Below are 288,358 nucleotides of genomic sequence, written 5' to 3' on the forward strand. Positions count from 1 at the left end.
ATGAACCGATAAAGAGTGCCACAAATTGCCCTATTTTAATAACAGTTCATTTTTTTCTCCCCTGTGCATTTGTCTCACCTTTTTTTTTAGAGAACATTCAGGCAAAGTAAAAGGAAACTAAGAGTTTTTAGAAGGATATTTTGTCAGAGAAAAGGCTTTTCAATCACCAGGCTTTTCAATTACACTGTAATAGTTGGTGCATTAGATTTAGAGAGAAAATTCAAATGTTCTTGATAAAGCACCATTCTGTAGCTTGGCAACTATGCACCTCTTTAAATAACACCATGATTTACAGAAATACTGCATGTCATTACTAAAGCAGACAGCTTCTCTTCCAGCACTGTGGTAATGATACATGTTAGCGAGCTAGTGATCGTCTGTTAAATGTAGTTTTGAGTTTTTTAAAATACATTTTATCTGCTAATTTCTAGTTGTTTTTTTTGTCAGATGATCCATTAAATTAGCAGATATTGTGTTTGATATGTTTTAACACAGTTAAGATTCAGGCTCTGATCAAATTTACTTTTTACAGCCCACATAGATAGATGGTTAGTATTTTGTAATACTGTAATGCCATACACTTGCCATACATTTCCTGGGGTGGTACCTTCAATGGTATACCTTTTGCACTTTTAGCACAGCTTGTACTTTTCACTTAGAAAGGTTCATGCGTTGTAGAGCGAGCTGTATTGTATTGAACATATAAGCGAAAAATCCCACACTTTTTTTTTTACTCTTCCTCCATGATCACAGTCCCTGAAGCTGACAAGTTAAAAAAAGGTCCCTGAGGCTTAAACACCACCAATTTTTCAAGTCTGTATTTGTATTCATTTAGAATGCATTATCTGTTCAATCCAAATGATGTATTCGCCCCTATTTTCTGTGATAATATAACTGTATGTCTTGTCTCCTCTAGCTCCATTGCTCATCCATCCTTCCTTATCCCTGAATAACACACCTTCAGTGGCTGCAAATAAAATAAACATCAAACTGGCTGAAGACAAGAAGAAAGTCAGGCATATGAACCTAGAGAATGAACAGGAACTGGACTGTGTGATGAGAATGGAGAAGAGGAAGTGTACCACAGAGAGTAGTAAATTGGATAGAAATAAAAATCGAGTTTTGAAGATACTGATTATAAACACCATCCTGCTTTATTTGGAAAACAGTAATGGAGCAAGTCGAACTTGGAGGAGGTGATGATGACGATGGTGGTGGTAGTGATGATGATGAATGTAAATTCTGTCTGTATTCAAAAACATTTTCCCAGGATTTATATATTTTGTGACCATGCACCATTCTGTGTAAACACTAGAAACTGTCAGGCATGAAAATCCCAGGTGAAGCTGCGATTCTGGTACCAACATTCACGCCATTATCAAAGTCACTGAGATCAGACATTTTATAAACATATAAAATCAGACATATAAAACTAAACTTCTCTTTTAATGGGTTTACTGAGAATTTTAATTAATGCATGACTTCCCATGTAGTCATCCCCTGATGCTTCTAATGGATATAAATATTTTAATTGGTGTTAAGCTGCATGCGCTCCAATGCTTCTTAAACAAGAAGAATTCGATGAAAAGTGGTAATAAAGTGATTACATAATATAGGAATAAGCAATATAATGGAGCAACACAACCAACATCCCCCTTTTTACATAAACATCATATTTGTCAATCTTAATGGATATGGTTGCAATATTTTCAAATTTGCATGTCATTTCTTTGCAAGTAAATATTTCCCTGTAGCAAAACAGCAGACACGATGCTATTTAGTAGTCGAAAAGACCCACAACTTCAAGAAACTGGTCTTGGTCTTACCCCTTTCCTGAAATAGTACACATGCCCATGGCTATGGGATAGATACATTTGTCATCTGCACATTATTATATAATGCATCTGTGTCTGTTAATGATGCATATAAAACTTCACAACTCCTCTCGTACCAAAACCCAGCAACACGATATGGAACGCTTAAATGGAAAAAGAAACGGTACATTGATTTTCTGCCTTAACTTTACTTTTGTGCATTTCACCTAGGAATCAAATATAATTCAGTTTTATGAGATAAAAACCTCTGCATTTTGCCAGACTGGTGTCTGAGAGTCTGAGTCTCAGTGCACAACAAGGAAAGGGCAAAACAAGTCATGATCACTCTCCGTTTTCAAATACACTGTGTTTCACTTGATAATTTTCTTTTCATTCCATGCCACTAGAGCGATCATGAAAAAAACAATCTTGAATAATAAGCTTACACAGTTAGCACCTTTGACAAGACACACCATCCACTTCAGTACGTGTGCATGATGGGAAGCCTAGGCATGTCTTTCTCTAAACAACAATTTATTTTTCTCCTTCAGCTGACAAACAACATGAAGTCTTAAGCAAGTCTGAATCTGCATCGATGAATAATGCTATGAGAGAAGCTGAAAAAATATTCATCAGTAATCTCAGTATGATTAAAACAACAACAACAACACACTGCTTGGACAAAACATGAATACTACTATAAGCAATGTAGATGATAGAATGCAGTATAAATTCCACATTGCTCATCTCAATCACAAACTGATCATTTAATCTGATTAATGATACCAGAAAGATGACAACCTCTGAGATTTGTAAGCAAATTATGTCCATGCACGATTGAGTCATTTGGCATGCATCCCAGGAAGGTAATTTGTGCAATTTCTGCACAAGGACAAAACAAGAGACAATTAAATGAGGCCCATAATTGGATCTGAACACTAGAAGAAATGAACAATATTGACAATCTTTTTTCATCATATAAATAGCTATGTGTTTCTTATGCAGCAAAGTGCTGCTATCAGTTACATCAGATCTTCTCCACAGAGCTCTACAGACTGCACAGGGCAATTCGAAAACATTTCTCTGGCTTCAGTTTGGGTTCCCTTTTTTACTACTCTCTCCAAGCTCTCTAGGAAGTTTATCTCTATGATATTCAGCAGCTAAGCTAAATTGGTTGTGTCTCTTTGAAAAGGCAGGGAGGGATACATATTGATTCTATACTAGTTCCCTTTTCACTTTAATGACTGATATCGTTTCCAAGATCTCTGCTCATGCAGCGCTTGTGGTGTGAAATTGATCCAAACAAGTAATTCCACTGATTTTATTGACCTCCTCTTTCAGTGGCTGCCAGAAGTCAAATAGACAGGGCCTGAAGGTCACACATGAATACACAGGAGCATAATGCACTAAAGTTATTTGCTCTTAACTTTACACAGTGGTGTTCATTTTAACCCTTAGTCATGAAACAAGGATTGTGCACCAGCACTGGAGGCTCATTAATCATAGTTTGTGCTTAATTAAGGCGAGCGATCATGACATGTCTAAGGTAGCTTTAATGATCCATAACAATTTAGTTAATACCAGAATTTTCAACATGTCTATTTTATCTCACTTAAATTAATGGAAATCACTAACAACTTTTCACAAATAACTGGCACAAATAGAATATCAGACTCTATTTTGTTACCAGCTCGTGACTGGCGTGGTGAAAAAGGACTATATACTTATAATAAGCATAGGATTTGCATGTCACTTCTTCATAGCGGTCCAAACTCAGCCACTTTGATCAGCTCTGTCGAGGAAGCAGAACGAAGTGTACGCTTTTGTTTTTCATGTCTTGCATCAGCAAGAAAAGAAAATCACCACGGCAATAATTATATCATAGGATTCCATGCAAGCATACATCAGTTACTCAAGTCTAACTCTACACTAACTCTACAGGACAGTGGTTCCACAAGACTGATTTTGAAAAACTTGTGGTAAGACTTACAGGATTTATATGTTGATATACAACACGGGAAACTAAAGTTAGGTAGTTTTGTATATAAGCAAAACAATCACTTTCAAAGCAACATAGATGAGGATCAGATAACACTGTGGCACATGCTTTAAGTTTTATTCTCTTTCACCTTTGTATCAACTTCCCCATCATGGATAATAGATTTCAGTCTGAAACACACAAAGCAGAATCCCCCACTGATCTGAGAAGAGATTGGATTTATTCTCTTCTCTTTTTCCCCCCACAAAATGATCATTTCTGTATTTGCCTCAGCCCCTTTCTATCTGCTCAGTTCATCTATGACTTTTCATAAAAGACTTTCTCTAGGGAGGAAATCACCTTTCTAAGCATTTCATCTGCTAACAACCTGATCCCAAAGTCCTGCAGCACACAGCTGCCTCAGTTTATTTTAGTTCTAGAGGGAAGATCTTATATTTATTAATCTGCTCTGTGGTTTTGCATTAATTGACACCTAGCAGAGATTGCACAGAGCCACCGTTACTCCTGATAATACAAAGGCTCAGGAAATCCCTCAGCTTATTTAAATAAATGTTACTCCTATTTGATTTTAAACATAGTTAGAAATGGAGATGGTTGGTTTAGTAGAATGATGTAGACCAGTACACCAAATCATTTTTTTTGCATATACAAAATACAAAACCAAACCATATCCCATGGATGTATGAAGTAATACCCAGATTTGGGGGTAATATGTGTGAAGAGTTATGGGGTTAGTCCAACATAGAAAACATTCTGAAAGACCAGTGAACATAAAGGCTATGAAATGTTTAGATACTGAAACATAAATAAAACATTCAGGTCTGGACTCATTCAAAAACATCAATCTTTTGGTTAAGCCATTCCTTTATTGATTTGGATGTATGCTTTGGGTCATTGTTGTGCTGAAAGGTGAAATTCCTTTTCATCTTCAGCTTGCTAGATGGCCTGAAGGTTTTGCACTAAAATCGAATGTTGTTTGTAGCTATTCATGATTTCCTCCACCTTAATAAATGCCCCAGTTCTAGCTGAATAAAAGCAGCCTTGAAGTACGATGCTGTTGTGCTTTTTTTTTGCATTTTAGAATTATGGAATAATTATAGGTTTTAGAATTGGTCTCCTCAGACTATAAAACATTTTGCCACATGGTTTTAGTGTGAATGTTTTTTGGACGTGAGAAAGGGTTTCTGATTATCCACCCTACCCCACAGCCCAGACCGTTGAGGAATATGAGAGATTGTTGTCACATGCAGAGAGTAATCAGTACTTGTCAGATATTCCTGTAGCCTATTTAATGTGGCCACAGGTCTCTTGACAGCCTCCCAAATAGGTTTTTGTCTTGTCCTTTTATAAATGCTAGAGAGACATCCTGTTTTTGGTGATTTTGCTCCATTTTCTCTATTTGTTGATGATCTTTAGGGGGTTCCATGATACATCATGTTTTGTATGATGTAATAATTACATTTGACCATTCGGTGTTTGGAATAATTTATAATCACACTCTCCGGTGTCACCCAAATGAGAATGGGTTTCCCTTTTGAGTCTGGTTCCTCTCAAGGTTTCTTCCTCATACCATCTAAGGGAGTTTTTCCTTGCCACAGTCACCACAGGCTTGCTCACTAGGGATGATTTTGTCTAAAATCTAGGACTTTTTACACTATGTTTTTTGTTTCCTATGTCCTGTAAAGCTGCTTTGAGACAATGTTCATTGTTAACAGCGCTATACAAATAAAATTGAATTGAATTGAATGACAAGGATCATTCATTCTGAACACAACCACAACCCCAGGGTTATAAAGGATGTATATTCTTATGTAACCAGGCTACAAACTTTTTCCCCCTATTTTTCCATAAAATATTTCTCATTATTTTTTACTTAATTTTTATATGTTGTAATTTTACACTGAGGCTGGAAAAAGTTCTGACATGATTTATCTTGGTTTAATTTATTTATTCTTTTACAAAATTGTTTTATTTTTGCTATTTCTACAGAGGTGTGAAGACTGGTATATACTGTATACAGTATGTAAACAACTCAGGGCCTTTGCTATATTGTGTGGGTTGGACATTTGCTTTATGTAATTGATGGCTCAAGGTTATGTGTATCATTTGGCACTATATTTATAAATTAGTTGTCATTCACACTTGACAACTTGAGCATATAGATAAGATGAGATCGAGCATGTGTCTGACTGTCATGTCTAGCTGACATGATTTTTTTTTATTTTTTTGGTTTCTGATCTGGTGCAAACTTGCAGCACCTTTATCACAGTTTGGATTATATTTTGCCTGTAGGTTGCTGTGAATAAAAGCAGCTGTCATGTGAATTCATGAATAAACACTGATGATGTGTAGATGGTGAGCTGTAGTAACTCAAATCATATTCTTTTTAATTTTGTGGCATGATTTACAAATGACTTCTTATTATATATAAAGTCAATGAAATATTAGAATTGTATGAAGGGAATGAAGGGATGGGAGGCACAACGAATCACGTTAATACACATGCAAACTGGATTATTCTCTGGTCATTGTCCAGATATGTTCTAAATTCTGGACTGCCAGTTAATTAGTAGCCTTGTTTCTTCGTATAATTCTAACTAAATCCACAGGGGTAAAATGGAAATACATCAGGATTTTACAGTTATTATAATATCAGGCCAATAATTCACAACTAATTACACATGTTCATGTATTCACCATTTTTCAAATCCTAGGATTGTGCTTTAAAGGTCACCAGGTGATAGATTATTATAGAGTATACTGAACTGGCTGCAGAGATGAATGCAGAAAAGCCACCAAGCTTATAAGGAACAGTTAAGCTAGTGCAGTTTTACTTCTCACAGTCTACAGACTGGCAAAGATTTGCTTAGGGAATTATGAGGTTTAGTGAGAGCCCTGATTTTTATATATGCATTTTAGCAATCAGTGCGTAGAACGGAAATCAATACAGATCAGTTATATAGTGCGGGGAAACATGGTGAAGATCCAACACCACCATATCTAAACTAGTCTAAATGGCATTATGAAAGTCATACAGTTCCCTAGTGCTCCACACTATACATTACGATTCTCGAGCCGTTTTTCACAGCATATGAATTATGAATCAGATGAATGGGTCTGTTTGTAGTGTGCCATTTTTTTCACAGTGGTGCAGTGATGAACTATATGTGTTGAGGTTCAAGAACAGGTCACTGTGCTTTACAAGGCTGTAAAAAGGATGTGAAATCCTGAGGCATTTGACCTGTTTGGCATTTAATTTCATTTTAGCATGGCTTGCTGACATACTATATATGTCGTGAAAAAAATAGCAGTGCTCTTTCACACCACTGTGAATCAGTAGTACAGTCATGGCAGAATCTTGTGTTGGAGGAAATAGCGCACACCTTACCAAACAGGACACTGGGAATTTTATGAGAGATATTATAACTATGATGAGGATAGATACTGTATACTATACTAAAAACTATTAGAACAAGGACAATCAAGCAATTATGATAAAGTATGAAATTTAGCTAAGCTGTCAACAATGCAAATAAATCACTAGTTTGATGTTTTAATATAATTAAAATATAGTATGAAATCTTCTTCTTCTTCTTTCGGCTTTTCCCTTCAGAGGTCACCACAGCGAATCATCTCTCTCCACCTATCCCTATCTTCTGCATCCTCAACACTTGCACCCACTAGCTTCATATCCTCATTTATTACATCCATATACCTCCTCTTTGGCCTTCCTCTTTGCCTCCTGCCTGGCAGCTCCATGTCCAACATTCTCCTACCAATATACTCACTCTCCCTCCTCTGGACATGTCCAAACCATCTTAATCTGTCCTCTCCCTAACTTTGTCGCCCAGACGTCCAACATGAGTTGTCCCTCTGATGTACTCGTTCCTAATCCTGTCCAGCCATATCACTCCCAAAGAGAACCTCAACATCTTCAGCTCTGCTACCTCCAGCTCTGACTCCTGTCTCTGCCTCAGTGACACTGTCTCTAAACCATACAGCATGGCCGGTCTCACCACTGTCTTGTACACCTTCCCCTTGATTCTCGCTGATAAACGATGAAACGATTCGCATGATTAAATTTAATGTTTTATGCTGGATGCCTTTCCTGTGACCCCCATGGCTAGATTAAAATATAGTATGAAATCTGTTAGGACAAAAAGGAAATAAATTCTGTTATCCATTCTGTAGCATTTGTTTAAAAGTGGTATTGAATTTTTTTTTTTGAGAAACAGCTGATATATTAATTTAATATACTTTTTAGGTGTTCATATTTGTAAAGTTTTTATACAAATATGTTAGTCGGTGTTGTGTGTCTTTTGTTGAGTACAAACTCCATAGACATAGAGGCTGCATATGGACAAATCTGATTTTGGAAAAAAAAATAAAAAAAAAGGATTTTTTGAAGCTTTCACTTATTGTTTGGTTTTCCTTATTTACTAATTTCATTCTTGCCCAATCCATATGATCCTACTCACACCCGGGTCAAATCTGTTAGCGAATTTAAGTGTTAAACATGTTAAAAAAAACTCAAAAATCTGCAGTTAATCAAAATCAGCATCCTCAACATCGATATGAAACATCAAAAATATGGTATGTAGACTGGTAAATTATGAATGAATAACACTAAATAATATTTATAATTACAGTTGTACTTCATAATAACATGTTGTTTAATGCCAACGTGTAATTTCTTGGGCTGTTCAAAGACAGCTGTTTAGGATAAAACAAGCTAAAACCCTGAACTAGTCCAGATGCAATGTTATTAATGCTGGTAGTCCGTTTGTGGTGTTGTTTAGTATTTTGTTTATATGAAATAAGTATTTAGATTATATGTTTATGGTGGGAATTTGGCTCTTCTGTATTTAGAAGCTTTCACTATGTCTGGCCAATTCATTCTGACCTATTTGGACATTTTATTAACAGAATTAATAAAAACAGAATTCATATTTGTCTGAGACAGCTGTTCAGCTGTTCACACTGACCAAAGGCTCCTCTAAATCAGTTTTTTTCTGAAATGCATTGCTTCCCTGTCTGTTTATTTCTCTTCTCTGATCTCAGACAGCTGTTTGCTGCCCAGTGCTTTCCTTTTATTGGTTCACTGTTGCAACACCTGCATAAATTATTGCATGTTGCATGTGAATTAGATGTATATGAGGGAAAATTGGGTCAAGTACACCGATCAGCCATATCATTTATACCACCTGCCTAATATTGTGTAGGTCTCCTTGGGCCTCCAAAACAGCTCTGACCCTTTGAGACTACATGGACACTTTGAAGGTTTGCTGGAGGTGGAGACTCCATGGATCAGGCTTATTTGTCCAGCACATCCCACAGATGCTGAATCAGATTGAGATCTGGGAATTTTGGAGGCCAATCAACACACTGAACTCTTTTTCATGCTCCTCAAACTATTCCTGAACAATTTTTGCAGTGTGGCAGGAAGCATTATCCTGAGAGAGGCCACTGATATTGTAGTGGTGTACATGGTCTGCAAAAATGTATATGGAGGTACTACATATCAAAGTAAAATCCACATGAATGCTAGAACCCAAGGAAGGGAGCAGGTCACATTTGCTAATTAGGGCAGATTTAAAGCGGTGATTATCTTGAGTAATATCAGGATTGCCACTGATAGTTTCAAATGCCTCTAATAACCATACTGAAAATACTACCAGGCTTTTCCCTTTTCTGGTTATCTTAGCTAGTTGACTGACATCATTCCTAAAACTTCAAGTAATGCCTGCTTCTTCACCATTTATTTGCAGTTCTGTGTTTCTCAGTAAGGGCTCCAGACAGAGTATCAGGCAGACACATGCATCACCATCTGTAAACTTGTACATGTCTGAATATTGCTCCAGGATTTTCAAAAAATCTAATGGATTTTGTTTGGGGATCAAATGTTCCAGCATTCTTAATCACAGCTCCTAGTTTATTCAGAAAAAAAACCTCCTGACCATATGGCCCCTCATGCTTCTTGATAAGTATGTATTATAGTAGTGGTGTGAACTGGTGTCATGGGAAATCTAAGTCCAAGTATTGACTACTGTTAAGTGAAGACTTTTTTATTGGTGTTGATCTCCACCGTACCATTTTTTTTAGCAGGAACTGACAAGCAGCTTTTTTGGGTATCCAGATCATGGGACAGTGTTTCAGCAGATGATCTAAGCATTCTATTATTAGTTTTAAGAAGTCTGATCTCATTCTGTATTCTGACCTTTTCCTCTTTCCATATCCTTTCAATTGCCGGGTAATTTTTTGTAGAAATTACCCAGTCACTGAGTCAGGAACGAAGCTGTGCATATTTGCAACTCTTCCTCTTTTATTTCATTTCGGGATCATTTTCAAATCAGGAGATAACCCACTCAGTAACAGCTTATACAGCTTATCAGTAACATTCTCTGTGAGCCACGCTTGGTAATGTATTTAACCGTAAGCTCTTCCATTCTCAAAATCTTATTGAATTATGTATAGTTATTCAATAGTTATTCACATCCTGTTGTTTCAGTGACTGCACATTATTATATATTACTTTGCAGTTTGATATCTTTTAGTCTAACTTCTTCGGACAGCCAGTCGGAAAAACAACACTACTTCGGTTTTTTATTGTTATATACAGTACTTAAAACAAACAAAAAAAAAAATTATACCAGTTTAAAACATGGCCACACTACATTGGTTAAAACCACACTACTCTGGGATAATGTTTTAAATTTCACAGATACTTTCATTACAATTCTGCCACCATGCTGTGTCAGGTAAATTCAATCACTTTAGAATATTAACAGTTCAACAGCAAGTTTTAGTTATCACAGAAACTTATAAACATAAAAACTCAATAATTGTACAGGCTGCTCCTGCTAATGCTCCTGCTCCTCAACATCTCCTGCTAATGCTGAATATACTAAATTACACTATATTGCCAAAAGTATTCGCTCACCCATCCAAATAATCAGAATCAGGTGTTCCAATCACTTCCATGGCCACAGGTGTATAAAATCAAGCACCTAGGCATGCAGACTGTTTTTACAAACATTTGTGAAAGAATGGGTCGCTCTCAGGAGCTCAGTGAATTCCAGCGTGGAACTGTGATAGGATGCCACCTGTGCAACAAATCCAGTCGTGAAATTTCCTCGCTCCTAAATATTCCACAGTCAACTGTCAGCTGTATTATAAGAACGTGGAAGTGTTTGGGAACGACAGCAACTCAGCCACGAAGTGGTAGGCCACGTAAACTGACGGAGCGGGGTCAGCGGATGCTGAGGCGCATAGTGCGAAGAGGTCGCCAACTTTCTGCAGAGGCAATCGCTACAGACCTCCAAACTTCATGTGGCCTTCAGATTAGCTCAAGAACAGTGCGCAGAGACCTTCATGGAATGGGTTTCCATGGCCGAGCAGCTGCATCCAAGCCATACATCACCAAGTGCAATGCAAAGCGTCGGATGCAGTGGTGTAAAGCACGCCGCCACTGGACTCTAGAGCAGTGGAGACGCGTTCTCTGGAGTGACGAATCGCGCTTCTCCAGCTGGCAATCTGATGGACGAGTCTGGGTTTGGTGGTTGCCAGGAGAACGGTACTTGTCTGACTGCATTGTGCCAAGTGTAAAGTTTGGTGGAGGGGGGATTATGGTGTGGGGTTGTTTTTCAGGAGCTGGGCTTGGCCCCTTAGTTCCAGTGAAAGGAACTCTGAATGCTTCAGCATACCAAGACATTTTGGACAATTCCATGCTCCCAACTTTGTGGGAACAGTTTGGAGCTGGCCCCTTCCTCTTCCAACATGACTGTGCACCAGTGCACAAAGCAAGGTCCATAAAGACATGGATGACAGAGACTGGTGTGGATGAACTTGACTGGCCTGCACAGAGTCCTGACCTCAACCCGATAGAACACCTTTGGGATGAAGTAGAGCGGAGACTGAGAGCCAGGCCTTCTCGTCCAACATCAGTGTGTGACCTCACAAATGCGCTTCTGGAAGAATGGTCAGAAATTCCCATAAACACACTCCTAAACCTTGTGGACAGCCTTCCCAGAAGAGTTGAAGCTGTTATAGCTGTAAAGGGTGGACCGACGTCATATTGAACCCTGTGGATTAGGAATGGGATGTCACTTAAGTTCATATGCGAGTCAAGGCAGGTGAGCGAATACTTTTGGCAATATAGTGTATCTCCTGTTCTTAAAGTAGACTTTTCTTGATTTTTTACTAAGGTGTTCCCTGACAAACACAGCAGAAATGCAGAAGAATCCATCTTTCTTAGCTTTCCCTGATTTATTTTTCTTCAGGAATCTCTCCTGGCTGGCTCGCCAATGTAAGAAAAAAAGAAGATCTCAGTGAAGAATGATTAAATAATATAATTGTAGTGCAGCAGTGAAAAAATACATAAAGCACTTCAGATTTACTAAGGTCAGTGTGAACCTTGAACAATATCAGCTCAAATATCCAATTTTGAATTTTTTCCCTGCCCATAAGGTAAATGAAGTTTCTTTCTAAATGTAAATTAATGATACAAATCACATAGTGTCCATTTTTACATTAGTGATACTGTTACAATTGTTGACTGTTACAAAGACTGAAACAATCGTTTATACAGGTGTCTTGTTAAATGCTTAAGGTCATGTTCCTCATTGCTCTGGAATAGTTCTTGATGTCCCACTGCAGCTCCCAAGCTAAAACTGATTGAATGTCACTTCAGTTGGTATTATCCACATATTGCTGAGACAGAGATGATAATAATTATGACTTATGATAATTAAGTGTTTTTGCAGGTGTGGAATCTGCTTAGAGGCAGACTAATATTTCTTTCACAAATTAGTTATATTTTTAATAGCTCACCTCTTATTTTTACACCCAATGTAATGTACAAAAAAAACAGACTTGAATATAATGCAGTAAAAGTACCTATTTACATATTTACTGGACTATGATTAAAAACGAAAAAGTTAACAACCCCTAAAACACCTCTTACGAAATAGAACATTTAAAAAGTAATTATTGCTCTAGACAATTCTACACTAAACCTGGGACTGACATTTTTGGCGCTGAGAAATTAAAGTGGTAATGAAGGCCATTAGTCATTTACATTCTCACTCATTCTCAATATTTTTCCCAAAGCACATCCTAAAAAATCATTTCTCTAATAGTTAATGAAATCCTATTTGGCTGTTCACATTTTGCAGCTCTTGCATGATTGTCTATACATAATTATGAGTTTCAATAAGTCTTGATGGTCTTATATATATATTTTTCCTTTCCTGTTTTTTTTACTATATTCTACATAATGTTCGAAACTGTAAAATGTTTTGGAGAATGGGTTGTAGCCAGAGAACTTCCCAGATTTATATATATATATATATATATATATATATATATATATATATATATATATACATATATCACTTCCCCATTGCTATAATAATCTTATATATCTATCTAATCCACTAGCTCCTCCCCCAGCTGAATTGTGCGAAACAACTTTATATTTCTATTCCATTTATCTCAGTCTAGTCCACTGGTAATTGTTAGGAATGGTAAGGTAGGAAAAGGTTACAGAGAGTTTAGTAAATGGCTTTTTCCAAAATATCAGACATAAATTATGATAAGTGAGAAATGGAGAGGCACTGCAGATGCGTGGAGAGCATTTAAATTGTGGGTGATAAATGATGGATTGAACTGACTGTGCTGTTCCAGGTTCAAAGATGAAGCAGAAAATTAAAAAGGATCTGATTGTTCTGAATAAATAGGTGAATTTTTTTAGGATCAACAGATAGTGACGGTACAACAGTCACTACAACACTCGCTGTCTGTTTTCTAACATTGTCTGTATATTGTCTTTGTTGATTTTATGATTATATAATAAGGACATGGTTGATTACTATGTCAGATGAGTATTACAGATTATTTGGCGATTATAGTCAGTAGCTCTGTACAAGTGTACCATTTTAATGTTTCCTCTGCATTCAGAAGAAGAAAAGTATAACATTTAACCCTAGCTATTTCCTTGCTCTCTACTTTTCTAGAGCTAAAGACCCATCTCAGCACCTTCAGATTGATGAATCCTGGATGAATCCCTGTTACCTTAAGTACTCTCTGCCCTGCTCTCATCCATCCTCTAATGATGTGATGAATTAGGTAATCAGATTTCTGATCATTCTCCTTCATCTCCGTTATCTCTTCTCTTTCTTTCTGTCTCACCACAACTTGGGAGGCTTCAAATTTCTTCTCTGAAAGCTTCCCAGACTAATGGCTGTTATTGAGCCTGGTGCTCCTCAACTAACTTTTTTTTTTACCCCATGATCAATATCCTTGCATAATTTAAAGGAGCTTCTTCGATGCTAGTCTAAGTCACCTTGGTGCATCCAAACTAAATAGGGGTTGCTGAACTATCCTTGGAAAAGTACAACGGTCATTTCTCTAATGGGAAAGAAGAAGATGCGGTACATTTTCTTTCTTTACTAAGAAAAATAAAAGCAGAAAAATGTCAAAAGAATAAAAGGCCTTCAGTGACTCACCAAACTGAAAAAGAAAAGAGAACACAGAGGTCCAGATATCCACCAAACACAAACATAAAAAATACATTGTTTTGTTTCCATTCCTGTAATTCTTGGCATCAATGATGCTTGTTATTTTTTAATGATTGTCATGATAATGGATTTATTAGTATTGTTTAAAGAAGTGCAATTAACATTTAGTTAAATTTCACTTCCAAAGATTCAGTGATTAAGATAGCAGTAATATGATATCTTGCTATGATTGATTTATTTTTCTAACATCATTTTTTATTTCTTTCTTTATTTCTGTTTTTCTCTCTATGCCAACACTGACATGGAGCTGAAACAAAAACAGTCGATGTGGCTGGGAGGTTTTCAGAAGGAATGCCAACTAAATTGATTTCTGAGTTGTAAAATGTTTATTTAAAGTTTTTAAAGTTTATTATGAAGGCCATCACCATAACTAATCTCCATGAAATACACATAAAGTTTGATCTCATGCTTAGACTATGGAAAGTTTAAAGTCTTTTGAAGCCTCCCTTGCATTTTGCTGCACTTAATCCACAATCAGATGGTTTTGATAAGATATTTAAACCAAATGCGATACCTCAGCACAGTCATCTTTAGCCTCGTATTTAGATTAAGAACCACATCTTTAATTACCAGTGTTGAAAAACCAGTGATGCATCTTGTGGTACAAGCATTTGTAAAGAAAATGAAGTCTTTGGACGTTTTCAGGGAATCGGACTCAGCTAAATCCCAACGGTGCTAAAATACTGTGCAACTCTTACACTTCTTGTGTCTGCTGTCAGTGTCTAATAAACCTCCAATGTGGATGATGTATGAGCCTGTCAGAGCAGAAAATCACAGAGCTCTGACCTTTCAGGGTGCAGATGTTGTACTGTAACTCTGCTTGTTTGCCTGTCACTGGTAAAATTGGTCATTGGAACAAAAAAAGGTTTTGCCTCAAAAGAATCAAAATCAGGTGTCATGTATGAAGCCAAAACAAACAATAAACTTATTTGTATTGCAGTATTTATGTTCTTATAAGTGTTAACAGTCCCTAAAGTTTTTTCGTGATTATTGTGGCCAAAAAATGCTTAATTTTGCTGCAGCTTTTCAGTTTTTGTGCTTTTTTAAAATGGAAATCTATTTGAATTGGTGGAATTGCAAGCACGTGATTATTATTTTAAACTCCTACCATTGAAGACACATATGTAATTATTTTCTATATCACATTAACCAAATAAATTCCAAAACATGCTGTTGCACAGATATCTGAAGGAGAAAAGGAGTGGTTGAGAGTTTGAGAGTGTTGTCAGTGGTATGAAGGACCATGTAGGTATTTCACAGTATAGAGGGTGAATAGCCTTATCAGTGGGGATTCTGCACGAAGTGGATGTGGATCCTCTCCCTACTATCCAATATGTCCATCCATTTAGGTAAGAAGCATATTACTGCCTGGTTGATTCACTAATTACATGTGCATGGATAGTGAGAATATAAGACTTGCAGCAATACTCTGTTTATCCAGAATGAGACTATCAACGATACCAGCTGCATAGTATGTTGGATATGTTGCAGTTTTGTCCATAACAATGAGATCAGCTGAAAAGCATGCAGATTTAGCTAATAATAGTGCAAAACCATATTTTCCCCAAACTCTTGTCTTTTTCTTATCCAATCACATTAGACAGACAGTTGTCTGTTGCTTTACAAAATAATGAACCAGAAGTCAGAGACAAGGCTTGGTGTGGCCTGGTAGGTAAGCAATTCTCAGAGACAGAATAGATGCCTCTGCCTTGTTTTCCCACCTCAGCCTTGCGGGTTGATGAAAGAAGCATCAAAGTATTTTCTGTCCACTTGTGACCCCTTTAAAGGTTCATGAAAAGCAATGCTGGGAGGTTTCACAGGAAAACTTCAGTTGATAGTGCAGTTGTGACTGCACTATCAGAATCAATATGGCTAATTTCCTTGTGTCTTGCACCTCTGTGTGGTGAAGCCATGTTCAGCATTGGCCAGTGGCAAAGCTCAACTATATCCTTTGGACAGTGTGTTCAGTAGCCACTGATCTGATGGTATCCAACCTGCCATAGGAATCATGTTTGGGTGATTCAGTCAGTCTTCATCCTGACATGAACCAACATCTGCATCCCAGTCTGCTGGCCCAGTACCAATGTAACACCTGGTGCAATATCCTACTGTTGCATATGCATAGATTGTGTCTCCCTGGCAGGTTTTGTGCGATAAAAACCTGCCAGACACCAGTCTCATGTGGCACATATTGTTTTTTACCAGTTTCTGGCAATGGTGTTTGAACAATCCAAACTTGTCTTATCATTTGTGTCTATATACTCATAGCTTGGAGCACCGCCCGTTAAATTTCCCATTGAGAGTATTATCTTCTTGAGGGCCAAGAGCAAATGCACCAAAGACTTAGCTAACACACACGGCAGAACAGATTTCTCTGCAATGCTTCATCCACTAATTGCAGCATTGGATTTCACTTGTACCTCTACTGCAGGCAATGGATTTCAATCCCCTTTTCTGCATCTACCAGGTGTGCACTCTAAAATACATATAAGTGCTCCTCGATGAAATCTGTGGTAAAGCCTAGCTACTCTTTTAAGCTGATGTAGCACAAACTGGGCCCTGCATTCAATCCATCATCATTAGGTGGTTACACTTTGGGCTAGAAAAAGTAAACTCCACTAGGAAAAACAGAACATACAGAATCAGAGATTTTTACACATAGTATCTGCCATCTCAAAGGAGACCCTGCATTTGTGGGGCTTCACACTGAGAATGAATATGAGTATCAGCTTCAATTATAGGATCAGTTTTTACACGCCAAATCGATGTTCAGATTCTGCAATCACCAACAAAAATGCAGAGCTATTGACAACTCTTACAAAATGCTTCTCAGAGTACACTTTGCCAGATAACATTTAAATCGAAGAGTTCATTTCATTTGCTTCAGCTAGGGAGAGACAATGATGCACAGTCAGGGAGGCGTGTATATCTTAAATGGAGGGGAAAATATTTACTACAGCACAAATCAGAGCTTGTGATCTAACAGCATGCATATGAGAAATTATTGTAATATTAATCATGGACAATGAGTCATTGATAGAGAAACTTCTAGTTATGTGTACACCAAACTCATGCTCACATAAGCAGATTTTTAAGCTATTGCATTAAAATACATTGCAAGTACCCAAACAGCAAGGTTTCTATGAGAGCGGCATATATTTCTAAATCAACAGTAGAAACTTTATTTGAGATTTAACTTAGCAAACTGACTGTATTTTGTTTTTTCTAGCTGTGTGCTTTAATAGCTTTTATGCACACACCACACTCAAGCCACAAATCCCTCAGCCCAGGCTTTACACACCACATGAAATGGGTCTACTAGTGCTGATAATGTATAGCCTCATTACACTCACACACTACCTAATCAGCACTAAAGCAGAATGCGACCAAGCTTGTGATAAATGACTACAGGGTCTTCATGGTGACTCAACAGCAATGCAGAGATCACTGTCAGCCTGTCACTTCACCAATTCCCCAGCATACGCAGTCTTCCAGCCCTGAGCAAGCAAGGATGGATATTGACAAATCACCTTACATTAGTGCATCCTCGGCCGGCAAGTGCACCACTTACATCAGGAATAGCAGCACTTCACTTTCACTAGCAGTAATGGGACCCACTCCACTGCCTTTTCACTGCACAGCCATTAGCGATTACATAAGAGATTTACTACAGAGTGCTTCTGATCTTCACACAACACACGGACTGACCTGATATCTGTTTTTACATTAATGAATGAAGAACCACAAATATCATGAATTGGTGAAGGACATACAATTTCTATTCAAGTCTTGTTATGTGGGGGCAAAAAAATCTGCATTCAGAATGTATTAACCACATGCTTCATAGCTTTCTAGGCCAAATCTAGGTAAATCCTAAAGTACAGAAATCAACCTGAGTGCCAAATTAAATGCCTCAAAATGAGAAATTGTATGAGAAATTATCCATCTGGTATTTTACCAAATTAATTTGTCACCTACAAAAAACAGTTTCACTTTAAGTAGTATTTGGCAAGTTTTAATTCCACCTCTGTTTAATCCAGTGACCTATCATACACATGCACTGGCCACTTTATTAGGAATATTCATGCAGTTATCCAATTAACCAGTCAATTGTGTGGCAGCAGAACAATGCACAAAATCAGATACAGGGCAAGAGCTTCAGCTAATGTGACTTTGAACACATTGTGGTTGTTGGTGCCAGATGGTCTTGTTAGAGTATTTCAGAAACTACTGGGATTTACAAAAAAAAACATTCTCTAGAGATTACACAGAATGTACTGTAGAGTAAAAACAGAAATCCCTTTACAACCATGGAAAGCAGAAAAGCATCTCAGAGCACGCAACATGTCAAAACTTGGGGTCAGATGGGCTACAACAGCAGAAGACTGCATTGTGTATCCCCTTCTTTCAGCCAACAAGAATCTGAGGCTACAGTGGAAAGAGGCTCACAGAAACTGGACAGTTGAAGATTGGATAAATGTATCCTGGCCTGATGAATGACCCTCAATTTCTGCCATGACATGCAGATGGTGAAGACAGAGTTTGGGGTCAACCTCGTGAATTCCAATTGTTAACAGTTCAGGCTAGAGGTTGTGATAGTGTGTGGAAAATGTTTTTTGGCAGATACTACGCCAAGAAATACCAATCAAGCACAGAATGTTACAGCCAATCTGAGCTTCACTGACCACATGCATCCTTAAATGACCACAATTCATAGAAATGACAACAGAGATACATTTCATGCTGTAAATATTTTAAACATCTAATAAACAGTCTTCACAAAGTTGATTAAATCCCACCAAGCCCACCTGAGGCCCTTAATGACATGAAATTGATAGTCAAAACTTTCTAAAAATGTAATAAGGACTACTATAGCAGGCTCAGGTGCAGTCTGTGCCAATTCTGCTAGCACACCTGTGACCAATACGATCAACCTTATAAGCTCACATTGATCCTTTTTAATTGGTTCATCGAGTGCAAACAGCAAACGTAGGCAAAGAGAGTACAGATCCACCTCAAATGTATTGATCATGTATATCCTCTGGATCTCATCTGAAATTCTCATGCTGGCTTTTAATCAAGAGTTGATTTTTTTCTCCTGAGAGAAAAAGCATGGCATGTCTACTCCCAGCCCACTACAACCGAAAGATAAATAGACTGGTTTATGTATATTGTAAACATAATTTAAAAGGAAAAATGGCCAAAGAAGTGCACATAACCCCTCTCGACCTGGAGAAGGAACTCTGTTCGCCAACAAATAGAATCACATTCACTGGGTGACTGAATGCAAATCACAAACAATTTCTTGAAAATAACTAAAACTAGTTACTATATCTTCTGATCCATCCTGCCAAAATAGAGTTTCTACTAACTCTGAAATATTTAATTCAACTCAGAGCAATTTTATTTGTATAGCACTTTTAACAATAGACATTATCACAAAGCTGCTTTACGGAAATATATAAATTCAGGATATAATTATAATTACACCCATAATGAGTAAGTCAGAGGTGATGGTGGTGAGAGAAAAACTTCCTGAGACAATATGAGTAAGAAACCTTGAGAAGAACCAAACTCAAAAGGGAAGCCATCCTCATCTGGGTGACAGCGGAGAGTGTGAATATAAATCACTGTGCACTATTTGATCAAACGTGTAGTTTTATTAATTATAACCAGGAAATTCATTCTAGTTTCTCCAGCCTGTCCATGTGGTTCATCCTCAGTAGCATGAGCAGCCTCTAAGTGATGAGGCTCCAACCAGAAATAGGATATTAGAATGGATCAGGCGGGTCTGGATAGCAGATGGGATCAGAAAAACTTTCTGTTGCAGAAGTTGCATGTGTAGATTTGGGAGGAAAGAGCTAATGTACAGTGTTACTTTGCTGGTCAAAACCATACTTTATGTGCAACAAGTACACTATGTTGTCTAATGTGGTCATGCGTATTACTGTTGCTGTGATAAATGTATTCAGTGAGTAAAGAATAACATTTCAGTTATTAAAAGCATTTATGCAAATCATGCACTGACATTAAACAATGGCTAAATTCCAGATGAAGCTAAAATCTAGTCATCCAAGAGAATATTGGTGCCAGTTACAGCTGTTGTAATATTCTAATATACATTATTTTGCATCTGCATTTACATGCACATGAATATAATATGGAGTCAGTCCAGCCTTTCCAGCTATAACAGCTTCAACTCTTCTGGGAAGTCTTTCCACAAGGTTTAGAAGTGTGTTTATGGGAAGAAGGTCTGGCTCACAGTCTCCGCTCTAATTCATCTCAAAGGTGTTCTATCAGGTTGAGGTCAGGACACAGGAGGTACAGGCCAGTCAAGTTCCTTCACACCAAACACCCTGAACAGGTAGGGGTTGTCTTTCAGTCAGTCAAAAAAAAGACAGATTTTTGGCAGTCATTCACATGTTCAATTCATGGCATGTGAAAAACGTGCGTGGGACAGAATCACTTGTCCACGTGTTCCCTGCATCTCCTACATGCTTGGTCGCGCTACAGATTGAGGTGCATGCAGGCGTTAAGAACATAGTGACGCTCTGAACCACAAGCAGAGAGAGTTAATTGGGTTCACCCTCTCACACAAGGTGAAGAGATTAATCAGAATTGCAAATGAAGAAATACTAACCGAGTCAATTGAGGCTGATGGCTTGCCCTCCCACAGCCATCATGAGCTGTCATTAATGCTGTTCTTAAAAAATCACTTATCTGAGACGCTTTTCAGAGACACTATCATGTCACACATGAACAAATTGTTAGAGGGATTCATTGAAGTGACTATATTTTAAGCAGCATGCAGGTTTCAGGCATTACGCTTTATTCTTTATTGTGAGGATGCATGGCTGATAACATTATATTTTCAGAAGCACATCTGTCTAAAAGAGTTTTGGTACACATCTTATAGTTACTGATAACCATCTATTAAATATCTGAAGAATTTATATGATTTAGGTTTTCTTGAAACACCATGTGTAACTAAGATAAATTAAGATTAATAGTATTTGATATTATTTCAGCATATAAAGACTACGAAAATGTCTAAAATATTTTGAGGTGATGTGCAGCCGGGATGCAGTTTTGCACTACGCTTCAAAAATCCTAAATACCGAAGAAACCAGACTAATTTTTTGTGTTCATGGGGACACCGAGGACCCAATTTTCTTCAGTTTAACCTGTTTTTGTGATTTCCTGCATCGTTAACACAGCCTGTTCCTCATCAAATCTGATGAAGACACTTATTTTCTAGAACATCCAGCCACCCTAGTGATTATGTACTATACAGTAACATGGGAAATGTGTCACTCATCGGAGGGAAAGGGTAAACCATTAAAAACCATACAAGAGTTAATTCTTCATTTTATACTTCACTAATCGGTGGCATTTTGCAGAAAAGTATATTATCATGACATGATGGGGCAGTGCTAGTTCAAGTGGTTAAAGCTCTGGGTTGTTGAATTGGAGGATTGGGGTTCAGGTCCCAGCACCACCAAGCTCCACTGTCCACTGGCAATTGAGCAAGGCCCTTAATCACCCCCTTTTCCAGTGGCGCTGTATCATAGCTGCCCCTGCCCTCTGACCCCAACTTCCTCAGCTGGGATATGTGAAGAAAAGCGTTCCACTGTGCTGTAATGTATGTGTGGCGATAATAAAGGCTTCTGGCTATCAGATATTCATTTTCATGACAAATAAGCTGCAGTTTTGGAATTTTGCTTCCCATGTAAATGTCATGGTGGAATGGAGATTAAAAAAAGACTAAACCAGAGCTTATGATAAAAGTATGCACTATATTCAGCAGTTCATGCCTAAACAAGCATGATCACGGGTTCAAATCCAGCTTATGAAGTGATTTTATATGCTAAGATTGCCCTCTAGTGCAGGCACTGGAAAGGTTTTGTGATTGTTTAATCAGTGTAATCATTGAAAAAAAAATATACTTCATCAGCACCAAAGTCTTAACTTATTAACTTCATTCTAACACGAAGCTACATTTTCAGAATTTTACATTCATTTCATTTTCCTATTATGAATATGTATAATTCAAGTCTGAATCATAGTCCCCAAAGTCCCATGTCAGAGCTGAACCCTGACGGTGATTTTGCTTAAAAACATTCCTTAAATTAAAACCATCTCTTTAGATCATAATCTATTTCCTAGTGATCTTTCTCTTTCTGATACTTGGCCCCCTTCTTCATCAGGAGAATGTGCTCGATGAACTCCCGAAGAGCTCCGCGTCCTGCTGCTCTCTGGCACGGGTATTTAGCCGCATTCAGAACCACCATGGGGACGTCCAAGGGCACTGCGCTAAGACCAGCCAGGTTCAAGCAGTCCACATCTGGCACATCGTTACCTGCAGAGAGGGAACAGCTGAGGAACAGCTGGATTTTGGAGGGATCTTTGTGTTGGATGTTTTATGTTTAGTATAATCACTTAGCGATATACAGTATATGAGTGCTGGTGAACCACAGCCTCATTAAGCATTCTTTTGTGCTTCATGAGCATGTTTTTAATCAACATTACTGAGAATATGTACATAGTTTCGGTGATCCTGAGTTACTAATATTTATCCATCTTAAACAATAAGAACTGAATTTTTATCTGTAACTGCAGCTTTTTTTGGATGCTTTAATATTTTTGTTTCCAGATATTGTAATGTTGTATTGGAAGAATAACTGTTAAACAAAAAAATATTAGCATTGACATTTTAAATTGAGGTAGCAGCATTTTTAGGATTATTTTACAAATGCCAATAATGACTAATGTGTATCCTGTGGAAAATGTTTAATGAATCATTTTTGTCAGCTGAATCCACAGACTTCTTTTTCTAGAAATACTTGTCTGTTCCACTTGATATGTTGCATGCTCACCTATGTAGGCCACCTCTTTCCACACAAGCTCTTTCTCTTTCAGCAGTTTCTCCAGTTCTACTTGCTTTTCCTCTTTCAGATGCCTCACTTCACAACCTGTTTTCTGTGTCAGCTGCTTTGCAAACACATCAGGAACTGGGTTGTCACTGGATGATATGAGGATCACCTGTAGAGACAGGATTTTTTTTAGTGAACACTGGCATATGAGACAGCCCCACACTGAAAATTTCCAGGCGGATTTGCATCTGGAAATACAAGCAGGCTTATATGGACCTGTCCGATGTTTTAATAGTGTACTTGATGTCCTAACTTGGAAGTGTGCATCATCTCCATCATTCGCCTGGTCTTCTTGGGAGCCTTTTTTTTTCCATTACTCATTCATCCTTGCTTACAATAAAAAGGCACACATTTTTTCCCCCACTTTGATGTGTGCAATTATGTCGCTTCACTAAATGCTCATGTAATAAGTAGCTGTTAACATAGAAACCGTGTTTTCCCTGAGTATTTTCTGCAAGTAATAAAATTCCAAGTATAAATCAGCTTTACAAATAAATAAATAAACAATTTAATTAAAAAAAGGCAGTGATGGCTGAAATGCTTAAAGCTCTGTGATGCTGATTAGACGTTTGGGGTTCAAACCCTTAAGAAAGGCCATTAATCTTATTTGCTCCAGGGGCACTGACCCTATATATATATGATATATGTGATATATGGGATATGTAAAGAAAATCATTTCAGTGTGCTGTATATATGCGACATATGTGTACATATGTGGTACATAAAAGCCTTTTCTTCTTCGTCCAAGCTTAATATTCAGCTATATATGTAAAAGCAGATTATTCAGTAACTACTCAGTAATTAATAATTTATTCAATAATTCAATAATTCAGTCACACTAATCTCACTGTGAAACTATGTAGGAGCTACAAGACTGGGGACATGCTCTTGGGACTTCAAATGGGTTGGTTTAGAAGTTTAGTCATTTCCCTAGCGCTTAAAAAAAGCCGTCTGATGCCAAATCCTGACTACACACACACACACACACCAGTGTTTATGTATTTATACATAGACTGGGCTATGGCCATTCCGCAGTTTAGGAGTCATGTCACTAAAGGAGTTGCTACCCATTAAGGAAAGCCTGTTGTGGTTCTGTGGAAATGTAAGCAATCTACTCCCAGAGGATGTGAGGGTGAGAAATGGGATGGATGGAGAACTCAGAACAATAAGCAGAACCCTAACAGTGAAAGGCTTTGAAAGGAGTCGATGAGGCATGAGTAAGAGTTTGGGGATGCACCCTGGGGTTTGGAGGCTGTTGTTTCTCTGGCTTATTCTTCTTGTGCTCAGTGGTACAGACTGGATTGCCATCTAGTGGTAACAAGCTGTATGGCATTAATGCTGAATATGAAAGAGCAGAGATTTTTTTGGATATATTTACCTATTTAATTATGGTTTATATTATTTTTATTGTATAGTTGTTAAGTTTGTGTAATTGGTGTAATTGAATAAAGCAAACCGTGTACCTCTTGCCAAATGAGAAACACAAACTGAATGAGCTCTGCTAGTTTTTCCGGCGCGACTTGAAAAACATTATGTTTTACTATGACAGATCTGTAACGTCCCCATGTACATTTTACGACTGTATCGTGTTAAACTCCATAAAAACAAAAACCTCCAGAAAGTCTACATTCTCAATTTTTTACGGTTACAAACGGGTGTGATGTTGCTAGTCTGGATCTTGAGTCAGTTGTAATTGAAAGTAATCATAACTACTATACTATATAAACCCCTATATGTACTTTGTTGCATCCAAAACAATTATATCCTCAATTCTCCTACCTTAAACAAATAACGGATGTTTAATCAGGTGAGGTTTAGAGTACACTGAGCTCAATTAAAGATTAACAGCAATGTTAAAACACATCAACCTCCACTCCTTCTTGCTGTAGCATGTGGATACTCTATATTTATTTATTTATTGATTTATTAATCATCCTAGCAAAATTAGACATATATAGCTATATTCAAGATATTTTCGCTTGCTAAAATGTGATTTGTTTGCAGTGAGTAACAGGGAGAGTCCATTCCACAGTTTAGGAGTCATGTCACTGAAGGAGCTGCTACCCATTATGGAAAGCCTGCTGTGTGGAAATGTAAGCAATCTGCTGCTAGAGGATGTGAGGGTGTGAAATGGGATAGATGGGAAATCTCCGAATGATAAGCAGAAACATAACAGTGAAAGGCGGAAGGTATATATTAAGTGTAGGAAGAGACTCGTAACCATTGTAATGACCGAGCATGTGTGTGATTTGGTGTGTGTTAGTACACACTGAGGTTCATTCAAGGTTTAACTGTTAGACCAACAAACGACCAATGCATGACAATAACCAATATAATAAAATGTTTTACAGCACCACTGATGTTTAGAAGTAGGTAAAGGTGGGTAATAAAAGTGTACATTTTAAGCACATACTGTATGTATGTATTGTGTGAAACTCTCTTTATAAACAAAAAAAACCCATCCAGAAAATCTACATTCTCAACCGCCCTTCCCACAAAGGGTCACAAAGGGGTGTGGTGTTGCTAAACTGGATTTTGAAGGTACTGAGGAATCTACTAAATGCCCTTTGTTCCATGTTCTTTATACCTTATACAAATAACTGATGTTTAATCAGGTGAGGTTTTGAGTGCACTGATCAAGTCAATTTTAACAGCAACGTTTAAACACACCGACCTCCATTCCTTCTTCCCGTAGCATGCGGATGCCAGTCAGGTCTCTGGTATTGATGGAATGCATCTCCTCTCCAGCTGCTGATAGATAGAATTGGCCATCGGTCAGGCAGCCTGACACGTTGCACAGGAGCAAGCGCACCATCTCCGGATCATCCTTGCCAAAGTAACCAAACCTACATTAACGAATACATACACATATCCCAGCATTTTCAGGGTGATGCCAGCCAAGCCTAGTAGTCACAGAGCAAACACTTCACAGCGTTATACTGAAAATTTGGGTACTATACCTGAGCACCCTCTGTTCTGCTACGGGCCAGTCGATGTCAACGTCGATATCAACGCTATACTCTGGCTGCATCTCGAAGTAGGCAACTTTCCCTCCCTATAAAATGAACCAAAGGAAAAAAATTGGTACAGACCACAGTGAATGGTCTATTCAGAATCATGATTAAATAAAATATCTAACACTATGAAAAGTCCTGGGCTCAACAGATGTGTATCAAGACAGTGTATTAGTACATAAGCTCTCATCAGCATCAATGAATATCAATCAGTAAAGGTCAATAAGATTGTGACTGGCATTAAGCTGATGTTTGAATAGTTATTTTTTGTTTTTTTGTCCCGTTATGCGTCATGGTTAGCAATAGCAGTTAGCACAATTACCGTACGGTACAATTGCCAAAAAGAAGTTATGACTCAAATGATAACTTAAAACCTTTAAAAAAAAAAACACAGAGATTACTGAATGGAAAGCAATAGGTCCGTATAGCCTAAAGCTGGTTTGCAGAATTCATTTAGTGCAAAATAATAATGATAAGAAGATTCTTAATGAACCTCCTAAGACCTGAGCTTGCATTTTAGACGACTTCTAACTATTTGGGGGTAGGAGGAACCAATAAATATAATAACCAGATATTATCTTTGAACATGAAGCCACTTCTTTTGTGTACAACAGGTTCCAGTTACAAAGATTTAAGTATTATGGTGCACACAACCAAAAATGTGATGTCTACGTATGTGAATGCCAGGTTGTAGGAGGTTAGGATGAATATTCATATTTTCTTATTGATTTCTAACTGAGATACCGATAAGTCTTCAGTGTGTAGGTGTATTGTTTCACTGTTGCTCATTAACCTGTGTGTTGGTGATGTCCTGCAGAAGTTAAGATGAAGAACAAGGAAAAGGAGGAGAAGGGGCACATGGAACAGGTGGAATAGAAGAAGAACTATATAAATGAATATTGTTTATTGTCATATATTTACATGAACAAACTGGTTATATCAGGAGTAATATCATTATGTGCAGCACGTTGTTATTCTTAATTCTTCTTGCACACTGTAACTGGCTGGATAACATCTTTGTTTCTTATATTGGAATTTCTCTACACTGTCATCCTGAATCATTCCTAAACTCCAGGATTAGTTGGAATGGTGATGTTGCAATATTGCTGGAAGAAGGTATGCCTTCACTGTTTCCTATATTTAACTAGCAAATGTTAAGAAAACACTTATAGCCATATCCCACCTGCAGGAGTCCTTGGTTTACAAGATCTTTGGTACAAAAGTAGAAGGATCCATTTTCACAGAGTTCTCCATCCCAGTCTTGACGACGGGGTCTGCTGCATGGGTTCAGGTTCAGAGCTCTAGTGCATGTGGCCTCTTAGGATTTATACATAGGGGATAACACATAGGTCAAATAAGTAAATACAAGATGTGCATTAGTTTAGACCTGGGAGAATGTCTGTGTTATAATACTTATTACTGATTGTCTGAAAAGCTGAAGCTGAACCTGCTTGAACATATAGCAATAAAAGCTCACATCATCTATGTATACATATGAATATCTATCTGGTTCTACAAACCTCCTTTTTTTATCTCTTGCCAGCGGAAGTGGTGTCGGCGGACGACTGAGAAGACTGATTCATAGCCTTGCTTGGTCATCATCTCCACAGCCTGTTTCAGGTGGTAAGGGTGAAGGCATGGTGATGTGGCCTGGATGTTACAGATGATATCCACTTCTGCAGGACATCACCAAACACAGGTTAATGAGCAACAGTGAAACAATACACCCACACACTGAACACTTATCAGTATCTCAAAAAGAAATCAATAAGAAAATATGAATCAAAACTGCAGACTTAAGTGAATATGCAGTGACTTTGTCCATTAAGCCTAGGGGCGATAGATAATGTGCCACATTATACAGTATAATGTCAAGAGGAGTGGCCCAAAAATTAAGTTTTAGTCAATCAATAAAAAAAAAAAATAATTTGTTCATATAACAGCATTTATCTGAAAGATACATGCAACATACACTCATAAAGTGTGTTGCATAAGTATAATGGACCCATTTGTGATTATACACTCTATGGCCAAAAGTTTGTGGACACTTAACCATCACCTCCATGTGTGTGTGTTGAACAACGCATTCATGATTCACTCTCCCCTTTGCTGCTATAACGAGCTCCACTCTTCTCTTCTGTGAAGGTTTTCCACTAGATGTTGGAGCGTGTCTGTGGGGATTAGTGATTATTCAGCTACAAGAGCATTAGAGAGATCAGACACTGATGCTGTAAGAGTGAGGAGGTCTGGGGTTCAGTCGGTGTTCCAGTTCATCCCAAAGGTGTTCAGTGGGGTTGAGTCAGAGTCAGGGCTCTGTGCAGGACACTCCAGTTCTTCCACTCCTTAACACCTTAACACACCATGTCTTCAGAGAGCTCAGGGGCTTTGTGCATACTGTCATGCTGGAACAGGGTCTGAGTCTCTTAGTTCCAGTGAAGGGAAACTGTTGCAGCACACAAAGCCATTCTAGACAACTGTGTGTGTGACAACTTTGTGGAAATATTTTGGAGAAGGACTATATAGAGCATGCGTGTGATGGTCAAGTGTCCACAAACTTTTAGCCATAGAGAATAGTAGTAGCTGTGTTTATTGTTCCGTTTTGCTGCCTGGATTAAGAGAGCAATCTATCGATTTAATAATGATCCACATGATATATTTTGCTGAGCAGAATTAGAGTACTGTAACTACAGAAGAGCACAGAGTGAGATGATCTTGCCTGGGTTGAGTCTGGAAAACTCTTGTAGTGTTTCCAGTGATGTCGAGGTGTCCTTGGACACTTCTGTACTCCGTCTGTGTACCTGAGCCCCCCAGTTTCTAGCCACTCTCTCGATCTCATCATGGTCGGTGGACACCCATATACTGTCAAAATGGACCAGAAGAGCTTTAACACAGCACAGGACAAGACAGGACAGCACAACAAGACAGGACAACAAGACAGGACAACAAGACAGGACAGGACAGGACAGCACAGGACAACAAGAAAGGACAGGACAACAAGACAGGACAGGAAGGACAACAGGACAGCACAGCCTAGGACAACAAGACAGGACAGGACAACAGGACAGCACAGCCTAGGACAACAAGAAAGGACAGGACAACAAGACAGGACAGGCCAACAGGACAACACAGCCTAGGACAACAAGAAAGGACAGGACAAGACAGGACAACAAGACAGGACAGCACAGGACAGGACAACAAGACAGGACAGGACAACAAGACAGGACAGGCCAACAGGACAACACAGCCTAGGAAAACAAGAAAGGACAAGACAGGACAACAAGACAGGACAGCACAGGACAGGACAACAAGACAGGACAGGACAACAAGACAGGACAGGACAACAGGACAGCACAGCCTAGGAAAACAAGAAAGGACAAGACAGGACAACAAGACAGGACAGCACAGGACAGGACAACAAGACAGGACAGGACAACAAGACAGGACAGGACAACAGGACAGCACAGCCTAGGACAACAAGAAAGGACAGGACAACAAGACAGGACAGGCCAACAGGACAACACAGCCTAGGACAACAAGAAAGGACAGGACAGGACAACAGGACAGCACAGCCTAGGACAACAAGACAGGACAGGACAACAGGACAGCACAGCCTAGGACAACAAGACAGGACAACAGGACAGCACAGCCTAGGACAACAAGACAGGACAGGACAACAGGACAGGACGCATTCAGTTACCTGTCAAATGTCTCGGAGTCTATAGCAGCTCGTATCACCCAGCCGATCAGCGGAACTCCAGCCAAGAGCTTGATGTTCTTCAGGGGGATCCCTTTACTTCCTCCTCGGGCCAGGATCACAGCAGCGATGTGTTTCTTGTCCTCTAACCTCTGGCATTTGTTGCCTGAGTTACAGTTGCTGTCTGCTGCGCGTTTCCTCGTGGTAGCCATTCCCTTTCTCTCACACACTCATACACACACACACACACACACACACACTGCAGTGCGCTAGAGTGAAAGAGATTTAAGCGAAACAAAATAAATAAATAAGATCAGATTTGATAAGGATTCCGCGCAAGTCAGGATGGGTAACGTAGTGCAACGTCACCCAGTACAACTACCGTAATGGATCTCGGAGGCGCGCGCACTACTCCCGCCCTCAAGGTTTATTTAGGGACGTAAACGATCCCTTTTTTTTCCTTCCTTGTATTATTACATTTAAATACAAAACGAATCTCCAACACTCTATACGTATGCGTGGTCTTATAGAACATTATTTGGGTAAACGTGTAAGTGTTTCTAAACAATCTATTCATAAAATATATCGGCAGACGCATGTACTATAGTGACTACTGATTTTGGCTTGAAAGGGGGCGGGCTCTTATAATTTCTTGATTTTTCTGAAGTGGGTGTGAATGTGAGCGTACTTCCAGGCTGTATTCCTACATTATGCCCAGTGTTCCCGGGATATCCGTTTAAAAAAAAGGTGCATAGGGTAAACTTAGTTGATTTTTTTTTTATCTCTCTCTCAAAGATTAGGTAGGTTTAACATTTTGAATCTGTTTAATCCTTACAGCCGCCCAACCATTTTCACGAATCCCCGCCCCCTCCGGATCTAAAGTGGCCAATAGCGTGTCTGTAAAATGACTGACAGGAGGCGCACCCAATCACAAACAAGCACCCCTGACCTCGTGGCAGTTTTCTAAATGCGTGTCTCCTGCAAAAGAATATATACTTCTACTGAGGTTTAAGCCTTTTTTATTGGGGTGTTATAAATAAAAGACGTATTAATGGTTATTAGAAGACGAAGAAAAAAATATGTTTCTTAGCCATAAAACAATGTAATCGTTCCACACTACACCCATAAAATATTTAAATGCACAGATTAATACGGCTTATGATTACATAAATATTAATATAAATACACTTCTCAACGTAATATCTCGATTAAGACCATTTCATTAAAAAACCAAGGAGTTTTAAATAAGTTGTTATACTTTCTAACACACCGTTCATACAAAACTTTAATCTATTCTTAACCACGTGATCAGTCTCCGTAGAGACCGTCAAAAATTGCCATAGCCGACTATATTTCAAGTCGTCAAGGCGGGGTATTGGGTAAAGTTTTCAACTAGCAATAATCGCGCCTCGGATAAACCTCATAGGCTACGATACTGCCACTGCGCAAAGCTGACGAGACATCCCGAGCAGACGTCAGGCCACTGTACAGCACACACATCACACACACGGTGACTTTTCCACGACACCGACTTTCTACACAATTAACTCTTTAATGTAATGTTAATACACCAGTTACCACTTCTACCTACATTTTAATTCATTTTAAACCTCTGTATATACCGAACTCTTTAAAATGTAACGAAGAATCATGCCGCAAGGCACGATGGGAGTACTACGTCATCGACGTATAACAATAGATTTTCCAAAAAAAAAAAACAAATTAAGTTAAAAATAAGTAACAACGCTGTTATGAAGCACGACCTAAACTGCTTTTGCCATAATGTTTGTTTCATTTGTTTCTTTTTCTGTCTTTCTTTTTCTTTTTTTGTTATATACAACAGCGCTTTGAAACAGATCTTACATCCCATGGCCACTAGGTGGCAGTGTTCACTCGGTTTCAACCCCATATACACACACACAGCTCATATATTCACAGTGTATGAAAAGACGTAACTTAAAAAATATCAAGGAAATAAAGAGAAAATAAAATTCGCCCCGGTCCTGAGCTTCTCCTTGCAGGGAAGAGTGCTTTATAGTCTCTGAGGAATTAGGAAGAGATCCTGGGAAAGAAAATTAAAAGATGAAAAAAAAAAACAGACTTTCCACGCAACTTCTTTGTGTGAATCTGGGTTGTTTGTTTGTTTGTTGTTTGTTTGTTTGTTGCTTGTTTGTTTGTAATTACATGTTAGCGGTACAATATGTAGACCCATAAATACTGGGTCCTTTATTGTTTTGTTTTCTGATAAGTGGCAAAAAGACACTAAATATGAAGGGATGCATAAAGGGTGAACCAGACATTTGTAGGCTCTTTATATTTTAGGAAATTATTTTCCATGAATATTTCTAACTTTGTACATAGAAACAACAACATCAACAACAACAAAACAAAAGAAAAACGAAATAACTAGAATTTACCTTTACCTCCTCTAACACCTCTAAATTGTGTATGTTTTTATGGTCCGAATTTTTTAAATAAATAAATAAATAAATAGAAATGTCTTGAGAATTAGAAATGACTTATTTAAGGACTGAATGTTAAAAATGTTGTAAATTAGATTATTTTTGTATTGTTCCAGACATTCTATTTGAACCATTTTTTTTTTTAGAAAAAATGTTAGATTTATATTTACGCAAAATAAAATAAAGAAGTGATTAAAATGAAGAAGAAGAAGAAGAAGAAATCGAAAGGATCTGGATATGCGTATAATAATTTTATGCGTGACAGGGTAATAAGAAGAATAAGAAATAACAGTAACTCCTCCCTCACAGGAAGTGATATAGGGAGGTAGAAAAGGAAACAAAAAGATTTTTGCTAATTTTTGCTAGCAGTAAAATATTAATATTGTTTTGTGCATTACATGTTAATAACGATGCTCATAAAATGTTAATGTTACATTATAAAAGCGTAGCTGGTTTTATTTACTCAGATTTTATTGTTTACGTTGTAAGCAGGATCAACCAATCAGCATGATGGATTCTCCATGGATCTGTTTCACAACTATTCGCTACAGTTACACCGAGTGTATAAACCCCCTTTAGTGACTTGACACTTTTACTCTGTTAAATATGATCCAATGTTTCTACTCAAACCTCTCTGCATATATACAGTCAACTGAAATTAAATCCTGACGCATATCCTGACTGCTACTCAAATAAATTTCATAAAATTTTAATTCTATAGCGCTTTTAACAATGAGTATTTTCACGAAACAGCTGTACAGAAATATATAAATTTGAAACATAAAATGATCAATTTAGAGGCGATAAAGTCCCTGAGACGACAATGCTCCATTTAAACAAAGCAGCCTAATGGTAGAAAGCCTCGAATCACAGGCCAGAAAGAAGCAACAAACTATTCATTGATTCCCATTAGAGATACAAGTTATAAAAGGCAGTTATAAGCAACAGTGCACATAAAGGAGTGGGCTTTTGGGGATTTGTGGCAAAAGACCACTGGAGATTCTTGTCAAGCTGACATGATTCAGTAGATCCCCAGTACTGTTTATTTAAATAAACTATTTCAATGCTCAGAGGTGAAGAGCAATACTCATTTACTTACTCTGAGGAACCACTTTGTCAATGTAAAACCTCTTTACCATGCCAATAAAGATACATGAATCTGAATAAGAGAGAGAGAGAGAGAGAGAGAGAGAGAGAAAGGTCTATGCTCTGACTCTATACACTTTATTCTGAGGTGTTAGATTGAAGTGTAAATTGGCCCCACCTCCACTCAAAATCACCCCCTCCACATTAGAGAAGGACATGTTGGTTGGGGTTTGATTGTTCAACCAATCCTATCTGTGTCTTTTACAGACTTTTACACAAATTTGCAATAAATGTCCCTAAACTGGTGTATCGTCTACAAGTGAAGTGACTCATTTTTATGAACAGGGCCATGAACTTACTTCCTGCTTATGTATGTAGATGGTTGCAGATCGTAAGAGTGGAGGAAGTTTGGGCCAAATCCAGAAAGCCACAGTCCTCTTTGGTTTCTGTTTAGGTCTTTCAGCTGATAATAGCTCACTACAAGAGCTACAGGAGAACCACCAAGATCACATCCTGTACAGATACAAAACACAGCTTTTTCTGTTTAAGGAAATCTGACCTGTCCAAGGTGCATGTAAGTATGAGAAACTTCATGGATATGTAAGAAGTCTGATGAGCCAGACAATGAAGAGGTAGACCTTGATGTTTTTTGTGTAATCACGCCATCTTTTCTCCATTAAGCTCAGGAAGGAGTGTCTGACTAATGGATAAAAAGTAAATGATCTGAATCCAAACTGTGAGCTTCATCTTCAAGTATTTTATCGCTCATTCTTTTCTAAACCTGCTAAATATAACATTTTTCTTTTTTTTTGTTATTATTTTGAAATGATTTAATTTGTATGTTTATCTAATTATTAAATAAAACATTTTAATCAACATTCTTTTTTTCCGCAATCATTTTTTATTTGGTTTAAATGCATTGCAAGAATATAAAGGTTAAAAGTTCAAATCCCAGTGCTAATGTTGGGATTGCTACCTTGCCTCCTTCATTACTTTAGGGTGTCTATAATGACCACTCTGACCCTTGTCTCCTAATGAAGAACATGCAACAAAAAGGAATCTTCCATAAGCAGGAATCTTCCAGGAATCTTCCATTTTAATATGCTAAGAGACTTTTTAATATAATTTTTTTTACTTGTGTTCCTTTTTGCACATTTGTTTCTCTTAGGAATAAATAAATAAATAAATCAGACAGTGTTGGGACAGTTAGAGATCATTCTGAGATTAAAGGAGCTAAAACATCTTATCAGTCAAAACTTCCTAGCTTTCCAAAATTTCCGAAATGAGTTAGGTAAACGTTTAAAATACATCTATTGTCTATACCCACTTTATTCCTAATTAGGGTCACAGGGATCTGCTGGAGCCTATCCCAGCACACATTGGGCGAAAGGCAGGGGTACACCCTGGACAGGTCACCAGTCCATCACAGGGCCACAAATATAGACAGACAAACACACACACTCACACTCACCATTCAACCTAATGTACATGCTTTTGGACTGTGGGAGGAAACCGGAGTACCCGGAGTAAACCAGCACAAGCACAGGGAGAACATGCAAACTCCACACAGAAAGGCCCCTCGAACCCGGGATTCAAACCCAGGACCTTCTTGCTGTGAGACAACAGTGCTAACCACTAAGGGCTTATATTTTATATTCCTGAATGCAGCTTAACCCAAAAATAAGGCTGCAATAGTTATAAACTCTAATGAATTTGATTAGGAACATAATAAAACTCTGAAGTCTACCTGAATCACGCCAGAGCAATAAGAAATAATAAATCTCAACCAGCTGCAAATATTTTGTGATGTAATGTGTAGCCTAAAACAAAGCATGTACAATCCAGGATTTAAAAGAAACAAGATGTTGGTCATTTCTTTAACGTGATTCCTTTCACCCTTTTGGGCATGTTCTTCTCTCTTCATTTTATCTGAGGATTGTAAATGATTAATCAGCGTTTTCTGCTGCATGCCCATTTGATTAATGTGTAATCAGATTAAACAGCTGTCAAGTTATATTAAAGATATGTTTTAATACTGTTTGAATACTGTTTAAATACCTTATTTGAAAGTGGCCCCAAAACACTAAACATGGCCCAAAAACACTAAACATGACACTAAAACATGTCAAAAGTTTTTTTTTGTTGAAAGTCACACGTGTGAACAAGAAGAAAGATTAGCGGCATTTGCCTGCGGCTGGAACATCCAATTATATTCAGAAATATCATATATCATGTAGTATCATAACACCACTGTTAACTCTGAGCAAATTTTAACATTATAGCTACCACAGAGCTCTAAGATAACTAACAATCCTGTATTTTAAATATCCTTATAAACAAAGGGTTTTTTTTAGTCTGGTTCCTTTCAAGGATTTTTAGAAAAATCATCTTAAGGAGTTTTTCCTCACCACCGTCACATTTACATTTCTGGCATTTGCCAGACACCCTCATACAGAACAACTTACATTTTTTATACAATTGAGGGTTAAGGGCCTTGCTCAGGGGCCCAGCAGTAGCAGCTTTAAAAATTAATATGCTGAATTTATTCATTTCTGTAAAGAAAGCTATAAGAAATCAACAAATGAATTGACAAAGAAATCTATACATTGTTGTTTTTTTAAAAAAAAGCCCTATATATTTAATAATAAATTGAAATTGAAACTGAAAGTTAAACGGTAATCATTTGCTATTTAGAATGATATAAAAAAAAAACCCCACAAAATAAACCGTCTTCGAACCAGAGGCGTGTCAGGTGAGCTGTAATTTTATTGAACAAACAAGAAATTGTGTGTGTCCAAATTTGTGTCCATAAACGTTTGGCCATATGGTGTGCTGTATATGCGGGTTTTTCCTGAAGAAATGAAGGGTGATACAGTTACTCCCCCTAGCGGTAGAATAAAATCTTTACATGTTTAAAATAATAGTTTTTATTAAACAATACTTCTACATAAGTTACGTTGCCTTTATTTGTCACATATACATTACTTCACAGCGAAATTCGTTCTTTGTTATTGAGCGCAGAGTCAGAGCGCAGGGTCAGCCATGATGCAGCACCCCTGAAAGCAGGGTGGGTTGGGGGCCTTGCTCAAGGACCCAACAGTGGCAGCTTGGTGTTGCTGGGTATCGAACCCCAATCTTCTGGTTTAACCACTTGAGCTACCACTGCCCCGGTTTTCACATATTCCAGCTTATTATCAAGCTGGGTGAGAGCGCAGGGTCAAGCCATGGTAGGGTGAAGGGCCATAAAGGCCCAACATTGATAGTGTGGCAGTATGGAGGCTTGAACCCCGACCTTCTGATCAGTGACCCAGCACCTTGACCACTAAGCCACCATGTCCCTGCAAGCTCTTACATTGGGTAATTTCCCTTATTTCCTTTCTAAATTGTTCATTAATAATATCATGCCTTAATAATAACAACATTAACACTAATATACTAAATCAGAACAGTTAAACATAGTATTGAAAACACAACAAGCAGGACAAACTGCTTTATTGAGCATTTTAAAATGTCTCATTAATACACAGAACATTATTTAAATTTCTCAACTAAAGTGTGTACAAGCTTGGTGACAATATTACATGTTCCGATATAACGGTATAATAATACAGGACAGTGAAATAGTGCTCTAATAAAACGAAATAGCCATGTAGGTCGAGAGACAACAAATTCCTCATTCTCACTCTCAATACATAACAATATGTTGTTTTTTAAAAAGTATTTTTTAAATTGATTTGTATAAATCAGGAAAGGAAGAAAGCAGATGAGCAGTTGCTGCTCCTTTACAAAGGAAGTGGTAGAATTTAACAGAACAGTAGAAAGAGGTCCAGTGGAGCAAGACAAGAATACAGCATCACTGAACCTTTTATTATCCCAACTACGGTCTTGTGCGTGTCATGTGACGGCTACATTCTGCCCCCCTTCAGGTGTGAAGAACTGCACTTTGGGTACAGCTAGTGACAGGTTGTTACGCTGCATAGAGTTGCTCTTGCGCATGGAGTTGTTGCGGCGCATAGAGTTTCTCTTGCGTAGAGAGTTCTGGTGCGAAAGCTCGCTCTTCTGCATCGTCTGTATGAGGATGGACGGCTTCTCGTCGAGCTCGCGAGCGCTGCAGCGTGGTGTCGGAACCTTCAAGGTGTTGCCAAACTTAGAGTAGTCCACTGAGTAAACCCCCTCCTCTTCAGTCACGATTGGCACGAATCGGTGGCCCCACTGGATCTCCTCAGTCACATAAGAAGTGCGTGCCTGTGTGGTGATTCCCGTGGTCTCTACAACACCCTCGAGGATGACTATCACCTCCAGGTCACTGCATTGCAGCTCCATGGCTGACAAGTCATAGAGGGGACTGTCTTTATCAATGACATGGCAGATAATGAGTGGAGCCAGAAGGAAAATACTGTTGCTAGCCACGGCGCTCTCACTTTGGATGTCGATCTGGTGTATAGGGATGACCTCACCCTCAGGCGTGGTGGTCTTGCGCACCACCTGGAGGCGCACAGCTGCATTGATGATCATGCTCTTGCGCAAGTCACCCACACGGATCATGAAGCACAGACGACTGTTGCGCACGGCGATGCAAGCCTGCCGGCTGAAGATGAGCGTCTCAGCACGTCTGTGCGACTGTGCCGTCTTCATGAAGATGCAGCCCAACATGACAGCATTGATGATGAGCCCAGCGATGTTCTGCATGATCAACACTGTGATGGCCATCGGACACTGCTCGGTAATCATGCGGCCACCGAAGCCTATAGTGACCTGCACCTCGATGGAGAACAGGAAGGCTGAGGTGAAGGACCTGGAAGGGGAAAAACGTTCAGATTTTAGAAGTACCATTCGCAAAAAAAAAAAATCATGAGCCCTCACTCAGTCTCCGCCTTAGCTGTGGGCCTTGTCAAATATTCAGTTGTTTTCCACCTCTTAACCTGTTGATAACGGTGATGTACTCTCAGTAGTTATGCCTTAGTTGGCTCTATTCTAACACATTTTGTGTTCAAATTAGAGATAATTAACAAATCTTAAGCACACTGTGTATTCAATCATCCTCAAAACACACAGTAGACTTCACTGAACTTTCGTTTAACTCTACATGATTACTTTTCTTCTTATTCCTCCTCCTCCTCCTATTATTATTATTATTATTATTATTATTATTATTGCATGAGTTAATGGTTAGTAATTAAGATGCATGAAAATCAGGAACAATAATCTTTGCTCCCAGACTATAATATGTTTTTACCAAATACACATGCTCTGATTTGATCTAATTATGATGCCTGGCATCTTGTGTTAAAAGCTGATTTATTTGTCCTTTTATGTTAGGTAGAACAATCAGTTTTTGGGAGAGTTAAGAGTTCTACGTTTACTAAAAAATTTTCCTTCCAGAGAAATGAAGAACCCTAAGAGTCTAGATGTTTCCATGAGCAACCAGATTGCAGTCTGCATCATGCACCGTGCTTATGCCCAATAAACAAGTTTTAAGTAGCCTGTGTGTTGCTTTTCATTGATGTGCACCATAATGTCATCATGCTTTGTGTGTTGATCAGTAACAGGTATGTCAAGCACGTGGACTTACTTGACGTTGGTGACACACTGCTCGACGCCGGACGGACGGTTGAGATCCAGGTCTCCGTGCCCGAAGGCAACGAGCCACCAGAGCATGGCGAACAGCAGCCAGCTGCACAGGAAGGTCATGGTGAAGATGACAATCGTAAAGCGCCACTTGAGGTCCACCAGCGTGGTGAAGACGTCCTGCAGGAAGCGGCCCTGCTCGCGGATGTTCTTGTGCGCCAGGTTGCACGCGCCGCTCTTGGCAATGAAGCGCGCCTTGTTCACGCGATCCCTGAACACCGGCTTCCGGGGGGCGCGCGAGGCCAGCGCGGGCAGCGCGAACTCCTCGGGAATTATGCTTTTTCTCGCCAGCATCGCTATTCGGCACGTTACCGCCCAGGCGATATACGTGCATTCAGTTCAGGAAAAAAAGAAACTAAAAACACACACATACATACACACACCCGCTCAGCCGCCGTCTTACATCCCAGCTGTTTAACCCGGCAGGTTGTGTTGCAATGTTTTGCATCTGACCGAAAGTTTTTTTTTTTCTCTAAGACGTGACAAGAGATGCGTGCAAAAAGTTTTGCTGCTCGTCACACACTCCAGAGAGGCTGCTCCAAGTCCAGCTCCAGTTGACGTACATCTCGGGGGCGGTCACTACCCTGTGCTCTCCGCACGAGCCTCTACAGCAGAACAGAGAACATCTTCAGCTCACTCTTCTCCTCTAACTAGATGCTCGATTATACCCTGCACAATGACTCTATGATTTCCCCAAACATTTTATAAATCATGCATGTTTCCTGTAATTGCACAAATAAAGTTAAAAATGTCACTGTATAATAATAATACCAATTATACAACAGGCCAAATGTTTTTGTCTAACTGGGTGACAGAAAAGTTGTAATGTAAATCACTTCTTAAATGTGGCCTGCAGGGGGCGACATAAGGCGCTCTTGGCTTTCAAGTCGAATCAAATCAAGAAGCTAGCAGGCTTGGGAAATTTACTCTGGTGTTTTCTAATTGTATCCCAGGACAGAGATGATAGATGAAACTACATAATTGACTCCAGTATCTAGTAGAGTTTCTTTATTAACTGTTTTCTCCTTGATTAAGATCTGGGATGAGGCAGTTCTGTGGTGTGATTCAGGATGGAATATGGTAGTCCATCACATGTATTCACACCTTGAGGTAATTTACCATAACCAGTGCACTTACTGATATAAAGGATGATATATGAGGATAAATTGCACATGCATAGTCATGTAAACAACATGTTTCTCAAGTCTGTAGAATCTTGTGGCCAGTTTGCAATATGCTCTGGAGTCGGTACAGAACCAGAACACCTGTAAGGTGATCTGCTACACAAATATACCACCCAATGTCTGAGAATGTTGCCTGGAAATCAACACATCCATGTAATTTTACATTTCTGGCCTTTTGCAGACACCCTTATTCAGATTAAAACTTACAACTGAGCACTTGTTGGTTAAGGGCCTTGCTCAAGCAGTGGCAGCTTGGCAGACCTGGGTTTTGTATTCACAAGCTTCTGATCAGTAGTCCAACACCTTAACCACTAAAATACGTTAGTGTTCCCTTTGGCACTGCTAAACATCATCAAGGATACAGCTACATGATTCTTCATGAAATAGGAATGAAATGTTTGGTCCAGAACTGAGATCACAATTCTCACTCAAGGTTCCTTTACCAAGTTTGTAAACAAATCTATCATCCAAATTCCTACACAGAATAAGAGTCTTTCACAGAGGTCTCAAACTCCACACACAGGGAGAAGGAATCAAACCCCTAACTCTAGAGGCACAAGGCAAACATGTTAACCACTAGCAGATTTTTGTGGATGCTTAGTGCTACGATCTAGTCCCAAACTGAAAAGGTGACATTTCCCCACCACCTTTTTAAACGTGTTAAATCTGCTAAAGTATGTATCATGACATCAGTTTGTCCCTAGTCAAAGCGAGGGTAAAAAGTACACCAAAATAAACACAATTTCAAATTCGGAAATGCTGCTGCTCCTTTCCTGGCTTTCAACACAACTAACTCATCTCCCAAATCAACAAACCATTCATCAAAACCAGCATTATTCCATTCTGTTATTAAGATACCCACTAAGTCTCATTTCTGACATGTAAAGCTCTTAACGGTTCAGCTCTGACATATTGTGTAGTATTAGCATTACGCAGATTTACTACTAATCCCTTCATCACATAACAGGAGATCATCTTAGACAGATGCGGGATACCTCACAAATAGTCAGCACATGTATGCAGATCTCCTTGAGGGATTCACCTCGTCTCCCAAAATTATTATTATTGCTATATATATATATATATATATATATATATATATATATATATATATATATATATATACACATACATATATATATATATATATAGAAAGAGGAGGGACTGAAGAAACCTTTATTAAAAAGATATTGTTTCATGACACCAGTTAACTCTTTTTTTGGCAGAATGTTTGCATTTTCTCTAAGATTTTAGAGAATTTTTTAAATTTTAAGAGATAAGGACTAAATTGCAGCACAAGCATCAAAACTTCCAAGCTACACATCCTCTATCTGGGAACATTATAAATAGCCTTAAAGTATGATTCAGGAAACGTACGTTATTTTTTTTGTCAGCTTGCTCAGATTTCTATATTATATGCTTTTTAGATTTCACAATGAAAAGATACACAAATATACAATGGCCTCACTGCAGATTTTATTCACTTGTACAAAAAAAACAGTAGGCATACAGTATAATGTTAAACGTTTATGCTGTTAACAGTAATTACATATGTACATTTAAGACAATTCAGCACAAAATGCTTGTAAGAAATATTGCATAACATTGTGATTCTGCACAACATGGTGCATCATATGAAAATACATATAAATACACATTAGTAAGGCCAACATCCTTGGTGAGAGCAGTATTCGTCATATGTCTGTGTCTGTTATGATTGGACGCAGTGAGTGTTCAGTGTCCCGGCAGACTTTGGCACGCAGTACCACTGTATGATAAATATTACAGCCAAAGGAGGGGGTGTAATTTGCTTTGTGAAGAAGAAACACTGCTCTATAAAAACTCTGCTGGCTGTAAAAGTATCCAGAGTAGCACTATAAAAGTTCACTTGGCCTAACAAAACAAAATAAAGCGTGGTCCCCACTACAATTCAGGGGAGAAACCATGGTAGGCAAATGGATCACGTTTCGCAGATCCCTTGGCTAGATCAGATTTTGTCAGCAGTAATATAAAAAAAATCAAACATTAAAAAAAAAACTCACACACACACACACACTAGGCCAGAGTTGAGTCTGAAGTTTATGTCTTATGGGAATAAAGCAGAACAGCTGGACTTGCTATAATGATGACGATGGTTCGCTGCTCATCTGTTCTACCGAGTGGTGGGAAAACTTCTGACATTCAAACCTCTTTGGTGATTCACACTTACGATGACATTAAATCTGCTAAACCCTAGACGATTCTGTCAAAGAGGTCCAGGCGTAGACTCTTTCCTCTTGTAATTTCGGACATTTCCCAATGCATCAGTTCCCTAACAGTGACTCAGTAAGTCAGAGTAATAACTGCATATTATTATGCGGTAAAATTATTAAAATGCCCAAGGGGGTTAAGGTCACAGCACAGTTCCTGGAGTATAGAGGTGTGAAATGGTGTGACGCACCTGGGCTAAAGATGTTAGGATGGCTTTGTGAGTAGGTGTTAAGTGGAGTCTTGCTCTGTGATAACTGTTACAGAGTTTTACAGAAGGCCTCTTTCATGTAAGTTCTAAGAGAACACAAGCACTTGCCCAGACATCAATAGCCTGGAGTCTGAAAGAGCAAAACTGGCCTTCCTGTCTGATGGTGTTATACTCGGTAGAGTAGCATTGGCCTAGAATAAGGAGTTAGGAGCTCATATATATATATATATATATATATATATATATATATATATATATATATATATATATATATATATATATATATATATATAGATTAGGGAAGAGAGCATCTCCTCCAAATGCGCTTTGCATGTGATAAGTAAGTAGCAGTCACAAAAGACGTAGTCAGTGAATAGCTGTGTGTGTTTCGTGTGACTAAAAAATTGGAAAAGAAAACAATAAAAAACTCTGCCTTGTAGCTCTCATCTGATCTCAGGCTGCTAACAAATGATTTCTATCCAAAATTTGGATAGGATCAAGAATCATCCTCTCAGTTGAAATGATGAAGCCTTTAGTTTTATATCCAGAATCCAGTTATTTTGACTTTACAGTTTATACTAACAGAAAGAAAAGTGTCAAAGATGTCAGCTAGAAATCACTGTGTGGAACATAAAGGCAAGTTAAAATGTAGAATAAAAGCAAAGACATGAGAGAGGTGAACCAAAATACAAATCTCCAATTACAGTTGCAATTTGGTTTCAGCAATTAGGCAAAAAAAAAAAAGCTCATTAACATACATCTATATATTGTAAATAAAATATTTTCTGTCCCCAGGAAGCACACTCATAATTCATTACAACGGGCCATAATGCAAGTCCTGATTGTTACAGGAAAATGATATAGTGTCTTGATACAATGTTTTGCATAGTAATTTGTGCCTCTGTGGTGCTAAGAAATTTCCCTTTATTATCCAGAGTAATATTCAGCAATGCACATTAGACAGACAGATTGTGTCAGCTCTCAGGTGTGCTGACTACTGCTTACAGTGTTAGTACCAGTTAATAAAGTATACTGTAAATAGCTGCTGTTTCTCACATGAACACACACACATCATTAAATTAATGTAAAAAAAAAAAGAAGCATGAGCCAAAAAAAAAAAAAAGAGTTAAATACTGCAGTTATATAATGTAAGTTGCTAAAAGGTCAAAGGCATTGGCAGACTGGAAAATCTGCCTGTTTATAAAATGAGAAATAACTCCTTCCTTCCTTCCATCCTTCAGCAGTGTGTATGTGTGTGTGAAGGTGTGCACTGATGGATGCGTTTACATGTCTGCTTTGACGAAGGAGGCGAACATGCCGTCCTCCTGCTCCATCAGCGCCTCTGGTTTCCCGTACTCGAGTATGTTCCCTCTCTTCATCACAATCACGAGATCAGCCGTCAGGATAGTGTGAACCCGGTGCTGTGGAGGAACACACACACACAGGCAAACATGAGTGTATGCATATTAACATATATAGACATAAACACACATGCTGTTATGAGCACATGAATTAATTAGAAAGAGTAAAAAGTCTGCAGAGTGGATGTTTCTGTTGAACTGCTGTTATAGTACATCACATGGAGATGGTGACAAATACAACACACATGATTTTTGGCCCCTGGACCGTACAAAAGAATAAGCCAGTAACACTGATCCAGATGGGGCTTGGAGTTAGTCAGGGCTTTCAAACTGAAATGGCACATAGAAGAGTCATAGGATTACCAACCAGGGTGCCTGGACGGGGCTGTGGCCATAGCCAGTGGTGGGGTTACTTGTGTGTGCGCACTAGGGTGCTGAACAGGCTGTCCTCCTGCGCTAACAGGTTTGCAGCGCTGTCACACTCCACCAGAATCCCAGAGGAAAAGACCAGCACCTGCTCCGCCTCCACTATGGAGGAGACCAGATGCTGTGCCACGGAAAGACAGAGAGAAAGAAGAGAAAGAAAAAAGAACATGGGGAGAGCACACAGTGTGTGTTTGAGAGAGAGAGACAGGCAGACATAGAGAGAGCATGAGAGAGAGAGAGAGACAGGCAGAAATGAGATGAGGATAAGAAAAAAGATAAGGAAATGGTAGCAAGGAAAGTCATGGAAATACCATAAAAAGACCATTTTCAGCCCTTTCCTTTTCAGCCTTTCTTTTAAAATTCTTAACATTTTTATTGCACTTGAATTGGTTATTATTTACCCCAGGTTTGGTGCAAACACTCTGGAACTAGGAGAGATAAGTTAATGTTAACACCAAGATGTTTACATGACTTGAACCACTTTTCTGAACCACAGAAGGAGACGTAAACCTTTTACAATCCATTTTTAAACTTCAGGAAACCTGAGGCTTTTATATGGGCCATTTTTAATCAGCATTTTTGTCTCTTTAAAATGTTATTGTTTTTTGATAAGGATGAGTAATCTTACATGAATATTATGAAATAAAATCAAAGATCTTGAATCAACTGTGTTCAGGACAAAAATAGATTAGAGGAAAAACAGAAGGAGAGCCAGACAGGAAAGTGTGAAGCTTGTGAGCATTACACACCTCACCTTCATCTTTTCTGATTCGATTTTGAAGATGTTCGTGGTAATAGATGTGTTTTATATAAAGCAAACTTACTGCTATGGTGACGACTGTGCGGTCAGCAAACGCTGTCATCACGACCTTCTGCAAAATGTTCTCCTGTGAAAGGAAGCATACGCACAAGTCTGTGACTGCCAGCTGAAAATATAATGACTCTGTGTAAACTATTTGATGAAGAACACTCAGTGGGCTATTTAATGTCCAATAAACCCTACACTCAAAAACCAAAGAACAAATGTACGCTCCTTTTAATTGGACCAATAAACTGTTATCAGGAATATAGTCTAGATTTGTATGTTTGGCTCAGTGGAATAAAAGAAACAGAGGAGGGTTTGTTTGTTTTTTTTACCGTGGCCATGTCGATGGATGCTGTGGCCTCATCCATGATGAGGATGCTGCTCTTACGTACGAAGGCTCTGGCGAGGCAGAAGAGTTGCCTCTGACCCACGCTGAAGTTTTCTCCTCCTTCAGTTACTACCGCATCTGTAGAGATTTTAAGGGAAGACTCTAGCATGGCACTGTAATCATATTTGCATAATAAAATCGAGAATATTTACAGCTAATAATAAAAAGGGCCATTTATTAGAACATCAATATAAAAAATATTTTACTTTACAATTCTCATTACAAAATTCTATATCTACAAAATTACCTCAATCATTTTTTCAATATTTATTTATTTTTTTATCTATAACTCTACCGTTCATGGTAAATTTGTTCAATAATAATAAACAGACATTTTCATTCAGTAAATAACTGTTACTAGCTTTTGGATACATTTCATAATAACCAGGTTCCACAGACTAAAGTCTACTGTACAGTATAGAGATATCAGTTAAAGGGTTAAATCGAACCGAACATAGTAGCTTTCATTTTAAACTTTCACTCATACTGAGAAAGGTCATTTAGACATTTCAGAACCCTTCCTATAACTCTGTCAAGCTTTACTGCCATACCCAATCCTCCTGGTAGCGCTTTGACCATATTCTTCAGCTGGGCAATTTCTAAAGCCTCCCAAAGCCTGTCATCGGTGCAGGTGCATTCAGGGTCCAAGTTAAAACTGAGGAGACACACAGGACAAAACAAGGATGAGCAAATAAATATGCTATCCAGCAGTACCAAGGACAAAATGGCAGTATGCATCCACAGTGCTGAAAAGAGGCACACTGCATGACCATAAGAGGCAATGGCAATGAGTCTGGCTTCACTCCACTGACCTCCTGTTCCTGAAGAGCACTAGGGAAAACTCTTTCTACCACGCATTACTCTCTTTATCACTGAACTGCATTTCCCACTGAATGCTTTGTGAAAGTCCTGGCATGGCATCCTGGACTCATCACTTCAGTCTAAATCAGTTCTATGCTATATTAACACGGAGCCTCCAGGGACTGGCAAGATATTGGTGCTTATTAGCTCCGTCTCATGTAAACCATCAGAATCACTTTTCAGATGAATCTAATGATAGAAAGCAGTGATAGTGAGACAGTCTGTGTCTCCCTAAATGACCTTAAATGAACATAATGCTTGGTTGTCTGTGCGTCAATAAAACAAAGTGGAGAGAATGATTATGTGCCGATTGCAGTGTGATAAAGTTCTATGGAGAGTCCAAAAGAAGCGTCCTTTGTTAAAAAGTTAATCTGAAATATAAATTGAATAATAAAGCCTTTAAAGCAGTTTTAAATCTGAATCCTAAAATTTAGATTCTGTCTCCTTGGTACTTACATACTTCCTTGATGTATGATTATCTTCATCAAGTTCATTTTTTTTAAACAAAAACTTTTTATTCCTAGTTAACCTTTCCTCTGACCTTTTCTCCTTATCTGATGAGGAAGTTGGTGTTTATTATTTTTGGTCTCGTGTGGTTGAGTCGAGTAGATCCTTAGCTGACTCCTTCAGGGAGAAGCGGAAAAGGAGAATGAAGTGTGTGTGTGTCTGAATGTGAATGATCTATGTGTGTGTGTGTGTGTGTGTGTGTGTGTTCACACCGGATGGAGCCACTGAACAGCACTGGATCCTGAAGAATGATTGACAACCGGGATCTCAGAGTATGCAGGGGAAGCTTGCAGATATCAATGCCATCAATAATGATCTTTCCTGATTAAAAAAACAAAACAATTTTTATAATTACAAACACATTACAAAATTAGAAATTATTAGAAACATTTATTACACCAGTTACATTTCTCAGAAACAGAAAAAAATAATGAATAAATATTTAACCTATGAATAAATAATAAAATATTTAACCTACGAACATAGATATAATGTGTATATAATCAATGTGTATACTGTTTGAATATTAAACAAGAAGGAAAGCAGTTACTTTTACTAACACGGCGACTCAGACAGTGGACGTGTATTTGACTAATAACTGCCAGAATCTGGAAAGATAATACTGAATCATCATTCTGCTTCTGCAGTGTCCAACATTTGCAATGGAAAGTTGGAAATATGTACTGTTAAATCATTCACACTTCTCATTTTAGCTTTATATGGACACACTGTGAGTGTGTGCTTATTCAATCTCAGAGTTTAAGATATTTCACGGAGCACTGGTCATGCTCAAAAAATTGAATGGGTGCGTATTTTAGGATTTAGCCACATTAAAAGTCTCGACTCACTGACCTGCTGAAAAGGACTGGCCTATGCAAGAATATTAAATGAGCTTTGATGACTTAACACTAAACTTCATAAAGTGTTCCATTATTTCTTAATGTTTAAAATAGTGTTTTATGTTTGTTGGTGTTCTCTTTTATTCTGTTTATTTTTATTCTCAATGATCTTAAAGTGTGGCTGCTTTACAAAAAGAAAAAAAAAATCAAAAAAGAGGGTATAACATGGACTAGTGAAGTCTAAAATGACTGTAAGTCTCAACAAGGCTCAACTGAAGTGCCCGAGTGCTCTAAAAGCTAATGCCTCGACATGGCATCATTGTTGCCTGTCAGAGTGACAGAACCCATAAGCATTGCCGTATAAACATAGGAAAGAGAAAAGAAAGCCGAAATGTTTCTGAGGCTGGGTAAAGAATCTGTGTAAGTCTTAAGAAGAATTAACAATAAGTAACTTAAATGAATCCTTAAACTAACGCTGTCTTTTTCTGGAGATGAGCTGAAAGCACACTAGTGGCTCTCACACTCCACAAATCCTGTCCTACTTATGGAAAGAATTATATCATATTCAAAATGACAGTGCACTTCAATTCCCTACGGAAGAACGCACTACTGGAAGATACTTGGGAAGAAATATGAGGAGGCTTCACCTTCAAAAATGTCCACCATATTGAAAAAAGCCAGAGACAGCGAGGACTTTCCACTGCCTGTCCTCCCACAAATGCCCACCTGGCGGGAAAGAAAGAGCAACAGAGAGAGACAGAGATAGACAAAATAGAGTTACCATGTGCCAGCTTTATCCAGCCACACTCTTTTATTTTCCAGACTGCGGATATAAACCAGAAAGGTCTTTGTGTAAATAATATGCTTGCCTATTGCCTGCACATCAGAACATGTGAGCAGGGTAAGTGTTTTATGCACCTCTCAAGATATATTGTATAACTGGTGCATGGGAGTGATCAAAGTGATGAAAAGGTGAACCTTTGGATGTCAAGGCCATGAGGAAATAAACACTGTTGTGAGAAAACCACCAGCTGGGTGATGAAGTGGAGCCTGTTTCATTAACATGTCACTTTTAATTCCATCTGAACGTGAAAGCTCTTTTCTCAGTTTCAACACTAACACCACATGTTTCTTGATACCTAAGAATTAAATTTGAGTGACTACTGTACATTTATTCAAACACTCTTTGTGAAATCAGAAATGGAAGACATGTAGGTGGGATTTCATAGAAAACCTAAGCCTTAAATATGCTTAAACAAACATACCTTCTCACCAGGATTGATGAAAGCATTGACATGTTTAAGGACAGGTTTCAGTATTTGGTCATATCTCACGCACAAGTCCTGGATCTTAATTTCACCATGCTGAGGCCAGTCCTCTGGAACCTGGGAGATGTCTGTGGCCAAAAAGGGGACACACACGGACAGAGACTTGTAAGGTAAGACCTCTCTTATCTTTTCTCAGATGATCTAGTGTTTATGCTATAAATTTAGGTTTAAATGTATAAGGAGTAGGAACATGTGCTAGATGGTGCCTGTGTAAATGTTTAATCTATTTCACTTTATTCAAGTCTTCTCTTTGAACAGTCTGTTTACAAGAAGATATGGAGGTCTTGTTGTACAGTATGGTCTGCATGAATAAATGTAGTCCAAGTACAAGCTAAGAGCATTATCGGAACATAGATAAAGCCTCTAAGGATGTCAGACTGCTTATGTTAATAGCATAGTTCTAGGTAAGGTTTGCAGTGTTCTTTGGAATAACGCAAACTCAGTCTATTCTCCTGAGGCAAACTGTCTTGACCGCAAGAAACACAGAGTCATGAATCACCACAGTGGACAGGGAAAAATACAACAGATGACAAGTAATTGCTTTTAGAAGTTACAATCATCACGACTTGCTATCTCTGAGCCCAAATTCCAGAGTTTAGTCTCTTTCGCTGCTATCGAGTCTGTCATTTTTCCATTGCGTCACTGAGGAGAGGGGGACGTGGATAGACAAGGACTTTCTTTGGCAGTATAATGGGCTATCACTGAAGATCCAGACATGCTCCTGCTGTAGTGTCTCCCTCTTGCCTCGGCCTCCTTGTCCTCCTGACTCAACCCTCCATCCCTCCCCAGAGTCAAATGTTTACATACGCTGAGAAGGCCGAGTAAACGACATATGTCAACTGGAAATTGCCTGATTGGGAAATGCTTCACACATTCCCACATGCTGATAATATAACAGGAAACAGGAAATCTGGGGTTTTCTGTGCTTGGGGTCAGGATGCCTCATTCCACATCCAGAATTAGGCAACAATTCTCATACTGTAAAATTGTGTTGATTGAGAGTCGGCATTTGCCTTTTATTTGCTACTAGAACTGCCCTTGAGTAACCATCTTTAATTAGAGAATTAATTAGAGACCCTTAATTTGAGAACAAAGCATGACAAGTGGTTTTTATGGTGATATAATGAAATCATTTTCACACTCTGTTCATTCCTGAGATCATAATAAGCACACAAATATGACACTTTCTTACTCACTTCGCTACACTCTTTATAATAAGACTCTTTTACCTATGGAGCCCTCGTAGTTCTCTGACTCTATGCTCAGGAAGCTGTTAACCTTCTTCACTGCTGCCATCTGCACCTCCAGATCTGCCAGGTTCCTCACTACCCAGTTCAGATAATTAGTCACCTGTTCAAAACAAAACAAACACATAAGAAACAAGAACTGTGGGTGAGATAAACACACTAAGGATTTTATAGACTTGTTGATTAATACAGTATAATACTCTACATTTGATACTAAACAGTAGCAAGACAGGTGGTAAAGAAAGCAGGCTAATTTATATTTATATGAAAAATGTAAATAAAGTCCTGGCACTGTAGCACATTTACTTCCGTCATGATCAACAGTGTGAGAAAGAGAGTATCTGACAACTTGGGTTGCAAATCACTGTCCAATCCCATTTAACTAGTTTATAGTCAGATCAGCAGTATATGCTAGCTGACACAGGACATTCCAGGAAATTTTCTGGACGCTACTGAGGCCAGAGCTGAACATGGTGGAAAAACCTCCCAGATACGGCTGCAGACTGAGCATTCTTCTTCCAAGGATGCCCGGTCACTGTGCTATAATTACTTCTATGCTGGTCAGTCTCAGTTACAGAATCAATGATTTCAACTGGAGCCACATCTGCCTTTGCCATAAATAGTGTTGTATCATTAGCAGATTTCATATTTTGCATGTTTATTACACTGATTTATTTGTTCTTTAACATTCTTCAACAATGTAGCTGGAAAAAGAAGCTGAAAATATAATTTGTTCCCTGTGTACTAAAGTGGGGTTTGATGTGCAAGTGGCTGTTGCTTCAGCATAAAACTATTAATTTATAGCCTGCATTGTCTTAACACATGACAAAATCATGGGATAATTCACAAATAACATGGCACAAGTTAATGTTATAATTAGAATAGCGTCTCACCGTAAGAGCATAAGTTAGGCCAAGACCAACCAGACCAGGCTGGACTCCATAAGACGACATCCAGATGGCAGCTACTGCAGCTGTTAGGACAATAACAGCCCCCAAATAGTCCTGAGAGAAAGAAAAAAATTGTGTCTACAATTTCTTATTAAGTCACAGAACACTGATACAACCTTAATGCCTACCTGGTTATACTTTTCAGTGTGTTTATTGTGATGTACTTACTGTTCTGACTTCTAGCCACCGGTTGGCAGCAGAGAGGAAAAGGTAAGCTATGTTGTTGGTGTCAGTCAACTCCAGCATTCTCTGCCTGAAGCGTGCCTCATGCCTAAGGTAAGAACAATAACTGCTTGAAACAGAACTATTGGAAACTTTTCTCATCAAAATCTTAACTCTGGCTTGAAAGCTAGCAAAACTGAGATGATTTCCTTAAGTCTCAAGAGTGCAGTGTTAATGTTTAAGACCATAACCATTAATGGTGAAAATGTGACAAGTGTTACTAATGAAAAGTGTTACAAAAGTGACATGACAATAGCTTGTTTTGACGTTCTCTCCATTTTCTTCCCAATTTGTTCACCTGCCATTTATAACATGATAGCTACTAGCTAGGGAGGCTGAGGACTATCACATGCTTCCTCCAAGACATTTTAAGCAAACCACTGCATCACACAGCAGCATTATGTTCTCAGAAGAAATGATTAACTACCCCCTTCTACATACATGAGCTCAAAGAACCCCATAGTTGTTGCTTTTGTTGCTCTGGGTCACAGGGAAAGAGAGTACGCTAGCATGGTCAATATTGCTCCAGGCCATGAATGGCTGTGGCATCATCAGAAAAAAATGGGCAGACATGATCTTTAATAGAACTGTGTAAACACAAGGCAAGCATCCATATCGGGCTTTATCATTCCTTGCTAATAACCTGTCTCAAATTTATTGGCCATATGGGCACTTAGGTGTCTTAGTGAAGGTCTGAGAAGTCCAAAACTTTAATCTGAAGGGAGATCCCAGAGCACTGACCTGAATGCTCGAATGGTGGTGAGGCCTTCTGCAGTCTCAGAAAAATGGCAGAGTAAAGGAAGCTGAGTAGAGTCATCTAGGTCCTGCAGATCTCTGTGGTAGATTGGAGATAGTTAGCAAGAGAGAGTGGATGATAAAAAAATGGTGCAAAATTTTTAACATTGACTTCTGCCTTCTTGAACAGAACTCACTTTGATGCGACCCGGAAGTACTTCTGGATGAAGTAGAAGGCCACTGCGAGGGGCACCAGGGCAATAAGGAAAGCCGGTGTAACGAAAGCAATGATGCCAATTGCCGAGAGACAGAGAAGAGTGGATCGAGTGAGAGACTCCAGTGTAGGAGGAATGTGCTGTAGAAAGAGCGAGAGTGTGTGTGTGTGTGTGTGTGTGAGAGAGAGAGAGAGAGAGAGAGAGAGACACACACACACACAGAGGGCAAGAAATTAAGATTAGCAGTAGCATGTTACATTTCTGTATGTCATAGCACACTGAGACAGGTATTCTCTTTGAGCTAAAGCCTGTAGTGACATCTCCATGTGACAGTCCTCATACCTCAATAGACAGCATTTCTCTAAATAAATAAAAGAGCTGCTGGATGTTTCTCACCTGATCAATAATGTTGGTATCTGCAGAGAAACGGTTGAGAATTTGGCCAAGTGGGGTAATGTCAAAGAATCTGACAGACAGAAATATGAAGAAAATTCATGATTAATATTCTTACTTAAAAATATCTTATTATTGTAACTTTCTGTATTATTATTCTGAGGAAACACAGCAGACTTCATTCCTCTATTCTACAGTAACATTACCTAGGGTAGCTAACCCTCACCCCAGTTTAACACATGCAGATTTCTCGTGTGAGTGACCCTCAAAGAAATAGTAGCACTTAAACACATGTATGTATGTGTACCTAAGAGGCGCATGGATGATCTTCTTGAGTAAGTTATGGTGCAGATTAGTGGCAGCAGAAAGCCCCAAAAACTCAACAGTCAGAGACGTGATAAGACAGAGGACTATTCCTGCCCCACAGAGAATAACGAACACTGGCACATAGGATTGATGCTGTGGGGAAAAAAACAACACACACACAAAATTCTGACAAATCAAAATGATGCAATTAATGTAGCACAAACATGCATACCTAAAGGTGAACATATGTACTTATTTTTTAATTCATTTCAAGTGTATCCATTTACTTGATTCATGTTGTTCTCCTCACCTCAGCACTTTCCATGGTCATGTGCTCCTGAGTGTAGTTGGTGTTGGCATCTAGGTTGAAATCACTGAAATTATTCGGGCTTGAGGAGGTCCATGCTGCTAGCCAATAATCAATAGCTACCATGACAGAGTGTTTGGCCAGCTTGCAGGCAACCATCATGAAAACCAAGAGAAATCCACCAGAGGACATATAACACCAGCAAACCCTCCATGGGATTTTTGAACGGCGGCTGGTGGTAGTGGACATGTTGTCGTCTTCATCTTCCTCCTCCTGCTCTTCTGTAAAAAAAAAAAAAAAAAAAAATCAAAAATGAAATATGCCATAGGATATGAAATGTCTTTTTTTGATAAGATATATATATAACAAAAAAACAAAATTACCTTCATCTTCATCATCAATTTGGTTCTTGGCATCTCTTGAATAGAAAGCTCTTCTCAGTGTTTTCCTCTCAAGAGTAGTCTGACTTTCAAAATCTGTGTCCTAAAATACATCAGGAGGGACATCACATCTTTGAAAGCCCACAATCAGCTAAAAGCATTTAAGCTGCACTCTTTCTGTCCAAGCTACTGGAAGTACACCAAAATAACCATGCTTGAGTTTAAATGGATGTGTGGGATATGAGTAAAGAAGTCTGACCTTCTTCAGTTCCTGGTCCTGCCTATTCATGAGAGTCTTCCAGTGCTCGTAGAGCTCCACATCGTGTGTCTGGATGTCCTTCAGCGTCCCCTCTCTCAACACAGATCCGTCCTTCATTGCTATGATCTGACAAGCAGAAAAGCAACAACAACCCAGCAAAAATACCTTGATGAATAAAGGGTATAAACCAGGATGTTTATAGTCTACATATATGAAGTTTATATGATCCAAGATGTGTTTATTCTTGGAAATGCTTTGATAGATATTGGTTCCTTCTCATTAAACTGCTATTGACCCAGCAGATCCTGAGTAAGCAAGTCACTAAGAAAAAATATTTTCCACAAGCTCCTGACACTGACCCAGTCTGCGTGAATGAGGTACTGCAGCTTGTGTGTAACTAGGACCGTGGTGCGCTTATCATCCTGCAAGAACTTGAGAATGCCCTCCTGCATGAGATGGTCACTTAGATGGATGTCCAGAGCAGAAAATGGGTCGTCCTACGAGGGAAAAGTTGCATTTATCCGTCACTGTTTCTCGATTTATACGAGAGAATGTGCAGCCACTGACAGTCCTTTTCAAACACTTAGCACTTTGTATTGTTTGGTATATTTTATTCCTTACGTCATTACAGATGTCTTATCTGGACATCTTGTCCATTTTATCACAGCAGGTAACAATTCAATTACTTGACAAAGCTTAATATTTGCTCTGAGAATAAATCACATGCTGCTAGCAATGCTTCTTATCCAATCTTATCCACAAACTAGATATTTTTACCACAATATTTGTTAAAATGACTCTGTACTCAGTGAGACCTTTGTAGGAAAATAGCCTAAGCAAGATTAAATGTAACTAAAAACATAAAAGCATTGTATTGTTTTGATTAAATATATTTATTGAATATAAGTTGGGTAGTGAAAGTAAGTTATTGTAAGCCAATTGTGGTCTTTTCATCTAACTTCTGCTGAAATTCATCTATCTGTTTGCTGAAATTCAGCCACAGTGACAGTGGTTTTCCCAGACCACACACATTTGTGTAACATTTGTAATACATTCTTAATAAAGTCCTGAAAGTGAATTTTGATTACCAGTTGCTTATCGGTATCTCACAGATTTCTTACCAGAAAAACAATGTTGGTGTTTTGATACAGAGCTCTGGCCACACAGATCCTCTGTCTCTGTCCTCCACTGAGATTTATTCCCTGAAAAGCATCACACACAAACAAATATTTTAATAGTTAAAATAAATCTTCCAATCTTTATTTTTGATATGCCAGTCTTTCCTTGGTATTTATTAACAGCTTGTGCTCTGCTACAGCATCCGACATCATAGCACAAATCCCAAGTCATTTTAAAAGGTACAGTAAAAATGAACTGAACTGAACTTAGAAAAAAAAATTCAGCTTTGTCAGCTTTTTCTCTTACCCTTTCTCCAATTTCAGTCTGGTCCCCGAAGGGAAGCAGATCAATATCTGGCTGCAGTGAGCAAGCATCAATCACAGCCTTGTATCTGTTAGTTCAAAACATAAGAAAGTAATTATATTTCTGCTAACCAAAGGGTTTTAAACAAATGCACAGGATTCTTTAACATGACTAACACTTGGTCAACAATATGGAGTCAAAATTAATAGAGTATGTCAATAATGTCACTTTGAGTGCATCGATTTAATTGATTTAAATGTTTCCCAGTGACTACCTCACTGTTTTTTCAGGAGGCAGATCTCACCTCTGCTTGTTGAAAGGACTCCCAAATGTGATGTTTTCCTCTACAGTAGCATTTAGCAGCCAAGACTTCTGAGCTGCGTATGCCACAGAGTACCTGTTCTTACTGTGAGGGGAAATGAAGATTACATCAAAGTGAATGATGGCTCTACTATAAAGCAATAAGGACCACAACACACCAAGGGTTAAAAAAAAATGAAGAAATTCACAAGTTAATGATGATTTTAAAAATGCAGGGAGTCAAGTCATTGACAATGACTGAAGAAGACCATGGCTTGTTTTTATTATGTTAAAAATAAGTTGAGTAAGCACTATAGATAACTGTGTGAAGAAGACAAGAATAAGTATGAGTGTTGAAAAAAAGTCTTTCTGTGTTTTTATATCAAAGGCTTTGTCTCTTTATATTTTGTAGCTAGCATTTATAGTTTCAGAAAAACGAAGCCTTTAAGTCTGCAACATCCAATAAAACATCAAAAACATTAATAAAATAATTGAAGAGTTGTCAATTAAACAATTGGAATTAAATGTTTCTATCCATGCTGTATCAGTAAGGGAGTAAAAACATTTTAAAGACAAAATGTAGTGCAAGAAAGACACCGAAAACTGTAATACTGTACACAAAGGAAGTTTTGTTAAGGATAATAACAACAGTTTAAAAAACACTGAATTTGGAGAAGCTGCAAGGTGCAGAAGGATTTGTTCTGGCGAGTCCCATGGGAAGTAACACTAGTTGCAACACTAGGTTCAATGAACACTGGATCGTCACCAGAGGTGGTGTTTAAACACATGTATACCTTCCTGTGTGCATGCACACACAAGACTAAACCTTACTAAAGTCATGGGGTGACTGTATGGTTATAGTATGAGTAGTATTTTACTACCTATTTGTAATAGCAATTGCCAATGGTCATCTGTCCCTGGAATCTTCTTGGAGAATTCTTGCTGGTTCTATGTTGGTTTTAAGTGACAAAAAAGCCTGTCACTATTTTATGACCTAACCACCAGGGTTAGAGTGCCAGACATCCTGGTGTGACACTTCTCTGATTACTGCCCATGAGGAGGAGATGCTTCACTGGCAGTGTCATTTCACAACATGGGCCAGACATCTAGACTGGATGATACCCACCACTCTGTGAGTTAGTCTTTATTTGAACATGTGCCTCCTGTCTTTCTGGTAAAACAGATGAGAAGATCATTTGATGAATTAATTGCCACAATTCAGTCCACATAGTACCACAAGGTACCAACTGGGTATAGCAAGAAGCATTCACCAGGTTCCCCTCTGTGGAATGCTGCAAGGTCATCCAATTAACTTATAAAGGTGGGTGATATGATCTTAGGTAAACATAGGGTTGCAATTGCCTGGCCACAACCATATGCAGGGTGGACTTATTTCCAAAGCCCGGATCTCTCCTACTCTTCTTGCTGAAGTGCTAGCAAGAAAGAATATGTTCTTATTATAAGGGGGGGGCCTTAGGAAGTATAACACATGGGTTAAGTCCCAGGATGAACTCTGGGTAGTGCAATGGGCAGCAATAGACACACACTATACACACTTACAAATACTATCATGGATGAACTTTTGCAACTTATCTATGCGTTACTGTAGAAACGCTAAATCTTTAAGCAAAGGACTGGATCTGTATGGTGGGGTGCACACCAGAATCTGTATGTATCGGAGTCTTTTCCCTGCACTTCTCTCTAAGAGGACAAACCCATAGATGCAAGTACCATGGCCAAGGGTGCCAAAGCATTACATCTGAGATCTTATCCACAAAGGACTAGCACGGCTGCTGCCTTTTCTTCCAACCAAGCAGGAGTCATACCTGATTCCTCTGGTTTAATAAATTCATTCTGGTCTCCAATCCACTATCAAGTGTGCCTCTTATTTGGCAGGAATGAAAGCCTGCAGCCACACTAGCCATCTGAAGACGAGACTGATGATCCCTGCAGTAGATATTGCCGAAGAGAAAGCGGCCAAGGTCAGCTCACTGAGGCCAGCAGGGGAAACTATGGTCTTGCTGACCACTTTGGAATCACAAGCAGGACTGTGTTGCCTGATCAAAATCTGTGAAATGCTGGCAGAATCAGTGATTGTGGACCCTGATTTAATAGACTGTCCTTTCCTATTTTTGCCCTTACAAATCTGGGACACCATATCTGAATGTCATTGGCATTCCTCTGGGTGAATATACAAAGTACAGTGCATCTGCTGCTCCTGTTCTGTAAGCCCACTAGTGTAGTTTTCAAACAAAAAGAATGTTGATATAGTTTGTAGCTGATATATCTGACCACCACCATACTGTCCCAGTTGACTAGAAAGGGGGTTAGAATTTCTAACTTAGGTATTACAACTGAAGTCTCCACATGCCTCCAGTGCCTCTGTGACAACACATTGCACCCCAATCAGTTAGTGATGTGTCTGTGGTGATTAACTCCCTCTGATGGGGTACTGCTCCCAGGTACATCCCTTTTATGTCTTGTTATACCAAAGAGACTGGGTTGGTGTCTCCACTGAGACATGGATACATTTCTGTCTGTGGTTGAGGATTGATTGTAGTCTGTAGACTCTTTTTTTGCCAGTTTTTTAAACTGCAGGAGTCCTAATAGATCAGCTGCTTCAGATGTGGATAATATCCCATGCATTACACAAGCCTCTGCAGTGCAGCACATAAAATGTCTGGAACACACTGGGACATAAAGTGGCGAGCATTCTGAGAAGCACTTCAATGTATGCTGGAGGGTTGGTGTCTCCACTGCCCTGCTTCTTGACAGTGCGGTCACACATGAGCCAAACGTCCAGATACGACTGTATCCTTATATTTAATACCATCAGAGGTCACAGGGCCACCTGCAACTTCTGAATATTATCGGTGATAGAGAGTCTGAACTGCACAGAAATGCCTGCCCACTAGTGGCCTATAGTGTTTCACAGGGTGCTTCACCCTACATACTATACAATACTACAACATGTAGTCACCACATGACTTTGTTGTAAAGTTTTCAATGAGTGAAGACCCTTAAAAATAAGTTATTTAGGAGCTTAACCACACTGGTGGTTGAAAGGGGTGAATCAAACAGTGAATTCCATGGTAAAGATTATTAGTAAAGTTTATTTTTTCTGAATTGTAATGCATGTGTGAAAAACTGGTTCTTTAATGGTGAACTAGAACATTATTTTTGGAATCATTTTATAATGGTAATCCATAGGCATGTGAATATAGATTAACGTATAATTTCTAGCCCTAGCAATTTGTATGCAAAATCTTACGTCTGTTAAAAACCCTGTTTCCGTAACAGACTCCCAACATTTTATGAACACCATCACACATCATATCTCGATGGAACGTTTACACAGCACATCGAAGAATGGATGGTTAGAGACATAGATGTGTAGATGGATGGACCACTGCACTTCTGTTATACAACTGCAAATAAATACCTCCGTCCTTCGTAGGAAAAATCTGTGTCATACTCGCTGTTGACAGGGGTCAAAACATCATTTTGTGAGTCATGGAAATTAGAAGCTTGAGTTAGAAATTGAAATACCACATTCACACATCCTCATGCTCTCTTATTGGAATAGCCTCAGATGTTTTTTAGCTTGATCTTGCTTTTACCGATTATTCTTAGAGCAGGCATAAACTCCCATAAGAACTCACACAAAGACACACAAGTCTTCAAATCATCAAACACCAAAGGATAATTCAGTTCTGTGTAGTGACAGTAAGGACTGTCACCTTGGGTAGGATGATCAGGAAAACTCTTTGTGTGTGTGCTCACATGTGCATAAACCTCTTTATAGAATACCTTATGCAGCCATCATGGAACATCTCACAATCAGGAAGCCTGATTGAGCGTAGCATTGAAGGAGGACACAGAGAAAGACAGAAGACACGTGAAGAGTTAGTTGGCAGCCCATTTGGACAATCTGCAAGTTCAATGACAGTCTCCTCTTATCCATTATAACTATAGGGATATTTTTAGCTCTATGTGGAGAGTGCTGTCACTGTTTTCATCACTCTCCACATACAGCTAAATCATAAAATCATAAAAATAATGTTTAGTGTTCACAAGGACAGCAGAGCATAAGACGCAGAAATTAAGCATAGTCTGAATTTGATCTGAATCAAAACATGCTTCTAAACGAAAAACGTATACAGAAGTTCTAACAAAGAGCATGAACATGGTAAATTACACTTATTGTACTATATGAGATCATAACCTGATTTTTTTGCAGCACCAAAAACAGGCTGTTAGCTGATGTAATGCAGCACAAGAAGAGGATGTTGCAGACTTACTGACTTTGTGTCACACTGTTGAACTTGGCAAATGCTAATCAGAGACCATCTCCAGTATGGACTGAGAGATGGAGGCATGAGCATTTTTACCATTTACAGGAAACAAAAAAGAGAACACCAACAATGTTAGTAATAAGCACTGAATGGGACTGAGTGATGGAAGTGTTGAGGTTAAGTGTTAAGCTGCTATGCTTGGACATAGCACTGGAAATACACAAAAACACAAAATGCATGCAAAGAAAAAAGCAAAAATACCGACCACACCAAAAAAAAATTTATGCACTCACATATATTATACACACATTCTGGTAAAAATGGATGTGTGAAATGTTTATTCCCACAAATAACTTTGATTAGCATTGGATATTAAGACATCTGAGATAACGCGGATAAATCAACTTTAAGATTATCTTACTTGCTCCAATAGACTTTCCCACTGAGACTCTGCATCTCACCCAGCATGGCTAAAAGCAGTGAGGATTTCCCACAACCCACCTGGCCCACAATCATGGTCAGCTGACCTGCAGAAGCCAATCCAGCATAATGCAATCCATCAGAAAATGAAAAACAAGTTTTCCATTATTACATATCACTTCACATTTAGACATTTTTGAGTCATATTAAATAATATTGTATTAATTTTTCTAGCAAACAAAAAGATATTTTTATAACCAATAAACCAAACACTGAACCAGAGATGCTTTCTTTCACCCAACACTGTGGGTCATATTACCTGAAGGAATGCGGATGTTGATGTCAGACAGGGTTGACAAGTTGCTCCCCCACGTGAAGTATCCATTGGTCACCTTAACAAAGCAAAACCACAACACATTAGCTGAGCTTAAAATAACTTCAAATTTTAACCCACTTTTGGCTCTTATCTCCCTTGCTGCAAACTACCTCACTATGATAGATGCTTTTGGGAACAAAATGTTTATTTGCAATGACAATAATGTTCCTATCCATCAAAAAAAAGCCATGCGTGGGTCAAATCCACAGCAGGCCTCAGAGTCAGTGGGAAAAGGGCAAAATGGACAATCGAAAGCAGCTGGGAGCAGTGCTCGAGAAGGAGGAGAAGTGAGCCAATGAGCGGATGTGACATGGGTCAGAGAGTCAGGTCCAGTGCATTATGTGGATTTGTTGTTATTGAGTTCATTAGTTAGGAGGCTAGTTTGGCCCATGGGGAGGCTTCAAGGAAATGGACCCTACAGGGACCTTAAGCCAGAAGAACAACAAAATAAAACAAACTATAAAACAAATGACTATTAAATTCTTCTCACGAGAATTTTAGACATCTTTCTGGCTGTGGTTATAAAGAAAATCAAACCAAACCCAAATTTATCTAAAGCATGTCAGACTAGGCTCAGGATTTTCATAGAATAAGTTTTTTCTTTAGCATCGTTTCCTTGTCTCCTAGTTTCATTTTCTGGCCAACAATATTTTGCCTAAATGTGAGAAAATACATCCCCATTCAACCCTGTACGTGTCAGACGTGACACGTACATGGGACAGAGGTTAAAAGCAGCTGAGATGAGAACAAGCAGACCCTGCGGAGCGCTCTCGTAATTCAGTAGCAGGATGTGCTCTGTGAGTGTGTGAGAAGGGCCTGAGAATCTGAGCTGATGGAGCTCTGTAGAGGCTTGAGATCTCTGACCTTCACTGCGACGTCTTCAGTCTCGGTGGGGCGCAGCTGCCTGCGCATGGGCTGATCGTAGTTATCCATTTGATAACGTAGCGGCTGCTTCCTATTGATCACCTTTGTCTGCAGGGACACGTGAGAGAGAGAGGGAGAGAGAGAGAGAGAGAGAATGTGAGAACATTTATTTTGAATAATATGAAGGAATTACATATATGGAAAATTCAGGGTATGTAAACCCCAAAAGGATGTTGCTAATTGCTAATACAAATAAATACTGGAAAGCTGAAACACAATTTTCCTTGATTTAGGACAGTTAAATATGGTATATATAGCTACAGTCTGTCCTAAAATTATTTTCATGCTTATCCACTGTAATGAGTTGTTATGAGTTAAAATTTAGAAATATTTCTCTGCAAATCGCAGGTTGGAGATTTGACGTCCCCAAATCTACAATAAAAGATCAGCACTATGACAAGAGGCTATTTATAAGGTGTTCTTTTTTCCTCATCATAAATGTAATGCTTTGTTCACACATAAAGTGACTTCCAGCACCCTGAGAGACAGTGACCGTTGGCGACTAGATGTGGGTGTGTCTAGCGATGTGAAAAAAAATGAAACACTTGTACACTGAAATGTGAAAACTTTATACAAACATGAAGTGACGTGGTGCAGCGACTACAAATGTGACTAAAGACAGTAGAGTGCACATGATCAGTGGCAAAGAGCACATGCTGCTTCTGCTTCTTCTCATATGTGATGCATATGAACACTGCTGAATTTTATACACAAACACCAAATCACCCTCCAGAACGTTTCATTATGGCCAAAAGAAAACTGGAATCTAGTTGCACCACCCACTGATGAATGTTATTACTATGGCAACCAGTAGTATGTGTGAATGTAACTTCGGGTGCCTGGACACTATGAGAACTTTGACTGGAGCTTTGCTTCAGACAGAAGACACAAACAGTACATTTTTTTAGCAAATAACGCTCAAAAGTGACTTAAAGACATGCTTTGTAGTCTATAAAAAAGCATATCCTCATGAACTTAGAGTATCATCAGCCTGAAATTCCTCTTCAGGAGGTTAGTACAAATAGTACATGTTAAATAGACTATGACTTGGTCATTAGTTTGTGCTTGGTCTTTAGTTTTTGACTGTCCTAAAGAGAAGAGACCACAAAAGTGGACCCAAGACAAGAGGAGTGCTCTCACATTTGTTCCTCTGTATAAAATCTCATCAAGCATTATGACAGAAAACTCAGTGTTGGCAAAATACTAAACAGAGGGGTCACTAATTGGTTCAGCTGAAGCTTTTCAATTATTGTTTTTCTCAGTATAAATTGACTTCATGTATTCTCTTTCTTGCCCCCACCCTCTCAAATCACCCTGCTTTTTCTCTCCCTCTGACACCGTTTCCTTCTCAGGAACATGTCTGAGCGTCTCCGCTCTCACAAAACAGATGAGTCTGGAGACTTCTTTTACATGTTTATGGGTTCTCCTTCAACTCAGGCGTCACACCCTGACCATCTCCGCTTACATACCCAGTCTCGGGAGAGACACACCACTGCAGCAGGACCAGTAAGTATGCGGGTAGAACAAGTTCATCTGAAATCCTGTGACATCATGTTCGAAACTGACGCAAATGGACTTTCAGAACTACAGTTGATAGTGGGAATGCGATCGTAACTAATACTGCGAATGATATTAATTAAAGCTGAAATCAACTGATTGAATCTAAAATATTTGTTCAGAATATTTCTTGTCTGCAAACTGATAGAACAGCTGTCCTTCATTATGCAAGACTTTCTGAACACCTGCTCATCCATGACATTATCCATTTAACTTTTTAATTTTTTTATTAAATATCATGATGTAGTCTCAGTGACTTTGACCGGTGCTTAGCTGTTGGAGTCAGGCTTGAGTATTTGAAGCTTGGAAAAATGCCAGGCAAGTTCTTCAACGTCTTAATTTCAGTGAGCTTGTGCCTCTGGTAGTCACAGCTTTTCCTGTTCTAGCCTGACAGGAGAGGAGAGGAGAGATGCTTTTCTGCTCACCATGCTAGCAAAGAGAGGTTATTTGAGTTCTGATATTATTATTAGCTTTCTTGTCCAGTCAAATCAGTCTGACCATGCTCCTTTGACCTCTGTCATCAACAAGGCATTTCCACCCACATATCTCCAGCTCATTGGATGTTTTGTTTTTGTTGTTTCTTTTAACGTTAGTGACTGCTGTTCAAAAAAAAATCCCTCGAGATCAGCATTTTCTGACTCAATCCAGCATTCATGCCATGCTCACTGAGTCTGTATCTACAGGATTTTGTGCAAAGCTCTGCTGCCACATGATTAGCTACTGTGAATGATTAAATGAATGAAAGTGCAGGTATTCAGTTAGGTGTAGAGTGAATGTATATCCTGCTAGCCACAAACATGAGGACAAAATGTTTGTTTGGCTGCGTCTTTTGCCATACTGACAATTTGTTTTTTAATTATTAGGAAAATGTTTTTATATATTGTTCCCAAAAACCTGTATCTGACATTGTCAAGTCTGGCTATCCATTCATCCATCCATGACTGAGTATATGTGTGTACTTACACCCCCAGAGGATTTCTTGTAGGGTTCATAAATCATCACCATGTCTCCATTTCTCCAACTGTCATCACCGATCTCTTCGCTCTGTAAGAACTCGCCAAGCTTTTGAACACTATGTAACAAACAAAAAGGACCATCCGTGAGGTCAGAGAGCTAACGATTAAATTGTTGATGTATTTGTGATAATAGCACAATTAGTAAACAATCTAGAATCTTTAATGAACAACTATACATGTGGGTGAAAACTACTGCAAATAATGCAAACAATACTATGTTACATAAATAATATATGTATGTAACAGGATAAGTAGGCTTTAATGAAAATTAATTAAAAATGTCTAATATACTCTGAAACACTATGCGATTTAAAAAGTCCAAGAGACGAGCTGTGTTTCTCAGTGATCCTCAGCAGGCCTGCCTCAGCTGAGCATTATTACAGTCTAGAGGTTATAAAAGAACTGACTATTTCCTCAGCATCATGTAATGTTAGGATATGTATCTTATTTTGGTTATTCTCAAATTTCAACCTTCTCAAATGACATTTTTAGAGATCTTAAAATGACAGAGCAGCATCAAGAGTTACACCAAGGACCTTATCTTTAGCTTCCAATTTTACAGAATAGATGTGAAGCTCTAGGGTGAAATCATCCTCTGTTTGTAGACAGACAGACTTTTAAAAACAGTGTATTTTATCATTAGTCTCAAATTAGTCTAACATCCATAGGGAGTTTCCTTAGCTGATGAAAATTGTGAAAGACTGTTGTGCGATGGACATCACGTACCTGACCAGTGCCTTAACTGCAAATCGGACCACGGTGGAGAGCAGGAAGAGTGGTGTGACCAGGATGTGGAAGAGAGCCAGAGAGGCGAATGCCCTGGCTGGACTCAGCCTGTTCTCAGGGTCGCTGATGTATGCGTGAGTAACAAAGGTCTGCAAGAAAATAATATTTCTTTTAATAAAATACAGTGATATGATATCCATATGAAGGTTATATGGAAATTGTGTAAGAAGACAGATACACTATATGGATATTATGGTGACTGTCTTACCACTAATACAGCAGCAATGGGGATGGCTGCATTCATAAAGACTAAAAAGAGAAAATAAGACAGACTGGTTTGCTGTTTGTCACAAGCATTTTTGTGATTAGAATGAGATTTCAATAATGCTTACTGGACATGGATGTGTAAAAAGCAAACGTCCTAAGGCTGGTGAGTTCCTTGTTCCTGGTCTCCAGGACACTATCACAGAAAATGTTCTCCCAGGCATACAGCTTCAGGAGCTTTATGCCTTTCAGGATCTCTGTTGTTTTTTTCAGGCGGTCTGTGGAGTAGTCCTAACAGAGAGCGAATTCAAGTGTTCACTTAGAAATGAAAGAGCTTGAATTATTTTATCAGTGTGCTTCAGTACAAATGTGTGAATTAGAAACAAGGTGAACAGAACAAACAAGAAGAGTCTACCAGTGTGTTTTTTTGCGTGTCAGCCAGCTTGGTGGCGATGAAGTACTGAATGGGGGCCAGCAGCACGATGACCAGTGCACCAATGAGTGCGCTGAACCCCAACAAGTAATACAGCAGGATCACACCCATAACAATCTGAATAAACGAAGAAAGAGAACATGTTATGATCAGTGAAACGAGTACACACACGAATGTATAACACCACCTCTGTTAAGATCACCTTTGTAACACATGACGTGTTCAAATGAATTTCCATAACCTTGAAGAATAAAAGTCGCTACAGTTGAGCAATTATAACTCAGTGGTCTTTAACCTGCACTCTGTATGTGCTGTATCTGTGTAATGATGGCACATCTGCGGTGCTGTTTGTCTCCCACTTACAAAACTTTCACACGCTCATGTTACCTGAACACATCAACCCTAATGAAATATCTGCTATATTCCACGTAACTTGTTTAACAGGAAGCTACATCATCCAAACTTCTGAAAATCATAAGAAGAAAAGCAATCCTTTCATTATTTTCAATTATATAGACTAAAAAAAACAGAACACACTGTTGCGTTAAATTCTGATTAAGAGTAAATTATTAATTCAATTAAAGGATCAATTTTAAACAAATCATTAGAAAAGAAGTCTATACTAAACAAGTAAAAAGTGACACCAGAGATACCTATGTAAGTGGAAAAGACAAAAAAAAAAAACCCTCAACCTTTATTTTCAACTCACTTAAGAGCAAAATAAATAAAAAATGAGACTTTTGCTTGTGATAAATTTTTTGGAATGGTTAAATACATCTTCCCTTATACACAATGTTGAGACCAAAGGATTTATTTATAAGCCCAATTATAGAAGTACCCTTAGAGATCTTATTAGAATATTGTACGTTTTCTGGAAACCTCAGCAATCTGTTAAAATAAGCCAGGCCATGTGAGTGCTAAATGTGATTCATTCCCAGTTCCAGAAAAGAAGAAAAGATCTTCACCTTTAACTGGTTTACACAAGAAAGCTCTTCATGGAAACAATGAATAATCACACTTCACATTGCCAATGCCCATAGAAAACTGTCTGAATGTTTCTCTTGGTGAAAGTGGATTTATTCATTCTCAAAGAAATGCAACTAGAAGGGCATGATAACAGCTGTAAGGCAGACATAGCAATTTGCTAACCAAATAATAAATCATGTGCATACCCAATTTTGTGTTAATTGTTATGACATTACGGAAGCAAATATTTCAGAGCTTTTAATGCAGTAATCTTAAAAAAGCATATTACATTTTTAATTAATTGAACTGAAGGCTAGTATATGTACCTATTACCAATTAGGCATATAGTGCTTCAAATGCCTTTCTCTTTTATAATGTTGAAAAATTCCATGAGGATATTTTACAGATAGAAACACTTGACCCACCTGCACAGGCATTGCCCACAAGTTAGGGCACAGAAACAGGAACCACATCAGCTGGTTGGTCTCTATAGCCACCAGGTTGTTGATCTGTCCCAGGGTCATCTCTCCCATAGACATGTTGGAGGTGGAGAGACGCAAGATCTTGTTATAGATCATTGCCTGGGAAAATGCAATTAGCTTTAATCTCACGCTAGTAACCGAGTGCTTCAGTGTTTCCATTTCTACGAGGAAGGCTGAGTGGGACAAAATCTCAGACTAATGTTCACTACTATCAGCATGCATGATTCTGTGTCTATTAAGCCATATTTCTGTGAAATATTCCTAAAGTCTTTAACCCACCAACAGTGCTCCTCGTAGGTTGATGCCTGTTTCTATAGTGACGTAGTAGGAGGCTTGTAAAAACGTGCGCTGGAGCACCAGAGCCAGGAAGAGAAGCACAGCCAGGACATACGCCTTTTTGAAGAGCTCCGTGGAGGACATGAAGTAGACGCCAAACGGTAGATCCTCTGTCTTACAGGGAGAAGACAGAAACAAGGTTAAAACAAGAAATAACAATGAACAACCACAGAACAAAGGTCACTGTGGAAATGATGATCTGAAAGTCATAATCTAAAAAAGAAGCAAGTACAAATGATAAACACTGTACAGTGACAAATATTTCAGACACAGGACTAATGGGAGGGTTAGACAGAAAAATCTGTAATTCACAAACACAGTTCACAGACATGCACCACATCTTCAAATATGGAAAGATATTCAGTTTAGGAGACCCATAAAAAAATCTGTCTTTGTGATGTTTTGTTAGTACCGCATCACTGGCAGAAACCAGAGTGTCTGTGAGTGGGTGGGATGCAAATGTAGAATTATCCAGGTCACAAAGACATGCGCATCTGTTCTCTCTCGCTGCATGCTACCTTATAACTTAATCTTTACCTTTAATCAGACACTAAAATGACCTAAACTATGACTATTCATTAAGTAACTGTGTCATCGCTGTCAAATGCAGTGAAGTCATCTTGTCTCGGTTACACACACATTGTTCTCAGCAGAGGTGTCTTTGTTATCTAATAAACCTAATAAAGGCGTTGTCTGATGTGATGGTAACTGGAATGGTGAGAAAATGTCACAGTAGATGTTTTTATGCTTGAGGAAAAAAAAATCTTGTGATAGTGCGGATGTGATGCGTGAGGTGAATCACGGCAGATGACGCTACACCCGAAATGGCAAGACTCCTGACAATACGATCAGCCGATGAAGTCATATGATTTGTTAATTGCTAAAAATGAGGGTGGACCTGACTGAACGATAAGTCTGACAGATACAGAAAGATACATCCCGTTATGTTATTTCATTAAGATCATATCACACCTAACTGGCACAAGGGACAAACTGGAATGTGGAGTATCTCTGAGTTCATCTGGGCTTGGACACATGTCGGGTGTTAAGGCCGCTTGCAGACGTTGTGCATACAGTACATTTTTACATATTTTAGAAAGTAAACTGTATAGTACAATTCTCAAACATGATGACAAAATGATAAAGATTGTGTACTGTACTATGTTAATAATAAATCTAGAAACACATTCAGGACCTGGTGTCTCCATCCTGGCTGATCGATACCATATGCAGCTTGTAAGTACAGTCTGTGTACATATATCTTTCTGTTTAAATCCTAAAACATCTCTCCAATATTACCACTGTAATTCTAAGCAATATTTAAACTTCCCATGATTTCTTCTTTACATGGCTTTTAGTTCCACTTATGTAGCTCCTAGTCGTTTGTGCTTCTTTTCTTATCTGGTTTTCAACTCGACTTAAACTAAATCTAAACTGACTATGAATTCTTCCATGATTTAAAACCAGCATTTTTGAGAAAGCCTATCCCACTGACTCTGGCCCATTCATTTATTTTCTTTCTTACGCTATTATACATGCTTACACAAAGTCATATTCACAACTATAAGCACTACTCAAACTGAGCTACTTCAGACTTAAGTGCTATTCTGAATTTGTGTGAAAGTTACAGCATACAGCTGAATGTAAGCATAATAACATCATGCTGAAATTTAAGTTTTGGTCTACAAATACAAGTGATATTAGATCTATAAATATGGCATAATTAATCAATAGTATTGTCCCTTTACAGCCAAAGAGAAGTTTTTTTTGTTTCTGCATGAAGGGCGTTTGGGGAGATGGTATCTACTGGTATGAATAAATGAATGACAAAAAATAATGCTACAGTATATATAGACATTCTATACAATTGTGTGCTTCTAACATTGTGACAACAGTTTGGAGAAGAACCACATATTTGTGTGACGATCAGGTGTGCAAAAAAATTTGGTCATACACAGTTTCAGCAATATACTTCATTCCTATTGGATGCATATTTCATTGCTTGCCATCATCTCTTTCATATATCAGTTCATTAGTCATTATTATTTTTCATTTTAAAATTGGGGGTTAAAGACAGGTGTTTACAACACTTGTCAGAAAAGCCTATATCAGATGTTTCTACTGTAACTCTGGCATTCTTACAGGTATGAACTTCATGATTATACAAAACAATTAGCCAGATAATTGACTTAAGAAGATGCGCTACTTCGTCCACATAAATATGGATATGACTACTAGACTTAAATCTGTAAACACAGCCCAAACGCACCAAACCAACACACCTTGGTCATGTTGAATACTTCGGTCTTGTTCTCCGGGTTCAGGTTCTCTACAATTCCAGAAATGCAGAGCGGTCCAGCAAAGCCCAGGAGATCGGCCATGTAGCGGAAGGTGCTGCTGAGGAGGATGGGCCGTCCGAATGCACGGTACATGGACCTCCATATGGATGGCGTCTTTCCCATCTCCTCTGCATTCTCCTGTTGTCAAACACACGCAGAAAACATACACACAAAACACACATATTTATGGAAACTATTGGAGATTCTGGATGTCTCTTACAATTAGACTATCAAAGAAATTCAAAGTAATATGACAGAATGGGTATATAATGGGTATTATCTCCATGAAGAACCTCCACACTCGCACTACCCTTTTTAAATAAACAATACTAATGTGAATGGATTTAACTTACATCCTAGGATGCAAAGATCAACTCACTGAATTAGATTTTGCTAGCAATTTACAAAATACTTTGAAAAACCTTACACTTCATTGTTACTGAAATGAGGACATGCCTAAATCATCCTGACTCACCCTCTGCTCTTCATAAGCATCCCTCAGACGCAGGTAGTTGGTCAGAGCCCTCATTGCAATGGGCATCTTGCCGATTTTCTTTAGCTCGATGGGCCTTTTGTGAGCGCCCATAATTAGAGGATTCATCCACCAGTACGTGGCCTTAGAAAGCAGGTTAACAAAAGGCTGGAGGAAGCGCACACCCAGATCCTGCAGGTCCTCTGGTGGTTTCACTCGCTGAGGGTTTGTGAAGAACACGTACTTCTGCAGGGGACGATAACAAACACGGCACTGGGTTTATTGCTCTATTTCTTATTCCAGTATCCGACCCAAACTGTTAAAAGCACAATCTAATTAGTATTTCTTGCTTTAAGTGAAAACTTTAGCTTATGACCCAGAAAGTACCTACCCTGACTCGTATGACGTTGATCTCGACAGCCATAAGCAGGCCGTACAGCACTACAAGCAGAGTCGTGATACAGAAGCGGAGATGCTGTATGCTCACTCCTTCCTCTGCAAACTTCCAGAGCTTGATGATTTTGGTGATGAACGCCAACACCCAATAGATGAACAGTGCTGTGTATTGATTTATATTTTATGTTAAAAAATATTCTCAAGCACAACAATAAAAGATTTTGTTTTAATTAAACATGGTTGCCCTCATTGTTTGTCATTAGAGACAGCTAATATACATCAGTGTAGTGACTTACCGAGGAGTAATTTGGGGAAGTTGGCAGTTTCAATATTGTGGTAATAGACCACTGATGTAGTAGCTGCAATGAAGCCCATTAATGCAGGCAGAAAAAGGTGCAAGTGATTCGACTTCATCTCCCTATTAGGAAATACAGATTCTCAGTGTAAGTATACATATGGAATGCTTCTTTTGGTACAAAGGAATTAGTCTAACTCTCATCTGATTGCTGCTGAAATGCAACCTTAACAAATTAAAGGAAAAAAAAAACATTTACTCAGCATTTATAATTATTTATATGTACAGTATATAAGCCTGTATGAGTGTTTATATGTGTGTCTGTATTAGTGTTTGTGTGCCTGTTGGTGTGTGTGATTGTATGTCTGTATGTATGGTGGGAAGTACGTGTTGGAGACGATTCCCTCTGCGATCTCGCACACGTGCACAAAAAGCAACGTGAAGGTCAAGACCCAGCGTGGATTATGGCCAGGGAAGTGCAGCCAGGTGTTGTGGTGGATTTGCACCTTCGAGCTCTGACTGCCCCAACCTACACACACACACACGAAAAAAAGAACACTCACTGAATGAGTTTCATATTGGTCTTTAAATTCACACACAAAGCTTTTCTTCTTTCTACTAACTGCGACAATGAGACACACATACAGACATGAGACAATTAAGTGACTAATATGATTGCCTGGATAACTGAAGCCACAAATAATTAAAATGTACCCTAATCTGATTACAAGTACTTCACTTTCCTAATTAGATGATGTAATCCAGATAACATACACTCAGAGTTTTGAAAGTAATTAACAAAGTTTCGTCAACTTTCACCAACCCTGTATCTATTACCAGCCAGCTCATGCTTTCTACCTCATGTATTAATCAAATATCACCAAATTCTTCAAATCTAAACATTATTTTGCGGGAGCATGATGGCATGCTAACATACTGTACAGGAAACAGCCCCGGGATCTTTCATAATAAGATATAAAGAACAATTATGCCAAGGGATAATGAATGAGCAGGAAATGAGCAGAAGGCAGGAAAACAATCATTTCCAGCATTTGAGTTTTAAAAAGTGTGTAAGAGGGTATAATAATTTTAATAGGGTTAGGGTTAGGGAACTGATTGCCAATGCTGTGGTTTCTGTTCATGTGCACAAAGGTAATAGAGTATGCATGCTGACTCTGCATATTTACTGGAGGATCTGTTGTTTCTATTGACAAAATACAAGTCAGAAATAGGCTACTGAGCAGAGCAAATCTATACAAAGGAAAGTCAAACTTCAGCACTGGCAAAAAAAAAAACCCACCTATTTAACAACACAGCACATTTAGTTCCTTCTAATCAACATCACCATTAACCTTATTTGTAAAATGCACAACTTGAGCAGTCCTGTAAAATTTCTTCTCTATACTTCTGTAATATCAATCATACTCTAACGCATTCACATCCATTCACTTTGACAGAAAACACAGATGCAATACAAACATGTGAGATGGGAGAAGGAGGCGTGTTTTTTTTTTTTTCCAGGCTGTTCTAGTTAATATCAGAGCATTCAAAACACTTGTGTGATTCATTTCACAGTTATGTCTGTTGCCTTACCAATCATCTTCATGCGTGGGGGGATTGCTCTTACTTCTTTTTAAGGGATAACTTGTACTAGGCTGGTGAATCTGGTCACATAATATAAACATTATTGGATATCATGAAAGTGTAAAATCACCTAGAGATGATAAAAATGCAAAAGCCTGCTGTGTCACCAATAAAAGAAAGTAAATGAGTAGAATGAGCTTTGGATGAAGGATTTGTCATGAGTATGAAGAGCAGTATTACAGACAAGTAACTCTACAACTAACTCCATCTTATACCTTGAATGAAAAGCTGCACATTTTCCCACTCATTTTCATACATTTTTATCAACAGAACACAAATTAATGATCACACTTCACCCAACTTTCAACCTTTTGCTGAATCGATTAAGAAAACACCAGGCTCACACATAAACACGTGCTTCACTGTGTGCTAGTGTGTGTTAGCAGGAGTCGGAAAAAGCAAAACAAATATGGAGGTGCTATGGCTTGCAGCTGTTGTTGTTAATGCTGCTGTATGTGCTGACACACACACAAAAAAGAAACTATCCAAACACGTGTGGGTGGTGGGATGATCCATACAGGCATCAGTGGAAGACAGAAGTGAGTAGATTGCTGATGCTAATGCATGACCAGCTAAAAGAGTGCTGACTTTTTTTGCAAGCTGTTATAGGAAAATAATCCAAAACTGGGATTACTCTTATGGTGTCTAATTTGCAAAAATTAACGGCACATCCAGACATGTTTCATTTCACTTACACCTCAGAAATTTTCTAATGAGTACAGTTTTAATTGATTATAGAAAAAAATTAACACTTTTTACCCACTTATAGTTTCATGTATAATGCTGGGGAATTACATGATCTGCTGATTAGGTTGGAATGAATGAGCAGATGCCTTAGGATTCCTGATAAAGGGATGGCGAGTGTATATTTTGTTTTAGAAACACGTCATGAAACAATACATTTACAGCATTTGGTAGACATCCTTATCTTATCTCGTTTTTATACAACTGAGCAGCTGTGGATTAACAGCCTTGATCAAGGGCCCAGATTGGCAGTGATAAGATTTGAACTCACAACCTTCTGATCGATAGCCCAATGTCAATCCAATGTTAGTCCAACCGTATAGAAATACAAGACACTGTTGAAAATAATGATAGGTTCAATGCTTGGGTTCAATTCATCACGGGTTGAAATGTGTATACTGTAACTGCTCAGAATAAGAGGAACAATAATATATGGATTATAAAAAATTCAACCAATGAAGTTTAATTGCTGGAAGGCATTCAAGGTATGTAAGAAAATATAATCTAAAATTCCCTGACTATATTAACTCATATATATATATATATATATCAAATATTAAGCGGTGCTGCAGGGATGATGTATTTTTGTAAGCCGACCCAGAAGTGATCATCTCTCAGGTTCCCTCAACAAAAAAACAGTAAGATCGACTTTTGGATTATTGCAGAGTCATGATTCTTACATGTTTTATTCATCACTTTACAAATGAGCACAACTTTAATAAATTTGGAAGCCTGAATACAGAAGTGAAAACCTAAAGTTATAAGGTTATAAACGAACTACCCCACGTATAGTCACATGGCTTCACTGTCACCACCTCTGAGCTTAACCTTTTTCAGTCTTTATTTAAAAAACATGCTCCCTGATATGAATGTGAGTGAATGAAAAGGTGTAGTTGGAATAGTCTGTGAGTTTAAACACAATGAGCCTGTAGTAGATGAGTTTTCCTGTTCAGCTTGATGATGTATAATGTCATCGACAACCTCTGTAGTCCCACTTATCCACTTTTTCACATCACATCATATTTTCACATCACAAGGCTTAAAAAATTACGAATGGTGTACTATTGATGTATTTTACAGCTCTGGAAAAAACTAAGAGACCACTGACCAATCTCCAGATTTGAACCCTATTGAAAACCTCTGGAATGTCATCAAGAGAAAGATGGATGGTCACAAACCATCAAGCAAACCTGAGCTGTTTGCTTTTTTGCAAAAAGAGTGGTATAAAGTTACCCAACAGCAATGTGAAAATCGGGGTTATTCCACCAAATACTGATTTCTTAATGTTATTTAGCCAAAGCATTAACACAATTTGTTTACAGATTATTTGCATTTAGTTTTATTGGAGTTATTAAAGCTCTGCAAATACTGCATGATCTTGGGTTATTTTGATGTGTTGTAATTTCCTTTAAATATACACTCTAAATAACAATAGTTATATTATGAATTTAGATTAAATATTGTCAGCAGTTCACAAAAAAATAAAACAAAACTGTTCATCTCACCAATACATGCACCTGTAAGAAAAAAGATATATATTTAACCCTTTAATGAGGTGGTAATGGAAAAATTCTTACTTTGCACTTTTTACTTAATTCGGTCAATAATAACAAAAATATATAAATTTTTTTTATAATTATTTAAATATAGGCCTCTACCAAATGGTTGCCCAATCAGCTTGGGTTAAGTTAAAAAAAAATGTATTAATGAAATATAGTGACTCTACCAAATGGTTGCACAGAACATTAAAGGGATAATAAACATAAGAAACTGATTATTTTGCAGTGGTCTCTTACTTTTTTTCAGAGCTGAATGTCATGGAATCAAATGAGAATATACCTTAAGCTTGTGTTTACCACAAACCTTATTTCAGGCTTTTAACCAAACACCATTTAATTACACAGACCAGTGATGATCTTATTGAGAGTCTGATTAGCTTACTGTAAAATTGAGAATCAATAGGAATTACTCCCATAGGTGTGTTCTGGGAATACCCTGGAGATTGCTTTGACCTTTCATCACATCAAATAAGCAGAACGAAGCCGTCAGCTGCTCTGCTCATAATCGGTTTTGGCAGATAGATTAATAGATGCCAGCTATTCCTGAATGCTACGTTGTAGATGCTTTAATGAAAGCAGCAGAAAAGTGGACTTTAGATGGAAAAGTTCAGATGCCATATACATAGTTGCCATCTCACTTTAAAGGTGTGGGATTTAACCCAAACAAAGGTTTAAGAGCCAAGTGCAAACCCAGGAAAAACACCCTCAGATCTATAAACACACATGGCAAAGCCCTGTGAGCAGGAAGTGACACTTGGTGAAAGGTCTTATTTTTTCAGTTGGGAGAAATGGTGCTAGTTTCCACCCTGTTAATCAGTTGACACTATCCAATCTTTGAGATCCCATATGTGCACTAGAAAAAAAGCTTTATGAATTGACTTCTAATTCTAACGCGTATAAATTGGTTCCGCATGACTGGCTAACATGATTCATTTTCATATATCCAACATGATTTGAGCAGGATGTGGTATTTTAGTGGTTAAGGTGTTGGAATACTGATCCGAAGGTTCAAATCCCAGGTCCACCAAGCTTCCAGTGCTGGGCACTTGAACAAGACCCTTACCCTCAAGTGCTCAGTCATATAAAACGAGATAAAATATAAGTTGCTCTGAATAAGGGTGTCTGCCAAATACCAGAAATGTAAATATATCAAAACCTGATTATTACACCTGAGCTGAGAATATAGCCAGCGACACTGATGTCTTAAAGCAGACATGCTGTTCTATCATGCATGATTTAATCTCTTAAATGTAATACTATAGGTATAGTGTATTTCCCATCAGTGGCAACATCCTAATGAGATTTAACAATGGAACTGGTTTACGTTAATACTACGTGACTTGATCGCAATCTACATCATCGTTCAATCTAGTCATTAGAAACTTGTTTAAATTTACTATAAGCAATGAAACCACATTTTGTTGAGAAGCATACTAATTTTATTTCTTTATTACACATATTTTCTATTCTTAAATCTGACTGACCACATATTCCATTTTTTTCCAGTTTGAAGAATAATAATGTTCTCCTCTGAGTGTGTTCAGCTGCCCTGTGACACAGCTAGTGGTGGCTAACTTCACCCTGGAGGACGTGCTACTCTAGTAGGTGGGCCCTGACATATGGTACATGCCAGAATGGTTTAAGTTCTTAAACACTATAAGGCCAGAAGTTTGTAAAACTGACTATGACACTCATACGTGCTTGTTGAACATCAATTAACAGATGTATTCCCCTTGTGTTTGCTATTATAACACACTCCACTCTTCTAGAAAGGCTTTCCACTAGATGTTGGAGCGTGTCTGGGGGGATTAGTGATCATTCAGCTACAAGAGCATTAGGGAGATCAGACACTGGTGCTGTAAGAGTGAGGAGGTCTGGGGTTCAGTCGGTGTTCCAGTTCATCCCAAAGGTGTTCAGTGGGGTTGAGTCAGAGTCAGGGCTCTGTGCAGGACACTCCATTCTTCCACTCCAACCTTAACACACCATGTCTTCATGGAGCTCAGGGGCTTTGTGCACAGGGGCATTTGAGTTTCTTAAGGTCCTTCATTGCATACTCACGGACTATTATACTCCATTGTGTGGTATAAATAGTGTGAGCAGTGCGTGCGAGACGTGCATTTCAGGTACCCAGTGGATGCACTCATTCAGCTGTATGAAACATGTGGAATGTTGGACACTTCATGCAATCCATGCTTGCAGATTTGTGGCGTCGTATTACATGCCTTTGACGTCATTTACCATCGACATGAAAACAGATTATACTTTAGTAAAAACGTTAGTGTTCTGTTTAAGATGATGCAACCCTTCTAACATCCATAACCTAAACACTCGAGTAGACAGTAGTGTATAATGTAATTGCATAGTGTGTAGTACGTCATTTGGGAGCTTAAGTTCCAGTGAAGGGAAATTTTAGTCATTGTAGACAATTCTGTGCTTCCTGATATTTGGAAACAGTTTGAGGAAGACTTCCATGTTGGTGTTATAGTCAGGTATCTACAAACATTTAGCCATATAGTGTTCTTTCATAGATTTATTTAGTAGTGGTGCAGCTGATGAAGTCACTTATCCTCACATATAAAAGTAGGTTAAACTACTCAAGTGTTTGGCCTTAATTCGACATGCATAACACACAGACATGTTTGCTCTCTCTCTCACACACACACACATTATTTCTATTTCTGTCTCTCTTCCTGGATTCACTCAACACAGTTTCGAGTTTCACTAGAACATTTTAGGAACGAGAACCCTTCTTAAAAATAATATTCTAATCAACCCCAGCTTCAGTTTGCTTGTGACAAATTATGCTAAATCTGGCAACATTTGGTAATATACAATATTTTAGTCGTTGCTTGCTCAGGAGCTGGGAGACTTTTCATTCTCTTCATTCTCATATTGACCTACATTTTCTGTTACTATCATCATAGTTGAATAATGAACAGTGTGACTTAAATCTCCTGGGAACCAGGTTTCAAATATAGAAAAATATCAGTGCATTACACTGCTTTGTTACCTTTCAGCTCGAATAAATCTTTACCTCAAGGATTTCTTTTTTTGTGTGTTTTGAGTTTTTATTTTTGTGAACGTTTTTTCCCCAAATTTGTGATGCAACTTGCACAGTTTTTGTGCCTTTTTTGTGGAATACTACTTGAACTGGCAAAATGCAAGCACAAAAAATTAGTTTAAACTCCTTCCAGTGAAGACACATACTTTCTATGCTAGCTGTGCTCCATTTTTTTGCACACAAATCACAAAGGGCTTTAGCTAAATGTGTGTCGTGATGCTGTCACATGACATATCTTCACCCGAATCTGCCGAAAACCAGAGGAAAAAATCGCAAGCTTCTCTGAATATACTAAAATACTAAAAACTCTGTCTAGAATGCATGAATTTAAGCTCAAGCTTAGACCTAAAGCTTTAAAAGAAACAGACACCATTTTTCTTTCTTTTTAGGCTAAACCACCACTGAAGAAAGCTAATTATAATCATAAACTCATTCAAGAAAAATTGTCCTGAAGCCTGCTGATTTAGGGAAGCGGGAGGGTTTTTTTGTGTTGACACATTATTCATATAAAAATTGTTTATAGTAGATGATAGTAGATGAGTTAATGGCAGCATTGTGTGTTTGGCATGCATTTTTCCTCCAGTAAAACATATAGCAGATGTGGACTAGGAGGCAGTATTACTAATAGTGCATCAATGGTAACCCATTACAAAAAATAATCCACTCTATATACTCTACTGTACACACCTAATACAGTAGATTTGCCTGAGCAAACGCTGAAAAGACCTTTTTCGAAAACAATCCTCTCTATACTATGACCTGGGCGTCCTATGCAGGGTCACCTAGTAAATAATGTAGAGTACATTTCATACCAATGAAGAGGATAGGGAAGGTGATGAAGAGTAAGAAGACATGTGGAACAAGGTTGAGGGCATCCACAAAGCAGCCGTTATTCAGGACTCCCTTGTTGACGCTGTAGGAGTCGTTGAGATCGTTCCCGCAGAATGACAAGGCCATGCTGCCTGATTGGGCAAAAGATCCTGAAGGAGAGGATGCACAACGGTCAGCCATTAGCCAGAATGTAACATATCACTGAAGTTTCATTATATTAAAAAACAGGCAACTAGATTCAGACATCCATATATTTTCTATCACAATAATTACCTACTCTTCTGTAGTTTAAAATACAATCCTGTGGTATTATGGAAGGGATAACACATGATGTGCTGTGCTATTATAATACATTATATTAGTTAAAGGAGAGGTTTGTCTCCTGCCTGCTATTTAGTGACCAGGCAATGGGATATGAGACCACGCAATGGGATATGATAAGGTAGGAATATGCCACTAATGCTGAAGCGGATTGTTTTCCTATAAAAATATTATTTAAATTATTAATGAACAAGTCACATTTTAACATTTTTAACATTTCCATGAGACAAATTAGATCCTCTTATCACTTACATTATAGCAGCTATAAACACACACAAAGATTTCTTTCTCTCTCTTGAAGTTAACAAGATGAAATAAAAGCAACTAAAAGGAACGTACAGTGTTAACATGGATGTCAAAGGTTAAGTGACTTTGAAAGCAACAAGGCACATGGTGTAAATGTTTCAGCTGCAGAAAGTGTTTGGCTAAATACTAAGTGTTAGTGAAAGCCTTACTAATATTGAGCTAAATGAACTAGCTGGATGGCTGTGTATGCTGTGCATGTCAACACACTGAAATTGATGCACACAGAGAGCATAGATGTCCTTCCATTATGTAGAACTGCTTTTGCTTTTAAAGCCTTGTTGTTTTTATATTTAGCTTCTGTAGAGAATTTAACAGCAACTGCGAAAGAGAGTGCCTTCGTTTTTCTGTCCAATTTGTGGTCAGTTTGAGATTGTTTGGCAGATGTCTGTGTAGTGATGTAATGATAACTACTCTGTTTTTTTTTTTACCAGTTTATTATTTTAGTATGCACACTATATTGCCAAAAGTTTTGGGACACCCCTCCAAATCATTGAATTCAGACGTTTTTCTTCAGGGGTTGGGCTTGGCCCCTTAGTTCCAGTGAAAGGAACTCTTAATGCTTCAGCTTCATACCAAGACATTTTGGACAATTTCATGTTCCCAACTCTGTGGGAACAGTTTGAACCCTTCCTGTTCCAACATGACTGCACACCAGTGCACAAAGCAAGGTCCATAAAGACATGGATGAGTGAGTTTGGTGTGGAGGAACTTGACTGGTCTGCACAGAGTCCTGACCTCAACCTGATAGAACACCTTTGGGAGACTGCGAGCCAGGCCTTCTCATCCAACATTAGTTGACTTCACAAATGCACTTCTTGAGGAATGGTCAAAGATTCCCATAAACACACTCCTAAACCTTGTGGAAAGTCTTCCCAGAAGAGTTGAAGCTGTTATAGCTGCAAAGGGGTGGGTCAAATCCATATTACATTCGTGTGCATGTAAAGGTAGACATCCCAAAACTTTTGGCAATATAGTGTAGCTCATATGCGGTAGAATTTCAGCATTTAGTTAGTAGTTAATAGTTCATCGTTTTTAATGGTAATAGGAACAAGATTTTTTTAAAGATAACTTTTTTATAAGATAAATCATGATATAAACCTAGTCATAAAAAACTGAGACACGCTGGTGTCGTCATTTGTTTTTTAAACCTAATTAACACAATTTTAGAATACTCTACTCATATGCGAGCTTCACCAGCACAACTTGTTCAGTTGTTTCACATCTTTCACATTTCTAATCAAGGACAAAATAGGACTAGAATAACTTAACAAATTAGGGATACATGTCTCGAATCGACCACCCTTAAGTGCATGTTCAGTGATAGACTGAAATCACGATGACAACAGTTTAAGTTAAAAATCTGCAGTATAAACAGTCAGTTTGGTGTTTGGTCACTGGTGTTAAAATCAGTGTGTTATGCCATAACCTATAATTAGTAAATACTGTAATTTAAGATGGCCCCGTGGGACAATTGAATTAGAAACAAATTCCAGGACATACAAGGGGGGGAGTTTTATTCAGTAACCTAATATAAGAGAGCTGTGCTCATAAAAATAATATTTGCAATATATAATGTGTACAGATACAGGAATTCACACAACATGGGTTTTCCTCTTCTTCTGCTCCTTCTTAATAATAATAAGAAGAAGAAGAAGAAAAAAAAATAGAAGAAGAAAGGAAAAAGAAGAATGTTCATATATAGACTATTATTGAAACTATAATAAGACCATTTGTAGTAATACTCTAGTAGAAGGAAAGATAGTAATAGTAGTTAACAATACTAGCAATGGGAATTCATTTACATTTGCACACCCTTATCTAAAGCGACTTACAATTTATCTCATTTTATACGAGTGAGCAATTGAGGGTTAAGGGCCTTGCTCAGGGGCCCCAGAGGTGGCAGCTTTAGCCCAACACCTTAACCACTAATCTACCACACCTACAATGGGGACGAAATAGTGGTAGTGATAATAATAGTAACAACAATAATAGTATTAGAAATAGTATATCATAGTACTAGCAGTAGTTGTAGTAGTATCAGACACTGCACAGTATTGTGCTTTGCTTGTGGCATTGTTATGAGCTCTGCATCATTATGGAAGTCTCAGTAGTCTGTGGTATTAAGGCACGCCCTTCACTTCAGTGGTTTACGTTAAATTAATATATTTATGGTAAATATTTGACTACGGAAGGGCAACATCATTTCCAAAAACCTCTCATTGGGTCATATAACGTTTATTCATTATGTAATGACCTGAAGCAACTGAAATACAATAAAAATGTGAGAATTTTCTCAAGAGCAAATAACTCCATCCTTGCACTTTTCTAGTAAATTCCTTCACTCGCCGCTTTAGCGTGCTGTTGAATGAAGTTCAACAAGAAACGAGCAGACAGGATGATAAAACTATAGCATAAATAAATAAATAAATAACTAAATAAATACACGCGTACTTACTGGAAAGATGGTCGTATTAACAGGGTTTCATTCCCAGAGCTCGAGACAGCAGTGTGTAATCGCACGCAGAAGGATAGTGCACGAGGATTATTTTTAGCCGCCGTGCTTCAGCTGACCATAGCGCACAAAGCTCCCTCCTATTGGGTTTCCACACTGAGCAAGTGTACTGGGCAAGCAAACCAACAAACTAGCCTTGCTGCCAATCCCCATGCAAAACAAAACCCCCACAGAAAATGAATCTAGTTCAGGTAACAGTGTGTTTAAACATGTGCACGTGGACACACAGGTGTGTAGTGTCATTGCACTGCGTTACAATGACGCCTTATCTCACTGATGGATATTGTGTAGCTAGATAAGGATAAATGAAGAGCATGATTACAACTCACACCTACAGACACGGATCTGGACATCTTCTACCTTTATTAAATACCTCTGCCTCTATAACCCTGACCACATTGACCATAATTCCCATTTATGAGCAATCCTGACCCCAGTGCTGCTCCAAACCTCTATAATGAATGTGAAACACGCTATCTGACTTATATCTCAAGAATGGCTCGGTATGCCAATTATAAATGTGGCCTATTTTAATAGAAATTAATCCATTTACATACATAACACCTTAACACTCACCTAAATCGTGTCCCAGTGGCGGTTCTAAATCAAAACGGCGCAGATTGTGTGCCCTGTCCTGTAATGTAATACAATATGGATGGCCATTGGGCTCAGAACGGCATAACGTGCATGCGCACATTAGTACAGCTAGTACAGTTCATTAGAATTTTTTTTTTCATGTATGTGCACTGATTATCATAACCAATCTGAGTGTTTTGATCAATTACATGTCCACAAAGCATTCATTCACCTATTTATTTCGTTTTAAAACAAAACCATATACAGCACGACACAGCGAAATGCTGTCCGCTGATATTAAAACAGAATTTACTTGTGTAAAAGTAGAAAAAGGTAAATATAAAAATTATAATATAGATTATGTAAAAGATAGATGGCATGAAAGAAAATGCATGGAGTATATGAAGAATAAAGTGCAGATATGTGTAGTTTGGATTATAATTATATACGGATTAGAGTGGACTTTTCCAAGATGACAGATTTCCCACCCACAATGTATGAAGGCTCACTGAATAATAATGAAAATGACATAATTTACCTTCACAGATGTCAGCTGACTGAACACAAACTTTTGTAAAGCTGCTTTGGGACAATGTCCATTGTTAAAAGCACTATAAATTGAATTGAATTGAATTGAATTTGGCAGATTTTGGATTGAGATTTTGGACAGTGCTCTTCACTTTCTCCAAAACTCTGGTTAAAGGGAATATCTTTTGAAAGAATTGTATCTCTACTAAGACACATTGAAGCTGTTCAACAAGCTGTGGCTTGTAGTTCAATGGTTTCTTCAGATACTTTTGTTTGTTTGTTTGTATCCTTTCATTTATGAGCAGTCTATGTATGTACATAAATAATTTCAAAACATTCTACTTTCTGCATGTAAATTATTTAATTAAAATATAAATAATTCAGTTATATTTTATATATGATTATGTATGCTGGTACTTTATATACATGTCACACTGTAAGACAATGCAAGCAAATATCAAATCAAATTGCTTGTAAGATTCTAAGATTCTAAGGAGTCAGTAAAGGGGTTTGGAGAATTTTTGGCCCTTGAGGCTTTTCATAAAAGACATCGCCTCCTCCTCCTCCTCCTCCTCCATCCCTCCTCCCTCCTCGCCCCTGGTCCTCCGACGCGTTATGGCGACAGCTGAGATGAAGGATACACTGTGAAAGAATGGAGCAAGCTCGTCTCATTAAATGCTGCTCAAATAAAGATTGAATGGAAGAAAAGGCGAATTATTCCCCTGTTTACACTCCAAATTTACACAGTGGTTGCTACTAGCATCTCTGCAATAGCAGAACTGTGTGATGGCTTGAATGGTAACAGATTATAAATCTGTACTCCTGCCTGTACATAAACAGAAAACAACAACATAATAATAATAATAATAATAATAATAATAATAATAATAATAATAATTACTAGGTGTGTCCTAAACAACCCTAAAAAATTAAATTTCATACGTAAGTTAAATTTCATCCATATATATATATAGCATGACAACAAAAAACAATTAAAATATATAAAACTAACACTAATACACAAATTAAAAGCAGTTTGTCTAGTTATTTGAAGATGTTTTTAATGATGGCATAACAATAACTTATTCTGATTTTAGCATGTCTTTATTACGCTGCCACTGTGAGAACTCAGAGCTCCCATGCCCTCATCATGACCCCTGACAAATAACAGACTTGGGAATTATACTTCCACAGTATTTCCTATAGCTCTTTTTTTCCTAGTTTTAGATATAAAGCACATCATGGAACTAGTGTCTGACTCACTCACCCACTCACTTCCTCATTCATTCACCCACTTATTTACTTACCCATTCACTATCTCAGTCACTCACTCTCTCAGTCAATCAGTCAGTCAGTCAGTCACTCACTATCTCTCTCACACACTCACTCACTCAGTCACTTACTTACCCGCTTACAAACTCATACACTCACTCACTCACTCACTCACTCACTCACCCGCTTACAAACTCATACACTCACTCACTCACTCACTCACCCGCTTACAAACTCATACACTCACTCACTCACTTACCCGCTTACCCGCTTACAAACTCATACACTCACTCACTCACTCACTCACTTACCCGCTTACAAACTCATACACTCACTCACTCACTCACTCACTCACTTACCCGCTTACAAACTCATACACTCACTCACTCACTCACTCACTCACTCACTTACCCGCTTACAAACTCATACACTCACTCACTCACTCACTCACTTACCCGCTTACAAACTCATACACTCACTCACTCACTCACTCACTCACTCACTCACTCACTCACTCACTCACTCACTCACCCCCTTACCTACTCACTCACACACTCACTCACTCACTCACTCACTCACTCACTCACTCACTCACTCACTCACCCACTTACCTACTCACTCACTCACTCACTCACTCACCCACTTACCTACTCACTCACTCACTCACTCACTCACTCACTCACTCACCCACTTACCTACTCACTCACTCACTCACTCACTCACCCACTTACCTACTCACTCACACACTCACTCACTCACTCACTCACTCACCCCCTTACCTACTCACTCACACACTCACACACTCACTCACACACACACTCACTCACTCACTCACACACTCACTCACTCACTCACTCACACACTCACTCACTCACTCACTCACACACTCACACACTCACACACACACTCATTCACTCACTCACTCACACACTCACTCACTCACTCACACACTCACTCACTCACTCACTCACACACTCACTCACTCACTCACACACTCACTCACTCACACTCTTACCTGCTTACCTACTCACTCACTCACTCACTCACTGAATATAGGAGTGATAATCACAAAATGACACTGGATTAATGAACAGGCTTTGATCATATACTATACAGTGATAAATAGTCCTAATAATCTGATAAGCATCTAAAAAATCACCAAATAAATATATAATAATTTATAATAATTTATTATTATTATTATTATTATTATTATTATTATTATTATTATATTTTTTTACCTATATATTGTTTTTCAGACATACAGTATTCAGTTTAAACAGGCAAATATGTCTGTATGTTTATTGATCTTCAGCAAGCTCATTTAAAGGTCAGAAGTTCTTCCTTGTTTTTCTGCTCATGCTGTGATGTTGATTTGAAGTCACTTGTTGAACTCATACAGTCGATGTGACCTTATTGATGGTGCCAGATGGGCTGGTTTGAGATAACTGTTGATCTCCTGGGATTTTCACACACACAGCCTCTGTGTGTTTACAGTCTCTGGAGTTTACTCAGAATGGTGTGAAAACAAAAGCAGAAAAATATCAATGAGCAGCAGTTCTGTGGGTGGAAACGCCTTGTTAAAGAGAGAGGACAGAGGAAAATGGCCAGATTGGTTCAAGGCATACAGTCTTTCAATTAATCACTCTTTAAAATTGTGGTGAGTGAAACAACATCTAACATTAAACCTTGACGTGGATGAGCTACAATTGTAGAAGACTACATCGGGTTGTCCTCCTGTCAGTCAAAGACTATGTCAGTTAAAGGCTATGGTGGGGAGTTTGTGCCTATGAAAGCCTCAGATTCCTGTTTTTGGCCTTCAGGAGTACAACCCAATGTTTGCTTCTGAGTTTCATTGCTTTAGTCTTTGTTCTTTATTATTATTTTCATGTTTAGAGACAAAAATGTTTTAAAAGATGTGCACAGTGTATCAGTGCTTAAATTCACAGTAACTGAGTACTGCAAAAACCAATTAGGACAGAACTGATGGAAACTGAGTATGGGAGACACACAGCGGGAATCAGTCCACAGGGACACGGGTCAAAGTTCACCAATCGCCAAGGGACTCCCACTAAAGATGAAATATGGTAGAGCTTTGTGTATACAAAGTGTGTGTATGTGTGTTTGTGTGTGATTAAAGGAAGTGAGGGTGCTTATTGTAGGAGAGAAGGGGTCGTCAGGTCAGTTGGGATTCTGCGTATGGGTTTGTGTGTGTGCAGACATTCACATCCCCTCTTGAGATTGAACTCCAAGACACAGACAGTGAAACAGGAAGCAGAGCATGTGTGAGCCATCAAAGGGGCTTGTGGTGATACCCATACAGGCCCAAACTGGGCTGCAGGGTTCAGGGTTCAAACCCAGAATCTTTGAGAACACTCCAGATTCCCATCAGATGACATGTGTAATATGCGTCATCCTCAGCTCATGGAAATTAAACACATATAAGCTGTTAAGGAGTTTATCTGAGAAAACAAACATATTTCCCTGGATAGATTTAGCAGTGTGATCAGTTTCCTCAGTCACTTTGATTCAATATTCCATTTTTCACATTAGTTAAATTGATGAGTTTTATCTCGGAGCATTACATTATTCCTGGCATTAGATCAGATGTTATTTAATTGGGTCTGATCTTGTTCTGATCCAGGCCTTTTTAAATGTTTATGACTCATAAGTCAAGACTGGATTTGTATTGTATCACGTGTTTTCATATTTCCCTTTTATTTATTTTATCATAATTATATTTTATTATTATACAATTTCTTATGATCTGTTGATGTATATAGATTTTTATACACTATGTTTGTGGACCCCTGTGTATCACACCCATATGTGGTTCTTCCTCAAACTGTTACAGCAAACTTTGAAGCACAAAATTGTCTAGAATGTGTTTGTATGCTGTAGCATTTTTTCCCCTTCACTGGAACTAAACCTGTTCCAGCATGGCAATGCCCCTGTGCACAAAGCCCCTGAGCTCTCTGAAGACATGGTGTGTTAAGGTGTTAAGGAGTGGAAGAACTGGAGTGTCCTGCACAGAGCTCTGACTCTGATTCAACCCCACTGAACACCTTTGGGATGAACTGGAACACAGACTGAACCCCAGACCTCCTCACTCTTACAACATCAGTGTCTGATCTCACTAATGCTCTTGTAGCTGAATGATCTGAATGAAAACCTTACCAGAAGAGTGGAGCACAATATAGCAGCTAACACACAAGGAATAAATATAGAATGAACAAGGTTCAACAAGCACATATGAGCGTGAACATTGGTGTCTACATATCCTTGGCCTTATAATGCATCCTCAGAGGTCCCTTTGCGCTGATGAGAGTAATGTAATGGAGTAACAAATTGTACATAGCAACAGACTGGATACAGTATTAATCTATGAAGTTCAAAAAGCTTATAATATGTGTGTGAAATCTTAGCTATACCTAATTTCTAAACATTAAAAAATATCCATTACTGAGAAATTGTAAAAAAAAAAAAAAAACTTTCCAGGTGCCAAAACACACCACGAGTCCAGTCACCTTACCTAAGTGCTTACCTAAGAGAATGTATAACACTACTCTGACATGCCTGACTGATTCTTTTACAAAATGTTCTTTGACAGCTATGGAAGAGGTGCTGGAAAATGTTTGGGTTTGTCAGAAGAAGCGGGAAACATTTAATTTCTATTGTTCCAAGCGATGACTTGGCTTTCCTCTAAATGTATAATAAATGATCACACCTTCATTTAATGGTTTCAAGTAGTATTTATGTCCCAGACAGCAAACATTCAAAACAGTCCTCTGATGAGTTGTTGTGGCTCTGTGAAGCTTTGTGAACCAGGTGAAGTGCCCGAGTACGTAAAAGTGCATTTCTGTCTCGAGTGTAAATTGATGTTGCTCGACTCTACTAAACATGTCTGTTTCACACTGGAATAGTCCGACCTCTCTGTAACACCGCTGAGTATAATACATGAACTTATATCAGTACACACACACACTTTTTCTTCCGCTTTTATACAGTTTTTACAGTGATTCAACCTGTATATATAAAAAAATAGATAAAAAATATATAGAGCAAAGTTATTAAAAGTTCCTGCCTAAAAACCATGCTGTGTCTGGCAACAAAACATGTAAAATTGAATTTCTTAATACTTCAAACTAGCCTTAATTAGACAAGTGCAAAATATTCATATTTTAAAAAGCATTTGACCAATATAATTAGAAAATTTAGATTAGTTTATTTTTTATTGTTTTAAAACTAATAATAAATTAATAATAATAATAATAATTATTATTATTATTATTATTATTATTATTATTATTATTATTATTATTATTATTGTTGTTGTTGTTGTTGTTGTTGTTGTATTATTATTATTATTAATTCATATTTACTTTCTTTTTTATAATTTTTATTCTTTTCTTGATTTGTCCTTCACATCTTTTTTATGTTTTCATATAAATGTATTATTAAAAATGATTGCATTTATTATTCATTATTTAATATGCATTATTGTTTAATTGTATTAGTGCAATGAATACAACAAATAAAAATTATTATTATTATTGTTATTATTATTATTATTATTATTGTTATTATTATTAAATTATTATATAATTGCAGTTGATGTTATACCACATAGGCCCTTGATTTGCCAAACAGGTGAGAATGGGGAACATTTATAGCATTATTTTTAACTTTAATTAATGATAACTAAGATCTCTTGGTGGGTACAAGTCCTCAAGACTATATGTCAAAGGACAAATGTGAGGCAGCCAATGAGAATGATGGTATAAAGGCAAGATGGATAAGGGTTAATGTGGGGAAAAAAAAGGTTTGGACATACTGTCAAACAAGAAGGAATGAAAGTTCGTTAGACAGCAAGGAATGTCCTATCAGTACCATATGTGGCAACATTCACCATAGACTTATGAAGATAAACACAGACTTCACAGTTTTAGCGTTCACACACATACACACAATCACAGAGCTGTCATGAGATGAACAGTTTATGAACACTTTTATGGAACAGAATTATAGCACAAATGTCAGGGTTAGATATAGAGACACCCTAACAGCTGTAAATCACTGCACTACTGGATCAGAGAGCAGCAGTTCTCAAGGCCCTGTTCTGGAAAATCCTACTGAGCAGTTCTCTGACTAAACACACCGTACTTACACTTAATTCATTATCAAGTCCTTCATGAGTTTGGCCTGGAGAGTTACATTAGGACAAAATAGAAAAGTTACTCTTGTGAGGACGTGTGAGAAAACCAAACGCTCGATTGCAGCGACATCTAGTGGCTAGAAATATGAAGTGTTAGAGCAAAGTGGATCAAAACTCTGTCCAGAAGTTTCCTTTATTCACAATCATTAATGGGCTTCACCACTATCAGTATCACTGTGGAGTCAGAGCTTATCCTGGATCACTACCAGATGGAAAAAAAACTCATTGGACAGGATTCCAAGGGCAATTTAGAGCCATCTATCCATCTACTGGCAGGTTTTTAGGAGCTGGGAGGAGACTAGTGAATCTAGAGAAAACACAAAAAGCACAAACTTTGAGAAAAGCCGCAGCACAATCAAGCCTTTTTGACCAATATCATAATCAATATAATAAACACTACAACTAAGACGATTCAAAAGACTTTCACTATAATGTTCTTCTATCCTAAAAATATACACTATTAATGTGATGAACACATTTTTGTTATGTGATAAAGAAAGAAACCTAACATGCTAAATATCTTTTCGATTTAAAATTGTTTTGTTGTTCTCTTCATTTTGTCTTTATGTTACACAAAACGTTTGTGCTCTCTGTACTGTTAGTGATCTTAAGATTAGAAACTGAAATACCAGAAATCCCTGGATTGCCAGAAGCCACTGCTGATCCCTCGGGCATTAACCCGTAACCCTTAGCTGCTCAGTTACATGCTTGGATCTGTATAAACTTTCAGCTGTAATTGGCTTTAGATAAAGGCATCTGCTAAAATAATAAATAAAAAGTACAAAACCCAAACCTGCCATTAGATTGTAGTACTATTTAAGCACTGAAGAGTTCAAGTATATATGTAAATCACTTACAACTACATATATTACGTTGTTATTTTGTAAAAGAAATGTATTGTGCATCAGAATACACTGAGTATAAGTTTATAATCTATAAACCCCACATAACACAAGGAAAAAGTGCAAAACTGTACATAGAGAGTAGCACAAGATCAAGATGGATGCATCCACTGCAACACTATGCCACTCTTAAGTATGTTCCTTCTGGAGTTTGAGCTTCTACTGAAGTTAAGCAGCTTGAATTCCAGGAAAAGAGGAACATGAAATACATACAGAAATGGGTTGATAAGCAGAAAGTTTTTTTTTTTTTTTCCAAATGATGAACCTAAATTGTTTACAGTATCTGTAGGTCTTGGCCAAAGAGGATGTTGATGTAAGACTCCTCCTAAGCATACCCCTAACATTTCCTAGAATACAAACACAGGCCTACGGTCAGCTATGTTGTATAGCAGGCCTTCAAGGAGAGGTTTGGGAGAGGAGGTGTATGTGGAAACTGAATTTTATACGATCATATAACACAATTATCTGAACATGAGGCAGCAAGTTGTGGTGCATAAAATCATGCAGACACAAGTCAAGGGCTTTTTCACAGATGACCATCAGGCTTTATTCTTGTGAGTCAAGAAGAGGAGTCTGAGAGTCAGTGGGCACAGGATCACTGAAGATTTGAAAAACGTTACCTGGTTTGATTTATATTGATTTTTGCTGTGTCACATGGTGGAGTTTGCTTAAGCAGCATGTAACATGCAGCAGTAAGGCCCACCCTTTGCAGCTATAACAGCTTCAACTCTTCTGGGAAGGCTTTCCACAAGGTTTAGGAGTGTGTTTATGGGAATTTTTTGACCATTTCTCTAGAAGCACATTTGTGAGGTCAGGCACTGATGTTGGGCGAGAAGGCCTGGCTCTCAGTCTCCACTCTAATTCATCTCAAAGGTGTTCTATCAGGTTGAGGTCAGGACTCTGTGCAGGCCAGTCAAGTCCCTCTACACCAAACTCACTCATCCATGTCTTTATGGACCTTGCTTTGTGCACTGGTGTGCAGTCATGTTGGAACAGGAAGGGGTCATCCCCAAACTGTTCCCACAGAGTTGGAGTTGAAATTGTCCAAAATGTCTTGGTATGAAGCTGAAGCATTAAGAGTTCCTTTCACTGGAACTAAGGGGCTGAGCCCAACCCCTGAAAAACAACACCTGAATTCAACTATTTGGAGGGGTGTACCAAAATATTTGGCAATATAGTGTAGCTCAAAGCTAATTAGATTCATGAACATGACAGTGAGTTCAGAGTACTTTACTAGCCTCAACAGTCACCAGATCTAAATCCAGTAAAGCACATTTGGATGTGGAAGAAGAGGAGATTCTCAGTTTGAATGTACAGCTGAAAAAAAAACAAACTGCACTAATTATGTGACACAAGCATGTAAACATGGATCGGAATTTCAAACGAGTGTTTCCAACGTCTTGTGATATCCATACAGCGATGGTATTCCTAATATAGTGACCGGCAAATACTGTGTAATGAAAAAAATGAAACTTTTTATTAGCTAATCTATGTGAGTTTAATTCTTGATAAATATTCTATCATGTCTTAATAGCCTAAAAAAAATTTTTGATATTGGTTCAGTATGAAGAAATTACATTTTATTTTGCCCCTAAAGGTAGGCTAAAAGACAATATTCATACTGATGAAAGATTCATAATGTTTTTATTGGATTTTTTCTGCTCTGCAGAATCTATTATTTGGTCTCAACCAGCTTGAAAAACTCAGCCATCAGTGGAATAACTGGAGAGTAAGCATACTGTGATTTAATAGATTACAAAAGCTAATTTAAAAAATCCATTCGGTAAACAGTGTGGGTATGTGTGTGTGTGTGTGTGTGAGAGAGTGTGTGTGTGTGTGTGTGTGTGTGAGAGAGAGAGAGAGAGAGAGAGAGAGAGAGACTGGGACAATACTAAAATAATTTACCAAAAGAGTACTCCTTACATTCTGATCAGCTGAATGTAACCTCAGAAGCAGAAGTGAATAAATGTATTCAGAACCTGCTGGAAATGTTTTAATAGGCTTTAAACAGGTCATACAATTTTCCCCCACAACATCTCATCCTTTTTTTCTTTCTGATTAGCACGCTAATCAGTCATCTCTCATTTTCTAGCTCTTAAAATCAGGACACTGATGAGGCATGGATATGTGGAAAGTGTCAGACCGAGGGAGAGAGAAATCCTGCTGTGCTCTTGTGCTACAGCTTTTCATATTCTTCTTAAGTATCTGATTAGTGGATATGTCTTTAGGATATAATTACATCACAATCAAAAGCCATAGAACTTTCTGGAGAGTATACAAAAGAATATGTGCCTTGACCTCGTTGACCCAATACTTGTGGACAGCAGGATCGCTTCGGACAAAGAGTCCATTCACTGCAGACAGGGAAGCCTCGGCTTTATAGGCTTCTGAACAGAATAAATTCAGAATAAACCACCAATTTTGTTGGCCCACTAACCAAAAACCGTTTCAGCCTGGAACAGGAAAAAAGAAAAGCTACTCTTACTTAATTGCTAGTTTGTTATCCACAGAGTTTTCCGTAAAGTCCTGTCAATTTGGGGAACCATTAACTTCCAGGCTGGAAGAAACGGTAATGTCCCTGCACCCTAAAATATCTTAACACCCCAGAAAAAATCAAGTTTTGAAGTTTTTCCTTGTGTGTCTAGAGTTTTTGTTCATATATAGCAGGACTGTAACGATTTTCTGCACAGGTAAAAGATATTCTGCAATATCTCATGTTGACAGCAACCAGTTAGCTCACCACTGAAAGAAGGGAAAGAAAATCGGATCATTATGCACGTCTAAAAATAGGCCTTTTATTTTCCTCTCCCACAGCCTTCTCCTCCCTCTTTTCCTTTTATCTGCTGCTTCAAAACATATACAGTCGCTTCCTGGTGCTTGACTGTGCATCTGGTTCACCTCTGTGAGCTCAGGACACAACAGGCATGAGCAAATAGACAGAATAAAGAGCAATACAACTGCAGATGTGGTCAGTACACAATATACAAAGAATTTAGAGATAATATACTTTGTATAGTGTAGGTGTTGTTATATTTTTCGACAGTAGAGGGCAACACGTTTACACAATTTAAATCTGGTCTTTTTTTTCACGTGCATGTTTACTTCATTCCTTCCTTTTTTTCCTAGTATGGAGTTTTGCAGTTAATCCATGGTTGATTAGAAATATTTTGTAAAAACCGGATATCAATATTAATTTCACCTGCATATAATAAACACTTAGTTATGATTCTGTTATGATGCTGTTTTCTTCCATCCAGCCATTTTTCACTATTTGGTGAATAGGAGGGTGACAGCTCCACTGAGAGTGACAGAAGTGCTGAATTATTGCTGTTCCACCCGAACAAAGGGCTCCAATTATAGAATACTCAGCATGTAAAGTGTGCAGGCACAGACCTATTTCACTTTCCATGACAGCCATCATTATTCTTCACCCCCCCCTTCCCCCATGATGCTCTCCACAACACCTCCTCTGTGCTCATGTCTATAGGCTCAGAGCAGGACAGTGTGTGTGCATGTTCGGGTGTGTGTTGGAGGTGCTGGTAGCAGAGAGAGAAACAAATGAGGGGAAAGAAATAATAGAGAGCATCTGTACATGTCCATGGGACAAGGACAACACCTTCACCCTCGGACATGTTAGCATAATCATAAATCATTCAAATCTTTCAGCTGTTTCTCTCTCTCTCCCTCACACACACACACACCCACACCTTTCATTACCACACCTAATTAATGCTATGCCTACACCTACATTCCAAACCTTTTGGGAACCTAAAGGTTCTTTCCCCCAATTTAGTTTCCATGTAGGGACCAAGCAAATGTGCCCACAAGGTCAAACCTGTGAGATATTGGGTTCATTGTGGGGAGTTCATTCTGTCCCCACCAAGCTATCAAGTAAAAAACAATGCCCACACTGACACACACACACACACACACACAGAGTGAGAATCACCACAAATTTCACAGCACGTTTAAGGGTTTAATGCACCTTTAAGTTTTCTCCTACACATGCCCACTTGAGGAAGATTTGAGAAAACCTCTTGGGGGGTTTTATAGGTGGATTAAAACGACGCAACAACAGTGATCATGAGCTTAAGGCAGGAAGGCAAAGGATTGCTTTTGTTCCAGCAGGCGGTAAAAAGCATCGCCACTCTGTGTGTGTGTGAGAGAGAGAGAGAGAGAGAGAGAGAGAGAGAGAAAGGTGAAAGCCTGTTTCCTCCTCTCCTATTTGGAAAAAACTCGTAGGAATTCCAACGAGCGACGTCCATTTTCGTTTAATACTAATTAAGTGGTCCGAGTAGCCACGCCCACTCACTCTTTACCATTCACAACTTTCCCCCCTCCTTCAGTCGACTCGCTGCTTCTCACTCACTTCATTTGCATTCCCTGTTTTGTGTTAGGAGTCCGACACGAAGCAGCTCTGTAGCCTATCAGAGAAGTGCTCGGGGGAGAGGGGAGTTTTCTTGCCCTCCTGTTCTCCTTCTCGCAGGGTCGATGCTGCAGCTACAGTCGAACCAGTTTGGAGAGAAAACTGTTTGTTGCACGGTAGTTTCTTACCCAGGTGCACCATATAACAACATCATATCGGTCTACCTGTGAGTCAGGTCATGTGATCACGGAAAAGCCCAGCTATTTACACTGCTAGTTAGTTCGAGTGTGAGTGTGTGTGAGAGGGAGAGAGAGAGACTCGGACTTCACGGATTTACAGCTGCAGAGTCGCACAGCGCTGTTTTTCTCTCCTCCCGGCATTTTCCAGGGACAAGAAAAGGACATTTTTTCTCTGATCACGGAATTCAAAGGATAATGTGAAGTTGTACTGAGATCAGGATTTGGCTGCACTGTTCCTGAAGATCGACTGCGTGTCTCAACTTCAAAGGTGAGCGCGCGCGCTGTTACTTGTTTGTTTGTTTGTTTGTTTGTTTGTTAGGTTGTTTACTGTTACGCTCTCATTATAAACACGAAGCATTTACAGCACGCAAAAGGTGTTTGCTATTGATCTATCTAATCACTTTTTTATCTTCTCTCACACTTGTTTTCTTGGATGAAATAAAAAACAACGTTTTTAGGGGTTAGTGCATTTAGACCAGACTACACTTAGATCAGACTACACTTAGATCAGACTACACTTAGATCAGACTACACTTAGATCAGACTACACTTGACGCAGTCTGAAGTAGCTGTGCTTTTGTGTGTGTTACTTGTAGTCTATTTAACACGACGGAGCATCAGGATCGGTGTAAAGATTTCAGATAAAAGTGCTAACTAATTGTTCGCAGTGTGTTGAAGTGAGATACAGCTACAGTGTGTGGAAGTTTTGCTATACTAGGTTAAGATGAACCCTGAAAGGAAGACTTTGTGAACATAGCACTAGTTTTCTCTCTAGGCAGGGCTGAGAGAAGAGCTTTGGCTTATAAAGAGTTAAAACAAACACGGCTCAACAAGTTAAACATGTTTTATTTTCATGTGCTCTGCTTTTACCTCGGAAATGTCTGTGTATTTTCCCCCCACATTCCTGTTTATTATTATTATCTCCTAATGCCATTTCCTCCATGAGAATTCCAGGCTGCACTTTAGTTTACCCAAACGACTACATTTAAATGTAATCAATGTGCTTAAAGTAGATAAAGTAATCAGTGAAGAAGATGATCTGAGGAAAACATCCAAAAGATGTGACAAAAATGTAGGCATCATGCTCAATATCTCCATTTCCAGTATTTTTCTCCTTCTTTATTTGCTCTGTCTCTGAAATGTAAAGGGTTTTTTTTATCTGATCTGTGTCTTTCCCTTTAGTGTCATCGTATACAATGGCCTTTACGAAGTAATAAAATTGTCTAATGTGGTTCTAATCACGTTGAGCACTAGAAGATGTTGGTAATGGGTTTGCGAAATTCTCATTGATTATGACTGAGATCTAGGGTTGTTAGATAAGAGAGAGAGAGAGAGCTTTCTGGAGTAAATAAGCTAGAAACCATTTCTAATCATGAGTGAGTTTGATACACTAGAGGAAAGCACTGACATCTCTGAAAATACTGGATAAGTCGGTATCTTTTAGGCCTTTCTCAACATGCTTCACTGTCTGTTTTCACTTTATTTATCTCACATTATTTGTTGTTTTGTACATCATGTTTTCTTCTGTTTCATGTAGTCCTGGATACAGAGCCTATATTTTGGCTTGCATTGCACCGTCATCCTGGATAATTTTTAGATTTGATTATATGTTGATAACGACTAAACATGAACTGAAAGCACCATCCTGCGAGTTTAAGGGCCGTGTTAAACTCGATTTGCATTTTGCTGCTGTTTTGTAAATTAGATACAAGTAATCAATAAAGATGATCTGAAGAAAACATCCAGCTTCTGAGACTGTCCCAAGCACTATAATCAACATCGTCATCATATTTAGACTGTCTGGGTTAACCAACAGCACACAGATGCCACCTTACATTTGGGCAAAACAATTTGTACCACACAAGAGAAAAAGCCAGGGAGCTATATTATCATTCTTCATCTTATCTAATTTTTTGAAATGTTTTGTTGTCGTCTCCTACATGTTGCTTACTGAAATGGAAACTTGGCTATCTGTGATTCCCTTTAATGCTATATTATACTGTTGCATTTAGGTGCTTGTTTAGATACAGCCAAATGATGTTAGCATGTACTTACTTTTTCAGAACTAAACCATGTTTAAGGAAACATTGAAAGGAAGGCTTTATGTGATAGCTTGTAATCTTTAATGTGCAAGATACTGTAATGTAATGATGTCATTTCCCATCTCAGGATATTTAACATGTGAGGGGTGTGTTTTGTTTGCTATGACAGCGCACACAAAGGTCATCAATGGCTACGTTAACTGTACTTTTACGGATACAGGCCTGAGTAGCTATTGGTTTACTTTACACTGTTTACAGTGAGAGCGGCCATGTTGATTTGACGTCACTCTGTAAACTGGGAAGGTACCGGTGGTTAAGAAGACTACCTCAGGTTCATGACTTGAAATCTCAAGTTGAGGAGACGCCTTCCATATTTTCCCCCCTGTTGTAGGCAAGGCATTACAAGCTGTAAGTTCACCTCGAACATAACATTTTATTTTTAGTCTTAACATCAGTGCAGCTCTAACTGGTTTCTGAGCACTATTGATTTTAAAATACTTATTTATGTATATAAAACCCTTTCTAGTCTTGCTCCACAGCACATTATTGACCTCCTTCACCCTGCCTCTCCTACCAGAATGCTAAGATCTTGTAATCATCATCTTCTATCTATCCACTTCTCGTACGAAGACAAAACGGGATCAAGCCATTTTCTGTTGTTTTGTCCTAAACTCTGGAACATTTCTCCCTTTTCACACGGTCTTTAACCATTTGGTCATAAAGCTTCATTTAAAACATTTATTTTTGTTATTCTTTGTCTTATGATATTTGTATGATATTACATTATGGTTTGTAAAGCACTTTGGATCAACCACTGTTATGTTTTATGAATAAAAGTTTGACTCGACTTGACTGGTCTTGACCTGTTGAATGTTGCCCAGATTGTATCAAGGTAACATTTTTAATGTTTTCCAGTCAGTTACCTACTATGCACACTTTCGCTTTCATGTCTCTGCCCTAGTAATGTGTGTTTAAGCACAACCTCATGATGACTCTCCAGATTGTGTACATCCCCGGATAAGAGGTGCAGGGGTTAGGACTGGAAAAAGTCAGAACCGGCTTTGATGTGAAAATGACTTAACGGATCCTGTCATTCAGATTAGTGCTTGTTTGAAGATTTCAAGATTCCACAAAAATGTGTTGGTGGTACGTTGGTTCGTTGTTGTGCAAGAGGAAACGACTTGTTAATAATGCATCACAGAGTGCAAGTTTAGCAGAAGAGAATTTTGTGATAGTGCAGCAAACCAGTAGCAGCAGTAAGGATTGCGTTACATGTGTAGTATTCCTCAACAAATGTTTCTCCCTAATATATAAACATGGCCAATTCCCATTCCCCAGCTCACTCTCCCTCATCATACAACACCAAGGAGGCAGAAGTCCAACAGGAAGGCTATCCTCCCCCATCTGCATGCGTCACAGATGCCCATGATTGGCTAGCCTTGCAGTGACTGATAGGGTCAGACAGAGTACTTCATCTCTTCCACCCAGAGAATATGGTCTGTTTTGTTTTCTTGTATAGTTGTTGTGTAGCTTCCACATAGCACTATTGTTATTATTATAATAGCAGGAGTGTTTTAGAACAATGTCGAGCAAATCTGACTGCAGTACTGCTCACATGCATTGTATAGTCACTGAACACAAAATCTCTTTGAGGGCAGTATAATAGACGATCTGCTGTATATATTAGTGTTAGTTTGTGTGTAGTGATTGTAGCTTTGTCATCTCACAGCTCTGAATTCTCTCATTCGATCTTGAGTTTGTTATTATCACCTCAGAGCACATCCTCCAGTTTCCTGCTTGGCAGATTAACATCTCAGTAAATTGACCTACTAATTGAGTGTGTGAATGGTCCACACTCGTATTCCTGCCTCGCACGCTGGAATAGACTTCGGATCACCCATAATAGTAAACAAATGCAATAAATCTGTATTGCTAGCAAGAAAACTTTCAGAAGAGAAAACACATCTGGCCGTTAAGGGTCAGCATGCAGCGGTCAAATGCAGAGAGAGGGGAAGCTTTTATTATTTGTCTCTTTTTTCTATATATATATATTTCTTTTAATCTGTGGGGAGCGATCATGAGTAATGTCTGTGTTTGTCTTTCAAACCAAGAAACATGACCATACAAAGCCAGCCCTTTCATACACTTCCTGTGGACGCTGGCACACTGCTCACTTCATGATTGTAAATGGATTGCTTACATGTCCGCTGTTTGTGTGTGCTGATTTTAAATGAAGCACAAAATAACAGAAGGGAGTAGTATCATTTATATTATATTTGCTCAGTTCTGCATGTCCCTCTGGCCTCCTAAATCTAAGTGGTGGACACTTCCTCAGTCATCCCCACTTCCAGGGCAGCCTTCTTATCTCAGTGCTCATCAAAATAGCCTTTCTCTGCTTTTTCAGAGCATATATTAGAGCTTGTTACAGTCAGGAGCAGGGCTGATGTGAATTAGTCATTCAGTTGCATCCACTGTTGTATTTCTTCTCATACAGTACCCATTTTTTTTGCCCTAAAAAAAAAAAAACTCGGCCAGAAGCAATCAAGCCTGTTTTATTTTGGATATCTCATGCACGATGGCTTTCTGTTCCAGATAACAACATCGCAAAAAAAAAGAGAACTTTTTGCATTCAGCAGTCTGCTAGCTCTAATTCCAGCCTGTGTCAAGCAATTGCATATTCATTGGTGGGTTGTGCGACACAATGGAAAGCGAACGGAGGTTGGCTTTTGCCGAGGAGACTGAGGATACGGTGCCACGGCACAATGGGAGCGACAAGCAATTTTCTCCTCAAATTAAGTTCATTTACTCCAGCACATAGTTTCTCATTGTTGCTGTTAATTGCCGAGAATGAGATGCTTTTCCGAGGTGTGGGAGTGAAGAGAGGCATGTCTGGACATGAGCTGCACCAGTATGATGTTTAAACCTTTAAGCTGATCTGATCACTAACAGACACTAACTGCCTTACAGAGCGAAAGGTGAGAAGTGATGACATTTCTGCTCAATGGGGGGGGGGTGTTCAGGATCCATCCTGAACATATTAATCATCCTAGATTTTGTCTAGTTGTAACTTTGGTTAATGGTTTTATAACCTTTTCAAGCTCAGCTGTGAAGTGTGAAGAAATCACTAAAGCATGGCATTTATTTTTTATATATATTATTTATTTATATATATTTTTTAAAAGTTTTTTTTCTTTTCTCAAAAGCTAACCATCTAATATTAGTGCTCATCATGTATTTACATTCCCTGTACATTTTCTGTGTTGTAGATTTTACCAACTAATATGTAATTAATCTGAAGTCAGTTCCACTATTAAAGTAATGAAGTGATATTCAACTTTATGCTGATGATGTGAGCCTCCATGTTGACAATGTTCAGATATGCTGACCTTGAACACCTTCCCAACTTACCAGGAAAGAAGGAATTCCAAGAAAGTTAAAGGGTATTGTCTTTGTTTTTTTTACCCCTTAGCCAGAAGTCAGGAAATTACAGTTTCCGACTTTGAGTCATACTAAACGGTATTCCTTGCTTCATCTCTACCTGAAGAGGCAGATGCAGCAGCGCTTTAATCCTTTAGTCCTTCCATTTCATTAGTCAAATCTGGTATATTTGCACGGCATTCTGAGTCCAACTTTTGCTGTTTTCTGTACTTCTTCCTCTAAGACTTTTCATGAATATAACAGAAAATAGCAAGCGAGAAAAGAGCTAGTGGCTGACTATGCCCCTGACAATTTTTTTTCTTCCTGTTAGTATTGAAACTGCGCTAGCAATGCATCCTTGTAACATCCGCATGGCACACAAGCGCTAACTTCTCACAGGATTAAGGAAGTGACACATTAGCGTCCTCAGAACCTTATAAACATTTCAGTACAACCATATTTTTTCTCGAGATTCCTTTAATCCTGTGGCGAAACAGCTGTTTTGCTTCTTTAATCCAGCACACTGAGATTTAAATGAACTGTTGTCTGTTAGGATAAAATGCAAACTATGTCTCTGTAGTCAACCTTGTAGGAAAATTAGTGGCTTTTTAAAAGGCCTGCTCGTTTTAGGCTGCTGCTTTTGTCAACATGAGAATCAAAGAAATGTCAATGCTAGGAAAACGTGTGGTGTTGAGACGGCAAAATCTGTACAAAGTCCACTGACGTGTTGGTTGTGTTTAAGATCAGCTGTTTGGTGCATTGCTGAGAATCAGAGACACGTTGGTGAGAAGTGTGTGAGGAGCATTGGCACACGCACACGTCGAGAACAGAATGGCAACATCTGCTGTTTTGTTTTGCCTTTGGTTTTAGCCTGCTTTCCTTCTGGCAGCCGAAACTTTAAAACTTCAGCACAAGCCACAATAGTCATTTTTCCCTCTCAGACTTTTTCATGCAGCTATTCTGAGAACGCTGTTGGGACTTTGCCCCAGTCTGGATTTTATATCACTGATAAACCTGTTAAACATTTCAGGGAATACACTCGGCTACTTTTCTTTTTACTTTCGGTTTCACAACTTCTGATTTTCCCTCTGATGAAGTTAAGATGACGGGAAATTTCCTCAGACCGAAAAATATTTTCTGAATTACATCATTAACTACTGAGCTCATGTGTGTGTCTATTGTTTGGTCTGTGCCTTGTTGTGTTTTGCTTGATGTTGTTGTATCTGCACTGTGATTAAATGTGTCACTACATAGGCATGACATGGTCAGCTGTTGTTTGTGTTTTACAGTCGCGGTTATGGACAATTCATGAAAACCGTGAACCATTACTAATGTGCAGAAATGACTCTGCTAGTAATGTCTGCGCTTGAGCTGTTTTGGGTATAGCTTTGGCCTGCACTATTCAGTGAATTGAACTGGGATCGTTTTTGGCTTCCGCAAGTAATTAAGCATCATCTACTTTGTTCAGCCTAATCATTCATTCATTAATCCTTAATCTTCACTAACTGCTTTATCTTGGATCATGGAGACCATCCAAGAAACACTTTATACCGGATATATCACAAACCATAACACAAACATTCACATGCTAATTTATTGTAGCCTGCTCACATACTGGAATGTTTTTTTTGGAGTTGGAGAGAAAACTCTGAGGAAACCCACATAGATATGGATAGAACAGATGGAACTCAAACCCTGAGCTCGGGCGCGAACCACGGACCCTGTGAGGCAGCAACACTACCACTGCACCAGCACACTGCCTTGACAAGCTTAGCCCAACTTGGCTAATGTTTGAAATCAGTGTTTATTGGTATATTCTCCTGTGTTCGACTAAAGATCACAACTCCTCCTTCCTTAAGAGAACACTGCTCAGTGTCATGAGTAAACACTACTTATATTTAAATGAGTTCTCCTTTAAGTGTTCAGTTCGGTCTGACATCTGCAACACTGTAAACACGGTTCACTGTTTTGTGAAGGACAATCTGTATCACACTTCACAAACAGAGTCATCCTTTTTGTTTTTTTCCAAGCTTTGTCGCTCAAAAGTGCGAAAAAGGAGATCCGACTTCCCACTTACAGTGTAAATCATGTACAGCATTCCATCACTCACTTCTAATTCATATGTCGAGACCATATAAGCCGTAGTGGCTTATTTATTAAACATATTATTATTATTATTATTATTATTATTATTATTATTATTAGTTACTGGTGAGTATATTGAGCAATTAAAGGATATTTGCTTAATAGGGTCATGTTTTAAAATCATATTGTAATCATGACAGGCCCTAACAGCATGCAATCTCTTTCACGCGAACACAACCGTGTCAGCACTCTTGTTCATGTGTAGACTTGTTTAAAGCATGTCATACATCCTGCTGCCACACTGCATGCCTGATCGTGTCACATGGGCAACTCCATCTCGTCCCATCAATCATTAACCTCGTGGGTAGATAAACGTTATCATGCACCTAGATTAAAGAGAATTTCCTCAGTGACCTATCCAGCATGTGAGGACTTTCTGCTGACTGTTGACTCGATTAGTGTGCCGTCTCTAAAGAGTGCGATGAGAGGTAGAGCGTGATAAAGCATCCCAGGCCAACTGTGTGTGTGTGTGTGTGTGTGTGTGTGTGTGTGTGTGAGAGTGAGGCATAAGCTTGTGGATGGTGCCAGCAGGGAGAGCAATGTTCTCACTCAGTCATGTTCAAGCTTATACTTATTCTCCCGTGCATGAGCGACTGCTATTTCTTCCCCCTCAATCTTCTCAATCTGTGATTTTTTTTTTTTTTTTTTTTTTACTCTTTAACAGTTCTACAAAGGTGAGGGCAAAAAAGGTATTGGACTACATCTGCTATAGCTGGGTGTTAATGGGTCCCTAAGGAGTATTCATTTGTCTGAAATTACATATCACAGTACATATTAATAAGTAATAACTTGTTTGTAATTGAATTGTATAACCTTGGATGGAACAGAGTGCAGAGACTGGCATGATAGAGCTGTACGGTGCATTAAAGGGCTTTACTCAGTGGTACAGTGTTAGAGAGTGTTTGGGAATTGAACTTGTAATTGGTACTGAGCCTTAACCAATAAACCGCTGGCCTCCAGAATACAAATGCAACCAAAAGTTGTCCTAAAAAGCAAACAGAACTACACTCACTGACCTCTTTATTATCTTCCTGCTTATTCATGTGATTGGTCAGTAAGCAGAGCCACACTATACTTAAAGTCATGAACTGGACACAGGAGCAGGAGGTTTATTCTAATCTTCTCCTGTTGAGTTGTAGCTTGAGGTGGTTTTCACACTGGGCTCATTTGCAGTGGTCTGAATTTGAGTGGGATTGTTTCCTGTGCTCCACTGCTTTGTTGGTCAACTTTCAGACTCCATTAAATGGAGAACACAACCATTTTGACTCCCTATATATATATTTGTATTATTTTGGTGCTATTATGCGCAGTCACCTCTTCTGTGTCCCACAACGTTCTGTAACTGTGTGTTACGGAAATTAATGATGTTGCCATCGGCTAAAACACACATGCAGATTACTTTACTTCCTGAACAAGTGCAGACCCGAGTACGAGTTGCGTTCACATTCACGGGAATCGTGGCACACTTCCAGTGCTTCCGGACTCGCACTACCTCATGCAGGTAGTCTCAGGTTTGGTACTGTGCTGCACTTCCAGCTCCATGTAACAGCATTCACATTATCATTTTATCATGTGAACGATGCTCTGTTTAAGACTTAAACCTCCAGTGTGAACATCTCCTCAGATTCTTGCTCTTGGTCGATGGAGTGAAACTCGTATGGTCTTCTGCTGTCGTAGCACATTTCTTTTCTGGGTTTTGACGTGCGTTTTTTTCCCCTGACATGGTTATAAAGAGTGGTTATTCGAGTTACTGTAGACTTCCTGTCAGTTCAAACCAGTCTAACTATTGCCTTCTAACCACCCCCATCAAAATGTTGGCACTCACTGAATGTTTTTTTTTCCATCTTTGGCACCACCGAGTGTCATTGAGATGTTTGATGTGAACTGAAAGCTGTTGAGAAGTTCCTGCATGATCTTCTGCATTGTGCTGCTGTCACGTGATTGGCTGATTAGGAGAATTGCATAAATGAGCAGGTGTACAGGTGGAACCTTCTAGTTTTGTGCTACTTATCTGAGAAATAATTCAAATTCTTCACATTTAGTGAAGGACCTGCTCATTTTGGTGTCTGTCAGGGAAGCAGGAAGAGTATCAGCATGTCTGTGCAAAAGCAGCAGCTATGCGATATGTCTTTTTGACAGGCTATGCCTAACTTGTTTTAGAGCCTTCGCCACTCGCACAAAGGCACAAAGAGCCGCTTCTACAGTGTGTACAGATCTGTTACAAATCACTGCTTACAGATGGAGCATAAATCAGGGAATTTCATTAAAACCTTGCTCCTGTATAGAGCCTCAGATAGGGTTCAGAAAAGATTTTCTTCTCTCCATGCTTCTATGGAGACCAGAGCTAGGAAATTGACTTCCCTGAAAATAATACATGCCATACTGCCCTTAAAGGCACCTTATTTTAAGTGTGTTCATTTCGACACTGACCACAACAATGTAATCATATGTTTGTCGTTCTGAGCCTACACAGTTCCTGTACAGACGGCCTGGAGAGCTGGAGGAAGTTATAGAGTCGCTAGACTGAAGTCAGTCAAGTTCTTCTGGTTTCGCAAAGCTTCAGCAGAGCAGAGTTCACGTCGCTGAGTCTGAGAGGACTCTGATTGGAGCTTTCTTCACTTCAGCCAATATGTTATCGTGCATAAACGCAGCTCTGGGTCCCTATAGAATAACTCTTTGTGCAGTGTTTTTATTAAGGCCCACAGCTTTCCCTAGCACAAAGGTCCCTTTTTAAGAGTGGTAAGAAAAGGAAAACTATGGGCTACATTCATTATTTAGTGCTCAGTGGTTTTGTGGAGAATTCAGGACTTACTTTGCCCCTGGCATGCTGTTATTGTAGCACATTGCTGTGGTGTGCAGTAATATCAAACCTCTAACCATGCAACAGCTGCTGACCTAACACACTAATATTCTATATTTCCCACGGTTCTGTCCCACTAAATATACTAGCAGAGATGAAACTTGACATTTTATATCATAATTCTTGTTTAAATTTCATTATTGTTATCCAGCAGGGTGCTGGGATGTAAGTGATTAATAACAGTTTGATTTTAGCATGGTATAAATATCCATCCATCCATTTTCTGGACCATTTCTGTAGCTCCTACACAGGGTCATGGCGAGGATCCCGTGAGGACTCGGGGCATAAGGTGGGGGAAACCCTGAGAAGGGTGCCAACGCATTGCAGGGCACAATCTTGCACACATTCACACACTATAGACACTATATAAGAGATGCCATTCAACCTACAACATGTGGTTGGACTGAAGGAGGAAACCCCCAAAGCATGAGGAGAACATGCAAACTCCACTCACACATGGCAGAAGCAGGACTCAAACCCCCAACCATATAGGTGTGAGAGAACTTTCTAACCACTGAAACAAACAAATGTCTAATATCTTTGACTTGGTGTCTGTATTTTGATGATCTGCTCATCTCTCTGGTAGACTCAGCCTTACATCTAAAACCTTTTGGCACTTTTTTGGCAGTGAACTTTGGTCTTGAAGGTGACAATCTGATTGACTCTCCACCAGCTCTGTACTGGTTTGTTAAGATTTTGTTTTAAACAAATGAACCAGAAACCCCTCAACACAATGAGCAGTTTTGCTTAAAGAGTTAGAGAAATTTGTTTAAAAGAAAGAAAATGAGACATTACATTTGCTGATGTTTTGGGTTATGGGCAGTACTTTTTGGGCACTTCTCATTTTTGTGAGGAAATGTATCAGACTTGCTGGTAAAAAGCTGTAGATCTGGCTTGTTAACACCTTGCTAGATAGCTAACACCAACATCCGTATGTGCCATGAGTTTAGGTTTAGTCTTTTTATCCTGTCAGCCTAGATAGATAAGCTACAAGCCACACATTTATACTTTGACACAGATATAAAGTTGACCTGTCTTATTGAGCCACATATTCCCTGTAATGTGGATTGTATGCTTAGCTGCTAATTAATCCTAGATTCAGAAGGGCTTTCTTTTTAAGACAAAGTGCTGCACTGTTCTTACATGTACTTAAGTACAGCAAGAAGAGTTAAGATCCTCAGAGAGCCGCCTGTCTCAGTGAGTGAGTCGTTTCTTTAAGATGATCCTCCTGTGTAGCAATCGACTCTGTGAGAACGATGAACTAATTTTATAAAGGATGTCAGGATTTCCCAGTTACTTCGCTCCATTTGTATTCCTGGCAGTGTTTAACGTTACATATGGAGGATAGTCATCTCCTGTATGAACACATGGTGCGTTCTCTCCAAACAGTCTGTCACAAATACATTAACAGATGGCTGAATGGATCAGTGACATGGCTGTTGTTGTTTCTTTTTCTTTTTTGGGGGGTTATACAGGATTATCAAAAGCAGCTTAAGGTGTCTGATGGGCAGCTGGTTGTGTTTGGGATAGGTAAAGGCTCATCACTTAAGCTACATTCAAGCAGGAGATTTTATTAATTTGAGTGCAATCCTCAAAGAACCCCATTTTCAGTTATTCCCTATACGTTTGTTATTGGTTTTTTTGCGGATAAAATACACAGAACTTTACTGTTTAGCACTCATCTGGAATTAATTACAACGAGACGTGCTTTTGGAGGAAAACGCCGACATCAGCAGCATGCATGCACTTGTTGTGCATCACGTCTTCTGAAAAGCTTAATAGCTTTTCACAGCTTCTTTGCTGTCGTTTAATTACATACTTTATGTTAATGCACTTCCTTTCGAATCAGGAAGTCCGAGTGATGTCACGCTGAACTGCTTGACTGACCATCACGCCATCCAGTAAGAGACGTCACTCCCCTCACAGAATCTGAAGCAAGCTGACTGTAGCTTAGTGAGTTTGGAAAGAGATTAATATGAGCCTTTTACTTGCTTTCAATGACATCAGGAGGTGTATGATGACCGAATCCTGTTCTCCCTCAGACTGAGGAAGTGACAAGCTGGTAAAACACTGCATACAGTGACATTGTACAAATCCCACTCTATTCAAAATAAGTAAACTATTGTTCAAGTGAATAGAAGAAAGAAGAAGAAAAAAGCCTTAATTTTGTCACGTATAGCACAGTCAATTTTTTTTTTGCATATCCCAGCTTAGGAAGTTGGGGGTCAAAGTACAGGGTCAACCATGATACAGCATCCTGGAGCAGATAGGGTTTAAGGGCCTTGCTCAAGGGCTCGAATGTGGCAGCTTGAACCCTGATAACCCAACAGGTTTGTCAACAACCCAGAGCCTTATGTTTGACCACTACGCACAGGCAAGCCATGTTTACTGCTGACAAGCTACCACAGTAAAGCAAGACACCCCTGCAGGGGCAGGATATTTTCATTACTATTGCGCATTGATCACAAAGTTGTGCCTAGACACGAATCATCAAAACTATGTTTCCATAACCTTAAGGTTAGAGCTCTGCAACACCAGATCTGATTTCAGACCCAGTTAATGTAAAGGCAACTAATATAATATGTGCAATGCTGCACTTATGCAAAAACGCCACTTTGAGGTCTGAGTTATTTGAACTCCAGAAAGGAAAGCAGACTGCTGTTCCCACAGTGCTTTCTTTTTAATGCTAATCACTGGAACTCATCTAATCTTGACCTTTTATATGCCAGAGGTAGTAAGGGGATTTTCCAAATGAAATATTAACTATAGCTATGTCAATATAGAGTGTGTGTTTGTGTGTAGGGGTGGGTGGGAGGATGTGTGGTTGTGTTTTATGGGAATTTTCCTGCTGATTAAACATTTAAGGAAAATTCACAATTGTCAGAGAATGTAGGCCAAGGCTCCGGCAGGACAGGACAGGACATGTTATCTTGATCTTGACCTTCAAGATCTGTTTTCCCATAACAACTAAAGCCACATTAAGCTAGCTCATTAGCTACTGAATTTTACAATGCGCTCAGAGATTTGGAACAAATGCATGATGGACAGAGTAACTGGCAGAGCAGATGTGTGTATTTTGGTAGGATTAGCTCTCTGAGGTTGCACTGCAGTGACTAATACATGTCTGGTGTAAGCTGGGAGATTAATGTGATGTCAGGTATCAGTTTCTTCTTAAAGGCTTTTAGTAAATGTTGAATTAAGAATGCATATAATTATGGGCTTGTAGCTTTTCATAACAGTACAAGCTTCACTGTCCTGATGGCCGTTTGTTAGAAAGACTGTGTGTATGGTGACACAGTGTGCTTGTTAAAGGAGACTCAAGCTGTTTTTGATGTATTTGCCACATTGCTCTTGCTCATGCCCAACCTGAAAGAGCAGGGCTTCAGGTTTAGCTCTGGGACCGAGCTGAAATAATTGGCGATTTTGAAGAAACTCAGGAAACAGAAAGAGCAGAGGGAGTAAGTGAATGTGTGTGCAGTTTTTCCCCCCTTCAGTGGTATTTTTAGGATTTTCAATGTTTGCTCATTATGTGCTGTTTTGATTTTCACATTTGCTTACGCTGCTGCCACAGCACTCACTCTGCTGATCATTCTGTTCAAGTGTGTGTGTGTGGGTGTATATGTGTGTAAGAGATAAGAGCGGTGACTTTGGTTAGCGTTTTCTGTCTTGATCAGTATTAACATGAAGATTATATTTTTCCCAGATGCTGCATGTCTGCATACTTTACTCGACTGCTGGATTTCATTTCCTGTTTCTCATCTCTCTCTCTCTCTCTTCCTCCCTCTTCCTCTTCCCAGTATTTAAAGAGACTGATATTTAAACACAAGCAAAATAAGAGTTTTTTGGTATAGAGAATTGCCAGCTCACATGTTTTAGGTGTGAGATTTGTGCTTTCAGGCCGTTTCACTCCCACATGCCAGAGATTTAGAGAAAATGCAATATCAAGTCTAACCTATGATTCAGATAAACTACAGTCAAACCACAAACCAACAATTTTCTTAAAAAAATACTTGGTAGGCTTTGAAGATGTTAACCGGAATCTGTTTCTTTATTTTTATTTCCAGAAAAAATATTGCAGCGTAATGCATGCTTATTTTGTCTACTTACCTTTATTTTACACGTATCCTACTTAATACTATATATATATATATATATATATATATATATATATATATATATATATATATATATATATATATATATATATATATATAGTATTAAGTAGGATACGTGTAAAATAAAGGTAAGTATATATATATATATATATATATATATATATATATATATATATATATATATATATATATATATATATATATATATGAGAGAGAGAAAGACACAGGCCAGGAAATAAAACTGCATCTAAGACCTAAAGGTGACCTGACAAAGAGACCTTTTGAGAGACAGATACAGAGAGAGAAAGAGACCGCGATGGACGGACAGACAGACAGATATGACACACAGACAAAAACACAAACTGATGCAAAATCCTGAGATAGACAGTTACTGAGAGAATGGGTGAGTGAGTGGTAGAAAGGCTGAGTGAGAGGAAGAGATAAACAAACAGACTGAGAGATATAAACAGAGAGACTATATTTGTGATTTCATCCAATGTATATTTTAAGATACAGAAGACGTAAAACACATTGTGTCCATCCATATTCTGTAGTGATGACCTTACACAGGGTTGCAGGAAGCCTGGAGTCTGTCCCAGGAGGCTCTGGGCACAAGTGGGGGACACCCTGGAAGGAGTGCCAACTCATCATAAAGCACAATCTCTCTCTTTCTCTCTCTCTCTCTCTCTCTCTCTCTCACACATACACACACACAGAGGAAAGGCTGTAATTTAACCCCTCTAGTTGGGTAAATGTACTTTATCCATCTCTGAGGGAAAATTTGGCTGCTGTCTAGATAGAGTGATGCTGCTTTATAGCTTGATACTTTATTATTCTGCCCGAGAAAAGCTGAAAATGATTTTATTGGGACATATCTAAGCAACAAATAACAGCACAAGTAGCAATCAACAGGCTGAAATAAAGCCTGTGGTGAAACTATGCTGTTTCAGTCTATAGTCAGGGGAAAGAAATGTCCAGGCAGTGGAACAGTTTCTCCACATAAGGACTATGACCGAAAGTGACGTGCTGTGAATTTCAGTTAGTTCACCTGGAGCTCAATTCTCCAACCTGTTAAAACAGACTTGCGCGGAAAATCATGCTTCCTGATCTGACCGTGCACAGGCTCCACTGATTACAGCCCGCTCTACAGCAGAGCCTCCTCTCGGGAACCATTCCACAGGCACAAAGGACACGCCCGTGTTATTGCCATTTAAGAGATTGTGTCAAGGATTTGAATCACTTGGCTGACACCAGCGGATCTGGCTGTGTCTGTGCAAATACTGTTAACATTCCTGTTTTCTTTCACTTGTGTAACATACAAGGATATTTTTGTTATTCTGCTCCCACTATCATATCCAGACATGTCTGACATGTAGCAGTGATATATTTCCCTCAGCGTGGCATTTCCTTTACCACTTCAATCCCTCAGGGGAATAAAAATCGTTCGTTTCTCGCCTCTCGCCGGACTCTTTCACTGCATCCATACGGTGCAGGAGATCACTTTCCTTGCCTGGGATTTTACCAGCTGAACTGCGAGGCATCCACTCTATTATAATCCTAGTCAGCACTTCACGACTTAAAATGATAATAAAAAATATCTTGCTTTATCTTTTTCTTTTTAAGCATAAATTGTAGTGATCTTGTTTTCCTTAGGCCCCGCCTCATAAACGGCTTACTATGGCTTTTTTTTTTTTTTTTTTTTTTTTTTAAATTGTAAGTCAGGAAACTGCTAACACAGGCATTGTGCCCAAAGTTGCACTTTTATAGGAATTGGAAAGTTATTTCCTGCTAATCCAAAAGTAAATCTTGATTAATGCTTGCTTTAGACAGTTTATGCAGATGTATTAAATCATGGGCATAATTTTGTCCCCGAACTTGAAGATTGCGTGTTAGAAAATTTTTTGGGAGAAAATAGCAGAGAGTGCTATCTGTCAGAAATGTATACAGTGGTGTAAACAACCCCGGGAGATAAAGTTAGTTTATTTTAGAATCTCTCATCCAGAGCTAACACCTCTGCTATATTCAGCCTTCAGTGAAACTCCCAGTAGCTGCTATCAGCATGCTGTGTGTGTGTGTGTGTGTGTGTGTGTGTGTGTGTGTGTGTATGGAAATCAGTTACTGACTTAGCAGTGGACCCTGTGACACACACTCAGCACACACTCTGGCTCTCCTGTGGCCACAAGTCAAATCAAAGCACAAGTGTCTCTCTCTCGGTCTGTCTGTCTCTGTCTGTCTCTCTTTCTCTCTCACCCCCCTCTCTCTCTTGCTGCCCCTCTCTCTGTCTCTTATTTGCCTGCTTGTTCTCTCTCGCCCCCCTCTGTCTGTCTGTCTCTTATTTGCCTGCTTGTTCTCTCTCTCTCGCCCCCTCTCTCTGTCTGTCTGTCTTATTTGCTTGCTTGTTCTCTCTCTCTCTGTCTCTCATATCTCACATGCACTCATCAGTGGATCTGATAATTGCAAAAAATCTGATTTGTTCAATAACCCAATCAACTAGTAATCTGCAGGGTCTTTTGAAATCCTTGCCTATTAGTGTAACATTATTTGAGTGGTTTGTGGCAACAGCAGAGGAAGCTTTGTTGTTAATGTTCGCTCGTTAGTTAAAACACGGACTCTTCCAACCAAAGGTCTTGCTCTTTCACCTGCTATTTGGTAACTGCATTGCTCACATTTATTGTGAAAAACAAATTCACATAGCACCATGGTAACAGTGATTTGGGCCGAACATGATGTCCTCTGAATCCCAAAGACTTCTCAAAGGCCTGCGTTTTAAACGTTAGGTGCTAGCGTTATTAGTAGTCACGCTAACTATGGTCATTATTTTCTTGAGCCTGTTTTTATTCAGGCTGTGTGCATGTTGCTCTGAAGACAACAACGAGCTGTTCAATTTATTCTGTTTTGTGGGAATAAGAAAGAAAGAAAGAAAAAAAAAACAGGTTAACAAGGTTCATTTGCTGATTTACTTTTATAAATTCCATCCATGAAAACCTGGATGATGTGTTCCAGATAATTGTTTGTATCATTAGTGTGCATGTAAGCATATTCTCAGTTTTTCTCCATCTTTTTGACACACACACTGTCCTGGCAGTGAAATTTGGTAATACTGACACCCCATGAATCCTTCATAACCCTATCTGTAGTCTGATCAATAATGTAATTCTGTGTGAGCGAGTACAGAGTCTGTATCCAATCTCACCTGCCTCAGCCTCCACTAACAAGGGTGTGTGTGTGTGTGTGTGTGTGAGAGAGAGAGAGAAAGAGAGAGAGAGATCCCTTGTATATGGCAGAATATCATTAGCAGTGGAACGGAGCTTGTGGATTCAGGGATATGTTGATAGTCACAGCTTTTGAATTATAAGGATGCTGATTCTGTGCCACCCGGCCGTAGACACACACACACACACCCTCCCTTGGAAAATCCCTTGAATTACCCAAGGACATGATGTATCCCTCTAAAAAGAACCTTAGCATGAATAATGTCTAGTAGCTTTAGGTTATTCAGGGTGTGACTGACCGCTGGGTGTGACATTATGTACACTCTTACACTTGGAGGTTGTGTTAGCGAGTGTTTATCCCATGTGTAATTGAAAATATTTTATAGTCAGTGTTCCTATATTGGCAACTTGGCTAAAAATAACCAAGTAGCTGCACTATATGAGCATCACACCCATCTTTGCGTGATCCATTCTCCTGGGAAGGTTTTCCGCTGGATGTTGGAGCATGTCTGTGGGGATTAGTGATCATTCAGCTACAAGAGCATTAGTGAGATCAGACACTGATGTTGTAAGAGTGAGGAGGTCTGGGGTTCAGTCGGTGTTCCAGTTCATCCTAAAGGTGTTCATTGGGGTTGAGTCAGGGCTCTGTGCAGGACACTCCACCACTTCTTCTCCAACCTTAACACACCATGGAGCTCAGGGGCTTTGTGCACAGGTGCACCGTCATGCTGGAACAGGGTTTGAGTCTCTTGGTTACAGTGAAGGGAAATTGTAATGTTACAGCATACAAAGTCATCCTTAACAATTGTGTGTTCCAACTTTAAGTTTGGAAAAGAAGCACTGGCATGTGTTATGGTCAGGTGGGTACAAATTCTTTTGATTTCGTTCTCCAACCCTACAGTGAATTTAAACTTTATTATTACTGTTAATAATTCTTATAGATGGTAAATTAGGTTAGTTATTGTTATGGAATATTTGTGAGAAAAGTGATGGAGCATCCCAAGAGTGCAGGCTTTGAGGATAAATGTGTGACGCATGCAGGCATAAGTCTGTAAACTGGCATCATGGCAGTACATCTATGACTCATTCTCCCAGTCAGTTTATTTTGCTTTTTTCTCGACTATATTTAAAGGATACCTGGTGCGTTAATCCCTTTTGTTTCTGTGCATCTACTCTCAGCAATGTGTACCGAGAGTCGAGCCCATCCATGTGAAAGCCGCAGCTGTGAATTGACTACTCTGAATGCAACTTCTGTGGGCGTCCGTATGACAGATATCCATTTTCAAGCTTCCTGAATGGGTCTGGTTCCACCCCCTCCACTCTGCGGGGTGACTTTTGCTCCCTCATGCCCTCACTATCACCTTCCCAGCTTTGGCTGCTGTTCCTTCCTGTAATTGCAGGGCCCCTAAAAGCTCACAGAGGATGAGGGGAAAGGAGGCGGTGAAGGAGAATAACTGGAGACACTGATTGTGTGTAAACTACATGAAGTGGAGCTGTGTGTGTTAGAAAGAGAGTGAGACAGACAGACAGACAGTGTCGTTTGGCTGCAATTGCACATGTTTCCAGAGCTTTATGGAATTTCCTCTTTGTCTGTTTGCATAGTAGGAATTCTGGTCCAATGCTTCGAGCTGGAAGAACTATTTGGATATTAGAGTAGAATGTGGTAACGTGATGGATTTTTGGTTTATAGAAATGATTGATTTTTGTAAGGGACATTCTTTGTGCGGTCTTTTTCTGTCCTCAATAAGGCACACAGACAATGTTCGATCGCTGACAGTCCTGCCTATTTAAACTAAAGAAGTTAATTTGGGTTTTTAAGGAAAAGTAACTGAGAAAAAAAACCTTAGGAAGTAATAAAAATTGGTTTATTTTCCAATTATGCTTTTTTTCTTCTTTTTTTTGTAATTTTCTAGTATTAGCCTATTTGTGTTGTATTTAACCATGTTACCATGGCAGCATGCTCCCATAATAGAGAAAATCTTGGTTTAAGTATTAATTTCTTTTTCTCCCACTCATGTCTCAGTAACACCATGTGATTATCTTACCACAAACATTTAAATTGTTCCTAAAGGTTAATTTCATGCAGTTAAACCATTAAAGTATAAACTCCCGAAATGTGACACTTGTGTTAAAACATAATCATGCTCTCAGAGGGCGCACATTCCAGCCTCGACAACAGGGACGTGTGCAGAACAGTTTCCAACACGTTATATAAACGCACCAAATAAAGTGCAGGCAGCGTGAATTACTAAACAGTAACTAGCTCGCTAACAATATTATTATCTTGTGGTATGCATCTTTAACACACAGTTTAAAAAAAAGAAGAAAAAGGCTACATTTAAAGCACAAAATGGCTGCAAAATGGCAGAAGAGCTTTACAGGGAGTCAACCATAAGTTCTGTGATACAGAAATGGCTGTAATGGGGAACTTAGATAATGTATGTTAGTCATTTTGTGTTACAGTCACACCTCCAAGAATGACAGGATAACTATACTGATCAGGCATAACATTATGAGCAGTGAGAGGTGAATAACACTGATTATTTCCACCTTAGTGGGTGGGATATATTAGGCAGCAAGTGAACATTTTGTCCTCAAAGTTGATGTGTTAGAAGCAGGAAAAATGGACAAGCGTAAGGATTTGAGCGAGTTTGACAAGGACCAAATTGTGATGGCTAGACCACTGGATCAGAGCATCTCCAAAACTGCAGCTCTTGTGGTGTGTTCCCGGTCTGCAGTGGTCAGTGTCTATCAAAAGTTGTACAAGGAAGGAACAGTAGTGACAACAGGGTCATGGGCGGTCAAGGCTCATTGATGGACATGGGGAGCAAAGGCTGGTCCGTATGGTCTGATCCGACAGACGAGCTACCGTTGCTCGAATTGTTGAAGTTATTGCTGGTTCTGATAGAAAGGTGGTAGAATACACAGTGCATGATGGGTCAAAAGGGGGACCAACACAATATTAGGCAGGTGGTCATAATGTAATGGAGTGTAACTTTTGGTTCATCCAGTGCTAAAGGGGAAAAACTGAGCAGAAAAACAGTACATTATAATCCAAAGTTTCTCTGCATGAGACTTTTTATAGATTTTTTTAAACATTAACGTGTCATGACTAAGCATGCTACCTTCTTCTACATCCCTTCATACACAACACAATCTTCATGATGTCGCTGTAGTTCAAGGCTGCACCCATTATGCGCACTGATGCAAGCAAAGATCATTTCGAAATGCTGTGTCCTGTGCCCTGTATTTAGGACGACATCTACGTCATTAGACGGCGTGACTCTGTGCAAAGCACATGGTTCTAAAACTGCCTGAGTGGTGCATGAGGCTCTGCTCTGATACACATATAATTATCTTTGATTGATGCATTCAAACATGGTTTTGTGGCGCGTGTGTGCCAGTGTGTATCTAGTGTAAATAGGGACATGATTAGAAGCCATTAGTCAGCACACAGGCATTGCTTTAGTGTATTGTGTTATTCCTAACCCCAGAACACACACTTATTCGACTACATCTGCTTTAAACATTGACTCTTATCGAATATATGCAGGGATCTGATGCAGGGAAGAGCAAGGATTATATTTTAGACACTGGAGAAACAAACACAGAAGCAGAGTAGAAGCGGAGGGCCTGAGAGGTTATTTCTGAGATGAATGGGGCAGGAGTCAGGGTGATTATTCCGGCTTCTGTAGTTACTCGCCGTTAAAGCTAAAATAATTGTGCCCATTACTGTCAAGCTGTTAAAGATTTATCTGCCCAGGCTTTATCTGCCAATGTATGAGAAGGACACGACACCTCGTCTAATTTAGTCAGAATCAGTGGTTCGTTGTCCGCAATATTTGAAAGTGTTTTATTGTCTGCAATCAAAAAAAAAAAATTAATAATATAGGTTGATGTACGAGACTCTGCTTTAAACTGCTAACTCGTCAACAGCTGGTCCAAGATATTTTTTGCAAAATTACCAGCAAAGTGGATGCACAGAATTTATGAATCTCTGACTCGGCAATGGAGAGGAATAAGGAATCGCTTTTTCTGGAGAAAGATCGAATAATTTTCATATCCATTTAATGATTAACTAAATTCCACTGATGGTAGCAATGTCAAGTATGTCATGTATATTACTTATGAGCTGATATGTAACAGGTTCTTCCTTCCATCCATCCGTCCGTCCGTCCATACTTATTTCCTTCAGTCCATACTTCCTTCTCTCCCCCAGAGTAGACCTGCATCTCTTCATGGGCATTGCTTTTCTGTCGACTCACATCCCTGATAAAATGGCCAGAGATTTGATCCATGGCTAATGCGCCATTTGTTATCTTCTATCTGTGGATGTACTAGTCTCTCCTGAATATAATAGAGTCCTTGAGAAGAAATGCTGAAAACTGCTCCATAAAATCTCAGCAGGTTTGATCTTGAAAGCACACACACACACTACTTTGCCTCATACAGGGCAAAAATGCACTGGCTCTGTATAAGAGGTTCTCTTGTGTTTTTTCTTGTATCGGAAAATAACGGGCCCATGCACAGTTAAATGTCAGATGTGGATCGGCACTGCTAAGAGTAGCAATTTTACCCAAGGTCTTGCTGTGGCCATGACTGTGAGGACAGCGGAAGTCCACTGTCATGCTGTCATGCACGTGTGCACATGCATTTGTCTCCAATTCCAGCATTAAAGCTTGTGTTTTCTATTTCCCAGTTTTCTATTTTTTGGTTGTTCTGTATTTCTGTAAAAGGTTTGTATGTTCCCATGCAGTAATCGCTCTGACCTCTTCAGAAGGGAGAAATTACATGACCTACAGAGTTGTATAGAAATGTAACACGTTGCAGGAAATTTCTGTCAGAGGCAGTAAGGGCAAGTGACTCTTTGTGGCCAATGTAATTCAATGTAAAAAATCTGAACTCCTCTCTCCTGCTGTTATGGTGGGTTATTAACGTACAGCTGACCAATGGCGACATCACCTTGTATATCCTGCCCTCTTCAATGATTGATGAATGTGTCCAGCTAGTGTGAAGGGTGTGTGTGTGTGGATGCAGAAAACTTTTATATAATTTTACTATTTGTGAGAAACATGAGATGGAGCAGTAGAAAACTAGTTGGTTCGGGATTTTGTCACGCCATAGCAACATTACTATTGACAACGTCTCAAAAAAAATAATAAAGGTGAGAGAATATCACAACTGACTATATGCTGTAGGCTAGTATCTAGGGAGTAAACAAACTACCAGGTTTCAACAAGAAAACTGACAGATGTAGTGCACATCTTAGACTGACAGAACACTCACTTTATCTTGTAGGTCAAACAACAGGTTTTTGGTCACTTGAAAGTTCATCAGTATTTTAACAGAATTCAAGCTGACTCTTATGATGATTCACATTTCTTAAATGGCTAATACATGGTTGGGCTCTGCCTCACCTGCCCCTGTGGCTCTGCCTCACCTGCCCCTGTGGATAAGCTAAATTTTAAACTAGTCAATGTTTAATATTAATGAGTTAAAAAGCAGAAACCTGGTCAGTTTGCCTACTGAAAGTGTGGATTTTTTTTATATATTGCAAGTGTGTGTGTGTGTGTGTGTGGAAACACTCCGCTCTCGCTTTGACCTTAATCAGCGCTCATCTGAGCAGTGTGAAAGAAAGTGAACTATTTCAGGAGCAAACAATAGAAACACTTCTGCTTGACGGCCGAATTATTCAGCGTGATCATGTAAGTGACCTCTGTGAGGTGATTCTGTGAGGATTTCTATGTGAATAAAGGAACTTTATGTGGAACATAAAGAAAGATCTCACCTTCTTGTACACAATCCCAAGCATTTCTAGAGCCACTACATTGACTCCACTCAGCATTATAGAAATGAACTTTGAGGTTGTGTGTGTGTGTGAAGCGAACTAAAAATGAACAATCTGACCTGTTCATACATAATAACTGTAATTTCACAGTCCAACACGTTGAATTCACATTCTTCTGTCCTGGTACGCTTGTAATATTGTAGGTCCTCAGCACACTCTTTCCACACAGATGTCTCTTTTGCTCTCATTGGAATTTTTGAATATGACACAGAGATATCTTCTCTTATGCAAATGAGGAGCTGCAAAAGGTCAGTGACAGTTTAATGACAGCATTTTGCTTTCATAAATTACACATTGAAATCTCATGAAAGCAATTTTTTGCATCCGCAGGTAACGCTTTTTATAAAACCCCCTTTCACAAATTCACTTTGACAGCAATTAAATGAGAAGCTTATGGAACCATGTTTGAAAACTCAAGGCTGATTGATTCTGGCAATTCCGAGGTAGCTCATGTGCAATCAGAGGCTGATACATTACAGGATAAGATGCATGACTGAGCGGTTTCTCAGAAAGAGGCAGTCCTGTATTTATTTATTTATTTTATTTTATTTTATTTTCCAGTGCTGTGGAAATGAAAGCCTTTACAGTTTGTAATAAATTCCTCAAAGGCTTAATAAGGAAAAGGCTTCAAAGTTCAGGCACATTGCTAGAACAGGAAATGCACTAAAGGCTAAAATAAAAGAATAACCGAATTAATATTTGTTTCTGGATTAATGAATAAAAAGCCAGCTCTTTCAGGATCTTTTGGTTTCAGTTTTCGTAAGAATTAGAATTAGAAGTAATTTTAGTAAGAATCTCCTTTAAGGCGTATGTTTTTAGATTCCATAACGCCTCGATATTGCTTAGCAAGCATGAGTCATGTACGCCGATTCGGATGAGTCTTCACACTCATCCTTTGCCAAATTTTGGTATCTTATCTCTTATCTGCTAACAGACGCCATGCTTGCTTGTACAGTAAAACATCTGTTCAGTTGTGTGCACTGTCTGTTCTTGTGTGGTCTCTATGTTCATGTTTAACCACCACTGATGCCAGGTTTGTGTCAGTGAACTGGCTGAGAGTTAGGGTTGGTTTTAAACTGATATAAATGACACTTGCCTGATGGCTGCACTATAAACCCAGTTCTTGCTTGTCGCTCTGGTTCATGTTGTTTGGTAATGGAAGGGGAAAAAATCTCTCCACACAGCCTGTGGGCCAGTTCAGGTTTATAGCATTTGAGTGTGTCTGCGATTCAAATGTGTGTTTTTGTTGCATTATTTCTGTTCATATTGGATTCTGTTCCGGGTCGCACTCGGGTCTAGAGTCTCAGATTTCTTATATGGAGTAGAAAATATTTCAGTTTGACATTTATATAATTGAAGCCAGGTGGTTATAGAGCACCCCGGCACAGGAGTCATGGTCAGATGGAAAATTATGCGTAAAGACAGAGAATGATGGACTTTCCTTGCTGTAGACTGTGTGTGTTAGTGCACAGGACACACTATTCCCTTTGGCAAGAAGATAGCAGGGAAGAAAATATGGGACAGTGTGTAGAGATTCTTATCGATTCCATTGTCTTCTCGGTCCAGAAAACAGAACCGATTGCTTTGGTGTACGAAAGTACACAGACCGGAAATAACTTTTGCACCGTATGTGGGGTTTTTTTTTTTTTTTGGATAACTTTTTGATAAATTGTCTCACAATTTGGTCTGTTAACTTGTAGAGATATATAGAGCATGGTATGGTGGTTCAGCTCATCAACTCATGTAGATGACCCTGCCTAATTTTCTTATGCTGTGCATTCTGAGGTGCTTTCCTGCTCACCACACATGTGCACAGTTAGCCTTCCTGTCAGCTTGAAGTGGTATGACTGTTCTCCTCTGACTTCTGTCATTAACAAGGCATTTCAGCCAGCAGAACTGGATTTTTTATTTTTTTTTTTAATACACTATTCTGTAGAAACTCTAGAGAAATGTTGCGTGTGAAAATTCCAGGAAATCTTCATTATCACCATGGGCATCTCTAGGCCATTTTAACATTTCTGCTCAACCCTCCTAAAAATTTGGCGATTCTCCATAAACTGTACACAAATCCGTGATCGCCTCAGTCCCTTTTAAATTTCATATGAAAACGGCGGCAGACTCCAGCTCCTCCCCGTCTTTCAGCACGTCCTTCAATCAGCAGACCGTGGCGCAGAGCGAGGATCAGAGGGTGTGTGTGTGTGTGTGTGTGTGTGTGTGTGAGATCAGGAAGTATTTGGCTTGTTCAGTACTCAAATGTTATACACATCTATGAAATACAGTGGAATGCTGCAATATGTTTACCATCCTACCCTGTTTATTTTATTTATTTATTTTTATTTTTTACTATTCTACCCTCATTGGGGGCTGACCCCACTTAAATGAAAATCCTAGAATCGTGGCCGATTTTCACTGAGATCACATTCTGATGTTTGGTGCGATTTATTAAATGAAGCTCATGTATTTAATGCTTGCTGGCATGTGATTGGATGAATGATTTGATGCATCAGTACGTAATTGACCACTGACGGGTGAAGTGAAATACACTCAGTCTCATGGTTTCCACATCATGGCACCTGTTAGTGGGTGTGATATATTTGGCAGCAAGTGAACATTTTGTCCTCAAAGTTGATGTTAGAAGCAGGAAAAATGGGCAAGCGTAAGGATTTGAGCGAGTCTGATGAAGGGCCAAATTGTGATGGCTAGACCACTGGATCAGAGCATCTCCAAAACTGCAGCTCTTGTGGGGTGTTCCCGGTCTGCAGTGGTCAGTATCTATCAAAAGTGTCCTTTAAATCCTGTAAGTATCCTTTAAGCCCATGGAGGCCCCACATTGCAACTTGCAGGACTTAAAGGATTTGCTGCTAACATCTTGGTGCCAGATACCACAGCACATCTTCAGGGATCTAGTGGAGTCCATGTTTTCATGGGTCAGGTGTGTTGGCAGGAAAAGGGGACCGACACAATATTAGGCAGGTGGTCATAATTTTGTGCCTGATCGGTGTACAAAAAATAGACTCAGGAGGGCTGTCTTAAAGCATATTTTTCTCTTTAAATGCAGTCCACATGCACAGACACACACACCTGCCTTTCTTTTTGTTCCAGTCCAATGGATTCTGAGTTCACAATCCTCCACCCCACCCGTTTACCCCAAACTGCCCAATATAATTGCTACCTGTAGACCACATCTAATCTGATTGCCTAGGAGTAAGTTGAGTCTGAGATTGAGTGACAGGTGGAGCATATTTCAATGATCACTGGACCCCTGGGCTTTAGGGAACTCAGAACACAGAAAGAGAGAGCATGGAGGATTAAAGAAACATGGGAAAGAGCAGGGAAAGGGTGTGTAGGTGTGTGAGAGATGCATATAGAGAGTGTGAGAGAGAGAAATACATATGATAGAAAACTTCCATGTTTGAGTGACACCTAAGAATAGAGAGAGCTTATCAGACCTCAGAATTGACGGAGCGGCACTCTTTTTTTCTCTTATGTCACAGCTCTCGGGCCTGCTGGGATACGAGTATGTTATGGAAGTCGCAAATGCTGTGTGTGAATTGAAATATGACTTGGAGTAAAGTTAATGCATTTGCATTACATCCATAATTAATTAAAGAATCAGTCACATGTATAATGATCAAAGGCAAACTACACCCTGAAACATGTCAGGTATATTTATATTTGTGTTTGCTGTGTGCTGAAATATTTGGGATGTTTCTGAGAAATATTAATGGTTTTCTGCAATCCTAGCACTTAAAAGAAAAGGAGAAGAAACTGCACCGAACAAAAAGCAAAAGTCAGAGCTGTTTTTATTTTCACTCACCGTGTTAGCGTGGAAGCTTTGAAACCAGATCTGTTTGAGCAGAGCGTACAGGTCAGAGATCTGGACAGACTAGGGGAGGGATGAGTTCCCAACATGTGCAGTCAACTCGTGATGCGTTTCTGCCACGTACCTAGTGCTACGTGCTACTGGGATTGACTCCAGACTCAGTTTTTCACCCAGAACAGGATAAGCACTTACAGAAGATGAAAGATTGAACCTGTGGAAAATTGTGTTGATAGTTGTTAAAGAGAGAGAGCAAGTGGTATGAAATGTGTTTTATTTCCTTCTTCAACTCCATGATGGAGCCTTTGATTAGGTTTTGTGTGTGTGTATGTGTGTGTGTATGCGCTCGTTGGTGTCAGAGTTTGATTAGGCGACCATGCAGATAAACCCTTCAGAGTGATTGCAGTCCCTTTCATTTGATTTCATCACATCGCTGCTTCTCATTCTTTTTTTTTTCTCTCCTCTCCATGTCTCTGTGAAGGTCCTCCCTTGTTCCTCTTTGTCTCTGCTTGGATGATTAATCACAGAGTAATGGGAAGTGAAAGCTGGCAGAGGGAACAGAGGAGCTGATTGCTTTGATTCAGGTGTGTTGACTGTGAGAAGACGACCATGACAGGTGTTCGGGACATAACTGCTAGTGTTTTGGTAATTGGGTGAAGGTGTTTGTTCTGTGTCACTGCCCTGAGCCGTGCACTTAGAGATTTTATGCACGTTTACACACTTGTATAAAGGCCAGGTCTTTCCATATACAAGAGGGAATTTGACTGAAAAGAAGCAGAACCAGTTCTTGGGAAACATAATAGACATTTCACGCTGCCGACACTCCTCAGAACAACTTTAGTTAATCACCGCGGTGAAGCTGAGCTGAAAGGTGAGACCTTTAGCATTTACAGAAGTAGATATAATAATAAGAACTCGGCAGGGGTTCCTCCAGTGTGACACTTTTAATTGCATTTGCGACTGAAGTGTGTGAGGAAGGATAAGGAAAAAGGGGGTGCTTGTGGAAGTTAACTGTTCTAGTGCTGTTCTGTTAGGAAAAATTTTCTTTTTCTCCCTCGACACGGTTCAAGAATGCGCACGTGTGCTGATGTTGCTTAAGGGTTTGTAAGAAAGGAGTTTGGTGGCATCAAACAACTCTGAAATATCAGAAAGAGAGCGGAGTTTGCTTCGGTTCCAGGTGACACTGAAGTGAGAAATGTGTGCTTGGTCTGATGTCAGTTGTCAAAGTGTAAGCGTGCTTTGCGTTTTGCACAGCATGCATCAGGCTTTGAAAAGTTTTGCATAGCTGTGTGTCACCGCAAAATGGGGGTATGGTAAATGAGCGCAGTTCGTACTGATACCGGTTGGCATCTAAAATCTAATAAATGTAATGATAAAAATTGTGTGTGTTTTTATACACTATATTGGCAAAAGTTTTGGGACACCCCTCAATCGTTGAGTTTAGGTTTTCCAATCACTTCCATGGCCTGACCTCAACCCGATGGAACACCTTTGGGATGAATTAGAGTGGAGACTGAGAGCCAGACCTTCTCATCCAACATCAATGCCTGACCTCACAAATTCACCTCTAGAGGAATGGTCAAAAATTCCCATAAACCTTGTGGAAAGCCTTCCCAGATGAGTTGAAGCTGTTATAGCTGCAAAGGGTGGGACAACTCCATATTACACCCTACAGATTAAGAATGGGATGTAATTAAAGCTCATGTGCATATAAAGACAGACGTCCCAAAACTTTTGGCAATATAGTGTGTGTGTGTGTGTGTGTGTGTGTGTGTGTGTGTGTGTGTGTGTGTGTATATATATAAAATATGGGACACAACTTAAATAATACATGAGTCTCGGTTGCTCTGGAAATGCTGTGGTACTTGAACAATTTGAGGAAAGAAACTTTCTCGCTTAAAAAAATCAAATCAATGTATTTAATGTCTTTGAAAAGCAGGTTACTGTGTTACCTGCATTATTAACCTTTTTTCAGATCTGAGGTCACTAATGTAGGTTTAACTAGTTGCACTCAGCTGTTACTAACAAAGAAAAAAAATAAGTCTATGCTAAATAGGGAGCATTCATAAACATTTCATGCAAATGTCTGTCCTAACCACTACACTGTACACACACATTTAACCACTATGTACACTGAACACTCTGGCATTTAGAATTATCTTTGCCACTACAATTACAGTAGAACTATGTGCTGAAATGAAGCCCATGTGCTGCTGGGATTAAGAGCCTAGACTTGTCAGTGTTACTGCATTTAATATTCTGTTCAGCTTGAACACATCTTTTTTTGATCTGCCCAGAACAATCGTTTTGCCACCGGCATGATTGCTGTTGATCGATGCTTATTCATTGGAAACCATGACTGTGTAGATCCTGCATAACGCACACAACCAACATTAGATAAAGTATCAGTTTCACCAAACCGAGCACTGTTCTGTAAATTTCGAGATTTAGAACTAAGATTAATTCTATTTAAATGATTCATCTTGGCTCTAAAATCATTTCTTGAATTTTTTTCTTTCGATAATCTACGATACCGCGACAGATGGTTGTTGAGCTGTCCGGTAATTGATATTAGAGGTTGGTGAAGGAGGGAAATAAGAAGAGTTTTGGAGCTGCACAGCCAACTGTCAACTAAATGTCATCTCCTTAACAAGATACTGTTTGAAAATGTTACATGAAGATTCACCAAGCAGCTTTATACCTGTAATTGACACTGTGTGGTGTTCACGTCAGGTCTTATCTATGTTCCCATGGTTGACAAAAGAAAAGGAGAGGACTCCATGGTTTTATTCTTTCCAGAGTAGGTGACCTAAAATAATGATGGGCTGATATTTGGAATTCATTTTTTAGCAGGTACATCACAAATAAAAGAAGCAAAACAGTGCCTTAAAAAATTATATTTGAATAAAAATGTTTTGAAATATCACTCATTTCATTTGCTTTGATTATTTCCATATATTTTGCAGATGTCTTTTTCCATCTGTTAGTACCAGTATGAGAACAAAAAAATTCCAACTCCCTAGTTTTAAAAGAAATGGCTGATGTTTTCACTATTGTCCCAGATATACAGCACATATTTCGATTCGGATTACAGATTTTGCATCTACAGCTTACAAAATTCATCTTCATAACATACTTTGTGATTATTAAGGGACATGTGTTTGAAAAGTGGGTGTGGCACACCACAAAGTGCACCTTGGGCCAATTTTTTAAAAAATGGCAGCCATTTCAGCTATTTCTCAACAAGCTAGAATTTTGCTTTTCTGTTCTCCTTTAATTTTTTTTCCCCTCTAATTATGCATCTATTAACAAGTGCTGGGGAAAAAAAATGCTGAGATGCTGTGGTTGAAGCAACATCTGCCACTGCTGTTTCATGGACATGAAATCACCCATGTTCATTTTTGATTATTTATCTGATGGGTGCCAATAACTCTGCAGAGCACTTTATATAGCTGTACGGTGGTGGTGGTGATTTCATTACAACACAATCCACCGGGATCGTGTGATTTCTGTGTGATTTAGCATGGAATGAAATATAATCAACAGAAATGTCAAACAGCTCTGCGCTCTGTTTGTGTGTGACCTCATCTGGTTTGGGTTTCAGAAGTCTGCAGTGCTGCTAAATGAAATCAATACATTTTTTTTGTTATATGGTGTAACGTTGCACCCGGAGTCAGCAAGACTAATTAGTTCTGTCATAGCCATATGTGTTATAGCTTAAGTGTTCTCCCAGGAACCATATTGTGTGTGTGTGTGTGTGTGTGTGTGTGTGTGTGTGTGTGTTGTCAGTCTGGCAGTGGATTGAGCTTGTGGATTGTTATTGCAGGGCTTGGTCAGTCTCTTGGGCTAAGGTGGAGACATTTTGTCTTTGCTGCTGCATTTCGTTTTCATACCAGATTCCTTACTTTAGGATGCACTTGATAATTCACATTCAAATTTTATTCCTCACATAGGCAGTGTGTCACATAGTGAATGCTTTTCAAAGGTCTGTATCATTAAAAAATCGAATAGAAATAGAATGCATCCAAAGGGAATAATAAAGTATAGGGGGAAAAAAATATATAATGTACATGAATATAGATTGATGGCAGTATATTGTGGCAACACTCTGAGAGGAACAAGGACATTTAAACACTACACTCATAGGAGTTTTAATGGGAAAAAGTCTGTCTACATAAGTAAGAATTAAAAATAAATACACTGGCAAATATATACCAGATTGCACGCGAATGCATTGCCTTTTTCCTTTCTCCGCGTATACAGTTCAGGATTAAAGCTTTTTCTTGAAGGTTCTTTGGTAGCTCTTGGAATTCAGCTCGCAGTCTAGCATTCATTCGAACACTGAGCGACCACATGCACAGACTGAGATCGGCATAGTGCAGAAACCTCAGATGAACATGGCACATCTAACATCCTTCTACAGACGGTTTGGTCTTCTCTGCCATCCTCCAAATATGTAAACACACAGATGAGCAAGGTGGGAACAAAGCGTGAGAGACATCAGACAACTTTAATGTGGCTCTCCCACTCCCTCCTGTGACTGTCTTTGAGGTCTGCTAGATTAGACCACACACACACACACACACAAACAGAACCAAATTGCCCCATGTTCTTTGTACACCTAGCTGACAGGTAAAGCATCTCCCAGTGCTGGTGCATTAGATAAAGCTATTTGTATTCATTTATGCCATAATAAAACCTCTATTATGGAAAATGTTCACTGTTTGACAGCTGTCTAGTCTGCCTATGACACAACCCAGACAGCTTCATTAATCTGTCTCCGCTACACAGACCTTCACTGATTTGACAAGATGAATCTCTCATTTAACTCGTCCTGCTTGGTAAGGTGTAGATATACAGCCAGCCAGGAATCCAGACAGTAATCCAACTATGGCTCCGGTATCCAATTCCCATGAGACTTGGAGCGCTTTGGAGACGCTGTAAAAGCAATTGAGTTGCGTGTGAAAGTAGGAGAAAGTCTGTAAAGTCTCTAAAGTGCCTTTAGACAGAGATGGGAGATTTAGCTAGTTTGGTATTCATGTATTTTGTTTTGATCCAATCAGTTTATAATATTGCATTTTTGAAAATAAAAGGTGTTGCATGACTACTTACTGTTACTAGTAGACCAAAGATTAAACAAAGTAGTCAATTACTTGTATTTTCCATAGTGCAGTGCAGAGGCTAAATTACATTTCCAACCTCGGTGCTTTTTTTTTTTTTTTTTTTTTAGTTTACACTGAAAGTAAATAAATGAGTGCAACGAATTTGCGTCACTGTTTACATATCAATTCCAATGGCAATAAAATGCACTCGCGGGCGAGTTAGCGGCTCAGCTGAACCCATCGATTCTGAAACCGAGAATGCCCAGTGCAGAAGCTCCTAATAGCTTAATGAGTCATAGAGAATGTGATGTCTACACGGAGCATCTGGACCATTTTTCTGTCATTTTCAACTCGGTTGGCCTTTGAAACGGTAAGTGCTGCTTCAAGCTGGCTAGAAAGTGACGCGCAAGCCGAGGCTCTGGTAGCACTCTTCAATTCCGCACTGGTCCCTGTGGGATTTGCGTGCGGATTTCATTTAAATTGTGCGAGCTTTAAAGGACTGCAAAATTAACTGGCAGGCATTCTTTTAGAAGCAAGTGGAAGTGGTACATCTCACACACGCACACACACACCTCTGTCTACTTGATACAAAGTGATAACAGATAAAGCAGAAAAATGGGGTCTTGTTCTGTTTAGATTGATTTCTTTGCTGTCAGACTTGCTGTATTTTTTCCCTCTTCCCTCAGCCTGATTAGTGGACAACTCCCCTCAGTGGCTAGTGACTAGTCAGTGGGTTGGTGGAACCCAAATCTTAGTGTTTTCATTCTTTTCCCATTAGGAAGTTTTGCAGTGCAAATAATACCCTCGACGCTGTGTAATTTATGTTTGCTCATAAAGCCGTGTCAATAGTATTATGTCTCTGATACTATCTCTGGTCTCTAAAGAGCTGGGAGGCCAGTCTGAAGAAGACTCTTTGTGGAAGAGAACTCCTCTGTCCTTACTATAACTGAGTCAGCATGCTCAAACAGAGCCAGGCTTGACGTTCCTGCTGCCTGAGGTTTAAGCTCTGCTGCTAGACCTGAACTTTAGGGACAGGGAACATGGCTTGGCATCGTAAACTCAGTGGGTGTTCTGTAGTTCATGACCTGTGACTCAGCTCGAGTTCCTCAAGTCTTGAATAAAAAAGTGACAAAGCAGCTCGATTCTACGACAAACATATTACTGTTCATCACATCACCTTTATATTATAGATAAATTATGCTTTACCACTTTTTGAGTCTCTTCCCAGATTTATCATCTTTATTAAACATAGTTGACATTTACAGAATTAGTATAGTCTGAAAAAGCACTCTGCTTGCTAACATGGGCAAACATTCATAAAGAGAAACCAATTTGCTCCGACTCGTGGAGTTTTAAATCCTTCATGCTGCTCAGCTTATGAAATGATTTGCGTTCTCCTGGAACAGTTTGCCATGGCACAAAGACTCAGAACAGCCAACCAAGGAATCCCAAACATCCTGAACACAACCAGATGTGAAGCCTTGGAGGCCTGTTTGTCCTCCATCTCCTCCTCCTCCTCCTCCCCTTTCTGCTTCTCCCTACGTTCTCTAATGTGGTCTCGTTCTTCATTCTCTGTGCAATCCAGCGCTGTCCTGGCTTCTGTTATTAAGTGCTGATTCTTGAGTCACAATTTATTTAAATTAATCTGGGTATAATTATGTAACTTGGTCTAAACAATTGTAAGAGATTTGAGGTTATTGTGGAAATAGTTGCTCAGTTTTATTTGCTTGTTGGAATAAAACCTTTATTTGTTTTGCCTTATTATTTAAAGAGATGTGAGAAACGTTCATTAAATTCATTGTCCATTCTCTCTCACACACACACACACACACACACACACACACACACACACACACACACACACACACACACACACACAGTTTTATGAACATTACAGCTTTTGAATAATCTTTTCCCACAGTCTTCAAATCTCCTCCTTCCCTCCCCCTCCTTCCTTTTTACACTCGTTCTCTCTTCCTCTCATGTCAGGAATGTTTGCGTTGTCCCCTCTGGCTTTTTCCCCCATTCCCTCTGCTTGAAGTCTGTCGGTTTCCTTCTGTTTTCCCCCTCTCCCCCACACAACTCCATCCCTCCTTCCCCTGCTTTCTTTCACTCTAATCGTCCGAATGTGGACACTGTTTGTCTTTCAGGATATTTGATTACTGGAGGTCAGTGGTATTCAGTAGTGTGGCAGCATGTTTCCATCAATTTTATCAACATTACAGAAAGCAGTTGTTTATAGAGCAGATAATATGTTTACATTTCAACTTTGCTTTTGGTGATTGACATCTGGTAGGGTTTGGCTACCCCATGTTCAGCTCCACCAGAAACAAGTGGCCATGCTTTTTTACATTTATCCTGCAACATTAAGTCTAAATAATAATTTTAAGTATAGAAGATACAGATTTTCACCTGAAGTCTGTGTTGGTTTGTCAGATTGTGTGGTGGCTGTATTGATTTGTTAAAGTCACGAATCAGGGACTTCAGTGCTGCTTCGAGCGTGTAACTGGATTAAGAAGCTACACAGATTGTAATAGGAACAGACTAGTTACCTAGACTCCTAGCCTCTACAGCAGTCCAGACCCTCTGCTAATTTATGTTTAGTAGCTTAAAGAACATAATGTTAAAATACTTCCTGGCTTAGTTGAAATATTGCAGTGTTCAACTCAAGGTCGCAGTTTGTAATTCCCAAAATTCAAACAGGAAAAGCCAAAGAAGAAAAAACCCTCGACTTGAAATTCTTATCGCTCAGTTTGGGGGTAATCTTCCCATTTATCTTCCAAAAATAGCAAGAGTTCAACAAGTGACATTAAATCAGAATGTCTTTGTAGAGCATTCGAAGTGAACACTTTATCTGTTATGATGTGTATATACAATTTCTTTTCTCTGTGCTTCATATATTGAATGCGACTATGATTTACTGTGATAAAGCAAGTCCAATGCAGCATATTAGTCCTCTTTGCTGAGACACAAACAGGCCATGAAGGAAAGACGTGTCTGTTGTTTCTGTAGGTGGATTGATTGGAGTAGCTCTCATGAGCATATTCTAATTCATCAACATTACCAAAGGTCAGACACTCCCAGTATAATTCTGTTCTCCTGAAACTGGTGTTGATCGTTTTACAAAGAAGTTCGCCATTAATGCTCTAAGAATCTTAGTGAAATATGTCGGTGTCTTGTGTCGGGGAAAGTCCCACCCTCAAACTAGGGGAAAAATATGGACTTCTGAGTGGGAAGATCCAAGTAATGTAATTTTTGGAGCTTTCCCACAAACAAACCTCTATTTCAGGAAAATGACCAAATTTTAATTAATAAAATTTTTTAGTTTTATTTCTATTAATGATATACAGGAACTGGTGTGTTAATGCTTAGCATGAACACAGCTATATGACACCGCTAGCTTTAAATATAACAATTCCATCATATCCTTGTTTAAACCACATGCACTATTCTAAGAGAATTAAAATAAACATTGTTAATTGAATTCATGCTTGGGCTCGGGTGAGCAGTGCTCAGCTCTGCTCAGTGCAACAGATATGATGAATGTTCAGCTTTATATCTTTTGAGAGATGCCTCCTGCGATCTGTACGCTGGCATCCATTCAGGCATTTGTTTAGCCAAATTCTTTCTTCTCACTGTGTACCATTAATCACAGAAACGCTGAAGGAGTAGGGCCAAGTGTGTTGGTGACAGCTCCTCTTAGAGCCAAGCTCGGCGGTGCGTTTCATTTTCATTTACTGCCGAAGCCATACAGATGACCAGACGCTCGACCTGCTGCTTTGCCAACAACCTTGCAGGGTGTGTGTGTGTGTGTACATGTACACTATGTATATTTATGCTCCAAATATATGTGTATAATATGTTGTAGAAGTAAGATTCAGATTTTGTCGGTTACTTCTGGAAACTCGGGAAACTACCCAGTGCTAGAAATGCACCTTATAGCTATACCTTAGTTTTACCTTAATTTTGTGAACGCAGAAATGAACATAAAAGCAAACAATCTCTGTTATTTGTAGGAGTTTTTCAGAATTACGGCAGATTTTCCACAGATTTACGCCAAGTTGCGTTGTATGATGTCATCGCAACAGACATTCAGGCAAAACCCTCTTCCATCACATGTGTATGAAATAAGAGTACAGCTCTCATAGAGAGTCATTACATACATGTCTTCACGTGTAGAGGTTTAAAAGAAGAATCCTGTGCTGGAGGTTTCACCAATTCGAGTAGTTTTTCACACAAAAACTGCAAGTTGCATCACAAATGTAAAAAAAATAAAATAAATAAATAAATAAATAAAAAATTCAGACATTTTCTGCCCATAATTATAAACACAATCATGGAGGGTCTGATTAAAAACTTTAATCCTACTCACTCAGTTTAATCCGTCTGTATAATATTATCCAATTAACATAGCTTTCCCAAAATCAAAATAAACTAGTTAGTACTGGTAGTAAATTAGTAGCCTAATGTAAATCACCACAAACCTGTCCAGGCAGTTAAGACAGATAAGGCGGTCATATATGACCACTCACTCACATGACAGTGAAAAGCTCCCACAATTTTCTCCCACTTTTCCTGTAATTACACAGTCTATTTTGTTGCATTCTGAGATTCCAGTCTCAATGCCTCATGAACCTTACTAACAAGCTGGAAAATAATAATAATAATAATAATAATGCACCTCCTATTTCTTTCTCTCTCTTTGTGTGTGTGTGGTTGGAGAGGCTGATTTTTGGAAATAGCAAGTTATTTTAAGTTGGGAACAGGCCTTTGTTGATTTAATGCCTGAGGGGAATAAAGTTATCCAGCTGTGATGGTAACCAGGCCATCCTCATGTCTTAGACAATCTGTCAGATTGAGTGGTAGAAAGAGTAGTAATGGTCTCACTGCACAAACACTTCTCTGTGTCTCTTTTTAGTGTTGCGCCTGCATTCCTGCTTTATTCTCTACACTCACCATAACAGTATTTTAGTCTGTCTGAAAGAACTCCTGACAACAAACAACAGTGATGTGTATCAGAGATGTAAGAAGGATCTTTGCAAGTATTCTAGCACGCTGAGAACGGCTTCAAAATTTATGCTTCACACAACTATCATCCATAGCCGTCATCTCCATATGTGATCCTTCCAACATTCTAGATTTAGTCCCCTTTTGTTGCTTATTCTTGGAAGGCTTTCCACTAGATGTTGGAGTGTGGCTGTGGGGATTAGTGATCATTTAGCTACAAGAGCATTAGTGAGATCAGACACTGATGTTGTAAGAGTGAGGAGGTCTGGGGTTCAGTCGGTGTCCCAGTTCATCCCAAAGGTGTTCAGTGGGGTCGAGTCAGAGTCAGGGCTCTGTGCAGGACACTCCAGTTCTTCCATTCTAACCACCATGTCTTCATGGAGCTCAGGGGCTTTGTGCACAGGGGCATTGTCATGCTGGGACAGGGTTCCTCTTAGTTCAAGTAAAGGGAAATTGTAATATTATAGCATATGAAGACATTCTAGACATTTCTACTCTACCTTTGTGAAATCAGTTTAGGGAAGAACCACATATGAGTATGAAGGTCATGAGTCCATGTAGTGTAGCAGCTGTATGTCAAGTTGCTGTGTCATTGTACTGGCGAGAGAGTCCGTCATTTCTTACACAAAAGTTAAATTATAAATGCTCATTTCAGTTCATCATTTCAGTGAATAGGTAAGCATTCAGTAACAGCAGGAGGTTTAGCTGGCCAGGTGGTGGAGGCTTCATCAGAGCCATGTGATGAATACAATGGTGGCATCAGTCGGCCTGCGCCAAGCCTCCTGGGCTCCAAGCAGGTGCTGTTGGCATTTTCTATCAAATATCCTCCATCTTGCTCTCGAGGTAGGGGGCAAGCGAGACAGATCTGGCAAGCAGTGTTAACCATACTTCAGCTCAACTCAAAGCCAAGTACTACGGAAAGTTTTCTTTTAGACACTTTTAAAGCCGACATCTGATTTTCTAACAGGTTGCATGTTTCCAAAGTTTTGTGTTGTTTTTTCTGGAGATGATGGCGCTTTAATGTCAGCAGTCTAGAAGTGTATTTGTTTAACAGCAGACTATAAAGTTTTCTCGTGTGATGCTTGTTGGAAGAAACGGTCTGTTGTGAAAAATACAGAAGTTGATGATTGTTGGCCAGACTCTGTGTGTGTGTCCCTTCTTTTTCATGCTCTGAAGTTCTTTCATGTCTGGAACAGAAAAGTAGGACGGAGATTAAGTGGGCTTGCTTCAACAGTGCAGGCAGGCATGCGCATTCACTACACTACAGCCTTTCATCTTTAATCAGATTGGCTGTAGACTTTGTGTACACAAGAGTTTATTCTTTATATGTTCACTTAGAGCTGGACACCACAGTGGCAGTGCTTAGATCTGTTTCGGCATGACTGGCCTTCATGCTCCTTCTGTATAGATCATGGCGACTGGAGACAGAAGCAGATTCACACTTTCTCCTCTTTCTCTTCCTCCTCCTCCTCCTCCTCTTCACTCATTGAGACCAATTAGGCTTGCATGTGTGAATCTGATGATTCATGTGGCATCTCTGCTTCCATCCTCATCCTGTTTTTGCTCACCTGCTTCTTCCTGTGTCTTTCTTGCCCACAGTGCACTAATTACCATTTTTGTCCACCGTCGTTGGCAGGAAAAGGAGTGTGTGTATTACTGGGTGAATCCATGATTCAGGAGATTGCTGTGAGGACCACTGAGGGTTTTTGGCTTGTAGAGTAGTGTGTGTGTGTTTGTGTGTGTATTGTGCACATAATATGTCCCACTGAGGTGGATCAGCCCATCATACAGAGCCGAAGTCTACTGGGGTTTTTCCCATTGACGTTTTTCATGCCTTGTTCCAGCACTAGGGTGTAAGCTCAAACTGCTGGATACTTTCTCCTGTGGAAATGTTCTGAAAACTTGGAGGGTGCTGTTATTTTATTTAATATTACTCTGTGTGAAACTCCCATGTCTGTTCATCGGCTATCATACCAGTAAAAATGCAGATCAGATTTTACAACATTGACTCCAGCACCATCACTAGTACCATGTCAAGTGTGTGTGTGTGTGTGTGTCTGTCTCTTGAGTGTGTGTCTGAGTTTGTGTCTGATTAATCCCCATCGAACTATAAAGACATGATAAAGCTGCTGATATTTCTGGTAAATAAAACCGCAGCAGTACTTAGAGGAGAATATTGAGCACATTAAGTGCTTCAGCTGAAGCTGCCTCACAATTCACTCAGCAATGAAAGCGAAGCCGTCTCTCCTCCAAAGTGCCTTCGTGCAGCTAGTAAAATATTGACACGCTGCAAATATTGGCGAATATAGCCGCAGCTTAGAACACACACACATCATCTGGCTTTTGACTTTATGATTAAACCTGTTCTTTGTCCTGTAGGGGGCTTCCTTTAATTACTTCCATAATCTGTTTATAATATAAGATGTAGTTTTCGGGAGTTCTGGTTGAGAGGGGTGGTGTAGGTAGGTGACCTCAGATAAACTCTTATATGAATCATATTTAGTAATATCTTACAACAGCAACATGCTTTAACCCCAATCACAGATTGCTTTCTTCCTTTTAGCATTCACTCATCTTTTCTTTTGCCAAAAAAAATAGAGCAGAGCAGTTGAACGACAATAAAATGACCCCAATCACAGTTCCCAGAAATTGCCCATAGACTAGGACCTTACTTTTTTTTTTTTTTTTTTTTTGTTGCTGCTTTCTGTGAGAACTGTGCAAAATACACAAACGCACTGCTAAACTGTTTCTGACCCGTAGCGTCATGATTTTTCCATTCCTACTTTTTAGGCACAAACTTGGCAAACTAGCTATATATGGAAAACGTTGAGCTGTTTGAGGATAAACAATACGTTTTTGCTCTCAACCAAAGGAAAAAGAAGTGTGAGGGGGGGGGGGAACATGTCCGCTGCTAACATGTCTGCCGCTAGTGTAAAGCATGACGCCCCCTGTGGGCTGGGCTTGGATGCGCTAGAAAGGGTTTAATTAGATGAGCGCAAGACTTAATGAGAATATTGCTGAGACATTTTTTTAATGAATTGATTAATACGTTTATATGGACTGTACAGTAGCACAAAGCAACAAAACAAAAAAAGCATCAGTGTTTATTTATATATTTATTTTATTTCAGTGGCAGGTTAAGTGCAGATTTTCTCAGCAGATCTATTGCAAGAAAAAACGGCATTCCTTTTTTAAAATAAGAAACCAAAAAAACAACAATAATTGTACATGCCTTCCCAGTGTTTTAATAGAATTTGTGTGTATGCTTTGCTCTAATAATAAATAGCAGTTCTGGAGCTCAGGCTGAGGTATTTCTGACCTGAAGCCAGGTTTCTCCAAATGTCTGTGAGGCAAATAATCCAAGACATACCAGTCTGTAAACTCTGGCACTGTGTGTGAGGCCCTGCTTATGAAGTGATGCGAGAGAAAAGATCAAAACCACCCGAAACACTCTTTAACATGTCTTCTCTATAAATTACAAAACACTTATCCAGTGAGACGTGTGTGCTTTATGAATATACACTCTTGAAAATCTTCTGTAATTCTGTGTTTTAATAAGAAAAAGGATTGATCAAGCCTGTATATCATGATACACAGGAAATTACATAGGATAGGATTACATAGATACATAGGAAAGGTTTCGGGTGTTGAGATGTTTTTGTCATATCGCCTAACCCAAGTGGCCATCTGATCAGTTTTCTGACTAAATATATATGTGTAATATAAAATTAAAGGATGGATGAGGAACAGTTTATATATTGCAGTAATGTAGTTCCTCTTATTCAGTGGTACACAATGTAAAGATCCTCAAATTAACGAGAAACCTCATGTTTATTTTTATACTGAGTAGTGGAGACATAATATTTTTAAGTTGTTCGTTGCTCTGGAATCATTTTTTAGCAGAGAATGAGTGGTTATATGTTTTGGGGATTTATACATTTTATTGTAATCATCAGATGAATGGATTATATAATGGAGTTGATCCAGACAGGGTCAAGGTCACAGCAAGGTCAACTGTGTGAAACCGGTTTTCACACATTTGAGCTTCCTTCATGTTTGAAATATATATTAATGGTGTTCCCGGCACACATTAGTAGCACAAAGGAGTAGATGTGTTGGTGGCGGGGGCCATGGTCATCAGGTTCGGCTTGTAGCTATTGAAACATGGGTTAGATAACATGAAGGATTTCAGGCTCTTTTGGGACATTTTTATGGCAATGGTGGATGTTTGGAAACAAACCTAAAGTGGTGGCACAAATTAGGATCGAGTCCAGCTCGTTTAAGCCAGGCTGCATATCTGCTAATGGAGGTACAGCATAGGTCTAGCTCTTTTGTACTAAATGGGTCCATAACCAAAATGGGGGGAATTTTTTTTAATGTAAACCCATAATTTTCCTTCAAAATGCCTGCTATTGTGTCTGATCACGATTTTTCAGTGTTGTTGGAACACAGGATCAAAAAACAAAAATGCACTCCAGCAGCCCAATGAGCCTCCAAACACGCACTCAGTATATATCCATTATAAACAGACCAAAGCAGATCTAAAAATATATACTCATCAGTCTTTCCCCTGCTGGATAGAAGCTCCTGGGAAAGAGGGTTGCTCTGTTGTTTTTGAGCAGCTCTCAGACTCTGTGTGTATGGGTGTGTCTTTTTGTTTCTCTGCGTGTGTTTGCACGTGTGCGCATTTGTGCGTGCATGTGTGTCTGTGTGCTAGTGTGTGTGGGAGTGATGTTAGGTGGTTAGTGTGTAGAATGGAGTGTGTGCGAGTTAAGCAGAGCTCAGACAGTTCAGCTCGTCTCTTGGCCCTCATCATTGTGCAAGAGTGGAGTGTGTGAGGGAGAGAGTGAGCGAGCGAGTGTTTTATGAGAAATGAGCAGTGAAATGGTTTTATGAGTCTGCACTCTTATAGGCCTTGTCCCATTTCTCGCTCTCTAACCCTCGCAGCTTGTGATGAGAAGTGAAATTGCTTTCTCTCTGAAGCATTTCCTTCGTCTCACTTAACTTTTTATGCTAGTTTCTGAAATTCCTCCCTCCTTCACCGTGCCACTGGATACATCAGTGGTCAGTACTCAGTAGTGTAGCTGACCTCAGCTTTGGTTAGTTACTGAGCACTTCTCTTTTTCCCTTTTTATGTGTGTGTTTTTTCTTTTTGGTAAACTGAGATTTTATATTCAAGTGTATTTCTGCCTCCTACTGTTTCTCATACAGCAATTGTCTGTCCCATACACTGTGTCTGACTTTTGGATATTCTTGGCTGTCTCCCTTTTCTGTACTATTTTCTTTCTTTTTCCCCCCATATGTCTTTCTTGTTGCCATTTCTTTGAGCTTTATTCTATCGGCTCTTTGTAATATGTTTGTCCTTGCTCTAGCTTACTCCTATTTTTGAACAGCTGTGCTCTTTAAAACTTTTAAATGTTAAAAAAGTCACAAAATCCAAACAATATTATGGATTACTGCACTGAAAAGCAGTGAGTCTTATCAGTTCGTTTTTGCCCAGTCAGGGGAAACTTGATGTTTATTAAAGGAAAACGGCAATATAAAAACTTTCGTTTTCCTTTTCATCTCCCAGATCTTCTCAGTGTGTGTGCAGCACCTCTGTATGTACGGCTCTCACACACACCTGTAAAAACAAGAATTTGTAGTGTATGTAGTAGCGCCATGCTTCATAAGACCTTCATGTAGTTAGATGCCCCATTTGCTTGAACGCCTGCGGCTCCGAGTTGCTCTCTCTGACCGTCCAGATGCCCTGCGGCTAAGCTGAAAGGGAGAGCAGGAAGCTGGGGGTCATGCGAGATAGGAGGATTGCAGGAGATGAAGGTTTGGAAATGTGCAACCTTCTGTAGGAAAAGAGAAAGAGGGTTGATTGATCCATCTCTGGATGATGGTTTCACACAGAGAGGCAGAAGGCATTCTGGTATGGACCTCATCAACTAGAATAAAAAAGGTCAGAAAGTTAACCATAGGGGTTCCAACTTTACTCACATGCAGATTTTCCAGAATTTTAACTTTTAGATGTTCATGCACGGTTGAGCGACAGAGCAGTTGTGTCAGAGGTGAGAAAAGAAATACGAGACCATTACTCTCTGCCCTGCATGCTAACCTCACATGACCCTTACTGCATGTGTGGGAAAGATAGAGTGTGGAAGCTCTAGCAGGAAAGTCTATGGGTTCCTGAGTCTGAGTGTGTGTGCACGAATGCACATTTGGGTAATCACAGTTTCCAGTAGAACTCAGTGGTCTCCCAGTCTTACACCATGGACTCAGGGATGAAAGTTCAGAGACCTCACTCAACCACATCGTCCATAACTGGGCTTTTATTGTGGTGCAGCTTTATAATTCATTTAGCTCTTTGCTCAGTTGCTTAGACGGATGACGGCTGAGGCTCATGATCGAGGGAAGGGCCTTGCTTTATGAGTCTCGAACCTGTCTTGCATCTCAAGCTATATCCATTTTCAGTTGGCAGACAGACAGGTCTGTAATGTGTAATATGGGTGTTCCATGAGCAGAGACTGTAGTTTTGATGTCCCTGCCAGTTTGCCTGATGGTTTTTTCTTTTTTTTTTCTCTCCTTTTCATTGGTTTTGTGCTGTATGCCAAACCATACTGAGTTGCGCTCTGAGTCACGTTAATGGAACAGCCATGTGCATCCCCCTGTAGAAAGCTTTAAAGCTGATTTGAGTCATGCAAAATCATGAAACACTGACTGTACACTGTACAGGCCACTGACGGGTGAAACGTCACATCTTTCTGAGCGAAAACACTGATTTTACTGTATATTACACTGTGTGTGTGCATGCGTTTGGAAACGCATACGTGGATACCCACCTAGGCTTCTCAATTCAAAATATTATGATAAATGATCGAAATGATTGTCCAAAGCTGCCTCATTTATAGATAGGAGGAGAACTGCACAATTATCAGCGCTTTATTTTTCTTAAATATTTACAGTACTTAATATTCATAATGCAGTGCAGATAAGCACAAAAACTGTGTACACCATTTATTTTGCAGTGCTCATAGACAAAATGCCTAACAGCTGGTCTACTATAATATCTACTGCAGTCTACTATAAACATCAATGGATGTAGTGTAGGGACGACTGTGTTTTATCTCCTAAATGTTTCTGCTAATAGTGAGTGTGCAGGAAGAAAAGAATCGAAATGTCCTTTTATGACTGTACCAGAAGCATGGTTAAGCTCTAGGAGAAGCAGAGAATGGAAAAGCAAAAAGATCAGAATTCAGGAACATGACTACAAACATCTGGTTCTCATCGCTGGGGGAAAATGGGTTCTCGGATCTGGCAACACATTTAATATTTATGAACGGATACTGTAGCTAGATATATTAATTGTGTTGCCAGATCCCAGAACCCTTGTCTGTCTGCCTGTGTCTGTCTATTGATCAGTCGATGGATAGATGCATACAGATGCAGAAATAGACACAAAGTGCATTCAGATTGATAAAAGACAATGTGAGATTTAATTCTTCGTACCTCCAGCACCGAGCCAGTGACCTCACCCAGGCCACAGCGGTGCCTCCATATGCGAAATATGCATGCAATAAAACAAAGCACATGCTAGTTAGATTTTCTGTGTCGTAGAGAGGGCTGTGTGAGAAGATTTAGCTGTGTGCCGAAACACACCCATTCATAACGTTCTGCCAGAGATGCTAGCCAAGGAAGAGGACCATGCTCTTATAAGAGACATGTGTAGCGTCTCATCCAGCTCCACACGGAAGGAGTCGCTGGATGGGTTCCAGTGAGCGAGGCTTTGTCTGACAGGAGCGACGTCCCTAAAATAATCATGATTTTCCACTTCTAATCATGATCATCCTGGGCTTCATTAGGAACCCCACAGCCAGGCTTTCATCTGCATGCTGTGCTTCCGCCGCTCACTGTTTTTATCTGTGTCACTTTCAGAAGTAGGCCGTAATCAGAACTCCAGACAAGTGTGGAAATGCAGCCCAAATTGAAGTTTCCCCTAGATACAAAGCCCCTCAGAAATGTAGGAGATAGAGATATATATAGGTAGAAAGACTCAGCAATAGGTGGAAAACATGTTCTCAGGCAGAATTATAAATGAGTAGAACCATGGCTTTTTATCTAACAACATTTTTTCCCACCTATTACTACGAGTCGTTCATCATTATATCAATAATTATTATTTTTTAACTCTTTTTTTTTTTTTTTTTCTTATTTTTTATCAGAATAGAATTTCTGGCTCTTTTTTGGTTGTGTTCATGTTCAGCACAGAATTTCCTTGCCCTCTCTCTCTGCAGTGTTTAATGGCCCGTTTAAAAGTAGACACTCAGGGCTTTAAGTATTTTTACATAAGCAATTTTTTTTACCTAACTTACAAGGGGCAATATACTAATAATTAATAAAGGTTCCCCAAAAACCTTTTTCTTTTTTTTTGGCTTTACATCTCACCCATTTCTGCTCTCTGAGATGTAAGAGCTTTTTAAGCATCTAAAATTTGAAGGCCTTATCTTCAATCATTAAAATTCTATGTAAGGTTAACCCAACAGAGGTAAAAACATCTCACACTGAAAGCCAAAAGTGTCCTGAAGAATTCTATGCCAGACTTGTGGCCATAAAGTAATTCATTTGTTTATACTGCTTGATACAATGGAGTGCCTGTGTACTGGTAAAAAAATAACAATAATTCTGTATATTAAACTTGGATATTGTTAAACAATGTCATATTAGAATGAGCGTATTAATATAAACCTGTGCTTAGCTGGCACTACTCCCAGAGCCGTGTAGCTGTATTCAATTAGCAAGCTGCGGCAAGCTTCTTTGGCTCGTCTGTTCTCACAAATTTATTTCCCCACAGCATTCACTCAAACACAACATGCTTAGTAATGACTTGTACCATGCCTCTAAGGGTCATGTATGTTTGTCCAAGCAAGACACTTTCTTTCCCCCCCCATGTATCTATTTATGAATGCACAGAGAATAATGTGCTCAGTTGTGAGTGCTGAGTGCTGTGCTGCTCGTGTAAACGCCTCTCCTGCCCTAGCCTGCCTGTGAACGTTTGGAAATCTACCTTTTTTAATTGAAAACTGATGCTAGGTACGGTGTAGAAGTCTCAACAGCCTTGATGTATAGCCTCCGAAGGAATGGCTGAGCCAAAATGATGTCCCAAATCCTCATGAACTAAGGAAAAAGCTGTGCAGTAAGAGGTCAGAAACTGATAAGTGGTCATCCTCAGCGACAGCGCCAGATTATTCCTGCCAAAGCCCACAGATGTACAAGAAGTACAAGTGGATACCTCTGTGTCAATATTTATGTTCTTTTATTTATTACAAGCTAAGATCGTGCAAAATGAAGACGTCAGACATTTTCAAACGTGATCGTACGAGTGTTTGTATCTTCTTATTCATGATTTTTCTTTCCCTCTTTTTTTATTCTCTCTCTCAGTGTGTCTGCTGTCCTGTTGAAGAGCACCATCAGAGGGAGTGAGTGAGGAAGAACACAAGTAAGTAAAGAATACGGCTCGAGGTGATTGTGTGATATAAATAAATACGGATGGATTTTTCTGTTTGTCAGAGAGAAAGAAAGGACGGTACAAAGACCTAGCGGGGTAATTACTCACAGGATTCCCTTAAACGGTGTTCTTTATTTTCCGAGCACTCCCTGCTTTTGTGCATTTCATTAAGTGCTCAGTTGGCTGCCAGAGCTTCTGTTGTCTGAGCGCGCACACACACACACACACACACACACGCATGCACACATGCACGAACAGGATTGGTGGAATGCTTTTGTTTCCTCCACGTCAATGAAATATGAACCGTGCCCCCTCGGTTAAAAAATGCATAATCTTTTCTAGCACAAACATATTATCAGTATCTGTCTCTTACCCTCCTTGTGCTCCCTTCATTATCCTTGCACTGTGTTTGTCTTGGCGGCTTGCCACTGCCTCATCACTTTTCATAAAGCTGTGGAGCTGAGCTGTTAAGGAAATGATGATTGAAAGGCAGATTAAAAAACAGCCAGTGTTCCAGTGACTGATCTAATTTTGCTCTGCAATCAAACCTTCCACTTTCTGATTTATATTTCGGAGGTGGCAGGAGTTGAAGGCTGCGTGACATTTACACCATTTTCCTTTTTCTCCCGTATCAAAACTGACAGAATGAGATAAAGACCTGGATGCGGTGGTATTATTTTTGCAGAAATCACACCGGTTTTCAAATGATTGCATCCTGGACTTGACTCTGTCATGTAGCTCCCGTCATTCACCGAACATCCCAGGAGTGTGTGTTTGTGTCTGTCTGTCTGTCGCTGGATCTGTGTATGTGTGTGGGTGGTATATTGGGAAGCTGCAGTCCATCTTTGTGGGTTATGTGAATAGCAGATGTGCATTTCCCAGCTGATTTCCACTCTGGGATTTATTAAACTGTAAGGGCAGAGCAGTCGACCTGCCAGAATAACCACCACATAAGGAAAGACACTTCATACTGGCCTGGATTGTGTCAAGAGAATATTTGTGTCAACATTCTCTCTCTCTCTGTCTCTCTGTCTCTCTCTCTCTCTCTCTCTCTCTCTCTCTCTCTCTCTCTGTCATATACACACACTCTCAAAGGTATTCAAAATTCAAAGGTAAATAATAAATATTAACATTTCTTTTGGCAAAGCTTAGTTACAGCCTTTGGGAATAGATAAAACAAATGTACATTCAACAATTCAGTCAAAAAGAAACACTAGTGATGAGACTAACAGATCCCTGAGAATAAAATGAACAAAAGACAAAGTAGAATTTGTGTGTGTGTGTGTGTGTGTGTGTGTGTGTGTGTGTGTGTGTGTGTGTGTGTGTGTATTTGATAAGCTGGTCACTCACTGTCCCTCCTCTCACTTTCTATTGTATTTAGTATACACTGCTTGTCTCTTCTCTTAGGCCAGCAGACTGGCCGTTCCTGTCTGTCTCACTAGCCATGCCATGTTCGCTGGGTCTGTGCTTTGTCTAGGTGTTTCTCAGTTTTGGATTAGTCTTCATGCTCAGATAATCTGCTATGCTTGTATGTTTATGAACAGATTTTTTCCCCCAATAGGCCAAATAGTTTACTTTCTGTGTTTGTGTAATGCTTGGTTCATTCAGATTGGGTTTGGAAATTTTTTCTGTTCCTGAGTATTGTGTTAGTGGGATAGGTCTCTCTCTCTCTCTCTCTCTCTCTCTCTCTCTCTCACTCACTCACTCACTCACTCACTCACTCACTCACTTTCTACATGTCCTGCAAGTACAACGAGAAATATGTAAAATTTGGATTTATGTGCATGCAGAGCATCAAGGCCAAAACCCTTTCCTCTGGGTGTGATGTTTAAAGCAGCTTTCTAACAAAGGCGTTCGGAAACAGAACATAAAAAGCTGACCATAAAACCGTACAAGGAAAGGTCGTATGAATTAAAATAGCAACGAAAGCTGTAACTTTTTCAATAACTTAAATTTAGCTTGATGTCTCTGGGATTATGTGAGACACATGAATTAAAGTGAAGGGGTTCAGCTGACTCAAGAAGCTGGTGGAGGAAGATCTTAAACAATGGGAAGTTGGTCGGTTGGGCTTTCAGAGATGCATGAAGGTGCTGATAAGTGATTAAATATGTATATAAAGAAGTAGCATGGTCATGTAGCTACACACAGCAAAAAAATAAACATTTTTGCAAGCACAGGCAGCAAAGTGTTTCTCTTTTATTTCATGCTTAAAAATTCTCTCATTCTATCAGCAGATATTTTTGTTCATTCCAAGGATTTATTTCTGGAAAGATGAAAATAATCTACTAATAGAATTACAAGCTAGAAATTGATCACTTTGACTAGAAATAGGATAAATAGTTTTAAATTTCCTTTATTCAAGATCTTATCCCTTGCTGAAATATATTTTTTGCTCTGCACAGAATATATTTGTTGAGGGTTTTTTTGACGTGTGTGTTCAGACATGCAGAATGTGTGCTTTCACTGGTTTGAAGCTTTGTTCCTGTTGTCTGCTGGATCTCAGTTCCTTTTCCGGGCAGCTGTAAACCTCAGGTCAGCATTTAGGGAAGATGTGGATGACAGGTTTTGTCTGGTTGATGAACAAGCACACACGTTTTGTGGTTTGGGAAACACCACCACGCTGCTTTAAACGCTTCAGTCGTTAGATCTGTCCAGACAGGGTGATGACTTTGTTTGGATTAATGAAGTGGTGGAGAGAGAAGGAGAAAACTGCAGTACAGCAGCTTTCAGCACTTTACAGCTATAGAGAAGCTCATTTGAATAATGTCCCGCTGTTTCTGGAGTGTGTGGCACCCCGGAGGCAAGTAATGATCAATTTACATGAAATTAAACCCACTGCTTAGGAGAATGCCTCTCCCTTACTCCCTGGACACACACACAACACAACACGATATGTATGTAGGTGTGATCGCTTTGTGTCCTTCAGGTTCAGAATGGTGCTCTGTTTTCTGTAATTTGTGCTGTTCTCTATGGTGTGAGCGCTTTCTCTTACAGAATCAGATCAGACCTAGCTGAAGCCATCAACCCAGAAATATTGGGCCATTTTTGCTTGTCCACTCAACCCAGAATTTGCAGCATGCAGAGAGACAGAAAATCAGATAGCCTCGGTGCTTCAAATCTAATTGCAAAGCCTGTGGGAGAGCCAGAAGAAATGGCCAGTGTCAGAAAAGAGACGTGTCTTGCTCTCTTCTCTGCTCTGTGGGAAGGTGAGGGATGTGCATGCTGGCTCAGACGTAATGGCTGCCCCGCTGCTGTAATCTGTCCCTCGCTCTAATATAGCATCATGTGTTACTGTGTTACGCATCATTATCAACATGATTTATTAGTTCGCTTTCCTGTAAAGACTGCAGGCTGGGGGATCGTCCTCGTCTCTGCCGTGCCGTAAGGTTCCGATATTTATTTTGAGACGAGAGGAACGCGTACATGACACAACAAAACATCCGATGGAAAACATCTGGGAGGAAGCAAGCTACGAGGGAGATGGGAAGCCGTGACGGGGATAAAGTGAAACGAGTCTGTGTTGCAGTTAGCCTCAGTAGGGAATAGATAAAGCTCGCAAGTACTACTGTGTCTCTTTTTATAATTAGATGAAGTGTAAGTGGACCAGGGTTTACACTGATGAACAAGAAAATCATTTCTGGCACACTTAAACTTTTTTCTTTCTTTCCTTTTTTTTTTTAAAGGCTCATTATTAAGCAGGTGTGTGTTCTTCCATCGTGGTCAAGTTGTCGCTTATTAAGTTTGGTTTCCATGGTTACTTTTCTGAGCATATGGACTTCAAGGAGGTAGGAGTTGTGGTCTTGAGTGACTTGTATCCTTAGACTCGTCTCATGCAGTCATCGGCAGCAGCAGAAGAAGCCTTTATCTTTGTCACATATATATTGGATCACAGTCAAATCCTTTCTTTGCACTTTTCAGCTTTAGAAGTTAGGGTCAGAGCACAGGGTCAGCCCCTGGAGCAGAGAGGGTTTTAAGGGCCTTGCTCAGGGGCCCAACAGTGGCAGCTTGGCAGTGATGAGGCTTGAACCTTGACTTTCCAATCAACAGCCCAGAGTCATAGCCACTTGAACCTTAACCGCTTGAGCCACCACTGACCCCAGTGTTGCATTTGTTGATGGTACGTTTAGAGCCACGCTATTCGGAGGTTGAGGTTAATTAAGTAATTAATTTATTCTCATATATTCCTCGTAAGGGTCATGGTGGATCCAGAGGAACTCTGAGTATGAGGCAGGAATTCTTATAAAACGGACACTAGCATTATTCACGTCAGTCACAAGACAACGTGTTAATGAGAAAATTCAGTTGTATTAATACATTTAAATGAAATGCAGTTTCCTGCAGTGCTGTTAACTTAAGTTAAGCTGCTTCAATTATTTGTTTGAAGTATCTTCTAAACATTAGAATATACTGGATAAATCTGTTGACCTGTATATGCAGATTATTAGCTGCAGTTACTTGTCAATGCAAAGTAGCCCATTTGTCAGTTTCTGGGGTCATGGTGAGAAGGTAAGTATTATATTTTGAAGGGTAGTGCTTTCCTGCCTGCTAACTAGATCAAATAAAATCTCTCTCTCTCTCTCTGTGCCACTCACACTCTCTCAGGAATACTCTGAGGTCAGAGGTCATGAGAGCGGGCCTCTGTAAGGAGCTGTTTCAGTGTGAGCACTGCACTTGGACAAAGAGCACACGCTCACTACAAGCCTTTAATTGACTCGTAAAACTCCTCCACTGCTTGTTCACAGCCATTTCTGTGGTCACTTCAAGCCTCAGTGTTATGACATGCACTCCTCTCTCGCTCCCCCTCTCTCTCCCTGATCCTCTCCTCCTCGTCACTTTTCCCTTTCTCCGCACTCTGTTTGTCACACTCTTTTCGGACACAGACAGGTATGACACATAACAATTCCACTGACCTTTCGGCATGCCATTCGCCGTTTCGATGATAATACGCCATTGTGACAGTCTCTGCCAAGGGTTTGAGAAACAATTAGCTGTCAGCCTGTGGCAGAGCGGCTGCAGGCAGAGGTGTTTCGACTCTGACAGCCCATTGATTTTTCCACACGCCTTCCTCCTCCTGCCAGCCGTGTCCATTTATTTTGCAGACCCACAAGTCAGTGCAAACGCACTCAAGAAACAGCATGCACATAAAAATAAAAGGGTTCGATAGAAACGCACTAATGACTTTTTGTGTTGTATTTGTCTTATTCAGCTAAAAGATATCCACATATTTTCTCTGGCTCTTTTATTTTCTTGCCATGGGTCACTTTGTCAGTTCCCAAGGCAGGATAGGACAAATGAGTAGCCTGGGTGCTGAGAAAGTAGAGTGCCCGGTCTGTTATTTATTTATTTATTTATTTATTTAGTAGTTTCAAAACAAATATGTTGGAAAACACCCACCCAAAGCAAATATAGATTATTTTTAGGGTGTGTTTTTTTAAATTTATGACTTTCCTGCTACACAACACACATCAGCTGAGGTACAGTGTGTATCTCCTGTAGTGTGGTGGATTAATTAGCAGGCATGGATGACGGATAATCTTTTCAGAAACACCATCCATGACTACTCTTTGGAGCGGTCAGTGATTTTAAATGTGACCGATATAAGCTGACATTACATTAATTTTGCTCGACACAGTCATGGGGTAGAACACTTTCTGCCCCATTAAGCACCATCGAGTCATTATTGCACCTAGTGGTCAAAAATGGAAACTGCATCATTTTCATCATCATCATGATCTTAATCATCATCTTGTTTAAGAATGCTGCTGCACAGACTCTAAGCATTTGCCATGTGAGACTGTTGATGCCAGTGTGCCATTTATTTCAAAACTAACAATGTTATCTGATTTTCAGGCAGCAAACAGCACACTGCCGGAATAGGGTAAAGAGATCCTCGCGAGCACACACACACAAATGGTTAGATATTATATACACTGGTGTAAATTTCCGCGTATTGACTGCATCTGAGAAATTATATCGTGTTGAAGCAGTTTTAGAGAATTCCTTCTGAATCTGATTTGCTGTTCGTTTAGTGAAGGAGCTGAATCTTATTTTTACAGACTGACACAATGGATGTTTTATATCAGGGGTTCTCCAGATGTTCTGTCAGCATGTGATTGTGTGTCCACTTGTGTACAGCCCCACACAATGCTTCAGCAAACGTGTTCACTCGGCTAGTAAATCTGCAAATTGGTAGCAGTGGATAAAACACACACACACACGACTGATTCAAGTTTGCAAGATTTCATTTTAAAAATAGAAAGTTATTAGTGTATGACGCACATTTTTGTGGATGTTCAGCCTTTTCTCTTGGGTCTGCCTGGCATGGTTCATTTTTCCTAAATTGGTTGTTCTTTGTATTCCAAATGGAAGCTGTTATTTCGGTAGTGTTTATTTCGAGTTATATCGGGTCAGGATCATGGGTCTGGTACACGTTCGGAATAAAGCCATAATGCAACACAAATGCATTTTCTGTATAAAAGACACACAGTTGTGTGCGAGTGGGTGAGAGCAGACGAGGCAGCGCTCTGGTTTTGATAATATAATGATGATTGCTGTACTGAAAGGGAACAGTGGGCAGCACGCCACCTCTGACCGGTGTGAACTTTAGAAGTTTTAACCAGCTGTTATCTCTATGGTAACATTCAGCCGTGTCTTTCTCAGGTCTTTTGAGGAGGTGTGACAATTTGAGCCATCAAAGCTGAAGTAAAGCTTAATGCTTTTCTTTATTGTCCTTCCACAAATCAAATGAGATGAAATGAGAAACGTGCAGTCCACGTTAATATTGTGGGTAATAATGGTTAATGATGTTTGCCCCTCACATTATTCGTAACGCACATCTCTCATGCAGGAAAATCGAGGAGAGATTACTAATGTGAGACGAGGTGAAGCAGACACAGCTTCAGGGTGTCGGTTAATATCACAGACATCAAAACACCTGTGAAACTGTCAATCTTTCTAGATTTATCTTATATTTTATTTATTGAAGGCAAAAAAATGCTGCTTCCTTTTTTTTCTCCTGCTCACAATGACAAAATGTGATGTGTTTACGTGCAATATGTACACGGTGCAAATGCAATGGAGTTTGAATTATTCATCATTAACCATCATTTTGGAAAAAATGTTAGATTATAATAAAAATATTGTGTGTGAAAAATTGAGTACTGAGAGGATTATTGGAGCATTTACTCAAAAGAGCGCATGATGCTCTTAAAGTTACGCCTGTAATGTTCAGATTAATTATTCAGTTCAATTCAGTTTTATTTGTGAATAGATTTCTTTTGTTGCAAAGGAGGTTTACAGGATTATAAAAATTCTGAAAAGTGTTTACAATTAAAATTTAAATCTAACCTGAATGAGTAAGGCAGAGATGAGGGTGGTGAGGAAGAACTTCCTGAGACTATTTGAGGAAGAAACCTTGAGAGGAACCAGACTCAAAAGGGAAGCCATCCTCATCCCACACCAGAGTGTGATTATAAATCATTTCCCTTCTATAACTGTGCACTGTATAGTCAAGAGCAATTGTGTAACAAAGAAGTTATGAGCAACTTTATGAATATAATTGGATTTAGTCTAAAAGCCTGCTACCTAACTGAGTAGAATCACCACAGGAACCACAAAAACAAACATTAAAAGGCTTTGACATCACACTGTAAACCTTTACAGCGATAGCATTGGTGATCATTTCAGAAAAAAATTTCTTCAACTTTTTTTGGGACCTCAGGATTCCACACTAGTGGAATTATTTATTTATCACTTGCCACTGTTTTATAGCTTTACTCTAGTTGCTATGCTTCTAATTTAAGGAACTGAAGTTGTCCCTTAATGTTCTGCTTCCACATCTCCAATATAGAACCAGCTGGTGGTGTGAGTTTACATGTAGAACAACACAAAATGATCAGTTTGTGTCTAAAAGTTGCTCAATGTTTTAATAAATAAATAATGTTTCTTGGTTGAGATCGCCAGCAGTTAAAATGGAAATGTAGGCTAATTGGGTAAAAGTATGGATATTATGTCAAAACCGTGCTCCAAGCACGTAACAGTAAACTTGTGTACATTTAAACATACTTGGGTTTTAGAAAGCAAAACTAATAACTACATTAATCAATCAAACGAGCTGAACTAGTTAATCGTGAGGAAAATATTCTGCTTATATAAACCAAGAATTTGACTTGCTCCTTAGCGAATGCTTAATAACCCTGTTGGAATAAAGTAATGAATACAAATATAAGCAGCTATCAGCTTTATCACACATATTTACAGCTATCAGCTTTACCACACATATTTACAGCTATCAGCTTTACCACACATATTTACAGCTATCAGCTTTACCACACATATTTACAGCTATCAGCTTTACCACACATATTTACAGCTATCAGCTTTACCACACATATTTGCAGCTATCAGCTTTACCACACATATTTACAGCTATCAGCTTTACCACACATATTTACAGCTATCAGCTTTACCACACATATTTACAGCTATCAGCTTTACCACACATATTTACAGCTATCAGCTTTACCACACATATTTACAGCTATCAGCTTTACCACACATATTTACAGCTATCAGCTTTACCACACATATTTACAGCTATCAGCTTTACCACACATATTTACAGCTATCAGCTTTACCACACATATTTACAGCTATCAGCTTTACCACACATACATACAGCTATCAGCTTTACCACACATACATACAGCTATCAGCTTTACCACACATACATACAGCTATCAGCTTTACCACACATACATACAGCTATCAGCTTTACCGAACATATTTACAGCTATCAGCTTTACCGAACATATTTACAGCTATCAGCTTTACCGAACATATTTACAGCTATCAGCTTTACCACACATACATACAGCTATCAGCTTTACCACACATACATACAGCTATCAGCTTTACCGAACATATTTACAGCTATCAGCTTTACCGAACATATTTACAGCTATCAGCTTTACCGAACATATTTACAGCTATCAGCTTTACCACACATATTTACAGCTATCAGCTTTACCGAACATATGCTGTCATATATCAGCATACTAACAATGCTGATATTTCAGTTTTATATCTGAGGCAAAGGAGACATTTCTCCCTTCCTTCCCCATTAAAGTATGGGCCAGAATGCTCATCATGCCGATTTCAGACGCCGCTCAAGTGCGACTCCATGCTGGTCCTTTATTTGTAGGAGGTGTAATTAAACCTAGGTGATGCAGGTGGGGTGTGCTGCGTCAACTGATGGGTGGTGCTGATCTTTTGCTCAAAGACTAATTATCCCAGCTTGAACTTCATTTAACACTGATATGATGATATGATTGGATTTCCAAAAAAATCCTCTCGACATTGTAGCCAGTATTTTGAAGGTCAAAATAAAATGCAAGGCGTATGACTCATGTTTGTTTCCTTTGGAAATTTGCTTGAGGAAGATTATTCAGGTTCAGTAATATTCAATCACATCGGACATCTTCCAGTGAAGTACAGTGACGCAGAAAAATTGCTCGAGTATTATCGCATCTGACCGCTGTTATTGTTTATGTAGCATTAACACTGATTGATTGCTAAATGAACTGATTTCTTATATCTATGTGTGTATCACATCAGCCCTCCTAGTAAGATCATTTAAAGCCACATGTACATTTTTAGCTTGTTTTCTAAGGTTCACATCAGACGGAAAGATTAGTGTGAAGGTTAAGGAGCATTACTGTGAGCTATGAACTTAATACAGATAGCCAATGGAGACTTTTGACCAGTTGTGCATTGGGTCTGTTCTGTGCTTTATTGCAATTCGATTATTAACATAAATATCTTGCAAGTATCATTTAAAAAAAAAACAAACAAACGTTAGCGCTCAGGCCAAACTTTGTCATTTTAATGGGAATAACTCCCCTGGGAATGTGGGTTTTATTTGCTGGTGTTTGGTTTTTTCCTCCAGAAGTCATTTTCTTTTATTGCGGCTCATTTTGGCCTGATCAGTGGAGATGTGTATAGTGTGTCTCTTATAGTCTGTAGGAAATATAGAACGCTGGCTGTGTTTATCAGACTTGAGCAACACCGAAACCCACAAAAAATGAGTAAGCTTTCTCCTTCTTACTATTTTAGATCTAGGATAGCTTGCTGTGTCTGGGGGAGGACTGTATCAGTTTGGTTCCGTTTTTCTATTTCTGGTTTGGATTTATATAGAAAACACTGATGTCAGGAATTGGATGGTGTTGACTCAGCCGCTCATGACTGTGGCAAACCAAAAACTGTTCAAGCTGTTGTTGTTTGACAAGGGTGTAAAAGGTCAGGAAGAAATAGACTGCTTGAAATGCCGGTGCTTGAGTACTGATAGTATTATTTGTTTAAATGACGTTTCGATTATTTAAACATTGGTGCGTTGTTTTATATCGTCATCACGAGCTGTAAAGTTTCCTGATGTGCAGTAGATCTGGTGTGGGGCAAGTACCCATGAACTTACACACCTCCCAAGGTGTGATGTTTAAACCAGTCCCGGAAATTGCTGATTGATGGTTCTTAAGGCATCAGCTAAACCTGTCTAGCTACTCGAGAGTTCCCATGAATGATCAGCTACTGCAGAATTTCAGGTGTGACACTCTTCAGTGTTAACATTTCAAAGAACAGAGGCAGGGTCGATGAGTCATTTTTATTCCTTTAAGCATGTGTTTACTTCCACTGCTATAGAATATTAAACAAGCGCAAATCTCTAGCATGAATGAAGTATGATAAAAACAGGAAATGATTTAAAACGGTGCATAAACACCAAGGCTACATTTAGTCAGTGCTAAGAGGAAATCTTGGCTAATCTTATCTGAGGGAGTGTAATCTCCTGCTCTCTTTGTTTTTGAACAAACTTGTGCCACATTTAGATTAGCCCTTAGTCATGCGCTCGTTTATTTCTTTGGGAAATTGGGCTGTCAGAAAATCTCATACCATTGTCACTGAGAGCAGTGTGGGATGAGCCATCGGGGGTTAGACATATGTGACTCAAAAACAGAAAATAATAATGGTAATAATAAAAAATAATAATGCCTTACACACACACACACACATGCACGCACACACACGGACAGGGAGTGGCTGTGCATTCCTGTGGTTTATGCTAATCACAGAAACTGACTTATTCATACTCAGTAACAAACTATACACAAAAAACTACACGCACTTTCTAATAGTTACTCTGTAGTGAGTAAATCAATGCTGTTAGACTTTAACACAGTCTAGGCTTTGTGCCTAAAAAGCTCAGATTTCCACTTTGTCATTTTTCATTCTGTCGTTTTATTAAAGCTTCAACCACAGAGTGATTAGATAGAGTTTAAAAAAAAAAAAAAAAGAAAAGAAAAAAAAAAGGCGCTACCAAACACGTGTTTTTTTGCAGCCGGCATCCTTTACAAATCCCTCATGAGTTATCCTGTCAGCAGAGCATTGGATGGAGTTGGAGTGTGTGTTACTTTCTAAGATCTGTAAATATGGCCCCGGGACTCCGTCATACTCGACGCATGACTTTGCATTTGTGTGTGGAAGCCGCGGCGACGTTCTTGCTTTTCTTCTGAACCAGCAGCATCCACTAAATAACACATCAGAGCCAAAACATTCATGTGAAATTAACTGGTAAATGCTTAGCAATTTCATGCACAGCAATTTCAGAAGACTGCTACACAACAGATGGTTTGATAAGTCACACACTGACCATAATAGCAAAACAGGTTAGTGTTAGTAGCGAATAACTGTGTAGAATGGTACACAACTATGCAATTTCAGACACAGTGGTACTTTTAGTCGGTTGCAGCCATTTTTGTGTGTGTTTATGTAGATAAAATCAGATGCATTTCAACTTTTAGGCCGAACACGTTTGAGAAACACTGTTTTAATCTGGTACTTTAATAAAATTAGACTGTCTTACCATTTAAACAGCTCATGTCTTGTTTTTTAATCTTCATTAACATAAAAGGTTTATAATACTAGATACAGAAGTAATAAGTATTCATATAACATACAGTTAAATCAGTTAAAAAGCATGTTTTGATACCATTTTTCTAGACTGTGAATATGTTTCTGCTTCTCGTTGATCTCGAGATCGATACGGAGTCTGAAACGTATTTAGTATTGATATTTTATTTATCTCGGTTTATTTTTCTCTAGTTAAACTCACAGGTACCTTTTCACACACTTAGGTTAGAAGGCTCATGCATTATAAGTCTATCTATCTTGATGATATTGCTGAGCACAGTCTTCAGTCTGCTTTGCTTTTGATTGCTTTCATTATTCCTGAAATATGTTGAGGCTTCTGTTCATTAACACTGCAGTGTACAGGTCACTTCCTATCACCTGGACACTGGCATCAGTGTATTTAGGACTGATAACAGTGCTGGTATTGATGCATCCCTGAGTATTATTACGAGCTTTATGCTCTACGTACTCTTTTTGTTAATTTGCTTAATTTTTTTGCATGTCTTTGTGTGTGAACAAAAACTCAGCAATCTGTCCGTGCCCTTTGAATCTGGATGTGTGATTCACATCATGTCTCATGGCCAGGACATTTGTCAGGGTTGTTTGTGAAGGAGGAAAGAAATTGTGGAATGAATTTGAGAGATAAGACCCAAAAAGCAAATGACACATAGGGGGAAAGAGCAAGAGTCTGTAACTCCTCTCAGGATGATGAAACGAGCATGTCATCCTGTGTGTGTGTGTGTGTGTGTGTGTGTGTGTGTGTGTGTGTGTGTGTGTGTGTGTGTGTGAGAGACACAGGAACCTTTGTGTCTTTCTGCCATAGGAAGGGAAAAAACAAATACACAGCTATGTGCTGTGGGGACTAGGTACGCTAAGACAAGATAATACCAAGATATAATTCTTAGCCAGGAAACACACACACACACACTCTAACCATTTCACAACACAAACATGCCTTCTCATCTCAGCAGGAGATACAGCACTGGCTGCAGTCGTAGCAAACAAAAGTTTCAAATTTCCATCACACTGTTAATCTACAGTCTGTCAGAGTGAAATACCGAGTAAATACGAACTATTTAAATCGATTAGTACCTAAACATAGCTGTCATAGAGGCCTTATGTCTATTTTGGCATTGTAAGTGTTGCCATGGAAACCGCGAAACTCTCCAAGTCTAAAAAAAAAAAAAATCAACGGGGCTGAGTGGATAATTGCCATCATCCTGATGGAGGTGAAGACGATAATGTTTGGAGATATGTACTCAATGCACCATGCATACACACACACACACACACACACACACACACACACACACACACACTATCCAACATTATATGAGCATAAAGGGGAAGTGAAAAAGCTGTACCAGAGGTTTCACACATCTGTATTAAGCCTTCACAATTCTGCCACTTGGCAAATGATGGATACATCAGATTTATTTTAGTTGTTATGGTCAACATCACATGCTTTGTGTTTTTACTGGGTGTATTTCAGAGCTAAAAGGAAAGTGTGTGATCCTTAAAGTGAATTGCCTTATTTTATTGCCCTTCATAGTTTTTATTATCTTCATCACGTTCACGTTGTGTAGTTCTAACACAAATATGAAACACAAAAAAAGAAATGTAACAGTAATTCGCTTCTGCTGGTAATCTCTACCACATAGTAGAGAAAATGAGGCATTCTGGTGGAAATCCCAGCTGTTAGGATTAACATGCTTTTGGGTTTGAGCGAACTTGACAGATCACGTGATCACTTGGTATACATACTACTGAATAAAGTCAGAACAGAGGAACATTAGAACAGTAGAATTGTAACACAATGCCACTCTGTCTATTTAGTGCTCTGAATGTTTGCGTATTTAATATTGTGAGGATAAAATTCAGCACTTTGGAGTTAAACAACAAAAAAGAAAGAATGAATGAAATGTGATGCATGCAGAGACAACACTATCTGAATGGACCTGAACTAACAGTTTCCCAGTCTATGAATAGTGTTTGTAGAATAACTCACTTTTAAATTTAATTCTGTTTTAAATGCAGATTCATTAAAAGTGACCGTTCAGTCCAGGTCCTTTGTTTGTGTTCTGTGTAGCACCTCTGGTCAAGGAGGAACGTTGTTTCACTTCACTGTGTACTCCATCAGCTAGATATGGTTGAAGTGACAATAAAGCTTCTTTGACTTTGACTTTGCTCATGGGTTCAGTAGGATATAGTAATCCAGGTTTAGAGGGAGTGTACACACACACACACACACACACACACAGACACACACACAAACATGCATACACACATGCACATATACACATGCACATAAATATACACAAATGCATGTATACAAAAATACAAACGCATACGTGTGTGTGTATATCTGTGTGTGTATATCTGTATATATATATATATATATATATATATATATATATATATATATATATATATATATATATATATATATATATATATATATATATATATATATATATATATATATATATATATATATATATATATATATATATATATATATATATATATATATATATATATATACACTATATTGCCAAAAGTATTCGCTCACCTGCCTTGACTCGCATATGAACTTAAGTGACATCCCATTCCTAATCCATAGGGTTCAATATGATGTCGGTCCACCCTTTGCAGCTATAACAGCTTCAACTCTTCTGGGAAGGCTGTCCACAAGGTTTAGGAGTGTGTTTATGGGAATTTTTGACCATTCTTCCAGAAGTGCATTTGTGAGGTCACACACTGATGTTGGATGAGAAGGCCTGGCTCTCAGTCTCCACTCTAATTCATCCCAAAGGTGTTCTATCGGGTTGAGGTCAGGACTCTGTGCAGGCCAGTCAAGTTCCTCCACACCAGACTCTGTCATCCATGTCTTTATGGACCTTGCTTTGTGCACTGGTGCACAGTCATGTTGGAAGAGGAAGGGGCCAGCTCCAAACTGTTCCCACAAAGTTGGGAGCATGGAATTGTCCAAAATGTCTTGGTATGCTGAAGCATTCAGAGTTCCGTTCACTAGAACTAAGGGGCCAAGCCCAGCTCCTGAAAAACAACCCCACACCATAATCCCCCCTCCACCAAACTTTACACTTGGCACAATGCAGTCAGACAAGTACCGTTCTCCTGGCAACCGCCAAACCCAGACTCGTCCATCAGATTGCCAGATGGAGAAGCGCGATTCGTCACTCCAGAGAACGCGTCTCCACTGCTCTAGAGTCCAGTGGCGGCGTGCTTTACACCACTGCATCCGACGCTTTGCATTGCACTTGGTGATGTATGGCTTGGATGCAGCTGCTCGGCCATGGAAACCCATTCCATGAAGCTCTCTGCGCACTGTTCTTGAGCTAATCTGAAGGCCACATGAAGTTTGGAGGTCTGTAGCGATTGACTCTGCAGAAAGTTGGCGACCTCTTCGCACTATGCGCCTCAGCATCCGCTGACCCCGCTCCGTCAGTTTACGTGGCCTTCCACTTCGTGGCTGAGTTGCTGTCGTTCCCAAACACTTCCACGTTCTTATAATACAGCTGACAGTTGACTGTGGAATATTTAGGAGCGAGGAAATTTCACGACTGGATTTGTTGCACAGGTGGCATCCTATCACAGTTCCACGCTGGAATTCACTGAGCTCCTGAGAGCGACCCATTCTTTCACAAATGTTTGTAAAAACAGTCTGCATGCCTAGGTGCTTGATTTTATACACCTGTGGCCATGGAAGTGATTGGAACACCTGATTCTGATTATTTGGATGGGTGAGCGAATACTTTTGGCAATATAGGACTGTTTAAATACCAATTCTAATTGAACCAGAAAATTTATTGGTCAATTCATGGATCAAACACCAGTTGTGAATTTTGCCGTTAAGCACCTTGTTAGAGAACTGCAAAAACTACTGAAACACTGAACAGTTGGACATGTGCATTCAGAAGTGTAGAGAAGGTCAAATTAAGTTCACCTTTAAAGGTTATAGTGCATTTTAGGTGCATCCTGAAATTTCACCCGAAAGCCCAATATCCTTAACTTTTTGTGAGTAGTGTACACATACATACACACACACACACACACATTCTTACACACTCACTCAGTAAGACAGAACATGAACAGTAGCACATTAGGAGGATTTATTCCCTCTAGTCTTTTCTCTAATTAAACAGGTCATGCAGGACGCCGGCCCTCGCAGCTTTCTCTTAAAACCTAAAATAGCAATTAGACCATTTTGTTCATCTGTTTTATATCACTCTAATTAATTCCCAGTGTAATATTTAGTGTAAGAAGGAGTGCTGTAAGCCGGGAAAGCTGTTGATTTTGTTTTTAAGCAGTGACACGTTTTCCAATTTTTCCATTGCTGGAGCTGTTTAAATTATCCCTCATAATCCATAATTTTCCGAATCCTGATCTGAGTCTCACTCACGATTCGGACACTGTACACACATTGGGAATGTAATATTCAGCACATAATGTTCGACATTAGGACGAATGTGTGTGTTCTCACTACAAGGGTACATTTGGGTCATTTTAAAAATTCACTTGTTTCTCTCTCTCCTTTTTCTTGTGAGAAATTTCTGTGCTGCAAGTTGTGTCTGCAAGGTCATGTTCACCTTCTGTAGTCAGTGGTCTTGGTGAATATTACATAATGGAGGTGCTCTGTTTTATTCAGTTGTTGCTGAAGTGGAAACGCTGCGGATACATTGAGTTAAACTGGGTTGAGGATGTAGCTCAGGTGTATATGTAGAAATTTTGACACTTTGAGAGAGAGAGAGAGAGAAAAATCATAATTAATTTCAATCAGGTATTCTGTAGCCATGGATAATCTGTTGTAAGTCTTTCACACAGTCTGTTTTCTGCTTGTTCAGTCTCTCCAGCACATCCAGAAGTTAATATTAAAAGCATGAAAAATGAAAAGTATTAGTTTCGGCACCGGTGGGATTTGTGAGACACTCCTAAGATGTAATTGTTATAGTATAGCTCTTTGTTATACTTTATAAAGAACTTCCTTTGACTTTGAACATGGTTGTCAGTTTGGGTCTTTAGGAATCTGCTGATCTTTGAGATTTTTAATACACAGCAGTGTCCAGTGTTTATGCAGAATGGTGCAAAGGAAAGGAAAGAAAAGACATGCATCAAATGATGAAAGAGAAGAATGACCAGACTGATTTAAAGGAGAAATTCACTTCCAGAACAAAAATCTACAAATAATTTACTCAGCCCCTTGTCATCCAAGATGTTCATGTCTTTCTTTCTTCAGTCATAAAGAAATTATGTTTTTTGACGAAAACATTTTGGGATTTTTCTCTATGTAGTGGACTTCAATGGTGCCCACGAGTTTGAACTTCCATAATGCAGTTTCAATGCAACTTCAGTTTTTTTTTTTTTTTGTTTTTTTTTTAATGATATGTTTAACTCGGTGGTGATCTGTAGCAGCAGGAGAATTATATGAACAATATATGTGCTTTTTCACATCACCTTCTTTAATGATGTGTCATGGTGGGAGACATGGTGTCTTCCTAACTGATCCATATTGTAATAATCTCTGTGTCTGGTGCGTCATGCTTACAGCTTAGAGGTTAAGTGTATTAAGTATAAACACATATACCATATGAAAATATCAGAAAAAAAATCTATAAGGAGATAGAGAATTTCTTTCTTTTTCTGGTTGATTTTTTCTTTTTTCTTTTCTGCTTTTCTTTTTTCTTTTTCTGGTTGAGTTTCTTCTTTTTCTGATTGATTTTTGTTTTTCTGGTTAATTTTTTTTTTCTTTTATGGTTGATTTTTTTTTTCCTTTTTCTGGCTGATGTTGTTTTCCTTTTTCTGGTTAAATTTTATTTTCTTTTTCTGGTTAATTTTTTTGTTTCTTTTTTCTGATTGATTTTTTTTGTTCTTTTTCTGGTTGATTTGTAAAAAATTTTTTTTTGGTTGTTAAACTATCTTGCATGGAGGACAGCTATGAATAACCAAAAAACTATGGCCTAGAAATGTGCCTCTCCTGGTGGTAGGTCAATCTCTCAGGTTTAAAAAGTGTCTTGTTTGACCCCTCCGACTACATATTAAAAAATTTCTCATGCCTCATTCATTCGTTCTCCAGTTCAGGCTTGTGTTTGCCTCAGACTGAAATACTGCAGCACTGCACTGCTACTCTGTGCCCTTGTTCTTCACAACACAGCAGTTTGCTGCTCACTGAGTACTGTACAAAGAGAAGAGGGCTGTAGTAGTGGGCTGGAGTGGTCGTGTTGTTGTTCACCCTCGCTACACAGCACAATCACTTCACTACACGTGCACAAAGGCCGCCTTGTTAGCACTGTGCCGAGCCGTGCCTGGCTCCCTTTCTTTTTATTATCCATTTCCTCTCTCTCTCTCTCTCTCTCTCTCGCGCGCTCTGTTTTACACGCCCACTCTCTCTCTCTTACTTAATCATTGTGCTTCCTGAGCACTGGATATAAAGAAAAAAAAAAAAAAAAAATATATATATATATATATATATATATATATATATATATATATATATATATATATATATATATATATATATATATATATATATATATATATATAATATAAAATGTATGGAGACTGAATATAAATTGAAATAGCCTTTATTAGTGAAATTCTTTTTTCGCATATCCCATCCTTGGAGGTTGGGGTCAGAGCGCAGGGTCAGCCATGATACAGCGCCCCCTGGAGCAGAGAGGGGTAAGGGCCTTGCTCAAGGGCCCCAACAGTGGCAACTTGCCGGTGCTAGAGCTTGAATCCCAGATCTTCTGGTCCACGACCCAGAGCCTTAACCACTTGATCCCCCCCCCCTTTTTATTTTTGCGTGAATGCGAAGTACATTATTACAGATTAAATCTCAGTTGTTCTTAAAAAAGAACAGCATGGGAAGCATACATCAAAGTTTTGCTCTCAATAGTGCAATAGAATGTGCCACGGCTGGCTTTATTTTATGCCCTGTAAGCTGTTCATGTGATCACGACAGACCACAAGCAGGAAGCGAGATGCAAAAGAGGAATTAAGAAAATATAAATTCAGTTCATTCATGCAGGCTGAAGTGAGGATTATCTGGCAGAATTTAGAATTTATTTATTTATTTATTTATTTATTTATTTATTTATTGTTTGTGGTCCTGTGCTCTTTAATCAGCGAGCCCCTTTAAAGCAGTGAGTATGCATATGGCTTCTTTGCTTTTTATTTATTTTCTTCTTATTTATTAAATAATTTCTTATTTATATGCTTCTGTATGTCCAGGACTGTTAGTTTTAACGAAATTCTTATTTATATCCCAGGTTTAGTTCCAGTAACAATGTCCCCAGAATAATTCTCACAGATTCTCATAAACTTTCTTGGCTGAGCGAGCTTTAATAATAATAATAAAAAAGCTCCACAGCAAATCACAAATAAATAGGCAGACTGTAACCAGCTAAAAGTCTAATAAAATCCCAGTTGAAGTTCAGCCTCTTAAACAAGAATCCTGCCCCTGAGGATCTCCAGCGGTGTTCATACTTGTCCCATTCTCTTGTACTCTATAACTAGAAATTCCTGCTTTACTGTTAGTATTTGTTAACTGGAATAACAGCAGAATGATTGTTTTTTGCCTACTGGTATTTTCTTGGTATTTTATAAACCTGTTCTGACAGGAAGTAGTAACTGCTTGCATGTTGCCCTGACCCGTTAAAGCTGCTCCTGGATATTCAGGGAACAGGAAAGTGTTTAACACGAGCTTAGTTTCCATCTGTGTAAGCACTGCTAACTCTAACCTGGTTAGTGGTCACTTTTGATGCTAGAGGACAGGAGAAAGTGAGCTCTCAGGGACAGAGCAGTGATTGGAAAAGCAGAGCATCTGGCACAGACTGTTGTCACAATGAGTGTGTGTGAGGGCAAGTGTGTGTGTGTGTGCGAGTGAGAGTGAGCATCACCACATCTCTTTCTGTTGCTCTCTCTTTGTGTCTCTGACCTCTCCACACTTAAATGTGTGTTTGTGTGTGAGAAAGAGAGTGAGTGAGTGTGTGACTGTGTGAGAGAGTGAGTGTGTGCGAGTGTGTGTGTCTCTTTGGTTCCAGTCAATGGACTTGGTGAAGTTCTCTGTATTCCAGCTCCGTGTGAAGCACTGAAGCAGTGAGCAAATTATGAGCTCAGCACAATAACGGGTCAAATTCAATAAGCACGCCTGCTGTTCCCCACATCCCACTGAGAGCTGTGTGTGTGTGTGTGTGTGTGTCCTTTGTGAGAACCAAATGTGTCTATAATGATAAAGTAGGACATTGTGGTGACATTTGGTTGTTCACAAAAAATAGCTTTTGTTCTAAAAGTGTATATTTATTTGGAAAATGTATAGAGCCCTTTGGACAGTGGTGGGGTGGCATGAAGCAAAAACTGTGTGTGTGGGAGGGGGTGAGTGAACATGTGTTTGTTAGTTTATTGGTATGCTAGTGTTTAGCATATCATTATTTAGCAACATCATACATCATACTCGCCGCTAGGTGTGCGTGTGTGAGAGAGAGAGAGAGATGACTAAGCTGAATCGTCAGCCCACAGGCGTTATATTCCCCTCTTAATGAACTGGCCTTGTACTTAATGAGGAGAGAACACAGCTTTTAAAAACAAATGTGAACCATTACAGATGGAACGATCTCAGAATGTTTAAAACTTTTGCACGCTAGTTACAAAGCCGTTGCTTCAGCTTTACATTTCAGTTACTTTTGAATAGTTGGATGTTTTGTGTATTGATGTAGCACAATACTGCTGTGTGTTAAACATCTCTCACGCACTTTCCCTACAACCTCACAATGCAGCTCACATTCCTGTCCCCGTGGGGATTAATACACTCTCAGACACGTGAACACATACAGGCTAGTATAGAATTTATTACAGCTGCTGGATTTAAGATGTTTTTGTCCGTCAATTCTCATCAGCACTTCCTGCGTATACAAAGACTAATTACTTTAACCTTCGTCCTCATCCGCCCCATGACTGCAACCAGCTGGAATGTGTATTTACACACACACAAACACACACACGCACGCACAGAGAAGGGGGCACTAGAGCCACTAACCTCTACCAATAAGTATAGTTTTTAGCCTTCCTCTGTATGTCAGTTCCTCTCTTGGACTCTGAGCAGAGTTTGTGGTGTTTTGTGACGTCACGTGTGTCGAAACATTCACCGCTCTCATCCCATCATATCCTTAAATATCTCTGTCCCTCAGTCCTGTCAGTCATTATAAGCTCTTGTCCAAAAAAGCCTCGTAATTAGAGGATAGAGATCGCTATTGAGAGCAGGAGCTCAGAGCCACTGCGTCTCTGCAGCAGCGTTAAAGCAGCTTATCACATTTCAGCACTCCAAACATGACGGACAATACAGCTGTAAAAGACTAGATGTGAGAAGGAAACATGCTGGGGGGGTGGGGGTGTGTGTGTGTGTGTGTGTGAGAGAGAGAGAGCCAGAGAGAGAGACCGAGTGAGAGAGACAGTAACCCTAACCCTAGAGCATCACTGTGCATGTTCATCACACACACACACACACGCACAACAGAGTTGTGTTAGCTGACCTGGCTTTGGCATAATACAGGGTATGACTGAAAGTCACACAAAAACACAGAAAAGTGCAGTAACTGCTCCACTCCAGTGACACTTCCCTCACACACACATCTGTCTCTCTATACTCCATTCATCTCTATACACACACACACACACACACACACACACACACACTGTCCCAATCTCACACACACAGCTTTCCTCTCCACCACATTCTTTCTGCAAGACCTTCTCGTGCAACACACAAAAACATGCACATACAAGCCAGAAACGGCCAAGAGTGTTAAGGGCGTTGCTTTAAACCGTTTGTGTGAGGAATGTTTCACCTGCACTCTCCTTTTACACACACACACACACCCACACCCACACACTGTGTTTCATTTCCCTTATGGGTAATGCAGCAAATCCTCATAAGGATTAAAAAAAACACTCAAAAGATATTTTCATTTGGAACAAAAGTCTACACCGATAGTCTGGGAAGCGCTGACCTGAAGTCAGTCATTCTTCTTGAGTTAGTGCCTTATGGAGGTTGAATTGAAAGTGCATGTAAAAGCCAGAGGCCTGAAACCCATTTGTGATTATTATAAATCCAAAAGAAACGACAGAGCAGAAAGTAATCAACACTTCTAACGCAGCAATCAGCCTCACACCGACTCCCAGAATTCCTCTTAGCAGGGGGCAGATCCTGCTTTTACAATCTGCACTAAGGCAATATGTTGATCCTGTCTAAAACAGGAGAAGGTGCGTGTGTGTGAGAGCATGTGTGTGTGTGTATGTGGGATTGTGCGTGTGTATGAAGGAGTGTGCATGTGTGTAGGAGAAGATGTGTGAGCATGTACAAGAGTGTGTGTGAGGGAGAGAGAGCGAGAGAGTGTGTATGAGGGTGTGTGTGAGAGAGAGAGAGAGAGAGAGAATACGTGTGAATGTGTGCGCTTGTGTGAGCATGCAAGTGTGTGTGAGAGAGAGAGAGATTATAGTACCAGTCCTTTATAAGGAATGTAGTAGTTTATGACTGGGTTGTGCCCAAAAGTATGACATTGACCACATTCATCATCAGTGATGTGTCACTGCCCTTTGCTCAGTGGGTGAGGGGAAAATACATCCACTAATCTCACCCAGTGTACTTTGTACATTCCGACACGCCTTCTTTAAAGAAACCATTTCAGATGAGGATTTCTAACAGTGTGTGTCCTTGAATGCTAATCAAAGCATCCCAGAAGTGTTAAATGGTTTCCTCACACTCGACTTCATCAGTTCTTCTTCTCTGAAATTTCTACCTCACCCTCCTTCTACACTGTGCATAATATACTGCACAATCCAGGGGTTTGTAATATGTCCATTAAGATTTCGGAAGAAAATTGCTGCAGCCCAGTGAATTTGGTGAACAATTATTTAGTAAACAGGGACAAGCTTGTGTTTAAGACATGTACAGAACATAATGGGTCCATTATTGGTGAATAAATTGCAGTTTAGACTGCACATTAATTTTTCAGCAGATTCTAACATAAATGTAAATGTACATAACCTGACACCTGCTACTAGTGGCTCTCTCTGTTTAAAAGATTTTAAGAGAAATGTCCCATATTTTCCAGTTTATCTCTCCTTGTCTCATGTTTTCAGCCATTTTTTTCCCCTCTTTCTTTTAGAAATGGCATGGTGGTGTGTGGCAGCGCTCCTGATGCTGCTGGGTGTTGCCCGCTTTCACTGCGATCAGCCTCGCGCCCAGTTTTCCTCTCTCACCACCATCAACACAGTGGTCCAGGACCCCCGGACAGGCCGGATCTACCTGGGTGCCGTTGACGCTATCTACCAGCTGGACTCTAATCTACAGAAGGAGAGTATGGCTCAGACCGGCCCCAAGAAGGACAACCCGTCCTGCACTCCGCCCATCACCGTCCAGTGCGTCGATGCTGTGGAAACGAACAACATCAACAAGCTTTTGCTGGTGAACTCTGCTAACGGCACGCTGGTGGTGTGCGGCAGCATCTTTCGTGGCATCTGCTCCCTGCTCAATCTGAGTAACGTGGAGCAGCAAGTGTATTACAGTGACACCAAGGGGGAGAAGACGTATGTGGTCACTCCAGACAGGTCAGTCTCAGTAGTGGGCGTCATCTCCACTTTTACCAAGGATCAGAGCAATAAGCTGAGCGTTTTCCTGGTGGGTCAAGGCTACGGCAGTTTAGACAGCGTGAAGCTTGTGAGCACTCGTCTGTTACAGACAAACGGTGACATGGATATATTTGAGAACATCGTGGAGACCTCCACGGTGCAGGCAGGACCATACACGCAACGCTACCAGCATGACTTCCGCTACGCTTTCAAACACAAAGGCCATGTCTACTTTCTGTTCTCACGCATGGCGGACCTCAACGGTAACCGCAAGCTCACCTACGTGGCTCGACTGTGCGAAAACGACCAGAATTACTACTCCTACCTGGAGCTTCAGCTCAACTGCAGTATTGGCACAGACAACGTCTACAACAAGGTGCAAGCAGCATACCTGACATCTCCAGGGCAAATTCTCGCCCAAAACCTCAGCTCCAGCGGCAGTTTACCAGAAGACGATAAGGTGCTGTTTGCCGTGTTCAGCAAAGCGGATAGACAGGACTCGGCCCTCTGCATGTTTCCTCTTAGCAGCATCAACCGCAGGCTCAAAGAGGCCTTAGAATCCTGTTATAACGAAGAATATGTCAATGACAAGCCAAAAGCTGTCTTCTCCCCTTACACCTCCAAAACAGAAGAGGTTTGCAAACCCAAGAGAAATGTGAGTAGAAGAGCTTGTCCTGTATATATTCATTTAAAATTTTTCATATGCCAAAGAAAACATTCGTACATTTTGTGAATTTCTAAATAGTGTACAGGTATGTGGGATTGACCATGCTGCTTGGGTGACATGACATAACAGAGAAACACGAATCAATCGTTTGCATCTGTGAGCTAATGTGTGTAGAAGAAGGTAGAGCTTACATTTGAGATGCAGTGGCTGGGTTTCAGCAGAGGCATGGTGAAAATGATCAAGTTGGAGGAAATTTGGGAAAAGTTAAAAAAAAAAATTATGACGTAAATTATAATTGTGTGTTTGTGTTTTCAGTATTCAGTTATATTTAACCAATACGCATGTGGAGCCGAGTTCTTGCCATCATCTTTGGCTACTACAGTTGAATACGCTTTAAGCGCCACCCCTGTGTACACAAGGAAAAGCATGCTGACGTCTGTGGCCGTGTCCGTGGTGAACAACAACACTGTGGCTTTCGTGGGCACCAACATGGGAGAAGTGCTTAAGGTGATGTTTTGTTTTTTTGGGGTTTTTTTTTTTACAAACTGTGTAGTTTGCAGGCTAATCTGAATCCTGATCGATCCCTTCAGCCCAGTGTTATGTATTATATACTCTATTTGCTCAATGAATCTTGACTTTGCAGATTCATCTGACCGGCCACGCTGATGTGTACGGCAAATTTCCAGGAGACAGTGCCGACGGTCCGGCTAACAAATCCATGTTCTTCGATTCCAGCATGGATCATCTGTACTTCACCACTCTGAAGAAGGTTGCTAAATAATACCTGCTTATGATTAGACATATAGTGTATATTTGAAACCACTTTCTTGCTCTTTTACACACTGTACTTCTATTTTCCGTTCAGATCACTAAAGTTCCAGTGCAGGCATGTGAACAGAAGAGAGACTGCCACTCGTGTGTGAGTCAGAGGGATCCATACTGTGGCTGGTGTGTACTGGAGGGCCGGTAAGTGACCAGTAAACACCGTACCATTTGATAGCATGCATCATTGGTGAAAAATCTTTGATAGATAGTGTTTTGTTAGTGATGAAACAAAACAAAAGAACATCACATTCACCTGGAAACCTTTTCGTTTTAGGACCTATTTAATGATAAACAAAACAATTGTGATTGTTTTGGAAATTTTGTCAGGTTTGACTGTTAAATAAGCCACTCAGAATTTGCTGATGCAAATGGAGACTTTTTAAATCCCATTCACATCTGCAAGCTAGTTAGAGTTTTGAGATCAGTTAGCTAGGTAGTTAGAGATTTGGGATTGCAGAAGTCAATAGGGATGGTAAGCAATTATATGTATTGTGTATGTTTATGAATCCTGGATTAAAATGACATTTATCCTCATATCCCAGTGATCTGGAACAGGAATACTCGTTTGGCTTCAGACAACTCACCATAATGATGTTGATTTTTATTTATTTATTTATTTGTATTGCAGATGCACCAGGAAAAAAGAGTGTAGTCGTGGCGAGGAGAAGGACGCATGGCTGTGGAGCCCCAACCAGAAATGCATAGCCATTCAGAGTTTCGATCCTCCCAGCTTCAGCTGCAAGAAGACCAAAGAGGTCAGATACGATACAATTATCTTTAAATAATTTGTATTCCACTTCTGGGTAGCACTTACAAATCAGACCTTTCTGGTACAGTGCTCAAGTCCTAATTCCTTTGAAAGAAAGTCATTGTATTAATCTCCTGAGACGTCTTTTTTTTTGGTCTTTTACGACAATTGTACATGACTTATACCACACATGTGGTACACAGCCTTTACACCTTGAAATGTCACACCAGCTATACTTATGAGTGGGGTTGCTTGTGTCCTTCAAATAACTCATTGCGTGAGCTCTTTTAAATGATATTCACATATCCATACCTCTTTTGATTGCTTTTTAATTTATTTGCCTTTCACTTACATTCGTTTTTTATAATACTATTTGTTTAGTCCTGAAGAGCCTGTTGATGCCAGTATATTCACCACTGTGACAGTAAACAAGTCGGGGCGCTGTGAGTCAATGCATCTTTGTCTTGCGTTAACTGTCCCATGCAGGTGAAGATTAATGTTGCGCCGCTCCCCAGCATTGTGAACGATGAGCTGAGGTGCGAGTTCGGTGATTTTAAAAGCAAGGCTGTGATGAACAACCGTCAAATTGTCTGCGCTTTACCAAATCCAGTGGACATTCCACCTACCCCTGAGACACAAGGTGAGACGTATCTCAGGCAAAGCTCTCCGACCCCTCTCCTTTGGCATATCCTCTATCTCTGTTACCTCGGGCAGGTTTAATATGCTCAGGTCTTTCATTTACGAGCAGGTTGATTTTGCAGGTAGCAGGTTGTCAGATCACACATGTAGTTAGCTAGCGTAATTCAGGCAACTCTCCGTACAGCCTGTGTTTTGGAGAGCGGTCCGTGCCATCCTTATGCTGTCTTCTTAATTTGCCTCCATTCATCTTTGGAGTGTTTAATTGACATCCTAAAATTCTGTATAACAGCTGCTTCCTGGCAGACACACAGTATCAGTGACAACAAGATCAGTACTGTGTAGTTTGGTGGGTTTTTTTTTTTTAAGCTACAGCATAAGTGCAGGACAAACAAGGCAGTCAGTGATGCTTTATTTATAATGCAGTGAGGTAGCAATTAACAGTTGATAATGTTTGTCAGTAAGCTGTGTCTAATCTGTCTGATTTGTTCTGCCTCTATAGATTTCGTAGCGGTTTCTGTGAAGATCATGATGAACAGTAACATTGAGGTAACACACGGTGAATACAAGTTCTACAACTGTGCTGCGGTCGTGAAGAACGCAATAAATACACCGTAAGTGAAAAACGGCACCATGTTCCTGCACCATTGTAAATCTACTAACAAGTAAACATCTATGGTAATGCACAGAAACACACAGATCTGTCTTTAACCCCGATGTTGTCCTGCAGGTGTATAGCATGTGTGATGAGTCAGTGGGGCTGCCAGTGGAACACACAGGATCACACATGCAGTGACCAGGACGACTCCGCAGACGACAGCATCATTAAACAAAATGAGGTACAATGAGGCTCAGAGCTGAGAAAAGATACGACTTGTCATTTTGAGGGTTAAAGGTACAGTACTGCCCCAGAGTGTCAGCTTGGGGAATGCTGGATTTTAAGCTTCCTAATCACTTCTTTAAAGCCTTGTGCCACCACATTTTCATCATGCTCACTTGTATACAGGACCAGTGGTTTAGATATTTTGGTTAAATCTGTATATAAAAGCCGTTACATGGCAAGAACTAGAAATAGACTCTTGTAATAGACTCTACTACATCGATACATCTATACATGTAGCATAAGTATTGCAAAAACTGTATTTAATATTTGACTTGATCTGGTTCTCTGGTTCTTACAGAGTGACAAGTGTCCACAGTTTCAGACCCTAAAGCCATCACTCATTCCTGTGGGCTTCAAAACACGCATCACCTTTGAAGGCAAAAATTTGGACAAGTACAAGGTAATAACACTTGTGTGTGTATTTTTCTGTTTCTAATGTAAAGAATGTAAGGAAGTATAACCCACTGAGGTAACCTATACGTCTCATTTCCTGCTTCTTCCAGGGGAAAACGTTTCAGATCGGCACCGAGCTCATGAAGCAGGTGGGCGAGGTGACTACCTCAGGTTCAGAGTTCAGCTTCGCTGGTTATGAGGTCAGTATGTCAAAAGACGTAGGCTTTAGATAGTCATGCATATGAAATCTGTTTCACTTCAGTCTGTGGTGTTCTCAAAAAGCAATCACACATCCAGTCTCGTAACACCCTTCCTTTCATTCATCCAGCACTGCAGTATGTTGAGTTACAGAGCTATAAAAATGCCACAGGACAGCATTTATGTCAACTTGTCTCCTCCTTTAGGACATGCACAAGCTATAAATGTTGCAGTTTTGTATTCAGATAACAATGGATGTGGAAGATTGTGGAAATGTTACTGTCATGTAAATGCCAAGGATGGTGAAATAATGAAACTAATCAAATGAAATTATTAAAACATCTGGCATATTTTGTTTTTCTGTTCACTGGGTTAGATATTCATTCTAAATGAATAACATTTTTTGCAGCACTTCAGCTCTGTGCTCTCTCTTACTCAGTTCGCACCTCTCTGGTCAGTTTGGGGGGAAAAAAAACAACCCAAAACATGCTGCACACAACACCATAATGCACAACGTTTGGTTTACTTCCTACAGTTGGGTCGATTTTAGAGTCAAATTACTTTCATGGTCGAGCGCTCTTGGACACACTCAGGTTTGGAGTTAAATTTAAACAGATTACACACTGCATATGTGAAAGTAACTTCAAAGAGCTGGTCCTATCGATAAAAGAGACAAAGCACAAATCTTCTTACACTTACAGAAATGACTGTGTGATTAAATGCATCACTCCGCTTTACACAGTGCCCCAAGTGTGTATGTGTATGTATGTATGTATGTGTGGGTGGGTGTATGTGTGTGTATATATATATATATATATATATATATATATATATATATATATATATATATATATATATATATATATATATATATATATATATATATATATATATATATATATAAAGAGCAAAACCAGAGGTGAAACTCCCTGAGATGATATAAGGAAGAGACCTTAAGAGGAACCATAACTGTACTATATGGTCAAAAAGTGGACAGGAAATTCATTCTAGTTTTAACACAAAGTCTATTTTGTTGCCGTTATCAGCTGTTCACTGATATAGTCTTTGTGGCAATTACAGTCTAAAAACTGTGTTCATGGTTTCTAACTGCTCCTATCTACAGCAATCCCATGCATCTCCAGGAAATTCCATATTTATTTTAACTCTTATTTTAAGCGTCAGTATCAGTTAAATGAATGTAGAATATTCCTACTGCGTACACTGAACAGAATAACGTACTGCAAATAGTTTATTTTATCATATGAAAGAAATAATAGATTTTAGATTTTTGTTATAGAATTAATAGATTTTTTCCTCTGGTTTTCTGTCTAGTTTGCTTATGACAAGCATCCTGAGGTGAATGTCTCGTTCTATGTGAAAGAGACGGAGACGGAGAAGAGGATTGACAGCACACTCCAGGGTAAGTGTAGTCTTATGGACATCTCCAATTTTCACTCTGTCTGCTTGTCTGCTACTTGGATTGACTGGAAATTTAGAAATCTGCAGCTTTGTTATTAGGTATCATGTGTTCTAGCCCAAGCAGTGTTTGTGTTTTGAGGGCGTTGCTATATTTTATTTATTTACTTATTCAAATTTTGATCGATTATCTACTGTTTACCGCTGCCATGGAGTATTTTCTTCTCTTTTTAGTTTTGCATGTATGGCAAAAGCATAGAATTTAAAGCTTGCTGCAAGGCGCTTTGTACATATCAAGAGCTTTTGCAGTCTGTAGACAGACGGTAAAATACCACTATTGTAAGTGTCATGAATGAATTGGGAACACAGGAGCAGTATTAACAACGCGGAAACGATTGTGCATTGAACCCATTCCCGCTCCTAGCATGAAGTGATTTCAGATGGACTGAAAAATATATGGCACCCCTGGCTTTTTCTCCTCATCATATATTTACAGAAAATACAAAGAGTATTACCTCACTGAGCTCTCTGTTCACTTCTGTTCTCTTCCTCTGTGTCTCAGTGGTGCTGTACAACTGTTCAGTGGGCCGTGAGGACTGCAGTCTGTGTAAAAACGCAGATACAAAGTACAATTGCGTGTGGTGCGACACCACGCAGTCCTGCATTTATTCTAAACTTTGTTCGAAAGAGCTTGAGCAGTGTCCTGCTCCCACCATCACAGATGTAAGATACACTCACTTATTTTAGTTTTCCTTATAGAAAATGTAATTATTTATAATCGAATCATACTGTTGCATGTCTTCGTGTTTTATTCCATTTTTAAATGTCGATCAAAGGTTTTTGAACATGTGGAACACCTTTTTTTTAATTAATTAATTTATTTATTTATATATTTATTTATTTATTTATTTATTTATTTAAATTACATATGCCTGTTCTAAACTTCTTCTTACCCATGCTTTCACTCCAGATCGTTCCACGGTTCGGGCCCAAGAAGGGACAGATCTCTGTTACTATAAAGGGATCCAATCTAGGGATTAAAAAAGAAGACATCAAGAGGATCACTGTGGCAGACGTGCCGTGTGAGCACCAGGCAGACAGATACACAGTTTCTACTAGGTACTGCTTTACTGATGGGAGAGAAAAGATGTGGATTTGTGAAATCAGCTTGGCTGTTGGATGGAATCTGTTATTTGGCCATGCTACCATTTCTAGAAAGCACTTTTTCATTATGTGTCTACATCTTTCCCTCTGTCAGTATCGTGTGTAAGATCGGACCACTGTCTGACCCTCCGACGGATCTGCCTAGTCCCAAGAGCCCGAATGGGCCAGTAAGAGTGGAGGTAGAGGGGAAGAAACCCAGCGTTTCCACAGTTCTCTTCACATACAGGGTACTGATCATCTCTTTCAATCAGAAAAATTGATATGAGCTGGAAAGAAGTCTGACGACTTTGTGTTTCTCAAAGCATATAATCTGAAAGCAGTACCTTCTCACCCAAGCAAAAGAATCAGCAAAACAAAGTGGTTATATTGTTTTGCAGAACCATGATCATGCATTTGTGGAAGTAGCACCATGTTAACTACCCAGATGAAACACATCAGACTTTTTTTTTTCTCTCTCAGAGCATCTTGATGACCTAGACCAGGGATGTGAAATCTCATCCACAAAGGGCCAGTGCAGGTGTTCATTCCAACCAAGCAAAGCCATACCTGAGCCTACTGAAAGCCAACAGGTGGAATAAAGTCTGGCTCCTACTTGATTGGAATAAAAACCTGCACGCACATCAGCCCATTGCGGATAAGATTGGACACCCCTGACCTAGACTTTTTTACATTCAGTTGGAGTGTTAACAGAAACTATTTTATATTCAATCAGTCAATGAGAACATTTACACCAGATTAAAACAATCACCTAAAATTATAATGGATGGTGCATGTCATATATTGAAGTTTTTAGACTGTTATTTATGTGTTTTAATCTGTACATCCAATAAATAATACTGCCTGGATAACAACCAAAATATTACAAAGACAGTAAACCTATAATGAAGCACTATGCAATTTTTAGACAGTCCAAAGGGGTTACATGCACCATGGACTCTTCTGAACTAGCACTCATCCAACAAACAAGCTCTGTCGTCTATTAGCTTTGAAAAAAGTCTCCCATAATGAGCAAATGCTTCATACCCTGTAGCTAGTCTCGGGTCCAATGGGGCTCCTTCAGCTAAACAATTTACATAAATGCAATTAATTGGATGAGCTCTAACAGAGGACCTGGTCATTTTGATAAAACTAAAGTTGCTGGACAAACCCTGATCTAGGCAATTTGTCCACCTTGTCTCCTCCAGGACCCTGTGCCTATGTCGGTGTACCCTACAAAAGGTCCACAAGACGGTGGGACAGTCATCACTATTTCAGGTCAAGACCTGTTCACGGCTTCTAAAGATGACATAAGCGTCACTGTGGGAGATGTGCCCTGTGAAGTGTGAGTAACAGACTGACTCATGAGCTTATGAGTTCAGTTTCTACCTGCTTTTTAATGCGTACGGCAATAAATCTTCAGCAATATATCTCTTTCAGCGTTTCTCTGTATTGTGGCACGCTTACATCTTATGCTACATATGTCAATTTTTCTCTCTTTCTCCATGCCCATACTTCAGCCTTGACTTTGGAGAGCAAATCACATGCAAGACAGGTCCATATAAAACCCACCAGGTTCCGTCCGGGCCGCTCAGAGTCACGGTGAAATACGGCGAGAGCACCTCCGTCGTCGTGAGCGAGAACACCTTCACCTACGCCACCAATCCCAAGATCATAAGCTACTCTCCTCCAGGAAGCTTCGTATGGTCAGTCTGACTCTATAACATGCAGAACATTTTGATTTGTTTTATTATGAGTTTTTGATGCAGTTTATTGGCCCATGCAGATTTTCTTTTTACGGCCATAGTGCTTTGCATTGTGCCAGGATAGTACCGATATTGTGATACACTGGTGTAAATACTTTGAGTCATTGCTACAGAATCAGTGAAGTAGTGAATCAGGTATCTGTTTTTGTTACTGAATGTTTCATTTCCTTACAGTTTACACGTTAAAATGCTTTTGTATGCCGTTCGATTTCTTTTAAATACATCAATAAAAATAAATAATCTGTAAAGCAGAAATTCCAAAGATGAATAATTGAGTTATCTGGATTTCTTTTATTTAAAAGATTCTGCTAGAAAGATGAATTATTCTCTTGGAAAAATGCGAGATAACACAGCTGCACAGAATGCGGTGTGACAACTAAATACGCTAATGTTGTTTAGTGACTTTCTTAAAAATTCCTTCTCGTGCAACAAAGATTACATTCCTGAGCGATATTGCTTTGTCAGAACTAAACATATTTTTTACTGAATGAAAAATTGCCAGACTGGAAAAAAAAATGCAAGACTACAGGAAATGTAAATACAGCAGCATAGTAGGACAAGACTGATGAAGAGTGCAGTTCAGTAGAATGACAAGGGCAGCACTGTGAATAAGCATGCGCACACACACACACACACGCACACACACACACACAAATGAAAAGCTGGTCTGGCTACATTATCGTGCTTGTGTTGATTTCAGCGGAGGCCGGAGGATCACGGTGGTGGGAACAGGATTCGATCTGGTACAGAGAGCCATTATGAGAGTGCTGCCCTCTGCTGATGAGTTCAACTTGAATCCCAGCAATGCTGAGGTGATTTTAACATTTCCAAAAAAATTACCTGTATAATTTTTATAGACTGTTTGTTTTTCTATTTCCTGAATCAGTTTAGATTAGTACATCTGAAGCCATTATTAAAAAATCATTGGAATCCAGTACCTATATTTTTTAAGTGTTCTCTCCTCTTGTCATCCTCGTCTCTCTCAGTACGTGCAGGAGTTTGAGAGTAAGAACGAAACGACCCTAGAGTTCCTCTCTCCAACCGTGAACAATACTCTTGAGGATCTGTCCTTCAGGACCGTCCTCGAGCTCGACAACATCCAGGTGAACCTGACCGAGTTCGAGTACCACTCCAACCCTACATTCACCGAGATGAAAGATAAAACCATCAGTGCAGGGGTCATCGTTATTGTCTATGTAAGCATCTCTCTGTGCCATCGTGTGTCATCTGTGAGCTATCTTATAAAAAGAAAAACTCGATTCATATACGAGTATATTCATGATATTTTCATTGCTATGATTTTTTAAAATGTTTCTCTTTTGCATGTTTCTCTATCCTCTCAGTTTTGGTTAGAAACATATTTTGTCATTTTTCTTTTCTTTTTTTTGCCCCTCAAAATCCATTAAGTTGCATTAGTAGTGAGTTAGTGCTTTGATTTATTGTGGTGAGTGGTGCCGTGTTGACGCTGTGTGTGTGTGTAAAATACAGGGTCAAGGTCTCACCAAGGCCATGACTGCTCAAGAGGCACAAGCATTTGTCGGAGACACGCCGTGTGCAGTGACCTTCCTGCATGAGGACAGACTGTTCTTCGTGGCCCCGGCCACGCCTCCTAAAGCTCCCAGACGCCACCGCAGAGACACCAGCTCAGAGACCCTGGACCTAGTGGTGAGCTCTGGATTTCATTCAAATATACCTAGTTTTATACTTTTTTTTCGTTCATGTCTCAGCGCTTTCTCTCCCTCTCTTTTTCCTTCTCAGATTAAGTTTGGCCATGGAGTGTTCAACGTGGGCACCGTGCGCTACGAGAAGAAGGCCGAGGTTCCACTCTACATCATCATCCCAGCGGTTATCCTTCCCATGCTGCTGTTCATCGCGGTGTCTGTCTACTGCTATAGGTAAATAATTCTGCATCTCTTTATCCTGCTAGTGGAATCTTTTTAAATGGTAAGCATTCGGTTCTCTTACAATCCATGTGTGCTTTATTTTTTTTGTAGGAGAAAGAGCCAACAAGCTGAGAGGGAATATGAAAAGGTGAAGCACCAGCTGGAGAGTCTGGAGGAAAGCGTCCGGGATCGCTGTAAAAAAGAGTTCACAGGTGGGCAGAATTTTGGGAGTTGTTCCCAAGCATGCACCTGGAATCAGGAAGCTATGGATCGTGAGACAGATGTGGCTCTTAATTCTTTTGCCCCAAGTCTAGAAAATTAAGCGAGATGTTATAGATGGAGCTAACAAGATGGAGGTGGAAATGTTTAGCAATAATGGCTGACATTCTGAAAATGTACTCAACATGCTAGGACGGAAACGGAGAAAACTTGCATTATATCAATGTTGAGAACTAAATATAAACATAAAAGGTGCGCTTTGCTGCACTAATGGGAAAACTAAACAGAGCTCCGGCACACATTAAAGTCCTACACACACACACACACACACACACACACACACACACACACACACAGACACACACACAGACACAGACACTAAGGGTACATGTTTAGTGGTGTGTGTTTGGACATTGAAGGCTTTTCCTCAATATTACCTTGTTTATAGAGTTTGTGAGAGTTATCCCCTTAGGTAATATTATTTTGGCACAATCATATTAAAAAATAAAATAAAATAAAATAAATGAAAAATATAGCAGCCACCAATATTTTGCAGGCAGTAAGTGTGATTGTGGGCTAGGCTTAGTACACACATTTTTCTTGTTTATTATCTGAGTGGATATTATACTGTAGGTGCCCTTGGATGATGAAGGATGGAATGTCTGATGAAGGACCTCCTAGTGTTAAGAGGAAAACAAAATTGTCTTTCCAGCCACATCATCTCAGCACGTTATTTATAGTCTGATCACTTTTTAATAAAGGATTTATTTTAGTTTTTAAATATCTTGGCAAAATGATATTAGTATGAAATAATAGAGATGAAATTGAGATATAACCTTATTTTTTTTTATTTTGTTCACAAAGTTTTATTCTTGCCCACAGTAGAGATGATGAGAAAAACCTGCACTTTTGGAAGAACTTTTTTAAGCAGTGTTTCTCAAGTAATATAGGTAGTAAAAGTTGCTCTCTCTCTCTCGCCCCCCCCTCTCTCTCTCTTTCTCTCTTGCTCTCTTTCTTGCTCTCTCTCGTTCTCCCTCTCTCTCTTGCGCTCTCTCTCTCTCTCGCCCCCCCCTTACGTTCTCTTTCTCTCTCTTGCACTCTCTCTCTCTACCTCTCTCTCTCTCTCTCTCTCTCTCTCTCTCTCTCTCCCTCGTGCTCTCTCTCTCTCTGTCCCTCTCTACCTCTGTCTCTCTCTCTCTCTCTCTCTCTCTCTGTGTCTCTCTCTCTCTCTCCCTCTCCCCCTTTCTCTCCTTCTTGTGCGCTCTCTCTCTCTCTCTCTCTCTCTCTCTCTCTCTCTCTCTCCGTCTCTCTCTCCCTCCCTTTCTCTCTCTCTCTCTCTCTCTCCGTCTCTTTCTCTCCCTCCCTTTCTCTCTCTCTCTCTCTCTCTCTCAGATCTGATGATTGAGATGGAAGACCACACCAGTGATCTAAGCGAGGCCCGGATTCCCTTCCTGGACTATAAGAATTACACGAACCGAGTCTTTTTCCTTCCCTCTAAAGATGGGGCCAATGATGTCATGATCACTGGCAAGCTGGACATCCCAGAAAACCGCAGGACCATCGTGGACCAGGCCCTAAATCAGTTCTCCAATCTGCTCAACAGCAAGACCTTCCTCATCAATGTACATGTCCTTTCCTAATTTATTAAATGTTCTCTTCTGTTTCCTGATCAAACACATGCTTTTAGCTTTGTAGACTGAAACCATGGTGAGCATGGAAACTATGAGTCACTTTCAGCCTTTTAGCGTCCGGCACATAAATGACTTAATTACATAGAACTTCTACACAAAGAGGCTTTTTAAAGTCTGCACAAAAGGTTAAATTACGTATTACAGAAAAAGAGAATACTACCTGAGTCTCGGCAAAGCTAGAATGATTATCGGTTGATTACATTTAAAAGGCTTTTGTATGATTTCAATTCTGAAACAGACTTTCATAAGGACCAACACTGTGAGAACTCAACTAATAATTAAATTTTGCATGAATATATTACCTCATGGCACTTTTACACCTATTAAACCCATCGAGGAGTCTGAATCAGAGCATATATTGATGGTGTGGATTTTGTTAGCTCTATGGGGTTTTTTGGAAGCTCTGTGGTTTGGCATGGTTTCACACTGAAGATAAATCAGTGGACCAAAAAGATTGGCTAAAGTTTGTGTGATTGCTGTGTCCTAAACTAAACACACAGACAAGGAAAATACACCAGGCTTTGATTCACATGGACTAAATGCTTCATATGCTATAGTATTCCAAGGCCTCATCTCACCTTGTATTAACAAAAAATCTCTCAATTTTTTTAAATGTTTGAATAGACTGTACAGTTTGTTTTCCCCCCTTTTTTAACAAAAATGTTTACTTCCTTTGATTATTCTACAGTTCATCCGTACTCTGGAGAGCCGGCAAGAGTTCAATGCCAGAAATAAGGTGTACTTTGCCTCGTTGCTGACGGTGGCACTTCACGGGAAGCTGGAGTACTACACCGACATCATGAGGACACTCCTGCTGGAGCTGATGGAGGAGCATGTGCAAAGTAAAAACCCCAAACTGATGCTCCGCAGGTGAGACGCCACCTCTTTCAGCAAGAGCTGAGTGAAAACCTGGACCATGTTTTCTAAATCATCCATGTTTCTGTATCCTGTCTGTAGATCAGAGACTGTAGTTGAGAGGATGCTGTGTAATTGGATGTCCATTTGCCTCTACCAGTTCCTCAAGGTAAGCTACATTTAGCGACCATCTCAGTCTGTCTGGACTTCAACAACAGTCCACAATAGCTGACTTACGTGTACTTACTTATTTGTGTTGTCAGGACTCAGCTGGTGAGCCACTTTACAAGCTTTTTAAAGCTATAAAACACCAGGTAGAAAAAGGCCCAGTGGATGCTAAGCTGAAGAGGGCCAAGTACACTCTAAATGACACAGGGCTGCTGGGAGATGATGTGGAGTACTGCGTCCTGGTGAGTTGGCCCACCTCAGACCACTTTTGCTAATCCACAGGACTGCCATGATTATCTATCTATCTATCTATCTATCTATCTATCTATCTATCTATCTATCTATCTATCTATCTATCTATCTATCTATCTATCTATCTATCTTGTCTGTGTGTTAAGAGAGAGAGAGAGTGATGGAAGTTTACTATTAAAAATATAGATTGGATTTTGGTGTGATGATGCATAACAAAAAACTATTTCTATATCTTCCTTGTGTGTGATCTCTCTCTCTCTCTCTCTCTCTCTCTCTCTCTCTCTCAAAGGGTTTTGTTTGACTCTCCTTTTAGAACTAAAAAGTACCAGCTCTTAGTCATTAATGCTGTGTCACTTGCAGGATGGACGCATCACTAGTGGCAGATTTGTGTTTGTGTATCATGTAGCATTCACACACATTTGCTTGTGTTAAGTTACAGCCATATTACTGTGTTGATTTCTGTTCAATCTTCTCAGACTCTACAGGTGCTGGTCCATGGAGAGGGTCCTGATGTAACCCCGGTGAAAGTTTTGAACTGTGACACCATCTCCCAGGTGAAAGAGAAAATCATTGAACAGGTTTACCGGAACCTTCCCTATTCCCAGAGACCGACTGTAGAGAGTGTTGCCTTGGGTAGGTTTGCACACAATTTCTCACGTATTACATATTCAAGGATGCGGAAGTGTGATGTCATGTATTTTTGGTCTTTTTTGCAGAATGGCGTCCCGGCTCAACGGGGCAGATTCTGTCCGATATCGATTTAACATCTCAGAAGGAGGGCAGGTGGAAACGTCTCAACACTCTGGCACATTACAATGTGGGTGCTAAATGAAAACTCTCCTATACATGAACTGATATGAAACATACATTCACTAAACAACTCCTTCAACTAGAACTTTTCTTTTTTCAGGGGGGTTAGACATTTAATAATGAACATAATGTAATAACTAAATTCTTGAGTAGTTATATGGTTGTTATAACTAATTATTGCAGTTAACAATAGCAATAAAGCCAAATTCAGACCTGAAACATGGGACAGCATCATTATATTGCTTGCAGTGCTTTCTTATAGTCGTTTACACCCACTGTTGAGGATTATATACCGGGGAATGACACGGTTGAACAGGATTAGGAACGAGTACATCAAAGAGACAGCTCATGTTGGACGTTTGGGGGACAAAGTTAGGGAGGCCAGATTAAGATGGTTTGGACGTGTTCAGAGGAGGGAGAGTGAGTATATTGGTAGGAGAATGTTGGACATGGAGCTGCCAGGCAGGAGGCAAAGAGGAGGTATATAGATGTAATAAATGAGGATATGAAGCTAGTGGGTGCAAGTGTTGAGGATGCAGAAGATAGGGATAGGTGGAGAGAGATGATTCGCTGTGGCCACCCCCGAAGGGGAAAGCCTGAAGAAGAAAGTTGATTATATATTGTTTTTTTTAAATTGGTTTGTGTGTGTTTTTTTTTTTTTAATTAGGTAAGAGACAATGCCACACTCGTTCTGTCAAGAGTTCTTCACACTCAGCAGTCTTTCGACCAGAACCAGGAAAGCCATGAAGAAAGTGGGTTTGCTTTTTTTTTTTTTTTTTTTTTTATTTAATTTAAAAATGTTATTTTTGTGGAATCACAGAGTGCATATACCAATATTATGTTTTCAGCACACAGTATCAAAATAAATAACAGAGTACAGCATCCCATATATGCTTTGCTGCAGTATCGGTCATTTAAATGGAATATGTAATCTTCATTCATACTGAAGTGTAAGCAGCTCCCTGGACTTGCATCCAGTAAAAGAAGAATTTATTGTACAGTATCAGTTGGAGTCGCACCTGGCCGTATGTAACTTTAATGTAACCGGATCGTTTGTTGCTGGCCGCTGTTTTTGTTTATTATCCAAGCAGGATATGTTACAAACACTCCCACATTTCAGGAATGATACCTATGGTGCACTGTGCCAAATTTTACCAAAATAAAAGCAGAATGAACATTTACTCATCCATCTTCAGGAATCCACTCTGGATGAGACCCTCATTCACACCTAAGAACAATTTGTCAAAGCTGGTCACCGTACTGGCTTGTTTTTTGTAAGGCTGGAGGAAAGCACAGAACGTGGAAGAAGCCCAAGCGGACATTGGGAGAATGCGTAAAACTTCTCTTTAGTCATCTTCAGGATCATCTGAACTTTTGAAAATTGGGGTGGGCGATGTTTGAACCCTTCAGGTGTCCTTATAATGACCTGCCATTCCATGCAGCTATATTTCCATCTCAGTGTTCTCGGTACAGTTTGTGGATCCACTGGGAATCAGCATTTAATCTACTTATTTTGTCCAGGGAGCTTATTAAGTGTGTATTCCTGTGTATGTATTAGTTTGCGTAGGCTGCCATACTGTAAGTGATTGGTGTGTGTAAATCATGTGCTCATGAGCTTCTTGGCTTTTCAGGAAGTGCTCTGCTGGAGGATGATAAAGTGTTCCATCTGGTGAGGCCAGCAGAAGAGCTGGATGAAGTGAAGTCCAAGAGGGGCAGCATGAAGGACAAGGCTCCCATTAAAACCATCACTGAAATCTACCTGACCAGGCTGCTGTCCATGAAGGTAAAAATACAGCATATATGATTATAACATGCTGAAAATGAACCAAAGATTTACTGGTTGTCAGTCTTTTCTCATATTTTCTTGGTGCAGAAATAGTAAATGCAGCGAGTCAGACTGCTGAAAGGATGTGAAGAATATAAGTGTGTGTGTGTGTGTGACACAGGGCACGTTGCAGCAGTTCGTCGACGATTTCTTCCGCAGCGTCTTGTGTTCTGGAGCCACAGTCCCTCCGGCCATCAAGTACTTCTTCGACTTCCTGGATGAGCAAGCACACAAACATGACAACGTAGACGAGGAAACCATCCACATATGGAAGACTAACAGGTCCATACAGCAATCACAATGTCACTGACCATAAATCCAGTCCACAACACACTGTTCCAGTCATTCTCTGACCCTCTCTCTAAAAACAAGTGCTGTTCAAAACATTACACCCCCTTCCCTCTCTGATGGCCCTAACAGCCATCTTTTTGTGGAAGTTCCCTGGCTTAAGCCCAGGCTAGTTTAATCGTACAGACTCTGTTGAGACGGAATTAAATATTTATGCCACGCTGTGCCACTGAGCCCATTAAGATCGACAGATGAAGACTGTGTCAAAATTCCTCTTGCGTCCATTTGTCCTCTCTCACTGTGGAAGCAGGTGTAGTCAATTTATTAAGTCTGGCTGCTTTAGTGATGACTGAGAACAACAAAACTGAGATAATTGCATTCTTTTTAATGAAGTTTGTGTGAAATGAACTAGAAAATAGAATCGATACTTTATTGGGCGTGTTAAAGTTATATATAGTTTATAATATCATAGAGGTCCATAATAACACAGCTAAATTAATACATTAATCCTCTTAACTGGGATGTTTTAACTGGAAAAGACAATGTCAAGGATTTAATTCTAATTTTTAGTTTGTAAAATGTTTAGATATCTGATTATAATGCCTTGGCATGTAATGAAGGGGGAATGAGAAAATGGAATGTTTCTAAACGAAGTTTACTTTTTGTGATCGCTTTTAAGTGCTTTGCTTAGCGAACTGAATTGACTCCTAAAAATATACCCTAAAATTAAAAAGTTCATTATCTGGTCATGATCATAGTTAAAGTGATGGTCAGATATGTGTGTGTGTGTGTCATAAACACTCACTGCCACACAAAGAGCATCTAAATAGACTTTAATTTTAACCACTCAGAGGTGTAACCACTCATTATTCTCATTATGTGTCATTACTCATTCTCTGCAGCTCCTTCTTCCATCCACGGACTGCATATTTGCAATCGCTTCCACACAGATCAATCGCTTAAATATATTCTGTTATTTTAACCCTAAAAGCAAAGTATACATTTTTGGTTCACTAATTATCTGGGTGAAATTTCTCTGATGCAGGTATTAATACTATTTGTATTATACTATGATGCTCATATGGTGTCTTTGGTCTGATTTGTGAAGTAGAGAGGATTCCTGGAGTAGACATGACTCTCCGTCATGGTAAAGTCATCTATTACAAGCAGTAGTGTTTCTCTGTCAACAGACAGCAAGAGGTTTATCTATTGTTTTGGATTTCTCTTTGCTTATGATGGAGAAGAGATTACATTGTGAATCTGAAACAAAGGCACAAACGACACATGCTTGTGGAGTCATCTAATCACTAGCAGAGCTAATATAAAATTAGAGCTTGTGCTAGTTCTGTATGCAGTTTTTAAAGCTTTTTTTTTTTTTAAGACAGCAGTTTTACACAAAGCCAGATGTAGGTTTCGATGCTTAATGAGCAAGCCAGAGGCAAGAGAGCACTCGGGTGGGGTGGGGTGGTGGGGGGAACGGCATCCTGACACTGCACCATCAGGTGTGATGTACTGTATGTAATGGAGGGGATGGGGGGTGTGTGTGTGTGTGCTTGCAGTTTGCCCCTGAGATTCTGGGTTAACATCCTGAAAAACCCTCACTTCATCTTCGACGTGCACGTCACTGAGGTAGTAGATGCCTCGCTGTCCGTTATCGCCCAGACCTTCATGGATGCCTGCACTAAGACTGATCACAAGCTGACCCCAGTGAGTATCAGAAACGGGGACTTGTTCACTTAAAAAGTGGAGCTGAACACTATCATGCTTAAGAATTTAATGTATCCCATTTTCTCTCTCTTTTTTACCACTTAGGAGTCTCCAAGCAACAAACTTCTCTACGCGAAAGAGATTCCTACATATAAGAAGATGGTTGAGGAGTGAGTATATTTCTTGATTTTATTCTTAAGTGTTCGTTTCATAAACATCCAAAATACAATCTGTATATCTGATAGGCTGTACAATATACCAATATCAGTATAAATTGGTCCTCATCTGTCTTGCCTGTCCTTCCTGCAGTTATTACAAAGGCATCCGTCAGATGGTGCCAGTGAGTGACCAAGACATGAACACACACCTGGCTGAGATCTCGCGGGTAAGTGTGTGGAAGGGTGTGTATTTCTGTCTGTGTGTATCTGCATGAGCGTGTGAGTGAGCGAGTACAAGGATAAATCCGTATACATATTGCAGACAGACTATATCTACTCTGTCTCTAACCCGTCTTTCTTCTGCTCAGTCCCACACAGACAAATTGAACACCCAGGTTGCCCTGCACCAGCTGTATCAGTATGCCAGCAAGTACTACGATGGAGTAAGTTTCACTCTGGTTCTTTTCAGAGCTGCTTTTTCTTTTAAAGTAAGGAATAAAACACAATGGGGCATGCTGTTACTGAAAAATAATCAAGACTGACTTGGGATCATGCACTACAGCAAATGAATCTTTTTATTTTAGTCGCACTGACTATTCACACGTGTTTCGTTCCACAGATCATCTCGTCGCTAGAGGTCGACCCCGCAGCTCAGAGCAAGCAGCTGACCCTTCGATTGCAGCAGATCGCAGCTGCACTGGAGAACAAAGTCACTGATCTTTAGTGTGGAGTCTCTGAGGTCAGAGCATAGCAGACCCATGCCAAACATCACAGGGTCCTAGACATCATGAACTGCTTTGAATGAAAAGATACAGAGGACTTGCGCGGCCTATCACGTTATCATCACAAGCTTGTTTCTTTTCTTCGGTATGTGACAGGATCAGTACAGCCTGAATGAGCCGGGCCACGCAGTAAAAAAAACAAAAAAACAAAGTTTGTTTAAGGCTGAAATCCTGCTCCTTTATGGTACGGTTGCGTCACGGCTCTTTACTGACCACTATGGTAATTAGTGTCCGTTTTGCAGTTCCAGTAATAATCAGATTATTCTTTCCTGTGCAGATGAAATTAAAATAATAGTATTATATGTATATATATTTTTTACACAGAATGGATTTATTGTCATTTCGGTTTTCATAGCCACTATGTTTCCAGCTTGAGGCAAGGTCAGTGAGGTCACTTTCCAGAGTAATGGCTTCACAGCTAGCGCACCTTGCTTCTACCTTTTCATGGCATCTGTTACGTGTTTTCCACGTCCATGTCCACTTTTGCCCTACTGGGAATGCAGAGTTAGGCTAGGATTGTTGCTAAGAGACGTTAGTCAAGGGTTGTTTTATACAGCAAGCGGTGCTCTTAGTCATGTATTTATGTTTTGCTATAACACAAGCTCCTCCCATATAGCAAACACTTACCACCATACAGCAATCAGCCAGCAAATGACCGTTTCTTCTGAACTGACGGACATCTCGGTCTTCAACAGTCATTTTCCATAGCCATTCGAAAGTATTCCTTTTTTTGGTTTTTTTTTTTTTTAAATATTCCAGCTTTTCATCGAGATTTTCCTATGTTTTATAGCAACATTGCTTTTTATTCATGTGTTGCAGCACATGGCTTCCCTTACCTGTTTTTTGGCACATTTTATATTTTTGATCCATATGACAAATTAGACAGGAAAAAAAAAAAACTTTTGTGTCTTTAAAATTTAGTGATTTTGAACATTGTTGACCGTAGATTGTGTCTGGGACGTTTTGAATGTTATCTGTTTTTACAATCTAGAGGTTTTTTTTCTCCAAAGTGGTTTATTCTGACTAGCTCTGATTTAAGAATGATTCATGAATAATTTTCTTAACAAGGCCTTGGTGACCATCGTGAAAACTGTGCAATTCTCAGAACTGTAACTGTGGCGTTTTAGGTTTTTAGAGATGACCAAAGTTTAAAAACTGTCTTGTGCTCCTTATGCTTACGTTCCTTTTAAAGTGATATCAAGCCCCAGACGCCAGAAAGGCAGGACTCGTGTCGTGTTCTTAAGGTCTGAGTGAAGGTAGTTGTTAATTAAACTCATTATAAATGAGCTCCCCCTTAATAGATGGTACTATGTTTTGCTTGTGATTTTTTTTTTTTTGCCCTGACTCAAACATGCCATGCACTACACAGCTGAGATAATTGCATTATCCCATCATGTCACCAATCTAAATGTATTTTAGTACAGGATAACATCCTTTCAACAGATTTAAACGTTTTTTTCCCCCTCACTTCCTCTTTCCAATTCCTGTTACATTCCTAATCTGAAACTTTCCCCAGCGTGTTGCCATGTTGTGAAGCTTCTTTTCTGCCTTTCTTGACCAGAATGTGCCTTAATGAAAAGTGAGTAATAATAATCATGTGTGTGGTGATTTGAGCTGAATTAAAAACCGCAATAGTGACTAGCTCTATTATTATTTTTTTTGTACAATAGCCCGTTTTATGTTCTGTGTCATTTATGAGAACAGATGTGCCACTATGGTTTACTCAATGCTGGTAAATGTGTTTATGATGGTGAAGAAAAAAATGTATTAAAAGTATGTTTTTGGTCTTAAATGTGTGCGTTTGTGTTGGTTTGTGTGTGTGTGTGTGTGTGTGTGTGTGTGTGTTATCCAGAACAGATTCACGTCCCTTTAGGAGTTTGGAAAGAATGTTAGGAAACACGTGGGAAAATATAAGCAAAAGGCCCAAAATAGGCTAAGTGGACTGTTCATATCTAAATAACACTGACCTTAACTCTGAGTAGAATCTGATATTCCTGTTTGGTCTATATGCAATGCTGTTCAAGAAACTCTGCACCCAGTGCATTGGTTTTTGTTGATGAAGTCAAGATAAAATCTTAGAACTTTTAGGTCAGTTCTCAGTATTCAGCAAATATACTTATATTGCCAAAAGTTTTGGGGCACCCCTCCAAATCTTGGCTAGGCTTGGCCCCTTAGTTCCAGTGAAAGGAACTCTTAATGCTTCAGCTTCATACCAAGACATTTTGGACAGTTTCATGCTCCCAACTTTGTGGGAACAGTTTGGGGATGACCCCTTCCTGTTCCAACATGACTGCACACCAGTGCACAAAGCAAGGTCCATAAAGACATGGATGAGACAATTTGCTGTGGAGGAATTTGACTGGCCTGCACAGAGTTCTCCCAAAGGTCAGCACTCATTAAGAGTTCCTTTCACTGGAACTAAGGGGCCGAGCCCAACCCCTGAAAAGCAACACCTGAATTCAATGATTTGGAGGGGTGTCCCAAAACTTTTGGCAATATAGTGTATGTAAAAATTCACATGGAGAATGACCTTTCTGAGTCTAAACCACATCTTCCACTAAGAGCGATTAATAGGGAGAAATCATTAAAAAAAAAAAAAAATCTGAGAGGCTTCAGCTTTTGTGCAGTAAATCCAGGCTCCACCTACTGAACACTTGTAGCAGAGAGAAAATAGGAACTTGGTGGCAAGTAAGTATAGGGTAAATTATAGGTGGGAGGTGGAACAAGAGGAATTTCTAAGAAGTTTGAGGATAATTTGCACTCACATGCCACTTTAATAGGAACACCTGTACACCCGCTGATTCATACAGTACAAATATCCAGTCAGCCAATCACGTGGCGGCAGCATAATGCCAAAAAAAATCATGCAGATTCAGGTCAAGAGCTTTTATTAATGCACACATCAAACTCAAAACTGGGTGACTTTGACTATGGCATTGCTGTTAGTGCCAGACGGGCTGATTGGAGTATTTCAGGAACAGCAGTATGTTGAGGAAAACTTCCAGTGAGCAGCAGTTCTGATTTCTGATTGAAATGTCAGAGAAGGGCTGAGATGGCCAGACTGGTTTAAGCTGTAATAATCATCTTATAATCACTTGTTACATTTGTGGTGAGCAGATCAACCATGAACAGGAATCTGAGGCTACAGGAAGAATAGATCTAGTGATTTTTATTTATACATATATATATATATATATATATATATATATATATATATATATATATATATATCAGTGAATTCAGTAGTATGAGCCTCATCACAATGATTACAGAGGGCTCATACTTTTTAAATCTGATAAAAATAAACATTTCTCTCATTTCCTGTTTCCTGATCACAGGAAAAAAACATCACAGACGTTTCCCTCTCTCTCCCAAAATAAATAAAAATTCAGGAAACAGGCGGGGGAAAAAAGTACACCCCATAATTCAGTAACGCATAGAATCACCATGAGTAACAACAATTTGCTTGGTGAGGAATAAACCCTGGACCAAACATACGTGGGCTAATTTTGAGTAGCAAAACCATCAAGTGATATTTTTGGAAGGTTATAGGACAAAAACTGTTGAACAAAAATGGCAGGAACATCTGTGAAGTGACCACAGAACAGCTGGCTGGTTGAGAATGTAGTGAGTAAATGGATTGTTTTTGACAGCACGTTCATGTTCCTCTTGAAGTTGAACTCTAGAAGCATATGACACATAAAGTGTCCTGACCTGAGATCTGCTCTCCGCTGTCCAAAGATTTTTAGTAATTAATGTAGGAATGACAAACACTGGTTAGCAGAAGCACTTTGCATCACAGTCCAGGTGAGACACTTGGATACCTAGATATTTATTACTTAAATGTGTATGTTAAGTAGAGGGCAAGGGTTCTAAGGGGGCGTGTTTTTAAATCTTACTCTCAGTATCTGCTATCACCTTGTAGTGACCTGCGACCTGCAAAAACTCTCTCCATGTCATATTTCAAAATATGAAGGAAAAATGAGGTCAGCGTAACAGCTTCTTATATAAGTGTAATAAGTTGGTCTCTCTCTCTCTCTCTTTTTGTCTCCATCTCTCTTTTCACTCTGTCTTCTCTCTCTTTCTCTTTGCCTCCATCTCTCTCTCTTTCTCTTTGTCTCCATCTCTCTCTCTCCCATTCTCTTTCTTTTTGTCTCCATCTCTCTTTTCACTGTCTTCTCTCTCTTTCTCTTTGCCTCCATCTCTCTCTCTCACACAGTCTCTCTCTCTCTCTCTCTCTCTCTCTCTCTTTTATCTCCATCTCTCTCTCTTTCTCTGTCTCCATCTCTCTCTAACTCTCACAGTCTCTCTCTCTCTCTCTTTCTTTTTGTCTCCATCTCTCTTCTCTCTCTCTCTCTTTTTCTCCATCTCTCTCTCTCTTTCTCTTTGTCTCCATCTCTCTCTAACTCTCAGTCTCTCTCTCTCTCTTTCTTTTTGTCTCCATCTCTCTCTCTTCTCTCTCTCTCTTTCTTTTTGTCTCCATCTCTCTCTCTCTTTCTCTTTGTCTCCATCTCTCTCTTCTCTCTCTCTCTCTCTCTCTCTCTCTTTCTTTTTATCTCCATCTCTCTCTCTTTCTTTTTGTCTCCATCTCTCTCTTCTCTCTCCTCTCTCTCTCTCTTTCTTTTTATCTCCATCTCTCTCTCTCAGTCTCTCTCTCTCTCTCTCTCTCTCTCTCTCACACTCACACACACACTTGCTATTTTTCTTAAGCTCTTAAGGTTTACTAGGAAACTGTAGATGGATTTCAGGGAAATAGATGAGAAGCTTCAGTGTACCTACATTTATTTTCTTTCTGAAGTATAACTGTTTTCTTGTTATCAAGGAGATTATTTCCTCCAAACTATCAGGCTGCTACTGCGTTCAGTGTGATAACCATTAATCAAAAACTTTTTTTCCAGTCCTGTAATATAAGGATGTGCAGACTGTAAGTCTTTTTTTTTTTTTAATGCAATGACTGCCTGTAAAATTATAGCTTATTAAAATCTACCTCCAACAGCTCAGACAATGAATCTGAAATTTGGTTACCTGGGCAACGCTGACAAGGTGGAGCAATACCTCTTCCACCTACATCTCTATTTCCCGTCGTTATCACACTCTCCTTTCTCTCTCTCGCTCTCTCTCTCTCTCTCTCTCTCTCTCTCTCTCTCTCTCTCTCTCTCTCTCTCTCTCTCTCTCTCTCTGGAGGGAATTGTAATAGTCACAGCAGCACAGAGGCAGTCTCTGCTACATTGTCCTTCTCTGTCCTCTCCTCCTCCTTCCTCTCTTCACGTCCCTCCGTCCGTGCCTGTGTATTTCCTTTGTATCTTGTTTTATCCTCTTACAGTCTCCCGCTTTTTGCTCTCTGCCTTTGATATTCATATCTCTGTTCATTCTGCACGTTCTGAGAGAAGATGGGTTGTGGAAATTCTTCTGCAGCCAGTACAGCTGGAGGTAAGTGTACCTCGGTGACTTTAAATTAGTGTGTATGCCATGTGTGTGAGATCTGGTTTTATGAATGAGGATTTCCCGTGCGTCTCTCAGCTCCGTGTAAGAGGATAAATGCTGTGATTGTGAATGTGAATGGTCTAAAAATATGCCAAGAATGCACTGATTTATAGAACCCAGCTTCACATGGCTTGTTTTCAGGAGATAAAAGTTCTCTCTTTACAGGCTGCTTTATCTAATTCAGGCTGAGCGGTAATTGCATTGAGACGCGTGAAACACAGCGTGTGTGTTTGTCTGCACGTATTTCTACGTGTGTGGTGGAAGACTGGGGACCACTTCCTCATGAGAAACACTGGAAGAGTTTGACAGCAATCTGAGCAGTGCTTCAGTATGACTCATCCTGTTAAACACACACACACACACACACACACACAACATGAAACATTATAAGTATGAATGAGTCTGTGCTCTAATTCTGTTGTCCAGTGTCTCCTACTACTGCAGACTACATTATTCACTTTCTGTTTATTCAGACATTAGCACTGATGTGGAGGTTATGATGAGGTTCTCTTTACTGTCTAATCTCAACCCTTATTGTATTAAGGTCATGGTGTGACACTGCATGTGAAGTGATGAAGGTTATCATGACAGGACAGGTTTGATTAACAGTGTTTGCGGTTGACACAGCAATCACTGTGTTTACCTCACCCTGGAGTCACCTCACAGGGTTAAACACACACACACACACACACACAGTCTTCTCTCTCACTCTCTCCTTTTATCTTAGATTTCTTTAACTCTTCTCAGATCAACTCTTCTCTTCTCTTTTCTTCTCTTCTCTTCTCAATATGAATTTTAATCTGGTTCATTTATCTCAAGTGTAAACTTTTTGCATTTAACTGTGTTTGGCCTAAAATGGTTTGCTTAATCTACTTAGCTGTAAACTAGTTAATTATACTTGGTTGGTTTAAAACTGGTTCACATAAACTGGCAAGTTTTAAACTAGTTCTTTTAGCCCGGTTGGCTGTTTACTACTTAATTGCACTTGGTTGGCGTTAAACTGGTTCATATCACCTTGTTAGCTGTGAACCAGTTAATTTAACTTGGTTAGTTTTAAACCAGTTCATTTGACCTCGTTAGTTTTCCAGAATCTGACTTTGCTAATTACCTATGAAAACTCTTTTTTATGATTATAGTGTGACAGCAAAAAATAAATAAATGAATAAAAACTCTCCAGGGCAGCATGGTGGTTAGCACTGTTGCCTCACTGCAAGAAGGTCCTGGGTTCAAATTTTGGGTTCGAACAGGCAGGGGCCTTTCTGTGTGGAGTTTGCATGTTCTCCTTGTGCTTGCATGTGGGTTTACTCCAGGTACTCTGGTTTCCTCCCACAGTACAAAAACATGTACATTAGGTTGATTGGTAATTCTAAATTGCCCATAGGAGTGAGTGTGAGTGCATATGGCTATCTGTCTATATGTGTGGCCCTGTGATGGAATGGCAGCCTGCCCAGTGTGTGCTGGGATAGGCTCCAGCAGATCCCTGTGACCCTAATTACGAATAAAGTGGGTATAGAAAATGGATGGATGGAAAAAAAATCTCCAGCCAGTTTAGACCCAGATTTCTTACTTGCTGAGTTTATTAACTTCCTCATTTACATACCTCAAGTGTTCAGTGATTTAAATTACAGAAGTGCTTTAAAGGCTAAATCATGCACAGGAATATATATTAAACAGTATTATATTCATTTCACGCTCTTGCTGAAATGCAGACTCTCACACAAGCTCACATGCTGAGGGTCTCCTTGATGACTCACTGTCAGGTTCATATAAAATGAACTGGTGGAGTGAGGAGCCAAATCTGCCTGACAACACATCAAATCATGATGCTGAACACACTGTAGATCAGTCAGGATGTTTCTGTAAAGTCTAGTGTTAGTCCTTCATGCACTCTTTCATGACACTCTCAAACTTTTTTTTATTGTAACGTGAATAAAAGTGACGTCTTGTTTTTTTTCTCCGCAGGTCAACCCGAAGCTGCCAAAGGCGAGTGAGTATACGCTAAACCCACAAATGTGTCCAGGTTGTAGTCAAAGTTCACTTTGGCTTCGCTGTCATTCCACCCTCACACTTCATAGGAAATGTTGAAGGAGGTATGCAGAGGAGGTGGGAGAATGTTCTAGAAATGTGCCCTTGTGTGGCTCAGTTGGTCCTGAGGCTACCTGGAACTGCATGCCAATCAACTCTTCAGCTCTAAGCAGTAGGGGGGAATGGAGCCCAGGTTGTTATTCTCTAAACAGTTCCAAGAAACAGGCCTACACACACACACACACACACACACACTCATCACTTTGCTTCTCTCCAGGCTTGATAGGGCCCTTAGAGTTCATGGCGTGCAGAGCTTGCAGACACGCCAGACAACAGCCAATCACACTTCTCAGTGGGGGGGTAGAAAGCTTTTAACGAAGTGACTTTCAAAACAAGTTCTATCAAATCAACAGCCACTTGCCCTGAGTGATCTCGGTAATCACCAGGTGAAGGAGGCCAATCTCACTATTGTGTCCACCAGACATTATTTGCACGGTTTATATAATTGTCTGCAATTTGCACAGGATGTCTGATTGTTTCTTTGCCAAATTATTCCTCTCTGTTGGGGGGGAAAAGAAGACAAAACAGAGCAACAAGTCATTTGCATAATAACACGTCACGTATTATTGCATATGACATACACAGGATGTACAGTCTGATCCAGAAAGGGCTGTGAAGGTCTAATCAACCAGGAGCTACACCCGATTTTACCTGTTTAATCAGCTGATCATGGCTTTCAATAGATTTAGGTGTGGCTTCTGCTTGGTTGGGATGAAAACCTGCACTCACACCAGAACATTCCAGATCAGACTGTACACCCCGGTCTTATACACTCACCCCAAGCATCTAAAACCAACACTGAAATACTGCGAGTTTTATCTTTTTACTTCAAAGTAGCGGGAATAATCTGAAATTTTTACATTCCTAATTCCTAACATTCATAATTGCTTTTTTTTGTACAAAATGAGTCAATAAGGGACTTGAACTGAAGGTTCATTATTAAAGCAAAATATTCTATACATCCACTTTGTGTATTAATTATCCTACATATTGTCATGGATAGCCTGGAGTCTATCCCAGGGGATTCAGAGCATAAGGCAGGGGACACACCAACCTATTACAGAGCACAATCAAACATAATCTCACACACACACACACCCTTTCAGACACTGTGGACAATTTAGAGATGTCAATCAGCCTATAACACATTTATCTGGACTGGAGGAGGAAATCAGAGGCAACCCCTGAAGCTCAGGGGAAGAACATGCAAATTACACACACACACACACACACAGAGCAAAGGCAGGACTCCCAACCATCAGACATGCGAGTCGAAACATGCTGACCACTAAGCCCTTTTTATTCCTAAAGTTATTTCTAACAGAAAGATTCTGAATGTCGAATTAGAAATCTGTCACTTGTGCTCTCAGACATTTAGACCTCATTGTATATAAAGTAAAAATCCACAAAAGAACTGAAGTATATTTCATTAATAGTATTAGATATATTTAAAAATAATAATAATAATAATAATAAAAAGCTTGCGACTTTTTCCCAAAATATCCTTCTCTGTGGAAACTTTATCTGCATTTAAATTGTCTTCTGATGGGTTACATTATTAAACCTTCAACATTTCAATGGATAATGACCAATCAGTGCTATATTTTCTTTTTTTCCCCAGTGTACACTGTGTTATATAACTGTACATGTTTTCTATAATGGACATAATGTAATGTTTTGTCCACACGTTATCTGAATTCACTGTGTCCCTGCCATTAGGATTGAGGACGCTTCTCCAGAGGATGAGAAGAGGAAGAACTATGGAGGAGTGTACGTTGGATTACCTGCTGACCTCAGCAATGTAAATACAGCCCCAACCCCGTCCACACACAAAGGTCTGATTTCCACCACATCGTTTAAACTGGTCTGGTAAAAAAACAAAAAAACAAAAAACCATCATAAATAATGTCTGGAAAGTTTTGTGTTAGAAATATTTCAACAATGTTTTCACAAAAGCTTATCTTTTATATCTTGATGGAGACCAAATGTCTCCACAGGAACATTTCCCACGTATGAGGTTTCTCTTGGGTTACTGAGGAAGCGGTTAGGGTTCGATTTGGAAGATTTTGTATTAATTAGCTGCATTAATAATTCTGTCAGTGTCCACAGAATGATAATGGGAAAATTTTCTTTCCTATGCGTTTTATTTTAGAATATTTCATTAAGCACTTTTATTTTGGGGTTGTCTCTTTATCGACAGAATTGTGGGTAGTTAAGGAAGAAGGGTGTGAAGAAAAAAGAGTGTGAAGACCAAGTGGTGTTCCCTAGTGCTTTCCCTAGTTTTTTGTTCTGAGAAGCATAAAAAGTTCAGTATTTCAAAAATTTCACGTCCATCATCATTATTGTAATTGTGGAGTTGTAACAGAACCTCTGAAAATTCAGGATATAGTAACATGACAAATGTGTGTGTGTGTGTGTGTGTGTTTTGTTTACTTGGATTTGTCTCAGTATGTAATGCTGAACATTTTTAGTCCCTTTTCTACAACAGATTGATGATGATATCATCAATGGCACATGTGCAGGTTAGTTTATAGTATTAATCAGTTCATTAAGTAAGCAAGTCATTTATTCCTATTCTTATTAATTAACAGAATATCTCGATGTGTATACAGGGCAGGTTGATCATGACTAGAGACATGTCGTGATGTCACCAAGAAAGACAATCACTCCTGACTGACTGAACAGTAGAGAAACTGTGAGACGTCCAGTCGTCTCTCTGGAGCAAACTGGGATCAAGCCAAGTGAGACACTTAGATGAGATGAAGCTGACTGGAAACCTTTTTTACAGTGATTTAAGATGATTTGCCTCAGGGACAGATCAGTAACTGCTCTCAGATCAGTGGCATAATGTGCAAACACCATCTCAGGACATACAGCAGGTCTGAAAAGCAAGACGTATGCCATGTTGGAAGTTTGGAGGACACATGACCGTTGGAAACCAGAACGTTCTGCCTACCTGTGATGAGTAACTGTAAACTCAAGGACTCCAGCACTAACATTATTCTTGCCACTGCTCTGTAAGTAGGACACTGCTGACTCACTTCAGCTTCACAGCAACCAGTCCACTTAGAGACTCTTGTGAAACTCTTGACCATGTGTGTTTAGGGGTGAGAGAAAGAAAAGGGTTTAGAGTGCTCAGAGAAGGAGAGATGAGGTGATAAAATAGGTGCAGAGAGTATAATTGGATTTCATGGGTGCTCTTTATCAGCAAATCTCAGCTAGCCTCTGCTCCGAGGTGACTCTGTGTTCTTTAACATCCTGGTGTTTAGGTTTCTCTGTGTTCTCTCTGCGCTCTCACTGTTATGATCAAACCTGTGTACAGTCTGAACTGGAACATACAGACCCTCTCAGGTTCTCCAGTCACCGAGCATTATCTAGCATTAGCATTACTGATAAATGTTTGTGTCTGTATTTTGGTTGTGATAATATAGCTGGGGTCTATACTGATTTTCAAGAGCAAGCCAGAATGTTTTATTTCTACTAAAATGTCACTTTGGGCTGTTTTAGTGTCAGAATCAAAATAATTTCACATTCGGTTTTATTGTGCACCTTTTCATGTCAGTAGTTACAGGTCATTAGGAGCAATAATTAGTTAGTAATGGAATTAGTTAATAATTAACCAGCACTCATTTCGCTTCAGCTAAGCATCATAGAGATGCTGTACTAATGAAGACGTGAACAGGTTTAGCTTGTTAGTTATCTAACATGGCTAATTTATATACTGCTTTAACAAGCTTAAATTCTGCCTCACTGAAAAAATAATGCTAGATATCTGGTCCACGCTCTTACTGAGGACATGTTTAGCTAGCTAGCTTACCAAGGGGTCTGTTTGGGCAGTACTTCAAGACTCTCTCTCAAGAGAATATCTGCTATGAGACACGCATACATATCCTGTTAGCCACCGTCAGGACACCAAAGCCATGAAGATCTGCCAGAGATCCACTATTTAAAAATGCCACTTTAGCCAAAAGCTAAAGACCTTCAGTGATAATCCATGATAATAAATGGACAACATTGTAGCTAACGTCAATCCAGTTCTTGATACAGTAGATATGATCAGATAATTACCAAATAACATCAGGTTGCTAGGCTACGTAGATTTTTTTTTTTTTGCAACCAGGTCACGTATGAATGAATATCATTTTGTTTACAAACACCAGAGGGTTCTATATCTGTAAAAAAAAAATTTGCCAGGAACCTGCATTCCTTTTTACACTTAATAGAAAAACAAAAAACAAAACAGAACAAAAAAACAAACAAATAAAATGGCTATTGCTACTATGGCTAGTATACTTTAGATTGTTTTATACACAATTTTTTACGTTTATCGATGAAACAAGCAAAGAAAACAAACAAACAATCAAATAAAACGTCTATTGCTACAATGGCTACTAGACACTGGGGGTGGGGTTCTATATAATTTTACACTAAGTGATGATAAACAAACAAACAAACAAAAGTTAAATACATAAAATGGCTACAATGGCTATTAGACCTTGGGGAGTTTTCTATATAATTTATTACATTTCTTGGTGATAAACAAACGTCTAAATAAAATGGCTATTGGTATGATGGCTGTTAGACTTTGGGAAGTGTTCTTGAGGATTGTATTGTTTAATTTGCAAATAATGTTTTGAAAAGGAATAAAGGCAGCAAATATCCATGTTTATATACAGATTATTGTGTAATATATTTCGCTCTTACAGTTCAACTGCTACTTTTTTCCTCTGTTTATATGTAAAAAAAAAAAAATCAAAACCAAACTAGAAGCTAGCTACTGAACTCACTGAAGATGCTGGTCTGACCGTAACACCTGGAACCAGTGGTCAGACCAGGATGGTGATGTAACTTCAAGTTTCAGATACACATCCGATGATGTGAGTGAGAATCTTGTGTTTTGTGAGATACTGTTGATCAGCGTCAGCATTTCAATATAACGAATGCTCTTTTTTTTTATCCACGCTGACATTTGTGTGTCATTTGCGTGCAGTACAATCTCATCCAATCACAATCCTCCCTGTTCCTACAGATCACACAGCATGTATTTTGACACATTTCACAGCTGTGGCTGTTCTGGAGGTTTGAATGTACAGTATATGAATACTTTACAGTTAAAAGCCTTTCACAATGTATTGTACTCACAACTTGTTTACAATCGCAGGAAATGCATAAATACATAAAGCTTGCAGAAAGTGGTTATGTAAATTATTAATATTTGACCTCAACACACTGAACTCTAAAGCTTTAAACTGGACTGGACTGTCAGTATTTCTTTCACGTGATCAATTTCCAATAGCATTTGTGACTGTTTTGTGGTCTTTAGAAATAAAATAAATGTATTTTATGTAAACAAGCTCCAATTATTTCTTGTTTTATTGCATTACACTGGTTGCCAGATAGGGGTTATTTCACCCTGATATATCTACAATATACTGTACCTGGAGGATTCACAACTCCCCTACTGACTAATTATTTAATAATTAGATGATCCTGGACCTGAAACTATAGCAGTGTCATGTTACTCAATATGAAAGACTGCTTTTCAAAATGAAAATGCAAAGTACAGTGCTTTGCATAAGTATTCACCCCCGTGATCTGTTCTACATTTATGAAGTGTTACATGAAACTGAAATTGCCTTTGTTGGGATTTCTACAATTTCATTCACACATATATTGTTTATCAATAATAATAATAATAATAATAATAATAATAATAATAATAATAATAATGTTTTTCCGTCCCACTTCAGTATATATTATTGAGTATTTTATTCATTTATTCATAACATACTGTATAATCCCAATTCATTTTAGCTCCAGGTTGTAACACCATAAAATGTGGAGAAATTCTTTAATTATTACATGGTCTCAGGGATTTGGTTCCTCAAAGCATTTTGACAAAATGGACATTATTTAATAAAGCTAAGCCAATTTGTGAAGCATTCACAGTGGTAACTAAATCTTATTTTCACACAGAGTACAGAGTTCACTTCTCATCAACAGAGGTTTGAGAGGACATTGTTATGACTATAGCAGCACGGTAGACTGAAACAAGAGGAAGATACAACAATCAGCCATAACATTAAAACCACCTGCTATAATATAGTGCAAGTCTCTCTTGTGCTGCCAAAACAGCTGTGACCTGTCGAGGCATGGACTCCACAAGACCTCTGAAGGTGTGCTGTGGAATCTGACACCAAGACTTTAGCAGTCCTTTAACTTCTGCAAGATGTGAGGTAGAACCTCCTAAGACCAGATTTGTTTGTTCAGCACATCCCACAGATGCCCAATCAGATTTAGAGTCCAAGTCAACAATTCTTGCAGTGTCACAGGACGTATTATCCTGCTGAACAAGGCCACTGATATTAGTGAAGATCGTTGCCGTGAAGGCGTGTACTTGGTCTGTAACAGTGTTTAGGTAGGTGGTACGTGTCAAAGTAACATTCACTTCAATGCCAGGACACAAGGTTTCCCAGCAGAACATTGCCTAGGGCATCACACTGCCTTTGACTTCACTTAGTGCATCCTGGTGCCATCTCTTCCTCAGGTTAGTGATACACACTCACCTCACCCTCCACATGATGTAAAAGAAAACAGGATTGATCAGACCAGGCCACCTTCTACCTCTGCTTCAGGGTCCAGTTATGATGCTCATGTGCCCATTGTAGGTGCTCTCTGTGGTAGACAGGAGAAAGCATAGGCACTCTGACCAGTCTGCAGCTAGCCTTCACTCTTCATATGCACATCAGTGAGCCTTGAGTGTCCATGACCTTGTCACTGGTTCACCGTTTTTCCTTCCTTGGAACACTTTTGACAGGTACAAACATCTGCATACCAGAAACACCCCACAAGACCTGCTGTTTTGGACATGCACTGACCCAGTTGTCTAGTCATTGTCGCTTGGACCCTTTCACTTGCCTATTTTCCCTGCTTTCAACACATCAACCTTGAAAACTGACTGATAATTTACTATTGTAAGAAGGTAATCAATATTATTCACTTCACCTGTCAGTGGTTTTGATGGTATGGCTAATCAGTGTACATGATTTAGCCAATTACATGAAACAACAGGAAGTCTCATTACAAAATGTAAGAGCATTACAAAATGTAGCCACCAGATGGGACTATTGTTCCTTTTTTGCTCCACACCGTACAGCTGCATTCTTATACAGTACTTTATATTAATTCTATCTGCAGGTTTATCACTACAGTCTATTCATAAATAAATAAATACAGGAGTATGTAAAGATTAATTTTAGTTTTATATTAATTCGCTTTTTCTATTAACCTAATTCTTTTGGCATTTAGTCCCTACATTTAGGAATTTGGTCTAAATTCCTAACAAATCTAACCAAACCTGAATTAATACCTTTCCAGATCTTCATCCTGGATGTGTATTGATATCTCCTCAGTTTTTCTGATGTTTTCTAACAAACTCTGGATCTTTCCAGGAACTGGTGTGTTTTTTAATGAGATCTCTAACATGATCCTTTAATAGCACACAAGTAGACTCCATAGAAAGAATAACGTGATTGTTTTTAGAGGCTTCAAAGCAAAGGTGGGTACATACTTATGCAATAACAATTTTGAAAATTTTTGTTTCAAAATAATTTAAAACTATATAGAGTTTCTTTTGCCCCAGTGTTATTTATTTATTTATTTATTTATTTATTTATTTATTTATGTATGTATGTATGTATGTATGTATGTATGTATGTATGTATGTATGTATGTATGTATGTATTTATGTATTTATGTATTTATGTATGTATTCTCTCATTTGACGTCAATTCACTTCCAGGTTATAACATGTTGAAAAGTTCAAGTCAGAGAATATCTCACTTATATATCTAAACTAGCAAGGTGCTTACATTAAACATATAGACAAGAACACAAATAGCTCATTCCATCACAGTCTCTTCTGCTGTGGTTCTTGCAATGAGCCCTACAGATCCTCTGCATAATCCGTCTGACTGGACGCAAAACAAGGACACAGGCCAAAATCAGATGCGATCGTTGGCCTATTTTATCTGGTAACCTACATAGACACAGTAACACCACTGGGACAGGCAAGAGGTAGAGCAACGTCCTCCTCCGAATAGACATGTATAAGATAATTTTAGTTTCCAGGCTACCCAGCCCTCTAGAGAACATACCTCTGAAGACATTGACGAAAATGGACAGCTAGATAAAAGTGGCCTATTAAATCAAATTTAGGAGCATGGTGTAGGCTATCCTGTTTCATTTAATCACAGTCTTAGGAGTGTATTAAGAATGCATTCTAGTAATTTAACAGTATTAGGATTGACTGGAGCTCAACAGTCTCAACAGTATCTCATTACAAATAGTAAACTTTCATATACAGAGCTGCTTTAAATGATTCGAGGTAATCCTCCTGTTATGTTGGAACTGAGCTGAAATGACCCATTAAAAAGTTTGAGGTTGACATGCATTTACTGGTATGCATCAGGTAAACTGAATAACCCCAAATTAGATATAGTACCCTATTGGCTGGGGTATTATTTATGCTATGTTTATATATATAAATACTCCCCCTGGGTGGTGGACAGTAAATCAAGAGAAACTGAAATGATTTTGCCTCAGTTTGGGAAAATTGGTTGAATTCATACTATGTAGCTAGATAAGTACAAATCGTGTGTGATATGCCTTCGTTAGCAGACATAATATTCATAAAATGTTCATCCGCCACCTTATACAACTCTATAGGTTAACTGTCTCCTGAATATTTTGTCATTTCTAAATGCCTGCTACACATTTCATACCATCATTCTCAACAACTCCTTCAATTTCTACAGCCACCACAAGAACAAACTGTACTTGTATTGCTTTATTACTTTCCAACTTAGTTCATTTAAAACCATTGAGTCAGACAAGACTTTGCAAAAGAGACTTTACTTCAGGATTGGAATGAAATAAGTATAAATGAACAATATTTCTTGCTATATATTTCATCTGCTTAATTACTTTCTCAGTGTTACATTGACATGTCAGATTGAAAGCTACAAAAAAACTTGTGTTCAGTAACACTTGTATTTATTTAACTATACAGTCTAAACTATTAAAAAAGTGTGCTGGTGAAGTGGGTATTGTTGCTGTCCCACAGCTCTGGTCTTCATGGTTTGATTCTGAGCTTTAGGTTCTGTCTGTTTGGAGTTCCACATGTTCTTTCTCTCTGTGTCTCCAGGTTCTTTGGTTTCCTCCCTCCACACAAAAACATGCTGGTACTTGGATTGTCTGTACTCTAAATAGCCCCTAGATGTGAATGAGTGTGTGTTTATATGCATGGTGCCCTGAGTCCGTTCCATAGTGTTTTCCTGTCTTACGCTTAGTCCCTGAAACTGAACAGTTGACAGTTCACAGTCTGTTCCACAAATCTTCCACAAGGTTTGACATGCCCGTAGATGCTTTTCTGCTCACCAAGCTTATCTGTGTCACTGTAGCCTTCCTGTCCGCTTGAACCAGTCTGTCGTCTCTATTCATCACAGCATGTCTGTCTGCAACTGTCTTTAACTGGATGTTTTTGTTTTCTTCACCAGGCAGTGTAAACTCTGGAGACTGATGTGTGTGAATCTCCGAGGAGAAGCTCTTGATCTGTATCTGCATGATTTTATTAATTGCACTACTACCAGATGATTGGCTATGAGGATGAGGTTCCCTTCTGAGCCTGGTTTCTCTCAAGGTTTCTTCCTCATTTCATCTCAGGGAGTTTTTCCTTGCCACCTTCACCTCAGGCTTATTCAACTTAACTTAACTACAAACTTAATATTTTTTCTATCTTTCTGTGAAGCTGCTTTGCGACAATGTCCATCGTCAAATGCGCTATAGAAATAAATTGAATTGAATTGAATTATTGCATGAATGTGAGAATGTACAGGAAACAATGTGGTAAAGTGGTCTGGTGAGGTGTAGATGCTAGTTCGCACAGTTAGTAGGAATAGCAAGCATTTCTTAAACCCTGCACAGGAACTCAGCAGACAACATTAAACTATTATGGGCCATTAGGATTCTTTTCCTGAGTCATTACCCTAACTCCTGCAACTTATTCACATCCAAATGTGTTAGTGTTTCACTGCGTGACTTAAATAACGTATTCAATCTAACATAAATCAGCAGTGTTCATAATAATCTTGGAAAATAAACTTTTCTGACTAGACTGAGAAAGTGAAAGGAACAGAGTCTAATGAACATGAAGTTGCCAGCTGTACGATGTAGCGCTAAAACACTATGTGAATGAACAAAGTCATTTGCTCAGTCCGCAGGCAAATGGTGGTTATACATGCAAAATCCTGCTGACAGCCTGCATTGTTCTCCCTCGAGACACAGGCTCTTAATATCACTGTGCTAAACTCTATGCAAATCTCTAAGTGAATACTCAGAGTTCCGCACTATGAACCATGACATGGCAGAGCTGAAGGATCCCTGATACAATCTCTGGGGATGTTGACTTAGCCCTAAAGGGTTCTGGGGTCAAATGTCCTTCCTCTAACCACTACCCTTGTGCCCATGAGCAAGACACCTAACTCCAAGCATTCCCAGCATTCCTGTCTCACTATACTATGCTTACAAATGATAATATTTCTATAGCGCATTTCCTGGTCCAAATAAAGCTTTTTTTAAAAAAAAACAAGCAGACAGATAGCTCTCTTGGCTCCTGCATGTCTGTCAGCTTTCAGAGGGACCGTGTTTGTCTCACTGATAAATCTCCACCAGCAGAACCGGCTCTAGGAAATGCAAATTCTGTTGATGTTGAAATGATGTCTGTTATTAACACAATGAAAACTATTCATTAAATTCTACAGAGAATTAAATATTTACTATTAATCTTTAAGTCTTTGTCTTGTTTGATACTGGATATTTATAAATCGGATAAATAATTTGGATTAAACTATTGCCTTATTGGATAAAATATACACTATTGGCTAATTACACTAGTTCTTACACTTGAATAATCCTGCACTAATACCTGAATTAATTCTTACTTAAATTGTTGATCTTTCGCCTGCTCCCTACGTGTGTGAGGGGTCACCACAGCGGACCAACTGTTCCACACAACAACTTGGCACAGGTTTTACGAAGGATGCCTTCCTGACGCAACCCTCCCATTTTATTCGGGCTTGGGACCGGCACTGCATCCATCCACTGCCTGGGCCTTCCGCATGGTAGGCGAGAAACCTACCACTGAGCCACCAGTGCCCTGTTCTTACTTAAATACGAAATAATGATGAGTTCAGTCACGTACTAATCCCCAACTAATGAAGCGCTAACCTTAACCATGACATACGTCTTATGAATTCATTTATAAATAACAAGTACATGGCATAAACTCAATCAAACCTGCTCTATAAGAAATAATAGGAATTAAACAAGCATCACTTCAAACTGTTTATATCGTTTCCTATATGCAGTACATTCTAGTTCACTACATATATGCTCAAAAATATAGGGCTTATTATTCACTATATACGCTCCATACTTAGGGTTTCCTATTCACTATATATGCTTAAAATCTGGGGCTTCATATTCACTATACATTATCACTACTTAGGGCTACTTGTTTACGGTATATGCTCACTACATAGCGCTTCCTATTCACTTTACATGCTCACTACTTAGGGCTTCTTATTCATTATATATGCTCACTATATAGGGATTTGCATTCACTATACAAGCTCACTATTTAGGGATTCTTTATTATACATGCTCACTACTTAGGGCTTCTTATTCACTATATATGCTCACTATTTAGGGATTCTTTATTATACATTCTCACTACTTAGGGCTTCTTATTCACTATATATGCTCACTATTTAGGGATTCTTTATTATACATTCTCACTACTTAGGGCTTCTTATTCACTATATATGCTCACTACTTGGGGCTTCTTATTCATTATATATGCTCACTACTTAGGGATTCTTTATTATACATGCTCACTACTTAGGGCTTCTTATTCACTATATATGCTCACTACTTGGGGCTTCTTATTCACTATATATGCTCACTATTTAGGGATTCTTTATTATACATGCTCACTACATAGGGTTTTTTATTCACTATAGATGCTCACTACTTGGGGCTTCTTATTCATTATATATGCTCACTACTTAGGGCTTCTTAGAGCAACATCATTCACTGACCACTGATCCTCCTTACTGAATGTAGAAGGACGCACTAATAAACTAATAAACACCAATCATTTCACTTCAATTTGTTTTCCATCATTCTCCAATCCTCTCTTTTATGAGTACTTGGACATGCTCTGGCTGTCACGAGCTCAAGGCTCTACTCCTTTAAGAGTGAAAATACAGTAGCATTTATCCATTTAGGAGACACTTCCAACTATTAACATTTAAAACCATTCTCTACCATTCTATAAGGTTATTTTCTGACATGAACAAGAGCACAGAAAAGATAGAATCGACTGTTCATAACCATTTAAAGCCAGGAGACTTGTTTGACACGGATGAAGTAAAGCAGTCAAAATAAACACAGTGACATTTAATACCAAAATCACAGGGGAAATAATCATATACTACAGTGAGATTAGAAGAGAAATGGCCGGAGAATGACGCAAAAGGGTTGAGAAAGAAATATTGGTGCTTATTATTAGTGTGTCCTGAATTTTGAAAGTAATCCAGTGCAATTCAATGAGGTTTGTGTGCACAGCTGTACTGCATATGGCAACGAATATAAATCCTAATATTCTAATAGAGCAGGTTTACTCCGACGTGTTAATTAATGCAACTAACAAGCATGTACTTAAGGTATGAATTCATAAGACATTGTTATGGTTAGTTGGTGATTAGTACATGCCTTAACTCACCATTAGTTCATATTTAAGTAAGAATTAATTTAGTGATTAGTGCCAGATTATTCGTGTACTTTTGTTGGAAAGTGTTTCCAGTGTTCCTGCTTTCCTTATAATATTATCAAATTGTCAGGCGTCAAAAGTTTGAATGTTAAAAAGCCCTCAACTCTCTTTATACAAGTATTGAACCAAACAATTTCAAGCTTGCAGTAAAAACCTTGAAATAATACTCTGATTAAATCATATGGTTGTTTTATTTTAATCCTACAACAGAAAATGTGAGATAAATTTAACTATATTCAAGATATTTTCCCTTTGCAAAGACTGGAGTTTTAAAGAACATTCCTGTTATATATTACACATATTAATCCTCCTGAGGAGTTTGAGACTTGCTGAGCTCTGGGTAATGTCTGGCCTTTTGATTACTGTAACTGACCACACTTTGACCTTGGGCACGATTTTACGTCATAGACAGTATTTACGATTGGAATTACATAGTGGTCTCTTCTCTAGTCTGCCAGTGCAGTTTGACCTTTTGTAACAGAGCACACACTCTTCCAGTGCTTGTGGATTCACCACACTACAGTCAGATGCGTATGTGTGCCTGTGTGCAGAAGCGTGTGTATATACACGAGCTTGTCACTGACGTAAATGTGCCTTCTTGCGCTCAGGGTCGTGGTGAGCGGAGAGGACAGGACGTTTCACACCAGAGTGAATATCTGCTGATTTCCTGACTCTGGCGCATGCAAGGATTTCCTTACAACTTTGGTGAGGGATAGAGGATGCTGCGAGGAACTGCCCTTTTGCACTAATACCCACCTGAGATTAGGTTTTATAGCTTCTTGTACTGTGTGAATGTGGTCAGGAACTGATGCTGTCATGATTCAGAAATAAAAATCTTACCATTTTTTTTTAAATCTCACAGAGCACATCTAGTACAAATGAGAAGGTTTTATAAACAGTTTTCACTGGGTTCATGAATTTTACTTTTGATTTTATAGTTTTCAGATGTAGCACATGTTGATCTGACACTTTGTACAGACATATTTATTCATTTACTGTAAGAAGTACTGAAATAAGCGTCATTCTCAATGAAGAAATAAATCTTGCACAATAAATGAAAATTACGACTCCATTACAGGAACTCCATAATTATCATTATTTTTGTTTCCACTGGATTTCAAATCCAAGTCCTGCTGCTAAATGCATATTCTTCTAGGTCACAGCCACCATTTATATTTACATTTCTACCATTTGGCCGACTCCCTTTTTTCTGAGGTCAAAATATATTTAATATATGTGCCATTCCACCGAATGGGTGCCATTTGGGTTGTTGTAACTCTTCAAAATTAAATTTCATTTTTGATATATTTTCAGCCCTGAATCTAATAACACACATATTTAACTAATCAGAATGTCTATTGGTCCATCTCAGGCAACCTTGTTTTGTTTTGTTTTATTTATTTATTTATTTATTTATTTACGTTTTTTAATCCGATGATGGTTGCATTTTTCTCAGTCCTGTTACCAAAACTCATGTGCCATTTAAAAAGTATGTGTAAAAGTATATCAACTAATTATTTTTGTTTTCCCTTCACGAAAGTGCCACTTTTCAAGAGATAGTTGGTTACACATTTAAGTAATTGATATTTGTGACTAAAATATCACTATATATGCATGCAAGCTGTATTTTTCTGAATATGCAAAGCCATTTTTTTTCATTTTAAAGAAAACCCAGACCTCAAGTTTATCATCTTTTTATTGTGTAATTTCCTAAACAATTGGATAAATGATGGGCCAAAAAAATATCTTATCTAGTATATCTTTATTTTTTGGAAAAAAAAACAAAAAAAACAATTTAGTAACAGGAATGAACATTGGGTAACAGGAACGCATGGCAATATGTGAATATGTACATCTAAGAGTGTGTGCTTTTGTGTGGCTGGGCATGCATGTTCTTCACAGGGAAGGGAGTGGAGAGAACAAGGGAAAGATAGAGGGGAAGGAAGGGAGAATAAAAAGAGGAAAAGGGTTTACAGATAGAGAACCTAACCTGATAGAGAACCTAACCTAACCTGTAGTTCTTTAATTTGTCTGTTTTTTTTTATTGTTTTCTGGCTTCTCCTCTGCCGTTTATGATGTTGCCTAAAACAGACATGTGCATCACAATAAATGACACATAATAGTGCAATAGGTATTACAATGTACCGTTACGTTAACTTCTCTGACTTGATGAGTAGAATTTGGTTACTTTCGTACTGTAATGCAGTCATGTACTTTTTTAGATACTCTCTGTACACTGTACTATTTAGTTATTACACAGCACTTTATTATATTGTAATAAACACACACATATGCCCTATTGCCCCCCTTTGTACACCTCTGACACCTGATCCAATTCATAAACTTAAACTAGACCTGGAAGTGCTTGACTGTGGATCTATAGCTTGCATTGGTGATAGCTCAGGGCTGTGTGGAGGGGTGATGAGACGTTGCAGAACATCTTTCCTGTCCTTGATCCTATGGTAAGTCTCCCTCCATTTTCTGCGACGTCTGCGCTTTTCTCTCTCGCTGAGGTTTTCTTCCTGCCTGACTCTAGGTCGTTCCTGTATTTTTCACGTCCTTTTCTAAATATTTCTCTCTCCTTTCTGGGTCAGCATTGGGTTGAGCACGATACCGCCGCTGCTTTTCTGCAGCACTCAGTAGTGGATTGGTTCCCTGAAAGTAAGTAAGGTATTCACACATAAAACTGAACCTAAATTTCAACAACTTTAGTCATTTCAAATGAAATCAGGTTAATAGTGTTATATTGACGAATATTCAGTCAAACAAATCAGTAAAGTAGAGGACCTTACTCACTCCTGTTAATGTTACTTAGTCCTGTTACTTTTTATATGAGTAACAGGACTGAGTTTTTAGCACAGAATTAGCAAATACATGAAAATTAGTCACATGGCATCTATGCTAATAGCATGAGGAAACTGAGCACATTCTACTCATTTACCAAAAATGTGTATTATTAAAAGTAACAAGTAGCTTCAAGAAATAATTTGAGTAACAGGACAGTACGTTGAGATTGACCCACTAAGTCTTAGTTACAATATTATTAAATGTACAGAAAAGAAAATGACAGAACTTACTTTTGGTCTTCCCGTGGTCTTCAGGAGATCTGGATGATGTGCCTTCCTACTGAACATGTGGAATGCTCCAAATTTTTCAGAGAGGGAAATGTGTTAGGGTAACAGGACTGAGTGGAAACCTGGGGACATGACTAAAATGTGTATTTTAACAATAATATCATGGACTTATTATAAAAGAAAGTATTTGAAAGCTGAGATAGATGAGAGATGGATTCATACAACAATGTAGAAGATTTCTGAAAGATTTCAATCATTATATTCCATGGTAAAGTGTAGTGTTAGAGAGCGGGGACAAGTAACAAATGCTATTTTTTCAGTGTTCTAGATCATGTTTATCAGTGTTTTAAATTATATATTCTACATCTGCAATGAGATCAATTTGCAGAACACTATGCTTAATTATAAAATGTATTTTACAGTTAATTTTCATGCATATTTATACATATAATGTCCTGGGGAAAACAATGGCACCCATTCGGCAGAATGGCTCATATAAACTAAACTCTGTTAGGAAGGCAATACAGCAAGAAATAACACACATAAGATAAACGCATGAGATGCCTTGGTAATTATTAATCTTATTTTAGAAGCTGCAAGGTTTCCCTTAGCAGCAGAACTGACAAAGCTGTATTGGTTCTGGAATGTGTTATAAAGTGAACGCAACCTATGTGTATTTACAGTGTATATGGATCACCATCAAGCGATCAGCCCCAAGCTGGTATTGATTTACCAGGTTACAAACACGTTCCTACTCTATATTTGTCAAGTTGACAGATTCTGTAAATGAAAAAGAGAGAGCGAGTGAGAGAGATACGGAGAAAAGGAGAATGTGTAACAGAGAGAGTAAAGTGAGAGCCAAGGTTTCCTGTCATGCAGGAGGTTGTTCCAGCTGAGTTGTGCAAAGCTCTGTCACTGAGGGAGGCCTGCTACCTGGGAGGTCTGAAGAACCACTCATATAACCCAGACAACAGATCATTTACAGAGCACAGAAGCAGAAGGAGAGTTAATGGATGGAAGCAAAAAAAAGAGTAAGATTGTAAGAGCTGAGCATTGTGGGAAAGTAAGTCCATGAAATGTTCTGTGTGTTCCATTGCTTAGACATGTCTCAGCTGTCATTCATCAGCTCAGCTATTTTTTATGATAAATGATTCTAGGTATGTTTATCTGTATACGGACCTTTAGGTGCAGTATGTGTGATTATTCAGTCAGCTATCTTTTATAAGACCATATTTAAGGCTACACTTTGTAAGAGCCCTGGTTTTTACCTCTCATTTGTCCCAAAGCTGACAGATATTATTCAAATATTGACCATAGTATTCAATAAGTAGTTAGGATTATCCAGTAATTACTAGACAGAGTAACTGGAACAGTGTACAGTTTTGTGGCTATTGAATATAAGCCTGGAGAAAAAGCCCAAAGCCCTACAGTGCATATCTGTTACATTACACTAAGATGTACAGTGTGGGTATTTTCTCCCCCATCAACATCCAGGGTCCTGACACCAGTGAAAAGATTTAATAGTGGTGCAATCACTCATCTGGTCCCATACATGGTCGGTTGCTGGGATTATTAGAGGTTATTTCTGCAAAACGGATTAGCAAAAAAATAGTAGCTTAAAGCCGTTATTACCGGAGTCAGATTTACTAAGCCTAAAATGGCTCCTGTGTCCCAGGTATCTTCAGTCCATCTGTTTTCTGCCTGAGATCTCGTTTCTCTGGACGATTTAAATTCAGATGTGTTCGCTTTTCTGAAAGGACCGATGGTTTTTCGCTTTACCGTGAGTTTAAACTGGTTAAAATCAAACTGGAAGTGGTGAAGAAATAACACATAGTTTCATGATAAAATCTCAGACGCTGTGGATAAGCAGTAAATTTGTGCGTCTGCTCCGTGTGTATTGAGGCCAGTGCAGTAGATGCTGTCTCCACTGCCGGCTATGAGAAGTCGCTGCTTTTCCACTCCAATTTTTAAAACTTTAATAAGCTGCAAATTAAGATGTAGGTTAGATTAACATGTCAGATCTGATTAGCAGATGAAGATGACTCAGAGGATGAAATGTCTTTTAAAAGGGGGGGGGGGTCGACATGAGAGAACCTGAGTGGTTTTATTTCTTGCAATTCTACACAAATGAATTTCCTATAATGTGAAATAGAAAAAAAAGATAGAATTAATGAGGAGATTTGTTACACGTTTCTTTCAGTGTTAACAAAGATAGTTTGAGTTAGGATTTCGAAACGTCTGTAAATCAACAGGACTCACTGTGTTCCCCAGCTGAGATTAGATCTGAGTAAATGCCATGGTTTAGCTGACATGAGTTATTTCTGAGACGTACAAAACACACTCCATTAAAACCCACTAAATTTCAAATGGCATGAATCCACTAAGAAATGAGAAAAGAGTAGTTACGTAAGCTCAGATATATAAGTGAAACAAAAAAAATTCAATGTTGAAATGGACCGAAAGCATTATATAGCGTATTTTATCAACATTTCTCATCCTTGAACAATCTAAAGGGAAGAAAATAGGCCAGAAATGGGGTGTTGCTCTGCCTCACATGCTCTTCTTTCAGGAGAGACAGACTAAAACAAGCATGTAAGAAAGGAATGATTTTAGGACCACCAAAGACGATTTATTCACCTCATTTTTGACATTTTTTTAAAAGCATAATTTCCCATGAGTACAACAGAACGTTTCGTACTCCCTTTTTTTCAGCCTCCCTCTCTCTCTCTCTCTCTCTCTGCATTTCTCTTGTCTTGCTGTCCTTGCTGGTTGTAATTACCAGTCAATTACTCATCCTTAACCACTTCGTTAAGTTATTATAGCATGCTATGACTTGCAGGGCTTTGTATGTGTTCTGGAGTAAAGAGCAGTCTTTCTTTCGCTGTGAGCTGTCTGTTATTCAGGACATTAGCGTCCATGTACAGCCCACTGATTTACTGTGTGTGTATGTGTGCGTGAGTGTGCACTCAGATAAGCATCAGCTCCCTGTCTCTTAACCTGATTTATTTTTTGGCCTACATGGTTGCGGCACTAGTCTGTCTGTCCAGACTGTCTGAAAGCCGATGAGTCTGTTGCTGTCTAGGAGCAGCACCTTCATTGCAGCAACTTTTTCCTAAGCCTCCATGCTCCTAATTGTGTCTCTTATAGCCTCCTTCTCATTAAAAGCATCTTCTCTCTCTTATTGCACACTGTTGTGGTATTTGGCATCTTGCTGTCCACCCTGAAATCTCATTTTCATCCTCTGACATATAATCCAGTGTCTGTCTGCTCAGATTTTAACCTCACCACCCAGGTAGTACTACACACACACACTAACACACACACACACAGAATAACAGAGCGCACAGACAGACACACCTTCATTCAAAAATACTGTGCTATACACAAAAGCCCTGAGATGAAATTCTCCCACCTTCTCCCCAATGTTCCTAGTCTCCATACAACTCAGGATAAATCAGTGAAGATCCTTTACTAAATGTAATACATGGCAGGCTGGTTCTACAAAAGTGCTTTTTGGAAATCAACACCTGAGAGCAACAGGATTTAATTAGGTAAATATTTACCGCTTCCTTCACTTATTCATTTCGGTCTAATTCAATTCATTGTGCGTAGAGCTTTTAACAAAAGAACGTGTCAAAAAGCACCTTTACAGAAATCCGGCGCTATAGATTTAAATCCCTTATGAGTAAGCCAGAGGTGACAGCGGCAAGGAAAATCTCCCTGAGGTGATGAGGGAAAGATTTTTTCGAAAACTCTAAAGGGAACACATCCGCTTCTGGGTGACACCGGATAGTAGGATTATAAATCATTACCGAATACAACTGTAATGACGGTACTGTAAAGGCAAGACGGTACGTACAAGTATTTTAAACATGCATAATTTGAATAAGAGTCCTGGGATGAGCACAGAACAGTCTTTGTGCTCATCATGGAAAAGGAGTTTGTAGATTTAATAGAATTAAGCCTTATTAAATAAGTACATAAGGACTTTCAGACATGTAACATGTAAAAGGAAAAATAAGCTTTATAGAAGTATTTCCTAAATATTATTATAGTTTTACTTTCGTCTGGTCATTCCTAATGCGATTACGAGTTCTGCTTGGGTATTACATCGAAAAGGGAAGCACCACTAATAGACGATTGCGAATCGCACGATTTCCGTCTCCGTTCAAGGGTCAGGAATTGTTTTCTCTGGCACCAGAAGATTCCACCAGGTGGACAGGCAAGGATGAGGAGCGAAGGTCACAGTCTCTCATGCATACAGAGATAATGGCTCACCTGCTAGCCCTGGCTTGTGTCCCCGTCTCTCAGAGACATGGGTGTGCCAGCAGAGACATACCACTCATACCACAGGAGCAGTAAACACAGTTTAGAAAGGATTAAGAGGGGACAGAAGCCAAGATCTGTTGAGTGATACTCTGGCAGTTAACACACTGAGGATTGTGAATGAAGGCATAATGGTTTCACTTGTTTACCACAGGAGCTTTATCCATCGGGACTTGGGAGTCAAGAGATGTTAAATCTTCCACACCTCCTCTACTTGACGTGATTATTTTTGCATTTATTTATTATTTCATTTCTTCTCATCTTCCTCTTTGTCCTTGTCAAGCTATTAGAGTGACATTAATTAATTTAACCCATTATGTGCCTCGAAACGTCTTTGAGGATATAAAAGGAATAACACACAGGGACACACACACACCCTGAATTTCCTAAGAAGAGCTTAGCGTTATTCCTCAAATACCACATAGATTTCTCACTGAAAAGTTAGTTCCTGTTATTATTTACATCACAGCAGCTATAAACACTGGTTTCCTCACCAACCTGAGACAAAAAAAGGATAAAGGAAAAAATGCAGTTTGTCAGTTGAGCAAAAAAATATTTCAACATGCAAATTCTTCTGTCCTGAGACTTTCTCTTAGAGGAAATCTAAATAAGGAGAAACACACGTCTGACCATACTCATGCTGTTATATGAAATCTAAGGTGTTGTATTATCTGAGAATTCTTCCATAAATGGTAAATATCTACCACATCTTTAAGGCATGACTAGACTTTCAGCATGTGAAATTTCGTCAGAGACCACCGCGAATATGGGCAGCAACTGGATTTGACATCATGCGCCAAGGCTGTCGTTGTTAGCAACGAGCTAGCCAGCTGACTTCCTCAAGTGCTTCCTCATTGTTAGAGATGTAACCAACTAACATGTCTGTGTTAATGGACCTAAAGTAAACAATACCATAAACTCGTGTCGTGACACCGCAAACCAGACAGATTACCCCTCTGATGTTGTTTTTTATTTACTTTCAAAGTGTTTCCTCCACCTAGGCTTGTCTTCTCCTGGTCACACATCTTCGCTTAATATGAATTCGCAGGTCAACTTTAGAACTTGAGCTTGTGTTTCTGCTCTCCAGCATCCGCATGTGTTTGAATGGAAATCACTAGAACGAAAAGTTTAATGTGAGCTCGGCTTAACAGAAAGCGTCACCGTATTATTATTGTGGAGCATCTTACCATATAAGATGACCCCAGTATTTTATAAAAGATTATAGAAAACTACAGAAACCGCTTTAAGAGTAGCCTGTCTGATCATGTGACCTACAGCCAGAGCTACTGTTAGAGCCGTGCATCAGTCTGCACACCTTCTGATTGGAGAAATCAACCTCTCTGTGGTATAACACTGCACATCTAACTGCTCCACTGGTCCTGTTACTGCGCTGTTGCAGTGCCACATAAGGGTCTGGAAAATGAGAACCTAACAATAACCCTTCCTGTCCGTTTTGACATCAGAGTTTGACTGTGAGGTGTGCGTGCAAGGACCAGAATGCCTCAGTTCATTAAACCTGAACACAGAGCTAGTTAAACGCAGCAGCGGACGAGCCAGGCTCACTCTCAGCAGGGTACGGGTGCAATGAATGAGCCCTTTCTCTGGTCCAAATGAGGAATGAATCCTTTCACCATAACGATTTTTTTTTAGAGACATGCGATACAAATGTAAGGTTTTAAGGAAATATGTGCTAAATGTCACATGACTCATGATGAGCAGAGTGAAAGATTCCCTTATGATGAAATGTTGAAAGATTTTGGGGTCTGGAAAGCTGCCAACTATAAAGAGTACCAAAAAGCCCACGGAATATTTTGTCTAATAACTCATGATTTATGATTGTCAAGTATGTGTAAGGGAATCTAGCAGAAACTGTTATACACCAGCAGTGATTTAATGTCACCTGACATGACGAGTTGAGATTAGAAAGTGAATAAATAATAGCTTTTGATCCTAGCAACAGCGTTCAGAAAAGTAGGAGCTAGAAAAGTCATCTTGAGGAGAAATTAAATATTTATATAATTTTTAAAAAATGTTTTAATATGAGTAACATGAGCTGTTTTGCTGCCTCACAACTCCATGGTCTCTGGTACAATCCTAACTCAGGTTACTGTCTGTATATATTTTGTCTGTATATATTTTGTCTGTATATATTTTCCACACGTTCACTTGATTTGATTTTTAGATCCTTCAGTTTCTTTAACATTCTTAATTTGCTGCTTAGGTTGAACAAGAATGCAAATGATGTCCTGCAATGGATTAGCCTCCCATCAAGGAGGCATAGATCTTGGAATATATATATATATATATATATATATATATATATATATATATATATATATATATATATATATATATATAGATAGATAGATAGATAGATAGATAGATAGATAGATAGATAGATAGATAGATAGATAGATAGATAGATAGATAGATAGATAGATAGATAGATAGACAGATAGACATTTAGCATCTACCAAAAGTGCAAATTATAGAAACTGTAGCAATTGTGCAAAAGAACAAGTGCAGATATATATATATATATATAGACTCTACTAGATCCCTGAAGGTGTCCTGTGGTATCTGGCACCAAGAAAACCTGTAAGTTGTGATGTTTATTTATAGGATACTTTTGATAGATACTGTCCACTACAGACCAGGAACACTCTCTCTCTCTCTCTCTCTCTCTCTCTCTCTCTCTCTCTCTCTATATATATATATATATATATATATAGAGAGAGAGAGATATATATATATATATATATATATATATATAGAGAGAGAGAGAGAGAGAGAGAGAGAGAGAGAAGCTAGGGTAAGCTAGGAATTTACAATTATGTACATTTATAATTATATTATTATGCAGAGAGGATGTAGCAGAATGTACAGGGTGGGGCAACTGCAAGGTGATTACAGGCAGTGAAGTATTACTGAGACATAAATGTCCTAGTGGTGTAGTCTACAGTTAAGTAGATTTATGGCTGTAGGGAAAAAAACTGGCCATTTTTTTGATGCACATGGTCCTGTATCTATTACTGATAGAAGAAAGTACCGGATAGACACCAGATCCAGATCCACCACAACCATTAGCAGGTTAAACAAAAAAATTGGATGAATTTATTGTATAATCCTCTGCAGTTACTTTCTTTTCTTTTTTTAGGTGACAAGAACGTACACCTGGAACTTGGCCAAACGGCCCTCACCACACCTTGTAACGGCAGAATGAGCTTTTATTCTCTTGGCTCAGAGGGATCAGGAGTAGCGTGCTTGAGAGTCTCAACTTCAAGCGGAGAAATGTGCCAAGTGGACAACACTGGTGTGTGTGTGTGTGTGTGTGTGTATGTGTGTGTGTGTAAAAGCTATTGGTATTCTCATTGGTATGCCATGCACTCTTAAGTCCTCATTTTTCTACCAACAAGTGTTTTACAGCCAACAAAACTATTTTACTGGAGCAAGAAAGCAGAAAAGCATGTGATTTCTTTTTTTTTTTTTCATTTTACTTAAAAGAAGGTTGACCGGTGTAACAGCAAGTGGACAGAAAGAATTCATTAAGTTGACACTTTAGTAGGGTTGCAGTAATCCAGGATAAAAGGGAGGGAAGGAAATATCAGATCAGATCTCCTCTGTCTGTCTAGTTGGAACTGGTCGAGAGAGAAAACAACAAGAAGAATATCAAGAAGTACACAAGTTCACTTTCTCAGATTAGTTTTTCCACTAATAAAGACAAAATTGAAGAATCTTTACTCTTTTTTTCTTTAGCTATTATCCCAAAGGGCATCTCTTAAACACTATGTTACTTATTTTAGACTGCATCGACAGTGTGTGTGTGTGTGTGTGTGTGTGTGTGTGTGTGAGAGAGAGAGAGAGACTGAATATTTCTGAGCTGATTTCACTCCTCAGGGAAAGGAATAATGTTACATTTAAACAAGAACAGATCTCACACAGGATATGTGGTTAGCTGCAACCTAAGTCACATAAACAAATCAACACACAAGCAAGTCCAAAACTTCATGTCGTCATGTTTCATGGAATTACATAACTACTGATTCACTTAAACACCACCACAACACCCTGTTTCCACATGCATGCAAAAATAGTTTGGGGCAGTTTTAATTTTATAGCTTGTCACTTACAGGAAAATAATTATGTTTTTTGCTGTGTTGTCCTGTAGGAGTCTTGGGTTTCTCCAATTAAAGCCTCTCTAGAACATATATAGTGTGTCCCACACCTAGGTTCGGGTCTTGCTCTACAGTAGCAGCTTGTTAACAAACATGTTTTGTCAGTGATTTAAGGAAAACATTAGTTGGAGTTGATTTTTTCAAAGATAGTGGAATTTCTGTAAAGACATGTTTTACCAAGTTGGGGCTATTCAGTGCTGGATTGTGCTGCTCCATCAGACTGAAGAATGCTGCGTTCACACATCTCAGCGACAAAGCAAACGGAGACCAGTTTATTTTCAGTGAGAGCTGGCAGTAACTGTTGGTGACTAGGTGTCCAGTCAGAGAAGTTAATACAAATAAGGAGTGACCAATAGGAGTGAAGACATTAGAGTGCTTGTGATCCGTGACAAAGAACACACACTGCTTCTCCTTCACCTCGTATGATATGATGCAGCTACACACTGATGAATTCTTTTTTTTTTTACACAAACACCAAATTTCCCTCCAAATTGTTTCATTTTAGCTTCAAGAAAACTAATTCGTAATGCTAGCTGCTTCACCCACTGCTAAACGTTATTACTACGGCAACCAGTAACGCCTACTAATGAACTCATAATACAGAAATTTTCGATTTGTGAACGTAGCTTAAGTGTAAAATCTAAAATTGATTAGAAGTCTATCATTGGAAGTGTCAGAAGATGACCAAATAGCTCGCTGTCACTACAGTTGATGGTTCACTGATGGTTAAAACTCACTTCTAACATGTCTATCACCCAGGATATCGTATACAAGCGTGAAAGAAGATGAGAAGACTTCGCTGTTCTCCAGATTTGCTTTGGTGTATCTTGAATGCCAGGATATAAATATTTGCAAATGTACGTGTCATTAACAAACAATCAACACATTACACTTAATTAACACACGAATGCAAAACATAAACACAACAGAGTGCTAACAACACATTTTATCCATTCATTTGTCACTTGTTCACAACAAGGGGTGATTTAGAGAAGCCAGTCCAACTAAAAGGAGGTGAGAGGAAACCGGAGGAAGCCTACACGGACACGAGGGAAAACATGCGGAACTCAGTAACCGGAGCTCAGGAGCGAATCAGGGACCCTGGAGATGTGAGGCAGCAACACTACCTGCTGCACCGCCGTGTCATGTACGTAATAGTATACTGAGCTACACATTACAATGCTGTTCACAGCTTTGATAAATCATTCCCCTAAAAGGTTCAGGAACTCTAGGGAGGTAGAGCCCTAGCTCAAATAGACAAGGTTGTTCGGGAGGAACGAGGTTATGGGTCAAAAGGAAACCAGAGGTATGCATTTCTGGGTTAATTGCTTTGCTTCATGCAGAAATATTTACCCTTGTTCAGTCTCACGGCCCTGTCTGCCCTTTGGCCTTAGTCTGTTGCCTAATGATGAGATGTGCTCTTAGGTGTTTAGATGTTTATTTGCAGACATTTGCTTGTTGGAAAGTGTTTCATTTGTGTCATTCTTAGTTTGACTGAATGCTTAGTGACTAGCGTTTGTAACATTCCTCGTTCTTCTGTTTCAAAATGACATCGCACTTGATTCTTGCCAATATTTTAAAAACTTGCAGAACTTATTGTATATCTGATAATTTAAGAACTTTATGTGTGTATTGTATCACACCTCATCTGTAAAGCACTGCATAAAAGTGTGTGTCAGCTAATTAAATACAATATTAATTATACTACTTCAGCCTCCTGGAGGTCCAGCGGCAGGATCACGCATTTTCACTGCCGCGGCCCAGGTTTGATTCCCGGGCAGGGCGCTAAACCCAGCCACTGAAGTGTTAACCAACACGCTCCCAAGCCCGGATTAAATGGGAGGGTTGCATCAGGAAGGGCATCCGATGTGAAACCTCTGCCAAACTGAAACATGCGGACCAAATGATCTGCTGTGGCGACCCCAAATTGGGAAACAACAACTATACTACTCTGAAGCGGATCGGTACTCACCTACTCAGACTGGAATTGTTAAGATGAAGTTAACAGCCCTGTTGTATTATCTAGCACATTACAGTAATGCATAAAGAGACTACTGTTTAGTGTGCACTTTTTGTTTTGCCAATTTAGTTTTTTGTCTAATCTTGTCATGAGTCTGGTGAAATTTTAGTTGAGCTTCAGGTTTGAACCATCATGGGTGGTCTACTTCTTTACTTAATGAGCTATTTGTGCTATGTCTGTATGTGTGTGTGTGTGTGGGCATTACTGTGTCTTTCTTTCAACACTGTTCATCACTTTCTAATATGGGCACATTAGGTGACAGCAGCTTCCCTGTTACCTGTCAGTCAAAATTGAAACATTATCTTTCCAGAGAGTTTTTTTGTTCAGAAAAATATCATAGGCTTCCTTTTGGTTACTGAGGTTGAGGTTTGTTAATTAGCTGCAAGAAGGATCAGCCTAACACAAGGCTCGAAAAGTAAGTGTGTGTGTGTGTGTGTTATTGTAAAGGTACTAGACCTCAACCTAATGGTCAATATGTGCAAAAAGCAAATATTTTGCTTTGCTATTCACGGCCTCAGGCACTGGCTTAGCAAAATGGGAGAGTAAAAATAACATGGAACGGAAATCTGCAATCCAATGCCTTTCACCCTATTAGCTAAACCCGTTCTGCGATCTAGACGTGATGGTTGAAACAGCTGTGAACGAGTAAATAAAACATGGAAAAGTCTTCCTCTGTCTGTCCTGGAGGGATTTTGAATGCCAAGTGCAGGACTTGTGGATTTCAGTCAATTCTCATATAACTGCTATGACCTTTCCTTATAGAAGCTGTGCAACATCTTCTCATATTCCCATAGAGCTACCAGGCCGTTCAACCCTGTGCTCCACTGACACATCCACAGTGACATTTATTGACAAGCAGAATCAGAAATGTTACAGGAAATTAGAAGTGTTTTGCTGATTAAAAATGTTTATTCTGACATCTTATCAGTTGAGCTTATTTTCTTTCTCTTTCTCTTGGGAAATCAAAGCATTTGAGTGACCCACTCAGTGTCCACCCAGGAATGTCTGGAATTTATTTTCTCTCTCTGATCACTGCAGGGCTGCATGAGGGCTTGGGAATTGTGGGTCAACTCCCATACATCCTGCACTATCTTTGGACAACTTGGAAATTCAGCTTTTGCTTTTGAACATGTCCTTAAGACCTGTGTGGAATGCAAAGGTTCTTATCCTATTCCAGCTCCGGTGCCCATATTAGGCACATGAACAATATATGACTGTTAGTGCCACTGATCTCAGGGACCAGGAATGTTGGCTTTTGTTATTTTTGGCTGTCTTGAGCTTGAGCACACATTAGCAATATACATCAGCATGCAGGTCTTAAATGTGAAATAAAGACTAATAAAATAAAAGAGAGGAAGACATGGAGAGGGCTGGAAAGTCCAGAAGAAGAGGAAGGGTCAGGAAGTTTTACCTACTTGGGTGTTTATTTTCAGCTGCTTGACTCACTTTAGTATCACAAGAGTGTGAAGAAGACAACCTTTAAGGATGTACTACACTTTCTTTTTTGAAGACCACTTAGAGTGTTTTAAAGTTAAATCTAGCACTCTGAACACAACTTAACTTGTACCTCTGGGGGAATCTAAAGAGTTCCAATTTTGTTCACTAGGAACCTTTAACCTTGTGTTATTTTTTTTTTCCAGGAGTGCATTAGTGAGCCACTAGAGAAAACGTCTCCTCCAATTTTCATTACTATAATAATTAAAGGTCATAAGGTGGCATGATGGAGCAGCAGGTAGCACCGATACCTCACAGTTCCTCGCATGCTCTGGTTTCTTCCCACCTTTCAGCTAGGAGCTGTATTGACTAAGAGACATTGCCCTTGGTATGAATGTGTGTATTCCTGTCTTGTGCCCAGTGTGACCAGGATAAGATCCATCATGACTTTGTCCGGGATGAAGCACCTACTGAAAGGGGTTGGGTCATTGAGACAGATTTGACAGGTAGATGGGAAACTACTTAGGAACTTACTTACTTAGTAGGAACTACTTGAATATTACTGCAATTGTACTGACTTGCTTCATACAAACATTAGATTCATTTTGAACAGGGCGGAAGTGGACATCATAAACAATCTTACATGAACTGATCCATAGATCTTTTTACCAAAGGAATTCTCCATAGTGGTGGTTAACTGTTTAAATGAATGCTGAAACTTCTAGGTTCAAAAGTTTTATTGTAGTAGTTATATATATGCCAAAAAGCTTTATTTGTGCTGTCAGTGTTATCTCTTTACCAATGTTATTGTGGAGAGGTGTGAAGTCTTTCCCATCACCCTGCTCACCAGCACCTAAACAATTCTCTACATACAGAAACCCAGCTGTGTCCTAGCAAATCTCTTCACAGACTCATGGTGATAAAAATAACTCATTTGTTTACTGATGGAAAATGTCTGATAAGTTTTTTCTAAATCCACAAAAACATTGCATACTTTAAACATTACATACTTAGTACTTACAAAGTATACAGCTTCTAACTCACAGGTTGCTAAACAAACAAAAAAAATCCCCCAGATATGGCAAAACTGGACGTTATGTTATCCCCTCAGGACTTGTAGTACCATGTTAATTCAATGAATTACTGTAGTGAAGGAGAGTTGATCTAGTCCTAATAGCGTTAGGGAAACTGGGTTCTGGTTTGAGGGATGAGAACAGCATTTCATCGTCATGCAGCTCTTTGCCCTACTGTTTCATCAAAATGTTTGCACAGCTGTTCTGATTATCTTTTAGCTTTCTTTGATTCACTTTCTCACAGCAAAGTTCAACCCTCCTCATCTAGTTCTTTCAGTAGACTTGTAAAATGTTGAGAATATGGGGTTTGAATGTAGTTTTTAAACATTTTTTTTTTAACAACTGCCTTTAGTGAAAGACTTAGGGACCAGAAATCTGCTATTATGTGGGCATGGTGTGTGTTAGGGGTATTAGGGGTTGCATGGGTTAGGGGTTGTATAGATTAGTCAAAGAATGCGTTCTCTAGTGGCTACTTTGGGAAGTAGCAAAATAGTTAGCAAGACAGTAAGAAGCTGGTGGATAGCGATGCTAAATGCTAAATGCACTGTTAGTTTGGAAATATTTTAGAATAGATGAAACAAATAATACAGACAATTATAGAAAACATATTCTTTTTCTTTAACGGTATATTAACACAGTGATATCACAGAATGAATCTAAGGTATGCGCCCACTTGCACCCATGTTTAAAGGTGTTATATTTACTGTCTGTTTCTTTTCATAATGGAGTCCATTGTGACCAGTCAATGTGTGAAAAAGCGCTTTTAGAGCCATGGGTTGCAATTCACTATCCATTCCCAATCAGCTGGTTTAAGGTCAGATCAGTGATGCAAGCCAGCTCAAAGAGACCAATCCAGATGATCAAAAATCCATTATCAGATACTACTCAAATGGATGCTGATCATGGTGGAAAACTTTCCGTTATGCTGCTGTAGTCTTTCATCTATCATTATGCTATAAGGGACTTGCCGAGTTGCCAGAATTTGGATTTATTATTTGTGCATTTATTGCACTCATTTATTTACTTTGTGAGTATAAAGAGCATTGTTATTTGTCATTTTATGGATTATACTGTTACATGGTGTTGTATGATATAATGTTTTCACATATCAGTATTGAAAAACTACAATGCCTAGTATTCCTTGTGCAAATATCTAATTTGTTCATCGCTAAGCCCCTTCTAAATCTGCAATGCGATGTTTCAGCATGCACATATGAGTGTGATGTGGGATGTGGTAGCTTAGTGGTTAAGGTGTTGGGCTACTGCTCTGAAGGATGTGAGTTCCATTTCCAGGTCGGTCCACCAAGCTGCCACTGCTGGGCCCCGGAGAAAGGCCCTTAACCCTCAATTGCTCAGATGTATAAATGAGATAAATTGTAAGGCGCTCTGGATAAGGATGTCTGCCAAATGCCAGAAATGTAAATGATCATGTCTCCAGAAATGTAGCTGTACAGGATCCTGATGATGAACCATTTCTGTGTTAATGGGAGTGTTTTTTTATGATAACTCCATCATGTTCATGCTCACCTCATCATCAAAGCATCACTCGAGGATTTTGATGGCCGGTGTTCATCTCTTTAATACAGTCCCAGAGACTAAATACCATAGTCTGTTGAAGCTGTTCTGGTCGCTTGTAGAGGCCCAAATCCTAAAGTCACTTTAAGTCACTTTTTTTGTTGTGTTTCTATTTTTATTTGTTTAGACTGAAATAAATAATACATTACTACACTTCTACCCTTTTGTGTCTATGCTCTTAAATGCTTAAGTGATTGAAATGACTTTTTGCCTCAGTACTCACTACTCAGTACTACTAATCCTGCAATAATCACAAGGTTTATCTTATCATGGAAAACCTTCTAGAATACAAGGAATGTGCAAACCAGTTCCCTGTCGCTCTTCCCTTCTTTGTCACTCTATTCCCTGGGGTGAAAAAAACTGAAACCGAAGAAGAGTATAAGGCAATAAGGGTATATCAATGAACTCCTTGCCAAACCAAGCACTTTGCCAAAAATCTCTTTCGTCCTTTCTTTTTCATGACTGTAAACACAATACTAATGGATCTGAGAACTCAGTTGTGGTGCCTTTTTTAAATTCCTATCTTTACCCAATGAAAACATAATCACTACAGGAATGTTAAGGGGTTTTTTTCCAGAGGAAGAGACAAACCGCTGACAGAAGAATGGGAGGAAGTGGAGAAGAAATATTTGGAGTGGGCAAAGCAGCAGGGAGAGGAGGGTGACTCTCATACTACTTCTTCTGTCAAGCTGATAAAGGAGAGGTGTTAAACTCAAATATAAAATCTGGCTAATTCCATGTAACATACAGATTAGCACTGATTCCATATTGCTTTTGTAGCTTTAGCTTCTGTAGTAGTAGTTAAGTCGTTTTCATATTTTCATTTAAGCTTACATCAGTTAATCTTTCCACACACACTACTAATAGCTGACTGTAATAGGTTGAGTATGCAAAGAGGATTATGTTGAGTGAAGTGCAGATTGACTGGAGAGAGACAGCGACAGAGAGAGAGAGAGGTGATCAGTACCCTGTATGTGAAGAGAACTGTGGAGACGCTGAGTTTCTTCCCCTCTATCGTCACTCTTACTGGCCCATTCGGGCTCTTGGGTTTGGGCAGATCCGTCGGAGGGTCAGACAGTGGTCCGGTCTTACACACAACACTGAAACAGAGGGAAAGATGTAGACACATTATGAAAAAGTACTTTCTAGAAATGATCTTTTCTGTCCCATATTTGAATTACATACACTACACATTAAATATATATCTTTTTATTATTTTGTTGTTTAAATGTACATATGTTTGTTTATATTCACTTTTGGTAGGGGAAAGATTTGCCTTAAAATATCTACCCTATATTTAAAAAAATAAACCCTAAAATAAACCCTATATTTCAACCAAAGTTACAGGTTACAATTTTAAAATAAATAAATAAATAAAAATAAATAAATAAATTAATTAACTAATCAATCTTTCTTTCTTTGATCAATAAATACACTTGTTTCTTTCTTTATTTGTTTGTTTGATTATACAACGACAACGTTCAAAAGAAGGGTTTCATCTAAGTGAGGTCAAAGGTGAAGCTTCTGGGAGTCACACAACAGTCAGTTGTGGACAGAGAGGTGGCGGTAGGTAACGCAAGATGATGTCTGACCTGTGTCTTATTAGTGCGAGTCTACTTCTATTTGTCTCTTTGAGCTTTTAGTAACTCCCTTTACTGATATGAGAGAGAGAGAGATAGAGAGAGAGAGATAGCATGCTCTCACGAGACACACACGTGCGAAAGCCGTTTTCTGTTGTCCTGGTCTTGTCATAGCCTTTTTCTATGAAAAGAGTGGACTGAATAAACGATAACACCTACAGCTCGGCTAAGATTCCGCCTGCCTCTCGACTCTTCCTCCATACCCTCACACACCGGTTTTCTACTCAGAGTAAAGTAGTTTTATTCAAATGCTAATGTTCTAGATTGGTGTTAAAAGTGTTTCTAGTAGATACACAGCATAACTGTGGAGTCACATTCTAGATAGTAAGGCTACTCGTTGGCTAATTAACAACTGGCAGCCAAAGTCAGCTCCTTAACAGGAGTTTCCCCATTTCTGTAGAACATGAAGAACTTCAGACATCTTTACTTACTTCCTTACTTCATGGATGTGAGTGTAACAGATGGCATGGCTAAATGCTGAGTTTTTTCTCTCTGAAAGCGTCTGCTTTGCCCTGGGAATCTTGGATGCTTCATTTACCTAAAAATGAATGATACTGGGAGTTCTGCAGGCTTAGTGTTTGCCCTGCACCTCTGGGGTTAAGGGTTGATTCCTGGCCTGTGTGTGTGGAGTTTGCATGTTCTTCCTGCACTTCGGGAGGTACTCTGGTTTCTTCCCCAGTCCAAATACATGGACTTTTGCTAAATTGTCCAGTGTGTGTGTATGATTGTGTCCTGCAATAGACTGGCACCCTGTTAGTCCCATTGGATAGGCTCCAGACTCTGTGTGATCCTGAATAGGATAAACGGTTCAGAAAATAAATGGATGAATGGATATATTCTGTCACTGTAACAAACATGCACATTTGTTATATACACCACTGAACAAACAAACAAGCTCTAATATGTGATGTGCAACTAATTCATATATGCAAAATTTTTATTCAAATATAAATTCACCTCCATACTCCAGGTGGGAGATGGTGATTGTATTTTATTTGCCTAATGTTGTTGAGTTTGGGTGGATCACAGAGCTGCCCACACCACAAGCACTTTTACACAAAAGGAGAGAAAAACAGCAAGAGACTTAATAAATCCCTCTCACCGTCTCAATCCCTGAGAGTTTAGTGAGGTCACTGGGGGAAAAATAGGCTGTGACATCAGTCGACTGACTGGAAGTCGTGTCAGCTCTTTTGTCTAGACTCCTTTTCTGTTTGTCTTTTCTCTCTGTGGCTTTGCTGTGATTGTTGTTCAGGGGCCACGCATTCCTGCAGGGCTAGGACGCTTCATTCCAGAGATGTTCATAATTGTACAGCCAATAGCATTCAGACTGAGTGTGTGTGTAGACTAGAAACAACAGTAATGACTACAAACTTTACTTGCGCTCTCTCTCTCTCTCTCTCTCTCTCTCTCTCTCTCTCTCTCTCTCACCCACACACATATCTGCACACATGCCTACACACATTGCACTCTTCTTTTCTGCTTAGACTGTCTTGTTTATTTTTCTGGTCTCATAAAGAATCAGCTCTGTCATCAGTCTTTCACCCAGCCAGTGCTATAAACTGAAAGTGTGCTACTTGAAGCTCTCCTCATTAAAACCCATAAAATCCCCGATGCCTGCAATGTGCACTTTCAGCTCCTCTATTTTCAGCTACTTAAAAGCACCTGTTTTTTCCCCATCTCTCTCTTAGAATCATCTTGTTTGTAATCAGTCTTTTTTTCTGGTTAGAATCAAATGGGTTTAGAGACCTGGAAAACCTCTTCAGATGGTTTCTATATACTGTACTGAAATAAGCGTCTCTATGTACATATCTCAACCAGAATAATATTTTAATCATTATGGTTATGTCCAGAGTTGTTTATTTAAGGGATCATCACTAAAGTACTGATTGGTTCAAAGTAACTACTAGTTATTGATTTCATTTGCGTTTCATTTAAGAGGGAACAAATACAATATATACATGCTGATTAACAAGAAGACCTTAAAAACCTCAGCAGAACACTGACCGTCATGTCTATTTAGCAATCACATATAAAATATAGTCAAAGTGCAAACATGAAGAGATTGCTAGAAATAATATTTACACAATAAACTAGTCCTTAAAAGTTTTTTTTTTTTACTGTCTCTGAGTTATCTCTGAATGATCTCAAATATTCTATCACTTGAGGGGGAAAAATATCACAGCATTGTGAACCACACGCTATCGATGCCGAGAGACTGGAAGGGAAATAATCACTGATGAATTCAGTCAGATTTGTTGATTGTTAAATGAGATTAGGCCAGTTGAACATTTTAAAACTGACATGCATTCTCATCTAAAGTGTGTAAGCGTCGGTATCTGATTACAAGCTCCTCTGATTAGGCTTCTGTTTATTTTGCTATGGTGTGCCACTTTCCAAAAACTTGACCAAAGTGTGAAATTCATTGTGTAAGGAAATTACGCTAGCAAAGAATTTACACATCGACTTCTTTACCTGATGTAACCTTCGCAGGCACCAGTCACGGCAAGGTTCTAAAAAGAAACTAAAAAAAATAATTTGCAGTGTCATTTTGGTAGAAATGTGTTTATGTTTAAGTCACTCCAAGATTTTGCAGAGCTTTTCGGTGATTTGTTGAAACGAAAAAGGCTCGATTGTGCTTAGGCTTTTTTAAAATTATTATTATATTTATTTATTTATTTATTTATTTTAATTTGTGAGATTTTATTTTACCTCTCCCCCTAGGATTCTTCTTTTTAAACTATTACCAGTAGTAGTAACACACACATGCAGTTACATTCTGTGATAGCTATTTTGCAAGCTCCTTTGAATAACAAAAAAAGTTTGCATTAACTGTAATCACAGTATCTTGGAGGAACTGGTCACTGACAGAACACCTCGATTTTGGTCAGTTCAGCCTCGGACACATCCGATGGGTTTTCCCCACGTATTTCCATCAAATTCAGTACATCTCAAGGAAGAGTGAAGAATATCACAGAGAAAGATAAGAGAAGACCGCTGCTGGTTGAGAGAAAGCTCTGTTTACAAAGCATCACACTCTATGCAGGCTGCACTATTACAGAAAACAATCAACCACGGAATCCATCACAGCGATATCTGACATGCACGCTGCATACACACACACACACACACTACAAATATCATTCTACAGCACAGACCTTTATTAGAAGTAGCCGAAGTGTTGTGGACCAAGCATGGACCTTATTACCCTTAATACACCATTTATTTCCACGGACAGTGTGTGTCACAGATACCTAAACAAACGGCTTATTTTTTAATACTGTAAATTGAACCATATTCAAAATGTGGATAATTATTACAACAACAATCTTCTGGTCAATGAAGGCACACAAACAAGACATTTCTAATGTCAATGCTAACAAATACATTTTGCCAAAACAATGGTCAATGGGAATAATGTACAATAATATAATACATGAAAGATTAAATAACAGTACATTTAAATACATATAAATACACCATATCCAGTTAATTAATGCAATACGAAAATGACCCTAAGTGATAAATAGGTGCTAACCTTTTATTTTTTTTTCCAGTTATAGAAGCATAGCATCACTGTTTTTGTTTTATTATTTTTCTCTCCCCGCTTTGTTTTTACTATATAACCAGATCACACACTCCTTTTCGCAGCCTGCAGCATATAAAGCACAGTTGTCTTAAAGTGTGGCTAGTTGTTAAAATTCCACCGCCTCGAAATGAAGCCAACACACACACTCACCCATATGCATAATCAAACCTGAAATCAAAACTGTATCAATGTAAGAAAAACAAAACAAAAATACTAACATAGTATAACATTTAGCACTGTCGATCCAGTTAAAGGTAGTATTCCATTGTCTGATAAAAACAGAAAGAAAAACGCTGCACTTTCACAATACTCAAAAAAGCATCTATTGTTTAGTTCGGTCTAACTGTACAGTCTTGATTCTGACCTTATTCTTATATTATTTGTTCACAAGGCATTTATTGTACATTTTGTCAAAGTTTGTTTTCATGACCTGTCACGTTTGGAACGAAGTTCATTTTGACACGCTGATATTAAACAGGAATAGTCTAGCCTATTCCTCTCTTTTCAATAGTGGCTGCTGTTGAAGTGCAGGGTGTTCCTGCACTGGATTTTCTCTGCAGGTTACACCCAGCACCACCACCGTGTCACGCCACATGATTAAATGGCTCAGACTACTACCAGCAGTGTGTACAAGAGAGTCACCATGAGTGCTTTGTGACCTCTGACCCGAATATGTGCCTTCTGTGAAGTCCAGCCGACGTAGCATCGACAGTCTTGCAGTTTACTGTATAAACAATAATGACTTTTTTTGTGGCCATGCAGATTCATATGCCCAAAATATTTATAAATAAATAACTTTAATATTCTTAACGGTGTACTTTTTTTTTTTTTATACTGTGCTGTACGTCAGTAGTAAGCAGTCAGGTTTGTGATGTGGAGGACAATGTGTCAATAAGGTGCTTGCCTCATTCTTCCTGGATCACTGTTTGAAAAGTGAGAACCAACAACATGATGACATGTTAAGCTCCACAGCTTTCCTTTTCTTGTAGCATGTAAACATAACGCAGTTCAAGGTCAATGATCGAATGCATGATTGATTATTCCTGACTGATCCAGTTTCTTTGCCGTAGCCTTTCTGTGCTCTCCTTCTCACTCCCTTTCTAACTGAGCTGGTTGCTGATGTTCAGGGCCTGCTGATACACTTGAGTCACATCATCCAGATCACCCAGTAGGGAGAAGCTGCCATTGTCTCCAGGAGATCCCGGGGGGCTGCGGGTGTTCTTGGAGCCATGGAGGGGCACAGCTGTTTGCAGTCCCCTAAATCCTGCCATCTGCAGTAGATCCTCGGCTGAGAGGCTGCCCCTGATGTTGGGTTTCGGTGAAGCGGGTGGCCAATCCACTGCCATTTTTGGGATGCCCATCTCCTCCCTGACAGTGGCCGAGGCATGATTCTGACTCTGTGGTAGGTTCGAGTCCAACGCAGTTGCCGTGTGAGATGAGTATTTTCCATTCCTCTTCAATATGCCCTTCCGCCCGGGCACCCTTTTAGGTGGTGAGCCATTGGGAGGTGGAGCCACGGTGCTCCCTAGCAGCTCGGAGGACTCACTTCGCTCTGGAGAGGAATAATAGCCAGACTCACGCTGATGGTTGTTTTTCAGGATGCCTTTCATGGGAAGTGAAGGCATCATTTTGGCTGGCGAGCCACGTGCTGCTTCTTCTCTCTCAGGACTCGAGGCGGGCTCAACATCCCTGTAGCAGATGGAGCGCCGCAACTCTGCCTCGCACAAGCTTTGGGATCGCTGATCTCCGCTGCTTGCCCGGGTTTTTAGGATACTTTTGGGCCTCTTCACGGCCGGTTTCTCCTCTAGAACGGCCCTAATGCCACCCTCGTTTTCCTTTGAGGACCTCCTGAGTCGACGGGTTGAAATGGTTCCACTGGCATTGACACTTGAATCGGGGCAAGCCAGTTTGCTTGGCTGGCTCTCGGTGCGACTCTGCCAGTCAATAAAGCGAGCCAGCATGGGTGAGCTGTTTTCTCGCTGAGTCTGGCAGTCACACACACTGGTCTTCCAGCCCCAGTTCACCCACCAGTGGTTAGCGATGTCCTCTACAGTGGCCCGGCGATCTGGGTTTACCATCAGCATCCACCGAATCAGGCCACGAGCATCTGGTAGATGCAGGCACAAAGTCAGGCTCATTGATAAAAGCACATTGAAATGTACCACAAGTAAACATTTAATAGAGAGATCTCACAGACACACACACACACACCTGATGACTGAGGGGGTTCCCTGTACTCCCCTTTGCTGATTTGGCGTATGAGCCTTTTGTGATCTCCCCCATCAAAAGGCATTGTGCCGTACACCAGAGTGTAAAGCAACACACCAAGAGCCCAGCTGTCCACCTGAAACACAGAGGAAAATTGATAAAAACCCAGACTTATATATTTACTTTAAGCTAACAAACTAGCATGTAACATTTTCTACATGCAATTTAGCTCTGCAAGTAATTCCCATGTACTCTTTTACTTGCAAAAGTATAAATAAACCACAGTTTCTTCTTATCCTGTCATCTACAAGTCTCAGCAGAGATCATTTCCCAGACACCCTTATTCACAGCAATACATATTTATATGTTGAAGGCTCAAGGAACTCACGATGGCAGCTTTGTCAGGCTGAGATTTGAATTCCCAAACTTCTGACCAGTCCAACAGCTTAACCTCTGAGCTACCTCTGCACCATTGGTGTACTTTTGTGTGTTTCGGTGCATACCTTGTACAGTTATCTGCTAATGAAGCTCACAATCTAACTTAAACGGAAGTCAAGTGTATAAAGTTGTATACTACAACCAATATTGCTGAACAGTCAGAACAGAAGAGACAAAGACCAGAATCTCTGGTTTGATTAGTAAGTCTAGAACCTGGAACTGTGCCATTACATACCATATATTATCTATGTACTTTTCCCTGATATCCAAACTAATTAAGATAAAAGCATCACTGTGATTCTGACGCCACACAGAAACAATAGAAACATAAATCATGCTTATATTCCCACTCAATAAAACCTTGATAAAGCCACTTATTGTCTGTTCTCCGCAGCCCCTGATTAGACAGAAGAACATTTTGCCAATCAGTCAGTGTTAACGGGTACAATAGCTGATTAGAGCACAGGAAAGACCACTCCCATGATTACTGACCTGTCTGACCCACAGGAGATGAGAGGACTTCTGTGATTGCTGGCACAGAAGAAAAGTGTGGAGCCTTTCCCATAGAGCAGGAAGACTGTTATGAAAGAATCACTACGGGGCCAGCGGAGGAATGTGGTGTGTGTGTGTGTGTGTGTGGGAGAGAGAGAGAGTGAAAAAAGAAAGAGTAGTGTTTTGCTGGTAATACATTTTTTCTCCAGCTAGATCTGTTGTATGTGTATATCCGAGTGCCAATATGTGTGTTTATGCAAAATTAAATGATATAAACTTCAGGATTCATGTACTTTTTTCGAGAACAGCCATTTCTTTTTAGCTGCTTGCTGACAAAACAGAGTGATTGTGTTTGGGTGCCACATTACTGCTGAATTCTGTAAATAGTTAGGAGATTAGTCCTCATTCCAGCTGGCAAACACTCTGATTGTCTAAAGTATGATAAACCAAATAGCTGACTGGGTCCTTAGATGAACCTTCATCCTCACCACGCACCAAATTTAGACTCGTGTGTGTGTGTGTGTGTGTGTGTGTGTGCACCTTCTCTGAAATGCCATCAAGGAAAAAAAACTCATTGTTGTCATTGTTTGGGTTGTATTCCCGACCCTTATCTTTTGTGTTAATGAACAGTAAAGTATGTCTGATTAGGTGTTGATGTGCCCGCAAGGTCTTATCTGGTCTTCTTGGTTGTTTTCATGTTATTACTGGAAATGATTTGGTTTAAATCTCACAGTCTTTGGTTTCGTTCAAATGTCTGTGGTTAGTAGAGTATCTATGTTATCATACTGGTACCACAGTGGTTAAATGAATTTCCCCTGAGTCACTCAATGTCTTTTAGCTTTGAAACTATTTTGCTGTTATGGGATACAATATGTTCATTGATTTGTCTTAATGCAACGCTTCATATTTTTCTCTGCTTAATTGCATGAGAGGGTATTGTGTGTTTCTCTCACATGCTCACTTGTTTGCACTTTCTATACTCCTGTGTACTGTAGCTGAATTGTTTTGTATCATGGTACTGAAGAAATGGTCTACAAGTTACACATAACGAGGAATGACAATTAAAAAAAGCTCATAGCTCATAGTGTTTTAGCTTGATAGTAATCTTAATACATGTATTCTGGCACGTGTTGGCACCAAAGGGATATAAATCTAAATTGTTTTGCTCACCTCTGGGCCTCGATATGGCCTTCCGTTTACAATTTCAGGTGATGCATAGAGAGGACTGCCACAGAACGTCTGCAGGAGCTTGTCTTTGTGGTAAAGATTGGACAAGCCAAAATCTGCAATCTGGGAAAAACAGAATGTGTTTTTTATATTATCTGATAATTATATACAGATATTTCAAATCTCTCTCTCTGTTATGACACACACAGAATTTATAGTATTTACATGGACAGAACTGTTGTAAGCTTTACCTTTATATTGTAATTGTCATCTAGCAGCACATTTTCCAGTTTTAGATCCCGGTGCACCACTCCTTTCTGAAACACATTAACAGTCATCACATTTCTATGCAATCCTGAGAAATAATTACCAACCCAACCATGACCCGGCTCACATATATCACTCATAGCTCATATCTGTATATCATCTGCAGTTTCAGAATTGCTACATCGCAATCTGGACTAAATTGTGGTGAAGACATTAATAAGTGTCCCAGCATGTGCACCTTTAACGAGAAAGCATATTTGGCTGTGTAGTAACCCATTTTGTGAGTGTTTAAATCAGTTCACTATGTGAACACAAGCTGTCATCGTTAAACACACCCACACTAACACACACGCTGCTTTTTTCCACACGTACACACACATACTAGAGGATATGCGCATATGTGTTACCCTGCACATCCCAGCATCCTGTATGAGGACTGCTGTGTCCTGACCTCTCCTCTGTGGTGTTGGTCTGCCCTGGTGTACTGCTGTGGTCAGCAGGGCGGCGGCTGGAATCCCCCAGCTGAGCAGGGGATGACATCAGCAGCCAGATGTGCTATCCCACCCCTAACCTGCCTTGACCAGATGCAAGGCTTTCTGACCAAATCCAAACATTATCCTCTGTGATCTTATGTTTATATTACTATAGCGATATAAGCAATATATAATAAGATTATCAATTCCTTCACATGTGAGAAGCCTCTTGATAACATCTTTGTATAGAGGCATTTAACAGGAAGCAAAAAAATCCAGTCTTGCCAATTTATTTGTCTCAAAATACATGTATTAATACAGTAAAAAAAGACAAATACTTGTATGACTTTTCTAACGAACAGACTTAATCCTCCTCCTCGTCCTCCACCACCACCACCACATTAAACTCAAATGGAAATATCAAAATCATTTCTGCAACTTTTACCCAGCAGCATATTTCTAATAAACATCATTATAAAAAGCATGATGGGGAAAAAAGGAAGTAGTGATGGAATTTGCTCCGCAAAATGCCTTTAAAAATCTGAATCAGTATTGTGGCAATACTACAGATCTGCTGAGACATGAACATATTTGCCACATAAATGGGAAACAGTTCCAGATGAAAAGGAACTGGAACAGTGAGTCACATATGGCTTTATCCAGATTATTTTAATATAAACAGTGCATCAAACAATATTGATCTGGGATTATATTATAACTTTGGGCTTATCACTGGTAAAAGGGTTTTTGTGCTGACTGACTGCTAGCTGAAATGACATGAGAAATTCTTTCTATGCAGTTCAGGCCAGTCATGATGATGGTAATTTTGGCTAATACTGAATTGATCGTTAGAGACAACAGTAGCAAAATCTTTCACTCTCTTAACAAACATCACTGCAGTGTTCCGTGCTAGTTAATGCTAAGCAGCTAGCTAGGCAGAAATCTCAGAGAAGATTAATTGTATGAGCTATAAAATATAAGTAAGTTGATGTCCACTGATTTAGCACCAGGTGATCCTGAGTTGCGGTAAGCTAGTTAGCTAAGTCTCTAATGTAATTTTCCAGGATGTAGTGACTCTTAGGCAAATATTTGGTTCATACAAAATAAAAAAAATAATACAAAAATGTTTGTCTTTAATTCACCTCCCATCTCCCACCTCCTTTACAGTGTGAGCAAAATGCTTCATAGATAACGTTTCAGCAAGTAAGATCTGAACTAAAACTCTGAACAAACGATATCCATTACCCCAAACACCACTTCCCAAAGCACAAAAAAAAAGCTTTACAATGCATTGACACTGGAGACTCCTTCCAAAAAATGATAAATAACGTCTCCTTACAGAAAAAAAAAATCAACATATATAAAAAAAAATATCAACAATTGTGTTGTATGTGGTTATGTGCTGCAGCTGGCATTGAAAGTCCCTGTGTAATGTTTTACTGTATGAATGACAACAGAATGTGTGCATTAATATAAACATCATAACCAGACCTTGGGAATGAATCCTTCTGACCAATCAGAATGGAGAATTAAACAATGCTGGTATTAGTGTCAGTAGCACTGACCTCAGACCAGCTACTGCTTCATTTTGTTGATGTGGGAGATGAATATATTCAATTTAGACATCCTAGTGGTTTGAGAAAAAGTTAAAATGACTGCTTTAGATGAAGTGGTTCTCTGAGTTTTGTCGTTTTTAAATGCACACACACGTAGATGTGGAGCGACAGCGCAACAGTTCCTATCAGACCCTGGCCTCTCACCTTGTGACAGTGATGTACAGCCGAGACAATCTGCCTGAAGAAGTGTCTCGTCTCTCTCTCGCTGAGCTTACGCCTCTCGCTGATGTAGTCGTACAGCTCCCCTTTGCTGGCGTACTCCATCACGATGACAATCTTGTCCTTATTCTCGAACACTGTGCAAACAGAGACGGGAAAAATAGACCCCGATTGTGATTACGCTGCTTACATTCTTTACGGTTGATTATCACGGGAATTCGTTTTAAAGCAGTTAAGCCGAGCCAAATACCAGACGGAGAGAGTCAGGCTAGGAAGCATGATTAAATGTGCCAGTTTGAGTCATTATCATCTATAAATGATTGTGTCTTATTTCAGCTCTTTCTAATGGATTTAGTGCTGGGTTTTAAGCTGGTTTAGTTCTGCTTCCTGCCGTGGCACTGTACCATGCTGCTGAGATGCCAGAGGAGAGGATGGCAGAGCTCCAGCCTCTCTGGAATCAGTCAATGGACACCACGTTTAGGAGCTGCCAGAGCTAACAGGTGTGAGGTGCACAGTGTGTGTGTGTGTCGATATGCATGTGTGTGAGAGAGTGAAAGACTAGTGAAAGTGGCTGTAGAGTGATGGGGTCTTGTCCTGGGACAAAATAATTGTACAGTGTATCCTATCAAGGACTGTTACACCACATCTATCACGTATGCTCATGTCACACATGCCTTCACCTTCACACTCACACACACACACACACTTCTAGTATCCAAGACATTTAAATTACAGTATTTTCAATACCCCCCCTTTTTTTACTACAGTGAAAAGCTTCTTGCTTACTGATCCTTACAAACAAGCATTCCCATTGATGAGCTTCCTTAGCACTTCCTGCATAGAAGCAGGAAATATAATTACATTAGCTATGCTGCCTTGAGCCAGACTCTCATATGGCCTAATCCAGGCTGTTAGCTCTCATCTGTTCTCAATCCTCACAAAATGTCTTCAGTCATCTTCAGGAAGTGCTTTATCCTGGGCTGGGGTCGTGGTGAATCCCAGGAATAATCTGTAGAAAACACCATGGACAGGATGCTGCCATCTTCACTAAATGTCTGTCAGAAATATCAGAGAAATTAGACAGATCCCTTTAGTGAGCAGCGATGACCTCGCTCAAGCGAATCTGACCTGTTTGGACTTCTCAAGTGTCTCAAATGGTCTTCTCAAGTGGTTCAGACTGATGTTGCTAAACTGGTGGCTTGTGAGGTCTTGACTGACTTTAACCTATTCATTAAAGTCTGCCATTTTGATGTGTGGCATCTCCAGACATTCACTCCCAAACTAAATTAGGTAAAAGAAAGTTACAGAAAGTCCACTGACCTTTTTTTCGACATCGAGTGGTCTGCTTTTTAAAAGTATTCTGTCAGACTGATCATGTCATTTTAAACACTGAGGTCATGTTTATCTACCTTCCTTCTATTTTCCCACAGGAAGAAAATTTAGACCGTTGTTACGTCTGTCCTGGACATGTGCTAATATCTGTGTGTTATGGAGACACAACCAAACTGCAGCAATGTGAAACAAACAACATGGAGACATAGCATGAGGAATTGTGTATATATAGATACAGTATGCAGGAGCTCTTTAGTTAGATCAGTTAGTACCAGATAGCTTGAATATAGTAACAGAAAATCGTATGGCTAGTGTGTAGTCTAGGTTTGGAAACCAACTGTGCAGTGGGTGTACTTATATAAAAAATATATATGCCTCTCTCCATTTGGCATGTGCTGCGATTATCACAAGAGTGCATACTCACTCACCTTCATATATAGAAATAATGTGCGGATGGCGTAAGGAAGACATGATCTCGATCTCCCTGCGGATGTGAACCATGTCCTGTTCATCTTTGATCTTCTCCTTACGGATGGACTTGATCGCAACCTAAAAAAATCAACAGACAGGAACAAATTAATTCATACATTTTTATTTAATTTTATTTTTTTATTTGAAATTAATACATCCTCTCTTAAGCCATGCCACATAGTCAGTTGGTTGGATCAGATGTTTGTTTCTTTTCCCCTTTAATAGAGTATTTTGATTGACAGCTGAAGGAAGATAAGGAGAACTGCAGCATACAACATTAGCACACCATGGACTCCAGGGTTAAAATATGTCTAGTGCATTTATGTGTGTGTGTGTGTGTGTGTGTGTATGTGTGTGTGTGTGTTTGAAAGAGAGTGAGAGATTAACCATAAAACAAAAATGTCTGAAGAAATTGTGTACAACTAACTGATTACTAACTTGTTTTTGCATTTCAGATTCATCATTGAGAGTTTTTTATTCACATACACCCCTGAATAGCTTTATTTCTCAGTTTAATTACTAGTATAAACAATTACAACATTCTCTGTGTAAGGGGCATTTATCAACAAATTCCCTGATTATGGTAAATGCCTTGAGTTACAGTATACGTCACTGAGTGTGGGTTTTTTGGTCATTGCAAAATGCCTTAAACATATTTTTTTTAATCTATATATTTGTAACTGTCTATACAGTTGATCCTGCCTCTAACATTCCTGAAGCATCTGTTTATTGATTCCAACAACCAACAGATATGCAGGTATTGATTTACCCTTAAAGGAAGCTGATTGATTTATTAGTCAGCTGGCAGATGTGAAGTCTACAACAGTGTCGATTAGACCATACAGGGTTAATGGGTCAAGAAGGAAAGCCTCTCTCCCTGACAGTGTTACAGACAGAACAGAGGCAGGAAGAGTGACAGAGTGTGAGGGAATTGCTTCCTGTCTCCAAGCACCCTGTGCAATGACTCATCAGCTTGCTTGGAATTCAGTCATTCTGGACCCAACAATACAGTAAGAGCTAGACCACATCAGATCAAGATCGAGAATGAAAAAAAATCATTGGTGTAAATTGCTCAGAATATTTGGATATTATGCTTTTGCTGGATGTAGGGAGCCAGTGCCTGTATATAGGCTGCAGCAGGAAAAGTTTACTTTTAACCTTGAGTGAAAGTAGGTTCCTAAAAGGACGAACAGACATCTCAGAAGGCTGTGTGCTACAGTAGTTATTATTAGCCTATTCCCCTTTCGCTCGCTCCAAACGGACATCACCGATCCGCAGCCAGCTAGAATTTATCATATCACCCAAGGCAAATATTCATTCATTCATTCATTCATTCATTCATAACATTCATTCCCTTTGGGGATACTACAGGAACGCATTGGCTCTTTTATACATAGAACTTTATTATATAAGGATAAGGGAGTGTAAGGGGATTTGGGCTTTATCAAGCTATTGAGGTTGGACATTTATTGAGTCTGAGAAATAAAATCTAGGGATTATATCTACAGGAAATCTGTTTGCATGTTCCTGTTCTGAGTCATAAAATAGACTAGGGGAAATGGTGCTGAGAGCCTAACTTCCTGTCCAACCTGTGTCATTCACAGCTCCATCCTGCTCCAGCCTTTTATGGGCAAAATGACTACACCTGACCAATGTGCCAAAAATACGATTCTTTAGAAAACCCCGCTCAACACCCAAGGGATTATTACACTCTCCAACCCAACGAAAAGTGCAACTGTTGGGCCTTTTTGTGGGCGTGTTTGGTTTATGTGTGGTGTAGAAGCACACTAGGGGCTCAGTATGTCAGAAAAGGCTTTCACTATAATCAGGGTCAAGTTCCTTTTAGACCTGACCTTAATTATAGTGAAAGCATAAACTCATTAAAGTCATATGATGAGCGAAGCACACACAGACACGCCTGGGCAGGGCTTGAAGCCTGGGCAGCAGCTACGGATCATTAAGCAGGCCTGCGTTTGATGCACATGCCAGCTGGCTTGAGGCATCTTCCCAGTGTAAGCTACGGCTAAAGGTACCTTAATTCTCTCCTATACAGAGCGGTGTATTGTTTAAGCAAGACAGACAACAGGCGTGCTGTTTTATCTGAGTGGCTGTTTGGAAGAAAGCCTGTACGGCCACGCAGTGATGCATGAAGGAGCTTGAGGAGGCAAGTTACACAAAATTACACACAAAACAAAAAACTCACTGAAGAGAATGGTCCTTATCTCTCTCTAGACTTGTCAGTTGGTTTATAATACTATAAATATGTCAGTGAATCCCTGGCTTTGAGTCATGACAGTGAGTGTGAGAATGAATCAGGCATTTTCGAACACTCGACTTAAGACTAGAGCAGTACACTAGAGGTCTGAGAATGCAGAACAGTTATAAACTCAATGACATGAGCCTTGTTTGTACATTTTTGCACATGTGGGAGAAAGCAGAATTTCATCTAGTCTGCAAAAATGATCCTGAGTGAATGGTATTTTAGAGCATTTCTCAGTGAATTCTACACTGTCATGTATCTTCTCTCTCCTTTCACCTCCTTTCACTCTTCACTTTCAGACACATGCACTACAAGGACAGACTCTTATAGACATAACAAAGTATTTGTTTTTCCACCAGCATCCATTTTTTTCTCCACTACAATGCAGGCATGTGCCCTTCACAAGGTGCATATCAACATACGGTCTCTCATAGGACTCACTCATGTGCTCTCACAACAGGATATTGCTTAACTTGTTTGTGTAGTTATGCTGGCACTGTACACTATCTTACGAAGGCTCAGCTGCCTTTCTTATTTATAGTGATGAGCTGTAAATAGTGTCAGGATCCTACCATGCTTGAAAGTAAAGTAACTCTGACGTGTTGTCGAAAGTGAAGCTGTCAATGAGAATTCCAGATAAAAGGAAATGTTTGTGCTCAGAGCTCACGGATTCACACACATGCACTCTGCTGCACACAAGATTAATGCACTCACTTTCTCTCTCCAGGACAGAAGTAGGTTATCCCAGTTTTCACCTATCCCTCAGTCCTGTTTTTTCTTTCTTTCTGAAATTCAACTATGAAAACATCACGTGAAGCTTTTAATGGAATGGCAGCTCAGAATGGAAACACGTGTGACTGATATTAACATAACTTGCATGCTAGCAGAATAACCTTTCACCTTTTCGATAAAACCCATACTCGCATAACCACTACAGGATGGATGATGATTTGTTCTGTGTTACTGTGAGTGCAGTAATGCTTTGCACATCCATGAGAACTAATGTAGCTGATAACCTAAAAATTTAAAATATAGACATCTAATTTTATGGAACAGCTTTTCGTAAAGCAGATACAGATCTATATGAACATGTGCAAAGTTCAAGCTGAACATTGCAATGAATGGTAATGGGAATTTACTATTTCTCTTGTGTTTTACTAAAAATAATGCATTATTTGCCACTCAAAAGTCTTTTGGGTTATTGGGGTTGCCAGGTCTGTATCAACTCACCCCATCACAATTAATGTGTATTCAGTCAAAAAATAAAGGATCCTAACTGTCTTTTTCTTTGGCTTTGGGCTTAACAACAGAGATGGAAACATTTTACAGCAGTTCCAAATACTTATCCATGAGCTGTTAACATTGTCACATATAAGGCAGCTGATTATATGCACATCAAAGAATGGTTCTCTGAGTTTTATTATATAATGTATGACATCATTTCTGAATTACTTGAATGTTATTTTCATCATTTTCAATGAGACTGGAATAAAGGTATTTTATTTCCTATAGCTATCAATGTTATTATTATGGAAAGACTGTGTTTCTGCAGCATCCACCTAAAATGCATAAGCGCATCACATTGATCACACTTAAAACTGTAAAGAAGGTGAGGTTATTTTATTTTTTAATTAATTCACGGCTACATGAGTGTACCTTTAATATGCATCTTTTACCGACGGAAGTGCATGCAGTTTATCTTTAATACACTTTCAGAGGAACACTTTATAGGTGCATCAATACGTACCATAAATTACACTATATGACCAATAGTTTTTGGACACCTGACCATCACGCTTATATGTGCTTGTTATTCCAGATTTTTCCCCCTTTATTTGCCTTTATAATGAACTACACTTTTCTGGGAAGGCTTTTCACTAGAGATGGAGTGCGGCTGTGGGGATTAGTGATCATTCAGCTACAAGAGCATTAGTCAGATCAGACAGTGATGATGAATCTGACTGACACTGATGTTCCAGTTCACCCTAAAGGTGTTCAGTAGGACTGAGTCAGAGTCAGGGCTCTGTGCAGGACACTTGAGTTTTTCTGCTCACTGTAATATTGGAACAGGTTTGGGTTTCTTAGTTCCAGTGAAGGGAAATTGTAATTCACCAGCATACAAAAACATCCTGTTAAATTGTGTGTTTCTATTTTAATGGGTGCGATTACAGTTGGTGATATTTATCCATCACACCTCAGTGTCCTCTGTTCCAGTGACCTCAGTGACATAAAAAAGCACATGTCGATACCTTTATTTAAGTATAAGCGATCAACCTGGCAACACATCCCAGGTTCTCACTCTCTCACTCGGACTTACCACGCGCCCGGTGTGTCTCTCTACAGCCTTCTTCACTTTGCCGTACGTGCCTCTGCCCAGCGTCTCGAGCAACTCGTAGCGGTGTTTCAGGTTGTGTTTGTGCTGGTGTTTCCTCACGCTAGAGCTTCCCCACGGACCCACTGAGTCCACCGCTGCAATGTCCACTGGGAGAGGTGGGTCTCCGACTGAGCTCTGGTCCTCTGCCCCTGTCCTGGACAGTGTCTCCATGACTGAAATGTCCCTCTCAGTCTCGCTGTGGGATGTATTGTGCACGTAAAAAAAAGTTAATTTGGCTCGTTGTCCTGTAATCCACACGGATTTGCTCTCGCGCAATAGTGGGTGACACTTGTGTCTCCCTTGTGCGCGCGCGTGTATGTGTTATCAGTAGTGTTTAAAATCTGGAGGCTCGGACAGTGCGCGAGCCAGTGCCATGTTCACCACCCGCCCCACAGCCGGCCTACTTTTTTTTCTCCTCCTCCACCTCTCCAATGTGAGGACGAGGAATGCAGGCTGATAGGCGGGCTTTACTGTCCTCAATTACCACGCGCAAGTGTGTGTGTGTGTGTGTGTGTGTAGGCATTTTTCATCTTTCATCGTCATGTCATGGAATATGAACACATAAGAAATATGCTACAGTTTTGACTTGGCATTTGACATTATTATTATTATTATTATTATTATTATTATTATTAATATTATTAATGTTGCCTGTGTTCCTTTACGTGTAAGCAAGCATAGCATTTATTAGCTGAATTAATAATTATGTCAGTGAAAGGTCCTTACAAATACTAACTTCTTAGTATGTGTGTGTGTGTTAAGTTGTCTTTATTTGTCACATATACATTACTGCACAGTGAAATTCTGCCACAATGCAGCACCCCCAGGAGCAGGTGGGGTTCAAGGGCCCAATGGTGGCAGCTTGGTGGTGCTGTGGCTTGAACGTTCCCCTAACGTTAGCATAGATTTCATGTTTATTTATTTTTTGGGAGCCATATAATAACATTCTAGGAACGTTCTCTGTGGGATCTTTTTCTCAGACATTCGTTCATTGTATTTAGTGCTTGTTCAATGTATTTAATGCTTTATGACTAGCACTTAGTACAGTATTTGGAATCATCCCTAGTGGTTTTAATAAATAAAATAAATGAAAGATGTTGCCTAAAGACTGATAAGACGCGTGCATATAATACATGCATATGACAGATATGTCCTATGAGATATGTTAATAATAAACTGGGAAGTGCTAAATGAAACAGGTAAATTTCAAAATATATGATATGTAGGATTAAAACAATATTCGTCTTGGATACATAGCTTCTGATATGTATCCTGTGTGCTAAGTGTCATAATGTGACTGAAAACAGTTCACAAATCAAATAATACATTAGTTATATTTAATGAAACTTTTGATTGGTTGTTAAATCGATCACTGGACCAGAATTCCTGTTTCATTTCCTGAAATTTCCATTTATACGCATACCTGGCACCTTTTGTATGAATCCACCCGTTTTTTCACGTGATCAAAAGTACTGGAGCGTGTAAATAGTATGTGTTTTTTATTGCCCAGATGTGTTCTGTTAGATTGAGTGTTTAAACTATGAATAGTGCAGAATGTCTATTCTTGGTTCGAGCTCTTCACCTGGAAAGACTACAGCTGTAAAAGGTTAAACCAACCTGAAGACAAGCGAGCTGTCTGTAGGAGAAAAGCAAGCCATCTTGAAGCTGTGAAATGAGAGAAAACAGATTGCATTGATCATAGCCAAACCACTAGTGTACTAATAACCAAACTTTATTGATGATGTATTTCATGAAGAAGAATTTAAGGTAAGTCTTTATGTATGTCTTTATTTGTCTCAAATACATTACTGCATAGTGAAATTCTTTCTTCACATATCCCATCCTTGGGGGTTGGGGTCAGAGTACAGGGTCTGCCATGATACAGGTGTAGGTGGGGTTAAGGGCCTTGCTCAAGGACCCAACGGTGGCAGCTTGTCAGTGTTGGGGCTTGAATCCCAATCTTCTGGTCAACAAAACAAAGCCTCAACCACTTAAGCTAACTCAAACCCACTATCCCTGGCTTAGGAGGGCAGTGCCTTATCATTAGGCCACTGGGGCTCTGTCCCAGAATTAATTCAGATATTAAAAGAAAAATTCATCATGGAGCAAGACAATGAACTGAAACACACTGCTAACACAACAAAGGACTTTATCAGAAAGTTTTATACTGACCAAATCCATCACCAGGCCTTAACCCTGCTGAGCTGCATTTGCTCAAGAGGAGACTGATAGGAGAAACCCTCAACAACTGAGCTGCACTGGAAAAGACTGGAAAAGCTTCACTAAAGAAGAATACAACCGTCTGGTGATGTTAGTGGCTTGACTCAGTTAAGTAAGAGATATGCAACCAAACATTGACTTATTATGTTATTTACTTTAAGTCTGTTTTTTCCCCCAGTATTTTTGCTCACATACAAGTTGTGTGGTCTGCTGATATGTTCTTTGTTGTTTCACACATCTAGATATAAAGCTTTTTGTTTCAAATCCAAATATCTTTAGTGTAAAGCAAAACCACATGCAATGGTCAACAGTGCCCTCTAATGATATCGTCAGGACTGATTTTCTCCTAGCTGTTATACAGTGTATTAGACTGTAATAGAGAAGTTTTAGAGGTTTGCTGCCATCTGCTGAAGACTCTCCAGCAGCACAAGATCAGTGTTGAAGATATTTTCTCCTCATGTTGATACACTAGAGGCTGCTGTTTTCTACCGAGCTTGACACTGGCTCTGAGGTGTGTATACTGTTTATACTGTACACTGTATTTATGAACTAGCTGATTATTGTAGATAGAGGTGCAAAGAGTACATGTTGGATGCATTTTCATCACTATTATAATATGTATGTTTATGTATATATGTATATATATTTAAATTGATCTTAAACACATGCTGATATTCTTCAGCATTTATAAATAACCCTAAGATTATCATGGAAATCAGGAATTCACTGCAAATATCATGACTTGTTTGGTGTAAAGGATAGCTAGCTTGAACTATACATGGATTTTATTTTATTAATTCTGCTTAATTACAGACAATCTTGAAGTTGAGCATCTCATGACCCAGGTCACTTTAAGCACATGCATATCATGTACACATAGTGCTCAACTGGCTATTGGTGTAGATACCTCAAATTTAAAAAATGTTCATTTCAGCAGCAAGGACACTATTATAAAAATATATATAACGTTATTAATATGACATCCAGTAGTAGGAACCTCTACTGGCCTCTTCATAGCAACTGGAGACTCACAGTAATAAAATCTACATCATATTAGAATTTCCTGTAGCAACAGTGTTGTGGAATGATTGTCCACCTTTTGTGAACCACCCTTGTGTGTTCCATGTACACGTGAAATGTTAAAGGTTCACACAGAGCAAACAAATAGCTTGAGCATTGCCTTAGGCTCTTACAAAACAGGTTAAGTCTCATGTCTTTCCTCATCCCTGGGTTCTTCTTGGTCATTTCTTTTAAATGGCACATCCAGTGAACAATTCTAGTATAAAATGGAACTCAATCATCAGTAGATTTGTATTAAATTAAAACCATTATTTATAGGTTTTACAAAGTTGACATTTTGAATATTGACCAGTGGATGTTTATAACAGTGTTATTGATGGGTTCATATATATACACACACAAATGCAGCAGTTTTCACACATCACACAAAATGAAGAATTGATCTTATTTATTCAGATCTCTTCAGATATCAGTCAATTTCTCATTTCTTTTCATCAGCTTATTATCAATCATTACCTTTAATGAGAAATAAATGTTTTGAAAACTGGTTTCCTCTATTGTGGGAAGCAAACACGGAGATAAAGAGTGGAAGATCAAGAATGGAAGTGCACGAAGAGGAATATACAGTATGCGGTCCAGCCATGCAGGTGAGAGGTGGATGCTCAGCAGCCATGCTCAGGTACAATTCTGCATTTAAGGATCTTCAAGTAGTTCTGGACCTTGTCAGAGTCACGACGGAAGCAGTAGAGGAGCTCGTATTCACTCATGGCCTCGTCGCTTGCAGGAAATAAGTCTTCAGGAGAGGTGAAGCCGTCCATTGAGTTACTGATCATCCCCAACAACTGCATCTGTGTGTATGGTGCAGTTTAGAATTAGACAGCGAACTCATTTCTGGTAGAGTTTGCATTTTAGCTCACTCGCAAAATGCAAAATTTGTAGGAATGTTTTAAGTTTCTTTCCTATTATATAGTAAAAGATTTCAAGCAAGATATTTTTGTTTTGAATTTTGGTTTTGGGAAAATCTTTAAGATTAGGAAGTGTGAGTTGTTTGAAGCTTTTTCATGACATTTCCTAATTCAAAGCGGTCCATGTAACTAAAATGTTTTGTGTGCTTATATCAGGATGCACATTATCGGCAATAGCTACTTCATCTCAGTTAACACAATTTTATTTCTATAGACAAAGCAGCTTTCCTTATGAGCAAGCCAGAAGCAACAACGCCAAGGAAGAAAGTCACTGAGATGATATGAGGATCAAACCCTGAGAGGAACCAGACCTCTTCTGGGTGAAACCGTATAGTGGGATTATGAGTATATTTTAAATACAGTGCTAGGATGATCACACTGCACTTAACCCCAGGTTCCTGACGTTCTAAACCTTTCTTTTAACCCTGAGCAGAGGAACGATTCATTAATGTAATGTAGAAGCAGGGTTTTACCCGGGGATATGAAACTCTGCTATGAAGCAGGATTATTATGTCTTTTACACTGTTAACTCCACACTGCAGTGCCAAACATGTACCAAGTGGAACAATATGGTGTTACAGTGTTACTAGATACTTTGCAATATGCACACAATCAGAAACTGAACAACACCTCTGTGTCTAAAATCATGTCAAAACCAGGACGTAGCAAGACTTAACAAAAAGACAAGCCATTATTTATAATAGGTCACACACTGTATTTATCCAGTCTTGGTAGCTGATGCTGAAAATAAGCAAATAAGCAGGTTAAGCCAGGGTTTAGGAGTGTACAGTGTGAAACATCAGATTATAAAGTGCCAGGATTAATTGTTAACCCCAGGTAAAGTATGAGCAGTGTGAAATTTCAATCATCATTAAGTGAGTTTACAGTCACCCATTGCATATGTGTGGACAACCCCTAATGATCAGAGCAGCAATTTTAACTCCACTACTCTCAGAACTGAGAAACTCAAGAAACAACGATGTGCCTTATGTGGGAAATAAATGAAATCACTATCATAAATATACCATTTTCTCCCCAGTATACTGTATTAAGACTTTTCTGGGAGATAATTTTTATCTCTTCATGTTTGTAAATAATATATCTGCACACTCTGTAAATAACATATTTACACATACTGCATTATTGAATTTTATGTTTTTCTCTCTACTGCGTAATTCTTATGTATGTCTGCGCTATCGTGTATGCACTATGTCCGTACTTTCTTCTATACTGGAGCTGCTGTCGCCAAGTCAAATTCCTTGTGTCTGTAAACATACTTAGTAATAAAGCTCTTTCTGACTTCTGACTTCTGACTTGATACACTGCACTGCACTGCACTGCACAGGAATCAAAATCAAAATTGTTAAATCAAAGCTTTTGATAAATAAAACAAGTAATTCTGCTCCATGAGCAGTAAGATTAGTCTATAACTGAACTGCAGGATGTCACTAATGTCAGTAGTGTGTACACATGATAGTTTTAGTTATTCCTAATTGATAAATTGCAGTAATACCTGTGTAATGTTGTACAGAACACTGATACATGTCTCTGATACAAATTCTTCCAAAACCCTGAGGCTGAGAGATAAATTTCTGTGCTACTGAAATGACTGATATAACTAAACTAACTTTCATGCTACTGAAATAACATGACATAATAAAATAAATGTAACTTTATGCTGGAATTCTACCACGAGCCATCGCAATGTTTCATACAATTAAGCTCTGATGAATTTGCAATCAAGCAATTTTCAGTATTCTCCACTCTGACATACACCTTATGATGTTCTATAGGTCACATACCTTTTCCATGACTTTCTCCACTCCTTTCCTGAGCTCAAGAGCAATGTTGTTCATCTCTAAAGCTTTACTGCTGATGAAGCTGTTAAAGTCCTGCTGGTGGGACATGTTCTTGTGCAGCAGGGACAGAGGATACGTCCAGGCCATCAACAGCTTGAGAATGACCTCTGTTAACTCCTCATGCTGAGAGAGAGAGAATCAACAGAGAGCTTAGAACATCTGTCACATAGAATATAAATAGGGATTGGGGATTGAGGGAGAGAGAAAGAGAGATCAGTGAACTCACAGCCAGTTTCTGTGCAGTTTCCTTGCCGTTAGGAGTTAGGATGCTGGATGTGTGACACTTGCGATACATGCTACCTATGTGGTTTTTGCCAGGCAGGAAGTATTTCTCCTTAACAAAAAATAGATTTACACAGATTAACTGGATAATATACATTTTTTAAATATTTATTATTGTGCAAACAAAACAACTTATGTCACTATATTGGATTTGCTGTTATCCACTGCACACATATTTTTAATAATAATAATAATAATAATAATAATAATAATAAGAAGAAGAAGAAGAAGAAGAAGAAGAAGAAGAAGAAGAGGTAGTATAATAATAAATTTTAAAATTGTTGATATTCGCACCATAGTATGAACTCAAACCATAAATAATAACTATTTATTTATTTGTTTGTTTGTTTGCTTGCTTGTTTTTATTAAAAAATTGGATGCAAGGAGAATAGAAGTATTAATAAAAACTGGATTTGAAGTCATTATGATCTTGATTATGATCATTATTAAGGTACTTATCATAATCTAAGTCAGTACATAGAAATACTACAATAAAAATATTAATAAAAAGGAGACAAGCTACTTACAAGCTCTGAGTGTAGATCGCTGGACAGCCCGTGCATCCTGGCCGAGTGTTGGATGACCCTGTCGAAGAGATTAGCCAGAGACAGGAGCTGGCAGCTGGCGTGTCCGTAGGCACAGATTGGCATGGTGCTTACGCAGGTACACAGGTCCAGACACAGAAACGCCACAAAGAGAACTGCTACACGGGAAAGCATGAGGAAAAGAAAAGAGAAATATTTGGTGAGTCCTTTTTGAGCTTTTAGAAAGTCGAGAAAGAGACAAATTGTTAACATTTAAGTCTGTTTTGTGTTTTCTTCTGTCAGAGCCAGAGAGAAGAAACGTCTTTTTGGGGAGGGAGAGAGAAAAAGAGAGAGAGAGAGAGAGAGAGAGAGAGAGAGATTAGGTTTTTAAGAAAAGGAGGTAGCAAAATGATTGAAAGAAAATGAAAGAGAAAATAGAATGAAAAGAACATAAGTGCATAAAGAGCTTAAAGAAAAACCATAGACCTATACACAGCTGTAGAAGTGAGAGAGAAGTATAACAAAATCCTTCCATCCAGTCAGCATGCCCTTAGCAGTCAGTACCTTGCTTTTGGTTGCTAGACATGCTGAGAGTTGCGTGTTGTTGTGATGCAACCGGGGGTTGATCTTGTATTTAAAGTGTTCAGAGCTCAAGGCAAATACAAGGCACTGTGTGTTATATCAAGTGGAAACGGCATGTGTTTGTCGTCCTGCAGTCGTCATAACCTGTAATCTGTTTCTTAAAGTGGTTCATGACGAGCAGGTTGTCCACACCCTTCAGCTTCATACTTCATATATCATCATCATCATCATCATCATCATCATCAAACATTCATATGATGACATCTTGCTACCTTTTGCGTCATAGGAACGTTCGATCTTTCTCTGGGATGACATCTGTTATAATCTGAACTCTCTTGTGGATGTATTTTGGTGGACAGCACCTAAAATAGATGGTAAAAAGATCAGTTATATTTACTGCTTGTACAGCAGATACAACTCATATGTGTTCGTCCAGAAAGGGATTTAAAGCACTGATGTTTTATCACAAAATATTTATTTTCAATAAGGAAATGGGAACCAGCACATTGAGTGCACCTTCATTTATTCATTGTGTTTAACCCCTTGATGATGCAGATAGAGATCGACCTTCCTGGAAGGCTTTTGGGAATTGGGAAGAAACAAAATAAATAAATATGGAGAATGGAGAACGTTCGCATCTGTGCAGTAACTGGAATGTAGGAATAAACCAGAATAATTTTGCCTGAGGCTGCATGGTGGCTTAGTGGTTAGCATGGTTGCCTCACACCTCCAGCGTCCTGGGTTTGACTCCTGCTCTTGCTCACTGTGTGTGTGGAGTTTGCATGTTCTGTTTGTGCTTGGTGGGTTTCCTCCCGCAGTCCAAAGACATGTTTCTAGGCTGATTGGAGTCTCTAAATTGCATGTAGTGTGTTTGTGTGCCCTGTGATGGGTTGGCACTCCATCCAGGGTGTATCCTATGTTGATGCCTGAGAGCACAGGCTCCCTGATGATCATTTCAATGAAATGAAAATGGCTGAGACCTCATTCTTTGCAGTCAGTAAGGTCATTTTTGATTCAAAAGGGGCTTGGAAATGGCACCTTGAATGCACCACAGTGCATTCATTTTTGAATAGAAAAATAGCAACAGTACACAAATGTGCCCAAAAGACTGGCAGAAAGACTTTACTAAAAACACCAGCACATTATGGATGTGTGTAGAGCCCTGAAAGCTAGTGTAGAGTGTAGAATTCTGAGATCAGTGTGTCAAACACTTTTAGTGTTTCTGTGATAAACCTCTCAACCACTTTGAAATGATCTTACAGTTTGTCACTATAGGACAAGCCCCTGAACTTCAACTCTTTTAAGTAACATAATGCTATTATTTCTTCTGATTAGTGCTGAATATATTTGTATCTGGTTTATTTGTTTGGGTAATCGCACTCACAGTGGCTTAGTGGTTAGCACTGTTGCCTCACAGCAAGAAGGTCCCGGGTTTGAACAGGCAGGGGCCTTTCTGTGTGGAGTTTGCTTGTTCTCCCCGTGCCTGTGTGGGTTTACTCTGGGTACTCTGGTTTCCTCCCATAGTCCAAAAACATGTGCATTAGGTTGATTGGTAATTTTAAATTGCCCATAGGAGTGTGTGGTTGTCTGTATATACTGTATATATTGATGGACTGGTGACCTGTCCCGGGTGTACCCCTGCCTTTTGCCTAATGTGCGCTGGGATCCAGCAGATCCCCATGACCCTAATTAGGAATAAAGTGGGTATAGAAAATGGATGGATAGACTAGGTAAGCAAGCTAACTTTAAAGCAGCAATTCCATTCCCAACCTATGAAACTATTCCGATTCAGATTCACATAAATAGCCATTTAATAAATTTTGACCAGAGTTAATTCATTATTGGGGGTTGTTACATTCAGGAATGATCAGAAAAGCTGACAGGACACACACTGAAATGCTGCTGCCACTCTAAATCGGGAGCTTTAAGCAGCAAATGATTATAATATCTCTATGATATACAATGGAGTCCATAAGTCATATTTTTTAAAAGGTGCCTGTGTGCTTTTCTTAATATTTTAGCTCCCAACAGAATGTTTAGACTGGTGCTATTCTTAGTCTGTGACTAAGTGACCACTGATAGAAACTTTTTTTGAAGTTTTGAAGTAAGCCACTGGCCAAATGCCATAAATGTAAATATAAATGTTGTAATGTCCTAGCATCTCATTCAGGGTGTAGTCTCACCTATTCAAGTCTTCCTGGGAGAGGGAACATTTAAGAATGAATGCTTTCTATCTTTTAATGATTATTAAAAGCATTTCTACACTAAAACGTACCTTATGCTAACAATCCAATATTCCAAAACTAACCACATATATCCAGATCATTCTCATGCAGGTTTCTTGCTTCCTCTTTTTCTTCTTTATCTTTTATAATATGCAATAGCCCAAGTAAGAGCAGTATGGAAAAATATGTTGGCATTAATATTTGACCCCTTGTATGTTCATGGTCATAGGCCACTGAGTTACTTGGCTTTAGTCTCTCGCAGATGTAATTCACTAAGACAGGAGAGAGAGAGAGAGAGAGAGAGAGAGAGAGAGACTTATGCTGTACATAATAACAGATTCATAAAAAAAGATTAGGCTGGATTTTTGGATTTTTTTTTGAATGGCAACCTAAAATTAAATACTACTGAACCCTGAGTACAGGACATATGTACATCATTATGGTACACAAACACAGATGCCTATTCACATCCATACAACCTCTACACACACCTTTCTCTCTCTCTCTCTTTCTCTCTCTCCAATTTTATCCCAAAATAAGCAGAAATGTGACATACTGTAGCAGGAATAATATTACCTGTTAAAGCCACAATGACTAATGACTTAAAAAATCACAGCTTCAAGGTATTATTACAGGAATTATCAGATTACTTTTAACTCCTTCCTTCCTTCCTTTTCATAACATTATGAGCAGTGAGAGGTGAAGTGAATAACATTGATTATCTCTTCATCATGGCACCTGTTAGTGGGTTGGATATATGAGGCAGCAAGGGAACATTTTGGGCAAGCGTAAGGATTTGAGCGAATTTGATGAAGGTGATGGCTAGACGACTGGATCAGACCATCTCCAAAACTGCAGCTCTTGTGGGGTGTTCCTGGTCTGCAGTGGGCAGTATCTATCAAAAGTGGTCCAAGGAAGGAACAGTGGTGAACCGGTGACATTGGCAGCCAAGGCTCACTGATGCGAAGGCTGGCCCGTGTGATCCGATCCAACAGCTGAGCTACTGTTGCTCAAATTGCTGAAGAAGTTCAGAAATTGCTGGTTCTGATAGAAAGGTGTCAGAATAGGTGCCACTGAAACAGCTTTTTTCCACTGCGTAGGCAGCAACAAGTGATCACTACAGTGCTAATGTGCCAGTAAAATGTAATCTTGCACTAAATGTTATTATGAAGAACTGTATTCCTGCCAGTGACCAGTGCTCAGGGGGCTATTTTGTTCAGATCTAATCCCTTTTACAGAATTAACTGTCAATGCAATTTATTGACTTTTGGCCAAAAAAAATCCTATTTGTCATAAAGTCTCCTTTCTAATGCAGTTGCTGTTGTTCTTGGTGGTGGTGGTCGTTTTCTTCTTCTTTTGCATGGTGGCTTAGTGGTTATTATATTTGTCTCACATCTCTGCTGTTGGAAGTTTGATTTCTATCTCCTCCCTGTGTGTGTGGATTTGTTCTCCCTGTGCTTCAGGGGTTTCCTCTGGATACTCTGGTTGCATCCTCCAGTCCAAAGACAAGTGTGGACTAATTGGCTCTAAATTGCCTTGTGTGTGTGAGTGTGTAATTGTCCTGTGATGGGTCCAGGGTGTCCCCTGCCTTGTGCCCTGAGTCCCCTCGGATAGACTCCAGGTTTTTCTTCAGGACAAAATAGGACAAGCGGCACAGATGGATATTATTATTATTATTATTATTATTATTATTATTATTATTATTATTATTATTATTATTATTATTATTATTATCATCACCATCATTATTATTATTATTACATGCTAAATGTTATTATTTTACGAATTAACAAATGCTACAATTTATTTCATTCATTATTATTTATTAATATTGTAATTATTATTTAGCATTGCATTGTTTATTATACTATGTATCACAACGTATGACTCTGTGTAATGCACCCTGATCTGCATTCAGCTGCTATCTCTAACTCCACTGTCTCACAAATCACAACTGAGTCTAGAATCTATGCTCAAGGTACAATATTTGTATCCTAGGATGATAATTGTATGTGTTGTCTGGGATGTGTGAGATGAATGTATTGGAAACAATGATTCCTTTCTGTAAATCTGTACAGAACTGATTCTGATTCTGATATATATATATATATGTATGTGTATATAGGCTCCACTGTTTTCAATGAAACCACAGAAGGAAGGATTATATATAGTGTGTGACAAAATGGAGGTCATTGTGTTGAGGAGAATGGCCAAAGGACATAGCAGGGACCTTTTAAAGGCTACCTGTGTGGAGTCCCGGTCATGAGGCGGTGACGTTGCTGTTTGACCTTTACATGGAAATGAGCACACAATGGAGCACTCCATGGTAATTCTCCTGGTGGTCCTCCACAGAACCATGCTTACACACACAGCCTTTATTTAGCTGGACAGTACATGTGGGAAAGGACCACATTTTTATTTTCTTTAAATAAATCAGAAAGCTTGACACAGTGTTCTCTACTCATCTTTATCTATACGATGTTCATGTAGCCTTTATTGTATGTAAGACTTTGATAAAATGGTTTGTTTAAATATTACAATATGCAGTTACAGTAGCTTAGATATAATTTATGGATGGATATAATTCTTTCTTCAAACTTGGTTTTGTCAATTTTTTTATTTATTTCTAGACTGTCTATAATCTGCTGTACATGTTATTCATTTCATCATCTGTACCATTTATCCGATCTATCCTCGGGTCACAGGGAGACTGTGCCTATTTCAGGCATCATCGGGCATCAAGGCAGGATACACCCTGGACGGTGTGCCAACCCATCGCAGGGCACACACACACACACACACACACTCATTCACTCACGCAATCACACACTATGGGCAATTTAGAGACTCCAATCAGCCTAGAAGCATGTTTTTGGACTGTGGGAGGAAACCGGAGCACCTGGAGGAAACCCTGTACTGTAAATGTAAAAAATAGAATTACAAAAAATTTTATTCCAGCAATTTAAAGAATTACTTACAGTGTCAAAATATAAGTAGAGATGAGAATTCAGCACAGGTGTAATGAAGTGCTGATGACAATGAGGATTTTGTAGCAATTTGTTTAATTAAATTACACTTCAGTTAAGAAGGTCTTGGCAACCCTGCTCACACTGACTGAAATCCACTCACTGCAGAAACTTGACTTAATTCACAAATATTTTATTAATAAATCTAGGGTATCTTATATGGTGGTGGCTCAAGTGGTTAAGGCTCTGGGTTGTTGATTGGAGGATTGGGGTTCAAGCTCCAGCACCACCAAGCTCTTCTGTTGGACAATTGAGCAAGGAGAAAAAATGAATTAATTCTGACCAGTCACAATTCCAGTTCAAGATATCTTCAACTCCCCTCAATTAAAGATACAGTATCTGTAATGTCTTTTTTTGGATATCTTAAATTCTATTTTAAGTAGTCAAAACTAGATTATAGATATCTTGAACTGGAATTGTGAATAGTCAGAAATTAATTGTAGATATCTCTAACCGGAATTATGGATAGTCATAATTTAGTTGTAGGATATTTGTGGATAGGAGGAATGCCATTGTGGATATCTGAAAAGTTCATTTTGACTAGGAAGAACTGATTTACGGATACCTGTAATACATATCCAGACTAGCCATTAAATGTTAAAATGGCTTGCCATAGCTGGCTCTTTTGTTTACACCAGAGATTAGCTGATAGCACTGCAACCAGACCCCACTGTACACCCTACTTTGTATCGGACCTTAAACGTTTAAGCAGTTTGCCCCTGGGATTAATAAAGTTCTTTGGATCTTGAATAAAATATTACGTCCGCTTAGAAATAACGTGAGTGGTCAAAAGTTTCCTTTAAAATATCCTGAGTGATTGAAGCTGTGGTTGCTCGCTCTGTGCCTGGATATTAACACACCCAGACATTCTCCTTCTACCTTTTTGTTAGTAAAGAGCGTTTGATTTATTTGTGCCTCCTTGGTGTTTGCACGTTCACTTTGTAAACACTGGGTCTGTAGCTCCGCCTACGTCACTCGTGACCTTTCGACGTGATTATGTATTACACAGTGTCGTGGACACGCATCCTAGAGCTAGTGCTAGACGAGCTTTTGTAGTTAAGAAGTATACAATTTTTATTTTTATAAGAAAATGAGCGATCGTTTCTCAAGATAAGAGCCTTCTTCCTCGGCTGGGATCATTTAGAGCTCTCTGAAGCTGCATTTAAACTGCATTTTGGAAGTTCAAACTCGGAGGCACCGTTGAAGTCCACTATATGGAGAAAAATCCTAAAATGCGGTTTTTATAAAACATCATTTCTTTATGACTGAAGAAAAAAAAAGACATGAAGATCTTGGATGACCAGGGGGTGAGGAAATGTTTTTCAAATTGTTGTTCTGAAAGTGGAATTCTCCTTTAACCCTCTCTGTTCCAGTGGTACTGTATCATAGCTGCCCCTGTGCTCTGACCCCTCAGTTCTCTTCTCAACTTCTTGCGTAAAACAAACTCAGAACATGAGTCGGCATTGGACTTCATTTCATTTTAACTGCTTTAAATGTTGTGTTGTCTTTTCATTGAATTTAGCTAAAGTCTTAAAACAGGACATACCAAGCAACATTGAGGGTTTGAGAGACAAGAACAATTCAACATCCAAATTTGTTTACTTTACTGTTTTATTCATCAGTGTTCATGTTCATGCACCTTTCTTAGATCTGTGTGTAATCACGTGATTCTGATAAAAAGCTTAATTTCATTTTATTTTTAGCCTTCACATTTTTTTCCCACCTAGCTGTAATAGCTCTGGTTTACCACATGATGGGAGCACTGCATCTCATATAACACTGAGTCCCACAGTAAGACCGTTTTATATACAGATTCCTGTTATAAAGATGTATTTGTTTGGCTCAGGGCCTAACACAAAAAGAGTCTTTTCATATCATTTGTCCAGTGTCACATTCCAAGGTTTGGACTCTGCATTCAAAAATGTGGATTTAGTTTACTGAATAATAAGAAATGTTATTGTATATGTACATAGATATATATGTAATGATTCTAGTATATGACCCTGTACAACCTTCTAAGTTTCAAATCATTTGTAGTGAAAGTGTAAAAACAGGAAGGAATTATAAATGTATCAAGAATGAGAATGATACAAAATGAATGACAAAACTGCTGATTATCAGACTACTGGACACTTTAATGGATGAAGAGAAGTTAATGCTAAAACCCCTGCAACAGCTGGACCTTCATTCTTCATCTAACTCAGCCATTTACAACTTAGTCTCCTGAACAGAATGAAGTTTTCACTCCATGACATTCATTTGTTTGTTGTTGTTGTCTTCAAGAAAATACTATTATTACTAAACTATTACTATTCCTTAGAGGGTTATTTTCGCTTCAGTTTAATAATCTAACTTTTATTAGATGATTAAATTTATTAGATTATTAAATCAGTAAATTTGAAGACTTTTGGGGTTATAAATAAATAAACATAGACAAAAGTTTTCAAAAGACAATCATGGTATATACAATATTTACAATCATAGGTCTGGGGTTTATTAATGCTTTCTCTTCTTCTTCTTCTTCTTCTTCTTCTTCTTCCTCTTCTTCTCCCTCTTCTTCTTCCTCTTCTTGTTTTTCTTTCCATACAGCATTTTGAGGGTTTCCTGAAAGAGAAGTACAGAAGTCAGAAATTTGTGTCTTTTGAGGTATTTTTTTTTTATTCCTGTGAGTCAAAATCAGCACATGTCCAATTTTGATAAAAGATTCTTACCAGCTTGGAACCAGCTTCTCTTGCCTTTAGTAGAGACTCCATTACATCCACCTACACACACACACACACACACACACACACATGAGAAATGAAGGATTAGTGGGTGGGGTTTTGTTTTCAATTGGCAGAAGGTAATTGTTCATATGAAAGATATTTATGAATCAGATATAAAAATGTTTGTGTTTGTGTATGGGTGTGTGTGTGTGTGTGTGTGTGTGCTCACCCATGCACGCAGGCACTCAGGATCCCCAATAACATCCATTATCATGAGGTTGTTCTCTCCCTCGATTAGCATCAATGTAATCTTTTTGGCAAGAGTAGGGTGGATTTTCAGAGGAAATGCTCCTAGCTATCCAATCATGTAAAATGGGTGGGGCTTAGACTCTTTCTATGTGCTAATATTGAGTTACCAAAGCAGAAAAACATGGAGTAAAATGCTGAGCTGCTGAGCAGGAGTGTATACGAGTCAGATATATATGTGTGTTTGTGTGTATGTGAGTGTGAAACTAACAGGCCATCTGGATCTGGTCGTCGAGCGACGCAGACTCCAGCATGTATATGGTCAATGGTTTCCGAGGTGTTGGAGTTGTGGGTGCATCCTGGGAACAGAAGATATTATTATTATTATTATTATTATTATTATTATTATTATCATTATTATTATTATTATTATTATTATTATTATTATTATTATTATTATTATTATTATCATTATTATTATTATTGCCCAATTCTATAATTACACACTATTTTACACTATAATTGTAATATTAAACATACAGAGTATTATTAGGGTGTGTGTGTGTTCTTACTTTTGTGATGTCATCCAGCTGCACATCTTCCACATTTGCCACAGATGAAGATTGCTCCTCATCTGTGGCTGTGGCTTTAGCAGTATCTGCCACCTCATGTGCCGGAGCTGGAGCTGTCTCAAAGACTTGGATAATGTCCTCAGAAGGAACTGTCTCGAAGACCGGGACATCTTGTACAGTGTCCTCAGAGGGAACTGTCTCGATGACCAGAACAGCTTGAACAGTGTCCACAGAGGGAACTGTCTCAATCGCAGTGACAGAGTCCTCAGAGGGAACTGTCTCTATGACCGGGACATCTTGTACAGTGTCCTCAGAGGGAACTGTCTCTATGGCCGGACCAGCTTGAACAGTGTCCTCAACAGGAGCTGTTTCAGTTGCTGGGACGGATTTGACAGGGTCCTCAGTGGAAGCTTTACTGAAGGCTAGTGTCTGTGGTGCTGTGGTGAGCTGAAGGCCAAACGGCTCCTAAGCCTTCTGATGGCTTCTGATGCCTTCTGATTCTTCTTTTCTTAAAACCTCTTCCACATAAATCTTCTTCCTGCCCCACATCCTGCCATTCATGGCGTTCTTGGCCATCTCGGCTTCCTGGGAAGAATTAAAGCTTACGAAGCTGAATCCCTTGGATCACCCGTTCTCAGTCATCACCTGTAGGAGGCAGGATCATGAGGAACAATGAGCACAGAGAAAGTTTTACACTCTCTAGAGTCAGTAAGCGGAACTGGAAACAGATTATTGGGAATAAAATGGAGAGATTATTAGTTGTAAGTTACCTTGGCGCTGGTGATGCTCCCGAATTGTCTGAACACCATGCGCAAACACTCCTCATCAATGCTGCTGTCAAGGTTCTTGATGAAGAGGTTGCTGGCCCGGTGTTCGGAGCTGGGGCAAGCCTCAACCCTGCGCTCTTCACGATCCTTGAAATATTCAATGGTGCTGTAACAGAACAGTCTTTATCTAAAACCTGCTCTTAGATGTTATGTCTCACAAGCAAAATAACAACCTGATGTTGACTGAAATACTATCACAAGACCAAACAGAACCTCTGTTTCAATAATTAATGGAGTTCAATAAATATCAAATGCAGTTAGTTTAAGCACAATGTCAAAACATAGTAATTAACATGTGGCTTATACTTTGCGGTTGTTCAGCAGCATCCCATTGAGCTGCTTGATGGCCAACGCCTCTGCCTCCTGTGACTCGTATTGTATATAGCCGTAGCCCTTTGAGTCCACGACCTTCAGGAGAAACACGGCATGTCAACACTTAGTTTATTTCAGAATTACTGGCACCCTTAGTAAACATTCGTATGAAAAAATTATTGAAGCATTAAAGAATTTATTCTAAATTAAAACAAATAACTCTTATAAAAATATATTTTTCTACTGCTTAAGGCACCAAACCTGACTATATACAGTATCTCACAAAAGTGAGTACACCCCTCACATTTTTGTAAATATTTTATTATATCTTTTCATGTGACAACACTGAAGAAATGACACTCTGCTCCAATGTAAAGTAGGGAGTGTACAGCCTGTATAACGGTGTCAATTTGCTGTCCCCTCAAAATAACTCAACACACAGCCATTAATGTCTAAACCGTTGGCAACAAAAGTAAGTACACCCCTAAGTGAAAATGTCCAAATTGGGCCCAAAGTGTCAATACTTTGTGTGGCCACCATTATTTTCCAGCACTGTCTTTACCCTCTTGGTTGCCACTGGAGTCCTCTTCCACTCCTCCATGATGACATCACAGAGCTAGTGGATGTTAGAGACTTTGCGCTCCCCCACCTTCCATTTGAGGAGGCCCCACAGATGCTCAATAGGGTTTAGGTCTGGAGACATGCTTGGCCAGTCTATCACCAAGGCAGTGGTCATTTTGGAGGTGTGTTTGGGGTCGTTATCATGTTGGAATACTGCCCTGCGGCCTAGTCTCCGAAGGGAGGGGATCATGCTCTATATGCTTCTATATGTATGATCTATATGTATTAGCACTCTAATAATCTAATCAATGCTTCAATGCTGCAATTATTGGAACCTTATCTCTCTCTCGATCCCTCTCTCTCTCCCATCTCACACACACACACAAACACACACTCCCTCCATATTTGTATCTACCCGTATGACTTACTCACTCTTTCTGTCTTTCTAACAACACTTTCTCTCCATCCATCACTCTATCAGTCTACCTAAAATAAGTAGAATCACAAAACTCCCGCAACATTGGCATGTGACATATGATAAGGAGAACTACATTATGGGCTGCATAATTATATTGCATTATTATATAATGGTATATATACCAGTGTATATATACCATTATATAGTGCATATATATAATGGTATATATACATATACCTAGTGCATGGTAATCTCCAAAATATTTGCAATCCTAAATTTACAGTGACATCGTCACTGAGAATCCATTACAGGTATTTTGTTGATGTGGCTTCACATGCACAGTAATCCCCAAATATATGTGGGTCCATATACCTACAGCAACATAGACGCAATATGCTCTGTTCAGTAAGGAGGAGTGTGGTATATATGTATATACTGTGCTCTTCTAGTTGAAGCATTTATTCTCCTTTATTCTCTTTGAAGCCACTTTTTACTGACAAATTGTGCACGCAGGTGTGTTTGGCGTATAACAAGGGCAGTGGTGAGTTTGGGAACTGTCTTGAAGCAGAGACCTGTGATAAACTCCATGTCTGTGAGAACTACATCAGAGGAATATGTGATGGATGCAGCAGATGCCATGATTTATACGAGCCTCATCCATTCAAAACACTGCAGGAGTGGGTGACGTGTTGGAGACCCCTAATCTAGATTAATTATACTGTCAGTAATGACGTGACATTTAATGCTGTTATTAGGCTGTTATAAGGCTGTTATTAGAGATTATGTGAGTGTAACACTGAACCTTTGAATAATACATTTTAATTCTAGATTTAAAATACTACATTTCATATATTTAATATACGTCTCAGCCAAGAGTGTTTTCTTTTTCTGCAGAGTAATGGTGGACTTTAGTTCAGCGTTTAACACAGTCATCCCTTCCAAGTTAGTCAGCAAACCTGGAGACCTGGGCATCAATGCATCACTATGCAACTGGTTCCTGCACTTTCTGACCAACAGGCCCCAGCATGTTCAGATAGATCGCCAATGCTCTTCCACCCTTATTCTTGGCACCGGAGTACCACAAGGCTGTGTGCTGAGTCCCTTCCTCTACTCTCTCTTTACCTATGACTGCAAGCCTGTACATAGTTCCAACACCATTATCAAGTTTGCAGATGACACCACGGTGAATGGACTCATCAAAGACAATGATGAGTCAGCGTATAGAGAGGAGGTAGGCCGTCTAGCTGCGTGGTGCGCTGGCAACAACCTGCTGCTCAACACTACGAAGACCAAGGAGCTCATAGTGGACTTCAGGAAGGAGAAAGGTGACACACACACACCTATTCATCTCAATGGAGAGGTGGTGGACCGTGTCACTAGCTTCAAATTCCTGGGTATCCACATCTCCGAGGATCTCTCCTGGACTACCAACAGCTCCAGTCTGGTCAAGAAGGCTCACCAGTGCTTCTTCTTCCTGAGGGTTCTGAGGAAGAACCATCTCTCTTCAGACATCCTGGTGAACTTCTACCATTGCACCATCGAGAGCATCCTGACCAGCTGTATCACTGTCTGGTATGTGAGCTGCACTGTGTCAGCCCGGAAAGCGCTGCAGAGGGTGGTGAAAACTGCCCAACGCATCGTAGGAGTTCCACTTCCTAAGATCGAGGACATTTACAGGAAGCGTTGTCTCAGCAGAGCACGCAAAATCATAAAGGACTTCTCTCACCCTGCCAATAGGCTCTTTGCCCTCCTGCCTTCTGGGAGGTGCTACAGGAGCCTCCGGGCCAAGACAAGCAGGTTTAGGAACAGCTTTTTCCCCACAGCTGTTTCTTTGCTGAACTCTGCCTCCACCCAATCACACACGCATTGACTGAACACATTATTATCAGTGTATATAACCTTTTTCTGTATATAACCCTTTCTGTGTAAAGTTTACATATGCAAATATTTATCATGGTATATAATATCTTCCTCATTGCATACATTTAAATCATTGCACTCATTGTACATAACTCCTTCTGTGAATACTGTTTACATATTTAATTATTATCATGGTATACAATACCTTCTTTATTGCACCACCTATAATCATTTGCTCATTTGCACTCATTGTATTTACCTCCCTCTGTATACTGTTTATATAATGTTTATATATGCAAATTATTTATTTGTTTATATACTGATTATATATGCTAATTATTTGCACTGCGAAAATGCACTTCTGGTTAGACCTGCTAACCGTATTTTGTTGCCTTGTACCCACATGTGCACTGACAATAAAGTTGAATCTAATCTAATCTAATCTAATCTAATCTAATCTAATCTAATCTAATCTAATCTAATCTAATCTAATCTAATCTAATCTAATCTAATCTAATCTAATATGTCTTTTCCATTTCCAAAATTCCTGCAGTTTTGAAAGCTTGAGTTAAAATACAAAATAAATAATATTCATATTGTGTTTTTTTTACACAGACACATGTGAAAATGTACATTTCTGCTTGCCCTATAAATGGGAGCAGTGGGATGGGAAGAGCTGGAAAGTTCTGCCTGATAATGAAGAAATAGAAAGAGCATTCTGTGATCCCACTCAGACACACAGGTATATATTCATTATTACATATTCCTAGCTCCTGTTAAAGTCATGCTGAAATCGGCACTGGACACATTACCCATCAGCCCTTGCATGTCACATGACCCTGCATGTCTCACTGAGCACTCATACCTCATTTCCTCTAATCAGCTCCTATTTAAATTCAGTGTGTTTCTTATGTCCAGTCTTGTTTTGGTTGCTGTCAGTGCAGAAAACCCCGCTTCACAAAGATATGATGTTGGAAAAGGAAGCAGAGCTTTCAGTGCTTTTGTGGCGATGTCAGGACACTCTGCCTTGACTTTAATACAGACATTATCCATAATTAGCAAGCATAATTAGCTCTGAGATGATATGAGGAAAAAACTTTGAGAGGAACTCAAAAGTGAATCTGGGTGACACTGCATAGTATAGTAAATCATTCTGTGTGTGTGTGTGTGCTGGTCATTCACGTTTATCCTTCCTAACACACTGGCAAATTTCACTGTACTGTAATGTATATGTGACATGTAGAACCTTTTTCTTCTTCAATCAGAGCTGTTTTTGTGGCACCTACACAATATCTATCCTGAGATGCTGCACTAACACAGTTCATCAAAAAAAAACTGGTCAAATTTCCCCATCTGTATGCCTCTGCTAAACAAACCATTACTGAGTATTGCATTATTGAGGATTTCCTATTACAAGTTGTGCTTGGACTTTAAACATCTCTCATGTAGCTTTCAAACCTACTGTTTTGTGCAGCACACTTCAGAAACAAAACTATATTTTAGACAAACACCAATTTCCTATTTGCTACAGGCTAGTTCCAGACTATTAAACAGGTAAATGTTTGTTTTAATCAAAGGTCAGGAACCTATTCCTAACAAAGACAATTTGTTTTTTTGTTGTTTATTTTGCTTTCTTTTAACTTTAAAATAAAATATTTATCTATCTATCTATCTATCTATCTATCTATCTATCTATCTATCTATCTATCTATCTATCTATCTATCTATCTATCTATCTATCTATCTATCTATTTTTTATTTATTTATTCATTCATTCCTTTATTTATTTTTACACCTTGACTCTCCTGTTTACACCAAAACTGTTTCTCGGGGGCTCCACAGGGTTAATATTCATAGTTGAGCTGCTGTAGCCAGACCTTTGGTCACTCATGCCAATGCCAAACATCAGTTTCTCTGATGAGTCCACTCTGATGAGTCCACCTCCACTGTCTTTCCCATATCTGGGAGAGTTATGGTGTGGAGAAGCCCCAAAGAAGCTTACATACCACCCAGACTGTTGCATGCCTAGAATGAAGCATGGGGGTGGATCAGTGATAGTTTGATCTGCAATATCATGGCATTCTCTAGGTCCACTGCTAGTGCTAAATAGGTGTGTCACTGCCGAAGAATACTGAACCATTCTGGAGGACCATGTTTAAACATTTTACTCTGAAGGTGGCTGCCATGTATCAGGATGATAATGCACCAGTGCACTGGTGACAGATTGATTTGATGAACATGAAATTGAAGCTAAACCTCTCCTTCACAGTCAACGGATCTGAATATTATTAAGCCACTTTGGGGTGTTTTGGAGGAGTGAGTCAGGACATATTTTAGTGAATCAGTTTTCCTCCACCAGCATCATGTAGTGACTTGACCACTGTTCTGCAAGACAATTAGCTCAAAATCCCTCTGGACACTGTGCTGGACACTTGGTATCTGTCATTACCAAGATGAATTGATGCTGTATTGGCCGCAAAAGGAGGGACTACACTATAATAATAAAGTATTGTGGTCTTAACCAGGTATGTCAGGTTGATGTTGGTGAAGGGGGAGACACCTGGGGAGCCACATAAATTTTGTCAAAGAGCCACGTGTGGCACGCGAGCCATTGGTTTTATACCCAAATTGTTTTTATCCCCAGAAGAATTGCTATCTCCTCAGGCATCTTGGTGAAAATGACATTCGAGGTAGGTTTAGTGCACAGACTATTGAGGTCGCCGATTATATTTCAATATAAATCTGGGAAACTACAGCTCTTGCAAAATGATACTTCCAAAGCAATGTGGCAGTCGCACACACACACACACACGTAAGATATAAGATATATCTAAGATATGTATTTTGAAAAGTACGTTAGACAGTATTCTGAAATCATATAAAATATTAAGTTTTTATTTATTAATAAAGCATTACTTACAAAAGCATGCCTTATCATATTAAAACCATAGATGTACTGATAGACAAGTACATAGATTCACCTGGAAGAAATTGGGAATGAAATAAACCTTTTTATTTATTTATTACTTGCAATGACACATTACTGTTGCTTTAAGAGTTGTAAAAAAAAAAACATTTTAAAAAATTGAATTGCTCTTAAATGCTGTGTATGAAACATATAAAATGTATATTTACAAAAAGGTTAGAATATGAATAAGAAAATTGTAAGCAGAACAAGTGTACTCATGTTGTGCAATTACTGACAGGAACGTTATCCTGCATTGGGTCCAGTTTTGTACGATTAAAAAGTCTCAGAGATGTGACTCATGCATGCGAGATCAGCCTAATGCCAGAGTAATGGTGTTTAGTTTCTGTTCTGGTCTAGAGCTCCAGAACTATACTCAAGTCCTACACTCAAAGATAATTTCACCTTTATCTAGCTCTCCGTTCTCAGTCTCCTGTGTTCTATTATGAAGAACGTGAGTCAGAATAGAGGACACAGCTCCCCAAGTGTATTGCATTTAATGCTGCCATCTGTCTGTGATGCCTCGAGCTATAACAGCAGGTGCTGGAGGGTGCATGCCGATGAAACCAGTGATTAGAGATCAACTTCTCTCTCTCTCTCTCTCTCTCTCTCTCTGCCAGTACAGTTTGATTTTAAGTGTTAGATACCAATTTCTGTCCCCACAGTGCTTTAATATATAATGATCTCTGTTGATATAGTGTAATTGCATTTTTGACGCCGGTATCTCAGGGTATCTTGACGTGTGAAATGCAATTCTTGCTTGTCCCTTGTGAGAAGGTAGTGACTATATGGACTTTACAGAAGGTACACCTAAACACCACCACCACCGATATCTTTGCCGTCATAAATCCATTTTATTTATTTTTTTTAGAAGTAAGCACAACAATAAAAGGTGGTAATAAATATAAAAAATAAATGAAAAAAAAAAACAAACATGACTGGAGAGATTAACATAGGCTTTAAATACTAGATGCACATTAGTGGAATGCACTGTATGTATAGTGTATTTGTGTATTATAAGGTGTTTCCTTTGACTTTCATGCCAGATGGTATACACCAGCTCATTTACTTGTTTGGTAATTGCCAATCTGCTAGCTGCGTACTCATGCAGATCCGGGGATCACTGCATCTGCAACATATGGATCATTCCATTCAATAATAATGATAATGATATTTATTCATTCAAATGCGGCAAATACTTTTACATTTATTAAATGATTGGTTTGCAATAATTTCATGTATTAATAGCGTATTTGAAGAAAACACAATATCACATAATTTGTACATTCCTTAGAGATGCACTGTTGGATGCACCTGTCAAACATTTTGTTCCAGATTGATTGGGATAAGGTCTGAACAAAGCAGCTCTTTGCTGATAGCACTAACTCTTTCCTCTTTTGCAAAGCACTGACGTAAATTTACGGCATTTTGCCGATCCCCTTATCCAGTGCGACTTTTATCTCATTTATACACCAAAGCATTTAAGGGTTAAGGGCCTTGCACAAGGACCCAGCAGCAGCTTGGTGGACCTGGGATTCCAACTCATAACTCACTCGTCCAACACCTTAACCACTGAGCTACCACTTAATGTGATATTTGGTGTCTGAAAATGAAGCAGTAAAACTAACTATAATGTCGTTAGTACAGTAATTGCGGTGCACCAGATACATTATACATGCATTGCTATTATACATTATGATCTCCCATGACCTTGAGTGTAGTAGAGGTTTATTACACAGCTGTGTTCTCTACATTAACACCATTGTTTTGTTTGTGTGTCATTCCTCTGATTTCCGTGCAGGTCAAGACTGGGGTGGATATAATAATTAAAATGTTAGAGAGGTCAATAAATGGGGGAATGACTCTGTCAGCATCATCTATCATTCCTCTCTCTCTCTCTCTCTCTCTGTGTGTGTGTGTGTTGCGGAATGTCAATGAAGCTTGTGTTTTTCCTCTGTAAAATCATCAGCAGGTAACAGATGTGTGCTTAATACCCTCCGATGGCGCTTGAAGCCGGCAGTTGAGCAACATATCAAATGCTCTTCAAAGTGTATTGTAGCTGCATCTGTCCAGCTGTTCATGTGGAATCTATGAACTTCTTATTTCACTAATGACTTATGCTACACATTAAAGGTATAAAAGATTCATGCAAGGTCACAATCATCAAAGCTAGGACATTCAGTGCTTTATTATAATATCTGAGGACTGCTACTATGCCATCAATTCACATATACTGTATATAGAGCTAGAGAGATCCTGATGCTCTTAACGATGGTCTAATGATGCTTCTCATTTATTTTTTTGTGGAAAAATGTTGTGGACAATTTATTGTTAGCAGTATACTGTTTATAGCCTATATTTGGGAAATCAACAGATAATGTTCTTACACATTTTCTGTCTTGGAATTTCTATCTAGATTTACGCTGCATTTCTTGATAAGAAATATAGCTAAGAAAGTAAAGAGTTATCCTGGAAGTAAGGTTAATAATATGTGCTTATAAAGGAAAAATAAAGAAAGACTTTTTTTATTTTTTACAATACCTGACTGCAGTAGTGTTTTCAAAACTGCCATTTGACCCTTCCATATGTGCAAATCAGATCTCTGATACCATAGCAACATCAGGCCCAGTACTGCTCGATCAGCCCACAGTAAACATCTCTCTAATGCTTTTCGTGTCATGAAGTTAAACAGCACAAATTAGCCTACTGACATGTGCATATTGCACCATTCAGACAAACATCTGTGTCTTTTTTCATTTTCATTTCATGTTGAAGTACACAGAACAATAAACTGCTGTGATGTTGGAATATAAATTTTTTGATTCCCCTGTGGTCCTCACTAGCAGTCTAGACTGCTATGATCTGAACTGCATATATTCCTCTTTCATTTTATAAGCACTTATGAGTAACATATCCCATCCCAACAATCCCGATTGTTAATTAATCCCAAAGTAGACTCCCCTCTGTTTCTGCTATAGCATATAATTGTGAATAAAAAATAAACAAAAAAATAAAACGTGTACTTACACTATATTAAAAAACGTTTTTGGACGTCTCTCTTTACATGCACATGAATGTAATATGGAGTTGGACCACCCTTTGCAGCTATAACAGCTTCAACTCTTCTGGGAAGGCTTTCCACAAGTTTAGGAGTGTGTTTATGGGAATTTTTTTTACCATTCTTCTAGAAGCGCATTTGTGAGGTCAGGCATTGATGTTGGACGAGAAGGCCTGGCTCTCAGTCTCCACTCTAATTCATCCCAAAGGTGTTCTATCAGGTTGAGGTCAGGACTCTGTGCAGGCCAGTCAAGTTCCTCCACACCAAACTCACTCATCCATGTCTTTATGGACCTTGCTTTGTGCACTGGTGTGCAGTCATGTTGGAACAGGAAGGGGTCATCCCCAAACTGTTCCCACTAAGTTGGGAGCCTGAAATTGTCCAAAATGTCTTGGAACTAAGGGGCCGAGTCCAACCCCTGAATTCAATGATTTGGAGGGGTGTCCCAAAACTTTTGCCAATATAGTTTATAACAAATGAAGATTTGAAAATGACACCTGCTCTTTTTCCAATATCAACTGTTCAGTAAGGATTAATCTCTAAACTCGGCTCACACGAGTTGACCCTGATGTGGTCTTCTGCATCAAGCTCATCCACCTCAAGGTTCGTGCATTCTGAGATGCTTTTCTGCTCACCACGGTTGTACTACAGTGCACTAACCGTTCTCATATGAGCATCCTTATCAATGAGGCATTACCAAAGTCACTGAGATCCCATTCTGATGTCAACTTGTATGTGCATGATTTCAATTAATCATACCACATGAATGGCTGACTGGATAATTACATGGATGAGCAGGTGTACATTTGAAAAGTGACCCATGAGGTTATATATTGATTGACTGATTTATTCATTCATTCATTGATTCATTCATTTATTGACTGATTGATTCATTTTCAGTTTCTGCTGTATTCTTGAATTCTTGGTGTGAGGCAGTTTGCTTTAGCCACATTTACCTCAGTAAGCATGAAAACAAAAACAAAAATGGACACCAAACATGCCTTGGTTGACTGACCAACGGAAAATCGGTGTAAATGTACGGCATTTCCCGCACTCATCTCCCGAACACACATTTCTCGGCATGCACCGCAGTCTACCGGAAGAGGGCAGGAGTGAACGTGTCTGTGTCTGTGTCAGTGTCTTACACTGAGCTCGTGCAGCGCACTCATTCCCAATCACTCCCGGGCCGGAAAGGAGTGTCTGTGCACCTGCCGCTCTCCTGCTCATCCCTCTGTGAACACCGGACATTACCTCCTTGTTGCTTTTACCCCGGACCACACATGGTGTCTCTTGTGGAGTCATATCCTTCGTTTCTGTATTCTCCTGCACTAAGTTTCTGCACTGTTGGGATGATCACGCGCGTGCTTGTGTTCCGGAGTGCTCAGTAAAGGCGCGCCTCATCGCTCGCGCACCACCAAATGGACTAGTCGTTTTTGTTGTTTTTTAAAAAATCATCCACTATGGCTTTATTACAGATTTCTTTTGCACTCTTTGTACTATCAGGTGAGTGAATTAAACAGCGCTTCCGATCACCTGTTATATAATAATACAGTGAAAGAAATGCAGGTTCTAGGTGATAATAATAACGCAGTCTACTTTAATTGATTGGCGCGAGCTTGTATTTTAGACTGATTCCTTGTGTTCCACTGTGGCGTCGGTGTTATGCCATTAGTTATGATTTCATTTGGTCTGGTTTCCTGCTCATGTGTTTGTTTGTTTGTTTGTTTGTTTGGTTGGTTGCTTCAGTGTGTGCTGTAGAGCTGGATCCTGCTCTTCGTGTGGACATCCTTAAGGAGCTGAATGTGGGAGAATCTTTCTCCGGAGTTTTCCCAGTACAGGGTTTCCACAATGACACCACTGCATTTCTGTTTAAAGGTACGGATTTCGGTAGCTCTATGCATGACACAAATGCAATGCCATTTATTTTTTACACCTTTGTCCTTTCCATCAATGGTGTCCACACTTCATTCAGTTTAAGACTCTTACACAGGAAACAACAACAAAACCCATTCTCAGTCTTTACTAACTTTCTAACATACTGTAAATAATTAAATAAATAAATAAATCTAAAAGCAAACAGTAAATGTTTTTGTGCCTGACTCCACTGATGATTTGTGGATATTTTTTATTTTTTTTAAAATCTTTTTTACATCATTCATGTCATGATTTTTTCCAAAATCATCTTTGATGATTTTTTTTTCATATCATATTTTATTAGTTCCCATTTTTATCATACACCCATCCTATCTATATTTTACATGTTTAGAAATTTTGTTTTTTAACATCCGTCCAACATTACATTTTCTAATAAACTCCTTTACATTGCAAAAGCAAAAAGTGGCATACTGTTTTTATTCTTTTTTTTTTTTAACTCTTTAACTTTTTAATATTTAACATTTTCATGTATATCATTTAAATAAACAGAAAATATGAAGAATCTGGATTATGTGTCAAAATATTGAATGCACAAAAGGGTTATGCAAAGCAACTATGTAATGAATCGCCCAAGTATGCTGTCTGACCAGCTACCAGCTTCCAAAACACAGGCTAAAGCTGGACCATCTTTATCAACTGGTTGATCAGGGTAAATGTTTGAGATTTTCCATTTGTTGTGTTATTTTTTAGAAATTATGTAGGTATAGTAGTTGTCCTTTAGCAGCTGAAAATGATGGTTCATGGTGTCTGGTCAGACTAAACTGGATATTTATTAGTTAAGTTGAGAACTCAGTGTCCAGTAGTAGGTGTCTGGCAGTCTACCCCCCCCATCCCTTTGACTGTTTCTTATATTATTGAACTGCACAACATTAAACATTCAGTGATTAATAGAAAGCATAAAAAACAGCCAAATCCATCCGTCTACTTTCTGTGCCACTTATCCTACACAGAGTTGCAGTGATCCTGGAGTCTATCCTAGGGGACTCAGGGCACAAGGCAGGGGACTTCTTGAATGAGATGCCAGCCAATCACATAAAAACACACATGCCTATTCACACACTACAGACAATTTAGAGATGCCAGTCAGCCTACAAGGCATGTCATTGGACTGGGGAAGGAAACCTGAGCACCTAGAGAAAACCCAGACGAAGCACAGACAAAGCACAGACGGGAGGCAGACTACTAAGCTACAGTGTCTCCCAGCCTTTTAGTTCCAGTAAGAAGGAATTATAATGCTACAGCATACAAAAACATCCCATTCTTCCAACTTTGTGGCAAAAATTTGGGGAAGAATCTCATATGAATGTGATGGTCAGGTGTGCACATTTGACCTTTTGTCATGAAGCTAAAGTAATTACTAGAGTATTTTACAGAGAAGCTGAGAGTTGACCTTGGCATTAGCTCACTCAGGAAGTAGGGTTTGCTCATTCTCACACTGTCAAAACACACCTTTGTGCTGGTCTATCAGACACAAACATGCTCATCTCCCAGACACCAGTGAGAGATCGCCTCGTAAATGTATAGTCTTAGAGGTCATGTAGTAGTGGAAGGTTTAACGGTTGATGATAAATAAAAAGCCGGCCAAAACATTTCCAGTGGAGTAGTAAAGGCGGTTGATTTATATAACACATAACTTCTTGTAAAGCTGCTGCATGTGTGGCCATGGTTTCTAAGCTTGTATTTTATTCATTTGAACCATTCATTATTCGTCGTTTCAGATAGTTTTGTATATTTTCTATAGTTCTAAACCATAGGTCAACTTCAACGCCAACAATATTGCAACTCGATCACTCCGAGAACGTGATTAAACCCTGATTCATCGCCAGCTGACGGAAATGAACCAGACTTGCTGCATATTTATAGGTTGTGGATTTGCTGCTAAACTGACAGGCATGGCACAAATTATAGACAGAGCCATGGTACTGCAAACACTTCAGTAATTTCTTGAGAAAAGAACAGCTGGATATAGTTACTGATGTTCAACTCATTATTTATTACATTTTAGTATATACAGTAAACATGCTAATGTCCATGCATGCTTGACAAAACATTTGTGTACAGTATATTGTTCGTTTTGTAGTTCTGAATCCTCAGCTATTTTTGGTTTTTGCATGTAAATTGGATAAATAAATTCTGTTCAGTTTTGTAATGGTTAGTGGTTTGCATATTTGTTTCACACCTCTGGCTTGTGGGGGTTTGATTCCATCTCTCTCTCTCTCTGTGTGTGGAGTGTGCATGGTCTCCCCGGACTTTCCTCAGGGTGTTTTGGTTTCCTCCACCACTCCCCCTATGTTGTAGGCTGATTGGCATCTCTAAATTGTCCAGATTGTGTGAGTGTGTTTTCCCTGCTGTGAGCCGTCACCCCCTCCAGGGTGTCCCATGCTTTGCCTTGTGTCCCGAGTCCCTTGGGATTACAATCCAGATTCCCTGCGACCCTGTGTAGAATAAACTCTACAGGAAATGGATGGATGTTCAGTGTTAAAGCAGAACTAAATTAAACCAAATAGCCAACAAACCAACAGTGTCCATTTCACTCTGACTCAGACAGACTCATAGGTCCAGAGTGAATATTAGGTCTAACTTCTCTTCAGTTTATCTTAAAGTCATGATTAAAGTCATGACCTTAAACATGTGACTCCCAGCATGCTTCGAGTTCAAGTTTGGGAATTTTTCCCTCTCATAATTACATGCCTTATCTGTTTATGTTCACTGTATTTCCTAAATAATTCACAGTTGTTACTGAATAATTCATAGCAGCAGTTACTGATGAATCTGCTTGGAGAGAATTAACTGAATAATGAGCTGAAGACTTAAAGCCTTAACCTCATTTATGATCAGAATGTGTCCAATCTATCTTATTAACAAGGCGTCTATTTCCATGGCTTTAACACAGTTAAAGAAAGTTCTTGATAAATAAAAGGAAATGAGACTCTGATGTACTTTAGGTCAGTGTGCTTGAGGTTCTACTACTAGAAAAGTAATGGGTCGTGAGATGATTATGCAATTGACACAGTTGATGGTATGAATGAAAATGTCTTCCTCACATATCCCAAGCATTATTTTAATGGGCGTAATATTTGGTTCGCAGTTGATAATCGCAGGATTTCCTTCCAGTTGATAAAAAGACCATATTTCCTCTGATCTGAGCTGGATTGAGATGATGTCTATGGTTAAAAGCTGTATACAAATAAAATTGAATTGAATTGAATGTAGATATAGCACACAACACTGCAAATCTAGGATCGCATTTGAATTGTACTGTATGTTTAAAATCCTAGGTATAAATTACAATTTAATATTATTGTGACTGCACAGTTATGGCAGTGATATAATACTAAACAAGCCAGAAGTTATAAAGTCTTGAAAACTGTAATAGTGTATGATTTTTAAAGCAGCATGTTTAAAAGCAGGTATAATTTATCTAAAACCCAGTTGCTGCAGAATACTACTTAAAAAAATCCGGTTTAGTATAAAAAATAATTGAGACACAGGATGCTTTATGCAGATGTCTTTCATTAATGGTACAGTTAATGAAAAAGTGTTCACAAAGCTCTAGGACATGAACCAGTTAATATTACCTTGATTATTAAGACACATCTGCTGGCTCCTCTCCTTTTCGCCTTGTGATGCAGTTTGCATGGACAATGCAGAAGAACCTCTGGTATTTTCTATAAAGGATTCATCTCACAAATGGATTTTAAAATGACATTGAAATAGTCAATTCACAGCAAACATCTGGCATCTAAGCTGCCAGGCTAAGCGTACAGCTGCTTCGCAATGGCACAGATCTGCTCTCCACTTAATCTTCATCTCTCATGAAATATGGATCATAAGAGCAGCTCAACAGCAGGCAGGATGGTAAACAGGCCAACAGCCACCTGTGCTGCTCCACAGGTCCATCCATTATTACATTTAGTAACTGCTATTACACACCAGATATGGAGTGCTGTACTGTCGGCAGATGTGTGTGTGGGGGATAATGCAGAATTCTGCAAGCGGAAAATGGATGTAAATAAAATCGACAATTTTGTAGTAGAGGAATATAAGGTTTTAGTTTTATGCTAGTTGATACGTGTAAGTGTATGTATGTTAAAGTGAAGGTATGTATGTAAGTATATTAGAGTGGAGGTCTGGTGAAGGAATGCTAATGCTGAAGTTACATATCTTTTAGAAACCACTAGGGTTATAGCATCGTATAATAATAATAATAATAATAATAATAATAATAATAATAATAAAAGCTTTGCTGTCATTACGCTTGCAGGAGTTACACTCATGTTGAATTTTATGACTGGTCTTCTCAACTAATCCCCTTGTTTCTGGACCTGATTCAATATAAAATCCTGTTATATGTGGTGGAAGATCACATTAGACATCAGTTTCATCTTAGCAACAGTACAATTACAGCTGAGAGGTCTATGTGCAGCTAATATAGGTGGAATGAAGTCTGCCGGTATGTTTGTTGGTTTTACAAGCCTATATACTGATTTTGTTCAGTTTCCCTGTAAAAGTAAATGCTGTCTATATATAACACTCATGAAAGGAAAAAGATAATTATTGATAGAGATCTTATTCACCAAATTCATTTTAAACACAGTGGCATACAGTATTTCAACCACTGAACCCCAATATCCAATCACTATCCACCATAAATAAATTCACTTTACTGGACATTATCAACATTTACGTTATTTACTGTCCAGTGTCAAACAAATGAGGATGAGGTTCCCTTCTGAGCCTGGTTCCTCTCAAGGTTTCTTCCTCATATCATCTCAGTGAGTTTTTTTTTTCTTGCTATAACCCCAGGCTTGTTCGTTAGAGATAAATGTTAAATGAATAAATATTAACTTCTATACTTCTGTAAAGCTGCTTTGACACAATGTCCAATGGCACAAGTGCTATACAAATAAACTGAATTGAATTGAATTGAAAAAGTTTACTGGTTCAAGTTTAGTTGATTATAAGTTCATATAAGAATGCAATAACCATAAGCTAATTTTGCGTTGGAGTGATGAGTACATTTACCCGAGTTGTTTCCAGAATAACCAAAACTTGACTCACAGACGCTCATGAAATGATTTGTGTACTCACGGTTCATTTTTAATGAGCATGCTCACTGACCCTGCTCCACATGCTCGGATCAACCCTTCTCATGCTCTCTATTACAGACACCGTTTAATCAGCATGGAGGTGGCTTTGGACTGAAGTTGCCACGGAAAGAATTCATGTTAAAACTATAAGCATGTTCAGAAGCGATGATGCTTGTACTCAGAAGCTGGCCAAAATAATTGCACTTGACTATATAGTGTACGGTTATAGAAGAGAGATGATTTCACAATCTCTGGTGTCATCCAGATGAGGAGGGCTTCCCTGTTGAGTCTGGTTTCTTCCTCATATCGTCTCAGGGAGTTTTTCCTTTTCCTCACCACTTGCTCATTAGGAATAAATTGAAATTTTAAACTCGAAAATTTTTATTCTGAATTTTCATACTCAAGAGATATTTTTATATCTCTTGTTAAAAGTGCTATAGAAGTAAAACTGAATTGAATTAAATTCATCACCATAGCTTTGTCCTGTTACTTGATAGCAGAGGTGATGCTATTAAAAGTTCTCACGAAGACAATAAAGGCGCAAACTGGCTTAAGCGTCTCATGCACGCTTCAGGACAAGCACATGGATTCATTCATTTTATTTAATGAACTGAATTAAATCTATCTGTGGCTCCAAATCCAGTTATCAATCTCCTCAGGTCACTGAATTGATTTAAGAGAACTTTGTCTTTTTCTCATCCTCTCCAAATATAATGCAGCTGCTTGACATTGTTCTGAGAGGGAGGATCGAGTTGCTGCTAATTTACTGTCTATATGAAGCTGAAGCCTGAGGCTGGATGTTAGCTGTGTGTGTGTGTGTGTGTGTGCTCTGTCTATGTTGAGGCAGTCTGCCAGCTGACACACTACACCTCATCTCTACTTTTAATGACATCATCTTGACCTTCTGTCTATTCTATTGCACTCATGTCCCTATTACCGGTGCCTTCGCTCAAAGTGACAGAGTTGAACATCAGCTAACATTCTTACACACACACACACACACATGTCACTAGTGTTAGCTGGTGAACCTTTCCTCGGTTAGATGGCAGTCAGAGGAAAATTGAAGGGTCGATGTCTCCTTGTTAATTCCATATTAACTGAAGCCGAGACATTTGTTCATTTGTTCATGGAGTCACTGTAATTATGCATGAATTATTTATCAGATGTAAAGATGTGCAGGTTTATGAGAGGAATGTGAATGAGTCGGTGTGCATTTTGCTGCTTTACATGTGAGTCATAGACGACAGGACAGTCAGTTGCAAACCACACAGCCATGGCAGAAATCACAAGGCTTCCATTTTCTGCATCACATTTTGCTCATGATGATTTAATGATGATTCTATAAGCAGCATGCTGTAAAAAAACAACCAAACAGCACAATTATTGAAATGCTTTATCGACTGTCATAAAAACAGAATCAATAAGAATACGAATATACTAACAATAGAATTTCCATAAAATTACAATATAAATAGAATTTACTGTGGAGGTGGGACAGGGATGATGTGTATGGAAAAATATAAAAATGAATATATGAATGCAGATCGGTGGTAAAACAGTATGACTGCTATGAATAAGGTGATAAAGTGCAGATAAACACACACACACACACTCACACACATATTATGATTCAAATTCAACACTAGGAAACTACTTCTCCTTGCCTTTAAAACAGGATTCCCCAACCTTTTTTGTACCGTGGACCGGTTTGATACTGGACAATTTTTCGGTGGCCAGGGTGGGGGAGGAGGTGGGGGTCGATTCACGGGGGAGTTCTATAGTGACATTTGTTTTTGGGTCAGTTTAGTGTGGGTTAGCTTGCGGACTTAACTGATATATGGATAAACCCACGACGGGAGTGCGGCACGGGTGGAAGTAGCAATTCTTTTAAATAAAAATACATATAATTTTTAGTTATATATATAAAATTATAAGTTTATTGTTTCTTTGCGGCCCGGTACCAGTCCACGACCCGGTGCTTGGGGACCCCTGCTTTAAAAGACGTAATTTCTTCCTAATATCTTCTTTGACAATAATATATTTATGAACTTTTGAGAAATAAAAAAATGAAAAAAATATTGTTAAATGTAAAAACCCATCACAACACATTGCTTCCCTGAGGTGTAAATATAACACTGCTGTAACATCCATGGTTGCAAAAACCCCCTCTATCTTGCCCAAGGACAGCTTCACCTGACTGTACTGACTCTGGACTCGAGCTCAGTCGCACATCACGCATCTCATTTACACACAGGTTTAAGGTTTCATGTGTTTGTTTGCACACTTTGCGAAGTCTTGCCAACTGTCTGACAATAATTCTGCTATATTTGATTGATTGAAGTTTCTCCTGATTTCTCCTTGCTTTTCTACCTATGCTGTTTGTTCCTGTTATGCTGTGATTGATTATTTACTGCTTGTTGAACAGCTAGCGTGTTGTACACATTAGAACAGATACAGTAAGTAGTGTACAGGACTGAGACAACAGAAGGACTAGGTGATACCCAAAACAGAAAATCATCTAAATAAAGTAAGATCCCAAGATCAATACCACTAAACCTGGCAGAAAAATCAATGAGGGATGTCACTTGGTCATGTAGTGTGCTGGGGCTGATGGGTAGCTTAGTTCTGAGCTGGTTTTGGTGCTACCATGACACTTTTTTTTTAGAAAAAGCTTCACTAAGTTATATGAATACTGTAACCAATGTTATTCTGTAAAAAGAAAATAAACCCTTATAGCATATTCAAGCTGAAATGATCAGATTACTATTGCAAATGTTTTCATTTGATGCCATCACTTTTATTGATATGGCCAGTTATTATTTTTTTTTTAGGAGACACCAGGTCATCCCCTTACATCCACTCTTCTGTGTGCTGTGTAATATATAATCCTGCACATACGCACATACAGAATTATTTCCCGTCACACTGGGACACACGCATCCATTCTGTCATTACCATCATTCTGTTCTCAGCTCAATCCTTGTTGCCAGACGTCTTTTATCTGCTTCCTCTGCATTATGAATGAGATATTGTGGAGGGTGACATGAGGTGATTGATTATAAACACAGCCAACAAAAAGCAGGGAAGTGATACCGAATGTGGACGGACCAAACAGTGTCACTGAGATGGAAATTGAGATAATAGCTCGAGAGAACAGCAGTGGAGGGTTATGCTAGTTTTGCTTGCGAACCCTGTGTGTTTCGTTATTGAATTGTGATAGATGGATAGTTTGCTTCCTGGCGCGTTATGTTATTGAGCATCACTTAGAAACCTGCACAGTCATGTTTACCTGCTGGTTGTTAAGCTTTCTGACCTTTTTGACAGAATTAAGGGGAAGACTGGTCATTAAGATGTTTGAAGACACACACACATCCACACACACACACACACAAATACACTGATGCTTTCATTCTTATATACAGTTTTTAATCCATTTGAATCGAACAATGGTGCATTTCCACCTTGGTCCAGTTTGATTAGATGGGTAAGAAAACTCACGGGTCCCTGCACTAGCATGGTTTTATTGAAGTGAAAATATGATTTGACCTGACTGCAGGATATGAACCAAACCTGACATGCATTTTTGATTATGGGCCACATTTTACTTTAGATGTGAGCTGCCAACCTGAGCTGTGAGCTACAAATTGAGCCAAATGACACAGATGAAGTGCTGCAAGAATGCCATGTGTTCTGGATCAACATAGATAATGAGAAAATGAAAGCTGGATATGATAGACCAAACCACACATTAATTGTGATTATTAATTGTGAGTTGTTTTTGGTGTGCCTATATGTACAGGTATAGAGGTAATGTGAAACTAAAACAAACTGAAGAAGAAGTAAGCTTTAATTCAGTTTAATAGGCGTGAAATCATCCTCAGAGTCACTAAAGACACTATTTGTACTATTTGTAGAACTCCCTAGAGCTCTACAGCTATGATGGCAGCAATGTATCTCTTTCTAAACAACTTTAATTGGAATACAACATTACTTAAAAAAAAGCATGAGTTTTTGCGACGACTTTTTAAGTGGATCTTTAGTTCAGTTATGCTAGCTGTGAGCATAAGTCACATGACTTGTCCAATTATCCTTAATTCAGGTCTACATGGGTTGCAGAACAGGTGCTAGCATTAGCTGCTGCCAGCCACCAGCCTGTGATCATAGCATGCCAAAGCTAACAACATAATGTTTGATGATCCGTGGCGAAGAGCACACACTGCACAAAACTTTGTGATGCAGATAAACACTGCTGAATTTTAACACAAACACCAAATCTACCTACAGAATGTTTCATTTTATTTGTTGTCAAGTGAACTGCTAGTTGCGGGTAAATATAGCAACCAGCAGTAGGAATGCCTAATAGCAACTGGTGACTTTGTTGGTGCCCATGGTATCTACTCAAAATCTGATTTAGAGCTTTGCATTAATCATTTAGCAGCAGAATAATTTTTTAATCAAAGTCAATCAAGTGTACAAAATAAGCTAGATAATTTTATTGTTAAGTGCTGTTGTTTATGTGGAAGCAGCTGATACTTGCTGATAAATTGGCAAATCAAGGAGGCAAACATTGCAGGGTCCATTAGAGCAGAAACAACAACAAAATAAGTGGTGTCACTCTGTGCTTTAATACTAGTCTAAACATTTTTATTACGTTATTCGGACACGTCTATGAAATCACTTTAGAACAAAATCCCAGGTTGACATTTGTTTGCAGTCTTGTGGACTTTAGGGATTAAAACTTTAATTAAGGGGCTTAAATACAGTGAGTGCTACGACTGGATAATTATCTGAAAATATTGGGCCTGAAAATATTCTCCTCCTAAATCCTATTCACTATTTTTAACCGACACCAAGACTTACAGTACAGCACCCTACAGCAGGGTTTCCCAACCGTTCTTGTACCGTGGACCGGTTTGATACGGGACAATTTTTCCGCGGCCTGGGGTTTGGGGGGGATTGATAGCGGGAGCTCTCTAGTGTCAAGCAAATGTTTCTGATATAAATGTTATTCTGATATAACTATATTTAAGACCTTTTTTTTCTGATAAAAACCTATAAACTCTATTAAACTATAATATTGTGCTCCAACTGATGCCATGCTTGCTGATATTGTGGTCTATAACTCCTCCCCGAACTGCCCGCTGCCCTGTATCTTGCTCACTCATTGGCTGTAGGTCATCGCTGAGGTATTTTTCAGTCAGAACTCCTTTCCTACTGCACGATTTTGAGTCGCTGACATGTCCAGATATTTAGCATGCCAAATCAGATCGTGTCTTTGATAATTTGCACTGCGTGTCTCTCGCGTGCTTGAGCTCCGATTTCGGGCATTTGTCTATATGTATATAATTATAAGTTTATTGTTTCCTTGCGGCCCGGTACTGGTCAGCCCGGTGGTTGGGGACGCCTGCCCTACAGTACCGTCTGAGTAGTACTTTCATTAATGTGCAGAAAGTGGTCTCATACTCTCCTGTACTTTACAGGAATAATTTAATCATGAATAAATGTCATGTAAAGACCTATTGCCTAACTTGCAGCAGAAAAGTCAGCTCAGCTTTCAGAAAAAGTGAATTTATCGAGGAAACCTCAAACCTGCAATATTAGTTCAACTATTCTGATATTTGTTATATATTAGCATTTGAATATTAGCAGATTCTACAAATATAACATGGCCCCACGCATCTAAACACTTCCATGTTTGAGTAATTCGATCATATTATCATTTGATGCTTGTATTTAGATGTTAATACCAGGTATGGTTTGAACCGGGCCAAAGATTTCACAGGGCTTTATTATTTGTCATGCATTTTGCCAGCTAGCAAACTGGATGCTAGCTAGCAGATGAAGCTATGACCATATGGCTGTGTTAAGCTCATGCACACGGGAGAGGTATTTAACAGCAGGTTAATATTGGTGGCTCAGTAATATCTTAGAATTAAAGCTCAACTCATGCTAGCAGATATAATGAAAGATACCTAGCATTAGCTGTAATCCACTAGAACACTACACTGGTTTATAGAAGAAGTATATAGAACCTGTAGTTAAATAATATAAAAGAAAAAGAAAAAATCAACGTTTATAGAATCCAGACGTGATTTTATTTTTAAATTCATTAACTGAATGCTGATGTGGAAGTGACAGCAAAACAAAACTAGCTAGCATATTTACCAACCATAAAGCTAGCTTACCTCAGGATGCTTCTTAAATATTTGATGGCTAATGACCTTTGCTTGAAGACAAATTAGCACAGCCTGTCCGTCTCTCTGTCTGTCTGTCTGTCTTTCTCTCTGTCTGTCTGTCTGTCTGAATGAACAAACAGATTAGGCTCATCATTTTATTTCATTTGGTTTAGAGACTCACTGGGGCAGAAGGTAAATAATGAACAGAAGATGCACTGTTCTGGTGTGTGTGTGTGTGTGTGTGTGTGTGTGTGAGAGAGAGAGAGAGAGAGAGAAAGAGAGAGTGTGTGATGGGATCAGTAAGTGAGTGTGTGGACAGGCAGAAGGCAAACGTTTGCAGTGTTTTCACAGAGCTGATTTAAACACTTCTCCCAAAGGAGAGAGCCGTGCAGATAACTCTCTCTCCCTCTCTCTCTCTCTCTCTCTCTCTCCCTCTCCCGTATACACGCTCTCTTTCTATTATTCATCTCCCTTCTCACCACCTCACTCTCTCATATGTATATGTATGTGAGTGAGTCTGTGTACTTGTGTAGGTCTATGTGTGTGTGTGTGTGTGTGTGTGTGTTTGCAGTTGTGTGAATTTGTGTGTGTGACTTCTCTCTTGCTCACGTCATTAATAATCTCCGTGGCTCATTTGTGGTTGTGTGTTGTTTGACGTCAGCGGCTGGCAGCCTTTAGATTCGATCACTTCAGAGAAACACATTACTTGATTACTATTCCTCCTGTTCACAGCAGAAATCAGTGAGACGTCTCCGATGTAGTAATAGCGTTTAAGAATTCTGGATTGTAAATGGTGATGTATATATTATGATTATCAAGGGATCTGTGAATATGCTGGTTGTTTATCACCTTTTTAAAAAAAAAAAAATAGTATTGTAAGTCTGATGAATAGCTTCGCTCTGCTGCTGTATCAAAGCTGTATCTGATATGGCAAACATTTTGTCATATCAAATATGGTTTTGTTTTATGAATACAAAAAAAAAGCTTGTCTGGATGTTAGGATGATTTCCATTTTGTTTGGTGCTGACTATTTCGAGTATTAACACTGTGAGTCACACATTCAGATCTTCTCCATTGCACTCATCAAAGCTCCTCAGATCCCAAAGCTGCTATGGATAGCTGTCCATCTGCTGCACGTCCTTCATCTGAGCCCTTCACTGTTCTAGCATCAGCCTCCAAACTGCTTCCAAGCTGTCAGTCTTCTGTGTGAACAAATTGCTTTTGTTTGCTGAAAATATTCACTCCAATTCCATTTTTATTTATAGAGTGCTTTTAAAAGTGGACATTGTCACAGAGTAGCTTTAACAGAAATATGGATATGGATTTATGCTTATCCCTAATGAGCAAGCCAGAGGCAACTGTGGCGAGGAAAAACTCCCTGTGATGACATGAGGAAGAAACCTTGACAGGAACTAGACTCAAAAGAAAATGAATCCTCCTCTGTGTGACACCGGATGGTGTGAATACGAGGCATTACTCATACACAAATGTATGCTATAAAGTCAAGCAGTGCATTGAAAGGATCTTCTGTATGAGCGTCAGTCATTGTTGATTTCATTAGTGCTTTTCACTTCAAATCAGTCATATCCAAGTGAGGTTATCTACTGAATATTGAATGAGAATTAAGTGTAAACAGTTTTCAGCAAGAAATCCTTAGGCTGTTCAGGTGAGAATATCCACAGACACTTCAGGGTATTGTGTGTTGTATTGTGTGTTACCAGCTCTTGGCATTCTTCAAGCTATCCATGTCAGGGCCATTCTCAAAAGCTGTGAGTGGTTCTCAGGTGAAGGAGGCTCCAGTCAGAAATAGAGGAAAGATCTGGCAGATCTGAAAGACAGATCACCATCATTAACTGGAGTAATATGTGGAGTTAAAAATGGCCAAAAGTATAGACATCTGACCATACGAACATCTCACCCATATATGGTTGCCAAAAATATGGAAGCACACAATTGTCTAGAGCGTCTTTGTGTGCTGTAACATTACAATGGACTGAAACCTGTTCCAGCATGACAATGCCCCTGTGCACAAAGCCCCTGGGCTCCATGAAGACATGGGGTGTTAAGGTTGGAGTGGAAGAACTGGAGTGAACACCTTTTGGGATGAACTGGAACACCGACTGAACCCCAGACTTACAACATCAGTGTCTGATCTCAGTAATTCTCTTGTAGCTGAATGATCACTAATCCCCACAGACACGCTCCAATCCGGAATAGGATGTTCACTAAGTACATACAGGTCTGATTGGTTAGGTGGCCACAAACCATAGGCCATATAGAGCATCAATCATTTAGTAGAGTTGTCTGTAAATGTAAATTCCCACAATTTTTGTAATCGTGATTGTCTTTGTATTCACATTGGGTTGCTGGTGAATGGCAGTCACCTTTAAAGCACCATGTACGCTCACAGCAATGTGGTTTGCATTTAGTGACGTCGACAAACAGCATAAAATAACACAGAGTGTAAATCGTCCAGTAAAGCAGTTCAGCCTTTACAGCATACAGCATCCATGGTGCTACTTCATGGATCTGAGTTGAATTGCTCTACCTTAGTGTTTCTTTATCCGTTGTGACCCCAGGTAATTACAGAAGATGAATAAAAGAATGATTGAACCCAGTCATAGCTGGTATAATCATGAATCAGACATATAAAGATGCATTATTATGCATGTGATGTTAGATTATTAGTTAATCAATAAGATAAATAATAATTTTAATTATACATGTTATTTATATAACCCCTTTCCACAGCTCAAGGACACTTTATATTCCAAAGCAATAAATAACAATGCAGAAGCCACAGACAATAAACAAAAGTGCCATACAGAAACAAAAACAGATCAATGAAGGCAGACAAGGACAACAACGAAATCAAAGATGGAGATAAAGTCAAACAAAAGAGGAGTAATATAAATCTTTCAAATGTTAGGGGAAATAAAGAAATAAATGTGTCCAGGTTGTTATGTACATAAAGAGTACTTTAAGCATCTATATACAGTAAAATTCTTGTGCACAGACCCCGTTTACAATGTAGGCAGTTATAAAGTGGTGTAGTGGGTAATATTGCACATATCCTGTGTTAAAATAGTATAGAAAGTAAGAGAGGGTAAACAGAGTAAACTTTGTATGTCAATTGCTGCAGTTGCTGTTTTTGCACACATTTCAATCTGCTGCTAATATAGAAGTGTATATGTTTACAAGAACCTTGGGGATGCTTTGCTGCAGCAGGACCTAGCCAGCTCACCATCATAGAATTCATTATGAATTCTACATTGTATCAGAAGGTGCTGTAAGACCATCGGTCAAAAAATTGAAGCTAAAGCGGAACTGAACCTTGCAACATAACGATGACCCAAAACATACCAGTAAATCCACCAAGGACTGGCTAAAAAAAAGTAAGAAATGGAAAATTCTGGAATGGCTGAGTCAAAGCCCAGATCTAAATCCTATTGAGATCCTTTGGGGTGATTTGAAACGGACTGTGCATGCAAAAAAAAACCCAAACATCACACAGCTGAAAGAATTTTGCTTTGAGGTGTGGGGGAAACTGGTAGAGGCCTAGAAGAAACGTCTCATTGAGGTTATTTTATCCAATAGTGGAAACACTAGCTATTAGGGCATAGGGTGTCCTAACTTTTTCCTGAGGTGAAATACTCATTTCTTTTGTTTAATAAGTGAAAAGAAAGTGCTATTTTGTTGTTTACATGCACCTTCATCTACAGGTACAAATTAAAACAAGATCAGAAATTGACATGTTGAAATTCCTTAATAAAGAACTGAATGTTCAATGGAGTGTCCTAATTTTTTCACATGACCGTATACTGGTTGGCGCTATTTAGTATATTTTGTGTATCTGTCCTGTAGTGTTTTGTATTGTTTGTCTTTTTGTCTTGCACTGTTTGTACTAGGTTGCACACGATGCACTTTATGTAGCGCTGTGTTGTTTTATGTAGCACCAGGGTCCTGAAGAAATGCTGTTTCATATCATCGTATACTGCGTCAGATATATATGAAATAAAAGCTGCTCGACTCTTAAGTGTCCTAGTTGGAGATATTGCACATAGAGTACCTTCAGAGTCAGAGACTGATATTTATACAGTGCAACCATCAGTGATAATGATAAAGTGCACTACATGATGCATACAGTGGGTTGTGCTTGTGGTGGTGTTATTGGTCAGAGTCTGATGGTCTGTGACCTGCAGAATCTGTTCTGCAGCCTGCTGGTGTGGGATGTGATGGTGAGATACTGCCTGATGGGAGCAGCGAGAATCGTCCATTATAGAGATTTCCCTTCAGATGTCTAACTAAACTTATCAAGTTCCATGCCATTGTAGGGAGGAGCTATTAGCAGTTATAATCACAATGCCATTGTTGCTGTAGTGTTGAGAGTATTGTTGTTGTAGAAAGCCTCAAGCTCAGTTCAGATCCTCAGATCTGAACCACTTCCATTCGAACAAGGTTTTAAATCCAGCTCATTGAAATGCATGAAAGCACCAGCAGTTTGTCTTAATGCAAAATTCATAGAAATCTCAACACTGCAAAAATGAGCAAGATGTCTTGAAAATAGGAAAAGGAGTCTAATATTTAACATGAGACTATTATTACATAACAAATATACAACGTTAGCCTGTTTCCTGATATATTTACTCATTTCACGTGCCAGCAAATTGTCTATAGACAGGTATAATAATCTAAAATTTGTAATAAAAATCAGTATTAGTTCAATTTGCATATATTTTTTCCTTACTAATGTTTTCCAGTGAAATCACATATTTCCACAAGACAGAAAAGGCTTCTTTTCTTGTCATTTCCCAACCATAATTATTGGCAACCCCATGATGCCTAATCTTACACTGAAAATATAAGAGAAATGCATTCATCTTCAGTGGCCGCTTTGTCCTAGCCATAGATGCGATTTATCCGTACCTCAGGAACGCTCATTCCCACCTAGGGATGATTTCTTGTAGGCAGTTCACGTGCTGAATTTTATTGAGGTTGTAGGAGACAAGCAGAGAACATAGAACAAACCCATGCAGACATGGAGAACATGCACAGAAACTCAACACACTGGAAAAATATGCAATCTGGGTCAGGCAGGTTTAAGAAAAATATATATTGTGTGTAGTTTATGTAAAATGTATTTATGTGATTTTATTGCTTTCATGTGCTGAGCTAGAGTGAATTATGTAGAGAGAGTGTGATCAATTTACACAGAACTAAAGTAAACCATTTACTTGAATGTAATTAAACTGTGTGGTAGAAAAGTGCAGCAGTAATGTGGAGCCTTATACCGTATTCAAGTTGAGTTCTATTCATGGCTTTGAAGCTACAGGATGCAAGAAATCAGACTGTGTTAATGTAATTTAATTGAATTATATGGGACCAGTTTACACACGTTTGAATTAAGTAAATTCGATTAGTTTTATTTTATTCAGTGTACCTGAGCTCCGGATTGAAATGGCCATGCTTTATTTAAAGTGTAATCATTTTACTCCAAATAAAACTCGGACCTGTCTCATGTTTTTTCTAACCTTGCTTAACCCATAATTCATGTCAGCCAGCTGCTTGTACAAAAGCAATGGAAATCATTAAGTGAAATTTTATATCATTATGTGAAATTGTCATTTTTTCCCCACGTTTTTCAAAGCAATGAGAATCATGTCTATTCACATCCTATAATACTAAAAAATGACGAAAATATGTAATAATATGTAATGCCTTATTTTTTGCACTTGCTCTATAAACTGTACTGTCTCTCTCTCTCCCTCTCTCTCTCTCTCTCTCTCTCTGTCTCTCTCTCTCTCTCTCTCTCTCTCCCAGGGACGAGGAGGAGCGTGCGAGCCTCAGCCGGAGTGGCAGAGCGAATTCTGCAGAAGCTCAGAGGCAGAGTGGAGCTCACCCTACTGCTGACACTCAAACAAGATAAATTCAACTCGGGCGTGTTGCTGTCCATCCATCATGGAGAACAAAGGTACATGCTGGACTCAACTGAGATTCGTGGAGGAAGAAACCGTTGAAAAAATCTTGATCATAGTAGAGCCAACTCAGTAGAGCCAACTTAAACATCTACAAACCTGGTATTATCAAGGATCTTAAATACCGGCTGCAGTCCTTTGTGCAAAGTTCTCATTTTAAAATAACACAAATGCATCTTTAGCAGAGCAAATTCTTAGTATTAATCAGTCAGGGATTGATTAAACCAGATCTGTGCAAATTTCCTGGTTTAAAACATGCCTATGAAAAGCTAGTTAGTTGGTTTTAAATGGAACAAATTGCTTCACTTCAGGAAAACTCTTCCATAAAGTACAGTAAAGAACTGTAATGAACTCCTCCTGCTTAAAAACCTTCAAGAGGTTTTATCAGGTTACTTGTATTGTGGCAAGATGCCGTCATTCCATTATCAGTATTAATGCATCTCTTTCCTATAAATGAGTATGAATGGAATCTGATGCTGCCGCAGTCTACTCCTAATAGTTTATACATAATCTCCAGATGGATATGCAGCTCCAGAGGTGTTGAGTTTTCTCTGCAGCTATGATGAATCACTCGGTGTCGCGGCTTATCATAGCTTCCCGATCACACAAGAGCAAAATCCAGGGCTGGAGAACCTCAAGAGACACCCCGGTTTTGGTTTCAAATATCATTGTACTTGAAATGTTTTCAAGCTTGGACCTGAAAAGTGTCACTGAGTCATGCCCACGTTTACAGTGGGAAATCAGATGCTTTTCCTTGGGTCTCTTTTGTCACCAAACATCTTGATTATGCTTATGGTTAAAAATATTTGAGTGTGGTTCCACTCAGGAGCTGCTTTTTGTCCGTTTTCTCAAGAAAGGCAACTTATTTGCAACTCATCCAAACCGC

At 39.1% G+C, this 288,358-nt stretch overlaps 8 protein-coding genes, 1 long non-coding RNA gene and 1 other non-coding gene across 17 annotated transcripts in view; 4 read left to right on the top strand and 6 right to left on the bottom strand.

Annotated features, from left to right (window-relative positions):
* Nucleotides 1-22,166: 22,166 nt before the first annotated feature.
* cmasa (cytidine monophosphate N-acetylneuraminic acid synthetase a) lies at nt 22,167-30,606 on the bottom strand. Its single transcript, XM_058417593.1, has 8 exons — nt 30,035-30,606; nt 29,054-29,196; nt 27,858-28,013; nt 27,521-27,654; nt 26,284-26,378; nt 25,998-26,169; nt 23,267-23,432; nt 22,167-22,749 (listed from the first exon to the last, which is right to left on the bottom strand). The coding sequence occupies exons 1-8, from the start codon at nt 30,241-30,243 to the stop codon at nt 22,553-22,555; spliced, it is 1,272 nt and encodes a 423-aa protein (XP_058273576.1). The 5' UTR covers nt 30,244-30,606; the 3' UTR covers nt 22,167-22,552.
* Nucleotides 30,607-31,343: 737 nt separating this feature from the next.
* Nucleotides 31,344-31,484, bottom strand: LOC131370497 (U4 spliceosomal RNA). The gene has a single exon (XR_009207419.1). It is a non-coding gene; the product is annotated as a U4 spliceosomal RNA (small nuclear RNA).
* A 5,768-nt stretch (nt 31,485-37,252) lies between these two features.
* Nucleotides 37,253-39,775, bottom strand: kcnj8 (potassium inwardly rectifying channel subfamily J member 8). The gene is made up of 2 exons (XM_058416583.1): nt 39,152-39,775; nt 37,253-38,374 (listed from the first exon to the last, which is right to left on the bottom strand). Exons 1-2 carry the CDS (start codon nt 39,499-39,501, stop codon nt 37,474-37,476), a joined length of 1,251 nt encoding a protein of 416 aa, XP_058272566.1. The 5' UTR covers nt 39,502-39,775; the 3' UTR covers nt 37,253-37,473.
* A 2,076-nt stretch (nt 39,776-41,851) lies between these two features.
* abcc9 (ATP-binding cassette, sub-family C (CFTR/MRP), member 9) lies at nt 41,852-83,026 on the bottom strand. 5 transcript variants are annotated; one of them, XM_058417557.1, is made up of 41 exons: nt 82,952-83,007; nt 82,319-82,514; nt 79,218-79,385; nt 71,785-71,926; nt 71,399-71,520; nt 71,098-71,264; nt 70,710-70,952; nt 70,178-70,372; nt 67,839-68,009; nt 67,503-67,658; nt 66,094-66,228; nt 65,807-65,969; nt 65,683-65,723; nt 65,415-65,563; nt 64,636-64,744; nt 62,056-62,163; nt 61,135-61,207; nt 60,817-60,922; nt 59,911-59,949; nt 59,543-59,578; nt 56,105-56,206; nt 55,804-55,888; nt 55,500-55,580; nt 54,738-54,875; nt 54,379-54,504; nt 54,123-54,222; nt 53,743-54,020; nt 53,434-53,585; nt 53,130-53,199; nt 52,716-52,873; nt 52,525-52,617; nt 51,730-51,832; nt 51,505-51,615; nt 50,594-50,714; nt 49,302-49,432; nt 48,684-48,762; nt 47,410-47,518; nt 46,381-46,484; nt 45,774-45,907; nt 45,461-45,523; nt 41,852-44,270 (listed from the first exon to the last, which is right to left on the bottom strand). In XM_058417557.1, the coding sequence occupies exons 3-41, from the start codon at nt 79,360-79,362 to the stop codon at nt 44,133-44,135; spliced, it is 4,776 nt and encodes a 1,591-aa protein (XP_058273540.1). In that variant the 5' UTR covers nt 79,363-79,385; nt 82,319-82,514; nt 82,952-83,007; the 3' UTR covers nt 41,852-44,132. The 5 variants fall into 5 exon arrangements, with proteins under 5 accessions (XP_058273540.1, XP_058273541.1, XP_058273543.1 ...); XM_058417556.1 differs by lacking the exon at nt 82,952-83,007 and adding an exon at nt 44,578-44,757 and having other exon boundaries at nt 44,131-44,270; nt 82,319-82,923; XM_058417558.1 differs by lacking the exon at nt 82,319-82,514 and having other exon boundaries at nt 82,952-83,026.
* Nucleotides 83,027-95,241: 12,215 nt separating this feature from the next.
* On the top strand, nt 95,242-187,240 carry plxnb2a.1 (plexin b2a, tandem duplicate 1). The gene is made up of 37 exons (XM_058417555.1): nt 95,242-95,741; nt 142,465-142,522; nt 165,676-166,793; nt 167,121-167,312; nt 167,449-167,574; nt 167,671-167,771; nt 168,259-168,385; nt 168,865-169,018; nt 169,517-169,628; nt 169,745-169,853; nt 170,196-170,297; nt 170,401-170,490; nt 171,821-171,908; nt 172,467-172,627; nt 172,875-173,023; nt 173,163-173,295; nt 174,253-174,389; nt 174,565-174,750; nt 175,511-175,622; nt 175,797-176,006; nt 176,299-176,475; nt 176,569-176,705; nt 176,805-176,905; nt 178,305-178,534; nt 179,292-179,473; nt 179,561-179,627; nt 179,722-179,868; nt 180,355-180,511; nt 180,595-180,695; nt 181,356-181,440; nt 182,320-182,471; nt 182,635-182,795; nt 184,361-184,508; nt 184,614-184,678; nt 184,818-184,893; nt 185,035-185,109; nt 185,286-187,240. The coding sequence occupies exons 3-37, from the start codon at nt 165,678-165,680 to the stop codon at nt 185,388-185,390; spliced, it is 5,571 nt and encodes a 1,856-aa protein (XP_058273538.1). The 5' UTR covers nt 95,242-95,741; nt 142,465-142,522; nt 165,676-165,677; the 3' UTR covers nt 185,391-187,240.
* A 3,397-nt stretch (nt 187,241-190,637) lies between these two features.
* Nucleotides 190,638-198,326, top strand: si:dkey-261e22.4 (overexpressed in colon carcinoma 1 protein homolog). Its single transcript, XM_058416622.1, has 5 exons — nt 190,638-190,878; nt 192,895-192,919; nt 194,737-194,852; nt 195,489-195,539; nt 195,630-198,326. Exons 1-5 carry the CDS (start codon nt 190,839-190,841, stop codon nt 195,647-195,649), a joined length of 252 nt encoding a protein of 83 aa, XP_058272605.1. The 5' UTR covers nt 190,638-190,838; the 3' UTR covers nt 195,650-198,326.
* Nucleotides 198,327-212,363: 14,037 nt separating this feature from the next.
* On the top strand, nt 212,364-223,645 carry LOC131369811 (uncharacterized). Of its 2 annotated transcripts, XR_009207334.1 has the most exons (5): nt 212,364-212,534; nt 216,467-216,622; nt 218,244-218,341; nt 218,464-218,631; nt 219,198-223,645. It is a non-coding gene; the product is annotated as an uncharacterized LOC131369811 (long non-coding RNA). The 2 variants fall into 2 exon arrangements; XR_009207333.1 differs by having other exon boundaries at nt 218,464-223,645.
* Nucleotides 223,646-228,363: 4,718 nt separating this feature from the next.
* On the bottom strand, nt 228,364-242,456 carry nuak1a (NUAK family, SNF1-like kinase, 1a). The gene is made up of 7 exons (XM_058417592.1): nt 242,013-242,456; nt 237,393-237,513; nt 235,618-235,769; nt 233,369-233,434; nt 233,121-233,240; nt 231,024-231,156; nt 228,364-230,919 (listed from the first exon to the last, which is right to left on the bottom strand). The coding sequence occupies exons 1-7, from the start codon at nt 242,238-242,240 to the stop codon at nt 229,913-229,915; spliced, it is 1,827 nt and encodes a 608-aa protein (XP_058273575.1). The 5' UTR covers nt 242,241-242,456; the 3' UTR covers nt 228,364-229,912.
* Nucleotides 242,457-245,782: 3,326 nt separating this feature from the next.
* prl2 (prolactin 2) lies at nt 245,783-249,542 on the bottom strand. 3 transcript variants are annotated; one of them, XM_058417576.1, is made up of 5 exons: nt 249,504-249,542; nt 248,943-249,118; nt 248,360-248,467; nt 248,077-248,256; nt 245,783-246,157 (listed from the first exon to the last, which is right to left on the bottom strand). In XM_058417576.1, exons 1-5 carry the CDS (start codon nt 249,523-249,525, stop codon nt 245,972-245,974), a joined length of 672 nt encoding a protein of 223 aa, XP_058273559.1. In that variant the 5' UTR covers nt 249,526-249,542; the 3' UTR covers nt 245,783-245,971. The 3 variants fall into 3 exon arrangements, with proteins under 3 accessions (XP_058273559.1, XP_058273558.1, XP_058273557.1); XM_058417575.1 differs by lacking the exon at nt 249,504-249,542 and adding an exon at nt 249,426-249,483; XM_058417574.1 differs by lacking the exon at nt 249,504-249,542 and having other exon boundaries at nt 248,943-249,388.
* A 19,885-nt stretch (nt 249,543-269,427) lies between these two features.
* nell2b (neural EGFL like 2b) overlaps nt 269,428-288,358 on the top strand; it is a 70,760-nt gene continuing 51,829 nt past the window's right edge. Inside the window, exons 1-3 of the mRNA XM_058416575.1 lie at nt 269,428-269,799; nt 270,043-270,171; nt 287,318-287,468. Of these exons, the coding sequence (XP_058272558.1) occupies nt 269,757-269,799; nt 270,043-270,171; nt 287,318-287,468 (323 nt within the window). The 5' untranslated portion in view covers nt 269,428-269,756. The remainder of the gene's footprint in view (nt 269,800-270,042; nt 270,172-287,317; nt 287,469-288,358) is intronic.

This window comes from Hemibagrus wyckioides, linkage group LG19 (assembly GCF_019097595.1).
Source record: "Hemibagrus wyckioides isolate EC202008001 linkage group LG19, SWU_Hwy_1.0, whole genome shotgun sequence".
NCBI classification, from domain to species: domain Eukaryota; kingdom Metazoa; phylum Chordata; class Actinopteri; order Siluriformes; family Bagridae; genus Hemibagrus; species Hemibagrus wyckioides.

Excerpts from the sequence above, each read along its gene's own strand:
- cmasa (XM_058417593.1), bottom strand. The coding sequence starts at position 30,243 with ATGGCTACCACGAGGAAACGCGCAGCAGACAGCAACTGTAACTCAGGC. Across the intron at positions 28,014-29,053 it reads GTTTTCCAGACTCAACCCAG|AAGTGGATATCATCTGTAAC; the intron begins GCAAGATCATCT and ends GATGTCCTGCAG. Across the intron at positions 27,655-27,857 it reads GCAAGAGATAAAAAAAGGAG|AGGCCACATGCACTAGAGCT; the intron begins GTTTGTAGAACC and ends ATAAATCCTAAG.
- kcnj8 (XM_058416583.1), bottom strand. The coding sequence starts at position 39,501 with ATGCTGGCGAGAAAAAGCATAATTCCCGAGGAGTTCGCGCTGCCCGCG. Across the intron at positions 38,375-39,151 it reads CAGTGTGTCACCAACGTCAA|GTCCTTCACCTCAGCCTTCC; the intron begins GTAAGTCCACGT and ends TTCCCCTTCCAG.
- abcc9 (XM_058417558.1), bottom strand. The coding sequence starts at position 79,362 with ATGGCCTTGTCATTCTGCGGGAACGATCTCAACGACTCCTACAGCGTC. Across the intron at positions 65,970-66,093 it reads ACACGCAAAAAAACACACTG|GACTACTCCACAGACCGCCT; the intron begins GTAGACTCTTCT and ends GCTCTCTGTTAG. Across the intron at positions 47,519-48,683 it reads TATGGTGGACATTTTTGAAG|GAAAGATCATTATTGATGGC; the intron begins GTGAAGCCTCCT and ends TTTTTTAATCAG.
- plxnb2a.1 (XM_058417555.1), top strand. The coding sequence starts at position 165,678 with ATGGCATGGTGGTGTGTGGCAGCGCTCCTGATGCTGCTGGGTGTTGCC. Across the intron at positions 173,296-174,252 it reads CAGTTCTCTTCACATACAGG|GACCCTGTGCCTATGTCGGT; the intron begins GTACTGATCATC and ends TGTCTCCTCCAG. Across the intron at positions 182,796-184,360 it reads CACATATGGAAGACTAACAG|TTTGCCCCTGAGATTCTGGG; the intron begins GTCCATACAGCA and ends GTGTGCTTGCAG.
- si:dkey-261e22.4 (XM_058416622.1), top strand. The coding sequence starts at position 190,839 with ATGGGTTGTGGAAATTCTTCTGCAGCCAGTACAGCTGGAG. Across the intron at positions 190,879-192,894 it reads TGCAGCCAGTACAGCTGGAG|GTCAACCCGAAGCTGCCAAA; the intron begins GTAAGTGTACCT and ends TTTTCTCCGCAG. Across the intron at positions 194,853-195,488 it reads AACCCCGTCCACACACAAAG|TCCCTTTTCTACAACAGATT; the intron begins GTCTGATTTCCA and ends GAACATTTTTAG.
- nuak1a (XM_058417592.1), bottom strand. The coding sequence starts at position 242,240 with ATGGAGACACTGTCCAGGACAGGGGCAGAGGACCAGAGCTCAGTCGGA. Across the intron at positions 237,514-242,012 it reads AGAGACACACCGGGCGCGTG|GTTGCGATCAAGTCCATCCG; the intron begins GTAAGTCCGAGT and ends TGATTTTTTTAG. Across the intron at positions 230,920-231,023 it reads GGAACCCCCTCAGTCATCAG|ATGCTCGTGGCCTGATTCGG; the intron begins GTGTGTGTGTGT and ends TGCATCTACCAG.
- prl2 (XM_058417574.1), bottom strand. The coding sequence starts at position 249,212 with ATGTTAACAATTTGTCTCTTTCTCGACTTTCTAAAAGCTCAAAAAGGA. Across the intron at positions 248,257-248,359 it reads AAACTGCACAGAAACTGGCT|CATGAGGAGTTAACAGAGGT; the intron begins GTGAGTTCACTG and ends TCTCTCTCTCAG. Across the intron at positions 246,158-248,076 it reads TGGAGAAAGTCATGGAAAAG|ATGCAGTTGTTGGGGATGAT; the intron begins GTATGTGACCTA and ends CCATACACACAG.